This window comes from Lygodium microphyllum, chromosome 23, assembly GCF_053477565.2.
Source record: "Lygodium microphyllum isolate KBCC chromosome 23, Lygodium_microphyllum_v1.1.10, whole genome shotgun sequence".
NCBI lineage: Eukaryota > Viridiplantae > Streptophyta > Polypodiopsida > Schizaeales > Lygodiaceae > Lygodium > Lygodium microphyllum.
This window is the reverse complement of record NC_141157.1, coordinates 80,755,464-81,043,821: the sequence shown is the minus strand read 5'-3', so window position 1 is coordinate 81,043,821 and position 288,358 is coordinate 80,755,464. Positions and strand designations below refer to the sequence as shown.

The window sequence follows — 288,358 nt, the reverse complement described above, 5'->3', positions numbered from 1 at the left end:
CCATTATAAGCCTTCTTTGTGTATAAACACAGATCCATAGCATAATGGATATATTTCTATGAATGCATAAAAGCATCAAACTGGTGGCACCATTCCCTAGGTGGCTGCTTAAGGCCATGAAGGCTCTTTCTCAACTTGCACACCAGGTGTTTCCTGCCTTTTTTCTCAAATCATTGAGGCTACTATATATAAATCTCGGAATGCAAGTCCCCATGTAGAAAAGTCGTATTTACATCCATCTGATAAAGATTTAGTTGAGTAACCAATTCTAATACTAAGTATAGGGTCGTCATCTTGACCATAGGAGAAAAGACTTCATTGAAGTTAGCACCATGTTCCTACTTGAGACCCTTAGCTACCAATTTGGCCTTATAAGCAGCTTGGGCCGTACATTGATACTTTTAAACTTGTATATCCACTTCATGGCAATGCCTTCTTGCCAGTAGGCAAAGGAACCAATTCCCACATATGGTTTTTCTATAAAGAGTCAAACTCTGACTATATAACCCTATCCCATGAGTGACTATCATCTATGTGCATGGCCTCATCGTAAGAGAGAGACTCATCTACCTTTGTCACCATACATAATCCATGGAGAGTATAAAGCACTCACTCTAGTAGAGCATCTCAAAGTAGAATAATCTTGCACAATAGGTGGATAATGGGCCACTGGAAATCAACTACTATATGTTGTCTAGTTGGTAGTATGGGAACAGGAGGCTCCTCCTAAAAGATTATCGTGTGTACCTCAACTACTTGCTTCGGCTACTTATGCATCTTTTCCTCATGGAAAATTACATCATGGTTGCATCGGATAACCTTCTGAGCCTGCGAATCCCATAAGCAATAGCCCATTCACCTACATCCCCATAGCCAAGAAAGATGCATTTCATGGACTTAGAATCCAACTTATTATGCTTGTCCTTAGGAACATGGTAAAATGCCTCACAACCAAAGATGCGCAAAATGAATATATGATGGAGATTTCTCAATCCATACCTCCTCCTCCATAACCTGGCAATCAATAGCAATGCAAGGGGACCTATTAATTAAGTGTATATATGATGGCAAAATGAATATATGATGGAGATTTCTCAATCCATACCTCCTCCTCCATAACCTGGCAATCAATAGCAATGCAAGGGGACCTATTAATTAAGTGTATGGCAATAGTGACTACATTAGCCCAAAAGTGAGATGGTAAGTCTACCTGGCTAAGCATACTGCGAACTCTCTCCTAAACCATCCTGTTCATATGCTCGGGAATACCATTATGGGGAGGGGTATGAGGGGTGATCAACTAACACTTAATACCTCACTCATTGAAAAACTGCTCAAAAGCTTTCAAGACATACTTACTCCCATTATCTAACCTTAGGCATTTTTGTCTATACCCAAACCGGTTGTCAATAAGAGCAAGCCAACATTGAAAGGTAGATAAGACATCTGATTTTTTCTTAATAGGGTAAGCTTAGACCTTATGTGAGTAATCATCAATAAAGGTGACAAAGTACTTTGTACCACCTAGCAAGACTGACAAGGCATGGGACCGCATACATCCGAATGAACAAGAACTAAAGGCTCACCCATGTGTTTCATGCCAGACTTCTTATGCGTACTATGTGTTTGCTTGCCATATAAACAATGATCACAAGACTCAAACTGCTTACAATCTAGGGGCAAAAGATACTGCAAATTGGTAAGCATCTTCATTCCTTTCAAAGACATGTGTCCAGGGCACTAATGCCAAGGAGATACATGTGAAATTGTAGACATGGCCAAAATAGGGTCAACTAACATAGATACAATGAAGGTATAGAGGATACAAACTTATCACCACTAACAAGATTCGCACGAGTAATCTTCCATGAAGAATTACCAAAAAGAGACAAAAAAACATGCATCATCCAAGGTGCCAATAGAGATAAGGCTCTTCATAAGAGCCAATACATGACATACATCATGAAGAGGGAACATGATGCCTGAACCAAATTGTAATTGGACATCACCAATACCAACTATCTCCAAAGCCAGGTCATTACCCAAACAGACAAATCCAATCGTACTAAGTGAAACCGCTCTCTATGAGGGGTCACATGAAAGGAAGTCCCTAAATCTATCAATCAACACTGAGTGTATCCTAACAAAGCATTGATTAGCTGTGAAGCACCCAAGGAAGAGGCTACCAATATGAGATCATCAAACACATCAAGCTACACCACATTAATCTCCTCAATCTTGATACTAGACTTGCTAGGCACAATGATGTAGTCATGATTCTTCTCCTACACTTTCTCTTTACCCTTTTCCTTGTGATTATCTTTGTGCATTTTATGGAACTGTGGCTGAATATGACATACTTTCCCATAATAATGATAAGTGAGACTAGACTTATGACCACAAGGCTTACTCGAGACTATCAATGAGTCTTAGACTGAGGCCTTTCAGAGTCTCTACAATGTCTATTTCCATCCTCTTGGCCTCTCACAATGAATGTATGTGATATACATGAAGCATCCGCATTATTTCTATTCACGTCTTCTATCAAGAGAGCACTCTCAACATCTTGCAATTTTAGCCCATCCTTTGAGGTGTTAGCACATAGAACCATAAGGAAAGTGTCCCACTACTCAGGTAGAGTACCAAGCAAAAATAAAGGATGCAAAGTATCCTTGAACTCAATCTCCTCAAAGCTATATGGTTAATAATGAAGTGAAAATAATTTAAATGCGCAAACATAGAAGTCCCTTTCTTTTTGTGAAGGTCCATCAATTGTTTTAGCCAATATATTTGAGATGTAAGACTCTGCTTGTCATAAAGATTCTTAATCTATGTCCAATGCTGGTATGCAATATGATTGCTAATCACAATATTGTAGTAAACCTACTTAGAGAATGATAAAACAATTATGGACTTGCATAACTCATCCAATCCATGGCATTCATGTTTTTGGGTTTAGCGCCCTCGTTTTTTAGTGGTGTAACCTATAATTTATGCACTAAAACCTGCCACATATGTGTCTTACAATAGCTATAGTTGGTCCCATCCACTTTTTCAATATTAAAGATAGCATTGTTATGAGAACCACCAACCATAATGAGACCAAGCAAGTGCATAGAATGGCAAAACAGGTTGTTGTAATGTCCTCTAAATTAGCCCCGAAACCACCGCCAAATGAAGTTGTAAACAAGAAAGATTGCCAAGATAATGAGATGTCCACGAGCTTCGATCTCAAGAAACTATCAAGTACAAGTGATTGCCCTCATAAATAATACATAGATAAGAAATGATAGGCTACTATAATAAATTGCAGCAATACGTCAACATCCCACTATGAGCAATCAAGATGAAAAAGTTAGGAGCAATTGGCATTGAAGACCGTCACAACTATAGTATGTTAGTAATCATACATGCACTAGTCATAAACATTATGCATGGGGTAGGTCTCAAGGGTAAATGAAGAGAACTACCATATGCATAACTCACTGAGCAATGCTCAATACATAACCCAGAGGCATATAAATACGACTGACAACACCCTGACACACATAAGTGCTAGGTCCAAGCCAAGAAATCAAATTAGCCCACATTAGGGTAACTACATCCAATACATATCGAAAGAGCATGTACATGGCACAATGAGTCCCACTATCTCACTGTAAGACACTCAAGCTCAATTGCACATATCAAGTGCTCTATGTAACATCCAAGTATCAACAAGTAGCAACTCCCATTGGAACAAAAGGAGAATGCCAAATGAGCAGTGCAAGCTCAATACTGAAAGGTGAGAAGGATCGAAGCTTGCACTCGAGAGCTATGGCAGGAGAGCAAGAGCAAGAAAGAGAGAGGCAAGAAATGGGAACCCCAACAGTCACAATGTGTGACCGGGCCTTCCTTTATTCAAACTGTCACTAAAAGAATAAAGAATAAAGTGATAGTGGCCGCCCGCCACCTACAATGTGTAGTGGTGGCGGTGACTATCAGTGTAGTAATACACAGGCGGCTAGGCGGAGGCGCCTTTACCCCCAGCAACCTCCCACTTAAAGGCGAATCTGCCCTAGTGAAGAGTGAAAAAAAAAAAGACAGTACAACATTTACACATGTACAACAGGACGAGGAAAGACGTCATCTCATTCCACGCCCATCAACCTCCTGAGGAAGGCAAAGCGCTCTATAGAGAGGCTTTTCGTGAGCAGATTTGCAGGATTCTGGTAAGTCAAGATCTTGACAAGATCAATAGACTTGTCCTCAATGACCCCACGTATGAAGTGATACCTCACCTCAATGTGTTTCGTCTTCACATGGAAGACCGAATTCTTGGCTAACCGAATAGCACTCATAGAATCCAAATGCAGTGTAGGGATAGCATCAATACCAAGGTCAGCAACCAAACGACCCAACCGAATGGCCTCCTTGCAAGCCTCAGTGGCTACAACATTCTCGGTCTCTGTAGTAGAAAGGGCCGTGCATTTCTGCACCCTGGACATCCAAGAAACAGCACCTCTAGCATATGTGAATACATAGCCGAAAGTGGACTTCCTACTATCTGCATGTCCTGCATAATCAGAGTCAGTGTACCCCACGACTCCTGTATCTTGGCTGCCATAGCATATGCACATATCTGCAGTGCCCTTCAAGTACCTCATGATACCCTTCACGACATCCCAATGCTTCTTGCCATGTGTAGCCATATAGCGTGCCACAACACCAACTGCAAAGGCAATATCTGGACGAGTGGCTATCATGGCATACATAAGACTGCCCACTGCGGATGCATAGGGAATCTCAACCCTCTGCTCATCTATCTGCGGACAATCAACCTATGATACATTCACATAAGAAGGTAATGGACATCCAATAGGCTTTCTGTCTTGCATGCGAAAGTGCTCAAGCACTTTATGAATGTACTCCCTCTGTGACAAGTAGAGGAGTCCCTGATGACTATCACGTCTAATGGGCATACGAAGTATACGAGCGGCCTGTCCCATATCTTTCATCTCAAAGCTCTTCTTGAGCTGAGCCTTAAGAGCATCTAGCTCATCATGAGCTTTCCCTACTATCAGCATATCATCCACATAGAGGACCAAAATCAATAAAAAACCATCACGAGCTTTCTTCTGTAAAGACACGGATCCATAGCACTCCTGCTGTAGCCCTGTGATTGCATAAAGGCATCAAACTTATGATACCACTCCCCTAGGTGCCTATTTCAAGCCATAAAGACTTTTCATCAATTGGCACACTAGGTGCTCCCTGCCAAGTTCTGCAAAGCCCTTAGGCTGCTCCATATAAATCTCATCATACAAGAAGAAAGCCGTCTTGACATCCATCTGGTATAAATCCAAGTCAAGCTGAGCAACCAAAGCCAAGACTAAGCACAAAGGGTGGTCATCATAACCACAAGAGAAAAGGCCTCATCAAAGTCCATACCATGCTCCTGCTTAAAACCCTTTGCTACCAATCTAGCCTTGTATGCCGGCTTGGGGTGTCCAGGGGTACTTTTTAGCTTGTACACCCACTTGCATGGCAAAGCCTTCTTGCCCGTAGGCAAGGAAACCAAATCCCAAGTGTCATTCTTATGCAAGGAGTCTATCTCAGACTGCATAGCCCTCTCCCAAGAGTAACTGTCACCCTTGCGCATAGCCTCATCATAAGTGAAAGGCTCTCCTGCATTTGTAACCAAGACATAATGCATCGAGGGCTGAAATCTATCAGGTGGACGTATGTCTCTAGTAGGCCGTCTCACGGCAAGCTCTGCTGCCTACCCAACTGCATGTCGAACACCCTGACCATGAGCATCTACTGTCACTTGTAGGCTATCCAACTGGCTGTGCGGGAGATCTCAGCTCCTCCTGAAATATGACCTTGCGGATCTCAACAACTCTCTCAGGCTGCTGATGCATCTTGTCTTTATGGAAGACTACATCATGACTGCGGATGACCTTTCGCGCCTGCGGATCCCAGAGACAGTAACCCATCTCGCCTACATCCCCATAACCAAGGAAAATGCATTTGATGCTCTTAGGATCCAGCTTACTTCTCTTGTCCCTGGGCACATTGCAAAATGCCTCACATCCAAAGACACGGAGATGCGCATAAGAGGGAGGTTTTCCAGTCCATACCTCCTCTGCAACCTTGAAATCCAAACCACTAGAAGGTGATCCGTTTATGATATGCACAGTTGTACTAACTGCCTCAGCCCAAAAGCTCTATGGTAGGCCTGCGTGGCTAAGCATACTACGTACACGCTCCTAGATGGTTCTATTCATCTGCTCAGCCAAACCATTTTGGGGGGTGTAGGGGGCGGTCAACTGACGCTTAATACCCCTCTCATCACATAACTGCTCAAAAGCATGTGAGACATACTTAGCCCCATTATCTGTCCTTAGGCATTTTAGCCTATACCTAGACTGGTTCTCAATCAATGCAAGCCATCTCTGAAACACAGCAAAGACATTGGATTTCAGCTTAATGGGATAAGTCCAAACTTTCTGTGAAAATTCATCTATGAAAGTAACAAAATACTTGGCACCACCCATAGAATGACAAGGCATGGGCCCACAGACATCCGAATGTACCAATGCCAAGGGCTCACTCATGCGTGGCCTACCAGACTTCTTATGCGTAGATCTAGTCTGCCTGCCATAAAGACAATGCTCACATGAATCAAAACATGCATAATCAAGGGGCAGTAAGTACTACAAACCAGAAAGCATTTTCATTCCCTTCAAAGACATATGGCCCAAACGGGCATGCCAAAGAGATACATGTGGGATAGAACCCACAAACAAAACATGATCAATGGAAAAAGCTGATACAATCAAGGGATAGAGGCTGCCAGCCTTGGCACCTCTCGCAATCACAAGTCTGCCCACGAGTGATCTTCCATGCAGAGTCTCCAAAAGATACATGATAACCTGCATCATCAAGCTGTCCAGCTGACATGAGACTACGTGTCAAAGCAGGTACATGACATACATCCTACATAACAAAACTGCTGCCAGAAAGAAACTGCAGCCTAACATCACCAATGCCCACAATATCAAGAGAGTTGTCATCACCCAAGCGCACACAACCTAATACAGTACGGTATGAATGAAACCACTCTCGGCAAGGTGTCACATGAAAGGACGTACCTGAGTCCTAGAGCCAACACTGTGCATACATAGAGTGTATCTCTATCATCTGCGAAGCACTAGAAGAAGCTGCAAGGCTATAATCATTGTCATCAACATCCTCAGGCTGCATAACATTGATCTCTTCAATTTTAACACTAGACTTTGCAGGCACTATGCTGCGATTAGAAGACTTATCCTGCACTTTGTCTTTCCCCTTATCTTTGCGCCTTTCATTGTGCAGTTCATGGCATTGTGGCCTAATATGGCCCTTTTTCCCACAATGGTGACAAGTAACATCTGCATTCTTGCCCCCACGGGATTTGCTACGTGACTTCCCACGAGACTTGGACCGAGATTTCTGAGAATCCCGTCCACGGCCACTGCCACTGCCACCCACTGCCACTGCCATGCTTTCCATATCCATCATTCCTGCCTCTAACTGTCATAGCATGAGACATACAAGAGGCATCCAAATTCTTACGGTTAACCTCTTCCTCCCATGACTCATTAAGAGTACCAAGCAAGAAAAGAGGAGTGACATTCTCTGCAAAAGTGATGTCTTGCGAAGTCAAGTTCTTGAGTATAGCATGGAACCGGCTCAAGTGAGCAGACATAGTCACATTCTCCTTCATGCGTACATCCATAAGCTCCTTCAGCCAATACATCTGACTCGCTGGACTTTTCTTGTCATAGAGATTCTTGATTTTATCCCACAGCTGCCATGCACTCTGTTCTTCCTCAAATACATTGTAATGAACCTATTCTGTGAGAGATATTACAATAGTGGACTTGCATAACTCATCAAGCTCAAGCCATCCTCATCTGGCATAGTTGCAGGCGGATGCCCGCTCAACCTCAAAGGTTTGATCTGCGATTTCTGCACCAACACCTGCCAAATCTGGCTCTTCCAATAAGAGTAATTCGTACCATCAAGCTTAGTGATGTTGAAAATAGCATGTTCAGTGGATGAACTCGCCATAATGCAGGCTCGAAGATTGTAGACAGTTCAAAACTACTTGTTGTTTGCTGTAGAAAATGACCAAAAAGTCACCAAAATAGAGAGAAAATGGCAAGAAAAGTGTAATCAAAGTTGCTGTCCACAAAGTACTAGTGAAACTACATCATTTCAGAATATTTCAGCATGAAAAATCCATGTCAGTCCATATATATATGCTTGCTATAATAAATTACAAATTTCAGTAAATGAGAGCTAACAGTGCCAAAATCAGATCCCAAGTCAATTAGGTACTGCCAAGACCAAAGTCGGTATCATGCAGGCATAACATAGGCATATGATAGTTGATAAGCATGAATCCAACACCCAAACATGTCATACAAACATCTGCCAATGAGTAGGCACACCCCCCAGTCTCAACGGGGCAAAGTGTTCCTGCCACTGTCAAGACTTGACACAAGTAGGTGTTAACTCACAAAGAGAGGGACCCAAAGCAAAGAGTTAGCTCATAAGCATTAAAGGAACCAAGACATATGAACCATGCATCATCTTGAAGGGTAAAAGATCCCAAATAGTCTCAAAAGCTCAAAGAGCATAGACCACCTGCTCAATGGCTATCAAGCATCCAAAGACGCTCCCACTGGCACAAAAGCTGTAAATATCAAGCAAAAAAGCTCGAACAAAGCATGTACAAGCACCAGTGACAAGTGTGCAAGATCAAGCATCAATGGTACATCCCGGACATGTAGGCGGTAGAGCATCCATATGTAGCATCCATAAGCATATAAGACATCAAGTACATCCCAAGATACAACTCTAGCAAGCCAATAAATAGCTCAAGTAAGCTCTGGGAATCCAAGGTCAAGCCAAGACCGAGCTCTAGTAGCAATAGGCTCCAAACAATGTAACTAGCATGTAGTAATGGCATAGACTAAGCATGTCAAGACCGGTCAAACATAAGCAACATACATGCCATAAGTACATCCAAGACAGAGCATCCAAATGCTTTGCAAAGCGAGATCTTTTGCTCAACCAATGATCCCAAATCAAAACCAAGCTCTATATCGAGCCCCAAGTGTCAATACATCACCATATATGCCCGAAACATAGCCCGAAAAGCATAGGCATAAGCATACATGAGTAAAATGACTTCAGCCCAACTATGTATAACAGTGATTTACTGTTCAAAACTGAGAATTTTAGCACCAAAATCAGCTCCAAATGGTTGCCAAACAATAGGCATACATTCCCCTAACATCCGGGCATCAAACGGGACCAATCGGGCATCAAATGATAATGCCAAACAAGCTGTAGCATCAAATGTCAGTGTAACACTATCATAAACTGCCTGTGGACTGTTATAACAGTGTTAAATCAGTCCAAATGCTATGCCAACGCATCAACCATCAAAACCAAGCATCAAAGCATGTTCATATGCCCGAAATGGAGCCTTTCCAAATGCCAATGGAGGGGGAGAGCTACTGTTGTTACTATCAATGCTAAAGACACATATGGGAGGGATGCGTGATTGCGCCAACTGTAAATGTTGGTCTTGGGGCTACAAAAAATGGTGGCCAAGCTTCGGAGAGGTCCAGTTAAAGCCAAGGAAGGCCTCAAACAAGCTCTAGCAAAAGGGGAGAGCAGCCCACATATGAAATGAGAGCTAGGAGTGTAATGACTGTCCTATTTCAAGAGGGCTGAAAACTGAGGTAAACCCTGTAAAGAGTGAAGCAATACCTCTATGTGAATGCCTTGAGGGTGCCCAAAGGGGCCAGGAAGGTGCTCGCGAAGTCGGGGAGTGACGGGAGCTCGAAGGAGTCGGATAGACCCAATGCAAGTGGGGAGTCGATGGGAAGCTGAGAATGTCACAAACCAAGCTCAAGAGTCGGGAAGTCGAGCTCTGATACCAGTTAAAAGGTGAGAAGGATCGAAGCTTGCACTCAAGAGCTATGGCGGGAGAGCAAGAGTAAGAAAGAGAGAGGCAAGAAATAGGAACTCCAATAGTCACAATATGTGACCGGGCCTTCCTTTATTCAAACTATCACTAAAAGAATAAAGAATAAAGTGACGATGATAGGCGCCCACCACTTGCAGTGTGCAATGGCGGTGACTGTCAGTGTAGTAATACACGGGCGGCTAGGCGGAGGCACCTTTACCCCCAACAAATACATGAAGTACATGATGTCCATGAAGCATGAGCCAAAGGCATAAAACTCAATGTATTCTTCAAACCCGTAATTGCATATGCCACTAATGTAATAAAGTCATGTAGCCACAACCAAGATAAGTGTCATCAAGCTCAAAATTGAAGCTTAAGAGCTTTTGATAGCATTTTTAAGGGAGTAGACCAATGTTGAGCATCAATGCATTGATATGAAGCACTAAAATCAATAGTGTAGTGTTTTCTGATAAAAGCTTGATGTTCACTATATTATAGCAATGAAATTTCTGCTAAATTTGAGCCAATGCAAGCTTGAATCCAAACATTTGCACCTCAAGACATTTGCTAAACATCCCAACGTCAAAGCATTGCATACACGCATCAGTAGGAACATATACAAGCTCCAAGCACTCAAGTAAACCCTGTAAGACTTGTATGACATTACGTCTGCTATAGTAGATAGTAGACAATAGGAAGCTCAAATGATGCTCAAATCCACAATATCAATGCCAGAGGAGTAGCCACAAGGATTGCCAAGACTGCTAAGGGTGCTTAGGAGCTCGGGGAGCTAATGATGATGGTCAGGCTGAAATGAACATGGGTATGAAAAATAGGCACAATTCATATTGAATCGTTGCTAATGTTCGCTACTATTGTTGGGCCAAATGAGGCATAAGGGAAGCTTGAATATGTCTCAAGGAAGCCCTAGAACAAGCCTCAAGTGTTGCGAAGAAGCCGGTTAAAAGATGGGGCTCAATGCATACCTTCGAGTGGTGAAGGATCCATGGCTCCCCTAAAATGAACTACTATAGGTATTCACAGGTTGAAACAAATTGAAAGGGAAGAGCTCCTTGATCTCAGCTTTGGTACTAATTGAAGGGAGTGAGCCTTGAGTAGAAGCCTCTAAGTGGAAGCAAGAGCTATGGTGGAAGGAGCAAGAGAGCAAGAGCAAGAGACACAAGATGTGGGAACTCCTATAGTCACAATGTGTGACTAGCCTTCCCTTCTCCAAATGTCATTGAAAAAACAAAGAATGAAGTGATAGTGATGGGTGCGTGCCACCTGCAATGTACAGGTGTGAAGGTACTGTTAGTATAATTAATACATGAGTGGTTAGGTATAGGCACATTTATCCCCAACAAGAAGCAATAAGCAAGAGCTATGGAGGTTGGAGCAAGAAGAGATAGAAAGACTTTACGTGGGAATTTCAACAATCACAATGTGCAACCTATCTTCCCTTATTCTATTGTCATAGTAAAGAATAAAGAATAACATAACAGTGATAGGCGGTCACCACCTATAGTGTACATGTGTGCAAGTAGTAAGTACAATATAAATATAGATGGCTAGGCACATGTAGCCTTTAAACCCGAATAGAGATGCATGAAATGCATGGAGAAGAGAAGAAGAAAAGGAGAAGAATGGATGAAAAAGATGGATTCACACTCCAAGTCCCTCACACTCTTACACTCTTTGACTCATTCACTCATCTAGCAATGTGAAAGTGAGAGATGAAGAAGAAAGCTTGATCTCACAAAATTACATGCACAAAAATGAGCCCTTCCATTCAAATATTGTCTTCTACACAATTGGATTAGGGTTAGGTTCTCATCAAAAGTTGGATACCTAACCATTTCTATGTCTTTGAATGGTTCTCTCTTAATGTTTATGTAGCATGCTCCTTAGGTGAGTTGGACCTATTCTAGGAAAAGGCAATTAGATTTGTATTCTCGCAACACTCATGTCCATTACAGGTCTTCAAATTATTGCTATAAGCAATACAATGTGCATAGAAGTGGGCTTGGCTCTCATAAAAATTCCCAAGTAAATACTTTTCTTCACAATAAAATTTATGCATATTGTATAATAAAATATATCATATTTCCTACTCAAGCTCTTTGAAATTCCAACAATTTTCACATACACGCGAAAACTTGAACATGTTGGGGGTAAAGGCACCTCTGCCTAACCACCCATGTATTACTACACTGACAGTACTCGCCACTGCACACTGCAGATGGTGGCCGCCCATCACCGTCACTTTATTCTTTATTCTTTTAGTGACAGTTTGAATAAAGGAAGGCCCGATCACACATTGTGACAGTCGCAGTTCCCATTTGTGTCTCTTTCTCTTCTTGCTCTTGCTCTCCGCCATAGCTCACTTCCAAGCAAGCTTTGATCCTTCTCACCTTTCAACTAGTATTAGAGCTTTGGATTAGAGCTTGATCATGGAGCTTGGCCCGGCATTACTTCAGCCTGGATTGAAGACCTAGAGCTTGGAGCTTCAATGCTAGCCATGGCTTCTTCCCCCCGAGGTAAGATTTCATCTCCCGCCTCTCCCCGGCCTTCATAGGTTCTTTGCAAGTGTTCCTTGGCTTCATTGGACACCTCGTATGCCCCCATTTTCCCCCTTATCCTCAGCATAACCAGTAGGCCCCACAGTCAGCTCATGTTTTTTTGTTGTGTTTGTTTCAAAATCTAGCTCAAAATTCCCATTTTTTCTCATATCTCGAGCATCCAAAACCCGATTTAGGCAAGCTTAGAGTCTAACTTGGGGTTTTGGCACGCTCCGAACGCGATGGCAATGTCAGATCTACCAAATTCTAATCATAGAATTTTCTACAATAGATCTGAGTTGATTTACAGTAAGAAAATGTCATGCTCTTAGCTTATGCGATGCTCTCGAGGCTTGGTATTTTATGTCTAAATGCTTTGGGGATGTTTGCCCAATGTTTTGAGATGCTTTAGGACTTGGTTTGAGCCTCCATAGCTCAATTTATGCAGGGATTTACTACTGTACATTGTTTGGGCAGCAAGTTTTTATCAAGGACGGCTTATGCATAATGCTCTTTGTTGATATTCGGGTGTCTTGTTGGATGTATTGATGCTTAGTCATCATGGTTTATGCCCGGATATGCTATTTGAGAGCTATTGAGCCTTGATTTGGATGTGGGCACTTCATTGTTGGTTGGGATTTATGCTATCTTGGTTGACTGGTTATTTTACCTCCAGTTTGGTTGTGCCTATTGGTTTCGGGCTGTGTCTTTGGGATATGCAATGAAGTATTGACCTTCGGGGTATGACATCGAGCTTGTCTTTGGTTTCGGATCTTCATTTGAGCTTGAGCCTAGCTTTGAAATGTATTTGATGCTCCATCTTGGATGTACATATGGCACGTGTGTTACCTATGTCTGACGGGTCTTGACATGCTTGGCCTATGCTACTACTACATGCTATTTACATTGTTTGGAGCCGATTGCTACTAGTGCCGTGACTTGGCTTGCATCTGGCTTCCGGGAACTTACTTGGGATATTTCTTGGCTTGCCAGAGTTGTATTTGGGATATAGTTGATGTCTATGGATGCTCTAATTGGAGACTACATAGCCTATATGCTCATGATGTCTTATTGATGTCTGGCCTTGGATCTTTCATCACTGGTGCTCTCATATGCCTTTCTTAAGCTTCTTGGCTTGATCCATACGGCTTTTGTACCAGTGGGAGCATCATTGGATGTTTGATAGACATTGAGCAGGTGGTTTATACTATTGAGCTTTGAGTCTTCTGAGACTGGGATCTTCTTCACTTGGATACATGTCCTTGGGCTGATTTGGGCTGTGCACTCCCTGAGCATACACCTCTTTGTGTCAGGTCTTGCTAGTGTTGTGTCACTTTGCCCTATTACACAGGGGGTGTTCCAGCTTACTGACAGATTTGTTTGACATGGTTGGGTGTTTGCTCGATGTTCGTATGACTGTCATATGCTGATTTATGCCCGCTTGATGCTGGTTATGCTTTGACAGTCAGTGGTTGACTTGGTGCATTGATTTTGCCTATAGTTTGCTCTCATTGTACCTGGCTGTAATTTATTATAGCAAGCAGTTATGTATGGATTGATGTGGAATTTTCATGCTGAATCATCTTGATTTTATGTACTTTTGATGGTACTTCGTGGGCAGCATCATTAGCTATCAGTTCGTGGTCATTTTGCCTTGGTTTTGGTGGTATTTTGGCTGTTTATAGTAGAAAACAAGTAGTTTTAAATTGTCTGCATTGTTTTGGACTGCATTATGGGTTCTTCTTCCACTGATAGTGCTATCTTCAATATCATTAAGCTTGATGGTACGAATTATGCTTATTGGAAGAGCCAAGTTTGGCAGGTATTGGTGCAAAAATCACAGATAAAGCCACTAAGGATGCATGTCGAGCAACCTGAAACTATGACTGATGATGAATGGGATGAGCTTGATGAGTTATGCAAGTCCACCCTCATCTTGTCTCTCACTGAACAGGTGCATTACAATGTGGTTGAGGAAGCACAGAGTGCTTGGTAGCTTTGGGATAAATTTAAGAACCTCTATGACAAGAAAAGTCCAGCAAGTCAAATGTATTGGTTGAAGCAGCTTATGGACCTGCGCATGAAGGAGAATATGACAATATCTGCTCATTTGAGCCTGTTCCATGCTATTCTCAAGAACTTGACTTTGCAGGGTATTACCTTTAATGATGAGTTTACTCCATTGTTTTTGCTTGGGACTCTAAGTGAGTCATGGGATGTATTCCGCATTGCCTTATGTGCTCTTGCTACTATTTTGAACTTGCCTAATGTAGAGAGTGCTCTTCTACAGGAAGAGATTAACTGTAAGAACTTGGATGCCTCTCGTGTGTTGCATGCTTTGACTGTTAGAGGCAGAGATGGTAATGGTAAGAATGACCGTGGGAACGGCCGTGGCAGAAACTCGCAGAAGTCTAGGTCTAAGTCACGTGGTAAGTCGAAATGCTAATGTGACATGTCATCATTGCGGCAAAAAGGGTCATATATGCCCACAATGTCATGAGTTGCACAATGAGAAGCGCAAAAGAGAAGGGGAAAGACAAAGTACAAGAAAAGTCCTCTGATCGCAGTATTATGCCTGTGAAATCCAGTGTGAAAATCGAGGAGATAAATGTCATGCAGACTTATGACTCTGATGAGGAGTACATACTTGCAACTAGTTCTTGTGATGCTACGTCATTGACAGATGTTCACTCTATGTATGCGCATTGCTGGCTTTTGGATTCTGGTGCTTCATTTTATGTTACACCATGACGTGAGTGGTTCCACTCCTACCACACTATCTCTGGTTCAGTTCGCTTGGGTAATGATAGGTCACTTGCTATTGTTGGCATTAGGGATGTACGACTGTAGTTCTCTACTAGCAGTAATTTTCTGTTACAAGATGTACGTCATGTACCTGCGCTTACACGCAGTCTTATGTCTACAGAGCAACTTGATGATGTTGGGTTTCATGTTTCATTTGGGGATTCTGCCTGGAAGATCATCCGTGGCAAACTTGTGCTTGCTAGAGGTGCCAAAGCTAGTAGCCTCTATCCTCTTGTAGTTGATGGGTCCTCTGTTGACCATGTTTTGTCAGTGGGTTCCATCCCACATGTATCTCTTTGGCATGCCTGTTTGGGCCATATGTCCTTGAAGGGAGTGAAAATGCTTTCTAGTTTTGAAGTACTTACCACCCCTTGACTACGTATGTTTTGATTCTTGTGAGCATTGTCTTTATGGCAGACATACTAGGAATACATATAAGAAGAGCCCCTGGCATTGGTACATTCGGATGTCTGTGGGCCCATGCCCTATTAGTCTGTGGATGGTGCAAAGTATTTTGTGATGTTCATTGACGATTTTTTGTGTAAAGTCTGGGCTTACCCCATTAAGCTTAAGTCCGATGTCTCAATTATATTTCAGAGATGGCTTGCATTTGTTAAAAACCGGACTGGGCATAGGTTGAAATGCCTTAGGACTGACAATGGGGGAGAATATGTGTCACGTGCTTTTGAGCAACTATGCGATGAGAGGGATATTAAGCGTCAATTGACCGCCCCCTATACCCCACCCCATAATAGTTTGGCTGAGCAGATGAATAGAACCATCTAGGAGCGTGTACGCAATATGCTTAGCCATACAGGCTTACCACAGAGCTTTTGGGCTGAGGCAGTCAGTACAGTTGTGCATGTCATAAATAGATCACTTTCTAGTGGTTTGGATTTCCAGGTTATAGAGGAGGTATGGATAGGGAAACCTTCATCTTATGTGCATCTACGTGTCTTTGGATGTGAGGCATTTTGCCATGTACCCAAAGACAAGTGTACTAAGTTGGATCCTAAGAGTGTCAAATGCATTTTCCTTGGCTATGGGGATGCAGGCGAGATGGGTTACCATCTCTGGGATCCGCAAGCATAGAAAGTCATCCGTAGCCATGATATAGTCTTCCATGAAGACAAGATGCATAGGCAACCTAAGAAGGTGGCAGAGATATGCAAGGTTATATTCCAGGAGGAGCCACGTGCTCCTGCACAACCAATTGGACAGCCTGCATCAACAGTTGACACACCTAGCCAGGGTGTTGGACCGGCCGCAAAGCCTGTCGTGAGACCGTCTACTAGCGATAAATATTCACCTGATATATTTAAGCTCTCCATGCATTATGTCTTGGTTACAGATGCAGGAGAGCCTCTCACCTATGATGAGGCTATGCGCAGGGGCGACACTCACTCCTGGAAGAGGACTACATAGTTAGAGATAGACTCCATGCACAAGAATATGACTTGGGATTTGGTTGCATTGCCTCAGGGCAAGAAGGCTTTGCCATGCAAATGGGTGTACAAGAAGCTGAAAAGTACCCCTGGAAACCCCAAGCCGGCTTATAAGGCAAGACTTGTCGCTAAGGGTTTTAAACAAGAGCATGGAGTTGACTTTGATGAAGTCTTTTCTCCTGTGGTCAAGATGACCACCCTACGCTTGGTTTTGGCCTTAGTCGCGCAGCTTGACTTGGACTTGTACCAGATGGATGCCAAGACTGCATTCTTGCATGGGGATTTGCATAATGAGATAGACATGGAGCAGCCTAAGGGCTTTGCGGAACTTGGTAGGGAGCACCTAGTATGCACACTGCAAGTGGCAGGCGCCCGTCACCGTCACTTTATTCTTTATTCTTTTAGTGACAATTTGAATAAAGGAAGGCCTGGTCACACATTGTGATTGTTGCAGTTCCCATTTGTGTCTCTCTCTCTTCTTGCTCTTGCTCTCCGCCATAGCTCACTTCCAAGCAAGCTTCGATCCTTCTCACCTTTCAAAACAAACAAGTAACACATTGCAAGGAAGAACTGGCCTCCTCATGAGATACACAATGCGTGCCAATCTCATCGGCCTCTCCCCTACCATGCATGTGTGTGCAAAGAGTACACACGTACACACAATGAGCAATAGGAAAGGATTGCCTCATCAATCCTTATGACATGTATATGTTGAATTCATGGTGCATGCCAATTAGATGATCCCTCCTATCACACATATATGTGTATGCATGTACACACATGCACACTAAGTGGTGGGACATGACTACCTCATGACATGCGTACACCAAAATCATGGCACATGCTATCAATGACCTATTTTATCACACACACTACACAATAGAGAGAGAGAGAGAGAGATATATATATATATATATATATATATATACCTTTTACTCACTCAAGGGAGCACACAAGAAAGAACACCCCAAATAACAAACCATAATGTAACGTGGAACTTTGACAAATGGCCATACTGCAAACACATTGACCAAGACAACAACTTGTGCCTCAACCTACAACATTAGGGGCCATAGTAAGAAATAGGTAGAGACAACCCCAACATGCAAAAACAAAAGTCAATATTAAGGATCTTGAGGAGAACAAAAACATACTAGCAAAACCTACTTTACACCTTTCATGCTAAATAGAAGGCAAAGGCAAATGTCCTACAAGTAATACAAGAAAAGCATAAGAACAAAAGACACAAAACCAATGGTGCTAATCTACTCCATCACATGCACAAGAAAAAATTGAAACTACATAGGCTCAAGACTAAACCATGACAAAGAAAAAGGTGCACAAGAAGTAGAAACATAAAACAACACACATATAGCTAGAGAGAAAAAAATACAACAAAACTTGTTAGAACCCTTTTCTTTGTGATTGGCTCTATAGAAATAAGAGAAAGTATAACTCATCGCAAAAATGTCTCATGCTTTGTTGTTAACAAGCTAAAGGCCAAAAGAAATGATTACATGCCCTACACAAAGCTCTATCGATCAAGAGTAGTTTCTTTCCAAGATCATACTAAGACGTAACTTGTACACTAATGTAAGAAGCAAACGTACGATTAATGTGCAAGTTTTCCTTCTTTTTGGTTAATGCTGAGAATAATGCCTTATACAATATTGAGTTCAATGTCACTTTCAAGGGCTGGTAAATTGAGCTAACAATGCACACAATTAACATTATAAGTGACCCTTTACCTTTTTGTGAGTAATACAATTTAAAAAAAAAAAAGGTTACACAATTAACATCCTTACATACACCCTTTACAATCATAAACTATTATTCTCACCTTTTTTCATTGAATTTTGAATCACATTGCAATAAAAGAATAAGTAATTTTATCGAAACATCTATTTTTAAGAACCCCAAAATCCATAAGAACACATTCAAACTATGAAATTTTGTTAAAGCACCACACAAGCTAGAATGTCTCACAGAAAAGAGAAATGTGTACACTTTTCCTTCAAGCATGGTGACTAAACACTTGCTTTTGAAATTTAGCCTTTTGTAGAGGGTAAATGTAATTCACTCGTCTTTTTGATATAGAGAATCAATTGGAATTAGCATGTAGCTTTTTTTAATAAACAAGTCCAAATGTGCAATCCCAAGGTGCACACAATATGCAAGCACATCTCTGCGCGTAGTTGCTCACTTCCATGCTAATGTTGCTCTATTGTCACGCATACAAACATGAAATTGATGTTAATAATGAAGCATGTCACTTCAACACACATGCATAAATAAATTGAAGTATGATAAACTCCATGGCTCCTCATTAGGCCCATGTGAGCATTTCAAATATTCATGACTACTTATGTCACTTTAGTTACGAATGCAATAGCGATGCATCCAATGAAGCCCAAAGCTAGCTTTAACTAAGTCTACAACTTTGTCATGGCGTCCTCTCCAATTTGTGCATGACCTAGAACTAATACTAGAGTTTTGCACGCGCTTCGCGCACACAGAACACTAGGCCGCTTCGAGGCAGCGAAGGCAAGTGATTGCCGGCTACCGCACGGCAACTTCGCTCAACAATCCATTTCTCATCTTTCTCTCTCCTATTTTTCCTCTCTCTCTCTCTCTCTCTCCCCCCTCCAAAATTCCCTATGTCTAATTCTCTATCTCTCTGTCTCTCTCTCTTTCTTTGCCTTCTATTTTAGTTTATTTTTTTCCTCTCTTGGTTCTCTCTCTCTCCTCGCTTTTCCTCTCTCTCTCTCTCTCCTTTTATTCTCCCCCCTCTCTCCTCTCTTTTCCTTCTCTCTCCCTCTCCTCTTTTTTCCTTTTTTTTTCTTCTTCTCTCTCTCTCTCTTCATTCTCTTTTTAAAATTTTTCTTCTCTCTCTCTCTCTCTCTCTCTTTCTCCTTTTCTTCTCTTTGCACTTTTCTTCTCTCTCTCTCTCTCTCCTCTCTTTTTCTTCCCTCTTTCTCCTCTATTTTTAATTCTCTCTCTCTCTTTTTAAATTTAATCTTTTCTCTCTCTATAATTCTCTCCCTCTTCTTCTTCTTCTTCTTCTTTCACTTTTTTCCCCTCCCCTCAGTCTCTCTTAATGTATGTAAATTTTATATTTTCCTTATATATAATTCTCTCTTTATGTTTATATTCTCTCCTCTCCTCTCTCTCTCTCTCTCTCTCTCTCTCTCTTTCTCTCTCTCTCTCCGTCCCCTTTTCTTCTTCTCCCCTTTCTCCTAATTTTCCTATTTTTATTCTCTCCCTCTCTTTTAAATTTTATCTTTTTTTTCTCTCCTTCTCTCTTTTAAATTTTATATTCTCTCTCTCTCTTCCCCCCTCTCTCATTCTCTCTCTCTTCTTCTCTCTCTCAAAAAATATTTAAATTTTAAAAAGACTTTTTTCTTTTCTCTTTTTCCCCATCTTTCTTCCTTTTTTCCTCTCTATTCTTCTCTCTCTCTCTCTCTCCCCCTCTCCTCTCCTTTCATTCTCTCTCCTCTTTTTTCTTTTTTTATTCTCTTTAAATTTTTTTCTTTTCTCTTTCTTTTAAATTTTATCTTTCCTCTCTCTATGTCTCTCTATGTTCAAATTCTCTCTCTTCTTCTTCTTATTTTCTCTCTCACATTTTCTTCTCTGTCTCTGTCCCCCCTCTCTCCTCTCTTTTCCTTTTTTTTCCTCTCTCTCTCTCTCTCAAATTTTATATTTTCTCTCTCTATAATTCTCTTTCTCTCAGTTCCCTTCCTCTCCTCTTCTTTCTTTTTTGCTCTGTATATTTCTCTCTCTCTCTCTCTCTCTCTCTATTTTAATTAAAAAGAAAGTTTCTTTTTTTCCTTTTTCTTTTTCTTTTCTTTTTCTTTTAAATTTTATCTTTCCTTTCTCTCTGTGTTCAAATTTTTTCTCTTATTCTTCTTATATTCTCTCTCATTTTCTTCTCTTTGTTTCTCCCCCCTCTCCTCTCTTTTCCTTCTTTCTTTTCCTCTCTCTCTCTCTCTCTCTCTCTTAAATTTCACATTTTCTCTATAATTCTCTTTCTTTCTTTTAAATTTTATCTTTTCTCTCTCTAATTCTCTCACTGTGTTCAAATTCTTTCTCTTCTTATTTTCTCTCTCTCATTTTCTTCTCTGTGTCTCTCTCTCCCCCTCTCTCCTCTCTTTTGCTTTTTTCTTTTCCTCTCTCTCTCTCTCTCTCAAATTTTACATTTCCTCTCTCTATAATTATCTTTCTCTCTGTTCCCCCCTCTCTCTCTCCCTCCCTTTCCTCTTCTTTCTTTTTTGCTCTTTGTATATTTCTATCTCTTTCTCTCTCTCTGTCAATCTCTCCTTATTTTAAGTAAACAAAAAGTTTATATTAAAAAATTTAATCTGAGAGAGAGAGAGAGAGAGAGAAAGAAACCTAGGCCCTATGCATGAGAGAGAGAGGGAGGGGGAGAAGAAAAATGTTTAATTAAAAAAAGACTATTCTCTTTTCTCTTTCTCCCCCTTCTCTCTCTGTCTTCTTCTTTTTATCCTTCTTCATATTCTTCTTATCTCTCTCTCTTTTATTCTATCTCCTTCTCAAAGTGTGTGAAAAACTATATCCGAAAAATTTTAAATTAAAAAAACTTTTAAACTATTTAATTAAAAACTTTTGATTTAAAAAGAAGTTTGATTTAATTAAAGGAGAGAGAGAGAGAGAGAGAGAGAGAGAGAGAGAGAGAGAGAACCTAGGCCCTACACATGAGAGAGAGGGGGGAGGGGGGATGAATTTAATTAAAAAGGGAAGGGGGTTTTAATTTAAAAAAGGGAGGTGAGGAGGGGAGGCTTTAATGAAAAAAGGAAAGGGGAAGAGAAAATGAGATATTACATGTGAGAAAGAGAGGAGGGGAAAGGGTTTTGATTAAAGAAAGGAGGTTTTGAAAAGGGGGTAGGTTCGGAAAGCCCTCTGAAGGTTCCGGGCTTTCTAAACCTATAGCTAAAATAATATAGTAGTAAGATATATATGCAAAATTGAATTGCAAACTAAGAAGCTTGATAAATGTTACAAAAACATGGTGCCAAATAAAAACGTCTTTTTATGCCAAATAGAGGATCTTAGGTTGTCACTTTTTCTTTAGTCAAGCTTGTCATACTAGCGTAAATTTGAAGTGTCTTTGTTATCCATAAATCTTTATGCTACAAAATCGAGCTCGATACATAAAAATCTATGGTAATTGCATATAAGGATCCTTTGAGCAATGTTGCACTATGGGAAAGATAGTATGTAGTACTAAACATTTATTCAACCTCAAGGTTGAATGGAGACATTTCAAAACAAGCAATTGTAATGAATCTAGAAGGTACTCTCATGGTTATAAGAGGAGTTGGAGAATGTCCAAGTGTAAAGCTACATGCATACCCACGTTGGCAACATTCTCAAACATTATTAATGGGGATTGACTCATGCCCACCACCTTAGTGAAAACATTGTTGACTAGAGCTGGCCATGTACCAAGTCCATAAACCTCATTTGCCATATGGGACCACTCATATGTTGAGTCCATTCATAAGCCAATTTATTGATGTGTTGAACATTGTGGCTCTTGGACTTAGAAGGAAGCTACCATAGAAATAACATAAGCATGGTTGTGGTATTTTTGATTTCTAAGTTTTCTAGAACATAGGAAGCCACCATTCAAGTAACCTCAACATGACTTTAGTATCAATCTTTGTGGATTCTCTATATTCCATCACATTCTCAAGCTTATTTTTTGACAAAGTTTCTCACTTGCGCGTTGACAAAGTTTCTCACTTGCATGTGACAATTAATGTTCATAGGGAAATAGAGCTCAGAGGTAGAATGTATGGAGATTTTTCACATAGCCTTTATAAGTTCAAGAAGAGGCTTTAAAACCTTAAAGTTTATATACCTTTGGTTGATTCATTCTAAAAGTCCTTTAGAATATAAATAACAAGGTTTTGCATTTGTTATAAAAAATGTTGGGGACTAAAAGTTTATCATACAAGGTGAGCATCACTTGTATTAAATTTTGACATAGAGAAAAAAGTCAAAGCGACAAAGAAGGTGGGAAATTTTTTTGTTTATGTTTTGTTTTCAAATCTTGTGTAAAGAAGAAGGCTTAATTCCTTAATATGCTCATGTTTCTAGGCTAGAAGTTGAGTTTATCTCTATGATCTAAGTCCTTAAAGAAAGTTTAATCCAAGCTAAATTATAGCTCTCTCTGTGCAGCATTTCCCACTGGTGGCCAAAGACCACCCCTAGTGGAGGATCTATTATTTGTGCTTTTCTAGCGATTTGATTGGTCACATCTTAGTGGAGAATCAACTCATTCATCAAATTCAAACTTTGTTTTTGTTTCCCTTTTGGCCCTCAATCAACTATCACCTATTTTTTTTAACCACATATCCATCTTCCTTGACCATACTTGCAAAAGAATCTTCGTGGCCCCTCTTTACCTTTACAATTCCACTTCCTTGAAACAATTAGATTCAAATGCCATAGCTAGGGAAGTTAAATTGTTTTTTGTTGTCATATATATATATATATATATATATATATATATATATATATATATAGAGAGAGAGAGAGAGAGAGAGAGAGAGAGAGAGAGAGAGAGAGAGAGAGCTAAGTCATGCTAGCTCTAGGAGGGCTTCTTAAATTTAGGAAAATGCTAGAGTTCTCTAGAGTTGCATGGCGAAGGTTGGGAGTGAGGCAAAGATAGGTTGCAATGCATCGACGGTGAGCATGTTGGCTTCTTAAATTTAGGAAAATGCTAGAGTTCTCTAGAGTTGCATGGCGAAGGTTGGGAGTGAGGCAAAGATAGGTTGCAATGCATCGACGGTGAGCATGTTTAGTCCATTAGCCAGTGGAAGATTTACGAGGCAAATCAAGGTTTCCTGTTCATTAGTGCTATTAGAACTTCGATAGCAGAGGCTTTTCCGTTGGATTAGTAGGGAATAGGCGGGGTTAAGCAAGTGCTAGTGCCTCCACTCCCATTCCATCTAAGCAAGGGCGAGTGGGACCCCACTACCCCAACAAATGCTCGGTGTGACCCAACTCTAAGGTGGTAGGAAGAAATCTAGTGAAGGAAAGAGACAGGGAGGTTCCTAAGTGAAAAGGTTTGTCAGCGAAAGGTGGCTCCCAACCCCTTCACCGTGTTGGCTTGGACAACACCGTCCCCCCACCCCCCTCCATCCATTTCCCCCCTCCCCCCGTTTCCCCTTCTTTTTCCCCTTTCCGGGTCATGTGTAGAGCGCACCCACTCTCCCCCGTTCTTCTCCTTCTCCGTCGTCTTCTTCACCTCCCTTGTTCTTCCGTTTAGGCTTTCCGACCCTCCCGGGCCGTCCCTCCCTCAGAGAGAGAGAGAGAGATAGAGAGTCTGACAGAAGGCGCGTCTCGCCATGGGGCAGCAGTCCTTGATCTACAGCTTCGTGGCCCGTGGCACCGTCGTCCTCGCCGACTACTCCGCCTTCACCGGCAACTTCAGCGCCATCGCGCTCCAGGCCCTCAAGAAGCTTCCCCCTAACAACAACAAGTTCACCTACTCCTGCGATCACCACACCTTCAACTACCTTGTTGAAGATGGATTCAGTACGTTCCTTTTTTCCCCTGTATGACTAATTTCAGTAAATCGAGGTTGTAGATCTGAATCATTTGTTAGGGCTTCGATGAACCTGGAAATGGGAGCAGGTTTCTATTGTAGCTCGACCATAAATGGAAGCATTCAATCCTGTCTCTTGGATCTGAATCCATGGCGGTTGGATAATACTGCGGAATAAGCAAGCATTTTCCAGATTCAGTGCTACTCTTTTCTTATCTGCACGATGAACAATGTCTTTCCGTGTGGACGTTGCCATCTATCTACTTTATGGAAAGATTCCAATTACGAATTACTGGCAGATAATAGATTAATTCTGAGGTCAATGACTGGAAAGTTTGATAACTGCACTTAGGAGACACTAAGGCTGTGCGGACTTTGTTGAAAAGCGCAATGCTTACTTGAAGATCTGGGCTACATGATACAGCTATTTAGTCAGGCACCTTGGAAACTTTGAAGGCACATGGTGTCAGGCCTTAAAGCAGAAATGACCGAGTGGTAAGGACAAGTTTTTTGTGTAGACAGAAAAGAGAGGAGAACTTTGACATGAATCTACATCTTCCAGGTCCTTGGTAATCCTTTGCTGGTCACCATAGCATGCTGCATTTTGTCCCAATGCGTTTCCTGCCTGTTTTGAGTAGGGCAAGGAATCATCATTTCGATATTGATTTTCTCAATGCCATCAGCACTTCCTTGATTGTTTATCCTGTTAGCCACTTCAGAGTGCAAGCTTCCAGCTGATTCACTGCATTTGGAGGGCCATGTTATGTCGCCCTTATTGTATACATCGCTATTCTTATAGTTGTCATTGGCATAGCCAACTGCATTGGATTAGCTGTCCTGTAGCCTGCGGAGTGTTTGCCTCAACCGAGCCTACTATAGTTGTCAATCAAGTTGTTATTTTCTGCAATTGTGCTAAACAAGTCTAGCTCAATCTTGCATTTGTCCAGCCATTTTGAGCATTGTGACGCGGCCTTAATATTGAGATTTTCTGTGTTGCAGCTTTATTAATTATTATCATGCATAAATAAGTGTCAAAAGTCTTGGTACTTGTAGTTGTTTAGTTTTTGCATCCGTTTCTAATTTATCAATTAGAAGCATTCTTTTGAATGGTGAAAATTGTTTAAGGCAATGGCATTTATTTGTAGCTTTGCATGTTGTTTGAGCGACCAACTCGAGGTCTATGTGCCCATTACTATCACAATTGTTATTGCTTCCACAGTTGTAGTCACGAGTAACGTAGCATGGCAAAGTGTAATTATATAGAGTTGACAAGGGCAAGTCATCATTTAGAGTTGGCAAAGCTGGATGTTGCTCAACTTCCATTTACTCCATACAATGATGAACAGGAGAACTAGACTTTCATCATGAGTGTATTTGTGATATCCTCGATGCTTCAAGAATGACGCCTTACATTTGGATGACAAGATGTATCCTTTGGATGTGGTATTCCATTCCTCTTACTATTTATCTCCATCTTTAAGTCTGTGTGGAGACACATTTTCATTTTGGGTCAAGTTGTAAGGGTCTCTTATTTAAAAAAGTAAGCAACTAGCACAATTGTCCAGGGCTGGTTAGCCATTCTTCATGTGTTACTAGCTCTTATTTAGCTTCATTGATAATAAGACAACTAGTTTGTGTTCATTAGCGTCCAATAAGCTTATTTGCAAATATGTTGAAGACTTAAATGATGCAAAGTTTTTAAATGGAAAAGGATGGCCATCAATAAGGCAAAACTTTTGAGACACACCTCAAAAAATAACCTCTATGATTGAACATGCCAATGTAACTTGTTTTATGAATTCACCGGCCACATTGATGTGTGACATGACTTATGTTTCAAGGCATATATTGTGAACCTTGTGTTGATATTTTGGATGGTATGTTGAAAATATCACTATCATCAAAACAAGGGAATGAGGTATTAGTAGTGCAATGTTATTGATCAAGTACAGAAGTAGTTAATTAATGCAACGAATCTTTCTTTGAGTGTCAAAAGTACACATAATTGGTTTGGATGGCACTTATTCAAGACTACGATTTGTCGATGTTTTCTTAGTAGTCATGATTGTCATGCCTTGTCATTTGCTGCTTATGAGCCTCAATCTAAGTTATACGAGGACTTTAGAAGCTTTAACATGTCATGTTTATCACTTGTTTTGATGGAGGAGGTATCTCACTCTAGAGCGGTCATCTGAGTGCATTTCTATGCATTTTTTTCTTTTTTTGGCTTTTTGTGTGCTTTTATGGAGCAATTTTTGCATTTTCTAGAATGTCTCCATTTGTTAGATAGTATTTAGCCCATAGAAACATGAAACAGGGAACGAGAATGGGGAGGATGATGGGGATGTCGAATATAGGGAATGGGGACGTGGAAATGGGAATGCCATTTAAAAAATTAAAATTCATGAAAAAAAATTAATATTTGACTCATAATCCATGTGGAGTGTTAAAACCAAGGTATATAATCCACAAGGACAAATCATTTTAAGTTTTAACTTTAAATATGTCATGCATCATTCTAAAACTAGTCATTACAAATTGAATTACAACTTACAAGGCTCAAGAGTTAAGCTATTCAATTATAGAACGCATAATACATATGCCATAAAACAATGAACAATGAACTAAACTTTAAAGTTTAAGTTGAAAGGATATGCCCATGGCTCCATTGTCACAAAACTTAAAAGACTACAAATATGAAGTCTAATCTTTGAAGGAACATACTCATTGTCCCAAAAAAGACTACAAATATGAAGTCTAATCTTTGAAAGAACATGCTTATTGCCCCAAAAAGACTACAAATATGAAGTCTAATCTCTAGACTGAAGCAAAATACGGCATGCTAAAATAGTCCAAAGGGCAATTGCAAGACTGCAAGTACAAATATAATGTCGGCATGACACAACGGCCCAAGTGTCACACTGTCATCAATGATCATAATATCATATACAATGTATATATATCATGAGACTCATGATAAGCAAACTAAATCAAAGATCATCATCATGATCTGAGGTTGCTCTAGCTACTCCTGAAATTTCAGCCTCATCATCATGTGTACCATGAACTGTTGCATCTCTCTCAACATCAATGTGTCTTCTCTTTGTGTTGCATCTCCCATTCTGTGAATGGATCAGCCTTTGTTGTCATACTGCTACATAACATCCTTGAATTAGCACTAGCAAATACAAGATCGTTTGTTCTCTTCACACCAAGACAGTGTCAGTTTCTCTTCTTTGAAGCAATGTGAGTGTATGTACTCCACAATTGCTCTAAACTAGAGGAGCTAATTGACTAACTTAAAATACGGATGTCTAGTTGTTGCAACTCAAGACCATCTGAACCATAGTTCTTCCATCACAAAGCTGCCCCAATCTTATAGTGATCCTCTTATGCATCTCCACAACGAAAAGAACCCTGAAAGGTCCTATAACATGAAAGCTGGTCTTTGATCTTTCGTCTAGTGCCATGATCAGATACTAGACGAGACAATATAAGTCTCGATGCATCCATAACCTCAGTGTCATTCTCCTAACCCTTAGGCTCATATGCCTCATCATTTGGTGCCAACTCCTGCAGCTTTTCATTCAGCCTATCCATAGTCTCATAGACCTCGCCAATGCAAAGTTGCATAGCATCCATAACCCTTAATAAATGCACAATAGGTGATACCATAGCATCTATTTGCTTTACATCATCCCAAAAAGTGGAGTCATTTAGTAAGACAACAAATGCCGTGTACTTTTCTCTTAGAAGAGATCTTTTGTCGATATGGCTGTGTGGGAAAAATTACTGTAGATAGGGGTGAGCTGGATGCAGATGAAGCTCATGATTTCTTTGCACTGTTGGGGATAAAGCTTGCTTTAATTTCAGCCTATAATCTTGAAGGAAATGACAAAAGTGAAAGAGGTCATCCACCTATTGTGAAGGCATTGGCAAAAGCATGTGGAGAGAAGGTAAAAGAGTGGCCACGATTGCTCCCTTATGCCTTGTGGTTGACAAAACAACTTATAGTGCTGTTATAGGATATATGCTTGTAGAATTGATGTATGGTCAAAAACCTATCATGCCAATAGAAGAGATGACAGCCACATGGAGTATGCTATCTTGGGAGGAGGAGTTGAATCGAGAGGAGTTATTGGCATGCGTAGCGCATTAGACAATTGGAAAGAAAGTCAGAAGACATAGAGGCAGGAATTGCAAAGTTAAGGGCAGCAAGGATACAGAATAAGAAACGGTTTGACAAAAGACATAGATTGAGGCCAAGAACCATACAAGATGGGGATTGGATATTGGTTTATGATAGCAGTTTAGACAATCAACATAGTGCCATGTGTAAAGTTTCCAAAAGATGGTTTGTACCCTAAGTGGTAAGACATGTATTTGATAATGCTACTTATGCATTAAATGAGCTGGATGGGATAGCCATAAAACTTTCAGTAGCAGGGAAAATAATCAAATTATTCAAGAGGCGGGAATCTAATGTCTATGAGTTGCCAAAATTTGAAGAAAATAGTGGCCATGATACAGAGGGTAGCCAGGAAGATATGGAAGATGAAGAAGGAAAGGATATGGTTACAGAGGATGAGGAGGACTTAGAATCTGATGACAACTAGGATTTTGGCACATACCGAAGGATGTGTAGAATAAGAGAGGGTGGATGTCGTGCCACTACGCGGACACAGTGTGAAAAACTCTGGAGTGCTTCATTATCCAACTTTCTTATTGATCAAGAGAGTCAATGACATCTGAGTCATTAGTGCTAGTGTGAGTGGCATGGATGGTCCAAAAATACTAGATTTTTGGACAATTTTAGCCTATTTTAGATATGTTGGATATTTTTTATTGTAAATATCCAAAAAAGCTAGGAAAACTTCTAGATTAGGGTGGCATGCAAAAAGCAAGTTGCTTTTTTAGCCAGTTATGGGATTTTTCATAAAAGAGAAAGATGGGCGAAATCATGCGCTTCGCGATCGCAGTTGACAGCCAGAATACAACACTTTGAACTGGAAGAAGAAGAAGAAGTGATCTGGGAGATCCTTGATCAGATGTCTTGGGGTTTTACCCCCCTTTCGAAGCTAAAGGAGCCATCAGATTTGGGTTTTGAGCAGCAAAGAGGAAGCTGTTGTTTTGATGTACATTTTTGGTCTACAAAGGAGCTCCAAGAGATCTAATGCTTGGAGATTGCTTTTGAGTAGTGCTAAACAAGGAATTTCAGGTTCTGTCAATACATATTGATTCGATTCATTGTGCTTTGTCTTTATCTTGTTTACCTCTTGTCTATTCTTTTTCTTCTCTTCCATCTCCTATCTCTACTTCCTTCTAACTCCGATCCCTGGTGGATACGACCTTTCGACTAAAACCCCTTTGATAACGTGTCAAATTTTGTGCCTGTGGGTGCATATACAACATAAATTGCAACTAAAATTTGGGACTTCCCATGTATTGTGATGTATTTGTCCTTGGAACAGCTGTAATCAGTTGTGGAGTGCTGTAGCACAAGGTTTGGTGCTTCTGAAAATTTATTTGCAGATCTGAAATTTCTGCATTTACATGGTTATTTATTGCTGGTTGGTTTGTACCTTGGTCACTTGTGTGACAGTTTGGGCCTGCATTTGCTGAATTTTTTGGTCACATTTGGGCTGAAAATCATGGCTGGCAGTAGTGACAGCAGTCATCTCATGCACATTAAAAAGCTCGAAGAAGCACATAACTTTGCAGTCTGGCAAAAATAGTGTTATAATATCCTGTTGCAGAAGAAGCAGGCAAAGCCGATTAAGACTAAAGGGGCAAAGCTTGCAGACATGGAACAGGAAGACTAAGATGAGTTAAACGAGCTTGCACGCTCAACCATTGAGCTATTGATTTTTGATGCCTTGTTGTTTAATATTGAAGGTTTGGATTTTGTCTATGCTATTTGGACTCGACTGGAAGAACTATATGCACAGAAGAGTGGCGCAAGCAAAGTTTATTGGTTGAAAAAGCTTATGGATTTGCGTATGAAAGAGGGTACATCAATGTCTAGTCACTTGAGTGAGTTTAACTCCATTTTCAGCCAACTGGTTGCCTTGAAGTCATGATTGATAAAGAATTTGAGGCTATGTTCTTGCTTTTCACTCTGCTAGAGAGTTGGGATATATTTAGGACGGCCATGAGCAATTCTAATGCGCTCCTTCTGTATGCTGATGTAGAGGGTGCTCTACTCATGAAAGAAATGAATTGGCATAACAATGCATCCAGTAAGTCTTCTAGTGCTTTGCATACTAGGGGTAGATCACAACAGAAAAGGCAAATTTGATAGCAAGGGATGTAATAAATCATGTGGTAAGGATGTTGAATGCCATCATTGTGGCAAGAAGGGCCACTTTAAACCTAATTGCTACAAATGGAAGAAAGAGAAAGGAAAGGGCAAGAAGACAGATGATAGCAAGGAAGAGAAGAAAGAGAGTCAGCCTACGAAGAGCAGTGTTAAAATTGAAGAGGTGAATGTAGTCACTCATGATAGTGATAGTGGAAGTGATGTACTCTGTCTCTTTACACTTTAGTACACATGCTTTACTTGCAGATACGGATGATGACGTGCATACTTGGATTTTAGATTCAGGTGCTTTCTTTCATGTCACCCCTCATCGTGAGTGGGTTTTTGACTATACAGGGGGTCGATACAGTGTTGTCCATCTTGGGGACAACTATGCATGTGACATTGTAGGTATTGGCAGTGTACAGTTGCAGTTTCAACATGGTTCTGTCTTCACACTTTAGCATGTATGGCATGTACCTTAGCTCAAGAATAGCTTGATTAGCACAGGGCAGCTAGATGAGGATGGATTTCATACCACCTTTGGTGAGCAAAATGCAGCTTAAAGAACTGAAAAAGAACTAAAGACTAAACATTGGGCACGCCGCTTACCTTCATCTGTGAGCAAAATGCAGCCCAAAGAGGGATCAAACCTTTGTATAGGTCTTTTGACGCGTGAAGACCTTCTTACCCAATGATTTGTGTTATCAGGTAATGGATCCACATCCAAAGATATGTCAATGACCTCATTATTTGGCTGTTGAATTGCATGTTCAGGTTGCTGTAATACAATTTCAGGCTGTTGTAATTCATTTTCAGCATGCTGATTTTGTTGCCTTAAATGATTTTCAGCATCCCCTTGTTGCCCATTTTCATCTGGCTCAATGATGATACGCTGATTATCATAATCAGCATCAAATGGAGCTGAATTTTCAGCAGCTGATGGGTATTCAAGAGGTTGATCATGCTGAAACTTAACTTTCTTTTTGTCTGAGTCATTAGATGTGACATTTTTCAGTAGCTTTGACCCATTAAATACCACATCCTGGTTGCATAGCACCTTTTTTATGCTTGGAACCCAAACTCAATAGCCCAATTCACCTTCATCTCCATAACCCATGAAGATGCCTCTATGAGATTTTATATCAAGTTTGGTCTTGCTATCAATAGGTACGTGTACATAGCATTCGCAGCCAAAGACTCTTAAGTGGTCATATGAAGTAGGTTTGCCAAACCAAAACTATTCAGGAATGCCACTTTCAAGTGTATGATGTGGAGATTGGTTGCAGATATGCACACCGGTTTTAAGTGCCTCTCCCCAAAACGATTGTGAGAGATTAGCAGTGGACAACATGCATCGTATCTTCTCACATAACTCAACCACACCATTTGATGACGGATTATAAGGAGATGTAAGCTCTTCTTTAATCCCATTGGCATCACAAAATTTATTGAATTCTTTAGATACATATTCTCCCCCGCTATTTGTTCTTACGCATTTTAATTTTTAACCCTTTTGAATACTAACAAATGCATAAAACCTTTTAAAAGCATCCAATGCCTCACTTTTTTGCTTAAGCAAGTAAACCCATAACTTTCTAGAATGGTCATCATTAAAAGACACAAAATAACGAAAACCACTATGAGTTTTTATTGGCATGGTGCATACATCAGAATGGACTAAAGCCAAGATACATGCCTTCCTAGAGGCTCCATGAGAGTATGGACTCTTTACATGTTTACCTAGAACATAGTCATCACAAAAGTCAAGCTTTGAGTTTTTCACATCAACTCTTCCAAGTGAAAAAAGTGCTTGCAAACCCTTTTGGCTCATGTGTCCAAGACTCTTGTGCCATAACTCCATGTGTGACAGCACTTCAGCAACTGCAACAAACTAATCAACTCAAAATGCATCACCAATGTGGAAAGCCCCAAAATTTTTATAGTAAAATTGCCCCAATTGCATCAATACATGTTCCCAAGCATCAAATGTAAGCAAATGTTGCAGAAATTTTACAAATTCTGCAAAAACCCCAATTTCGGGATCCAAGAGTGCACAAATCTCAAAGAAATTAGCTCAATTGAGCAAAATTTCACTTGCACTTGAAAATCCCCAAAATTTTTGAGGCCCGTACACTGAATGTCTGCAATTTATGGATCAAGAGTCATTGAAGTATGTGTCCAGCACCAAATTTGGGAAAAGCCCCAAATTTCTAGGAGCAAATTTGCACAGATTTACGTTCTATGCTTATGTGAACGCTCAGTAGAGAAGGAAGAAAAATTGAAAATTCTTGATTTAAAAAAAGGGTTGTTGACCTGCTTGTCAGTCTGGCATGTGCTGCCCCAACCGCCTGACCCTTGTCAACTTGTTGGCACGCCATGTGCTGGTCCCGTCCGCTTGGCCATCGTCTGATGCCGCGTGCTGGTCTCGATCACATGGCCACTGTCTGACGCCTGCGTGTTGCCTGCAAGTTGCCTTAGCCTGGGCTGCTTATTAATTTCTTGAGCATGACGACTGTCGCTGCCCCGTCAACCTGGTCTTGTGGCTGTCGCCTGCAGCCGGTAAGTGTGGACGTCGCCTGCAAATGGCGACTATTGCCTATGGTTGTTGATATTGCGGCTACTTGCGTGAACCGTGAGCTCTGATACCAGTTTGATGAGAACGAGTGGAAGCAAAGAGCACACACATCAAACGAGGTGCTGAACAATGAGTGAGTGTGAGAGTGAGTGTTGATGGATAGGTATGTACCAATGTGGTACACACAAAGAATAAAAGAATGTATCTATACTTAGGGTACGGTACACTTACACTTGCTAGGGTGAGTTCACATGTGTAAAGTAATATATACACGGGAGAGCGTAAGGGGCCTTTACACCCGACAAGTATTCCACCTAAAAGGAGACGTGTGGTGAAGAATGTTAGCAGTTTTGTTAGCTCATGAGTGAGTTTGGGCATGTGTAGTAGTGTGCCAAAGATTTGCCTATGGTTGTTGATATTGCGGCTACTTGGGTGAACCGTGAGCTCTGGTACCAGTTTGATGAGAACGAGTGGAAGCAGAGAGCACATACATCAAATGAGGTGCTGAACAATGAGTGTGTGAGAGTGAGAGTCGATGGATAGGTATGTACCAATGTGGTACACACAAAGAATAAAAGAATGTACCTATACTTAGGGTACGGTACACTTACACCTGCTAGGGTGAGTTCACATGTGTAAAGTAATATATACACGGGAGAGCGTAAGGGGCCTTTACACCCGACAAGTATTCCACCTAAAAGGAGACGTGTGGTGAAGAATGTTAGTAGTTTTGTTAGCTCATGAGTGAGTTTGGGCATGTGTAGTAGTGTGCCAAAGATTTTAGTGATTTTTGTGTGCCATTTTTATGGTGATTTAGCATTTATTTTGATTCATACAACTCAAAGGGGTTGTATGAACCTGACACTAGGGCCTGGTTGAGATGAAGAAGATGGGTTGCGAGTTGTCCCAAATGTTATATGTCCTCCATGATTGGAGAGGTGGCCAACCTTACCAATAAGTTGGTTGGAGTAGCAAAGTTGGTAGGAGGGGTGTAAGCTTGATTATATGTAATGTGCAAGTACTCTTCAAACTCCTCTGTCAAGAGATTGAAATTTGGAACAAGAGAAGAAAAAGAGGGTGAAGGTGAAGGTGGGGTGTCATCTTGCTCGCTGAGTCCAAAATGCCTCCTCAAGGCCTCCAATGATGGAGAAGCTTGATAAGACATTGTGGGATCCCGAGAAGGAGGTGTTTAAGACATTATGAATCAATTATGTGTCGTTCGTGTACCTCGTACAAAACCAAGCCTCCACAATATGCGCAAGATACTCTTTACAAGAGCACTAGCTTTGATACCATGCAAAGATATGCTAGGGTTTGCATTGAGGAAACATAGAAAGTATGGCCACAATTGAAACACAAAGACTCAGATAGTGACATGTAAAACTCAAATCCTAAGCACAAAACGTAAAACGCAAAACACACAAACACAAATAGAGAGGAGAAAGAACGTTGAAGTGAATGAATGAATGCTGTAAATGAATGAGAGAATGCTCCAGGGGGAAGCCATCCAACAGTCGGTGGCTCTTGTGTGAGTGGGCTGAGGGAGGTGTTGATGTGTGTTGTCCACCGGAGATAGATTCCAAGTGCAGTAACCACTAGTCAAAGCATAGGACGATGAAGAAAAGTGCTGAAAACACAATACCAACCTGATGTAGATGATGGAAGCTAATCATTTGCAACAATGGGAGGTTGGGCGACAACTATAGACCATGTAGCAGCAGTCGTTGGGGGCTGGACAGTTAGTGGAAGATGGTTGATGGTTGAAAGTTGAAACCTGCAAGACAAGGGTAGGGCTGAATGGTGGACAGCATGTCTATTTATAGACATGGAAGGATCCTCCCAAATTAGGGTTTTGCATGTGGGACATAGAAGCTCTCTAGAACCGTTCCCCCTTTAATGAAACTTTTGGTAGCTTGCTGTTTTGGGGCTGTTTCAAAGAGCTAATCAAGATGTAATGAAATTTTTGTTCAATAGTTTCAACTAGAATTTATTTTGTTACACATTCAGAATGGTCTTAGTGAGCATCGTAAAGTAAACTAAATGCCAGGTTTAATTCTAACAAAAACATTATTAATATTGTCTGGTAGCAAAAATCATGTTGTGAGGTTTAAGGTCGCTGATTGATGTTAGGTCCATTTTCAATAGGTTTGGGTTGCTCTTCAGTTCTTATTTCAAGGGACTCTTTTGTAGATTCAAGTGTTTCTTATGAAAAGATTTACAAAAGCTATGCATTTCAATTTACACAGACTGATGATGTAAGAGTAAGACAATGTGTTAAGTCTTTAAATAATCTTACTCATTCTTATCCAGGTGCTTTAGAATCTTAAAGTATTTCTGATTCAGGTGTATGCTATATTTGCAGCATATATGGTTGTTGCTGATGAGTCAATTGGGAGGCAAATACCCATAGCTTTTTTGGAGCGTGTCAAGGAGGATTTCAAGAGAAGATATGGAGGCGGAAAAGCTGACACTGCAGTTGAAAGTAGCCTTACCAGAGACTTTGGGTGTGTTGAAATTGAGATGGTGATTATCTAGTTGTAGTATTTACTCTTGTTTGGTGTGGCTCATGACGAAAGACATTTGCAGGCCCAAATTAAAGGACCATATGCAATATTGTATCGATCATCCTGAAGAAATGAACAAACTTGCGAAAGTGAAGGCTCAAGTTACTGAAGTCAAGGGTATTATGATGGAGAATATTGAGAAGGTTTGTTTTCAGGCTCTCTTGCGTCTTTTAGTTTTTGCAGTTTTAGAAAAATTAACAGAGGGTGTGTGAATGTACCTTATTTCCTATTTTTTCATTCGTGAAAGTAAGCAAGTATTTTAATACATATGAACGCACTCTAACAAAATAATGAAAATGAAATTATTTTTTAATGAAAAAAATCAATAACTTGAGTATTTAACCTATTTTATGTAAGCAATTAAATTATATAATCAAAATGATAGTTTTCAAGAAAAATACACTTTTTACCAAGTTTCTTGAATGCTAAAAATAAGATTTTTGTATGAATTTACATCAATTTTAAGTATTTAGAAGAATTTTGAATTAATTTTTTAGTTGAAAACTTTTCAAAATTAACATTCTTAGTCATATTTAAGAAGTATTTATTGTGACCGTTAATTTTTTAATTGTTGGAGTTTAATTCTCTGTTATTTGGGAGCATCCTTATCATGTTTCTTGAAAGCAATATATTTATAGCAAAAGTAATGTCGAAACATAAGGTCTTACATCACCAGGTTCAGCTAGAGGGAAACCAGCATTTTCACTGACTGTTCTGCTGGGTCTTGAAGTTTCTTGGCCAATTCTTGAGAAATTTACTACTTTTAGTTGTATTCTTCATCTAATTGAGTAGATATAGGGATCACTGTGCATGTCTTCTAGTCATACTAGCAGCAAAATTTTCGAAACAACTGTATTGCAGGCAGGGACTAAACCCTTGTGCCTAATGGTTTGGATTCTCTCTCTCCATCAACATACTATGTATAGTACACGTCAGTTGTAGAGATCGTGCTTTTAATTTACTGCAAAGTTTACGGGAAGCAGAATGCCAGAGGTTAAACTTGTGAGGGTTAAACCTTTGTGTCTAACATTTTGGATAATCTTTCTGCAGTAGCTATGCCTAGTACATGTCAGTCTAAATGTTATGTGCTTGTAATCAACTGTGAAGATTGGGGGAAGCAGAATGCTATAGAGGCAAACTTGTCTTTTGTTTTGATGGTCTCTCTACAGCCACACACTACCATGGCCCGTCCAGCCATTCCAGCCCTCAGATCCTACCTCTCTCTCTTTTTCTGCATTGGGAGATCTCTCTCTGTGCATGCATGCAAGTCGCTGACTAATAGCTGGTCAAAAGATCCATCTATCTTCTAACTTGATTTTTCAACTTTGGAAAACCTCAGTTGTCTACTGTGATGTACAAGGCAGTTTCTGTATGAGATACAATTGCTAGTAAACTGCAGTATGAAGGGGAGTTTGGTGTTGAGAGGAGTTGTATCTAGCATGAGATTCTCAGGGATTTTACTCTTGCTTTTTCGTAATTGCTTTTCTTAGTCCTGTAGGACCAAATTCTTGGGAATAGGTGAAAAAATTGGTTCTCTCATTCTAGCATGGTTTGTCTTAGGAAGGCAATTACTAGGTTTTTAGGAGATTAGCATGTGGGTAACATCTGTGTGCCAGCTGGCAGCGGGCATGGTTGGAAATTTGTCACAGGGAGGCAATTGCTAGTTAAGAAGCTTAGCATGTGGCTAACGTTTTTGTGTCCTAACTGGAACTTGGCATGTCTATGAACAATCCTCTGGGTCATTTTCTGGTTGGCTCCTTTTCTAAATCGGAGACAGTAAGCCACTTCACTTTCAATGTTTCACCTTTTCAGGTTCTCGATAGAGGAGAGAAAATTGAGCTGCTGGTTGACAAGACTGAAAACCTCCGTTTCCAGGTGAGGTTTTACTTCCGTTGTCTTTTTACAGCATCCTGGAATACTCAGAGCTGTTGTGTGATTGCTTTATTGCAAGTTCTTGCACCTCTATTTGGCATGGCAACATTTAGCTAAGCTCGTATCTTTTATTGTAAATTTGTAGTCACAAGTATTTCCATTTTGTAGGCTGACAACTTTCAGAAGCAAGGCAAGCAATTGAGGCGGAAAATGTGGTTGCAAAACATGAAAGTGAAGTTAGTGGTTATTGGAATTGTGATCATTCTTGTCCTCATCATCTGGCTATCGATATGCAAAGGCTTCAAATGCCACTGATCAATAATGCTGCTGTTTGATCTTCTGATGCTCAGCACTCCTTATTCTTGTATACAATACGTGATTGGCCAGGTTAATCTAGATCCTTTGTAGAGAATCAGTCTTCTGTTAATGAGCGGATTTTGACTAAACATTTGAGGGTCCAGGACAATGAGTGTGACTGTTAACTGTCTTCTGGGAAGCCAACGTTTATGCTTGTATAATGCTGAATAACAGTGTATTTATTTGTGTGCTCGTATGCTGCATATGTTGACTTTGAAGTGATAAGTACATTCTGTTCAAAATTGTTCTCACTGGATTAAGTTAAGAGTGGATCTTGTAATCCTCAAAATATGAAGAGCTGATATCAGTGATGAGATTCCACAAATGAATCTGTGGCTCTGGTTTTAAGAGTCGCTTGATATTACAGAAAGCTCCAATTGCTAATTTGTTCAATGGAGAACAGTGGCCATAACATGCTTTGATGTCTCTCAAATCTGCAATTCAGTTAGCTAGAATTATAATGTCTTGTTTAGATCCTTTGCACCCTCTTCCGAAGTCATGCACAGAAGCTGGGTTGATTGATCTATGTTACGATCATGTACAAGTAGTCACTGGTGTGTTCAATTGCCATCTTAGTGAGATTTGCGGCCAATTTGGCCAGAATTCTGTGCACTCATTTATTGTGTAGGGACTTCTAAAGAAAAATAAATAATGTGTAGGGACTTCTCAAGAAAAATGGTTCTTTTAAAAATGTGTGAAATTTGTTTCCTATGCAGTATCTTTTAACAATGCATCACTGTGACTTCTTTTGTAGGGACTCTTAAAGAATAATGGTTCTTTTAAAAATGTGTGAAATATGTTTCCTATGCAGTCTCTTTTAGGAGTCTCAGATTTTCCGAAGGAAATGTGTGAAACTGCATGGTTTCTCATGTTAGATAATTTGTGTGAAGTCATAATTATTTTTCCATCGTGCATCTTGCGCATCACTTTGCAGATTCTCTGCAATGCATCCCCTCTGGTACAGTAATCAGCGTGTAGGGTGCACTTTGGCTTCCAGCATCTATGTAAATAGGGTGAGTGCATGGAGGTCGATGTTTTAGCCCTTGACAGCCTTTGGCAGATTAGGAAAGGTCTAATATAGAAATCTTTTGAAGCATTGAATTTTTGGAGGGAGCACATTGTGGTGGGAATGTAGGCTGCAGTTACCTCAAGTATGTGGCACGAGTCCTACAAAGTCTAGAAGCCATGTGATGTCAGCACATTTGCTAACTACAGTAGGGTGGTGATCAGTTATAAAATTTGCCAGAATGAAGTATGCCATTGGGTGGTGGTGTCTCGTTGGGGGTGCCCATTTAAGGGCATACTTATCTAGTCAATTCACTTTTTCAAAGTTGGTAACCTCTTCATGTGGCTTGCCACTCAAATTGAGCTTGAGATTGGTATTGGAAGGTTATCTTATCATCCTTGACTCGTCGAGAGATGTTGCAAGGTGGGTCCTCTTGTTTGAGCTTCTCACAAGTTTAGGATGCAAGTATGGGTGGTGTTTTTTTAATTCATGCTAGAGGACTTGACATTCAATGATCAATGTAATGCTTCTATTTAGGTGTAAGGAATGTGATGTGGATTCAGTCAAGATGTTCCTCATTCATAGTTAGAGGTTCAACACACAATTCCAGCCTTTATACCAATTGGAACCCTAATTGGAATTGTCCTAACTCTATAGGTTGTAAAAGTATGCTTGAAAATAAAGTGACGCATCTAGAGGGAGTGAAATAAAGGGTATGAACATGCCATGCAAACAAGAGCTACAATCTTTTCAAAATACAAAAAATGAGGAGTAATGAGCAATGCATCTAGAGGGAGTAAAACAAATGGTATAAGCATGCCATGCAAACAAGAGCTATGATCCTTTAAAAATGCAAAATTAAGGAACTATATAAACATATAAAGCAAGGGGAAAGAATGGTCTTAAAGGCTAAATGATAAAGGAGATGAACAAAGAAGACAAGGGTAAGAAGAGCTCTAAGTGGGATAAGAATTCTTCTTGAGAATAATGGTTGCATCCTTTATTTTTAATAGTAGGTGACTAGAAGTGCCTCTTTGAATCTCAATAGTAGGCAACCATCAGTTCCTTCTCTTTTCTATACTGATAATGGTAGTGACTTTATTGTGAATTACTACAATCATTTTGAAGAATGCATGTGAATTGCATGTTTGAAACTTCTTTCAATTTTCCCTTCACTTTAGTATAATTAGAACATAAACTCTTTATTGTGACTTTACTTGAATGAGCTTGAAAAATACATAGTCTTATTCAAATTATCTAGAGCAAGCTATGCTCATGCATCAAATACTTGCTCCAAGCCACCTCATGAGTCATGTGCTTTTATAGTTGCTAAAAAAGAAAAAAGAAAATTTGGACTTATATTTTCACTTATTCAAGAAATGGAAGAGTTTTACAAGTGCTCTCTTACATAGAAGTTATATTTTCTATGCTTGAACTTCGCAATCTTATAGGGACTAAAATAATGGAGCTTATAAAATCTTATTGCATGAATGTTTGCACTAGGATGAGAAAACTGATCAACTAAAGTGAAGGGAACAAGCCCTTGTGAGGAGAAAGCAAAAATGGAACTCCTATTAACCTTTTTTTGTTTCATTTGCGATGGATTCTTCTTCAAATCTCACAAAGAAAGCTTTTAGAAAAGCTGAAATGTCCAAGTAAGCAAACCCATAATGCATCTATTATGCAAACAACAACGTGCTAATAGGAGAAGCAAACAAAGTTCTCTACAATATTTTTCATGGTTTCGTCTCAAACGATTAGATCATGTCCATGATCCTCAAATTAAGTTAGTGATTTCCATGCTCCCAATGCATACGGTAAATTTTTCTTATGTATGCAAAAAGTCAAGTATGAAGATTCCTACCTCTTAGTTGATGATTTCAAAGTCAAGTATACAAGCATTCCAACCATTACAACAATGAAGCGTCTCTATGTATGCACACCCATGTTGCACAAGCTCCTAATAATGCTCTACTCATGAAATACAATCACACTTAAAAAAAAACATCTTGTGTGTCAACCTTTTTTTTCGTTTTGTTTACATTCAATTGGGGTAACAAGATTGGCAATGTTAGTTCATCTTACTTTGGACTAGGAATGTGCCACTACGGTTTGGATGTTACCAACTCATCCAAGTAGCTAGGGTTTTGAGCCAAGATGTTTTAAGTGGCCAATAATTTATTGCATGATAGACATGGAAAGAATGGAAGTGTTATAGGAAGTCCTCTTCAACAATAACCTTGTCAAACCAGGTGTTCTAGCAGCTCTTTGGGGATCTCTTCTTTGTGCCTTTGAGGGATTAGTGAAGTTTTGGCCATTGCAACATTTTAGTGATAGCTTTGTACCCAATTGTTGCTATCTCTTAGCGTATTGCATATCAAGTCCTCAAGAAGGCTCCATCATACTCTCCTTGGCCTTAATACATTCTATCTCCTTGGGTTGTGGTTTGTGCAACTTTTAAAGATATGAAAGGATTAAGTGAATGCATTTAGCTTCCTGTAACATAATAATTTTCAACACTTTAGCAACTCTTTTAAGCTTGTGAGCATTGATGTGTTTGTGAGGGTCCCATGTATCAGCCAACCATATATGCTTAGCACTCCTATATCATACATTATGTACGCATGAGCTAGGGTGTCAAATTGGTCATCTAGCTCCTTAAAGTGTTAGAGGCATAGCAAACCACTCTAATTCCTCAACCATTACACTTACTGATCTTCTTTTATAGTTGCTTAACCTAGCTAAGGATGTAGGCTTTGAAGTGCTCACATACTTAAGGTTGGTTCACTTCTTGGTTTTCTTATTGTGGGTTTCATCCTTTGTTGTTTGGAGAGTTAAGAGTTCTCACACATAACATTCTTATCTCGCTCTTGCATGGAGTTTGTGGTCTCTTGAGGAAGTGGTTACACTCTTGTTGTGGGCTCTAATGGTAAGAAGGCCTCCCTTTCTCTATCCTATTGACATTGGCCTTTATGATTGCTGACGGTTTAGCTTGTTGGAGTGTTTGTTTTTGGGCCTTGTCAATTGTTATTAGAGGCTGTGCATTTTACCTTTTGACAATTGGTGATTTTCTATTCCAACTCTTTGCCTCTAATTTTAAGGAGTCTTTGAAATGTTTGCTATTCTTTGTCCTTGTTTATTATATTGCCACCATCTTAGAGGATTGCGATTAGGCTACATGTCATAGGGCTCGGTTGCCTTTACCTTTGGACACTGCCATAGTTGGTGCTAGTGTGTGTTTTTGTTGCTATCAACTTGAACACCTAATGTTGTCTCCCATGTTTGATGACTCCTTTATTTGTTTTGATGAGAGAGAGAGAGAGAGAGAGAGAGAGAGAGAGAGAGAGAGAGAGAGAGAGAGAGAGAGAGAGAGAGAGAGAGAGAGAGAGAGAGAGAGAGAGAGAGAGAGAGTTTTTGGTGGGTACATGATACCCTTATTCTTCATTATCCTCACTTATATATGATAGTATAGTGTGTACATATATAAGGGGGCACATGACTACCATGTGGCCATTAGCCTTTACCCTAACTATCTCTCACTTAAAGGCCAATATGCCTTTAAGAGATAATAACTAGTGAAGATACTATCCCATGCCTATCAACACTTTGCAATGTGCAAAGTGCTCAAAAGATAAACTCGTTGTAATTAGATCTATAGGATCATAATCCATATGAATCTTGATAAGCTCAATCTGCTTGTCTTCAAGAACCTCTTTAATTAAGTGAATCAATGTGCTTTCTTTTTGCATGAAAGAAAGAGTTCCATGCCATTTGGATGGCATTTTGACTATCACAATGCAAAATGGGCAACTCTATAGAAATGTCTAGATCTCTCCCTGCATGAGCCATATAACTTTGTTGCGCACCTTAGTGGGGTTGCAACATGTTTGGCGTAGTGTAATAAGGCCATTGATGGCTACAATCAAGAGACCCATGAAATTGCACCTAATGTGAATTTGAAGAGAAAACCTATTAGAGACTTCTTGGAGTCCAGTAACCTTGCAAAATCAACATCTACATAGCCAAGTACAAATGCATCCTTCCTTCCAAAGCCAATGCACATAGCTCTAGTACCATTCAAGTATCTCTCAAAATTTATCACTGCTTCTCAATGCTTCTTGCTAGGGTTTGTGGTAAACCTACTAATAACAACTCCCATTGCATAAGCAATTTTTGGATGTGTAGCTACCATAGCATACATCAAACTAACAACTGTGGATCCATAAGGTATCTTGGCCCTTCGCCTTCTAACTGATCTGACTTAGGGCTATCATCTTGGCTAAGTTTCAAATATGGAGGAAATGAAACATCGACAATTTGCCCCCTCTCCATGTTGAAACACTCAAATACCTTCCCAATGTACTCTATTTGGGATAGATAGAGAATCTTATTGTCTATGTCTCTCATAATTTGCATACCAAGAATGTGACTCGCATTCTCAAAGTCTTTTATGTCAAAGGTTCAATGCAACCTTTCCTTCAATGTGTTGTATCCAATAAATGCTTCCTAAAAATAAGCATGCCATCTATTGTTTGGCTAAATGCACAATAGTTGGGATATTGGATGGAACTCTTATTATTTCATGAGCTTCAACCTCCTTGGATTAACTATCTTTCATCCACCTCAAATTAGCTTACTCTCACCTAGTCCTCTCACACTCTAGCTCCAAACCAACATGCATCCTTTTTCTCTACCCTAAGAAAGCAAAGAACACAAGATTGGTTTTTGAGGTGTAGTAAACTTACTAACTTACCTTTTTGCATTGTAGTTAAAATCTTGAAGGCTCGAAGATGGTTCCACAATCCAAGTGGTATACTCTCAATAAGAAAATGCCTCAACTCCTTTGTATCCACATCGTGCATGCACAATGTTGAGAGAAGAAGGGAGCGAAGAAGAAGAAGAAGTAGAAAGTTTTGCCTCACTAGATTGTTCACTTTGTCAAAAACTCTTTCTCAAGTGCAGTGTCAAACTCAGACTTTTACTAATATGGGAAGAAAACAAGGAAAGTAAGAGATAGTGTAAAGTTTCTCTTCACCACAAAGTTCCTCATTCCTGCACACCCTCTCACACTTTCTTGCTTACTCTCAAGCAATGGTTGCACATGATGAAAGGATGGAAGCAAGATGAATAGTTTCTCAAACGTTGCACACACATGGATAATGTGTTCTATTCACTTTTTTTCCCTTTTATACTTGAAAATTGTGGTTAGGGTTTGGATCTCCTATGAATTATGGTTAGGGTTTGAAAGGTGAGAAGGATCAAGCAAGAGAGCACGGAGGTGAGAGCTATGGCGGATGGAGCAAGAGCAAGAAAGAGAGAGACTCCAAATGTGGGAATTCCAACAGTCACAATGTGTGACCGGCCTTCCCTTTATTCAAATGTCATTGAAAGAATAAAGAATGAAGTGACAGTGATGGGCGCTCGCTGCCTATAGTGTGCAGGTGCGGGTACTGTTAGTATAGTAATACATAGGTGGCTAGGCGGAGGCGTCTTTACCCCTAGCAACCTCCCACTTAAAGACAAATATGCCTCAATGAGGAGTACGAAGAAAAAAAGGAAAAAAAAGTCAGTACAACATGTACATAGATACAAGAGGATGAGGAAAGACGTCATCCCATCCAACACCCATCACCTTCCTAAGGGAAGGCAAAGCGCTCTGTAGAGAGGCTTTTCGTGAGCAAGTCTATAGGATTTTGGTCAGTTGAGATCTTGACAAGGCCAATAGACTTGTCCTCAATGGCCCCATGAATGAAGTGATACCTCACCTCAATGTGTTTTGTCTTTGCATAAAAGACCAGATTCTTGGCTAGTTGGGTAGCACTCATAAAATCCAAATGCAGTGTAGGGATAGCATCTGCAATACCAAGGTCAACAACCAAATGACCCAACCGAATGGCCTCCTTACAAGCCTCGGTTGGCTACAACATACTCGGCCTCTGTAGTAGAAAGGGTCGTGCATTTTTGTACCCTGGACATCCATGAAACAACACCTTCAGCAAAAGTGAACACATAGCCAGAGGTGGACTTTCTACTATCTATATGTCTTGCATAGTCAGAGTCAGTGTATCCCATGACTCTTGTATCCTGGTTGCCATAACATATGCACGTATCATTAGTGCCCTTTAGGTACCTCATGATACCCTTCACATGGCATCCCAATGCCTCTTGCTAGGTGCAGCCATATAACGTGCCACAACACCGATTGCAAAAGCAATATCTAGATGGGTGGCTATCATGGCATACATAGACTGCCCACTTGGATGCATAGGGAATCTTGGCCATCTCGGCCCTCTGCTCATCTGTTTCTGGACAATCTACATGTGATACCTTCACATGAGAAGGCAATGGACAACCAATAGGCTTTACATCCTGCATACGGAAGCACTTAATGACTTTATGAATGTACTCTCTGTGTGATAGATAGAGTAGTCCTTGATGCCTATCACATGTAATGCGCATACTAAGAATATGAGAGGTCTGTCCTAGATCTTTCATCTCAAAGATCTTCTTGAGCGCTGAGCCTTAAGAGCATCTAGCTCATCATGAGCTTTCCCTACCAAAAGCATGTCATCCACATAGCATACCAAAATCAATAAAGATCCATCACATGCTTTCTTTGTGTACAAGCACAGATTCATAGCACTACGACTGTAGCCTTGTGATTACTTAAATGCATCGAACTTATGATACCATTCCCTAGGTGCCTGCTTCAAGCCATAAAGACTTTTCCTCAATCTGCACACTAGGTGTTCCTTGCCAGGCCTCTGCAAAGCCCTTAGGCTGCTCCATGTAAATCTCATCATGCAACTCCCCATGTAAGAATGCCGTCTTGACATCCATCTGATACAAGTCCAAGTCAAGCAGTGCAACCAAAGCCAAAACCAAGTGCAGGGTGGTCATCTTAACCATAGGAGAGAAGACCTCATCAAAGTCAACACCATGTTCCTGCTTAAAACCCTTTGCTACCAATCTGGCCTTGTATGTGGGCTTGGGGTGTCTAGGGGTACTTTTCAACTTGTACACCCACTTGCATGGTAGAACCTTCTTGCCACTAGGCAAGGAAACCGAATCCCAAGTATGATTCTTATGTAATGAGTCTATCTCAGACTGCATAGCCCTCTCCCAGGAGTGGCTGTCACCCCTGCACATAGCCTCATCATAGGTGAGAGGCTCTTCTACTTTTATAATTGAGACATAATGCATACAGGGCTCAAAGCGGTCAGGAGGGCTTCTATCTCTAGTAGAATGCCTCACTGTAGGGCTGTGCTGTTGTATGTCCAACATCATGTCTAACATCCTGGCCATGAGTATCAACTGGTGCTGCAGGCTATCCAACTGGTTGTATGGGAGCATGCAGCTCCTCTTGAAAGATAACCCTATGTATATGCACTACCTTTTCAGGCTGCCTATGCATTTTGTCCTCATGAAACACAACATCATGGCTGCGGATGGATTTTCATGCTTGCGGATCCCAGAGACAATATCCCATCTCACATGCATCTCCATAGCCAAGGAATATGCATTTCACACTTTTAGGATCCAGCTTATTACACTTGTCCCTTGGCACATGGAAAAATGCCTCACATCCAAAGACACGCAAATGAGTATATGAGGGAGGCTTTCCTGTCCATACCTCCTCTGCAACCTGGAAGTCAATGCTACTGCAAGTAATCTATTAATGATATGCACTACAGTTGTAACTACCTCAGTGTAGAAATGATGTGGTAGGCATGCATGGCTAAGCATACTACGTACCCTCTCCTGGATAGTCCTATTCATGGGCTTAGCCCGCCATACCATTTTGGGAGGGGTGTAAGGGGCGGTCAATTGATGCTTAATACCTCGTTTATCACAAAATTGCTCAAAGCGCGTGAGGCATACTCATCCCCATTATCTGTCCTTAGGCATTTCAGCCCTATGCCTAGACTAGTTCTTGACTAAAGCAAGCCAACACTAAAATACTGCCAAGACATAAGAATTTTGCTTTAAGGGATAAGCCCAAACCTTACGTGAAAAGTCATCAATCAATGTAACAAAGTACTTCGCACCCCCTAGTGACTGACAGGGCATGGGCCCACAAATATTAGAATGCACAAGAGCCAATGGTTCACCCATACGTGACATACCGAACTTCTTATGCAAGTTCCTAGTCTGCTTGCCATATAAATAATGATCACGTGACACAAAGTTAGAAGAGTCAAAAGGCGTGATATACTACAAAGCACAAAGCATTTTCATTCCTTTAAGATACATATGCCCGAAACGAGCATGCCAAAGAGATACATGTGGGACAGAACCCACTACCAAAACATGATCAAGAGTAGAACTAGATACAACCTAGGGGTAGAGGTTTCCAGACTTGGCACCTCTTACAAGTACAAGCCTGCCACAAGTAATTTTCCATGTAGAGTCCCTAAAAGACACATGATATCTTGCATCATCAAGCTGTCCAATTGACATAAGACTGCGAGTCAATGTAGGTACATGGCATACATCATGCATAAGAAAAGTGCTGCCAGAGGGAAACTACAGTAGCATAACATCACCTATGCCCACAATATCAAGAGACCTGTCATCACCAAGACACAAAAAACGAGAAATAGTGCAGTATGTATGAAACCAGTCTATGCAGGGTGTCATACGAAAGGACACACTCGAATCCGATAGCCAACACTAGGCATGCATAGAGTGAGTGTCAGTCATCTGTGAGGCATCACATGAAGAAGTTGCAAGAATATAATCTTCATCAGAGTCCTCGGGCTACATAACATTAATTTCCTCAATCTTAACATTGGACTTTGCAAGTACAATACTGCGACCAAAGGACTTCTCCTGCACTTTCTCTTTCCCCTTTTCCTTGTGCCTTTCATCGTGCAGTTCATGACATTGTGGTCTAATGTGGCTCTTTTTCCCACAATGATGGTATGTAACATTTGCATTCCTGCCCCACGGGATTTGCTGTGTGATTTTCCACGAGACTTGGAGTGGGATCTCTGAGAATCCCATCCATGGCCATTTCCATTCTTTCCATTTCCATCATTCCTGCCTCTAACTATCAATTCATGAGAGACATGTGAGGCATCCAAATTCTTTATGTTTATCTCTTCTTGAAGAAGAGCACTCTCAACATTAGATAGCTTAACTGTGTAGTAGTAGAGTCACGTCCTCCTTAAAATCAATGCCCTGCAAAACCAAATGTTTCATGATAGCATGAAACTGGCTCAAATGAGCACACATAGTCACATTCTCTTTCATGCGGAGATCCATAAGTTGTTTTAACCACTACATCTGAGAAGCAATACTTTTCTTGTGATATAAGTTCTTAATTTTCTCCCAAAGATCACATGCACTCTATGATTCCTCAAGTGCATTGTAGTGTACCTGTTGTATGAGAGACAATATGATAGTGGACTTGCACAATTCATCAAGCTCAAGCCATTGATCATTAGGCATCGTTGCGGGCTACTGCCCACTCAATGTCAGTGGTTTAACTTGCGATTTCTACACCAACACTTGCCATATTTGGCTTTTCCAATAGCCATAGTTCGTACCATCCAACTTAGTGATGTTGAATATAGCATTATCAATGGAAGAACTAGCCATAATGCAAGTTGAAAACAATGCAGATAGTCAAAACAACTTGTTGTATACAGCTATAAATAGCCCAAAACCACGAGCAAACCAAGACAAAATGGCAAAGTACAAGTGATCAATGATGATGCCCACCAAGTACTATCAATAGCACATTAAAATGACATGATTCAACCCAATAAATACATAATAGTCTGCATAAAACATCTTGCTGTAATAATAAATGATAGCAGTGAGTAAATGAGAGCAAACAGTGAGCTAATAGAGATCCAATGACAACAGTGACTGCCAAGTCCAATCGTGCATCAAGTGGGCATAAGAGTGGCAGTATTACAACCAATGAACATGAGCCAAACACCCAAATGTGTCAAGAGAGTCTGTCAGTACAATCGATACATCCCCTGAGTAATAAGCAAGATGTACACACCACTGGCAAGACCTGACAAAGGTCGATGTATGCTCAATGAAGATGGATCAAATCAGCTCATAAACATCCAAAAGTAGACATGGAAGCATCTACCAAGAAAATATCATAGTCAAGGACGTGTAAGAGATCCTAGTCTCAAATCTCAAGTAATAGCTCAAATGCATAACCTGCAAGCTCTGGGTAAATCCAATACCATAAGCATAAAGCTCCCATTGGCACAAAAGTTGATGGAAAATGAGCAACCAAGCTTAGAGATAGCATGTAAATGCATAAGACATCTCATAGCCAAGACCGTACATCATGAGAGCACCAAGAGCATGTAAGCGGTCAAGCATCTGATAGCATCAAAGTACATCATATATGAACCCAATTCAATCTCTGATAAGCCAAGAAACATCCAAAAGAGGTTCCAAAGTATCCAAGTACAAGCCCAAGTGAAGATCCAAGTGGCAAAGAAGCTCAAACAATGTAGGTAGCATGCATCATTGACATATGCTTCAAAGCATGTACTAATGGGTCATGCATAGACCATAGGTATAACCTTTGTCACAAAGCATGCCAGTGTAGACCAATGACAAGTAAGTGCCAACCAATACGAAGCTCAAACGAGACTCAAAATACATTCTGGAACCATCCAAGACATTTGCCAACCTCCATTTGCATCCAAATAGTCATAACAAGCATCCGAGAAGCACCTGAGACCAATAGGTATAACATTACCTGAGTTAAATAGCTTCAGTCTTGCTCTATTACAATAGTAAATTCACTATCAAACTGAGCATAAACAAGGCAAAAATCAGCACCAAATCAATGGCATATCATATGCATATCTTCCTATAACATCCAGGCATGATTCGGGTACCAAATGGTATCGATAGCTAGTACCAAGCAAGCATAAACATCAAATGCTAATGTAGCACTGTTTGGGGCTACTTGTTATGATAGTCTTGGACTGAAGTATATCGGACCGAAATGTCAATGCCAAGCTTAAGCCTTCAATGCCATGGTTGAAGCATGCTCCTATGCCTCAAATGAGACCTTTGTGTAGTGCCAATGGCCTAAAGAGGTGTTGGAGATGAAGGCCATGTTTTGGACACCAGGCTAAGAAAATGGTGCAACCTACTAAAATCACATTTTTGATGTTGTTGAGGGAACTTGACACTACTTGATGGTTAGGGAGCTTCTATGGCTCCCAAAGAAGCTTCCTAAGAGGCCTCAATAGGTATAGAAGAGAGAGAGCTCAGTTCCAAACCTTCATGGGCTGAGCCATGGTTGCCCTATTCTTCAAACCATGTGGATTGAAACAAAGAGTGGAATGAGAGCTCCAATACCTGTAGATGAATGCCTTGAGGTTTCCCAAGAAGGCCCAATGCTTGCCCGAGAAGGATGAGATCGAATGAAAGCTTGAAAGGTGTGGCTATGGCTGCCAAGAGCGAAGACAAGAGTGTAGGTATTCGAATGACTGCTGAAGGAGTGCCCGACCATGTTCAAAACCTCAAAGAGCCAAGCTCTGATACCAGTTAAAAGGTGAGAAGGATCGAGCAAGAGAGCATTGAGGTGAGAGCTATGGGAGATGGAGCAAGAGCAAGAAAGAGAGAGACTCCAAATGTGGGAACTCCAACAGTCACAATGTGTGAATGGCCTTCCCTTTATTCAAATTTTATTGAAAGAATAAAGAATGAAGTGACAGTGATGGGTGCTCTCTGCATACAGTGTGCATGTGCGGGTATTGTTAGTGTAGTTATACACAGGCAGCTAGGTGGAGGTGCCTTTACCCCCAACAGGGTTTTCACCCCTCTTGGGCACCCTACCCACTTTATAGGCTCATAACCAGTCCTCCTTTTCATTAATGCTTCTACCTTAGGTATTGGACCTAGTCTAGGGTAAAAGCAAATAGGGTATAACATTGCAAATAGTGTATAATGTTGCAACCCTCATGTCCATTGCAAATTGACACACACATCTATAGGAAACCTAGTTTCTATTGATCATATGGTAGAATAAGGATTAAAGTATAGTTTACATTTGATAACTACTATGTAAAGGATCCTGGATATTGCAATATATTGATTGAAAAATGTAAGCATACTAGAAAATTGTTTACCTTGATGCTTCTAACTACAATGAATGCTTATATGCTTACACAAGGTTTATGTGTCATGGTTGACACTGAAGTTTGGCATAAGAAAATTGTTCATATAAATGTATATCATAAGAAGATTGGGGATGGATTGCCAAAGCTTAGAATGGATGGGATGCATAAAGTATATGCAGTATGTCAATTTGGAAAGCAAGCAAAGCATGCGTTTCTACGTGAAAAGTATGTATATGAAGCTACTTGAGTTTATACATTTTGATGTGTAAGGTCCTACGAAGATTGCAACTACATGTGTTATGTTTTTCCATTGATGACCATACTAAAAAAGTATGGGTTTATTCTATACATAAGAAAAATTAAGTGTTCACTCACTTCTAAAGCTTTAGGGATTTGTCTTAGAAGGAGATGCGATTGCAAATCAATTGCATAAGGTCAAATGGACAGGGTGAATACTTCTCCAACAAGTTTTTTGAATTTTTGCAAAAGAACGGCATACATAGGTAATTTATATGTAGACATACTTTGTAGCAAAATGGAGCCTCTAAATGGAAAAACATGAATTGCAGAGGTGGTTTGTACATTGAATTTTGAGAGAAATTTGCTTCATCATTATTGGTCTGCTACTATATGTGTTATGAACATGACACCCATGCTACTATATGTGTTATGAATGTGACAACCATGGTCTCTCTACATGGTGTGACAATATAGTTGAGGATAAGTATACAAAATTTGTTCCATATGGAAGTATTTAGATGTATTGCTTATGTTCATAAACTTGAGTTGTGTAAAAAATTAAACCTTAAAGTTAAAAAATGTGTATTTGTGGAATATTCGCTTGAGAAAAAGGGATATAGATAAATAGTACAAACTTATTACATGTGAGTTGAGAGTTAGCAAGGATATTGTCTTTGAAAAAATGAGCAGTTGGTATGGTAATGTGCATGATACAATTGGAGATGAATGTAGATGTGAGTATGGTTATGCAATCATTTAAGGACAAAACACATTGAAATGCATTATCACTCTATTCGAGAGAAAATCATGGATAGGGAGATAGACTTAGTACAAGAACATGTCACAACCAAGGATCAAGTCACAAATATATTTACCAAAGAATTAGGTAAAGACAAGTTTGAGTATTTTAGTAGTGCACTTGGAGTATTATATTTGCAAGCTCATCTCTAAGCTTGAGGGGAGTGTTGAGAGAAATATGTCTTTGGTTATGTTCATATCCTAAGTATGCATTAAATGAAGTGAGACTGTTTTATGCGACCTTGAAGTCAAAAGAGCATCTATCCATTTTGAGAGATACTCATTGTAGAGAGTGTGTATGTTCATATCCTATGTATGCATCAAATAAAGTGAGATTGTATGTAAAGTGATCTTGAATGCAAAAGAGCATCTATCCATCAAATAAAGTGAGACTGTGTGTAAAGTGACCTTGAAGTCAAGAGAGCATCTATCCATTTTGAGAGATACTCATAAAGTGAGATTGTGTGTAAAGTGACCTTAAAGTCAAATGAGTATGTTCATATCCTATGTATGCATCAAATAAAGTGAGATTGTATGTAGAGGGACCTTGAAGTCAAAAGATTATCTATCCATGTTGAGAGATACTCATAAAGTGAGATTGTGTGTAAAGTGACCTTAAAGTCAAATGAGTATGTATCCATTTTGAGAGATACTCATTGTAGAGAGTGTGGAGAATGGAAGGCTCCCAAAGATAACCATTCCTTGTACATCAAAATGTGCTCCACTCAAAATAATTATTTTGCATAATTTGCTCACCACAACACAAAACACATTACTTCCATCTCATCTATCTACCATGCATAATGCGACCAATGCTACATGCGGCTCCATGCATAACAAGTCATTATCATGTAGAAAATAAACAAATGAAGATTCACTAAAAAAATAAAATAAAAATAATCTTATTTTCATAGCAATTATTATAACAATAGAAATATCCAATAAAGACAAGCGACATCCCAAGACAATTGCTAGTTCATCCTAATATCTGAGGTCTTCCAAAGCTAAAGAACTTTCACCACTTAAAACAAATTGACAAAACATCCACAATTATCAAGGGACCATCAAAGGAACAATGAACTCCATTAGAGAGTATTATCACAAACACATTTAACACTCCTAAGAGCGCCACTATTTCCGATCAATTTGAGGATCCCAATAACAAGTCATTCTCAACTTCCAAATGATCCACACCTACTCAATTGATAGTTACTACTTCCTGATCCATAATGGACCCTAAATGGTCACAACCCCCGATTGTGACCAAACCTATCACATCATGCAAGGAACATCCCCCCAATGCTTCAACAAAAAGGGACATGAGCTTTGTAACAATAAGCATAATCAACTTGACAACTCACAAGGGATGTTCTTCTCATCCAGAACCTCTAGCAAAGTTGAAGCCTAATTTGATAAAGAGATCACTCATGGAGGTGACAAAGGAAATAGCACAGAAAGAAAATCAATTGGTAACTAAGTGTCTCAAGGAACTTGACAACTTCATTTGCTCATGCACACAATCATGCTGACATAAAAATTTGCTCATGCTGACAACTTCATTTGCTCATGCACACAATCATGCTGACAACTTCATTTGCTCATGCAGACAATCATGCTGACATAAAAATTTAGACTGTAGAGTATAAAGAGCTCTCAAGCAGAAATGCCATTAACATGGAAAGAGCTCCCAAAAAGGCCAATGACATTGGAAGAGCATAAGGAACACCTAGAAAGGCCATTCACATGGAAGAGAAATAATACACTTTCATGTGTTATCTAACAATGGTAGGTGAGGTCATAGGGCATATGTCCAAAGTTGAATCTAAGAAAAGCCACTTGATTCTATTGTTCCACAATTGCTCATTGCAAGATAAGCATGGATGAAGTATAAGCATTAGGATAGAAAGCAACCAGCTTCACCTGCATCCTTCGCACCTGTTCTGCCCTTAACTGATCCAGCTTTGTAGCCTCCTGTCTGATCTTGTCAAGCTGGCTTTGTGCTTCCAGGTTGACTGCAGATAGCTGATCATTCTTGCGTCGAAGGTGGGCATTTGTTTCCCTCTCCCCGTTGAGACGCTCCATCAAGATTTTTCTCCTTCCTTCCCAGGCAACGTCACGTTCCTTCAGGGCTTTTAATTCTTCTGCCTCCTTTGTGCTGGCTTCCTCCCTGAGCACAACGATTTCTCTTTGATATTCTGTTATCTGCTTTTTTCTCTCCAACTGGAGGGCGGCTTGTGATTCTCGTTCCGCTGCCAGCTCCTCCACGGTTGTCCTCCTTTCTTCCATGGCCCTTTCCAACTGCGAGAGCAGCTCCTTAACATATTCATCGTATTGGCCTGCTGGAGGTGGGGGGTGAGGCATGGCCGTAGTGGTGACAACATCTTCTATTTTTCTGCCTTTTCAGTTCCAGCCTTGGCTCCAGTTCAGCCGTGGCTGCCCTTTTGGCTACTGACGCTGGGGTGGTTACGGCCGCTTCCCTTGCCAGCTCCCGCTCCACCAAAAATTGTAGCCAAGTGACCACGTTGCTCTCGTCGACTTTTGGGGTGGACCCTTGGGTGGTGGTGCAAGGGGTGTCGTCATGATAGGAGTGGCTGGCATAGATGATATGAAGAGGGGGAGAGTTGGCATCATCGGATCCTTTCCTCTTCCTTCTACAGGGGGCAGGGGTGCGATTTCCAGCACATTGGTACTGGGACTGGGTGCCTCTGGTTGGTGAGGACCCTCTGCGCCTTCCTTGTCTCTTCTGTGCTGCTCCTCGATGGAGCGACGGGTTGCCAGCTCTAATTCTTCCTCTTCCTTCCTTCTCAGCTCCTCCTCGGCCTTCTTTTTTGTTTCCTCCTCATCCTTGACTGATTTCCTTCGAGCCCTTTCCAGATCTTTCTTCTCTTTCTTCTTTCGCTCCTCTTCTCTTTTTCCATGCAGGGCTTTGGTCTGTTGTTTCGCATGCCTTTGTGGTGTAGCCTGGGATTCTCCCTCTTCGTCTACGTTCGTCTCCATTTCATCAGACGACCTCTACTACTCTTCTATGTGAGGCGGGGACTGTGACGGTGACTCGCCACTTTCCTCGTCGCCTCCCTCTTTGTCTTCTCCTGCTTGTCCCTGCCCTAGCACTTCTTGGATGATTGCCGTAAGGACACCTTCAAATCCTATGGTGGAGGCCTTGGAGGATGATGCCTTGCGGGTCGATCGGGATGATGAGGACTCCCCTGCCACGGCTCTTCCTCCTGTCGCCAGGGCCTTCGCCGAGGCCTTAATTGTCTTTCTCACGAACCCATTAAGGTTCACCTCATCCAGTGATTGCGCCGCAATGCTGTCGAACAGAGATACATTGATTTGGGTCATTATGCTATTGTACCTTTGGCTTGAGAACAAGGCGTGCACCATCTTTGCCTGCAGTTGAATTTCTTGGTTGGGGATGTCCGCCAGGCTAATTCCGTCATTGGTGTGAACCTTCACGTTATCCATCCCCAACATGGCGTAGATGTCTCTTTTTGGCTTTTTTTCCACCTTATTCGGCAGCCCTAGTGCCCTTTCCACCAACTCGGGGGTTAGCTCGATCTGCACCTGTCTGGTAGCTTCATTGTCACGCATCGTGACGGTGCCCCTGTTTCTGTTGAAGGTACGCAAGAAATCAACGCACAGGGTGTAATCTACTCTCCAGCCCACTGCGTTCAGGTACTTCTGTAGGTGGCACTGCTCTATGATTTGGCATATCACCGGCTCTTCAATGGCTACGTTTTCAAGGTTGAAGACGTGGCGGAACTTTAACTAGTTGAAAGCTCTTGTTTCCACTGTGAGGCCATACTTTACTTGTTCCTCCTCCGAGAAGGGAAGCTTGCCCGCTTTGTCCTGGCTTGCCATGATCGCCACCTGCACGTTTAGCCATTTCCATTTTTAGTACTTTTGGCAACTAATTTGCTGGAAGAACAAAAGCATAGCAGATTTTATTGAACATAGCCTCAACTTTTCCTTTCAGACTTTTACCACCACCTTTTACCTTTGCATTTCAAATTTAAGCGTTTCACACTTGGTTTACTTTTTAGATTCTATTTCGTTTATTTTTTACATTCCTCCACATTCCACCTTCCACTACATTCCACCTTATTACCCCTTCCCCCCTTTGGAAAAGAAGAATCCGTCCCAGGATTGGAGGTTGCGAGGCCAAGGCGTTCATTTCTATTTGTGTAGGAGCCAAGCATAGAAGTTGGGGTTATATTCCAGTTGAGCAGTGCGGTCTAGATCAAAGGGTCGAATTCCTACATGTGTGATCTACCTGAGGACATCTGCGAGGAAATCACTGGAGTCTACCCGACTTGCGATGTGGAGCTCTTCCTCTGTTAAGAGGCAATCAAGATAGGGATGCCCTGTGATATGCTCGTCCATGGGTCGATCCCGAAGAGTGGTTAACACTCTATACGAGGTAGGCACGACGTAGGTGGGATCATACTCGGCCGTTTTGATGGCTCGGCGTTGTTTGGCGTTGGTCATTATGTGACATCCATCAACCTCCCATTGCAACCTGAGAGCGTACCACTGCCTCAAGAAGGGTGATCCAGTATCAGCAAGGTGGGATAACTTTGCGATCTCTTGGTCGGTGATAGCAGACGTTGTCCGTGGGTCATATGATGTGATGAGGTGTTGCTTAATGGCTTGCTCTTTGGAGACCTCGCTAGCGAGCAACTCAACGACAGAGCGAGAAGCCTGCGCAAAGGCGAATTCAAAAGTCTCCCAAGAGCAAGGCATATTACGCACTTCTGTTGCAAAGGGTTTTGCTAATAGACCCAAGTCCAAGCGGTCATAGCTGAGGGTCGGCGATACAAAGGTGGCATCGAGCTGTTTGATGCAGTCCACCACATCATCTCCGGTGTCCTCTGCAAGGTCAGCGGCGGCCAGCATTAGAAATGACTTTCGTTCATAGGAGGGCGTAAGGCCGACGGGTGGTTGAGGTTTGCTAGAACTAGAGGTTTTGACTGTACAGAGTTGCGGCTGGGAGTCCCTTTGAGTCGGAAACCTGGATATTGGCAAGAGGGGTGGGTTAGGTTTGGTCACAACAGCTGGGCTGCTGCAGTCAGCTAGGCTGCGGAGAGTCGGGTTGACTTGATCGGACGATGCCACATGTGGTGGTGGCCGTTGTTTGGGCCGATAGGTTTGTGCGACTCTCTTGGGCCGACGCGTAGAGGAGTCAGATGGCTGGGGCTCTGGAGAGCACTGCGGCCTATGGTCTTGAGGTGTCGGGGGACATGGGTTGATCAGACTTGAGGTCGGCGTAGGACTAGTGCCTTTGGCAGTAGGGGCCTTAGAGATCCACAGTGAGGCATTCCCCTCATAGTAGCCTTGCGTATGCAGGAGGGTTTTAGGGACCCATATTTGCTTAATCACGCGGCGCTTCTGGTGATTGCGTCTTGGTTTCCTAGATTTAGAGTTGTAGGTCTTATGCAGACAGGCACATCTAGTCGTAGGCGGTTCTTGAGGCTGTTTAGGCACCCATTGGAAGGGAGGCTGTTGGGCCCTTGCTTTGGTTGCTGCGGCCTACGGTTTATGGGAATCTGGGAGCGACAGATGCGCATTACCCCTCTCCTTAGTCTTGCCTACGGATGTTTCTATCGGTGACCCTGTGGACGGTGACAGTGTTACGCGGCCCTTGCTGAAAGCTGTGACAATGCACACGTTGCCGATTGCTAGGTGGATGCGCTGCGACTCATAATCAACATTGCAATGAGTCTACTTTTTGAAGGTTCGCCCGAGCAGTGACTCCATGCCTGCGTTCGGGGTACTCGGCAATACGTAAAATAGCATTGGGACACTTTCAGACTCAATAGAAACGGCGACTCTGCATTTGCCGAGAAGTGCGTAAGATTGAGCCCCGTATGGGCTTAATTTGGCAATTGTGGGATGAAGTGGTGGTTTGCCAAGTTGGATCCAATGCTTGTGCGTTAAGACATTGAAATCTGTTCCCTCATCAATTAAGGCATTGAAGGAGCACGTTTGCTTGGCAGTGATCGTAACATGGAGGTAGGCGGGTTCCACAGCTTCCTCCTCATTCTCGTAGATTTCAGTAATTGTGGCTACTCGTATTTTGACAGGCGGTTCTAACATTGGTGGCTCATGCAAATGATGAGTGGGAGGGTAGTACTTCTTGACACGGCTGCCATTGAAGAAGCCCATTCCTTCACCGTCCAGTGTCTCAAGCTTGACATTACCAGTTCGGTTGATTGCCCGAACCTTGAAGGGTTCGAGACCTCTGAATTTCATCTTTTGCTTATGTCCTTTAACTGAGTAGAGGAGCACTAAGTCACCCTGCTCAAACTCCTGCTACTTGACATGTTTGTCAAACCAGCTCTTGCATCGGGCTTTCTCGCAGATAAGTGCGTGGGTGGCTAGAAGACGAGTCTCTGATAGGTGTTCCAGCTTGACCAAGCGTTGCGTCCATGCTTCCTTCCCTTTCCATCATTCTTAGAGTGCTATTCTCAGGCTAGGGACAAAGAATTATAATGGGAGAATTGCTTCAGTCCCATAGGTCAGCCTAAAGGGGGTTTGATTGACGGCCGTTTTATAAGCTGTGCGGTAGGCCCACAAGGCTGCCATCAACTTGTTGTCCCAGTCGCTCCGTGAGGCTGAGACTACTTTAGTCAGGATGTTGATGAGAATTTTGTTAGTTGATTTCACTTGGCCATTAGCCTGAGGGTAGTATGGTGAGGATTTGCGATGGATGATAAGAAAGGCGGATAGGAGATGGGCTATCATTTCCTTAATGAAGTGTGTGCTTTGGTCGCTAACTAGTTCGATGGGGCAACCGAAGCACGAGATCACTTGCTCCCATAAGAACTTGGCAGTCATCCTAGCATTGTTTTTTCGTGTGGCTCTCGCCTCTGCCCATTTCGTGAGGTAATCCGTGGCCACCACGATGTACTTGGCTTGTGAGTATTGCGCCACGTGGCTGATGGGTCCTATGAAGTCAATTCCCCATTTTTCGAAGGGTTGGTGAGCAATAACAGGGGTTAACTCCATTTGATCCTTATGAATCAGGACTTTTGTCCTTTGGCACTCATCACAATGCTTGACGAATTGCTTAGCGTTGCGGAAAAGTGTGGGCCACCATAGCTGGGACTGTAGCACCTTTCGTGCTATCGTGTCTCCGCCAAAGTGTCCTCCTGCAATGCCGCTATGCGCCTCTGTGAGCACATCATGCATCTCATGCTCACATACGCACCTACGTAGCAATTCGTCTTGCCCCAGCCTATAGAGTTGGCCTGCAATCAGCTGGTAGGGATGGATTTTCAGGATCAAGTGTCTAAGCCGTGCCTTTTCTATTGGTCGCTCCGGTAGTCCGTGCTCGAGCACTTGGACTATGTCGTCTGCCTAGTATGGTGTCAGATCGGCCCTAAATAGGTCTCTTTCGCTGGACAGGTGGAATAAGTGGGCGTCAGGTAACTCGTCAATGATGCCCTGGCCAGCGGCTTCTCCTGTGGGTATATGGGACATATGATCAGCCATGTAATGCTGTTTTCCCTTTTGTACCACCACGGAGAAATCGAACTCTAGGAGCAGGAGGAGCCATCGAGCTATATGTCCTCTAGCACAAGGTTTGTTCACTAAATAGAGCAAGGCTTGATGGTCCACGAAGAAGGTGAAAGGGGTGGCCAACAGGTAATGCCGAAACTTCTTCACAGCAAACACCATGGCTAATCCCTCCCTTTCCATTGTCGAATAATTCATCTCCGTCTCAGTGAGTTGCATGCTAGCAAAACTCACTGGGTAATCTAGGTTATGCTCACCAGGTTGGCACAACACTACCCCCATGGCAAACTTAGAAGCATCGATATGTACGTGAAAGGTAATAGTCCAGTCTGGGGCTCGTAGAATCGGTGCTATTGTTAGAGCCTTTTTCAATTCTTCGTATGCCCGTTGGCATGCCTCGGTCCACTCGAAGACAAGTAGCAGCTTGTACAATGGCCTGGCGATTAGTGCGTAGTTTAGTACAAACCACCGATAGTATCCTGTGTGACCTAAGAAGCATTGAACTCCCTTGTAATTAATTGGGGGTGAAAGGTCAACGATAACCCTGACCTTCGAGAAGTCAGTGGCAATGCCGTTCTTCGACACCATGTGTCCTAAGATGCATCCGTGCTTCACCCAAAACTGAAATTTCAAGGGGTTCAGGGAGAGACGATATAAGCGGCACCGTTCAAAGACTGCGCGGAGTTTGTCTAGGTGTTCGATCTAGGTCAAATGGACACACAGATCGTCGACAAAGACCTCTAACTCCTTGTGAAGCATGTCTTTGAAGATGGCGCACATGAGGCGTTGGAAAGTGGCGGGGGCATTGGTCAACCCGAAGGGCATGACTATGTATGCAAAGACACCCCACTCAGTGGCAAAGGCGGTCTTGTGCCTGTCTGCAGGATGCACTTGCACCTGGTTGTACCCTGATAAGCCATCCAAAAAACTGTAGGCTTCCTTGCATGCCACCCTCTCAAGCATGTGCTCGGTGTACGACAAGGGATAGTTGTCTCTCTTTGTAGCAGCGTTCACCTTTTTGTAATTGACGCACACTCGAATTTTGCCGTTTTTCTTCATCACAGTGACTATGGGTGATACCCAGTCTGTGTGCTCAATTTCGTAAATGAATCTAGCTCTCATTAGCTTGTCAATTTCCTCTTTGATAGCATGGGTGTGTTTTGGATTCATGGGGTAGGGTCGTTGCTTGACCGGCGTTGCGTCTGATGTCATGGGTATGTTGTGAGTCACAACACTCGGATCTACCCCCCGTAGCTCTTCTAAGGACCATGCAAATGCGTCTATGTACTCCCACAAGAGAGCGACAAGACTCAACTCTTCTTTACCAGTCTAGTCATCGGCAATGAACACTGGTCGGGGTATCTCCCCTTCTAGGGCTAGGCTTACCTCCTTGATCTTGGTTGATCGGTTTGTTTGTCTGCCCTTGACGCTTGGCACCTAGCAGAACCACTACCCTATCCCCTTTTTTGAATTTAGTGAAGCGTTTAGGGAGGTCCTGCGGCTTTCGCTGCTCTTCTGATCGTGTATCTTTGGGGTGCTTTGCCCTATCCTGCTTTGACCATCTGCGTCTCAGGTGGACGAGTAAGTCCCCCTTGGTACGTCTGGTCATGGGCGGCCTAGGGATCTCTGGGTCGCTATCCGAAGTAACTTCCGATTCAGAGTCAAACCCTCCATCTTCGCTAGAAGAGGTGGTCTCCCCTGGTGGCAACAATTCGGACGGCGATTCGGTTCTAAGTATTGATGTCGTTCCTGATTGGTCTAGGCCTGCTTGCTCAAGGTCTATGGCCCCCATACATTCCAACCACGCACGATCACATTCCATGTGCATGACTCCTTGCTCCAGTCTAAGGGCTTGCCTTTTCTGTGGCTTGGCGTCTTCTCGTATCTGCTCAATTTCTCGTCCATCAGTGTCGTACTCTATGGTATCCACTTCACCCTCGCTCTCATCACTGAAGGATTGGCAGTCTTTGTATTCATTGCAGGAATCCTTGTCATTCAACTGCCCATCTTCTCTTAGGGCTTGGAATGCCCCGTATCGTTGGTCTGGAATCAGGGCCCAGCTATACATGAGGTTCAGCTCGTGCACTCTGGTCCATTGCCACTTAGGATCCTCTAAGAGATCCTGGCGCGGTTTGAAGTTGGCAGCCGGGTTGCCCGCTAGCTGGTCTGCTAGGTATTCCAGTACCCCCTGGAGTTCCCTTTTGTTGGTTGGCACTTGGAAGGTAACAGGCTTAGGTCTTCCATGGAGGCTTGCTGCCATCATGTAGACTGGTGTAGAGAGTGCTTCGTTTGTCTTGCCAATTGTTTTGATGGCCTGCTCATATGCCTCATGGTCTGAGAATGGCAGGTCAATTGTAGTGAGAACGTGCATCCAATCCCCCTCATCCTCTGGCCATGGGATATACTTAGTCAAGGGCCCATAGGGTTCCTTGACCTGAGTATTCCCTTTGAGCATAGCAGAGATGGCGTCTAGGTCGACTGGTGAGGTCTTCCAAGTGTCCATCTCTATTCTTACGGCGTCAGTTCTATTGCCAAGGAAGATCAAGCTATTGCCCCAATCTTTGATGACTCTAGCATTGCGCATCCAGGGTCGGCCTAATAGGATATCATAGTCCACTCCCTTCATGACTATAAAGTCGACAGAGAACTGGACACCTGCGATCTTCACCGGCCAATTCTTCAAGACCCCAAATGGCTTCACTCTCATACCGTTTGCTAGCGTGACATTAAACCGAGTAGCTTCGACGGGCGGGTTTCCCCAAGTCTGCAGCACTGCGTGGCTAAGCACACTAACCCCGACTCCCGTGTCCAGAATTCCCTTCCTTGTTGTGTCCCCCAGGGCTAGGACCGACAGGACTGCATGCATCTCAGAGCCCTCCCAAAAGGCGTTGACATGTAAGGATTTAGGCATGGAGTGTAATGTTAGACTTGGCAATTGTGTTTCTGCATCTTGGTCTTGAGGGTCTACCGTGGCCTGCTCTTGCGATCCCTCGACCCACTGCTTAAGGTCTTGCCATAGGGCAGGGTGCTACTTAAGCAGATCCCCCAGGCTAAGTGTTACAGGCGTGGTTAGTAGCGTAGTCAAGAGATCGTCAGATACTCGCCCTTCTCTTAGCCTAGACTGTCCAAGCCAATGGCCGTGGCTGTTCTGCGGCTCTGTTGCGTCTAGGCTTGGTCTCAGTGGCACTGCTTGTGGCGCAGTGGCTTCGGTCGACTTAGGTTGGGGTGGTGACGTTGGCGTGCTCATGCTGGAGAGATCATCGATCTCGTCCTCTATGATGGGTTCAACATCTTTGAGATGCTATTGAGCCTCCCTCACCCATTCCTTCACCTTTTCTATGGCCTCTAATTGCCGCTTTGGATGTAGATATTCCCCTATCTTAGCGCTTCCCTTTTCGGCTGTCTTAGGGGCTGAAGTCTCTGCCTCCGCGTCTGAGACTTTCTTCCCATTAGGTAAGGTCGTAGCACTGTCGGTCTTTAATGTGACCTTAGCTTCCGATCTCTTCTTTTTCCGCCTACGGCTTTTCTTTCCTACTGAGGTTGCGTCAAGATTGCTAGGTCCTGGCAGAGAGATGCCGGCCTGCTTCATTTGGGCTCGGGTCATAACTCGCAAGGGAATAGGTGTGGCCTCCCCATTGGGGTTTTCAACACCAAACAGCCCCAATGGGACGGATGGAAAATTAGATGAGCCAGAGGACGACTTTCGCTTTGGGCAATCTATGAAAAGATGGGTGATTTCGCACTCTGCGCACCTTTGGTCAGCTTTGTCCCTGTTTTGCTGTTCTCTTTCAGGGCAGCGTGATGAGACATGATCGGGGTATCCGCAAGTCCAACAAGTGACCGGATCCTGTGGCTGCCCTCCTAGGCCTCTACCCCGTCCTCGTCCTAATGCCATCACCGGCACGGGTTGATAATCCATGAGGACCGCGTTGCCCTCGTCGTCATGCGAGACGTAAGGGTATATGTAGGTCTCTTCGTCACTAGGCTCCTCCACGTAGTGTACTGGAGCATCGCTCGGTGGGTAGGTCACATAAGGACCAGGCGGTCTAGGAATGCCGGTAGGATTTATGTCCGTTCTAGGGACAGCTGGTTTCATATCGTTAGGTGCGGGTAGAGCTAATGGGGCTCCCCTTCTGAAGAATGGCTGTGGCCTGTTAGCTAGATGAGGCTGGCTGTAGGGTTGCGAGTATGGAAGTCTTCGTGGCAGTCTGCAATGTGCGGCATCGTGGCCGAACCTACTGCAGTGAGCGCAAGGTCTTGACCTAGGGTCTTGACACTCTGCTGGCAAGTGGTTTCCGCCACAGTACATGCACTAGATGTGCGGGCGTGTTGGTCATCTCAACATGTCTTGTATCTTGGCTAATTCCATCTTGATCTCAGCCAAACCTTGGTCTGTCTCGGTGGTCTTCCCCTTATCTTGGGATGATGGGTTTGACCGCTCACTAGAGGCTGACGTTCGCTCTAAGCTTCGCGGGTTAGTCTCTTCCAGAGTTGAGCTCCTAGAGCTTTGATCTTTCAGCTGGTCATCGACTCTGATGGCTTCCTCAAAAACTCTAGCCACCACGTCCCGATGCAAGCTTGAATTTCCTGCCAATGCCTTATATAACTCCTCATCTCTAATTCCACTGATGAATATAGTTGAAACTGCTCTGTCAGTCGGTCGGTCGCCTAAAGGGATTCTCTTAAAGAGACTTCTCACATGGGTCACGTAGTCGTGGATGTTCTCCTTATCCTTCTGTTTGACATTCATCAAGCGTACTAGCAGGTTGTCGGAGTAGCCGGGCTCGGCGAACCTCTTGACGAAGAGATCCTTGAGATTATTGAAGTTGGCTTGTTCCACGGCATCCAGGCTTGTATACCATGTCCTACCCTTATTGCTTAAGCAAAGTTTGAATGCTTGCGAACGTTGAGTCTGGTCGTTGAGGCCGTTGGCTTCGCAAACTTGCTCAAACTGCTCAACGAAGCTGTACGGATCGTCATGCGGTTGGTACTTGTCGAGTTGCTTGGCAACAATCGATATTTTGGCCTAGCTCTTTGAGCCCTGGTTTGCCCCTAATCCTGCAAGCAGAGACATCGCTCTCCCTCTAGTGCTCTCTCATGGTCTATTCAATTCCGGCCAGCCAAGTTCAACACTCGCTGCACCTCATGCAGCTCCATGCTTTGCTTTTGGCTCCTAGCCTGTTGATCCCTATTATAATCAGCTATGCCTTGCAATGCCTTACGGGCTAGCCTTCTCTCCTCCTCTAGGTCTGCAATGATTGCATCATCTGCCGTCCTGCCACGGTGCTCGTACTGGGCGTGCGCATCATAACTGCTCACCATCTGCTGTATAGCATCTGGGAATACACTCACATCGAGCTCCTCGGTAGACCGATGGTCTGAGCTTTCTTCCGTCATGGTCGAATTCTTGCGCCTCGCTGCATTGTCGATCAGGTTGACTAGTCATGACAGATCCTTGTCGTTGGCGCTCCTTGCTTGGTTCTACCCTGCGCTTCGCGTGTTTGTCTACGTCTTGGGTCCTCTCCTATTGGTGGGTTCTTTGAGCGATTTATCTGAGTGAGTTCCTTTAATTACTGAATACAATTCTCAATTTATGGTCACTCGGCGAGTGTGTTGTTCCTCGTGCACTTGTGCCCAATCAGGCTTTCAGCTTTCCTAAGTGTACTTCAAGTGCGAAAATTCAACGTGAGTGCTGTAAGCAATTTCCCGGCATCTTACTCACGCTCGCTCGTTTCGGGCCTGATAGGCTTTGTTACTCAAGTCCTAGCCGTTCTAGTGGGTTCTAGGGTCTGTGCTGCTTCTCACCGTTCACTAGGGGGTAGGTCACTGGGGAGTGCTCCAGTATTGTCCCTTGGTCTTGACTCCTACGTCAGGAACTGCCTACAAGGCGTTCGCCATGTCGTCTTGGAGTGGGTTACGCTTCCAATTGCTTGTGGGGGTTAAGTTTTGATGTTTTCTCCCTTTTTTGTTGTTTTCGACTCTGGGAATCAGACATCCGATTTACCAGTGGTCCGATTCTAAGAATCGGACTAGGTGGGTCAGAGTTGAGTAGTCCGAGTCTCAGAGTCCGAGTGTTCGATTTTCAAAATCGGACGGGCGAGTGTCCAATGAATCGGACAAGGGTGGTCCGATTCATCTGAGTGGTCCGATTCGTCTGGGTGGTCCGATTCGTCTGAGTGGTCCGATCGGACAGGATGGTCCGATTTCTAAAATTGGACGGGCTGGTCCGAGTGTTCGATTCTGGTGGTCCGATTATGGGCGGGTCCGATTCTGGGACTTGGACCGGAGCGGTGGTCTGATTGCTGACGTGTCCTAATTCGTTCGATCGGACAGGGTTGGTCCGAGTCCGGAGCGTTCGAGTCGGGGCGTCCGAGTGTCCGAGTGGCTGAGCGTCCGAATCGGACGGGGTGGTCCGATCGGATGGTTGTCCGAGTGTCCGAATCAAACAGGGTGGTCCGATCGGACGGTTGTCCGAGTGTCCAATTTTGGGAATCGGACACTGAGTCGGGTGTCCGATTCCGCCGGCCCGACAAACTTTTGAGCACGGATTCGTCCAAAATCTCCAGGTATCTATTACTATAGACCACAAAATTCACTAGTAATGAGATTGGAGTGGTGAGGGAGAGATCTATGTACCTGGGGATCACCGAATGCAATGTCACTCCGTGCCCTGATCGATCGAACAGTTGCCCAAGCTCTCTCTCTCTCTCTCTCTCTCTAAGACCCACAGACCACTTATTGTTTCAAGCGTTCCAAGCCAGCTCTAATGGCTATCTCTCACCTAGCCGACGCGCCGTCGATCCTATGAGTGTTGTGAGCTTACCTTGATGCCCGATCGAGTACCCTTCTCTCCCTTGCACTCAGGTAGCTCCACGATTCTTGATGCTAGCTCAAGCATCCTCAAGCCTCCTCCATCTCCAAGCTCCATCCTCCATAGCCGCGCGCGCAAGAGAAGAGAAGAGAAGAGAAGGGAAGAAGAGAAGAGGAGATGGTGAAGAGCTTCACCCTCTTGATCCCTCACTCTCACACACACTCCCTCTCTCACACTCTCACACTCCCTCTCTCAAGAGCACACACAAGCAAGAAGGAGAGAAGAGGAGAGGAAGAAGAAGACTCTTTCTGCCACACCAAAGAATGAGCTTCTCATTCTCTTTTCAACTTTGTATACAAAGCCCTAAATCCTTTTTGGGCGGTCATTCCTCTTTTACATGGCCGGCCGTAGCCTGGGCCCTTTTTTCCATTTCCCACCATTCTAATTTATCCTATTCCCAACTAATGCCTACACTTTGCACAAGAGTGAGCCTGGCACTCTTTTACACAGATTCGAGGGTGCTTCCACATTTTAATGGTGCGCCTTTTTCCTCTTTCGTTGCCTTGGCCCAACACCGAAGCTTCTTGCGGGTCGTGTCCGAACATTTGAATTTTTCAGGGATTGCTTGCCGGTCAAGGCGCCTTTTTCTGTTTTTATCTTTTTCTGCTTTTATCCTCGCCTTTTTTGCTATTTTCTATTCTTTCCATTTTCCGCTCCTTTGTGCTGCGGAAACACGGTTGGAAACACGGTAACAAAAGTGATACAAGTAGGAACATGGAGTTGATTTTGATGAAATATTTTCTCTTGTAGTCAAAATGACTACTTTGTGACCATCTTGGGATTGGTTGCATCTGATGATATGAAACTCATGCAGACGGATGTAACGACTGTGTTCTTACATGGTGATCTACATGAGGACATCTATATGTAGTAGCCAGAGGGTTTTGTGGCAAAGAGAAAATAGCAAATGGTATGTAAACTTAAAAGGAGTTTGTATGGGCTAAAACAAGAACCTCGAGAGTGATATCATAAGATTGATACATTCATGTAGTCTCAAGGCTACAACAAGAGTCAAGTGGATCACTACTTGTACACCAAGAAGGCATCATATGGGAGCTTGATACTCTTAGTTTTGTATGTGGATGACATGTTGATTTCAAGGAGGGATGTTCATGCCTTGGACACCTTGGATCAAAGCTTATATAGTAGTTGTGACATGAAGAATCTTAGTGAAGAAAATCATATTCTTGGGATGCAGATACTCAGGAATAAGTCAAAGGGTCTTCTATATCTGTCACAATAGGAGTATATATCCAAGATTTTGTAATGTTTCAATATGGTGGGAGGAGGGAAAGCGATTTGTGTTCCATTGCTCCATATGTGAAACTCAGTGCAGAGGATAGCCCTACATTTGATGATGAAAAGGTTGAAATGGCCAAGATTCTGTATGCTTCGGCTCTGTTGGTAGCTTGATGTATGCTATGGTTGCTACATACCCTGACATTGGATTTGTAGTGGGAGTGGTTAGCAAGTATATGGCACACCTTGGCAAAAAGAATTGGGAAGCAGTGAAGGGTATCATGAGATACCTTAAGGGCACAATAGATTTGTGCATCTGCTTTGGAAGCAGAAGGCATATGTGGTTGTTTTAACGAATGGTTTAATGGATGTAGACTATGTTAGTCATTCAAATTGTAGGAAGTCTACTTCAGGGTATGTATTCACCTTCATTATAGGAGGAGCAATCTCATGGATATCCAAGCTTGGATATCCAGGCTATAGAAGTGTGTTGCATTGTCTACTATAGAGGCAGAGTATGTGGTTGTCATTGAGGGATGCAAGGAGGCTTTATGGCTCTCATGTTTGGTGGGAGAGCTTGGCATTATAGAGGTTCATGTCCTCCATTGTGATAGTCAGAGTGCTATCATGTTAGCACAGAATGCTGTCTTTCATGCGAAGAAAAAACACATATAGGTGAAGTATCATTTCATTAGAGAGGTACTTGACAAAAAAGCATTGAGCTTGTCAAGGTACACACAAATGATAGCCCTACAGACCTTCTCACGAAGGGTCTTCCAGTTGCCAAATGATGGGAGTTTGATTGGTATAGGTTTTTAGCTTTGTGCATACTTAGACTTAACTGATTCTTTCACTACCTTTAGGCATGTTGCCTTTAGGTGGGAGGTTGTTGGGAATAACAGGCCATTGTGCTTACACCCACACTAGGTGTGAATGTTTCTTTACGGGGCATTGTACTATATATCTATCTAAATAAATAAGTGGTACATTGAAGTACTCAAGAAGATAACTCTCTCTCTCTCTCTCTCTTACACACACTCTCTCTCAATATGCATCTCCATTGACACGCACCCTTGAAGCTCCATCAAGCATTGGTATGCAACACAGAATGTTTGACATAAAGCTTTAATGATAAGTGCAGGTTGGTCGCAAAATAAAGTAGAGTTGGCCGAATGCTCACTTTAGATGCTGGAATTCCTGCAATGGATATTGCTATGTATGCTATAAAGGAAAAGGAGTAGTTGCAGATATTGAAATATGGCATAAACGTATTGGACATGCAAATGTGTAAAGGCTGAAATTAATGCAGTCCAGAGGATTGGTTACATGGTTTTTTTCTTTTAGAGTTGCAGAATTGCATAAAGTCTATGAAGCATGCCGGTTTGGTAAGCAGGCAAGGCAACCCTTCTCGCATGACAGAGAAGTGAGTAGAAAAATACTTGATGTAGTGTATACAGATGTTTGGGGGCCCACACAGAATGTATCTCTTGGTGGCAGTAAATACTTTGTCACATTTATTGATGACTGTTCAAGGAAGTTATAGGTATACTTCATGAAGGAAAAGAGTGATGTGTTTGAGCACTTCAAATATTTTAAGGCAACTATTGAAACAGAAACATGCTTAAAAGTGAAGTGCTTGAGATTAGATGGAGGGGGAGAGTACCTCTCTAATGAGTTTACAGGCTTCTTGAGGACTCATAGGATACAGAGGCAATTTACTTGCAGGTATACCGCACAGTAAAATGGGGTTGCAGAAAGAAAAAATAGGCATATTGCAGAAGTCGCACGGGCATTAATGGCTGAAAAGAATACACCCAAACATTTTCGGTCTGAGACTTTCCATATTGCTGTCTACATTATAAACAGAACTCCCACATCTGCAGTTCATGGGATGACTCTTGAAGAGTGCTTTACTGGCAACAAGAAGCCCAATGTATCGCACTTGAAGGTATTTGGATGTGTTGCATATGTTCATGTGCCAGATGAGCTACGGAAGAAACTTGATCCAAAGGCTAAAAAATGTATTTTTATTGGGTACTCTTTAGAGCAGAAAGGGTATCGATGTTATAACCTTGTCACAGGTGAGTTGAGAGTGAGCAAGGATGTTGTCTTCAATGAGATGGGTAGCTAGTATGCACCTGCTGGTGATGTATTAGATGATGATAATGATCATGATAGTTATGTGTAGAAAGAAAAATAAGAATCATGGAGTCTTAGTGGACCAAAAACATCATTTGGTACTATACCTACAGTGAGCCCTTGGTTTGGGAGACTAAGGAGTAGCCCCACATCTTCAGGTGGATCTATAAGTGTTGCAGGGAAGGACAAAGGAAAGAAGAAAGTGCTGGATGGTAATGATGCATCTACTAGTCATTTGGGATTTGACGGAGATTCCAGTGGTTCAGAGAGTTTGGATGATGAGCTTGGTATTCCTTCAGTCAGGACACCAAGCGTACAGAGAGCTCATAGTAATGTAAAGGCTCCATTGAGTGATCCGATGGTACGTAGATCTAGTAGGTTCAAATACCCTATTAAAAGATTTGGTTTTGAAGGTTATGCAGCTCACCATTATGCTTATATGGTGAAACTAGTTGAGGATGTTGAGCCCACTTATTTTGAGGATGTTGTTGGTCATGCTCATTGGGATGCATCAATGGATGAGGAGATGACTGCATTAGAAGCCAATAAGACTTGGGATTTGGTACCCTTACCTAAGGGTAAGAAAGCTATTGGCTGTAAGTGAGTTTACAAAGTCAAGCATAATGTAGATGGTTCAGTAAGCAGGTATAAGGCTAGACTGGTTGCAAAAGGCTATGCTCAAACATATGGCATAGATTATAAAGAGACATTCAGTTTAGTTGCTAGGATGGCAACTGTTAGGTGTGTAATTGCCTTGGCAGCAGAGTCAAAGCTTTGAGTTTACAGAAAATGGATGTTAAGAATGCCTTCTTGCATGGTGAATTGCAAGAAGAAGTGTATATGGAGCAGCCAACATGTTATGAGGATTTAGAGCATTCCACATATGTGTGCATGTTAAAGAAGGTGCTCTATGGGCTGAAGCAAGCACCTAGAGCATGGTCTGACAAGATTGGAGAGTATCTTGTCAATATTGGATTTTGTATTTCTGATGCTGATCACTCACTTTATGTGAGAAAGGGAGATGCATATTTGGTCATCATAGTCATCTACGTGGATGACTTGATTATTACAGGTGACAGTGACAATGGGATTGTTGAAGTTAAGGACTTCTTGAAGAAGAAGTTTGAGATGAAAGATTTGGGTGAGCTAAGATACTTTCTTGGTATTGAGGTGATAAGATGTGATGATGGTATATGGCTATCCCAAAGGCAGTATGGCTTGGTTATGTTATCCAAGTATGGTATGACAACATGTAAGCCTCTTTCAGTACCATTGGAGCAAAATGTGAAGTTAAGTGCTAACGTTGGGGATGAGATAGAAGACCCTATTATGTTTAGAAGGATAGTAGGGAGTTTGATTTACATGACTATCACAAGGCCAGACTTGAGCTATGTTGTTAGCCTTGTTAGTCAGTTTATGCAGATGCTTAAAAAGCCTCATTTGGATGCAGTTAGACATATATTGAGGTATGTGAAGTCCACTTTACATTATGGACTTTTTTATGAGGCAGGTAAGGACATATGTGTCTTTGGATACACAGATGCAGATTGGGCTGGTAGCATGTCAGACAGAAGATCGACAAGTGGATTCATGTTTTCCCTTGGTAGTGCAGCAGTTACATGGAGTAGCAAAAAGCAACCTACAGTTACTTTCTCAAGTACAGAGGATGAGTATAGAGGTGCTGCTATGGCAGCATGTGAGGTGGTATGGTTGCAAAAGTTATTAGGTGATTTGGACATGCAGGGAGATGGTCCAGTTGTCATTCATTGTGACAACATGAGCAGCATACAGCTAACTAGGAATCCAATGTTCCATGCTAGGACAAAACACATTGAGGTGCACTACCACTTTGTGAGAGAAAAGGTACTTGCAAGAGAGATTGACTTGGTATATGTCAGCACACAGGATCAGATAGCTGACATTTTCACAAAGGCATTGGGTGTAGAGAAGCTTCAAAAGTTCTAAAGCTTACTTGGAGTTGCAGAGATAGAATTGAGCTTGAGGGGGAGTGTTGAGATGGCAAGCTCAACACGTGCGAAAATTGATGATGGACCGCCTGGCTAGATGAGTCCGCACATCTACACTTAGAACATTGGTGGTCATTATGATACTCACATGGCCACTGACTTATCACTTATTATATTTAGTTTGTTACACCTACCTACAGTTGGCAAAGATATAATGCCAGTTGATTAGTATAGTCGGTTATGCACTGTTTGACATGGAAGGCCACTTTCCTTTGTGTTGTATCTTATCTATACTTTGTGTACATTGTATAGTGTGTGGAAGAAGAAGAAAAATCAGCAAGAAAACGTTTTGGCCTCCATCTCTCTTCTTGTGTTCTTAAGTGAGCTTCCTCTTGTGTATATAGTGTGTTTTTGGCGCAACTTCTCAAGCAAATCCCCCCATCACACGATTCTTGATAAATACTTTGGGTGTACATATCCTTTTGGATGCTCCATATACACCTCCTATTCAAATGTACTATTCAAGAATGCATTCTTAACATCCATGTAATATAGATTCCAGCCATAAATCAAAGCAAAGGCAATTACCAATTTCAATTGTAGTCCTTTTTTCAACTAGACTAAATGTTTCCTCATAGTCCAATCCATACATTTGAGCATATCCTTTGCAACTAGCCTTGCTTTAGTGAGCCATATGACTTTATATACCCATTTTTAGCCAATAAATTTCTTTCCACAAGGTAGCTCAATCAAATCCCAATTCTTGTTCTTATTCAAAGCATCTATTTCTTTATCCATTGCCTCTCTGTAGTCTTTAATTTCAACTACTTCATTAAATTATGCTAGCTCTGAATGCTATACATGAGAAACCATATATGCATAATGCATTTTCATGTAGCCATTGTAAGTCAATCTATTAGCTAGATACCTTAATCTTTTTTATTTTCTCGATTGAGGTGCATTAGATAGTGTCTCAACCGCTCTTGCATGTGATGGTACATACTTTCCTGCACTTCTTATACTTGGAATTTTGCTATGAGGTATCCCAAACTCATCATCCAATGACTCATCTTCTGAACTTTAAACAACTTCCCTTTTTCCTTTTGCAATTTCATCCCTTTTTTGTGTGATCCAATCTACCACTCCATGGGCTAACACTTCCTTTGCTTTTCACATTATGTTGTGGCCTAGATATATCCTCAATATGTTGATTTCCATGAGTTTTTTTGCCACACTTTTCTTCACATAACCATCCTCATCTCTACTCTGATGAGTATCCATATCAACTGTAGCCTTAGATATATAATGCGATCCATGCTCATTGAATCTCACATCCTTGCTTATGTAAGCCTCTCTAATAATAGGGTCATAGCACCTATATTTCTTCTTCTCATTAAGATAACCAAGAAAGATGCATTTAAGTGCCTTTGACTCCATTTCTTCTCAAATCATCAAGAACATGCACATGACATGCATAACCAAACACCTTGAAGTATACAATTGTAGGTTTTTGGCCATACATTTTCTCATAGGGTGACATATGATGCATACGTACTGTAGGTGTCTTGTTCATAATGTAAACTACAGTATGTAAGTACTACCTTGGTCCATTAAGTCAATGGTATAAGCATTTGATTCATCATGGCTCTAGTAATTTCAATAATGATCTTATTTTTTCTCTTTGGTACACCGTTTTGCTGTGGTGTATATCAACATGTAACCTACCTTTTGATGCCATGATCTCTTAAGTAGTAAGAAAACTCATTATGTATATATTCACCCCCAGTAAGTGATTGTAGATATTTTATATATTATCTTAACTTCTTTTCTGCCTTGCTTTTTGAAATCCAACAACTTCTCAAGTATTTCACTTTTGTGCTACAAGAAATAAACCTAAGTCATTTTGCTAAAATCATCAATGACAGTAATGTGTGTAAAATTTTTATTTCCACTTAATGACATATTTTGACATGGAATCCATATGTCTAAATGTACCATTTCCAAAGGATATGCACTGATCCCCCCCCTTTGGAAATGGGAGTCTAGATTGTTTTCCAAACAAACATGCCTCACATACATGCTCATGGTTTATATAAAAAAAATATGAAAGGTCATATACTGTTTGTCTAGATTGTATTTTCTTAAAAATTTACAAATTCACATGTCCAATTCATCTATGCCATAGTTCAACATCTTTATCTTGTCCATATCTTGTCTCTACATATATAGGGCTTTGCACAATGGGAGTGCCAACATCCAATACAAACAAGCTGCCATTTTTTTGTCATTGTGCAATCAATTTGCTAGGCTTGCCATTTCTAAACTCCTCAATGAAATAATGATATTTATTAAACATGAGTTGTAAGCATCAAGTAGAGCCAATTTTCTAACAAAAGTAAGATTTTTTGTTATAGTAGGCACATATAATACATCTCCAAGTTTAGTTTCAATTCCATCTGTAGTGACCAATGAAAGACTGCCCCCAATATGAGTAATTTTATGTAATGTATCATTCCTAGTGGCTACATACTCTTCATTATACATTTCTGGCTTCTTGTTAAACCATTCTTCATGATGTTTCATGTGGTTTGTAGTCCTTGAAACCAAGAACCAATCCTCATCACTAGGTGGATAAGTTATACTATCTAGTACATGCTCCATGGCAAACAAATGTCCCCTAGTTGATCCATCTCTAGAAACATAACATGTAATTGTATAGCCACCTACTTAATGAACATACTAAGTTCTTCCACCATGACCTCTAGACATAGCATTCTGCTTATGATAGCATTCTTTCTCATAATGTCCTCTAGTTGATCCATCTCTAGAAACATAACATGTAATTGTATAGCCACCTACTTAATGAACATACTAAGTTCTTCCACCATGACCTCTAGACATAGCATTTTGCTTATGATAGCATTCTTTCTCATAATGACCAAACTATCCACAATAATGATATGCAACATCTCTATGCAGACTAGACTATCCTTCACCTCTAGAGAAAGCTCTCCCCCTACCTCTAGGCATGAAATGTCCATGTCCAAAAGAGAATCTCCTTGACCATAAGAAGATCTCCTTGACTATAAGAAGATTTTCTATCTTTAGAAGGACCACATGTCCTCTTTAATGATAGAACACACTAACAACACAAGTGTTTTTCCCATTGTTAGATACATTGAGACCAAGATTCATTTTTTCCATGAGTAACAAAGCAATGAACTCCTCAAAGCTAGGCATAAAAACACCTCTCATAGAACTAGAAGTATCTGAGGACTTATATGCAAGGGCAAGTCCATTTAGAGTGATCAAAACCAAGTCATCATCATCAACAAGTGCATTAATTGAAGCAAGATCCTTTGCAATATGCTTAATCTCTACAACATAATTACTAATGCTTTGATTTTTGTGCCATCCACCATGTATCCTTTGCTTCAATTGTATTTTTTTTGCCTCCATAGAATCTCCATACATCTTTTCAATTATCCCCCATGCTTCTTTACAAGTGCTTGTCTTCTTTATGTGCGGGATCAAGGTCTTTGAAATGCAATTGAAAATCCAATGTTGCAACTTTGTGTTTTTACATGTCCACTCTTTATATGATTTCTTATCTTCCTCCATTGCTCCTTAGGAACCTTGGGGCATGTGTCCTCACCTATTATGAGGTCCCAAAAGGCCTCTTTTCATATGAGAAATTTCCATGCAATAGGAACAAATACTATATTTGTCCTTTGACAAATTTTTGGCATTCAAAATGGCACCCAAAAGTTGCATTAGAACTACATTTTTTCTCTTCAAAACAACTAGATCAAGTGCTTGGTAGAGTGTAGCTTCACTACAATCCAATTCAAACCCTTCTAGTCAAAATATTTTTGGTAGAGAGGGAGAGAGACAGAGTGGAGCGGAAGATGAGTCTTAGCTCATTGTTGTTGTTCTTCCATTATTCTTCCATCATACAAACTGAAAGAGACTTATACACATATGCATGACTAACCAAGACTAACTGTGGTTAAGTCACTGACTACACCGACTTATTGAATGTCACACACATGTACAAGTGTATCCAGCTAATGTCGGTCACACACATAAAGATAGATTGACTGAAGAGTAGTGGGAGCTTGATATTCTAACACTCCCCCTCAAGCTCAAACCATCTGATAAACTCCAAGTAGCTGTCTGAAGTATATGAACTTTTCTTTACCAAGAGGCTTGGAAAATATATATGTTACTTGGTCTTCAATCTTCACATAAATCAAGTCAAACTGTCGTGTAAGAACCATTTCTCTGATGAAATGGTAGTGAACCTCAATATGTTTGGACCTAGCATGGTAGATAGGATTGCTAGCCAGCACAACACTGCCGATCACAATGCAATTTCACTTTGCTTTCCAGTTGTATTCCCAAGTCTTTCAGTAGTTTCATCAACCAAACTACTTCACAAGCCGCTAAGGCAACTCCTCTGTACTAGACAATGCAACAGTAGGATGTTTCTTACTCTGCCAACTAATCATACTGCTGCCCAATCCAAATGCATAACCACTGGTTGACCTCCTGTCATAGGCACAACTAGCCCAATCAGCATAAATAAACCCTGTCAAGTCAAGAGATTTTCCATATGCATAAAATAGGCCATAATCTGTAGTACCCTTTACATATCTCATGATCCTCCTAACTGCATCTAAATGTGGTTTGCGAGGCTTCTACATGAATTTACTAATCAGCCCCATTGCATGACATAAGTCAGGATGGAGTATATCAAGCTGCTCACCATCTATCGATACATGGTCACATTCTCTATGTCATTCCCAACATCAATCTGCAGCTTGACATTTTGATCAAGAGGTGTCTCCATAGGCTTGCATTCAACCATACCATACTTTTGTAACATGTCATGAGCATATTGCTTCTGTAGCAGCCATATACCTTGAGACATAGAGACTACCTCAATCCCAATAAAATACATTAGTTCACCAAGGTCTTTCACTTTGAATTCAACATGTAAACATGATTTAATTTCAACAATGCCCTCTTCATAATCAGCAGTGATGATAAGATCATCTACATAAACCACTAGAAACACATATCCATGATCTGTCTTCTTCGTGAATAGACTGTGATCTGCATCACCCAATCTAAATCCATGTTGTTGTAAATAATTGCTGATCCGAGCATTCCATGCTCTAGGTATCTGTTTCAGTCCATATAAAGCCTTTTTCATCTTACATACATGTGTAGGAAAATCCGGGTGAACATAGCCTTCAGGCTACTCCATATATACTTCCTCAACCAAATCACCATTCAAGAAAGGATTCTTGATGTCCATTTGCCATAATTTCTATCCTTTGCATCCTTCCAAAGCAATGATAGTTCAGACTGTTGCCATTTTAGCCACCGGACTGAAAGTTTCCTCATAGTCAAGGCCGTACTATTGCGCATACCCTTTTGCAACCAGCCTAGCCTTGTAGCGTTCTTGGGAACCATCTAACTTGCACTTAACCTTGTACACCCATTTGCAGCCAATGGGGACTTTGCTCAACCAATTTCCATGTCTCATTTTCAGCCAGGGCTGCATACTCCTCATCCATGCCAGCACACCAGTTATCATCTGTAACTGCATCATCAAACTTTGTAGGTTCTTTGTAACCTGTCACACTAGCCATATATGCATAAAGGTGGGCTAAATGACCGTTTATGTAAACATGTGGCTCACTCTAAGCTTGCCTCTCATGAGGCGGTACATAATGACTATGCCTTGCTGCAGGTGTCATAATAGACAGAATGCCCAAGTCACTATCCGAAGTGTCACTGTTAGATGACTCATAACCTGCTATAAGTGGACCTATCACATCCTCAAGCATATTTTCTTTTCCTTTATCCAGTCTCCCAGTGTGGGAGGAAATGATGATACCCAAAAGAAGCATAAAAACAAGGCACAAAAGAATCCAAGCACACATCATATTTTCATCTTTTGTAAAGGGAATAATATTCATTGTTGCAAAATCACTAAAATACATCTTATACATGGGGGGCTACATCCACATCCATCATTAATAAATGGTATACACAAAAGTGTACATGCATGCATTTGTAAAAGGTTAGAAAGAATTGAAATGAGAAGGCTAAAATTAAGAATACAAATGTATCAAAAAAATCAAAGAAATAATAAAAAACATGAAGGGTTGTGTATCTTTTGGGAAAAAGGTGGGGTGGAGTGCACGGCTGATTATGTGCCTCTTTCTCTCATTTCTTCCAAGATACACACATTCTCCTTTTGGATGGTGCCAATCTTTCTCTCTCCTCTCTTCTCTATCTTTTGTGCAGAAATTCCTTTTTTCCCTTTTGCTCTTGCATAATGGTTGAAGCTATGGATGAAGATGATGAAGATGATGAATTTGTTCATTATTAAGAGAGAGATTTATGGTTTCTTTTCAGTTTTGAGATTAATGGTAGAGCCATACACATAGATTTTGTGTGCTTTGTCCTCATTTTTCTGGTTATTTCTGTTCGTGGGAGGGTTGCTGTCAGAAGGAAAGATGCAAGAGTTGGTTTGACAAGCGTCAAATAGCATGACTTCTAGCAAGGCGACCTAATATTGCTATATTCAGGAAGGGGCATAAGCACAAGATGAAATTCAGAGGATTAGGGCCTTTCAAAGTCTGCAATATTAGTTAAACAGGCAATGTAGAACTCGAAACCTTAGAGGGAGAGGGCGGCATAGGCCTCTTTAATGGTAGTCATCTCAAGAAATACTACCTCCCAACCCATCCACTACACGAGCTACCAATGCTGCAACCGCTTATCAATGTGCGAGTAACCACCATCATAGAAATCGAGGATATGGACGAGGAGGTAGTAGAACCTACTTATTTATGAATCATAGGTCACTGCTCAAAAGACATGCACTTTTGATGCACTCATTGATGAGGGAGCTGATTTCAACATCCTTACTCATGAGCATCGGACTCTCATTGGTCAGCCCCAACTGCAACCCACTAATGGTAACCTCAACCTATTTGGAGGACAATCCTATCCTCTACTAGGAAAATGCAAAGTAGCGGTCTCTATAGACCGAAAACCTACCCTAAACAACAACTAAAATGGGTACCTAAACGCCAATCACTGCCATCTAAGAGCTGACTCACATGGACCCATAACTCTTCAACATCATGTCCTAAGCATAGGAGACATAGTTGGCGTTCTAGAACCCATGAACAGTCAAGCGACAATGGGTATCTACGGCCCTATTGCATGCACAAGGCTACTATGAGGGCAACAACTGGATTTGGGTGCCTAAGACCAAGAGTAGCACATGTGCTCCTTATCCATCAGCTACTAGCCCATCACCAAAGACTAGTAAGCCACCTAAAGTTACTAAACCACTTGAGTCACAAACCAAACCCATCGAACCTCAATAGGTCTACTGACCAAAATTGCAATTGGTTCCCCCTAAACTGACTCAACGTAATGCTGCTAGCACCCCAACGGTTTCACAACAACCAGCAATAAGCAGCACAATATTTGAGCCCCAAACCATGCCCCTCACACAAGTGGCTAGCCCGTATCCTAAGGATCAGGCAAAGTGGTAGACACCACTTGGCTGAGCTATCCAACCCATTCAAACCCCAACCTCATGTAGGCCTTAAACCCTCTTATGAGCAGAGATCTACGTTGGCCTCTAATTTAGTTGAGAACACAGGGGATGACTTGGTCACATGCATTAGACACTTGGATGCTACCTTCACAATGCTTGTTAAGAGCTATGAACAGTTGTGGATCTAGGCCTCCTAGACGAGCCTTTAGCAACTAATGTACGCACAATGCCATGTACCTGGGAAGAATCCAAGTTCATGTTCATTAAAGTCCCCATGATAGTTGAGGAATTGATCGCCACTAAGATTTCTCACGAGCAAGCTTGCAAACGAAGGTTAATCACCTCCTATAGCAAGACCAAAGTCTCTGCCACAAAGCAAGAGCTAGAAGAACTTAAAACATTGGCCGTCACTAACTCCTCTTTTCTGCGTAAATGGTACACTCTCCGTCTTCAATGGGAACAAGAGGACTGCCCAATCATGACCAATGCCAAGCAGAGATGAACCATCAAAACCTCTGAGTATGACCTTACTTAGGTAGTTCCTACCTCCTTTAGAATATTGGTCATCACTCGCAATCAACCCTTAGAAGATCATAACATGGCCCAACCCTATTTAGACCGAGTCCTTACCAAGGAAGAGCTACACATTGCCAGCAGGATCAACTCTAGTGACTTCTTCATTGATGTTGTGACCTACATTATGCATGTAGGTATTAGACCTCATAACATGGACCATCATGCTCACTTGGAGTATAACACACACTTCTGTGCTTGGATAATGCAAAAGCGAAGCTCCGCAACCCTGTGCTTAATGCCCTTAACTCTTCATTCTCCAATCTTAGGAAGGATTCACATCATTTCTGGGGGGAGGGGGTAAGGTGGGCCATGTCTCAAACCTCAATCAATGTTCAAAGGACATATAAAAATCAACTTATGATTGAGAAAAATTGTTAGAAACTTTTTGGATTGTGTGGACTGCTTGAAGCAAAATTCTTTATTTTATATTTAAGCACTTCACCTTTCCATAGCTTACATTCATTATCTCCTTATCATCTTGCAAGTTTTACCTCAAGAAAACTAGTGGAAGGTGTGGTATTATAACAGGAACCTACTACGGGAGGCCAGGACAAAGGCAAGCTTTTGTTCACAGAAGAAGAACAGGCAAAGTACGGCCTAACGATTGAAATAATGGGCTTCAATTAGTTCAAGTTCCGGAACATCATGAACTTAGATGATGTGGTTAAGGAAGAATTGGCTGTGAAGTGGCTTCTCGACCAATGCAATCTGGGAAAGTATGTGGGGAAGGTTAGCAGACAAGTTGTTGACTACAACAAGTGCATGGAGTTTTTATAGACCTTCGATGCTAATAGGAATTGCAGCACTATAATCGTGAGACAAGGAGAACCCCATAGGGTCGAGGTGGAATTGAGTCCAGAAATGGTGGAGAGAGCGTTGCACTTGGCCAACAAGGTCAAGAGGCAACATAAAAGGGATGTCTATGGCATGCTAGGAATGGACAAAGCCCTAGTCCACACCAATTACAGCATCAGCCTAGCCAATATTCCAGACCCTAAAGTCAAGTTGCAAGTAAAGATGATCCACGCTGTGTTCTCTAGCTAAAGGTACAACGCCTTAATGAGTAGAATTAGAGTGCCCTTGCTAGAGAGCCTTGCAGCCAAGTCCCTGGATGAAGTGAAATGGAATGGCTACGTGCAAAAAACCATTGAAGCTTCGGCAAAGGCATTAAGCCATTAGTACAAGATTAGCGAGTGGGGAGTCTTCAGCTTCTAGAATGGGGATGACAAGGAAGAAATCTCCATCAAAAGCATCGATTATAGGGTTTGGTGGGGTGCTAATTGCTATAATCCAAGAGGCTGTGGGAGAGGTAGAAGGTGAAGAGGAAGTGGGGGAGACACCTAAAAGATCACCACCCCAAGAGAGCAAGAGCAGTCAAGTGAAAGGACAATGAGTGAGGATAGAGAACTGGAGATACCATGTGGCCAAGGAGTGCCTAGAAATTCAAAGAAGAAGACTCCTCAAAAGTAGTGGCAAGAAACCAGGGAGAGAATGACCAAGGAAAAAAAGGCCAAATTGCAAAGAGTGTAGGAGGCGGAGTCAAGGAGTTCTGAAGAAGAGAGAAGGAGGAAAGTAGAAGCACAGGTAGAAGAGTTGCACAGGAAGGAAGAGGAAGATTTGGCTCAAGCCATCCATATGTCATTGGAACAACCTTCTAGGGAGGAGGAGTTAGCCACTATGAGTCCACAAAGGGAGGAAGGTCTGAGCACCAGTGCCCAAGTTCCAGAGATCGAACCACCAGCGATGATAGAGGCTAAGGCGTCACTAGCAGAGTGGATGCAAACACCTCATGGCTTGGGTGTAATATCTAGTAAATAAGGTACAAGAAATAGCCTCATATTTGAGTGGAGGAGCTCCAACGGCTCGAGCAAAAAGATTGGCACTAGTTGTGGATGCTGAATCAAGACAAGATCCCAAAAAGTAGATGATAGAGGCATCGGCAACATCTATGCCTACAGTAGTGCCACCGTCTATGGGCTACGAGAATATGTCAAGGAGCTTCTCGCACAATTAAAAGAGCAAAGGAGGAAAAGAAGACAGTCGTGGCAAAATTGGAGGATGAAAGAGAAGCATTGGCAACCTTCCACTTGGAAAGGACTCAGCAAGTAGTAGGGTACCAAGAGAAATCTACGAGTTGAAGGAAGACCTCAAGGCCAAGCAAATAGAAGCAGATAACTAGCAAGAAAGGCTCGAGGAAGAACGACAGGAGTTGATAGGCTTGCAAAGAGAGTATAAGCTCATCCTCATGCAACATGAAGAATTGAGAGAGCAATTGAAAAGGATCGAAGAGGCAATGGACAAACTTGAAGCACAGGATGCAGAAAAAGCTCAAAAAGAGGAAGAGTATCAAAGAGACATGAAGGAAATGGAGCATAGGTTGCTAACGGAGCTAGAAAAGCAAGAAAGGCTAGAAGGAGAAATTGAGCACTTGGAAAAGGAGAAAGAAGAAGCAATCCAAAGATGGAAGGAACAGGAGCCAATGATGGTGGCCTTAGCACAAAGGCAAAATGAAAGCCTAGAAGAAATAAAGCAAAAAACAGAGGAATGGGTAGCCAAGAGCGAGGGAAGAGTGAAAGAATTGGCAAGTTGTCTAGCCCATGCTGAAGGCAACATAGTATTAGTAGAGAGTAGGGCGGTAGAGGCCATAAAAATGAGCATGGAAACCTAGCAATGTGCCTTCCTTAGCACCATTTTAGATGTCACGCAGTCAGAAGAGGAGGAGGCTATTGAAACCTTAAAGAAGAAGCTAGAGATTACCCGTAGAGCCATAAGACATGGCCCATGCATCTAGGCACATGAATCAGAAACCAGTCTAAGCCAATGAGAGAAAAGGGAGTGCCCACTACTAAGGGCATGACTAATAGCTATAAGAGGGAATTTCCAGGGTATACAGAGGTATAGGGACCCCAAGAGCTAGTAAGAGAAGAAAAACAGTAGATACCATTTCTTCCTAAAGTAGGGCAGGACTTCAAGGTGGGGCAACAAGATGAAGAACAAGTTCCCCAACCACCCTCTCCAAGATCAGATGCTCAACAAGAAGTGCCACCAAAGGATACAAATGTGGAAAGAAAAGAAAAATTGAAGAAAAAGAGGAAGAAGACGTTGAGAAGGCTAAGGGCGTGACCCCTAGCAATCTTGAAAGCTCCCATCCCACCAAAAGAAGAACGCTTTCCTGTCAATTGGAACATGGAACTCACGGTGTGGGAACAGTGGGAAAACAAGTGCAAGTCCTTTGAATTTACTTTCTAATACCCACCCACACTGAGTCGAGTATTATCCCCTAAAGTGGTGGAGGAGGTGATAAGCATGGGCAAAAGGCTTGGAGATTGGTGGAGTGTAGAAAGAGAGAAGAATCCGACACTGTGGGGGATGGAGGCACAAGACTATTGAGAAGACAACGTTATGGAGATGCCCAAGACCGTGAAGGGGTATGAGTCATAGCCAAAGTGAAGATGGAGAATTCGGAATAGGAACATGGATGCATGGATGTCATTTTGTAGCACTCTACCTTACGAGAGAAATGACCCAATATACATGTCGTATCCAGGAAGGGTAGAAGTGGACTTTAACTTTGACATCCATGTTTGTTACGATTTTCCTAAAATCTATAATATAAATGCTACTAAGCCAGAGGAAGCCCTTACATTCTCCAAATATGACCTAGGGTCCTCCATCTCCCATTTCCTTAGTGAATTCTCTTCTTGCCTCAATCCTGCTTTCATTACAACATGTAACTCCCTTAGGCTACTTAGAGTTTTACTTAATCAAGAGCCTATCTCTCATGAATACTGCCTACCGCCTTTGTTTTTTGATTTGAATGCCAACGTAGATAGCTGCTCGATAGAAAGGCTTATCATGAGAGCCACCCTCCTTCCATCCTTTTGCATGGCCCTATTAGAAGACATGAACGACAATCAATTTACTAGATGTAGTCATCCATTTTTGTCAATAACCCCTCTAAATGTACATATGACTCTAAAGGACTACATGTAGAGCAATAACTTCCTTAGTAAGTCCCTTAAGCCCCCAGCCTCTTCCTCCCACAACTAGGAACATGAGGACTAGTTCCTCGTGTACATTAAAAAAAACAAACAAAAATAGAAAAAGAAACAAGAAAAATAAAAAGAGAAAGAAAAGAGAAAAAATGAAAAGACAAGAGCAAAGAACGAAAAGAAAATCAAGTGGATAGTGGGAAAACACACCTCACTTGATGAGTACCACAATCACTACACCTAGGGGTCCTCAAGCTAGGTGCCTCTGATGGCCTTAGCCGGCCAACTTCGTCCCTAACCCCCTAGCCCTTTTGCTCCCCACTTCATGCTTAGGGCACATCAAGGGCAGGACACACCTAGGGAGGTCACACTTGCATATGGCTAGACATGTCTCCCTAACCTACACCCATCACACTTTCCCTATGCACGAACTCGGTCCTCAAGTGTGGGACAACACCCCCGGCTTTCAACCCAGCTCCTCCCAGTTCCACTGGCATGGATGCAATGCACTGCTCGGTGAGGTAGGCACACCCGCCAGGTAGTGCACTCTCTTTTATTTTTTAGGTGAATTTGACAACCCGTGCATCTTAACCACAGACAACAGAGGCTCCTGTCACCCCCACAATATACACTCGGTCTCCACAACCTCAACCGTTTCGACATGCTTCTCTCCCATGTCCAATCCCCATCATCGACTCACATGACTACCCTTCAATCACTTGAGCCCTCATCAACAAAGTCCCGTAAGTGTCATGTGACTAGCACTTGACTGGGGGGGGGGGGGGGTAATGTTAACCCCAATACAAGACAAAGAAAAAGGAAGAAAAAGAAAATTCAAGAAAATTTAAAAATGTGAAGCAAAGTAGAGAAGGCGGCCCAACAGAAGAATAAGAGGAGAAAAAGCCAAAAGTGCAAGGATAACCTTAAAATTTGAGGCAAAGGAAAAGGTGCATTTTAAAATGTAAAGGCACCCCCAAATTTTTATAAAAGAACGCCAAGCTCCCTCTTGTGCAAGTTGTAAAGAGTAGGCATGTTGGGGTAAAAGGCCCTTGGGCCTGCCCGTGTACACTGACCGCCCATATTCTTTATCCATATATATATGAGATAGTGCAAAAAGATTGTTATATATCATTCTTGATAGCACCTACATTGTGTGTGCTCTTCTCTCCCGCATCTTCCTCTTCTCCTTCTCCAGCCATTGCATTCCCTTCAACTCGTATTAGAGCTTTGGATGAGAGCTTGATCGTGAAGCTTGGCACGGCATTACTTCAGCCCGGATGGAAGACCTAGAGCTTGGAGCTTCAATGCTAGCCATGGCTTCTTTCCCCCGAGGTAAGATTTCATCTCCCGCCTCTCCCGGCCCTCATAGGCTCTTTGCAGGTGTTCCTTGGCTTCATTGGGCACCTTGTATGTCCCCATTTTCCCTCTTATCCTTAGGATAACCAGTAGGCCCCTTAGCAGCAACTCACATTTTTTTGCGCTTGTTTCAAAATCTGGCTCAAAAATCCCATTTTTTCTCATATCTTGGGCATCCAGAACCTAATTTAGGCAAGGTAAGAGTCTAACTTGGGGTTTTGACACGTTCCAGATGCAATGGCAATGTTAGATATGCCAAATTCTGATCATAGAATATTTTTCCAATAGATCTGAGTTGATTTACAGCAAGAAAATGCCATGTTCTTAGCTTATGTGATGCTCCCGAGGCTTGGTATTTTATGCCCAGATGCTCTGGGGATGTTTGCCCAATGTTTTAAAATGCTTTGGGACTTGGTTTGAGCTTCCATAGCTTGATTTATGTAGGGATTTACTATTGTACATTGTTTGGGCAGCAAGGTTTTATGAGGGACGGCTTATGCATAATGCTCTTTGTTGACATTCTTGTGTCCTGTTGGATGTATTGATGCTTGGTCATCATGGTTTATGCCCGGATATGCTATTTGAGAGATATTAAGCCTTGCTTTGGATGCGAACACTTCGTTGTTGGTTGGGATTTATGCTACCTTGGTTGATAAGTTATTTTACCTCGAGTTTGGTTATGCCTATGGTCTACGGGTGCTCCTGACTACTCAGGATGATATGCTAATGTATTTGGATAATGCCACTTTGATGTTTATGCTCCGCTTCTTAAGCAAAGAGCAGAGCTCAATTCTTGGTTCACTGTCATTTTCTTTGCAGCTGACATTTCACTTGACAGGGTTTATACCCCGTGCTACCCATTATGGGACTTATGTCTGATGTGGATACTTTTGGGTTCGTCGGTTGCAGTATGGCAAATGTTTGGGCTTGAATTGACTTGCATTTGAGAATTTTGTGGAGCGGTTTACATTTGATCGGCTTATCACTTATGTAGCTTGGATGCTGTTTGGCCCTTAATGCCTCGAATATGGATCTTGGATTTACTTGGATGCATATACATGTTTCAGCAGTGCTTGCTCCATTGTCTTGGCAGTTGGTTATTGAGCTTTCATTGCTCATTGATGCTTGGTTCTTTGTGGGTTACTCCTTGATCAGTGGACTTCTTAATAGTGCTTGGGTTTAGAAGTTATGGCTTTGTTGCTTCTGTGTTGCCTAGCTTCTATGCTAGTCAGGTTTCTTTTGCCCATTGTAGTGGGAGCTCACGCTCAACCGCCAAGACTCACGGACCGCTTATTATTTCAAGCATTTCAAGAGAGCTCTCATGGCTATCTCTCACCTAGCCAATGCACCATCAATCCTCTCAGGGTGTAGTGAGCTTACCTTGATGTCGAAATGAGTTGCCTCCTCTCTCGCACACGTCGGTAGCTCCACAATCCTAGATGCCAGCTCAAGCATCCTCACGCCTCCTCCATCTCTAAGCTCCACCATCCACCATAGCCGCGCACACGAGAAATGAGAAGAGAAGAGAAGAGAGAAGAGGAGATGGTGAAGAGCTTCACCCTCTCGATCCCTCACTCCCACACACTCACTCACTCCCTCACACTTTCACACTCCCTCTCTCAAGAGCACACACACAAGAAAGGGGAAGAGAAGAAGAGAGGACTCTTGTTAGCCACACACCAAAGAATGAGCTTCCATTTACTTTTTGAACTTTATATACAAGCCCTAAAATCCCATGGACACTCATCCCTTTTTACATGACCGGCCATTGTGCCAAGGTCCCTTTTTCTAATTCCCTCTTCTTGCTTCATGTCCTAAGCCTATACTCGTCTATTCTTTTACGAATGGCACAGAAGAAAGCCTGGCGCTCTTTTACAAGAGTTTTTTTAGTTTTTTGAGGTGCCTTTCATTTAAAGTTGCATTTTTTGCCTCAGCTTAGCTTTAGGGGCCGCCTCTACGTCTTTGCTCTTTTTTTATCCTTTTTCGCTTTTTCCTTTATTTTTCCGCCATCTCGAATTGAGGTTAACATTATCCCCCTTCAAGCGTGCCCCCATCCCATGGCACTTCTAGCTATTTGTTGGGAAAGGGTAGGCGATTGGCAATTGTTGATCAGGTGATGGTAGGGGCACATGTGGACTCAAATGCTTTGGAAGCTTTGGCAATGATGGTTGACGAAGAAGCCAATTAGATGTCAAGTGGATGATGGGGCCTTTGAAGTTGGTGGTTTGCCGCATTTTATAGTACGTAAAAGGAGAAGATGCGGTGCTCTACCTAAGGGGAGTGTCTACCTTACTGTGTGGTGAATTATGCTTATGCTGGTGGAATGGGGAGCTGGGTCTAACCACAGGCAGGGTGATGTCCCACACTTGAGGACCCCATTCATGCAGTAGGGAGGTGCAGTGTGTGTAGCGTAGGGTGACAGATCTAACCATAGGCGAGTGTTACCTCCCTAGGTATGTCCTGCCTTTGATGTACCCTAAGCATGAAGTGGGGGGTCAAAAAGGGGCTAGGTGGTTAGGAGTGGAGCCGGCCGACCGAAGCCACCAGACACGCCTAAGTTGAGGATCCCTAGGTGCAATGATCGACCAAAGCCACTAGACACGCCTAAGTTGAGGACCCCTAGGTGCAATGATCGTGTCCTGTGTGGTCCTGGTTGTGTCTTCATGTGAGTCTTTCTTTCCATGTCTTTTTCTTTTTGTGATGTGTTTTCTTGCCTTCCTTTATTTCTTTTATTTTTCTTTTCTTTTCTTTTTCTTTTTCTCCTTTTTTTAATTTTTTTTAAAATTAAGCTAGGATGATAGCCAGTTTCTAACTTTTATTGTCAGAGTGAGGTGGAGAAGGGGACCAAATAGATTTGCTCAAAAACTGCTAGCTCTGCATGTATCCCTTGAGATTCATGTGAACATGGATTGAAGTGGTGGAGAGGAAGGGGTGGTTACATCGGGGGAATTGGCTATCGTTCATATCTTTAAGAAGAGCTAGGCAAAAAGAAGGTAGAAGTCTAGCTCTCATTAGCAAGCGTGTCATGGCGCACCTATTGATGGCGTTAGGATAAAAAAGAGGGGTGGGAGGCCACGTTCTTGTGGGGTAGCATCCTGCTTAAGTAAGAGTTTAAGAAGCCTAAGGTAGTTACAGGTGGTTATGAAGGCTGGATCGGGGCAAGAGGAAAAGTCGGTAAGGAAGCAGGTCATGGAAACGTCTAGGCTTTCAAAGGTGAAGGTGAGAGCTTGTTCAAAAGAGGCACAGTTAGGATTATAGATAATGGGAAAGTCATAGCATCCATGGAGGGTAGCGTCAAAATCCACTCCTACCCTGCAAGGGTACGCCATAAATGTAGAATTGTTCCTCTCGTAGGGTAAGGTGTTACAAAAGGCCATCCAGGTGAGAATGCTAATGTTGCACACCCGTCTCCTCCACATGGGCTAGTAGTTATAGCCTTGTACAGAATGTGGCACTTCAAATACCTTATTCTGCGAAATTTTTGCCTCTTCGGTCCCCCAGAGTGTGGGATTCTTTTCTCTCTCTTCCAGCCTTATTGGCCTAGTCGGCTTCCAATCGCAATCACTTCCTCCACCACTTTAAGTAGCATGGCTCTCCTTAGGCTGTCGGGAAGAAGGAAGCTAAAGGAGAAGGGTTTTTTGTCCCTTTCATGTCGCTCCCAAACTATTAATTCAGCGTGGAAACCTACCGGGAGGTCATATGGGCATGGTGGTAGGGTTGCGAATGGTTGCACGACTGGCTTGGCTCTCATTTGTTTCCTAGTTTCTTCCACCTGTTTCTTTCTCCTTTCCTTGAGGGCGGCTTGTCTTTTTCTGCAGATGTGTCAATTGATGACTACTCTTGGGAATGTGGTGAGGGGGGTTGTGGGATCACCTCTTCTTTAAATCTGCCCACCATATCAAATTGGAGTTCAACTGCATCCCTCTGTAGGTCTGCTTGTTGTGTTTCCTCTTCAAAGCCTAGTGCATCGACCTCTTGGGGGGTTAGGCCGGCCATCAATAAGTACTTCCAGTGATCATCAAGGCTCAGCCCCACGACATCGGGTTGGGGTGGCATGTGCAGTCTTGCTTGCAAGGCCCTGCGGGCTATTTTTAGTTTCTTCTTTGCCACCTCGAGGGACTCCCCTTCCTTTGAGTGGGTGGTATCCCGTAGTGTATTCAAGAAGGCTTTCTGTTGAGTGTTGAAGGCTACTTGGGCGGCCTCTACTCTGCTCTCTACAAGGATTTTCTCTTTTTCCATGAGAGCCAGGCGACGCGCCAAGGTCTTCATCCTCCATTCATTCTATCCCGCCCATTCTTCGGCTCTCTTCTTCATTTCCTCCATGCCTTCCCCCTGCCTTTCCACCAGAGCTATGAGTCTTTGCTCCTAGTCTTTCAATTCTTTACTCATTTTCTTTTGCTCTTTTCTTTCTAAGTTCAGCTTCTCAGTCATGGTCTCCATCTCCTTGTGATGTTGTTCTTCCTCTTGCTTCCTTTCCTCTTCTTTGGTGGCAAACTCCTCCATGCCTCATTCGATCTCATCAGTCTTTGCGGTTAGCTATTCATGTTGTAAGATCAAGAGTTTATACTCCCTCTGCATTTTTACCAACTCATGATTTTCATCTTCCAGTCGTTGCCTCCAGCTTTCCTCCTTGTCGTCCTTAGCCTTCAACTCCTGTTTGAGATCAAAGATCTCCTTTAGTTGCATGGCTATCTGTCGGGTCTTTTCAAGCTGAAAAGCAGCTATCGACTCTTTTTCCGTAGCTAACTCAGCCACAACTATCTTCCTCTCCTCTTTAGCTTTCTCTAGTTGAGAGAGCAATTCAGCAACATATTCATCATAGTTAGATGGTGGCATCATCATCATGTGGATCGGAGTGGTTGAGGCCTCCACTTTCTGGCGTTTTGGATCTTGTCTAGATTCGGCATCTGTGGCTAGCCTCTTCTGCCCCATGGCTATGGTTTCCATGCTCTTCCCTTGGGCTAATTCTTTATTGATGAAATATTGCATCCATGCCACAAAGTTTGAGACATCAGCAGTAGTGGGGATGCTTGGGGTGAGGGTGGCTGCTTTGGTGGTAGGCACCAGGAGGGTCGAGATAGGACGGATGGGGGCTTTACCCTTGCCTTCAGTGTGACGACTAGCGGTATGATCTCCAATACCTAAGTGCTTGAGCCTAGCCCCTCCTCCCTGTGCGGGCTTAGAGCTCTTAGGTCAGCTGCCTTGCTTTGTTGCTCTATAGACCGATGTGTGGTTTCAGCCATGTCTTCCTCCTCCTTCCTTCTCAGCTCCTCCTCTTCCTCAGCAACCCTTCTCTCCCTCTTTTCTTCTGCTTTCCTAGATTCTTCCTCCAATTTATCTGCTTCTTCTTTTTCTTTCTTCTTTCTCTCTTTGGCCTCCTATTTTGACACCTTCTTGGCTTTCTTGGTTTCTTCCTTCAACTTTTCTGCTTCTTATTTCTTCTTCTTCTCCCTCTTTTTCGCCTCTTTGAGGGATTCCCTTTTTTCTCTCTCTAAGTCCTTCTTCTCCTTTTTGTGGCCTTTGTCCTACTTCTTCTTTTGTGTCGTCCTCTTCTTAGGTTTCTTTGCTTGCTTTTTGCTTCACTGTTCCTTCTGTTCTCCCCCTTCTTCGTCACTTTCGGTCTTGTCGCTAGACAACTCTTGGTCTTGGTGAGGGGGCGATCTGTCGGTGTTTCTCCTTCTCCTTTCTCTGCATCCTGTGCCTCTTTTACTGCCTCCTGGATGAGGGCAGTCAAAACACTTCCATAGCCAATGAAAGAGGCTTTGGATGAGGCTTTATTCCTCTTAGTGCTTTTGGAGGTCGGGGACTCCCCGCCTACTGGCTTGCTCTCCAAGGCTAGTGCTTTTGCTGCCTGGCCTACGGTCTTGTGCACATAGCCATTCTAGTCGACCTCATCCAGGGTGCGAGCTATCGCGTTCTCCAGCACAGACATGCTGATTTGGTGCATGAGGAAATTGTAGTGTTGGCTGGAGAACAGTGAGTACACCAATTTTGCCTGCATGCGGGCTTCAGCATCAGGGATATCCTGGATGCTGATGTCGTCATTGGTCAGCACCTCTTCCCTCTTCATCTTAAGCATGGCATAGACGTCTCTTTTTTGCTTCTTCTCCACCTTAGGCTCTAACCCCAGTGCCTTCTCCACCAAGGCTGGGTTCAAGGGTACCTGTACCTGTTTGACCTTCTCCCCCCTTCCCACTGCCACAGATCCACATTCTGATCTGGGTTGTAAGATTTGAGGAATTCCACACACTTTGTGTGGTCACACTCTTGTGTGAACTTCTCAAGGTACTTAGCAAGGTTGCACTGCTCTACGACCCTCTTGGTTGCTTCCTCCTTGGCCACTGCTTCCTCGATGTTATGGATGGTTCAAAATTTTAGTTGGTTGTAGGCACGACTTTCCAAGGAGATGCCATACCGGGTCCTCTCCTCTTCCGTGAAGGGGAGTCGGTGGGCACGATCTTGTTGGGACATCTTTCATTCCTGTCATAAACCATAATTTCCATTAGTGCTTTTAAAAATAATAATTTACTGAAAAGAAAGACTTTATGTTTGTTAAATGAAAGCATTAAGATCCAACATAGATTCTTCCCTTCAGACTTTTTGCCTTTTATTTCAAAGCTTTTGTGACATTCCTCCTACATCACCAATTTCTTATGTGTTTATGCGTTTGCTTGATCTTGATTGGTTTTAATTTGATTCACCTTACTCCCTCCCCTTCCAGATTGAGAAGAATCCTTCCTAGGATTAAAGGTTAGGAGGTTAAGGGCATTCAGCATTCAAATATAAGGGTTACTTGCACATGAGCCAAGTATAGAATTCTGGGTTATACTCCAACTGAGCCTCATGGTCCAAATCAAAGGGTCGGATACTTACATGTGTGATGTAAGTGAGAACATCCTTAGGAAATCGTTGGAATCGACACAGCTAGCAATGTGTAGCTCTTCTTTGGTCAGGAGATGATCAAGATATGGGTGTCATTTGATGTGCTCTTCCATGGGTCGGCCACAATGAGTGGTTAACACTCTATATGAGGTGGGTGCGACATAGCTTGGGTCATACACCGATGTCTTGATTGCATGGCGTTGCTCAGCATTGGTCATGATTTGACATCCTTTGAGTTTCCACTGCGATCGCTGAGTGTATTAGTTTCATAAAAATGGGGATTTGGTGTCAGCTAACGCTTTCAACTCCTCAACTTCTTTGTCAAAGATGGAAGAATTCATGCGCTTATCGTAGGACGTAATGAGGCGTTGTTTGATGGCTTGTTCTCTTGATATCTTAGTGTGTAGCAACTCGGTAGCTGAGTGGGGTGTTTTGACATATGTGAATTCGAATGTTTCCTAGAAACAAGGCATCATGCAAACTTCAGCTGTTAAAGACTCTTGCAACATGCCTAAGTCCAAGTGGTCATAACTTAGAGCCAACGACATGAACGTGGCACCTAAGCATCTAAGACAAGTAATAGCAGGTGGCTAGGGTTTGATGGGGCTAGAAGGCTTGGCAACAGATGGTGGCAGTTGCCCATGAAGCGGTGGTTGAGCCTCATGGATGAGCGTCGGAGTAGTAGCTGCTACGGATAGGCTCCTACACTCAGATTGGGTTTGGCAAGTCTTATCAGCATTAGTGGGGGTTGAAGTGTGTAAAGGTGTTTGTGATTTGGGCCGATAGGCTTGCTCAACTCTTCTAGGCTTATGCATGGGTGAGCTTGTAGGAGGCGAGTCTCCTGGAAGCACTGCGGCTTTTGGTTCTGAGGTTCTATGGGGCTCGAGATGATCAAGCTTGAGGGCGGCGTGTGAGTAGTGCCTTGGGCCATTCGGGCCTTAGGGATCCATATCCATGCATTTCCCTCATAGTAGTCCTGCATGTGCAAGAGGGCTTTAGGAACCCAGCTTGGCTTGATCATGCTTTGATTTTTGTAACTGCATCTTGGTCTCCTAGGTTTAGAGTTTCTTGTGTTAGAGGACGTGAGTGTCTACTCCTAGGTAGCTATTGCGGTTGTTTAGGCCTCCATTGAAACTTAGGCTGTTGGGCCTTAGCTTTTGCTGTTGTAAGCGGTGGCTCGTGAGTTTCGGTGGATGGTGGCCAAGCGCTACCCCCCTCCGTAGACTTGGTTGTGAGAATTTCTACCAGTGGCCTTGCGGACTTTGATAAGGTTGCGCAGTCCTTGCTAAAGGCTATAACAATGCGGATGTTGCCTATGGTGAGGTGGATGCACTGTGACTCATAATCGACATTGCAGTGAGTTTGGTTCTTGAAGGTTCGCCCTACTAGCGACTCTGTGCCTGCGTCTTTAGTGTTTGGCAACACGTAAAAGATCATTGGTACAATCTCAGACTCGATAGCAACTGCGGCCCTGCACTTGTCGAGAAGTGCATCTGAGCGGCCCCCATATGGGCTTAACTTTGCATTAGTGGGCTATAGTGGTGGTTTACCAAGTTGGGTCCAATGATCGTGAGTTAAGACATTGAAGTCAGCTCCCTCGTCGATCAAGGCATTGAAAGCGCATGTTTGCTTAGCAGTGACTGTGATGTGGAGGTATGCAGGTTCTACGGCTTCCTCATCCTCATCATCAATTTCCATGATTGTGGTGACTCGTACTTTGACAGGGGGTTCTAACATTGGTAGCTCATGCAGTGGATGCGTGGGAGGGTAGTACTTCTTAATGCAACTGCCATTGAAGAAGCCTATGCCCTCACCTTCTAGAGTCTCGAGCTCAACGTTGCTAGTTCGGCTGATTGCACGAACTTTGAAAGGCCCAAGACCTCTAAACTTCATTTTCTACTTATGTCCTTTGATTGAGTACAGGAGCACTAAGTCGCCCTATTCAAAGTCGCGCTGCTTAACATGCTTGTCAAACCAGCTCTTGCATCGTGCCTTCTCGCATATGAGCGCATGAGTGGCTAGAAGGCTGGTTTCTGAGAGGCATTCAAGTTCAACCAGGCATTGCGTCCATGACTCCTTCCCTTCCCATCATTCTTGAAGCGCTATTCTTAGGCTAAGAACGAAAAACTCTACTAGCAAAATCCTCAGTCCCATAGATCAACCTAAAGGGAGTCTAACCGATAGCCATTTTATAAGCTGTATGGTAAGCCCACAAGGCTGCCATCAGCTTGTTATCCCAGTCACTGCGCGAAGCAGAGACTACTTTGGTTAGGACATTTACAAGGATCTTATTTGTGGATTCTTCCTTCCCGTTTGCCTGAGGGTAGTATGGAGAGGATTTTCGATGGATAATTAGAAAGGTGGATAGAAGATGCGCTATCACTTCATTGATGAAGTGCATGCCCTGGTCACTGACTAGTTCGATGGGGCAGGCGAATCATGAGATCACCTGCTCCCATTAGAACTTGGCAGTCGTTTTAGCATCATTCTTTCGTATCGCTCCCACTTTTGCCCATTTCACTAGGTAGCCTGTGGCCACAATGATATATTTGGCCTGCAAATGTTGTGTTGTAGGACTAATGGGTCCTATGAAGTCGATCCCCCATTTTTCGAAGAGTCGTCGTGCAATGATTGGGGTCAACTCCATTTGATCCTTGCGAATCGGGACCTTTGTCTGCTGACACTTGTCATAATGCTTGACGAATCGTGCTGCGTCACAAAAAAGTGTGGGCCACCACAGTTGAGACTACAGCACCTTGCGGACTGTTGTGTCTTAGCTAAAGTGTCCTCTAGCAATTTTGTTGTGTGCCTCTGTGAGCACATCGTGCATCTCATGATTGCATACGCATCTACGCAACAACCTGTCTTGCCATAGCCTATATAGTTGGCATGCTATCAATTGATAGGGTTGGATTTCGAGGATAAGTTGCCTAAGTCAAGATTTTTCTATCAGTCGCTCAGGCAGTTCGTGCTCTAGCACTTGGACGATGTCATCTGTCCTATATGGCGTTAGACCAACCTTAAATAAATCTCTCTCACTGGAAAGGTTAAATAGAAGGGCGTCTGGCAATTCATAGGCAATGCCTTGTCCAGCGGCCTCTCCCGTGGGGATGCATGACATGTGGTCAGCCATGTAGTGCTATTTTCCCTTCCATACAACCACGGAGAAGTCAAATTCTAAAAGCAGAAGGAGCCATCGAGCTATGTGTCTTGTAGTGCAGGGTTTGTTTACTAGATATAGCAAGGCTAGATGGTCCACAAAGAAAGTAAAAGGCATAGCCAATAGATAATGCCGAAACTTCTTTAGAGCAAATACCATGGTTAAACCCTCTCTCTCAGTTGTCGAGTAATTCATTTTAGTCTTAGTGAGTTGTCTGCTAGCAAATCTCACTGGATAGTCAAGGTTGTGTTCACCAGGTTGGCACAACACTACTCCCACGACGAATTTTGAAGCATCAATGTGCACGTGGAAGGTAATGGTCCAATCTAGGGCTCGTAGAATCTGTGCAGTAATCAGAGCCTTTTTCAATTCCTCATATGCTCTTTGGCATACTTCAATGCACTCAAAGACGATCAATAGCTTGTACAAGGGTCTGGCAATCAATGCATAGTACAACACAAACCATCGATAGTATCCCATATGGCCTAAGAAGCATTGAATTCCCTTACAGTTGATTGGGGGCAGAAGATCAACAATAACCCTGACTTTTGAGAAGTTAGTGGCAATGCTGTTCTTCGACACCACCAATGTGCCCTAGGATGCATCCATGTTTCACCCAGAATTGGCACTTTAAGGGGTTCAGGGAGAGACGATATAGGCGATACCACTCAAAGACTGCTCATAGTTTGTCTAAGTGTTTTCTCCAGGTCGAGTGAATACACAAGTCATCCACAAAGACTTCCAATTCCTTGCGAAGCATGTCTTTAAATATGGTGCACATGAGGCCTTGAAATGTGGCTGAGGCATTAGTCAACCCAAAGGGCATGACTATGTAAGCAAAGACACCCCACTCAGTACTGAAGGCTCTATCGGCAGGATGCACTTGCACCTGATTGTATCCAGAGAAGCCGTCCAGAAAGGTGTAGGCCTCTTTGCCTACCACTCTTTCGTACATGTGCTCGGTGTATGACAATGGGTCGTTATCTCTCTTAGTGGTAGCGTTCACCTTCTTGTAATTGACACATACTCTAATCTTTCTATTTTTCTTCATCACTATGAGGTGACTATGGGCGACACCTAGTCTGTGTGCTCAATTTCATAAATGAATCATGCTCTCATCAGCTTGTCAATCTCCTCTTTGACTGCATGAGCGTGTTTTGGATTCATCGGGTATGCTTGACCAACATTGCGTCTAGTGTTATCGGTATGTTATGAGTCACTACACTTGGATCTACGCCCTTAAGATATTCTACGGACCAAGCAAACATGTCTATATACTCTCGTAAGAGAGCAACAAGACTCGTCTCCTCTTCCTCAGTCAAGCCATCGGCAATAAAGACTGGTCAGGGTGTCTCCCCTTCCAGTGCTAGGTTCACCTCCTTGACCTTGGTTGGTCCCTCGATGGTGGGTTCATTGGTTTGCCCTTTGTGTTTGGCACCCACCAGGATTACTACCTTGTCACCCTTCTTGAATTTCATAAATCTCTTCGGGAGATCCTGTGGCTTTCTTTGCTCTTCCGTTTGCGTGTCCCTATGCTATTTTCCCCTTTCTTCCTTCAATCGTCTGCGCCTCAGGTGGACAGGTAGGTCCCCCTTGATACGTCTGGTCTAGGTGAGAATGGCCTTTCTAAGGCCTTCTTCACTACCTACTGGGAGGTGGTGAAGGACCCCCTTTTCCCATTTTTGCATGATTTGTGCCCTGTTTTACAATAGCAAACCCTACGCTTTTTCAATCCGATTTCCTAATCCTAACCTAAGCTAAATGCAACAAAGATCAAAGGCAAAAAAATAAAATGATTTCTCCATCTTTTCCAATCATCAAACCAACAAAATAACCCAAAATACTTACTTATTTTGAAGATAGAAAAACCCAAACTTCCTAGCTGTGTTTCAGGGATGAATCCCTTACTTCGATACTTGATATGAGGCGCGCAAGTGCTCAAGCTTGAATCTGTTGGTCCCGGAAATAGAACCAGAATGTAGTGGGAGCTCACGCTCAACCGCCAAGACCCACAGACCGCTTATTGTTTCAAGCATTTCAAGCGAGCTCTCATGGCTATCTCTCACCTAGCCGATGCACCGTTGATCATCTCGGGGTGTAGTGAGCTTACCTTGATGCCAAAATGAGTTGTCTCCTCTCTTTCACACGCCAGTAGCTCCACGATCCTAGATGCTAGCTCAAGCATCCTCAAGCCTCCTCCATCTCTAAGCTCCATTCACCATAGCTACACGCGCAAGAAAAGAGAAGAGAAGAGAAGAGAGAAGAGGAGATGGTGAAGAGCTTCACCCTCTTGATCCCTCACTCCCACACACTCACTCACTCCCTCACACTCTCACATTCCCTCTCTCAAGAGCACACACACAAGCAAGGGAAAGAGAAGAAGAGAGGACTCTTGTTAGCCACACACCAAAGAATGAGCTTCCATTTACTTTTTGAACTTTATATACAAGCCCTAAAATCCCATGGGCACCCATCCCTTTTTACATGACCGACCATTGTGGCAAGGTCCGTTTTTCTAATTCCCTCTTCTTGCTTCATGCCCTAAGCCTATACCCATCTATTCTTTTACAAATGGCACAGGAGGGAGCCTGACGCTCTTTTACAAGAGTTTTTAGAGTTTTTAGAGGCATCTTTCATTTAAAATTGTGCTTTTTGCCTCAGCTTAGATTTATGGGCCGTCTCTACGCCTTTGCTCTTTTTCCATCCTTTTTTCGCTTTTTCCTTCATTTTTCCGCCATCTTGAATTGAGGTTAACACCCATACAGGTCAAAGAGCAGATTCTCTTGATGCTTACCTGGCTATGCACTTTGTCTACTATCATGTACTTTACAGAGCCACTTATTTGGATGTTGTTATACAGATACTTGGGCTTTTCCTGGATTCCTTTTGTGATCAACATATACTTATTATTAAAGTCTTCTACAAAAAAACCTTTTGCATTAAATCAAACCTACAACCCTTGCTCTACCATTTGGCCAACAGACACTAAATTCTTTGTGATTGATGACACATGTAATAAATCTATCGTCAGACTCTTTATATGGCCATCATGCAAGGACAAGGGAACCTTTCCAATGTGTAAAATTGGGTGGCATGAATCATCACGCGTCTGCACATAACCTAGATTTTGTGAGTCTTGCATCTCTCCAAACCATTCAACATGACTGGTCATATGATTAGATACACCTCAATCGACATACCATACATCATCACGTGTCCCCTTTCTTGTAACATCATTCATCATATGTTGCATAACAAATAGATGCTCATTTTTTCCTTTATTTTTTTGTGAAGATGATGCATAGCTTCCTTGTTGCAATTTACCACTACGAATGTCATCCTTCGTAGCATAACAATGGGCTACAATATGACCTATTTTGCCACAATAATGGCAAACAATAGCAGAATTTCTAGAACCTTTGTTCTACCATCCACCTCTTCCTTTAGAGCTCCCCCTGCCTCTAAAGTTTCCTCGACCTCTTGAAATCTGCATTTCACCAAACTGCTAATTTAACCTATTTTGTTGGTTATCGTCAGCACGTCCTATACCATAGCCCCTTGAAGAGGATCTACCAATGTAAACTTGAGTAAAATGCTTGGACCTATTCACCATTTCTTTTAGACGTCACCATGCATATCAATCTCTTCAGTAATCATGAGCGAGACCAATTGGATCAAAAGCTATAAATGAATTTCATATATATAAAGAAGTGACAAATGATTTCCAAGCCTTCTCATTATTAAGACCATCCAAAGTAGATGAAACTAAATCATAATTGTTAGGCATTGCATGAATCACTACTAAAGCATCTGCAATGCTCCTCACCTTCAAAACATACTCATTGACAGACAGTTTCCCTTTCTTCAAGGTATTCAACTCTTACTTGATTTGAATCTTTCACGCCTATGTATTTACTGAAAACATGTTCTAAAAAATCTTACAAGCTGCATGTGAAGTTTCTGCATTCCTGATAAGTCCCAGCATAGTATTATCAATGATTGTAGATAGCCAATACATCACCTTTTTGTCTTTTGCATTCCATTCTTTCCATGCCTTTGATTCATATGTAGTCGGAGGGATACTCAGCTCTGGCTCCTTTTCTTCACTTGAAACAAACTCATAAAGGCCTTTCCAATGAGAAAGTTCGTCACATAGAACTTCCATGAAGGGTAGTTGTTCTTGTCGAGCTTCTTAATGATGGGATTTCCATTGTTCTCTGCCATTATCACAAAAAATGACATAAAATAGCAAGAAGTCTTCTGCAACCTTTCAACAAGCGCACAACAATACATCAACCGACGTTTTTCACTAATTTCTCAATAATACATGTAATCTACAACTTGTTTATAGATAAATCTTATGTTTTCTTCTTGGCAAACACCTCAAAATTTATAGCTTCGAAATTGTGTACCCACTTTTGATCAACATAGCCGAAATTGCAATATACCTTGAAACTGATGTCCGCAACCTTCCGACTCCAAAACGGGGCCTGAAATGGCCTTATATGCCCAAAAAAGCTACACGCAAGGCCTATAGGACTTATATGCAAAATATGCAGGGCTATGCTCGCACTTCAAATCTCACACAATTTGAGATTTTCACTCTACCTTACTTTCAGTGCCTCCACATGCACTATCCAAGAGAAAAAGTGGAACAATGGGAGAGCTTCTTACCTGTTGCTTGCTTGCTCGAACCTTGCTTCTTCTCCTTCACTTTAGCCTTCAAATCCAACCTCTCTCAGTGGTGCTGCTTTGATACCATGTCAAGAATTGTGTGGTGGGGGGACTTACTTGAGTTGCTGCACCAAACACACGCTATATATATAAGAGGAAGCTCACTTAAGAACACAAGAAGAGAGATGGAGACCAAAGCATTTTCTTGCTGGTTTCTTCTTCTTCTTCCACACACTATACAATGTACACACAATATAGATAAGATGCAACATAAAAGAAAGTGGCCTACTAAGTCAAGTAGTGCATAACTGACTACACTAGTTGACTAGTGCGCTATATCTAGGCGAGATGTAGGTAGGTATAACAAACTAAATATAATAAGTGATAAGTCAGTGACCGTGTGAGTATCATAATGACCATCCATGTGCTAAGTGTAGACGTGGAGGCCCATCTAGCTAAGCGGCCCATTGTCAATGTCTGCACATGTTGAGCTTGCCATCTCAATAAGAAAGCCCACCTTTAGGTATATCTTTAACTTTGTTGAAAGTGCTATCTCTTCATAGCCTTATCTACTATATCGAGACTGAGTATTGCAGCCATTGAGGCTTGCAAGGAGACCCTATGGTTAGGTTGTTTAGTTTTAGATCTTAGTATGACTATGACTCCTACATTGCATCCAAATTCAATGAATGTCATTTAATTGGTCCATAATTCGATTTTCTATGCAAAGACAAAGCACATTGAGGTGCACTATCACTTCATCGGAGAGGTGATGGAGGACAAGTCCATTAAGCTTGTCAATATCCCCTATGAATATAAATCCCATAGTTTTGCTCAATAAAAGTGTCCTAGTGAATATTATGTCTTCCTTAGGAAGAAGATGGGTGTAGAATGTCTTTCTCAGGAACATAATGGGCCTAGGATGAGATTATATATATTCCTCATCCTATTGCACTTCTATGTACACTTTGTGCTTTGTCACTTTTTTCTTATTTTCTCCACACTCATGCATATTCATCTTTAAGTAGGAGGTTGTTGGGGGTTAAAGGCCGCTTGTGCTTAGCTGCATACATTTACTTGTACATTGCAGGTGGGGGGTGCCCATCATTGTCACTTTATTCTTTATTCTTTTAGTGGCAACAGATAAGGGAAGGCCAGTCACACATTGTGACTATTGAAGTTCCCATACATTGGTCTCTCTCTTCTTGGCTTGAACCTCCATGGCTCTTACTTCAGCTTGTGCTTCTACTACTCCACCTTTCAAAGTCTATAAAGAGAGAAGGTGTTGATTGCATGTGACTATCAACTTAATGCCATACAAGAAAAAATGAATATTATCAAAATATAAATCTCTAAATAATTTGAGGTGTTGGTAGCTACACCACCAATTAGGTGGTGTGTACTACTAGTATTTTGTTAACATACTCCTCCTTTTGGATATCCTTTCCATTTGGGAACACAATGGAGATAAAATTAGGACATCGTGGAGCTATTCTCACTACTTTTTTGGGGCGCAGGGGAATTTTCTCATGATTTTGTGGGAGATTTAGAAATCCCTATAGGCTACGAAGGGGGGGTTTTTATTTTCTAAAAAACTCAAGACACACCAGAGGGAAAAAAATTTCTCTATTTACCCCTAAAACCACTTCCTAAAATGGAAATGGGCCACATGGAGTACTTGGATGTGGTTAAATGATGGCAATTGAAAGCAAAAATAGGGAATACCAAATTAGGGTTGATTCCACATTCGTGTAGCATGAGGTAACCCCACCACCACTAATGAATCATATTGGTATGTAGAGCAGCACCGTTCAACACTTTGCCTACCCTTTCCCCTTCATTGCCTCTTTAAGCCATGGCTGCAAGAGCTTGCCACCTTCCTCTACTACATCCTCAACTTTCAGATAAATTATTGCATGTTTTCCAACAATCTTGTTATGGAGAATGGCCTTCCAATAGTCCTAGTGACTACTACCTTCACCACCATCACTCATGTAGGCATCCATACCTCAAACTTGTTTGCCAAAATTCTAAAATTCATTCTCTTTTGAAGATCTTACAGACATCAATGCATGAAGGCCATGAATGTTACCTATTCTAGACTATTCACTCGCACCCCCACTTTTGGCTTTGACATGTGCTCTAAATTCCACATGTGGTGAATGGATTGTACTCTCAAGCTTCAATGGCTTCAATCTTTGTAAACTCCTGTTGAATTTTTTTATCAATGTAAGTGCAATTGCTAATTTCCCAAATTGTTTGCATATCTCTCTTTTAGTGCAAAACAACAATATCCACAACAATCCATATCCTCCTTACATGCAAGCACTTGAAAATCTCCAGATAATTTTATCATTGTACTCAAAATCTTTTTCTACTACAAAGTCCATTTTTGTTTCATTTTTTGGAATGATGGAATGACATTTGCACTTCTATTTGTATAATTGCTACTATAGACATCATGTTTCTCTCTTCCATTCCATTGCACTCTAATTGCTTTCCAAAAATATCATAAATGAGCATAAAGCATTTTTAACAATTTAGAAACCTCTACAACATATATTTCATGAAGCATAAGAGAGTTTTTATCATGCCAAATCTGTTATACACAGAGCTATATTACATTCGCAAACATAGCTGCTATTTTTAATAGCAATCATAACATGAGAAGGATTGCATGTATATTATACAATTGCACTAGCTGTCTTTAAAGGTGAGTGGCATGTTTCATGGCAACCAACACACAAAATTTAGGGAGGGAATTTGCATTTAAAGATTGCCTACAAACCCATGTAAATTGCATCTTGTGCCTTTTTTTTTTGGTTCATGTTAAAGTACAATAAGAACTTCAAGTTCATAATCGGGAGCACAATACTAAAACTTTGCTTTTTTGGCATGGTAGTCAACTAATATTTTAGCCTTTAGTCTTAAGTACTTCAATAATCATTCTTGGAAATACTAGAGGTGAAAGGTGTTGTCACTTTCATCTTCACTTGTATATTATGCTTGGGCCATTGAACGTTTTTTGCATATCCTAAATGTAGTAGGCATTTGAACTCATGTAGATTTGTCATATTGGCCAAGGAGAGGAAATAAGTCATCAAATTAGATGTCAATTATAGGTCTTTCAAAGAAAAATCCATGAGTTTAGGAAATAGATAATTTATTGCATTCTTTCCAACATATTAGCAATCATAAAATGAGGGAGGTGTCCTACTATATAAGTGATAGTGATCTCAATGACATTATTATCTCAATTCTACACTTTCATGGAAAATTAGATTTGGATTCCTTTGCAATAGAGGGTGCATGGTTTGCATGTGTTTCATTGTTGGCATGCTTACTATAGAGTATTTGGATGGTCCTAGTTTTGTTTTAATTTACAAACATTCCATCTCTTTGCTTTCTCTATGACATTCAATCAAAAGTATAGGATTTTTTCCCAAAGAGCAAACCGTTTAGGATTGGTCTTTTGCACAATATGTTCATATAATATTGGTGTTCAATTATGCCACCCTAAAATTGTTGTGAATGATTAGGACATACTAACAAAAAACCCTTGAACTTTGATTTCCACACAATCTTGTTTCTTAAACATATATGTCTTTGCTAGTTTTAAATGGTTTCTTAAACATATTTGTCTTTGCTGTGCTCTCAATGGATTGCACATTCAAATACCAATTTTTATATGTCTTGATATTTTGGTTGTTCTATTGTTTGGTGTTCTGTTACAATGCTAGCATGTCTTCCTAAGATTGGTGCAGACAAATGTTGTTGTGGGCTTGGATGATTCTTTTGTGATGCCTTCACAACTTGAGGACCACACATGTGCTTCTCACTCCAGACATGCATAACACTCCACAATCGCTTGTCACACATCACAACAAAATAGCTTTTGCTACTCCATGTGGCCATTTGGATTTGGTTTTGGTTTTTGTGTCGCCACCTTCTCAACCACACCTCCCCCCTATAGCTCCTTTGAGGCAATGGATAAATTTTGGCAATACTTCATTCCTCACACCATCAAACATTCCACTCCTCCAGACCTTACCTCATTCCATTCCCCACATGGAGCAATTTGTACCTTTGCATGTTGACCCAACATTCTCATTGCCTCGTCACAGTACGACTTGCGATGACCAATCATTGTGGGGGACTAATAGCTCCCTCCACATCTTGTACAACCACAAATCCATGGATGAGTGGGAATGCTACACAAGATTTCTCCTACAAGGATTCTCCCCAAATCATAGGCTCACCATTAGGCATTTGGGAATGGTATCCAGTGTGCATGTCCACTCCCCTCCACAAAGTTTAGTTTATCCACTAGAGGAGGGTATTGAGAGAGGTCATGGCATACCATCTACAATATATGGAGTAGCAAGTACAAGATGATTCATTCACATTAGTAGAGTAGAGTGAACACCAATACGTTGCCGTGTCTATTGGAATCAATAGCGAAAGCCAGCCTCCCATGCAGATGGCTCGTGAACCTCAAATATTGACCCATGGGATGCTAGGGAAACTTTGGTCTTCATTATGGTGAAGTTGGTCTTAGACGAGATAGAGACACGATGGCTCCTTGCACACATCCAATTATTGGTCATAGATGGACTTTTCCATCAGGCAATGTGCAAAATCAAATGTTTGCAAAAGCGGTAAGCAATGCAAGAAAAGATATTGTTTGTGGAAGGCTTTACCAATGGAACAAGGTCCACAAGGAATGGAAAAAAATATATGATTACCAGAAGTAGATTCCATTTGGTCATCTGTTGCACCTTTACATGAGTTCTAAAGAGAAGAAGTCATGTAAGTGGTAAGTTTCTTTTGACATGCGTATTTATGATGGAATACATTGAATGGTCATTACCTAATTGTTTATATCAAACCAAGTGGATGCACTAACACATCTGGACTTATCCATGTCCTCACGAGTGACATCCATCGTAGCACAATAGTTAGGAAATCCCATAAATAGTAAAAATCTATTCTTAACTTTGTTAATATTCTTTGCATCCTGTGGCCAATGTATAAAACATGACTTGTGCAACAACACAACATCAACAAACATGTGCCTAGTATTGGAAAGTATGAGCTTTCCAACATGAAAGTGCTCTCCAACCTTGACATAGCACATGTCCACAACATAATAATTGCCACTATATTTTCTATAGAAATGAGCTTGCCACAAATATTTTTCAGTTGGAAGGGAACATCTTCTTGCTTTAAGTGTTCATGCATTAAGTTTGTAAGTTGCATAAATAAAGATATTGAGAAATGAAAGACCTCTTTGAAACATGATCATCCCCTTTCTTCGCCTAAATGTAAATGTTCCACCAATCTAGTGAGCAATGCTTAATATAGAAATCATAGGGTAAGAATTTTGTGTGTGTCATTACCTTGACTCTCAAAAAGATACATGCATATATAGAGTATAGTCCATGTGTTCAATTGACTGTAGGTTGGATTGTTGAATACGCATCATGGTCCATTACAATATACTCTTCTTCTTTCTCACCATACCTTGTTGATAATATGTTTTTCCAATAGCAACCACATAGCCATCTATGATGTGTATGTCATATTGAATAGTAACTTCCACATATCATTCACTTTCTTATGTAATAGCATGTCATCTTTAATTGCAACCATAATCATCTTTTTATGTATGTTCTATGACAACAGTAGAAGAATCCCACTTATAACAATTTACGGCATTGCCCCAATATTGTTAGGACATAGGCATATGAAGCCATCAAATGGGTTTGCAAGCAATTGCATTTAATGAAATAACGATCTATAATGTATTACTTTATGTGCATAAGCTTTTTTTTTCAAGAGTTTATTTCTATTAGATATCTTCTTTAGAAAGCAACAGTTTCGATGACATTGGTCCTTAGAAATGAATGTAGTAGTATGATGTAGGTTGTAGGAATATGCCTTGCATGACATTGAAAGGCAGCATGTGATTTTCAATATACACAGCAAAACATATCCACACTCAAGTGTGTATGGATGGTCTAAACCTTTTAAGGTGTTCACTGTTTCTAGAAAACTTAAAAGGCTAGGCAATTTCACGTTCGGATGTTTTCCAAAGTGAATCATGTGTTGAAACAAGAATTTAATAGGAGCTTCTACATAGAATTCATGTTTTTCAAAGTGATATCATGTTTGGATGTGTATGTCATACTGAATAGGAACTTCTGCATAGCATTCTTTTTATTATGGAATAGCATTCTTTTTATTTTTCAGTTTGTTTTGTAGCAATAGAAAACTCTCACAAAGAAAAAATCCGCGAGGCCTACATCATTGAATCCCTCAATAACCATCATCATCATCGAGAGTCTTACACCCTTGCCAACCAGTGTATTACTGTCGTGTTCTTCTTCTTCTACGAATCATATTTTTGTCATGGCCCCAAAGAAAAATAATTCAAAAGTAGAAATCATGAATGACCCTACTAACATGGAAGCAACAGTTGGAGTTGTGAGCACAGGAGTCACTAATGGAGTCATGGGCGCGGATTGCAACCCTTTACCAATTTCGATACCACAAGTTTTTTCTAAAAATTTCTATCCAAATTCAATAGAAATAAGATAAGTCTCTTAAGAAATACTGCGATCTTAGAGTATTCACTTGGTAAATTATTAGAACATCTTATCGGCTAGAAATTGTTAGGGAAACTATGAAATTCTAGAACTCAAGAGAAATCATGAGGATTTTTTCAAGACAAATTTATTAAGAACAAACCCCGAAGAAATTAGTTAAGGATATACTTTAATCTAGAACTTTGATAAAAGATTTTAAGATTGGAAATATCTCTAAGTTGAAGAAACGGACTTAAGGCCAAGAAACTTGGTTACAAGAATGTCATTATAAACCTTAAATTGAGAGGTTAGAGACTCCAAAATCTAGATACCCTAGAGGAAGAGCTCACTGCATGAATTTCAAAGGTCGATTGCTACGAGATTAATCATCACTTGAAAGTTGCATGAGTGTTTGAAGTCATGATTGCTTGAAGACATCAATCTTGTTTGTGATTTTCTAGATTAGATCCTGATTGAATTAAGTATTGGAACAGATATAAATTGAGGAGCCCTATACCTCCCCCAAGGATAGGTGTTGAATCCCCATACCAAGAGGGGATGTTTTTACCACCGCACGGAAGCATGGACCAACTCCGATGGTGAGAGGTCTCCCGGCAAGGATCGTATTAAGTAGGAGGTGGTTAACATGCCAGGGGGGCTCTGGCTAGTAAATCCCCTGTATGGCCCAAGTTCTACTTGGGACACCTAAAAATGCTAGCTATAGGTGGATTTAATCTTGGTGACGTGCAGATGCGTCGGATGAGGTAGCACATGAAATTGTAATTTTTCTCCTGTATGGGTGGGAGAACACACATTATGGAACATAATCAATGAATTTGTTTTATTTTGATTGTATGTCCACGAGTAAATTACGCAAACGAACAACTGTGCATAAAAGGATTTCTTTTTAATTAATGAAGTTTTTCTATATATTTCACGTAATGTGGTAGGTAATTAGATAACTAAGAACTTCCATAGAGGAAAGTAGGTGGATGGATTCCTGACGAATCCAGTCCTATGGCAAGGTGGTCTTGGCTAGCCGAGAGGTTTTCCCAAAAACAAACACTAGGAAGAAACTTTAGAAAGGGATGATTCCCTGACTTACCTAGGGTTTTGGTCTCAGAACTCGAACTGTAAATTATCTTAGGGGAAATGTATGGCAGCTTTGCTAGAGCACTGCGAGGGATTTAATAAATCCTTAGTCTGCTACTGGAAAAAGGTGTTGTACTCCATGAACCAAGGGTAATGGCAGTTGCTCCTTCCGGACAAGAAGCCTCTTGAAGGACACCTCGGGATGTGAGCTAGTTATTGATAGGTGACTGTTAGGTCAATTAGGAAACTTCAAGTCGGGTCTTCCATGGGTAACGGCAGGAAGCTTCCCCTACAGGGTAGATCTAGGGTTATAGAGTCGGACAAGATCCGATCATTCTAGTTAGAGTACGAATGGTGATTGGCTGGAAGGTAAACTCTGGGCAACTACTAAAATGTTACTCTTCACATAATAAAGGCGGATACATTATACTAAACTCTGGGAAACTATTAAAATGTTATCCATCATATAATCAAGGATGGTACGTTACAATAAACTCTGGGAAACTACTAAAACATTATCCCTCACATAATCAAGGACAGTACATTATAGTTGTAACGTACCCGCCTTTATTACGTGATGAGTAACATTTTAGTAGTTGCCCAAAGTTTACCTTCTAGCCGTCACCATCCGTACTCTAACCAGAATGATTGGATTTTATCCACTGGCTAGTTAACCCTAGGTCTACCCCACAAGGAAAGCATCCTACCATTACCCACGGAGGACCGGACCTAAAGGTTCCTAATTGACCTAACAGTTACTTATCAATAACTAGCTCACATCCGGAGGTGTCCTTCGAGAGGCTTCTTGTTTGGAAGGAGCGACTGCAATTACCCTTGGTTCATGGAGTACAATGTTTCTTTCCAGTAGCAGACTAAGGATTTATGAAATCCCTCATAGTGCTCTGGCACAGCTGTCGTACCTTTCCCTTAAGATAATTTATAGTTTAGGTTCTGAGACCAAACCCTAGGTAAGTCAGTGAATCAGCCCTTCCTAGAGTTTCTTCCTAGCATTTGTTTTTGGGAAAACCTCTCGGCTAACTGAGACCATCTTGCCATAGGATTGGATTTGTCAGGAATCCATCCACCCGCTTCCCTCTATGAAAGTTCTTAGTTATCTAATTACCTACCACATTACATTAAACATATAAAAATGACTTCATTAATTTTTTTAAAAATCCTATTATGCACAGTTGTATAGGGCTCCTCAATTTATATCTGTTTCAATACTTAATTCAATCGGGATCTAATCTAAAAAATCACAAACAAGATTAATGTCTTCAAGTAGTTATGACTTCAATCAATCATGCAACTTTCAAGTGATGATTAATCTAGTAGCAATCGACACTTGAATATCACACAATGAACTTTTTCCCTTGGAATTTAACTAAGGGTATCTAGATTTTGGGGTCTCTAACTTCCCAGTTTAAGGTCTATTCTTGTAACCAAGTTACTTGGCCTTAAGTCAGTTTTTTTAACTTAGAGTTATTTTCAGTTTTTAAATCTTCTATCAGAGCTTCTAAATTAAAACTATATCTTGGCTAGTTTCTTGAGGGTTTCATTCTTAGTAAATTTGTGGGAGCTTTTGCTCAACTGCCAAGACCCAGAGATTGCTTATTATTCAAGCATTCCAAGCCGAGCACTAATGGCTACCTCTCACATAGCCGACGCGCTACCTATCCATGAGTGTAGTGAGCTTACCTCCATGCCGATCGAGTTACCTCCTCTCCCGTGCACTCCGGTAGCTCCACGATCCAAGTGCAAGCTTTAAGCAAGCTCCATCCTCAAGCTCTACGCTCCAAGCTCCATTGTCATGAGTAAGAGAATAGAAGAGAAGAGAAGAAGGAGGAGAAGATGGAGAGCTTCTCCTCCTTGATCCCTCACCCTCACACACTCACTCCCTCACACTCTCACACTCCCTCTCTCAAGCACAAGCTCAAGCAAGCAAGCAAGAAGAAGAAGAAGAAGAGACCCACTTTGGCCACACACAAGAATGAGCTTCTTATTCACTTTTCAACTTTATATACAAAACCCTAAATCCCTTTTGGGCGGTCATCCCCTTATCCCCTTTTTTACATGACCGGCCGTGGCCTAGGCCCTTTTTCCCATTGTTCTTCTATCTTCCTATCTTCTTTCTACCGCCCATCTACCTTTACAAATTGCACGGGTGAGAGCCCGACGCTCTTTAAATTAAATCATGATGCACTTGCGCTCTTTTACAAAAGTATTGACTTGCGTTTTTTCTTTGCGCATTTTTCCTTTATTTAGGACTTGTCTGCACTTCTTGTGCTTCCATATTTCCTTTACACACCTTCGTCTTCCGTTTCACTTTTTCCTTGGTCTTTATCTTCTGCTTTAGATTTTTTAGATTTTTCACCTTGTTTGTCTGACGGTTAACATTACCCCCCTCCTTGACGAGTTCCAGTCCCATGGCACTCACCATCGTAGGTAGCAGGCTTTGGCTTGCATTGAAGATGTGGGTGGAAGGGACCTCGGTGGTTGCCGTGGTGGTGTCGAGGAAGGTCGTTGGGGGCATGTTGGTAGCCTAGGTGGCTGGTGGTAGGGTTGTTGGAGTTGGTGGTAGGGATGTTCTCTATTGGGGATTTCACTGATGGCCAGCACAACGGTTGGTTTGTTGGGGATTCTACACATGTCAATTCTTGATGGGGTTGCAGGATAATAAAGGATAAGAATTCAGAGGTGAGTGTTGATGAAGAGTGAACGACACTTTCGTTGGAGTCTTCAATACCTGCAATTGAAAACCTCTCATATGTGGTCTCTCCCTAGGGGTTCTAGTCTTCTTTATCGTGCACAAGACGTAGTTCAATTAGTTTGGGAGATAGGTCAAACTCTAAGTAAGCTGAGAGTATTGTTATGCACTTGAGGACCCAAACTATGTATATATTTCGGTGCAGATATTATGTGAGTGCTCGTGCATACTTAGATATTACGTAGTTAGAAGACCGTGAGCTGGTTTCTCGTAACAACATGTGGGTGAGGCAAAGTTGTCCATGTTGAGAAGAAGTACATGTGAAGGTGTATGAGACATTCTTTGCGTTGTGACTGCACAACGTAGCATAATTGAACACAAGGGCGCCGCACTTTCGATAGCTAGTAGCTATTGGACCTACGTTTGATGAGGACAATGTACTTTTCATGGCCATTCGTGCGGTGCTTACCACGATTGATTGCAATGGTATTAAGGCAGAGTGCAAGAGGGAATCATGCAAATGGGTTAGGGTGACATGTCTAGCCATAGGCGAGACAAACTCCTTAGGTACGTCCTACCCTTGATGTGCCTTGAACAATTGTGGGTGATGTTAAAGGGCTAGGGGACTAGGGACAGAGCCAGCCGACCAAGATCACTAGACATACCTAATTTGAGGACCCCTAGGTGCTGTGCTGTGATCGTGGGTGCTTCTTATCTTTTTGTTCTTTTCTTTTCTTTTTTCATTTTCGTTTTCTTTTTCTTGTTTTTTTTTCCTTTTTTTCTTTTTTTTTGGACTTGCCTGAGTACAACCATTGCAATATGTTGAGGCTATCAGCCTTTCAATGGATTGGGAAATGCCAAGCTTCAAAGGCTCAGGAAATGGATATTACAGCAATGAGTGTGTCTTAGCCTTGTTGTTGGAGAAGCAGTTGTTGAGATGGGGAGATACACTTGAGATTTTGCAGCCCTCTTTGGAACGTGCGATGTTGGTACAATTGAGGTAAGAGTTGATGTGAGTGCCTGGTATAGAGCGTAACCCAGAAACAGAAAGTGGTTATGATCATGCTTTGGGCCATGCGATGTGGGTGATTGGCAAGGGTGATTATCGCTTTCGGTAGCATGGCTTTGTCGCGGCTCTTTGTGGGGTTGGTGGTCTTGCAGTATCTTGGGTATTGAACACTTTCGCACAAAGACCTGCATCATCCTGCATCCACTTGTCACTTCATGAGAGTATATCCACGGCACATGCCGCAACTATAATAAACCAGTGCAATGCAAGGAGACATCGCTTATCTGAATTCCATGGTGTTGACTTAGATACTTATCACCTGTGCTTGATTTTCTTTTTCTTTTGCTAAAGCCGTGAAATATATTAAATGCAGATATGAAAATTTTATACAGTTGGGGAACCAGTCAGCACTTAACCATTTAGAGACAAAAATTCATGTCCAAGTAGCATTTGATAAGCCTTTTATACATGGGGCTACTCTATTTGTACGAGGCAGGGCAATTCCGGGTGGTCGGGCGGCTGAGGCTCTGCTGGTGAGGGGCTCTTGTGAGGCTGGGTGGGGAAGATGTCAACCGTGATCTGAATGGTGTAGTCCCTGGCCACAACTATTTCCAAAATGCTTTTGAACAATGCATCAAATTTCTACTTGTCTCGAGCTGCCCTCTCCTCGTTCGAGCTTCTATTCCCCGTGTGCTCCCTTGAGCTTCTACTCCCCTGGCTTGGGGATTTTTTTACCTACGTCCAGGGCGGTGTTGCTTGGGGCCTCGTTTCTTTGCATACCTTTTAAGGGTAGATACGTAGCGTTCTGACAGAGTAGCTTGTGCTACATGCTCCCTTCGACGATGGATAGCATCCTTGCAAGCTAGCTGCACCGGGTGCTCCATGTCGGCTACTGTGGGGGAACCTGCAAATTGCGAACCAAGTATTAGGCCCTGAGGTAGGATAAAACTATTCGCATGGAAGGGATTATACAATGGGTTATCTAGTGCATATGAGGAGGAGGGGTGAGGTGAGGCATGCATCGTTTGTTGTAGAGGGACAACCCCCTATTGATGTTCATTTTGCCTCTAGCCATTAGCAGATCTTGGTTTATGCTAAGTTGCACAGAGTGGTTGTCATGGAGTGGAGCAGGGCTCATCCTTGGAAGGATAGACCGAAAAAGGGAAAAGGTGTATAGAAAGGGACGGTGCCCCATCTACACCATCAGAGATGTTAGTCAGAGCTTCGTGTATGGCGGTAATGAGGGTAGCATGCCCTCCTCCTGGAGGTGGAAATGGTCACACTACTTCTAAATGTGTGGTGGGAGGAGGACTTGAGGAGTTCAGCTTGTCGAACCCAACTCTTCTCCTTGCGCTTGACTATCATTGCTTGTGTGTGTTGACATTATCTATACAGGGTCACAAAATTCCTTGTGTATTTATGTACATGTTTACGAATCCATGTCACTTCACAAGGATAAAAACCAATTGTAGAACTCCGGATTATGGAGTGTGGTACATGCATCTAGTACTCGTGGCAGCTTACTCAATAATGATAGATAATTTGTAACACCGAGTAGCATGGTGCCTTATCTGAGTCTACTGGCAACATGTAACTCCTCCTCAGTGAGAACCTTATTAGCCAGAGAGTTCTCTTGGCTAGTTCTACCCAAGTCCGTACCTCGAATGGCAGTCAACACTCGAAAGGAAGTTGGTGCCACATAGGTTGGGTCTCTTTGAGACCATCATTTGGCAAATTGCTCCTCTGAGACTGTCATAATTTGGGCTCCTAATTTAGCCATTGCAACACGGTTTTCAAAACAACTTTTTTTAAATTGACTTCAACCCTCTGATTGTTGCTTCAGTTGCTCTATCTCTAAGAGATTTGGTTGGCATAGCACATCATTGAATGTTACAATTAAGTGTAGTTTGTTGGCTTCCTCGTCAAAGGTGAGTCACATGCGTTCATGCAGGAGCCTGTCATAGTGCTCGTCAAGATGTTCTTGCTCTTCCCAGGATAGGGGAAATGGCAAGTATTCTTCAAGCTGCTCCTTAGGGAATGTGCCCATGTCTGCCAGGACATAGACACGTGCGAACACTTTGAGCTTAGCATCCAACTCAGTTAAGCATTCTGCGACACTTTTATGTTCAATGAGGGCTTGCTTGGTCGCTATCTCATGCAAGGTGTTAGGAATTTTCCTAGGCTTTAGCATAGCTAGGGGCTCAGGCCTAGATGAGCAAGATTTGTCAATGCTAGGATTGCTTATGGTCTTGGGGTTTGTGCATTTTTCCTGAGGTTTTGCTGCTATTGTGTCATGGTTCTCCTCGAATGTGACTGGTATAGATTAGTCACCCTATTGTGACAGTGTTGTATCCACTCTTGATTGGTCAATGTGAGTTTTGTTGTCGGTGGATTGAGTATTGCAAGCAACCGTTGATGGTAATGGTTGCTTTGATTTTTCAGGACACACTAATGTGTCTAAGGTTTCACCACTATTAGGAGAGACATCAATGGGTTTCTTGGTGGATGGACTCGATGCTTTATTCCTCAGCTCTCCAGCGCTCTCGGTCTCAATGTTCTTTGGGTCCACAACTACTTGTAACTGCCATTGTTTTTGCTATTTTCTCCTCTTTTTCTTGGTCAGTGAAGGTGCATAACTTAACGACTCAGGACCCTGAACTAGGTCAGTCGTTGATGTGCTTGATTGGGCCTTAGCATTCTCTTTCTCTAGTGTGTCCTCATGGGACATAGTCGTGGCCTGTTGAATAGCCTTGCTAGGTTGTGGGGGTACAACTGCCTCTCTTTTTGGAGAATCTAGCTCTTCAACCAATTCCCTTCTGTTTAACTCCTCCAACCTAGGCTTTAGGCGCTTTGGAAGTGCTAGAGTTGTCAAGGATGCTGGTTGTGGCACCTCCTCCACAGGTGAATGCTAAAGACACGTTCTGCAAGGGGCGTTGTCATGGCCAGGGTTTGTGACTACTGTGATCCCTAATTGGAAGTAGTAGCAGGTATTTCAGTAGACTGGCTATTGTTAGTAGATTGCAATGTCAAGTCCCTAGGGTGATCTGAAGTGGTCGTGTCTTTTGTTTCCCTTTGAGCATTCACTTGTGTAGAGCATGAGTTGATCTAGTCACATTAGGTTGCACAGGCATATCCTTGGGCCGAGAGCTATGGATGGTGTCATGTTCCATCTCTTGGACATTTGGAAGCTTAGATGGAGAGAGAGATTGGGATTGAGCAGCTACACTTGATGACTGTTGTTGTGTTTCTTATGTCCGTTTAGGGAAAGAGAGTGTAGGAGACTTGGGACTCCCAAGTGGCTCCGACACTGGCTAGAAGATTTGCTCGTGGCTATTAGATGATTTTACCATTTGCTTTGTTGAGCATTTAACCTTGCCATGAGCAATGTTGTGCCTATGATGCATGTTATCCTCTTAGGGAATCAAAGACTCCTTGGGCACTAGTGGCTTTTGCATATCCTCAATGATTACATCTGATATTTGCTTGTCAAGCATGCTAGGCTGAGGATCTACCCTCCGATTAGCCCCGTTTGGTTTCTTGATTTCGACTGTGAGGGGCTCGGTCACTCCAATGTTTTTGACTCGAGACTTGGTTTTTTGTTTAGATCTCCTCCTATGCTTCTTTGCTCTTGATACGATCTCGCCTTCAATTGACAGAGGGGGTTTAGCAGGGGGTTTTGGCACCCAAATCCATCGGTTACCTGCGTAATACCCTTGAGCACGTAGCAACGCATTGAATATCCATCGTAGCATTGTGTTGGCCCTCCATCGATGCCTTCGTCCATAAGGCTTGGGCTTCTTTTGGGGTCTTCTACGGTATTTGTAAGTCCAAAGCCCATCCTTGGCATTGTCCTCTGACCTTCTTGTTTCAGGCATGGCCTCACTCATTGGTTCTCGTTGTTCGACCTATGCTTGTATCAACTCTTCCAACAAGTCCTTGCTCTCGTTAGCAGGCTTGACTATTATGTCAACACCTTTCTTGCCTTTCCCTTGAGGTTTGATGAGGTCACCCTTGCTAAAGGTTGTGACTATCCTCACACCCGGTAGTGTCAGGTGTATCCTCTATGCTACATAGTTGGCCTCACACTTGGTCGCCCTTTTGAAGGGTCTTCCTGGGAGGGTTTCCTTCCCGCAATTAGTACTATTTGGAGGAACATGAAATAGGATAGGCAAGCTTTCAGTTTCAATGATTGCAAGGATTTTGCACTTCCCTATGAGTGCTTGTGGGTGTCCCCCGTAAGGGATAAGAGTTGCATTAGTAGGTGTGAGCTCTGGTTGGCCTAGTAGGGTCCATGCTTCATAGGTCAAGATATTAAAATCTGCTCCTTCATCAATCAGAGCATCAATAGTGTGCTCTCTTTTCGTGGTGAGTTTGACCCTGAGATAAGCAAAGGTACTGTGTCTTCATCTTTTGGGTCTTGGCTTAAAAATTTAAGCCTTCTAACAAATGCCCTTGGGTCCCCAACTGCACGACCAGATGTCGATTCTCCATTGATGTCTTGGATCGTCTGTACAGTGCTATTCAAGGTGCATCTATCGTCAGGACTGTCATATCTAGTCACCCTCACAGTTGTAGCTTGATGTTGTTGCCTTCCGCTTTGACTAGATGCAGTTCGAATGCAATACATACGTGTTTTTGCGGTATGGCCTTTTTTCCCTTGTAGGCTAGATTGGCCCATTGAGGTTCTAGGGTCTCTGTTTGTCTTTGTTCGTGTATGGGCTTTTGATTGCTCCTTTGCAAGTGAGAATCCATGCTTGTGTAGAGCCATTACTACACTATGATCTAATTTGGAGGACCTGTCATGGCGTGCATTTTCTCTCCAACCTACTTGGGGGAGGTGCGGAGGGGGTAGAGCCAGAGCCCCCTTTGTGGGGTCCGAGGGGCAGTCCCCCCCGGCCCGGAGGGTGGTTATAGTAAATGCCATGCGTGATTTGAAGGACCGTTCGTAGCCAAATTTTGAACTACTTGCTCTAGATTTCAGCCCAGTGATCGATTTATGATATGGTCTCGGCTCTATATGGTCTCTCGGTCAGTTTCAAGGTCTACAGGTTAAAATTTGAAAAAATCCAAATTCGGCCCAACAGGTCCGAATTACAGGGGCCGAATGCCCGATTTGGCCCGTCCGAGGTCCGAGGGCCCAATGAGAAAGGACCTAATGTAACTGGTCCGAATGTCAAATTCGGCCAGTCCGAGTGTGGTTGTTCGAGGGCGGAGTGGCCGAGTGGGCCGAGGGCCGAGTCAGGTGGGCCGAGAGCTGAGTGGTGAGTTCAGTCGGGCCGAATGTCAACTTGTCCGAGTGGGGTCAGGCCGAGGGCCAAATTTCAAAGTTGGTCTGAACGATCGATTTGGATGGGCCGAGCGGTGGGTGTCCGAGTCCAGTGGTCTGAGTTAGGTGGTCCGAGCAGTAGTGGACCGAGGGCCAATTCTGGGACTCGGCCCAGAATCATCGTCACTCGGACGGACCCAGTGCGACGCGATTTTTGTCGGACTTCAAAGAATTTGTTACGCCGTGCGATCGAGGGCTTTTTACCTATTGAGCACCTCTAGATCCAACATACTCATGTAGGGGAAGGTGTGGAATTACCTGGGCTGGGCATATAACTCCTGGATAGCCATATCGAAGTGGATTCATGCGACAAAGCTTTCTCCCTCTCTCCTACTCTCCTGAAACCCTGCAATGCACAATGTGGCCTTTCTTGCCACTCCTTGCCCCTTATCACCCTGTCCAAGCCTGTACTCACCTTACTCTTGCTTCCCTTACTAACATTTAACCCAAAAGTTTATTTTTTGCCCTTTTTTTCCATGTTTCAGTCTATTATACAGCAACAGAAAACCCTATTGTTTGCTCCAACGTTTTGCTCCTATCCTTTCTAAATGCAAGAAAAAGTCATAAGGAAAATATCTACACTACTCCATCATACTTCCCTAAGTCCAAAACAACAAAAACCTACTTGCTAAGGAGATCGAATACCTCTTCAAACTCCCTCGCTTCCTACCTATCTACCTCAAGCACCAGTTTGGGGAAAGTCCTACTTCAATGCTCGATTCGAAGCGTGCAAGCGCTCAAGGCTTGAATCCATTGGTCTCGACAACAGAACCAAAATATGGGAGCTTTTGCTCATCAACTGGCAAGACCCATGGACCGCTTATTGTTCAAGCATTCCAAGCCAAGCACTAATGGCTACCTCTCACATAGCCGACGCGCTACCTATCCATGAGTGTAGTAAGCTTACCTCCATGCCGATCGAGTTACCTCCTCTCCTGTGCACTCCGGTAGCTCCACGATCCAAGTGCAAGCTTCAAGCAAGCTCCATCCTCAAGCTCCACACTCCAAGCTCCATTGCCGTGAGAAGAGAAGGAGAGAGGAGAATATGGAGAGCTTCTCCTCCTCGGTCCCTCACCCTCACATACTCACTCCCTCACACTCTCACACTCCCTCTCTCAAGCACAAGCTCAAGCAAGCAAGAAGAAGAAGAGACCCACTTTTGGCCACACACAAGAATGAGCTTCCACTTTTCAACTTTATAAACAAAACCCTAAATCCCTTTTGGGCGGTCATCCCCTTATCCCCTTTTTTACATGGCCCGCCGTGGCCTGGGCCCTTTTTCCCATTATCCTTCTATCTTCCTAGCTTCCTTCCTACCACCCATCTACCTTTACAAATTGCATGGGTGAGAGCCTGGCACTCTTTAAATTAAATCATGATGCGCTTGCTCTCTTTTACAAAAGTACTGACTTGCGCTTTTTCTTGTGCGCCTTTTTCCTTTATTTAGGACTTGTCTGCACTTCTTGTGCTTCCATATTTTCTTTGGCACGCCTTCGTCTTCTGTTTCACTTTTGCCTTGGTCTTTATCTTCTGTTTTGGATTTTCCACATTGTTCGTCTAACGGTTAACAAAATTTGTCTTAAATTCACTAGTCTTATTTTCTATGGGGTTAACGTTAAAATTCCTCATGATTCCTCTTGAGTTCTAGAATTTTGTAGTTTCCCTAACAATCTCCAGCCTATAAGATGTTCTAATAATTTACCAAGTGAATACTCTAAGATCGCATAATTTCTTAAGAGACTTATCTTATTTCTATTGAATTCGGATAGAAATTTTTAGAAAAAACCTGTGGTATTGAAATTGGTAAAGGGTTGTAATCCGCGCCTATGACTCCATCCTTGACTCTCGTGCTCACAACTCCAACTGTTGCTTCCATGTTAGTAGGGTCATTCATGATTTCTACTTTTGAATTCTTTTTCTTTGGGGCCATGACGGAAATATGATTCGTAGAAGAAGAAGAACATGGTAGTAATGCCGGTTGGCAAGGGTGCAAGACTCTAGATGATGATGATGGTTATTGAGGGATTCAATGATGTAGGCCTCGCGAATGGTTCTTCTTACCTCGTGGAGGACAATACTTCTCTCTCTCTAGTAGACGGAATAGGGACAAGAGTAGAGGTATGACTTCTAACCAGATTGATAGAATAGGATAAAGTTCTTCAGTGTTTTCTCTTCTCGGATTAGAGTAGAAGAGGATGAGAGACCTTTATCATATCCCCTTCCTTGGATTGAATGGAATGATGTATCTTCGTCTTGTGGAGTAGAGTGTCCTCCTTCCCGATCGGTGTTTCATCATCGTCAAGATTGCTCTTGTCCCCCTTCCTAGTCATCCCCAAGCCATCAATTTATAGTTTTGCAGGGGGTAAAAGAGAGGACGCTTGCTTTCTTAGCATTTTTCAATGACATCATCGATGACAAAGATAGAACGCTTTCTTTTAGCGCTTTTGAAAACATAATTGATTATGTCAAAGAGGGAGCTTCATTTTTGTGTGTGAAGATAAAAATTTACGAATATATGGGCGAGCACCGCATGGCGTGTCGTCGGGCGGCTGTCACTCCAAGGCGGTGACCAAGACATAGACCTTGGAATCTTGGCCTTGGCATACTTGGCAATGGGCTACGAAGGCTTCATTGGGGTGGCGTTGGGGCTGTGCGTGAGAAGCTCCTACTAGCTTGTACGAAAGTCTTCTTGGGAGGTCACCCATCCCAACAGTGTCGTCAGCCAAGCACACTTAACTGTCGAGGAGGTCACCCATCTCGGTAGTGTCATCACCCAAGTGCACTTAATTGCCAAGTGACTATCCACTAGGCTAGTTCTTTTTGTTGTTCTATAGTACAAACAAAGTTTTAATAAGCTACTCTTGGGAGGGTCTCCCAAGTCTTTCTTCCATGAACTAGCATATAATACCTCATTAATAATTATTATTATCTTTATAATGAGAGTCAGTTTCATAATTAGAGCTAGTAAATCAATTTTTTTGGAATATATATACACATTAAAATAAATATAAAGTATTTTTATCATTCTGAAATGATTTCTCTTTTTGAAAAGATACGAGAAAATTGTATGACAACATTCTTAGAGCTGACTAGAGAGAATCTTACGATACCACATGAAGTTGTTCCTACCCTTAATGCTGCTAAGATCCAAGAAAAGAAGTTTCTGCTTAAGCAAATCAAACCACTTGAGTTTGATGCCAAGGCAAAAACGTCGAGGTTGAAGCAAAAATATGGGTCAAGTCCATGGAAGATTATTTCATTGCTGTTAGAATTACTCCAGCTAATCAAGCAATGATCGACAAGTTAAAGCTAATAGGAGAAGCCCGAATTAGGTGAAAACAATGGTGTAAAGACCAAGGAATCTCCAAAGCATCTGTTAATTGGGACATATTAAAGGATGTAGTGTGAGGCCAGTATCTCCCGCCAGCATTCCGCATACAAAAGATGAATGAATTCTTTGGTATAACACAAGTTTGGAATGACATTGGAAACCTATTACTCAAAGTTTGTAACACTTCTCAAGTATGCACCGTCTATGGATATTGCGCAGCAAGTATCCAAGTTTTGCCACGGATTGGATGATCCCCTAAACACAAGGCTTGAAGTAATGCATCCATCTGACCTCCAAGATGCATTAATAAGGGCAAGACCGATTGTACAGAAACTCCAATCCAAACCAAGAAACAATAAGCCTTGGAATAATAAGTTCCAAGATAGAAATATAACTAGGGGCTATGCAAAAAGAGCTCAAGGTCAATTCCAATTTGCTAATAGCAAGAAGGCTAAGACGTCAGTGATGGAGAAATTTACTAGTGGTAATAAGGATACTTTTAGGTGCTATTATTGTAATGAACATGGCCACATCCAAAGGTGATGCCCAAAACTTGGACATAACGAATGCCAAAGCAAGTTTCGTAATGACCAGAGTCGCGAACAACCATAGTTAGAGGAAGATTTTCCGGCATAACTCTCAAGGAAGTAAAAGATGATGAAGGTCCCACTTTGGAAACTGACATGGAGAGAGAAAGAATTCACATCTCTCTGAACAAGGAGAGACCAAATCGATAGTTCTTAGTGATTCAAACACCATCAACCTATGACAATAAACCCTTTAAAATTTTGATTGATTATGGAAGCACACATTCATTTATATCACCAAGGTGTGCTAGAAAACTAGGTATAGACACAATGCATGCACCTAGGCTAATAGTTGAGTTAGCTGATGGAAAAGAAGTTTCCTCAACACAACATACAAGTAAGATGGAGTTTAATATGTGTGGCAATCAGACCAACATACAATTCAGAGTGATGAACTTGGGAACCTATGAGTGCCTGTTAGGAATGGACTGGTGGTTAATTCCCAATGACACTTGTATTCATTGTGAAAAGGGCCAAGTCACATTCTTGAATCTTGTAGGACAACAAGTGACCACACAAGGAGAAGCAGGGAAACCAAAGATTCAATTAGCAAAAGCTTCTCGAATCGCTAAAGGTTTAAGAAAGGGCTCACTGGTATACCTAATAAAATTAAATAAGACTGAACAGGATAAAGAAGTCGAAGATGAACCATCGTGGGTTAGGGAATATGCTGACGTATTTCCTGAAGAATTAACTAAACTTCCACCACAGAGAGAAGTCAACCACAAAATCAAGCTAGTATCAGGAGTTGCACCAGTACAAAGTGACCATATGAAATGTCCATTCCAAAAGCCATAGAACTAAAGGAACAAATCAAACAGCTCTTATATTAGGGATACATTAGACCCAGTAACTCACCCTAGGGAGCTCTGGTGTTATTTCAAAAGAAGAAGGATGGAACTCTCCGTCTCTACATTGATTATCAAGGGATAAATTAGGTAATGATCAAGAATAAGTATCCGATTCCAAGGATCAATGAACTACTTGATCAACTACAAGGAGCGAAGATTTTCTCCAAGTTTGATCTTAGATCAGGGTATTACCAAATCAGAATCAAGTAAGAAAATAGCCCAAAAATCACTTTTAGCACAAGGTACGATCATTATGAGTTTATCATAATGACATTTGGATTAACAAACGCCCCTGCTACCTTCAATAGATTAATGCAATATATATTCAAACCTTATCTTGATGATTTTGTCATTGTATTCTTTGATGACATCTTAACATATTCCAAGGATGAAGGAAGTCACGAGTCACAAATGTGGATAGTTCTTGAGACAATGTGGACTCACAAGCTGTATACTAAGAAGAAGAAGTGTGCGTCCTTCAAGAAGCAAACTGAGTATTTAGGTTTTATAATCTCAACAGAGGGAATTTCAATAGATCCGAATGATGTACAAGACTAACCACCTCCAACCACTGTAAGTGAAGTTCATAGCTTTTTGGGTTTAACAGGATGGTATCAGATATTTATCAAGAATTATGCTTTGATTGCTGCACCCCTCACCGACCTACTCAAGAAGTAAGTTGCCATTAAATGAACCCAAGTTGAACAGTCTAGCTTTGACAGGCTCAAGCTAAGCTTAATCCTCAAACTACCCGATCTTAGCAAAGAATTTAAAGTGGTGACTGATGCGAGTTCTCTTGCCTTGGGATGTGTACTCATGCAAGAAGGACATCCAATAGCATATTCCTCTAGAAAATTGAAGACAAACGAGAGAAATTATGCTACTCATGACCTGGAATTACTTGCAATTATCTACGCTCTTAAGCTATGGAGACATTATCTACTTATGAAGAAATTCTCACTAGTAACCAACCATAAAAGTCTTAAATGGATCTTCACTCAACCAGATCTAAAAATGAGGCAACGTTGGTGGATCAAAGTCTTGTAAGAATATGATTTTGAGATCAAATATAGACTAGGCAAAGAGAATGTAGTTGTCGATGCTTTAAGCTGCAAATCATTTCTCAATACTCTTATCTCAGAAGAACCTCCTAGAGCTCAAACACTAACTACAATGATATCAATGCTTAGCAACCCCATCATCAAGCTAGCCAAGGAGAAGGCAAATAATGATCCCAAATATCAGCAAATGCTGAAGGAAATTTAGAATAAAGAACAAAATTCTAAGCTTAAGACAAAGTATCTTAACTTCTATGTTGATGAAGGACTTGTCTACTTTAGGATAAGATTATGTATTCCTTCAAGTCAAGAACTTAAGAAGAAGACACTATGGAAAGCTCATGATTCCCCATTTTCAGGACATCCTGGCTATGCCAAAACTCTGAATGCAGTTAGAAAAAGCTATCATTGGGAGAAGCTCAAAAGTGACATACTTAAATTCATAACCAAATGCTTGAGTTGCCAACAAATAAAAGCCGAACGAGTTAAGCTGCCAGGAAAGCTACAACCACTTGATATTCCTCAGATGAAATGGGAATTCATTAGTATGGATTTTGTAGTTGGATTACTCTCAGTTCAAGGAGGATACAACTCGATCATGGTAATTGTGGACATGTTGACTAAGGTTACCCACCTTATTCCAGTCAAAACTAGCTACAAGGCCTTAGATATTGCCAGGTTATTTTTCAAAGAAAACTTTAGACTTCATGGACTACCAAAAAGAATTATCAGCGATCGTGATTCTCTATTCACTTCACATTTTTGGAAGGGATTATTTGAAGCTCTCAGTACACAACTTCGTTTTAGTACAACTTATCACCCTCAAGCTGATGGAAAAATAGAGCATGTAAATTAGGTCATTGAAGATATACTTAGGGCATACAATTTCAAAGAACCCAAACGATGGATACAGTATCTACCTTTGGTGGAATTTGCCTACAATGCATCCTATCATCAGAGCATTCAGATGACCCCCTTTCAAGCTCTATATGGGCAAGAATGACTAACTCCACTAAACTTCTTTGACTCTACCTTGAAGGTTGAAGCTTCTAAGAAGATGCTTGAAGGTTGAAGCTTTTAAGAAGATGCTTGAAGAGATGGATGAACAAGTCAAAACCATCAAGCAAGGTATACAAGCTACCAAGGATTGATAGAAAGTCTATGTTGACCTAGGGAGAAAACAGTGAGTCTTCCAAGAAGGAGACAAGGTTTTTATCTATGTACGCCCAAAAAGGAGTTCTTTATCCTTGGGAAAATTCAAGAAGCTAAGCCCAAGATATTGTGGACCTTACAAAGTCATAAAGGCTTTTTATTTTTTGTAGATATCGAAAAGGAGAGAAAATAATATACACTGCAAGGACATTCAAGAAAAGATATCTTTACTATCAATATAAAATATATGTACAAATTCTGTAGCAGATATCTATCTGCCATTTCTATGAGATATACAAGGGTTGAAGGGCAAATTTCTATATATGAAGACTTACAAGGCGATATGGCAAAGCTATTTCTTTTTTTGAGAACTATCCTTTCTAGGAGTCCTTTTGCCTTTCTTTGATGTCTTGGGTATAAAATGTGTGGGTAAAGGTGTTAAAGTTGTGGCTTCACCTTCCATGGTTATAGGCACCGCATCTCCTTCATGGTGCAAATCCCCACCAATCTCTGTTGTTGGTTGTATACAATTGACCATTATATACTTCAAGAGCTTTGCTCTGACGTACCAAACATGCTCAGATGCATAGCAATCCTTCGAAAACTGTCACACATTTATAGAAAAAAGAGTTTTAGTTCATTATTGTTCTTACAATAGACTATATTTTTATCATCAATGGACTATTTGCAATGAATATCTATCTTAAAGTTTAGCATCTTTCATATTACCTTTACATGTTTATCATCATTAAGATAAACAAAGTTAACCATTCTTCTAGCATTTGCAATCACTCTCCAACCACAAGAATGGCTATCTTCCTGATGAGGACACTGCAACCACCAACACAAAGTAAAACTATAAAATTTACGGATGGTAGTTCATAGAATAAACTTATGTTTCAATTATTTTAATCAATAATTTACCGCAACTTGTCTATATTGCATTGTTGCAAGCAAATCAGACGGCATAGGGGGCCTTTTCTCTAGCTCTTCAATTAATCTTTTTGCACCTCTATATATAAAATATATTAAAATTTAGAGTACTTACAAAAAAAAAGAATGGAAATATCAAGGAGCCCTTGGATAATATAACTTACAATTTAGCATTTCCATGGCTTCCTTTCATAGCGTTGATTTAAAAACATTGCTTATCCACACAGTCTATTGCAATCAAGCTCCAATGAGAACTGAAAGCAATCATATCTCAACAAATTAGTAGGATAAAATCTCAAAAACTCTAATAGAATATTGAATCACTTACTTTTCATTATATGGAATTATAAGGAGCTCCAAAGTATCGAAGTCAATCAGATTGAACCACTGCTCAACAAAACTTGTATCAAGCTCGTTCCTCATAAAGAATGAGATAGATGGATCAAGAACCTCAATTTTTTGTTGCATATTCAAAGGAAACTCATGCATTACACACCTAGAAAAGGCATAGAAATAGTCAATATAAACAAGAAAAATCTTATTATTAAAAAAATATCAAAAAGTAGAAGTAATTATGGGTGTATATACCTTAGGCTAGCAAGAATAATACTGTCATTTATTTCTCTTCTTTTATCCTTAAGAATCTAAACACATGCAGCATTAAAGGAGATAATCTCAGTTCTTTTGCCTAAGTCACGAGGTAAGAAACAAAACACATTGAATCCTTTTGGATTAGATGCTTCAAGAAGGGTGGCTAGCTCATTTTCAAAGGACTCTAGTTGCTCTGCTTCCCTTTCTTCAGCCCTTTGCCTCCTATACTCTCTCCATTTATCTGCCTATTCCTCTTTAGCTTTCTCCTCTTTTTCATGTTACCTTGTATCCCTCTCATGGGTGAAATCCTCAACCTTGGGACCAGGATCATCTTTCTTTCTCCTAGTTGGGGGCACATTAAGGATATTAAATGTCTTCTCATCAGTGAGGGGAATTGGCTCAAGGACCTTTGAAAATCTATATCTTAGCCTCCTAAGAATTACCATGTCCTTGTCCATGAGTGCGAGCCTATGAGCATGAGCAGCACAAATATAGGCATCTTGAAAAAACTCAACTAAAAAATCCTCTGTGGCTTCTTGTATACAATTAAGGGCTGTTCTTGTCCATCTGAAACTATCCAAACTATATTTGTCACAAATCTCCCTGACAAGCCTTTGAAAAGACAACTTTGGAATTGCATTGTCAAGAGCCTTTATTGCCTTCCTGATCTCCCTTAGGCACCTGACATTTTGAGAAAACTTTCTATTTGGCTTTGACTTTCTAGAGAGCTTCTGAGGCTTTGAAGATTGATGAATCTTTGATGTTAAGCCCCTAGGATCAATCTTCTCCTTCCTTGCTATTGCTTTAGTCCTAGCCATCTACCAAAAAAAGACATGTTACTTCTTGTCCAGTGTGTCCAGTGAAACGTGAGTTTCAGATAAGAGACCTCCTTGCAGCATGTTGTTTTCGCGTTTCACCAGACAACACATAAATAGCAAAAGAATCAACAAAACGAAGAAAAACAAAACATTAATCTAAGGAATACTATTACAATTACCTAAAATCTCCACAACATTAAAGCCGTAGAAGAAATGTTATAAAACATTAGGGAAAATAATTCTTTATAGTGCTCATAGGCTCACACTAGGGAAAAAGTTCGTTTATAGTACTCATAGGCTCATAATAATATAAAACATTAAGGAAAAGTATCCAAAAAATACATTGAATGGATGCCTGGGCATTGAGAACGACGGATACAGAAAACCATACCTTCTTTGGCGCTTTGCTAGGAAAAATCCATTTAGAACCAATTTTGTCAATAGCTCTGGTGAAACACGAATACATTCTTCACAACCACAGTTCGAAGACCCTACTGCATAACCACGAAAATGTGCTCCATGACCATAAAAATATGAAACGAATTTGGCCGTTGTTTCCCTTTATTGGGGGATTTTTTTAAAATCGATGGTACATGCATTACTTGGCGAAGTGTTAAGTAAAACACGTGCAATGTATTCTCGAAAAAAGGGAGTGTGCATGTCTTCTGAGAAATTTGATATGGTGTGTTAAGTGAGACACGTGCGCATGTATTCTGAGGTATTTTGTGCGTTCAAAAATATTGGAAATTTCGTCCAAATTTGCAGTCATGTTTATTTTTCCATCATTACGCAAACTTTTTCGTTGGAACTACCAATACACGTTTGACAATCAATATAAAAGCTTTTTGAAGTCATCCTCTCCGATATTGTCTTTCTTTCTCTCGAAATTTTGTTTTGATTTCCCTTCAAGGTCCTTGCTTCCTGTTTGAAGAGCAATTCAACAATTTCTGATAGGTAACAAAATTTTGTTATTACAAGTATTTGAAAAAAAACTCGTTGACTAGTATAGAAAGAATTTTTAATAACACTTGAAAAATTACAGATATCATGTGCTTTGTGTCTTCTAAAAGAAGCATGGCACTTCTAGAAAGGATTTTATCATAAATTTCTGTGTTTTAATAGAATCAATTCATAGTTCATGTTTCTCTTCTTGTTCTGCATCTTTTGACCGGTGAAACGCGAAATAATGTCTCTAGTTTTTAGTGGTATTTTGCTAACTATCGCGTTTCATCGGTGAAATTTTGAAATAACTTTCGTTTTCAAGTAGTGTCCGGTGAAACGCAATTTCTTCACCGGCTTTTGCCTCTGGACACCTTGTTTTCGCGTTTCACCGATCACTTTTAAAAAAATTTCCTTTTTTGATTTTTTGTCTTGAAAAATGCAATTTTGGGACCTCTTTCCATGGTTCCATCGTGTTTTATTGGACATTGTTGCCATTCTGCTTTGTTTTCAGGGATAAATCTTTTGTTGGTCAAGATGACAAAGAGAAAGCTATCTCTGGAAGGAATGGATGAGGAGGAGCTAATGGAGACTTCTGATGATAGGCTCTTTGATTTCTTACACACAACTGGAAATTCTTCCAAGTTTAGCTATATCAGGGAAATTTTCAATGTTCCTTTTGATTTGAAGGAGTTATTGGAGGATCTTGAAGATAAACTTAAGGAGGACATATATTTTTATAATAGACATGTGCAAGGTTTAGAAGTCAATGGATTTGTTCATTATAGTGATGTCATGGGAGCCACCAGTACATCCAGGTCAACTTTGCTTGCCAGGTTCAACCTCATTGATGAGGAATTCAGGAAGAGAGAAACATGTTGCCCTTTCCACAGGTATCAACACCAATGCCTTTTGATCCACAAGGACGTTGGATTTATTGTGTATCTTCAGTACATGGAAAATTCTTCTCCAGATATAGACCAACAGGGAAAGCTAGAGGATATTGCAAGTATGGATAAGGAGGTCGAAGAGAAGGAGGAGATGTTCCAAGAAGATATTGAGAATCAACTTGTCCAAGGTTTTGATATAGGTTTGTTCAAGAGTGATAATATCACAATGGTGGAAGAAAAGGAGATCGAGCCAAGTGCACAGGTTGATGAAGAAGGTCCTCTTGCATGTGTTCCAACATTTCCCACTTATCTTATCAACAAGAAGAGATATGTGTTGCTAAATGATATTCAACATCTTTTTGATCTTAGAGAAGATTATTGCTTAGCAATCCTTGCAAGTGGGGGCTAAAATGACATGAATTTTATAGGTTATGAACAAGAACCACTAGCAAGTCTTGATGTTGAGGGAGAGAATTTCCAAGACAGCTCTATAGCCTTACATACATGTATTAATCAGATCGTAGAATACGAAAAGGGGGGGCTACCTATACAGAAGAAGAGTTCTTGTAGGTCCAGAAGAAACTTCATATTGATGATGTAGGGTATGAAGAGAGATTGAAGTCTCCATCAGATGAGAAACCCAAGAGTTCAATAAATCTTTATGATGATAGTCTTCTCGAAGAAGACAAACACCCTAAGGTATGAAATATAATTCGAAGTTACCCATTGAGTTTATGTTAGACTTTATTATGCATTATAGATAAACATCTTATATCTTATACTGTTGTGGTTTGTTGTGTAGATTAAGATTGAAGATCTGGACAACTTTCTTGGAAGGGCCAAGGGCTCTAGGCCAATGAAGCTTGGGAAAAATCAAAGCCTTGGCCATTATATTGGAAACTTAAACAACCAAACAATTGTAATATATCATAGTAGATTGTCAAGCTCTCCAAGTCTACCAATGATGGCTTTGAGAGCTATCTCAAAGGTAATTGGATCTCAAGTTTTCAGCAGAGGTTTGGACAAGATCATTTTAGTGGAGAAGGAAGAAGCCATAAGAGTTTTTGGCTTCATGCCTGGATACAGTGGATCTAGAGCTGGATATTTTGGAGTTCTTGGCTCCTATTTGCTCTCTTATGTAGGAGATAGTAAGAATTGGAAGCTTCTTCCAGGCTATCCGAAACAGGAGTTTTTGAAATACAGAGGTCTTATTGAGTGGGATGAAACAAAAGATTCCTCTAGAGGCCCTGTCGAGCTACCTAAAACCAAGGACTCATCTGAAGGCCCTGTTGAGGTGCTTGAAACTAAGGTCTCCTCTAGAGGCCCTGTCAAGGTGCCTGAAACTAAGGACTCTTCTGCAACACAATCAGACTAGAAGATGCCAAAGAACAAGGGTTTCTTGAAACCCATATTTTCCCAACTCTTTGTTTGGTTTGTAACCATTCTGTAAATCTTTGCTTTGCGCAAGTATTTAAATGTCTATCTTTTCTTCTTTGGGTAACAATTTGTATAGTCCTTGCTAAAGATGATGTATTGCTTGATGTGGTTGTAACTTTAAGCTTGAATTTGTGCCAGATTTGTCGATAGAACCATTGAAAGACCTCTAATAAACTGTTGGCTTTGTGTCTTCCACCTCCATGTCTTGTGTGTCTTAAATATTTTGTTCTTGCTTGATAATGTGATTTTTCCATACCTTGGGTTGACTAGATAGATAGAGATCCATATTGTTTAATAAAGTATGGAGCATGGTTGTATAGAATATGCTGCATAGTCAACAAATAAAGAAAGTTATTTAAAAAAATTATAGGAGTTCGACAATGAAGAAACAAACATATACAAACTTCTTACCATATAGTGAGTAAAGTGTTGATCACCCCAAGCTTCTGTCATCGCCTTTTTGAAAAGGTTCAATTGGTTTTTAAAGTCTTTGAGATCATCATCATTCCATTCAATCTTATCACAATAAAAAAACACTTTGTCTAGTGTTTCCCAAACTTTAGTTTTTCTATTCCGAGCTTGTCCATTATCAGTGTGATCCTTAACCGCATTATGTAGGGATTTCCACTGATTAAATTTAATAGTTGAGCCACCATTTCTTGAGTTTATCTTGCCAAGTCTCTCATGAAAGCCTAGAAACCTTCTAGCCTTCACTCCACCAATAGATGGTTTTTTTGGGACACAATTACCATCCTTAGACTTTTGAAGATCTGGTTCAATAACAACATTGCCACCATGCAAACCAATGCAGAGATAACTTTTTCAACCTTTGTTATAGCATCTGTTCTAGTTGATAATGGCTTCAGCTTCCATGCAAATCCTATATAGAGATGAACAAGCTTTTCAATTATCCTGCAAAGTGCATGAAGTGTACAAATATGGGCATTCGCTAAAGGAATGTCCAAGACTGGTTTAAACTATGGATCCTTATTGTGCCTAGAGGGAGCTCTATTCCAATTGCTTGAGTTTAACTCTGCAGCTGGTGACATGCAGTATAAGCAAGGAGATCTCGAGTTGGCTCCCTTTGATACATTATACATACATTTGAGTGTCTTTAGGTCACCAGCTATGTGCCACTCAATCCTGTAGTTCCCAAATCCTTCAACAAATAGCTCTTCTCCTGCTTGTTGCCTTTGAATAACATTAGGTATTGATGTTTGATGAAAAACCCAATATAATATATCAAAATTCTCAGTATCTACCTCAAATGCTCCTAGCCACCAGATGTTATATTCAGATTGAACACTAAATGATGCTGAGTGATTGCAATGACATGACGAAAGTGCTCTATTCATCAAGATGATAGAGATTCTCTCCAATTTTTTACTTTTTAGAATCTCACTTCATCAAGTTTAATCACAAATCTAGCCACTCCCTGTGCCTCTACTACTGACAAGTCATAAAATTTGATCATTAAGCATTGTAGGGTGGGCAAGTCAAGGAAAATATTGTTAAATTCATTGAATGTAACCTCCTTTTTCTTGCCCTTGAAGGTAGCCTTGATATGAAAAGGCTCACCTAGAATCCCCATCACTTTATTATTAACTCTCTGTCTGATAGTCCTAACCACAAATGGCTTCGGAAGTATGCAATTGCGTACCTGTCCTTGCTTCATATTTGATTGTAAAAGCTGGAAAAGTTGCATATAAGCATCTCGACTGATACCAATACTATCCACTGTCTTCTGTACTAACTCAGAATCCAAAGAATGATCCTTTACAAATGACTCCAAGCATTGTTTCTTTGCCTTTTTAAATTTCTTCTTCTCCAAAATATCCTTTGAAACTACTGAAGGAAGAAGATGATAATAAAACTGAGCTGCTTTTAAAGAATTTCTTTCACTTGCATTTGGTTGTAGAAGAGATCTAAACAAAATTAACATCACAAATCAATGCAAGTAATTTAAATAAAGCCATATTTAAGATTTTTCAAGTGAAAAAAAATATGCCTTGCTGCTTGGATTCTTTTACCACAGCCTCCTCCTCCTCGGTTGAGATTCTCAATATTTTTAAGAGCTCTTTGTCGATTTCGAAGGCCTAATAATGTTTGCTTTCATTGATAAGCTTTGATACACTTTTCCAATGAATGAATTTTTTGTTGACAATCCTCTAGCTTCTGCAACAACTCTATATTGTGTTTCATCAAAAGATGATTATCTAGTCCAAGGATATCCTTTTCTGCAACAAGGTTAAGTGTATAACCTACTAATCCATTATAGCCATCACCAATAAACCTCATTAATGATGAGCTATTATAGAAAGGAGGAGTGCTATTTCTGCTAGGATCTTTGGGATATAGCTTTCCATCTAACCAAATATCAATATTCTTCTTTCCTTCAAACCTCAGTATATGTTTCATAGACTCTGTAACCATGACAGATTTTGTTCTCTTTCTTATTGGTTCATACTCACTATCCAACTCAATATGAAGATGATAGAGAGGTCTTTTATGAGAGCTACAGAGATCATTGGATGATTGATCCATAGCTAAGTTACAGAGATCATTGGGTGATTGATCCATAGCTAAGGATATGATTAGAAGCAAGAACGAAAACAAAGAAGAAACTACTAAGGAGGAGAAAAAAAGAAGAGAGAAATGATGAAGGGAGGCAATTGAGTATCCACCAAAATTCAAATTGAATATTACTTTTCACTTTAATGAGGAGAGGTAATATCTTCATTATGACAACCTTGCCAACTTTATGGCGACCTAGATTTCTAGGTTTGATGTGACCACGAGAATATCACGACAATGACTTATTAACGAAATGTATTCCATGTCAACCTGTTGAAAAAGTATGTGCCTAACCCTAGTCATGTGCTTGATGATCAACAAATTGTAATGCCTAGCCAAGGAGTCCTTGAGCTACGGCCTGATAGAATCCTGAATGTTAGGGAGAGGCATTTGAGATCCAGGACCTTGAGAGAATACCTCATCCAGTGGAAAGATTATCCCGAAGAGGATGCCACCTGGATGGATGAAAGTACTCTCAAGCATCAATACCCCCAGATCTTCTCGAGATGAGGACATCTCGATTCCTCTAAGGGGGAGACAATGTAATATTTCTACAACAAAATATTATAAAACCCTAGTTCCTGCGCAAAAACAATATGAAATAATCTCCCGCAACAAAAAAACTCTGGCCTAAGTGCTCCATCCTCGTGTAATAACATTATCACCCCCCCCCCCGCGTTGTGCATAAGAAATCGTGTGCTTATAAACCCGCAAATCACCGCAGGAACTCCCTTCAAGGAAAAAATAATAATGAATCATTTCAAAAAAATTTAAACTCCCTCTCTTTCTCCTATTGCATGGCGGGGAGAGAGAGTGTGTGTATGAGTATTATGGAGAGGCATAGGGAGGAAGGCATGCGGCCACCACCTGTGTGGCCACCCCCCTCTCTCCCACTACTTTAACCATCCCCACCTCCACCTTATGAGAACCCCCCCTCCCAAGCTTTAGGGCCATCGTGCTAGCCTGCCACCATCGCCGTCAAGTTGTCGCCAATGCCGTCAGACTGCCGCCATCGCCGTCAAGCTGCCGCCATCACAATCATCTTCATCATCCTCACCTGACTGATTATCATCATCTTCACCATCGTCATCCGATTAGTCGTCATCATCATCACGTCATTTCTGAAAATCAAAAGCTTGAGAAGCTTCTATTGAAGCTCCACTATACCAAGTTCACCCGCGGCTTTTGGGTTTCAGAGATCGTGTTTCGCAAGGCTTATTTCCTGTGCTGCGAAGGAGATCTTGGGCTGCAAGCAATTTTAGAATTCATAAGGGGTCCAAGGGAGAGTTCGTTGAGTTGATATTATTTTCGTCAATAACTCCTAAGCAAAAATCGAGAGGAGCACACGCGGGAGTTTCCACCCAAAGCACGAGAGTGGACAACGCCCCGATATTAGATGCCCAGGTTCCGAAAAATATCGTCACATGGAAAGGATGCATAAAGCATGTTTTAATTCACATAGAGAAACTTAAATGCATTGGAAAATTTATATATTTTGCTTTGATTTAAAAAGTTCAGTTGCATGACGAGGTACTTATAATGCTTGCACTTCCATGGTCAAGGGTAGTCGCATTTTTGAACATATGATGCATAAGTTAAAAGATGCACTTGTGCAAAGACGTCCTTGTTGCATCACGCATATAGGTTGAATGCATTTTGAGATCTTCTTACGTATTGGGAGGTTCACATTGTTGGAAAGGATGGGGCATATAGCACATGATACACTTATGTTTTAAATTCCTTGTTGTGACTCGTATATAGATTAATTGTAGAAGGTCGTTTAATGATGAATAAATAGTTGCAATGAAAGAAAAATATTTATCAACTTTGACAAAAGGCATATAGTATGGAATTTGCATGAAATGATAGTTACATTTTAGGTTAAGTTAAGTGATAAAGGAAGGATTAAATCAATGATGTATTCATTGGCATCTGGTCATGAAAGAATTATGCATCCATGAATAGAGTTCTTTTATCAAAGTTTACAATTGGGAAAGGATGCATTTTCATTAAAATACAAAAGCTTTGAATTCGATGCATAAACGTAAGATTTATAAGAAATAATTCTTAATGTCAATCAAATCGTATAGGGCATGGAAAGATGGAAAGATCATTATAGATCCTATAGTTGCATAAAGGTGAAAGGCCTATGGTCTTGCAATTGCATATTCGCATGGAATGATACATCTCATACATCTTGTAGTTACTTACATCTTTTAAGGAAAGTACTTGCAATTTTTAGAGGAAAGTATTTGCATCTTTAAAGGGAAGATCATCTTTAATCGTAAGTTGGTTAGATCAATTAAGTAATTTCCATGTAATTGAGTAGCTTACATGAAATTCATAAAGGCATGATTAGTTAGCATACGACAATCACCTCAATGTGCTAGGTTAGGTTAAGTTATGTTAAAATTCTGCTTAGTATCACGCTTAGGATGTCAATTTAATATTTTCAATCTTAAATTTCAACCCACATTCACAAAATGTTAGGGTTATCTAAACAACTGTGCAAGGATGATCTAGGGTTCTCACCTTAAGAATCGGATGACCAAATGATAGACTTTCGCAAGGAATTTAGGGACCCTAGGGCCAAATCAATTATCAGCCTAGTGGGATTAGGGTTTTGGATTGGGGTCAATGGGACTCCCAAATCCTATATCTTGATCAAAGGTATTCTTGATCAAGGAATACTGTATGATAAGAGATGTAATCCCTCAATTTAGGTACTGCTACCTATCTCATGCAACAAGTCTACAACATCATATGCTTTTACGACTAAATCGCAAGATAATACTGCTACACCTTAGACCAAGAATGGCGAGTTCTAATTACAAGTCATATTCTCTAAGAATTGAGTAGTTGTCCTACTACAACACTCTTTCTTGGGGACTAATTTGTCAAGCTTAGGATAGTTGTGAATTGCCAAGAAAGCAAATTGACCAACCAAGTTAGGACGAGGGGGTTGTCCTGAATCTATTTGACTAATGTATAAGGAAACCTAAGGTAGTGATAGTTTGGGGTCAACAGGGTATAAACCGTAACCCAAGGAAAAAGGGTAAACAAGCAACCTAGCTTGCTAAACCTTTGGGATCTTGCCAAGTCACGAATAATCCAGGATCAAATGCTGGGAGTATTCAGGGAAAAGGAATCACACCTTAGCAGTTGGCCATACGAATGACCACTGGAATGCTCATGATTGTACACTTAGGTACACTGTTTGTAATTCTTTGCACAAGGAACTAATTCAAGAAAAAACAACTAATGCTTCATGTTAAAAGCCTGGAGGGAGAGGTAGGTTCAGTTACCTCCGACTGTCTGCCTGAACCTATCCAAGGGGGTTGTTAGCCGCGCCGGGTACGTGGACCAAACTCGCTGCGAGAGGTCTCTTCGTGGGTGCTGCTTGGAGCAGGAGGACGCATGGGTGCCAGGGGAGGCTCTAGCCATAAATTCCTTGCCTCTAGATCGTGCACAAGAGGCCAACGTGACTCGAGATGGGATCTCGAGCCCGTATACTAGTCAACGGGTGGAACTTGGAGTAGTAATCCTGAGGATTGCTGGGATAGCCTTCGGGCAAGATATTTGATATATTCCAAAGACTATGATAAATAAAGATCAAATGTTTGAAAAAGGAACTTGCTTGACATTGTTTTTCTATGTCAGTGCCTAAGTTACGTGAAGGAACCAGTATTTAATTAGTTAATTAAGGAAGCTACTTTTGCATGTCAAACATAATGTGGTAGATAATTAGATAACTAAGCAACCCGAGGGAAGTGCGGTGGATTTTCTTAAAGGAATTGATAGCAAAATAGTAATGACCTAGAATCAATAGAGTTAGAGTCTCGATTTATGCTGTTTTAAGGGAACAGAATGGGACTATGCCCTACAGCAGAGAGGTTGAGCTTCGCATCCCTCTCGTTTTCCATTCTCATTGAACCAAGTGTAGTATAAATCCACTTCGACCCTGATGTTTCTGCGCAAAGAGGTTCATCAGGAGTTCGACGCTAGATACTTCCTAGAGACTTGACTATTAGGAGAAACCCTGATTTCATGACGGTCCTAAGTGGGAACGGCCGGATGCTTCCGCTTCATGGCAGGCTTGGGAAGACCTAGATCACAAACCATGTGACATTCCTTGTGAGTGCCAGGCGAAGCTTTCTAGACTCTCTTCCCGAGGGGCCGCTAAGACGTGTCCTACAAGAGGACATGTGGACACGTCACAATGATATTTTGCAAGATCCATCAACAGCAAGGTCTCTAGCCACAAAGGTATCAATGCCAAACAACCCGATCCTTGAGCTAGCAAAAGAAGGGGCATATCATGACCCAGTCTATCAGAAAATGCTAAGGGAGATCCCCATCAAGGATCAAGACCCAAAGCTAAAGATGAAGTATCAAGAATTCTCCATCAATAGTGGACTTGTCTACTTTAGGACAAGATTATGTATCCTTGCAAGCCAAACTCTCAAGCAGAAGATACTTTGGGAAGCTCATGACTCCCCTTTCTCAGGACATCCTGGTTATGCCAAGACCCTTAATGCGGTTAGAAAGAGCTATTATTGGGAAAGTCTCAAAAGGGGGACGTACTCAAATATGTCACGGAATGTTTGTCTTGTCAACGCATTAAGGCAAAGCATGTTAAAATTCCTGAAATTGCAACCACTTGGCATTCCACAAATGAAATGGGAGTTCATTAGTATGGACTCCATTGTTGGCTTACCCCAAGTTCAAGGAGGATATAACTCTATTATGGTTGTAGTAGATATGCTCACCAAGGTTGCACATCTCATCCTTGTCAAGATGAACTATAAAGCTTCAAACATTGCAAGATTATTCATCAAGGAAATATTCAAACTTCATGGGTTACCCAGAAGAATCATTAGTGATCGTGACTCTCTTTTCACATCACACTTCTGGAGGGCTATCTTTGAGGCTATTAGAACTCAACTCTGTTTCAGTACAACTTACCATCCCCAAACTGATGGTCAAACAGAACGAGTCAATCAAGTCATTGAAGATATGCTTAGGGCATACTGCTGTCGTGAACCCAAAAACTGGATTCAATACTTACCACTGGTTGAGTTTGCCTACAATGCTTCTTAGCAATAGAGTATTCAGATGACCCCTTTCCAAGTATTCTATGGGCATGATTTTCGTACCCTTTGAACTTCTCAGATCCAACGGTTCATCTAGAGCTCAATGCTAGCTACTTCTTAGAGACTTGGCTGATAGGAAAGAAACCCTGACTTCAGGTCGGTCCTAAGTGGGAACGGCCGGATACTTCCGCTTCGGAGCAGACTCGGGAAGACCTAGATTGCAAACCCTGTGACATTCCTTGCGAGTGCCAGGCGGCGCTTTCTAGACTCCCCTCCCGATGGACTGCTAAGACGTGTCCCACAAGTGGGTAAGCAGACACGTTACAACAACTCAACCACTATGACTAGTGCATGGGATGTATTAATGAGATGTACGATAGTAGTAACTGCCTCTACCCAAAAATGTTGCTGTAAGCTTGCCTAACTAAGCATACTACTAACTCTTTCCTAAACAGACCTATTTATGCACTTTGTAATACCATTCTAGGGTGGTGTGTATGGGGTACTCAACTTATTTTTAATAGCCCTTTCATCACATAGCTTCTCAAAATCCTTACAAACATATTCATCCCCATTGTTAAATTGTAGACATTTTAGCCTATATCCAGACTGGTTCTCAACCATGGCAAGAGAGTGTTGAAACATAGGCAAAACATCAATTTTCTACTTGATAGAATAGGCCCAAACCTTATGAAAATAATAATTTATAAATGTGACAAAAAACTTTTGCCACCCAAGGAGTGAAAAGCATGGGGCCACAAACATTTAAATGTGTAAGAGTTAAAGGGTCACCCATTGGCATAAAACTAGGCGTCTTATGCAAATTATGAGTCTTGCTGCCATACAAACCGTGATCGTATGATCCAAAACAAGAATAATCCAAGGGTGGGAGATACTACAAACCAGTCAATACTTTCATTTCTTTCAAGGACACGTGCGTAAGGTGGTAATGCCATAAATATACATTTGGAAGATTGGTCAATGCCAAAACATGGTCAAGAGACCTAGAAATAAGCAAAGGGTAGAGGCTGCCAACCTTGTCACCTCTAGCAAAAACAAGATTACCATGGGTGATCTTCCATGAAGAATTACCAAAAGATACATGGTACATGTCATCATCCAACTACCTAGCTGAAATATGGCTTTGGGTCTCTGCAAGTATATGATTGCTATGCAAAACTTCATCATGACTTTTTTGTATAGAAGATAGCACCATGTTTGTGGAAAATTGGTGCCACTAGACCAAGACATGAGAATTTTTTCTACAAATTCAATACAACATATTTATATTTGATTGAATGGTGAACTTTTGATTATTATGAAGCTAGGGTCAATGTGCACATTACGGCAATTCAGGTTGGACTTACATAATGAAGACATATAACTTCATACTTCGTTTAACTTCTATGTTGATGGTAAAAATGTGCATTATTATTTGCATTGTTTATTTGGTTTCACATTCACATGATCAAAGGATTTGTTTGCATCACATTATCTATAAATGCTCTCTCTTGGTGTCTACCAAGTCCCAATGAGAAAAAAAAGAGCTTTACGTATAAGGTGATAATAAAAAATGATGTGCATCTATGTTAGAAAGCCATTAGTTTGACTTGTACGCTTATATTAGTAGAGGCCTTTTCCACATAAGACATACAAATATTTTAGGGGCCTTTTGTACTTAAGAACGATAATATTCCCAAAAATTTGTAATAAAAAAGTTTAGCACTATGAATGAGAATTATTTTTTTACATTTTCATTTTTCATGTGTTGTGTACAAAGTGATGAACGAATGAGCCATTGCAAAATCATAGTATAAGGCCTTGAAGGTCAAGGTCAACAGTTGTCTCTTGAGGGAAGGGGCTGAAAGCTTGAGCATTGGGGTGGTTGCATGCACAATGAGGTTATCATTGGTTGCGAGGTTGTGGTTGGGATTGCAAGGATTGGCATGCTACATCCTCTATATCATGCTACAAAGCTTCTAATATTTGCCCGCTCTGCACACCCTGCGATCCACTATCCCCATCACTTGATTTGTGACCTACTCTTCAAAGTCACCCTCAATTGAGTCCATTTTTCAATATGTGCCATATGAACATCAAATTTCCATATGGCCTCCTCATGTGCTCATCTCGTAGAGCCCTTATCTAAGCTTCTTCCTTCTCATGCCTCTTCTGCATTCTCTCTCTCTCCCCCATTCATCTCTTTACGCCACCTTCTCTCTATAGCATTCAAAAATTGATGATACAATATACAAAAGGGCAATGATTATAAAAATCTAATCAGAGTACCTTTATATATCAATATCTTGCACTAAAAAAAAGTTATAAACTTTGAGCTTTGACTGGAAAAAAAAGAGTGCAAGGTAACATGGAATGAAGCCTCCAAATCACGAAGCCAACATTGAGAACAAGTGGATGGTGCATCGGTCAATTGAGTAGCATCAAGAGATGAAGATGTAAGAATGTAGTCATCAAAATTATATCCAAGGCATTAATCTCCTTTGTCTTCACATTAGGCTTAGGTACACTCTCAATGGACTTTGCATTTTCTTGTACTTTTTCTCTACCTTTCTTAATGCGCATTTTATGGTACTACGACCTAATGTGACCTACTACCCACATTAACGACATGTCAAAGAGGACTTATGATCATGGGACTTACCATGAGATTATCCACGAAACTAAGACATGCCCTTATTGAGCCATGAGTCTTTATCATGGTTATTATTATCATTTCCACCATTTCTACCTCTAGCAGTAAGTGCATGAGAAGTGTGGGTTGCATCAATATTCTTCTTGTTTACTTCTTCAATAAGTAAAGCACTCTCTACATTTAAAACCACCCTAAGGAGGATTAGTAATCATAGCAGTATGAAATGTATCCCATAACTCAAGTAGTGTGAGAAGTAAGAATAAAGACTTGATATTCTACGAGATAAGTTGGTTGAAAATAGTGTGAAACTCATTCAAATGAGTAGACATAGGTCTGTCCTCCTTTATATAAAGGATCACAAGATTCTTCACCCAATACAATTGAGATGCAAGACTCTGCTTGTCATAAAGATCAAGGATCTTCTTCCATAACTCATATGCATCACCCTTAGTAGAGATAACATTGAAATACACTTGCTTAGACAAAGATAATATGATAGTGGACTTGCATAATTCATCAAGTTCATTTCAATCATCTCTATCCCAACCTTTGGAATTTATACCTTCGTTTTCAATGGCCTAATCTAGGTCTTGTATACAATACCTACCATATTTGCATCTTTTAATATTGGAAGTAGTTACATCAAGCTTTTCAATGTTGAAAATAACACTATTGACTCATGAATTAGAAGTATCTATAATAATGACTGTAAATGATTGCAAAGTACAAGAGTATGGATTACTGTAATTACAACAAGAAAGCCCCAGAATTGAGCCAAATAGGGAAAAACAAAAGGCTATACACCTTTCCACAAACAATATGTAGTAGAGTGCTCAAATAAGGCATTTGCATTCAAAGACACTACTCAAAAATAGTATTCCATATTGTTGTTCATAAAACTATAGTAAATGACCATAAATGTGTAAGAAAACAACCATATATGTGTAAGCAAATGACGAACGAAGTAAGCTCCCACTGTTAGGAATGTTTGGGTAGCAATCCAAGATACATAGAATGCAACTTGCAATATAGCAAACAAGTGCCAAGAATTATCAAAGCATACAGACGGTCAAATACATAGATACATACAACCAATGTGTATCAAGCATCCACCATTGACAATGATAGGTATAGGGTATCCAAATGCTCAAAAAGTAGATCAGCCCACAAGAGTCAGTATTTACAAGAATAGTATATGCATGTATCAAGTGAGCATGTACATGAGTGAGAGACCCCCATTGTCTCTAAAGAATGCTCTGCAAAGTAAATATAAGTGTCTCCCACTAGAAGAAAATATGGAATGTAAAGCGAGCAAGAAAAGCTCAAGACATAAGTGTCATAGCATTTGGGTATCCAATATGTCTTCAAGCTACAAGTGAATAACCATTGAAGCAAATGTCCAAAGCCCAAATACATCCAACAGAGCTTAAATGTGAAGCCTAAAGTACATCATAAGCATATACATGCATATACATTGATTCCAAGCATCCATATAAGCATGTAGAGTACCCGAAGCACTTGAAGGAATTTAAAGCATAGACTTGCAACCTGTAAGCTTGCTCGTTACTATGTATTACATCTACCCTTGCTACAATATACTTCCCTTGATGCTCTATAAGGTAGAGTTTTTTTTAGATGGCATTCTAGTTTAGTTTTTTGCATATGTGCCTATTCCATACAATGACCCATCTAGAGGGTGGTGAAAGAAAACATATGGATGACAATGACTCCATGAAATTTTTTGGCAAATATCAAAAATATCAAGGAGCTATTGATTTTATTGAAGATGAAGTTTTTCAATATAGTTCACTTTTGTAGATTGTTCTCAATAATCTTCTTGATTCTTATCAGAGTTTTACATCCACTCTTTGTTTGATGATGAAAAGGCAACCTGAATGGTTTGTATTTGATGAATTTATTTCTATTTTACTACAAGAAGAACAATCTAGACAAAACATGTCCATTATGCAGATTGCAGACCAAGCTTTTATGGCTAGTCAGAACGATAAAGAAACAACATCTTTTCTACTAGTAAGTAGAAATATACAATGCTACTCAAATAAAGAAGGTTGATAAGGATGAGAAGAAAAAAGAGCTAGATGTTTTGCAAGTATTGTAAGGCAAAAAATCATGTCACAAAGGACTATCCTAAATTGGCTTCAAAAGAGGCTAAAAAGAAAGAGACTAGTATGGATGTTGTAGATGCCTCTCCTTTAAAGTTAGAATCTGCAAATGTTGTGCAAGCTACAGAATGGGCATTCAATAGCAATGCAATTTTGACCCTTCTTTACATGATCCTTACATGTTTATTGTGGATTTAGATGTATAGTACTTTGATAGTGATGCCATAAAGCATATTAGTTCTATATGTAATATGTTTACTTGTCTTGAGCTTCCCCTAAGGGCAATACTGTGATATGTGCCATAACTCCTCTTATCATGTCAAAGAAGTTGGAAAATTTATACTAACTACTATTAATGACAATACTTTCACACTTACGGATGCTTTAATGATAGATGTACACTTCATGATCTCTCTTGTGGTGATACGACTATCACATTTGATTCACTATGTTGTGGGTTGTATAAGCTCAATTGCTATGGAAAACATGTGAAAGACATAGCATGTGGTGCTGCTATAGATTCATAAATAGTTTTAGATGCAAAACTTTGGTATTTGTGTTTTGGTCATATGATTTTTGCTAGTTTACTCTACATCTGTAGAAATTAGATATGTTGTCTTGAGTCACATAAACAATATATTTATGAAGATTGTATATTAGGTAAATGTTAGATATAATCAATTCACCACCCTCATAAGGTGCCATCAATGCACCATAGTGCTCCAAGTTGTAAGGCCCTAGTTATGAGAAGAAGCATGTGTAAGCCCAATTGGTTGGGTCCTGACTTATATGTCTAATGAGGTCTATGTGAGTGGATGGAAAAAAGGTGATCGTTGTGGATCTTGTAACATGCCCACCTATTGGCTATCCAAGCACATTTTTAGCACTCCATCGAGAGATGAGTCTAAGCAACGCCGCTTGGCACTCCCATGGAATGTCACGGGGTTTGTCGCCTAGGGTTTCTTGAGTCCGCCTCACAACGGAATGTTCATGGTCGAACCCACTAGGATCGACGTGAAATTTGGGCTCCTAGTGGTCAAGGTATCCTAACAACATTCTAGCATCGAGTTTTGGACATCCTACTTACACAAAGATACCCAAGCCGAAGCAGATCCATACTGCACTTGGTTCAAAGAGAATGGGAAATGAGAGGGATGTGCCGCTCAACCTCTCTACCCGTAGGGCTAGTCCCATTATGGTCCCCTAAAATGGCATGAATCGGGTTCTAACCTAGCACTGCCTAAAGGTCAAATGACGTTAAAACCTTGTGAGAAGCCTCCTAGTTCTCTGGGACAACCCTACTGTAGGACGGACCCATCGGGAGTTCCGCCCACCCGCTTCCCTTGATAGCTTTAGTTTTCTAACTAGGTCCTACCACAATTATGTGTGACATTGAAAATCAACTTCATTATTAAGCCTTTTAGGGAAGAGGGTTCGTTCACATAATTTACAACACAAACACGAATACAGAGTAAGTAATCCTTTGACAAACAAGTTCAAACAAATTCCTTAACTTATCTTCACGTTAGTCTTTGTCTCCTGCCCATACAGAAGAAATTATGTATCCCTTCTGTCCAACAAAAGTACCCAATCCAAATCACATGGCACCATAATTTCCATCCAGTATCTAGAATAAGATCTTTCAACTCCCTAGACGTTGGGCTCACGACAGTCTACAACTCCGTTCCGGACTAGGCAAGGGGTGTCCAAAGCTCCACTAACCCCAAGCAACCAAGAAGTGAGACACAACTTTCGTGGTTGACCTTTTCACCACTCGACCTTTGATCCGTGAATCGAACAATGCCCTCTCGGGTTAAAACGCGGTGTGACCTTGGAGATAATCCACCCATGTAAAATATCCTTCTTTAATTAATCTAATTAAGAATCAAGCACAATCAAGGCAATCAGCCTAATATCATCTTCCAGGAAAACATTCCTTTATTCCCCATGGAAACTTGTCATTACTGACCCGTGCCGTGCATTTACCATCAAACACAAGTACTTGGAATAATCATGCAAACCACAATCCAACAATCAATTGAATGTACAAACATTTAGGGATTTGTTCGATCAACCAACAAAAACCAATTGTATTTTTCCCAAACAATACAAGAATAGACGCAATAACAATTCCATCGCATATTCGCTCTCTCCCTTGGGATCAAAGAGCAATTCTATGTAAAATTTACTTAACACTTGTATGCATAATTTTTAATGTCATTCTTTTTATGATTATGCCATTCATAACCCCTGACTAATTCTTCCTTGTAAGTGCTCTATAACGAATAAGTAATATGCATCTAGGTGCAATTAACTCCCCTTGATACAAGCACTTCGCAAACTCCATCTTTCGAATATTTGCGATGGATTTATCAATTTTAATAACCCTTTCTCGTACAGCATAGTACATGACCTAATGTATCTCATGAGAGAATCAAAGCAAGCATCTAACAATTTGAAAATGTATTACTTATATCCGGTACCGTAGTTGTATTGTTGGTGATACCCTCGCCCGAAGCTTTGTTGCTAGCTGTGGGATTGCCATCCGCACGCGACGTTCTTCACTTAGGGGCCACTTTTCGCAAATAGATTCGAGACATTTTCCGCAAATAGATTCAAGAGATAAGACTAAGGAATGGATTTTGAGATGGAAGAGCGTAAGAGAAGGTGGATCACTGAGATAGGGGGACTTGAGCTAACTCTCTTCCTCGCAGCCTCTCTCTCTCTCTCTCTCTCTCTCTCTAGCTCCTTCTTGCAATCTCTTGGAGGGGTATCCTTCTACCTCTCTCTCGTAGCCTCTTGGGGTCTCCTTGTGCTTCCTTATGCCTCCCATGCCTCATATTTATAGCTAAACAAGAGAAGAAAGGTTGTGGCTGAGAGGAAGAGCACTTTGTGGAGGGAATCTTGGAAAAATCAGTGATGATCTGATGCTCAAATCATAAATCTGATGGTTCCATTGGCTCTGAAAGGGGGGTAAAGCTCCAAGACACTTGATTAGAAATATTTCAAATCACTCCTTTTTATCCATGTTCAAAGTGTTGTCTATTGCCTGCAAACTGCGATCGCGGCGCGCATGATTTTGCCATACTCTTTTTTTTTCTTTTTTAAAAATAAAATCTCCAAAACTAGCTAAAACATCACTTGCTTATATATATATATATATATATATATGACATCCATTTCTAGAAATCTTCATATTTTTTTAGGATAATATCTAAAATATGCTAGTTTTTTCCAAAATCTATTATTTTTTTACCATCCATACTATACACATTAACAGTAGTGATTAATATGGCTCATAACTCTCGTTTACATTGTAACTTCTGTGAAGGGTGGCTATGGTCCTTGTCAATTCGAGAAAAATATCAAATTACGACTCTCAATTTTATATATATATATATATATTTATTTATTTATTTATTTATTTATATTTATATATATTTGTTAGTCATTAACATTAGTTAGTTTTTACTTTAGTAAGTCTTTAGTTAGTAATCTTACTAACTTATTAATTGACTAACTAACTTTTAAACTAACTAGCTAACTTTTAATTGCATGGAAATATTACAGATCTCCTCTTTGGGTTAGATAAAGTAGTTATGCTAGTAGTAACTTCAGGCATAATGCATGGAGTTATGGGGTGTGGGATTTATTATGGACCCCTAACTTTGGGTTCGGGGGCCATGGAAGTAGCCCTTGTCTACGGGGCCTCAAGGGGGCCAATAGTCCCCTTGATAGGGGTCAAGGGTAATGCTCCTAGCCCAACTATAAAGGGAATATTCCTTGGTCAACTAGGGAAAGTTCATAATATGATCGGACAACAATTTGTCTTTCACCCAGTAAAACTTCTTCTAGGTAGCCTTAAGCTCTTCACCTGTCATTTGTCTAGATTTCCATCAAAGCTTCAAAGTGGAAGTGCATGTATAGACAAAGACATATTTATATCAGTTTGTTTAGAATTAAAGAATTTTATCAAATTCTGACTACATTGCTTTAGCTTGACCATTATCTTGAGGAAAGTAAGGTGAGAATTTCCTGTGAATGACTATAAAGATAGACAATTGATGAGAAATCACTTGATTGATGAAGCATGTGTCTTGGTCACTCACTATCTTGGTGGGATGGCCCAATCTTGAGTTCACTTGCTCCCATAATAACTTAATCATTTTCTTGGCATTGCTCTTTCAAATAGCCCTTCCCCTAGCATACTTTGTTAGATAGTTTGTAGCTACAATGATATGCGTTGCTATGAGTACTGGTCTATTGGGATAATAAGTCCAACAAAATTAATACCCCACTTTTCAATGGATTGATGGGCTATGATTGATGTATGTCCTAATTTATTCATTCTAAGTTCTAATTAATACATTTGTGGTTGGTACTTTATAAAGCATGGCACATTATTGAATAGAATAGGTCAGCATGACTAAGATGAAGTACTTTTCTTATTGTTATATCTCTATCGGAGTATCCTCTTGAAATTTCTCTATGTGCTTCGGGTAGCATGCTGTGCATCTCATGTTTACACACATATCCACCAATACAACTATCCTCACCTAGTTGATATAGCTATAGCATGATCAAATGTTGATAAGGTTGTGTCTTAAGGAGATAATGACTAAGCCTCACCTTGATTAGGTGATCAAGGATTTCATTATCAAGAATTTCAATGATATCATCAACCCAACAACATGAAGTAATGTGCACTCTGTATAACCCTTCTTCTCTAGGAATCCAAAACAAATGGACATCCAGGAGATCATCATCATTTCTTGTCATGTGACTTTTCCATTTGGTATTCTCGATATGTGGTCTATGTTGTAGTGCTATTTGGTCTACTTGATATGTGGTCTATCTTGTAGTGCTATTTGCCCTTTTGAAAAGCCATCTAGCAATATGTTCTAGTATGCAAGGTTTGGTAACAAGTTACAAGAATGCCTAATGGTCAACATAGAATATATAGGGTGTTGCCAAAAGATAATGGCTAAACCTTTTGACAATGAATACCATTTCCAATTCTTTCCATTCCATAGTTGAGTATTTTATTTCAACCTCTGTGAGTTATTTGCTACCAAAACTCACGGGAAAATCCACGTTATGCTCTCCAGATTAGCATAGTATTGCTCCAATGGCAAACTTGAAAGCATCATTATAAAATTGTAAAGTAATTGACCAATTCAAGGCTAGTAACATTGGTGTTGTGGTGGTAAGATCCTTTTTAAACTCTTCATATGCATGTTGACTTACTTTGATCCACTCAAAGATAATAAGCAATTTGCATAAAGAACTATAGTGATTAACACATCATTTAGTACAAATCTCTTGTGATAGCTCATGTGACCAATGAAGCATTGGACACTCTTGTGACTAGTTGCATGTAGAATTGACTTTTGAGAAGTATGCGGCAATTTTGTTCCTAACACAACATGCCCTAGAATATATGTGTTCTTATCCCATAGTTGGCATTTCAAGGGGTTCAAGGAGAGACCATATTATTGACATCATTTGAAGACTAGCCAAATTATCACTAAGTATTCTTCCTAATCAATGTGAATTTAAAGGTCATCTAAGGATACTTCAAGCCACTTTTATAGCATGTGCTCGAAGATTTCACATGAGTCTCTAAAATGTGGCTAAAGCATTACTCAAGTCAAAGGGTATGACTATATAAGCAAACACTCATCACTTCGTGGTGAATGTTACTTTGTGCATGTCATTTGGATAAACTTATACTTGATATATCCAAAGAATCCATTTAGGAAGTTATAAGCCTTGTTATGTGCCACTCTCTCTAGCATGTCCTATGTGCATAGTAGAGGATGATCATTAGCATGTGTTTAGTAGAGGATAATAATTAATGTGAAAAATGCTTCAAAAAAGAACCATTTTTTAATCCTTGGATTAAGAAACAACTAAATAGAGTTTGACACGCACAACAATATGATAATATTTTCCCCTCTATTTAAATAGAGTCCATTTTTAAAAATGGAATCTTTGAAGTCTAACATGTTTTAGTGGTCCCAATGGTCTTATTCATTTATAAAAGCTATCACAAGCTATGATAAAGATAGAACTCAAAGTTAGTGCTTGATATTTTGAAAATCGATGGAACTCAAAGTTAGTGCTCTCATTACTAGGCTTGCCTGTTATGTCAGCACCTTCCTTGCCTTTCCCTCGAGGTTCGATGAGGTCACCCTTGCTAAAGGTTGTGATTATCCTCACACCTAGTAATGTCAGGTGTATCCTCTGTGCTACATAGTCGACCTCGCACTTCGTTGCTTTTTTGAAGGGTCGTCCTAGGAGGGTTTCCTTTCCACAGTTAGCACCATTTGGAGGAACATGGAACAGGATAGGCAAGCTTTCCGTTTCAATGGTTACAAGGATTTTGCACTTCCCTATAAGTGCTTGTGGGTGTCCCCCGTAAGGACTAAGAGTTGCATTAGTCGGTGTGAGCTCTGGTTAGCCTAGTAGGGTCCATGCTTCATAAATCAAGATATTAAAATCCGCTCCTTCATCAATCAGAGCATCGATAGTGTGCTCTCTTTTTGCAGTGAGTTTGACCCTAAGATAAGCAGACGGTACTGTGTCTTCATCTTCTGGGTCTTGGCTTACAAATTTAAGCCTTCTGACAAATGTCCTTAAGCCCCCAATCGCACGACCAGCTGTGGATTCTCCACTTATGTCTTGGATCATCTGTGTAGTGCTATTCAAGGCGCATCTATCATTAGGACTATCATATCTAGTCATCCTCATAGTTGTAGCTTGATGTTGTTGATTTTTGCTTTGGCTAGATGCAGTCTAAATGCAACACATATGTGTTTTTGTGGTGTGGCCTTTTTGCCCTTGTTGGCTAGATTGGCCCATTGAGATTCTAGGGTCTCTGTTTGTCTTTGTTCGAGGGTATGGGCTTCTGGTTGCTCCTTTGCAAGTGAGAATTCATGCTTGTGTAGAGCCATTACTACACTAGGATCTAATTTGGAGGACCTGTCATGGCACACATTTTCTCTCCAACCCCCCCGGCCCAGGGCTGTTACGGTAAACACCATGCGCGATTTGAAGGACCGTTCGTATCCAAGTTTTGAACTACTTGCTCTAGATTTCAGTCTAGTGATAGGTCTATGATGTGCTTTTTGCTTTATATGGTCTCTCAGTCCAATTTCAGGATCTACAGGTTAAATTTTGAAAAAATCCAAATTCGGCCCAACAGGTCCAAATTGCAGGGGCCGAATGTCCGATTCGGCCCATCCGAATGGCCGAGGGCCGAATGTACATTTCATCCTTACGAACACTATAGACGAGGTCACCAGTACACGGTGGACTAAGATCAACAAGTTGTAATGCATTGCAATGGAGTTCAATCCTAAATTCTCATGGGAAAACTGTCTCATCGAGTGCACTATTCTCTTCCACACTAGGTTTCATCTTTTCTTCAACTAGTACATCCTTGGTAGACCTACCTATATAGGGCGCGTCCAGCACCATGTCATTAGGTATGAGATTCAACATAGGGTTCCTTATATGCACACATAATCCTATGGTTACATGAGGCAGACATTGCAAATATGACAAACAAAATATGTGTGTACAATCAATCCAACGATGATCAGTGCAATTCAATAAGAAAACTAAGAGTCCTCGTCATGGCAAAGAAAATTCATAGATGCCATCGTGCTTGCTACATAAGCAAAAGTAACGGCCATGGTAAATGCAAGTAAAGATTTCCTACACCTCACGCAATGATCTGAAACTAACAATAGACCCTAAAACTCAAAGATACATCTACTACTGTCCTGGAGATGAGCACCAAAATGTTGTGTCTTATCACCCAATGTTACTGCTCCTATGGGGAGCGCACATGAATGTTCAACGAGTAACAAACTCTTTGATCTCTTACTACTTGGTCAAGTACGCAATGAAGGCAGAGCCGGTCAAGAAGATAAATATCCAGATAGAAGATGCCAATAGACTTGGATTGTAGGACTTGGACTCCAATTGTAGCATAAATTAATTTATGTCGCAATATTGTGAAAGCCAATGTCACCCACTAAAGCAGCATTAAATTGCTTACAGATCCTGATAGTCATAAGAAGTGTTATAAGATCTGAGATACACGCTCGTCCTTCTTATATACTTATGCTGGCATAGCGAGAGAATAGGTGAGAAAGAGAGATAGAGAGAGATTGACAACACACAAGGGATTGCAAGATGGGATAGTCCCCCCCCTTGTGGAGTTATATTATTGAAAAGGAGTAAGTTCCTCTGTTATACATAAACCAATTCTTAACTTGTAGATCTTGGGAACAAGATCACGGTTCCTTGCACAGTATACAATAGGCTAACACTTGCACAACTTGGAAGTTGGCACCTTTTAGTCCTTCTTGAGTCTCTCCTTCTCTCCTACACAATATGTGTAGGACTCTCCTCTTGGAGCTTGATTTCAACAGAGCTTCCACAACACTTGAACCTTCTCTCCTACAAAATATGTGTAGGGATCTCCTCTTGGAGCTTGATTTCAACAAAGCTTCCGCAACACTTGCACCTTCTCTTCTTCTCTTGGAACTTGATTTCAATAGAGATTTCGCAGCTCTTGCTCCTTCTCTTCTCCTCTTCGATGCATGCAAAGTGATGCTTCCTTCACCTCCTCCACACCCAAGGAGAGCCTCTCTTTTTAGAGGCTCCAAGAGCTTCTCTTCTTGGAGAGAGACTTGAGTGTCAAGATTGGAAAGGTTGATCTTCATGTAAGATGTGGGTGTTCCAGGACCTACTCTGTAGCATCAATTTTGAAATATCTCTCTATGCATTGCTCGGATGGAAAAACATCCAACACAAAAGTTGTAGATCTCGTTGTTTTTGATAACCCAATGAGGCGGTTTTAGAGATCGACTTTCTATCGTGAGATATTTTAAAAATGAATTCATCATGTCTATTTTAAGAAAATCTACTTTTTAAACTCGTACTCTTAACCTATGGTCCATGCAACCACCTTGAGCCATAGATAATGAGAGTTCATTAGATTGCATTGGGCCTCAACATTAAAATTGACTTCCCACAAAATCTTGTATTGTCTTAGACCTTAGAAAGAGAAAATCACTTCTCTTCTCACTTCTAGAGGATCACGTCTCTCGTCTTTCTTAGTGAGAGAATTATCTCTCTCGTTTTTCTTAGTGAAAGAATTACTTCTCTTCTTAATTCATTAAGAGAGAAAAGACATTAAACCTTGACTTGTAAGGGAGAGGATGGCCCCAAACGAATGCAATGCTCATTACACACAAGTAAACGTTCTCAGGCGTCCCCGCATGCACACATAAATACATATACACAATGCTAATGCGCTTCCTCTTCTTACAACTCAATCCATCTTCATTTATGTATAACTTCTTGGTTCTTGTGTACACTCTTACACTTGGTAGACACTTCCTTCCCCCTTCATAACTTGTACTGCCTGTACCAAATATCCCCGTCGCAGTGCTCTGATCATCCCATTAAGTGATGCACTAGGAATACTAGTCTCTAAATGGTATTATGACCATGCTAGATCATCATCAACATTTAAAGAAAAGTGGGTCATTAAGTTATTGACATAAATTTACTAAATAGAGAATGTGTAATAAGCAATCAATTTAGTGACATCCCTCTGGCTTTTAAACAGTTGACCTCAACTGTAGAGGGGATACATGGTCCTAAGAAGATTTGGAAAGTCTTGTTGTTCTCTCTCAGTCATAAACTGAGCATCCAATGGGGATAATTCTTACACTTAACCAAATACTTTTGTAATACCTTACCCGACCTTAGAGTATTGTCATGATGCTATAAAATTATTTCAGGCACAAGGAACTCTTATGTTTCTTCTATGTCAGGTAAATCTTCTTTGATTGGTTCTATTGGAGGTTCTCCAATATAGGGACGTAGCAAACTTATATGGAAAGCATTATGAATGTTCAAATGACTTGGTAGATCCAAACAAAAAGTCACATCGTTTATCTTATATGTGATCTTGAAAGGGCCATAATAGCGATTAGAAAGCTCAACCACTCTACCCTTTTGACCTTTTTGCTTCTTCAAGCGAGCCTTCTCAAACTTAAGAAGAACATACTATCCCAACTTGAGATCTAACTTATGATGATGCTTATTAGCTTTGCGTTTATGCTTCTCTTATGTCCTTTGGATAGCAACTTTAACTTGAGTGAATGCTGTATCAATGTCTCTAACAAACTCATCTGCTGCAAAGATCTTATTCTTCGTAAGAAGAATGGGTGGTAAATGAGGTTTACCATAGATGATCTCAAAGGGTGCCTTACTAGTACTATAGTGCACCGAGTTATTGTATGCAAAGTCTACTAAAGGCAAACACTTTTCCCATTCTCTTTGAGTTATCAGAGATGTAGGATTTCAAAAGGTCCATAATAATAGAATTAGCACTTTCACTCTGCCCATCCGTTTGAGGATGATAAGAGGATGAAAACTTTAACTTTGTCCCGAGGTTCTCGAAGAGAGCTTGCCAAAAGAGGCTGGTCATGCAGGGATCTCAATCACTTATAATGGACTTAGGCATGCCATGATGTTTGAAAATATGAGCAATGAATAGCTTAGCCATATGATTGGCTTTGATTATCTTTCACACAGATATAAATTATGCTTGCTTACTAAATCTATCAATGATAGTCCAGATTGCATCGTTGCCTGATTGTGTGTGAGGAAGTTCCATGATAAAGTCCATGGCTATACTTTCCTCAGGCTCATTGGGAATAGGTAATGGCTTCAGTAGACCAGGTGGTTTATGCCTGTCATACTTTACTTTTTGGCATATATTGCACTTGCAGACATATCTTTCAATGTCAGCTCTAAGAGTGGGCCAAAAGAAATATATTTCCAATGCTTGAGTAGTGGGTAGAATACCCCTATGTCCAGCATATGGAGATGCATGTGCTTCATCCATCACCTTGTGTCGCAATGGTAATGCTACACAAATTTCTTGATGATGATACAAATAACCATCTCAAATCGAGTAAGGTGTAATCAACTGACCTGAGTTAAGCTGATCCCATATGGTTGAGAAGTCCGAATCAGTTGTATACATTTTGGGTAAATCCATGTACTCGTTATGGTAAACAATTGTGATTGCATTCACTCGAGGTCGCTAGATAGAGCATCTACTACCACATTCTTAGTTCCAGATGTGTGAAGGATTTAAAAATGAAACATATATAATAAATTTTCCCAACACATATGTTTCCCTGAGAGCTTCTTCTAAGTGAGGAAGGATCTTAGACTTTGGTGATATGTTGTTTTAACAAAATTTGCACCAAGTAAATAGTGTTTCCATACTTGAAGAGGATGTACCACTGCCATAAGCTCTTTCTCATATATTGGAGCATGTAGCTCATGATCCTTGAGGCATCAGCTCTCAAATGCTACTACATGATGCTCTTGGTTAAGCATAATGCAATCCCCAGAAGTATCGCAATGAACTTCAAAAGGTGTTTGAAGATCAGGAACTATGAGAATTAGTTATTGAGTCACAAGATACTTAATTCTTTCAAAGGCTTGTAGTTGCCTTGATCCCCAGTGAAAAGGCATTCACTTCTTAGTAAGGTCATGTAGAGAAGATGCAACATACACAAAACCTCGTATAAACCTCCTGTAGTATGAACATAGGCCCAAGAAACTTCTAACTTCATGTACAAAAGTAGGTGTAGGCCATTCAACAATGGCTTGAATCTTCTTAGGATCCATTCTCACTAGTTTGTGAGAAACAATATAGCCCAAGTAATGAATTTTCGAAATGAAAAATTCACTATTCTTAGCATTGACCTATAGTCTATGCTTGCGAAGCTCTTAAAAAACAATAGATCGATGTTTTATATGCTCTTCTTCAGACTGTGAAAATATTAGAATGTCATCAAAGAAAAAACCTGTGAACTTTGAGTGAGGTCTGAAAATTCTCTCCATCATTCGATTGAATGTGGCGGGTGCATTATTCAAACCAAATGGCATGACTAAGAAGTCGTATAGTCCAAACATTGTACGAAAAGTTGTCTTATGAATATCTTCAGGTGCTCTCTGTATCTAGTGATAGTCACTTTTGAGATTAATGCAACTAAAGATACTAGACCATCGCAACTTATCCAATATATCATCTATCCTTGGGATAGGAAAACGAATTTTTATTGTGATATTTTTCAAAGATCTGTAGTCTATGCACATATGGAAAGAACTGTCTTTCTTTTGAACAAGTAAGACTAGAGAGCAATATGGAGAAGTGCTAGGTTGAACTAACCCTTTTTCCAACAGGTCATTTCCTTGTTTTAGGATCTCCTCTTGTTAACTTGCACTTACTCAGTAAGGTGGTTGGTTAGGTGGTGAGTTGCTTGGGATAAGATCAATTGTGTGATCTTCAGGGTTCTTAGGAGGTAACTCTCTTGGGAGTGAATCACCAAAATAATCTTCATACTGTTTAACAAAATCATGTCTGGCTTGATCAATTAAAGAGAGGGGTTCTTTTAAAGTTTGAGACTTAGAAGCATTAGTGGGTATTGTGTGTTCATTAGAGGCATCAAGTGCCCTTGAATCATTAGCTTCTTTTGATTCTCTCACAAAAATCATGTACGCAGAAATAGCTCTCTTCATTTCTTTAGAAATGCTAACATGAGTAATCATTGGCACATGCCAATCTCCAGCATCAACAATGCATACTATGTTCCAACCCTTGAATTGAAATGCAAGGGTCTTCTTAACAAAATCGAGAAGAGGTCTAATCTTGTAATGCCAAGGCATACCTAAGATAACATCACAGTTTCCAATGGGTGCAATTAAAAAAGATTATTGGTCGTGGTAATTCCCAATTCTAAGATTCAACTTCCCCTGGATAGGAGTAACTTGATGCAATTGGTGTTCCCAATCGATCCGATGGAATTTGTAGCCTTTTAGTAGTATCTATTGACACACAATTATATGTGGACCCTGGATCAAAGAGTATCAAAACTCTTGATTGTTGAGTATCCCCCAACTCTTTAAGAGTTGTCTCTTCTTCTCATTTGAATGAGTGTTAGCTTGCACATTCGGAATAGAATTTGAGGATGGTGGAGGAGGATCTTTAATCACATTTTCTTTCTTCCTTTTGTGAGGACAATCCGGCTTCATCTGCCCTAACTCGCCACAAAGAAAGCACCTTCTATCCTCTTTGTACTTTTGTATCTCAGAGGGTGAGAGATACGTGTGTTTCTTCTTGTTACCCTCTAGCTTTGAATATTGATCTTGGGTAGAGGTAGGTCTTCTTCAATTTGTCCTGTCACTTGGTTGTTAATAGAGCTGCTCTTGTCTAGCTCTATAAGAACTCATCTCCATTCAAGGTGTACCAGGTGTATGCAAACTTTTAGTTATGATGGCAGACTCCATCATGCAAGATAAGGTTTCATGTGGATACACCTTCGTGTTTCTATGTAAATGAGGGAGTAGGCCAGCTTCAAACTTCCTTTTCTTCTCTTCATCGTTGATCTCCATGAAAGGAGTAACCTTGAGAAGAGCAGACCAAAACTTGTCCACATAACTAGTGACCTTGTCATGCTCTTTCTTTCTCGCCTAGCCAATCCCACTCCTTCTTGACATCATTCTCAAAATTAGGAGAGGCAAGAATTGAGCATAAAACCTCTTTTTGAACTTTTCCCAAGTTGTAGATTTCGTTCCTTCCAAAATGAGAGTCAACCACCAATTGCTAGCAGTATCTTTCAAGTGCATGCCTATATGCCTGAGCTTGGACTTTTTTGAGAAATTACCATAAGAAAAAACAATTTTAAATTGCCTAACAAAGGCTAAGGCCTTAGTAGGATCCCTCTTACTGAAGTAAGAGTCAAACTTTATGTCCTTATCCCCAGACTTGAAAGTCTTAGTCTTCTCAAGCTTGCTTCTCTTATAGTCCCTCTTTGTCCGTTTGCGGATTGCACGAGATTAGAACCAAGAGAGTAGAAACTAGATGACGATGAGGAGGAGGAGGAACTTAAGTAATTAGGGGAGTAGCTGGTTGCTAAGGGAGATGGCTTCCTCCTTATCTGCCTCACTCGAGGTGAGGTCTTTTTACTCTTCTTAACTCAAAAGTCCTTCTTCCTTCTAGGAAGCTTCTCAGCAATTGGATGCTTTGCACCTTCACCATCAATTGGTTCAATGGTGTTTCCTCCAGTATCACCATCTTTTGGAGGATTTGGTTCTTCATAAGTAGCTTCTTCCCTTTGTCAAGATTGTGGGAGAGAAGGAAGGAGTCTCACTTGTAGCTTTCTTGCTTGCACAATGGGGGAATACACACAAAGGTGGAGGCTGAAAACAGTTTTCCTATTCTTAGTTGTGTAAGCCAAAAAGGAGTCTAGTACAAAGAAATAGAAGAACCCTATATATGGGTCTCAAACCAAACTCAACTAACTAAGGTGGCATACTAACTGAGCCACGAACTAGAGTAGATAAGGATAGCTATCATGTAGCTATTATTCATGGGCGGTGTACCAACCGCGTCTGCAACTGACAAGTCGGTGACATAAATACACAACGGTCACCCTAGCGTATCACGAGTGGAGCTCGATATCTCAACACTCCCCCTCGAGCTCAATCCCAATTCCTGCACACCAAGCAGGTCTTTGAACTTGCGCAGCTTCTCTGCGCCCAATGCCTTCGTGAATATGTCAGCTACCTGATCCTCTATGCTGACATAAACTAGATCAATAAGACCTAGTAAAACCCTCTCTCGCACATAGTGATAATGCACCTCAATGTGCTTTGTTCTAGCGTGATAGACTGGGTTATTTGCCAAGTGTATACCACTCATGTTGTCACAATAAATGACAACTGGCCCATCTGTAGACTGATGCATATCATAAAGTAGCTTGTGCAACCAAGCTACCTCACATGCAGCCATTGCTGCACCCCTGTACTCAGCCTCTGTGCTCGACAAGGCAACTGTAGGCTGTTTCTTGCTGCTCCAAGTGACTGCAGCACTCCCAAAAGAGAACACATACCCACTCGTAGATCGTCTATCAGAAATACTACCAGCCCAATCAGCATCAGTGTATCCATGCAACTGTATCTGAACCCCAGTCTCATAAAATAGTCCATACTGCAATGTGGACTTCACATACCTGAGTATGCGTCTAGCCGCATCCAAATGTGGTTTCCTTGGAGCCTGCATAAACTGACTTACCAATCCAACAGCATAGCTCAAATCTGGCCTGGTAATAGTCATATAAATCAAACTTCCTACTAAGCGCCTGTACATAGTAGGGTCTTCTAGAAGCTCACCTGCATCTGTGCTCAGCTTCACATTCTGCTCCAAAGGAACTGAAATAGGCTTACAGCCTGTCATCCCATATTTGGACAGCATGTCCAATCCATACTGCCTCTGCAAGAGCTGTATCCCACTTGGTGATCTAATCACCTCAATGCCCAAGAAATAACGCAGCTCTCCCAAATCCTTCATCGCAAACTTCTGCTTCAATAGCATTTTCACATGAAGGATATCTTCATCACTGTCACCTGTCATAATCAAATCATCAACATAAATGACAAGTAGCATAATACCTTTCTCTGTTTTTCTCACATAAAGTGAGAAATCTGCCTTGGAAATCTGAAAGCCAATAGTGACAAGATACTGTCCTATCTTGTCAGACCATGCTCTAGGTGCTTGCTTCAAGCCATACAAGGCTTTCTTTAACCTGCAAACAAACTCAAGATGAACATCATGCACATAACCTGGTGGCTGCTCCATATAGACCTCTTTTTGCAAATCACCATGCAAGAAGGCATTCTTTACATCCATCCGATGTAAAGACCATCCCTTTGATGCAGCCATAGCAATGACTGCTCTTACGGTTGCCATCCTTGCAACCGGACTAAATGTTTCTTCATAGTCAATGCCATATGTTTGTGCATACCCCTTGACTACTAATCTTGCCTTGTATCTGTTCACAGAACCATTTGCATTGTGCTTCACCTTATAAACCCACTTACAGCCAATTGCATTTTTACCTTTAGGCAAAGGTACCAATTCCCATGTAGCATTTGCTTCCAAGGCATCCATTTCTTCATCTATGGCTTTCTCCCATTTTTCTTTTCCCATGGCTTCCTCAAAAGAAGTGGGTTCTGGTTCCTGTATCACTTTAACCATATATGCATAGTGAATGGCTGTAAATCCATCATATTTCAGCCTATCCACAGGATACCTAGCTCTCGTAGACCTGCGCAAAGTAGGTTCACTCCCAGGTGCTCTCAAAACATCCCTGGTCTTCCTTACTCCAGGTGTAACAATAGAAGGAATACCCAACTCATCATCAATGCTCTGTTCTGAGCCACTCGATTCACCATCCACATAAGAGTGACCTACATTCACATCAAACATGGGCTGATCTACCTTCTCTTTTCCTTTTTGTGATACCTGCATACCACTATCTGCATTGCTTTGAGAAGATTCTCCTGATCTCAATCTACCTGTCCATGGAGAAGAATGTGAACCACTGCTAGAGGACGCTCCAGGTCCACTAATATCTTGTGACTGCTGCTGAGAATTCTGTGCAACATTACCATTTTGTGCATCTACATTATCAATCACATTTACTGGTTTATACCAGCTACTCATCTCATAAAAAACAACATCTCTGCTCACTGTAAACTTACGAGTAGAAGGGTTATAGCATCTATACCCTTTTTGCTGCAGAGAATAACCAATAAAGATGCACTTCTCAGCTTTTGGATCCAACTTGGATCTCAACTCATCTGGCACATGAACATAGGCAATGCAGCCAAAATTTTTCAAATGAGAAATATCTGGTTTCCTACTAGTATACCTCTCCTCTGGAGTCATGCCATGTATTGCTGCAGTGGGAGTCCTGTTCATTATGTAGACTGCTATAGCAACTGCCTCAGCCCAATAAAAATCTGGCAAGTCTTTTTCGTTGAGCATGGCACGAGATACCTCTCCAATATGCCTGTTTTTTCTTTCTGCAATTCCATTTTGTTGTGGGGTATGACTGCATGAATATTGCTGCTTTATGCCATGCTCCTGTAGGAACCTTGCAAACTCATTTGAGAGGTACTCTCCCCCTCCATCTGACCTTAGGCATTTTATCTGCAGACCTGTTTCTTTTTCAACCATAGCTTTAAGAGTTTTGAAATGCCCAAAAACTTCACTTTTCTTTTTCATAAAATACACCCAAACTTTTCTGCTATAGTCATCAATAAAAGTGACAAAATAATGACAGCCTCCAAGAGATGCAGCTTTAGTAGTCCACACATCAGAGTGGATTAATTCCAATGGCTTCTTACTCTCTTGAACATGTCTAGGAAATGGTTTCCTTGCCTATTTTCCAAACTGACAGGCTTCACATACCTTATGCATTTCTGCAACCTTGAACTTAGGCAATCCTGCAACAATGTTTTGGGCCTGCATTGATTTAAGTCGCTGTACATTAACATGACCAATGCGTTTATGCCAGATATCAATATCTGCAACTACACCGGTCCCATGTGCAAACATTGCTGCACTCAATTCAGGCATGTCTGCATCCAATGTAAACATTCTGCCCTTCTTCTTTCCTTTTGCTATCAAGTGACCTTTATTTTTCATATCCTCAACAAAGCATCCATGAGGATTAAATCTGACCTGCAAGCCCTGCTCAACCATTTGACCAACAGAAACCAGATTCTTGGTGATATTCGGGACATGAAATACATCGGACAGGTATTTCTTTTTCCCATCCTGCATAGACAAAGGAATTTTTCCAATCTGCACAATAGGATGTGCAGTATCATCACCAGTCTCCACAAATCCTGGTTTTTCAATTTTCCTTGCATCCTCCATCCATTCTGCATGACCTGTCATGTGGTTTGATGCACCTGAGTCAACATACCACACATCATTGCTTTCTTCTGTACTTGTCACAGAATTGTTCATGTGCTGCACCATAAACAAATGCTCATTTCTGTCATCACCCTGTCTATTGGAAGATGCATAATTTCCTTGTTGCAGTTTTCCATTCATGATGTCATTCTGCTTTTTATAACAGTCTTTAGCCATATGACCCATTTTACCACAGTAGTAGCATTCAACATTACTGTTTACATTTTGGCCTCTTTGCCATCCACCACGACCTCTTTGGCTCCCCCTGCCTCTAGTCCACGTCCTCCTCCATAGGACTGGTTTTCTTGAGTTTGCTGCATATTCTGATTTCTACCACGGCCTCCAAATCGGCCTCCTCTACCTCTGCCTCTACCTCTTCCAGCATTTGAGTAGAAGACAGTTTCTTTTGAAGTTCCTCCTGAAGAAGATGCACCACCATTTCTCTGCTCCTCAGAAATTAGAAGAGCAATCAACTCCTCAAAATCAGGAAATCTTTCACGAACTGAAATGGATGTCCGAAACTGTGCATAATCCTTTCCTAGACCATTCAAGGTCACAGAAACTAAATCATCATCTTCCACCGGCGACCCAATGGAAGCAAGTGCATCTGCAATCTTCTTCACCTTCATGTGGTAGTCATTGATGCTCATATTTTCTCTTTGCACATTATGCAACTCTTGGTTGAGCTGCATTTTCCTGGCTTGTGTATTTGTGTTATACATTTTTGACAAAGTATCCCATGCCTCCTTTGGCGTACTTGCATCCTGAATATGCACAATCATAGAGTCTGAAATACTGATAGACAGCCAGTACATAACTTTCCTAGCTCTCTCATGCCATGCTTTAAATGCCTGCATTTGCTGTTGATTGGGAACATTAGGAAGAACTGGTTCTTCTTCATTTCCTGCAACAAATTCCCAATATCCTTTTCCCATAAGAAAATTCGTCATTCTAAACTTCCATGCCTGGAAGTTGTTCTTGTCAAGCTTTTCAGTTACAATCTGTGAAAGAGAATCAGACGCCATTACAGAACACTGCGAAAAATTCTGTCACTACAAAAACTCAGCTTCACCCTCACAAGGGCAAATCTGCAAAACTGGCGAAAGTGGTATTTGACCACACAGTCACTTCCTAGTGACGATTTTGCATAAACAGGAACCAAGGATGATTCTGAAACTCCCAATGTCTCTGCGCACAAGCATACGATGCAATTTCTACAGTAACTTTTCACCGACCTGTAGAACAGTGGTCGCACAGCATAAAACAGGGCCTTTTCCTGAGTACGTGCAGAAAACTTCCGCCTCCAAAACAGGCCCCGAAACAGCATATACTGCCCTCTTGCTTGACCGCGAAGGGCGTCTCAAACTGAGACAATGCACTCCTGCAATTTCCGACTGTGCTACTTGCAGAGATTTGCTCCCAAAACAGAAAATGAAAGCAACACTGCTCCTCTTACCAGAACACTGTGAGCTTGGCTTGCTTTCTTGAGCTCCTTACCACGAACAAGGCTCTGATACCATGTCAAGATTGTGGGAGAGAAGGAAGGAGTCTCACTTGTAGCTTTCTTGCTTGCACAATGGGGGAATACACACAAAGGTGGAGGCTGAAAACAGTTTTCCTCTTCTTAGTTGTGTAAGCCAAAAAGGAGTCTAGTACAAAGAAATAGAAGAACCCTATATATGGGTCTCAAACCAAACTCAACTAACTAAGGTGGCATACTAACTGAGCCACGAACTAGAGTAGATAAGGATAGCTATCATGTAGCTATTATTCATGGGCGGTGTACCAACCGCATCTGCAACTGACAAGTCGATGACATAAATACACAACGGTCACCCTGGCGTATCACGAGTGGAGCTCGATATCTCAACACCCTTGCCCTTTGACGTACTTCGGGAATCTCCGACAAGCTATGATACTCTATCAATTGAGCTTGTAATTGCTCACTTGTAGACACTTCATCAATTTCCATCTTTACCTTCTTCTTGCAAGGATCGCCTTTACTTTGAGAAAAGCAAAGAGAGTTGCTCTGATACCACTGTTATAAGATCCGAGATACATGCTCGACTTTCTTATATACTTAAAAGATATATGATGAATATTATGCTAGCGTAAAGAGATAATAGATGAGAGAAAAGAGAGAGAGAGAGAGAGAGAGAGAGAGAGAGAGAGAGATTGACAACACACTAGGGATTGGAAGATGGGCCAGTCCCCTCCCCCCTGCTTGTGGAGTTATATTATTGACAAGGAGCAAGCTCCTCTGTTACATATATACGGGTTCTTAACATGTAGATCTTGGAAACAAGATCAAGATCACGGTTCCTTACACGGTATACAATCGGCTAACACTTGCACAACTTGGAAGTTGGCACCTTTTGATCCTTCTTGAGTCTCTCATTCTCTCTTACACAATATGTGTAGGGCTCTCCTCTTGGAGCTTGATTTCAATAGAGCTTTGACAACACTTCAACCTTCTCTCCTACAAAATATATGTAGGGATCTCCTCTTGGAGCTTGATTTCAGGAGAGCTTCCGCAACACTTGTACCTTCTCTTCTCCTCTTGGAACTTGATTTCAATAGAGCTTTTGCAACACTTGCTTCTTCTCTTCTCCTCTTCAATGCATGCAAAGTGATGCTTCCTTCCAAGTACATCGAAAGTTCCTTTGCACAAATATGATAGCGGAAGCTTACAAGGATATTGAATATCATCATGCACCTTGTAGACCTTTATTGTGCCCGGCCATCGAGCTTAGAGCATTTAACATTCTACCACTACCACATAAACTATAGTATCACCAAAACCACCATTGCATCAGATCACGAGAACCCACTCTCCACGACACTTATAAAAATACCGTGCAGGAGCATACGAGGTTAGTACGTTTCACCAAAACTCATCTACAAATGTACTTTGCTTCGAAACACAATGCATGTCTAAACACCATCAGTAAAACTGCTATATAACAAACATGTAAAAACTGCATATAGAACTTTATACTCCTTTACTAAGCTGCGCTTGTCAAACCTAGTTCTCTATATCTAGTGGTGAATCCTCATACATGCAATATCACGAAGGTGTAATCTTGAGATGTGCTTATGTTGTGTTTCTTTTATTATTGAATATTACAAAAGTATACCTTGCTCTCATATATCATGTCACCGTGGTCTGCCTAATATTTGCCTTTGAAAGTGCTAAGGCCAGATCCTGCATGAAATTATTCGTCTTGGGCCATGGCTATAGCGACGACAGGGAGAGCTTGTCTCGCAAGGCTCACCCTTCCGTTCTCTGAAGCTGCGCCGCGAAATGCCAGGGTTTTGGTTCCTCGACAGAAATCGCTCGCATTGTGCAGAAGGCTGATCGTTCAATGTTTTGCTGCTGCTGCTGCGGCTGAAGGATCAGATGCTTCCCGTGCCCCTGCCCGCCTAGTGCAGATGCGCCGCCTCCTGGAGGAATCCGAAGCTCAGAGTGCAGTGACGAACGAGGAGGTCCCCAAGGTCTCTTTAGGTGGCGTTATTACTAGCTGCCGTTATAAGAAATTGCTGTTGCATATAACTTACTAGTTGCCATCTTTAGAGCTGCATTTCTTTATCGGAGCAAGATTATGCCATTATCGTTCCTTCATTTACATGATGTAAGTCAGTATAATGGTCCGTTGATAACGTGATTCCATAAATTAGAGTTATAGTTACTGCTACAGCATAGTTTTCTGTCCTTTTGATGCCTTTAATCCAACTTCAGAGCTATACGTGAGTTGATGTACACAATATAATGCAATTCAAACCATATTCGGAACATTACGTTTTTCATGCTGAATGAGAATGGGAGAAAATGGCAGAAATTAAAGCACTCTTTTGGATTTATTTCTTCAATTCAAAGCTTGACAGTCCGCTAAGTCTAGTAGGATGTATAGTTTTGCATTCCACTGGGATCTCGCCTTGGCCATCAGCTGGCAGTTTTGTAGGTATTTCAGTAGCCTTTCAGCTGCTGGCTGCTTTGTTGCAGAAAATTTAGCTGGCTCTGATGTGCACAAGGAAGATTGCTGGTGCCAATGACTTCAGACCTGGTCTTGATGGCCCTGTTTGAGTAGGAGTAGTAGCAGTGTTTTTTTTTTGTTTTGGGGGTGGGTTTGTTTCTTTGTTTGGGGGAGTAGAGTTGCAGCAGGCTGCAGCAGTCCATTATTTCATGCCTGTTATTGTTCTATCTCTTATATCCCACTATGCAAGTTCCTCAGCTTGTAGGATGTACTGTTATTGTTGTCCATTGGTGTTTTCAGCAGTCTGTTTGTCAAGGTTGACCGGCTCAATTTTTGGTACTGTTGGGCCGTTCAAGAGAGTTGTCTTGACTCTTGCAGCAGCCTGTCTGTTTGTTTGTTTGAACAAAACACAGTACCATATTCAGTACATGAATGACATGTATAATAGATTCTGAGTGGTTTGCCTGGCCAGTCTTCCATGGGAAATTTGTAAAGCATAAGTGCTAGAAGTAGCCAAAATAAGCTGTCTACTCTAGTAGTGATATTGCTATGCAATATGTATGCATGCTAGAGTGTGGCATGGAGAATCATGGAGCTTTAGAGGATGGCGCGTGTTTGTGTGTGTTAGAAATAAGGGTTTCCAGGCATAGAAGTGGGAAATGCCCTGAAACACCCGTTTTTATAGGACCTGAAACGCCAAAATGTATGGAGGAGCACCTGAAATGTGTTTCCCCTTTGGGGAAGCGGCTGCCATGTGGTGTTTCCCCTTGGGGAAACGTTTTGGTTCTCCCATTTTCCAACAAGCCTGAAACATTTTCAGCAAAACATAGCATATTCTTTACGCTTTAAACATAACATTATCAATCGTCATGTTGTTTACGCTTGTTCAGCATAGTGTTAGTAATCATCATGTTCTTTACGCTTTAAAACTAGTGTCTAAAGCATTATTAATCTCATGTTCTTTGTGCTTTTTAATTGTCATGTTCTTTAAGCGTTATTAATGTTTTATTGTTAAATATCTGATGTTTTAATGTAATCTTTTCTTTAAAACTTGTTACATCAATATTTAATATTTAAGTGTTAAATGTTTCGTTAATTAAGTTTAAATTGTTAAATATTTAATGTTTAATTATTTAAAATGATTAAGCTTAGAGTCATTTCTATTTGTTTCAATTGTCTTCCTTAATGAGGAGGATGAGAATGAAGAGGATATACCTACAACACAACTAAAGACTACGACATGGATGAGGAAGAGGAAGTTATCAACATATTAATTATGTGCCAAAATCCTTGTATGCATCAGAAAGCTCCTTTGAGCTTACGTCTTTTGTAGAACTCTTTTAAAGGAAATTAGAGAGCTTTGATTTTGAGTATGAAAGTTATATTCTAACTTTTAGTTTCTAAGCACCTAGAGTCTAAGCCAATCCCTCCCTCCTCCCCTTCCTCCCCGATACCCAACTGGATGATGTGGCATTTCCGTTTTTCCCTTCTCGAAATTTGACGTTTTTGTTTTGCGCTTTTGTTTGTGTTTCCATTCTCATTTCTGTTTGCCCGTTTCCCTCAAGTATGTTTCGAGGGCATCTACACCTATGATGTAGAGAATGTCTTAACTTTTGTTGGGCATGTAGATAATTCCTTTTGTATTTGAGCATGTGGCCAATCTCATTGGGAAAGGAAATCTAAAACTTGGGTATTATGTTTGTGAGAGTGTGCAATGGAAGAGGGAACACAAACACAGAGACAAAGGCATAGAGAGAGACTGCAAGAAAAGAAAGAAATTTGCACTGAATAAGGATAGAATGTTGAATACAGAAGGAGGACTGATCAGTCCCTACACACAACCCATAGCATCAGTGAAGACACCAGATTAGGTTGATGATGGCGGTACCACCAGAGACGGAGAAAGATGACGGAGTTGGAGCATGCACTTGCCAAGGAAGAAGGAAGATGAATGAATGATTTGCTAACTCAGTGGGGGAGGCCATAAATAGTGAAATACCCCCAAATCTGGCCGATCTAAAGTTTGGGACCAAAATATGGCCGACTAGCATTTAATGTTGGTAAAATGCCGGAAAATCTCTAAAAAATCTTGGAAAAGGTGGACAATGTTTGGTAGGTGAGACAGATTGATGTATGCAAAAACTGCTTGGGAAATGCATACAAAATTCCAACTGAAGGAGAAAATGCGCTGAAAGGCAATAAGCCGAGCACTCTTGAATGAGCTACCTCCTCTGTCAAAACAAGTGATAGATAGGTTAGAGCTTCTAAAGTTCTCTTCTGGCTTAGTCTGACGCTTATAGGTTAGAGATGACAAAGCATCACAAACATAATTGCTACACCCTCTCTCAGATCCAAGATGTGGCAGAAGGCCAAGGAAGAAACAGATCCTAGGGTGGCAAGAGGAATGCCAATGTTGATGAAGTCTGTTGATGTAGATTGTTGATAAAGAAGCTCCTCACGATCTTGGGAAACCCCCTTTGAAGGACTAGGGGCCAAGAAATCCACAGCTGTATCACCAAGATCATCCCTCTCTAAAAGGAATGGGGTGTACAAGGGAACCATTGGAGGAGAGGGTGGGGAATGGGAAGGAACCTGTGGAATAGATGGTGTACAAGCGGGAATAGGTGTAGCAATAGACAACTGTCTCGGAGGACCTTGCATAAGAGAAGGGAAATGGAGCTAGTAAAGCCCACTCTTCTACCAACCTGTTGCGATAATAGCCCCTGTAGAAGAATCCTCAATACAAATGGCCTACTCGTGAAGACAACTTGGGTACCGAGCCTAGTAAGGCCATAAACTAAGAGGAGTGGAAAGCTTAAGTCCAGAACATAAAGTGCTTGTGAAAGGGAGCTCAAAGTGTGGTTGGGAAACAAAGGCAAAGTGCCAAGTTCCAACACTACTAATAGGCACTGATACAATGTCATCAACACTGATTGAACCCTCAGAAGGGCATAGATTCTACAACAAAGCATCTCGTGGAGTCATATGACTAGAAGCTCCACTATATGAAGAAGCATGGACTCATGGGTAACTGCTGGAGTAGAGGTAGAAGGCTCGGAGTCATATGACTAGAAGCTCCACTATATGAAGAAGCATGGACTCATGGGTAACTGCTGGAGTAGAGGTAGAAGGCTCGGATATTTTAGCTTCATCCTTTATTCCTAGACAAAGGTCATGGTACTTCTTTCAACAGTTTTCCTTTGGATGTGTCCCCTTTCCACAGTATGGGCATTTAGGCTTTTCCGAATCAGAGTCAAAGCTTGAAGTCTTTTGTTGTTTAGCCTTGAACTTTCCTTGCTTTCTCTTCCCCCCTCTTGAACTTGCAACAAAAGCTTTGGTGGAGGTGAATCCATTGGCAACCTCTTGGGCGTGCTCATCATGCTCCAAAACAAGTAGGGCAAGTTGCTCCCATAGAAGCTTCTCATGGGTCCTTAATGTAAGAAGACCAGTGTAGAAGATATCAAACTGGGGAAATGGCAATTGAGTCAAAAGAATCATAACTATATTCTTGGAAGATATCATCCTGCCAAGGGACGCAAGCTCATCCCTCATATCCTCCAACTTGTTAATATGATTCTTCATGAAAGAAGAATCATCAACAGTGATCATCCGTAATTTCTTATTGAGAGTGTTAGCAATAGTCATCCCCTGGTGGAGCAGGTCATCCCCTGGCGAAGCAGGCAGCCACGTCACCAGGCCATGTCAGCTGCCACGTGGTAGTCTAGTATTGTACCAGTCGGCTGCATTTAATGCAGCCGAAGTGATTTGATCGCATTATTTTTGGCTATTTATAGCCGACATTCTTCACATTGTTCCACACTTGTGTTTGCAGATTTCAGGCTGGAGATTCGTGTAGACTGCAGCGTACTTGGAGGTGAACAGCAGGTTGCATCGTCGAGGTGGAGACACGCAGTCCCGCGCACTGCGCCCGTGTATATATCTGCATATCTTTGTATACAGCACACCTTATACAACAGATCTTCATCTTCCACTGTCTCTCTCTCTTCTCTCTGTGTTCACTCTCTCTCTCAGTCTTGGTCCCACGCTTCCGCATTGCTGCACTCTGACATGGTATCAGAGCAGTGAAGAAGGGCTGATTGAGTGAAGAACCTGTTTGAAGAGGAGATTCCATCGCGACACAAGGCTGCGTTTCCAGCATTCGAGGGCGAGCGGGAGGGCTGCGCATCGGAACAAGGCTGAAGCGAGCATGGGCGCGCGGGAAAGGAGTCCAGTTGGTGAATTTGCTGCTGTTTGCTGCTGTTTGAAGAGGAGGAAGGCTGTATTTTCAGCTTTCAAGTGCAGGTTTTACTTTTTCATCGCCTCCGGCGGTTGAAGAAGGTTCGGGACGCGGAAGAAAGAGCCCTAGCAAGCTGCGTTTTCATAGTTTGAGGGGGCTGCTTTTGTGAAGGCATTACAGGTAAAGATGTCTACAGAGATTGACTTGGAGTTCCAGACGATCATGGATCGGAAGGTGCCTGTCTTACCGGCTCTTCCCTTAGATCAAGAGCTCGATGGCGACAATTACCGCATCTGGCGTGTGATGATGTTGGCCATCCTTGAGTCTTACGATTTGACGGAGCTTGTACAGGAGGAGATCGACCGGCCCTCGATGAGAGATGAGTCCAAACTCTCTTCCGATGCTCGTGCGGAGTTGGCCAAGGCACAATCTCACTGGGACAAACTGAATGCTTGGATTCGTTCTTTTCTTTTTCTGTCTTGTACTACAGCTGTGATAGCCCACATCGAGCACTTGACGGTGGCTCGGGAGATATGGCTGGAGCTTGACCAGATGTATAACCGGATGACCCTTATGAAGAGGGTTTCTTTGGAGGTGCAGATGCAGACTTTGTCCATGAACAAGTCTTCTTCGTTGCGGGAGCACATCAACAAGCTTTGACAGCTTCAGATGTAGGTTCAGAATGCGGGGAAGTCGATTTCCTCCGAAGACATGGCGATCACACTCTTGTCCCAGTTGCCGCCACCATTCGGTGCTTTTTACTCCGCCCTTATTGCTTCGGGGCGCGAGTCTACTCTTCGGTGGGAAGAGCTGGTTCCTATGGTCTTGGACCAAGAGGAACAACTGAAGGGATAGCATGCTTCCAAGTCGGAAGCTTTGACAGGTCAAGCCTCTCAAAAGAAGGGGAAGGACCAAAAGAAAAAGAAAGAGGACAACAAGTCAAAGAAGGACAAGGACAAAGAATCCACATGTCATATTTGTGGTAAGACCGGCCATTGGAAGAAGGATTGCCCCGACAAAGACAAGAAGGACACCAATAAGAAGGACTCGAAGGATTCTGGAGCGGTGGCTGCACCCTCATCAGCTGCGCTTCTTCATCTAGTAGTCATTGAGGACTCTACACCGAAGGCTTCTGATGCTGTGATGACAGCCCCCCAGGCTCGAGAGTGGATCATTGACAGTGGTGCCTCCCGGCACATGACTTCTTCATTAGTTGGTGTTGCCCAGTTGCGACCTTCGCGTGGGCAGATTCTCATCGGAGATAGCTCTTCGGTGTCTATTGCAGGACGGGGTGAGATGCAGCTTATTCCAGATGGACGTGGTGGTACTCATACCTCAGAGGTCTTGCATGTGCCAGGTTTAGGGTATCATCTACTTTCGGTTCATAAAATTTGTTTACTTGGGCTTTTGGTGGAGTTTGATAGTGATTCGGTACGAGTCCTTGATTGTGGATCCCGGCAAGTTCTCTCATCCGGATATGAGGAGAACGGCATCTACAAATTGACGTCTTCTACCGCTCTCCCTACTCTTCTTCTTACCTCTCAGACACAGTCAGAACTATGGCATGCTCGGTTTGGTCACCTCAACTATGATTATCTTCGGAGGGCGTCACGTGGACAGCTTGTTCGAGGGTTGCCGGACATAGTGGTGAGCCAACAGCCATGCGTCTCCTGCATTCGTAGGAAGCAGCATAGGGATGCGATTCCCAACAAAGCTTCACGGCGGTCTACTTCCCCGATGGAGTTTGTATCTACGGATCTTTGTGGCCCTATGCGGAACGAGTCCTTGAAAGGGAGCTCGTACTTCATGTTGATCGTAGATGACTACAGCAGGATGACTTGGGTCTACTTCTTGGCGTTGAAGTCGGAGGCTTTCTCCCACTTCAAGGATTGGCTTCTCTTTGAGAAGAACCGATCGGGCCGGTGATTGAAGACCTTGCGCTCCGACAAGGGTGGTGAATTTGTTTCTAATGAGTTTGCTCGTTTTGTGCAGATAAAGGCATTCACCAGGAGTTTGCTAACACCAATACTCCTCAAGAAAATGGCATTCTTGAACGGAAAAACCGAAGTGTGATCAAGATGGCGCGCACCATGATGGAGCACCGACAGACACCTCAGTTTCTGTGGGCCGAGGCTGTGGCTACTGTAGTTCACATCCTCAACCGATCCCCCACTTCGGCTGTTGATGGGATGACACCTTTTGAGGCTTACTTTGGGACTAAGCCCGATGTTTCTTATTTTAGGGTTTTTGGGTGTGATGCCTATGTTCACATTCCCAAGACTCATCGTGATAAATTTGAAGCGGCTTCTTGAAGACAGGTGTTCGTTGGCTACAGCTCTCAGTCCCAAGGCTATCGCTTGTATGATCCCGTAAAGCGGGATGTGTACACCAGTCGAGATGTGTAGTTCGTGGAGGTTCCGGCCATAGTAGCGGGTGAGGAGGATCCCGTTCTTGGAGATCCAAGGGAGAGTTGGGCTCCCGAGACAGTTCCTTTGGAGCCAGTGCCTTTTGATTCCGATTCTGTTTCCAATACAGAGTCTATTGTTCCACCGGTCACCCCCGAGGAGTTACCACCGGTGGATATCCCAGAGTCTTCAGCTGATGGAGAGCGACGAGGAGAGGAGAGGAGAGGTTCGGCCTCCTCCTCATTGGGCCCGTGACACACTCCGAGATTCAGGGATCGAGGGGGTCCCAGAGGAGTGGGGACCGCAGGGTCCGCGGCGGTCACGGAGGCACCGGGCACATTCTACGGAGCTTGTTTGCTCTAACTATTGTTTGATGACCCGTGTTATGCAGGATCGAGAGCCCACCTCCGTGAAGGAGGCTTTACAGTCCGCACCATGGAAGAAGGCTATGGAAGCTGAGTTGGAGGCTATTGAGAGGAATGGCACTTGGTACCTCGTGCCTCGCCCCTCTCATAAGAAGGTGATTGGCGTCAAATGGGTCTTCGAGACCAAGTACCTTAGCGATGGTTCTTTGGACAAGCACAAGGCTCGCCTTGTTGCTAAAGGTTTTGCACAGCACCCAGTGCCAATTGAGTGGGGGAGGCTATAGATAGCCAAATACCCCCAAGTCTGGCCGATTTGAAATGTAGGGCCAAAATATGGCCGACCAACATTTAATATTGGTAAAATGCGAGAAAATCTTAGAAAAAATCCTAGACAAGGTGGATACTGTCCGTCAGGTGAGACTAATCGATGTATGCAGAAACTGCATGAAAAATGCACACAAAATCTAGATTGAAGGAGAAAATGCACCAAAGGGCAATAAACTGAGTGCTCTAGAATGAGCTACCTCCTCCGTCAAAACGAGTGACAGATAGATTAGAGCTCCTAAAGTCCTCGTCTAACTCAGATTGAGGCTCATAGGCAAGAGATGACAAAGCATGACAAACATGACTGCTAACAATGTTTAACATTCTCTAGGCAATTTTAGTGTTGCTACTAGTAAGTACAGTGAGGTGCTTAAGAGATGCAACAAATCTGACATTGGTGAAATAAAACAAGCAACAAACAAGGTGCTTTAACTTGGTAGCTTCCAACTCTAATTATCATTTGTCATGTACACTCAACTTCTTGTTGGGATCCATAGGAGTAGTCAAGAAAAGATAGCAATAGATAATAATTGCAAACAATACTTCCATTGCAATAGAAATTGCCATGATCGCGCATGAACAATTTTCATACTAAGAAAGTAATGCAATGGTAGTAGTTAACCATATCAAAAGTAACCACCAACTATGCATGATACAAGAAACCTAGGCTATATATAGAGTGAGTGATATTGATATATAAAGTAATGAAGCAATGAAAGGAATTAGCATAATAATTATCTTAGTTGGCATCCAATCTATACTTAAAGACAGAAACCTTGTGAAATATAAGTAAATCAATACAAGGATATTGTGCATGGTGTCCTTGCTTTTGACCATACAAGAATTCAAAGTCATAACTGACGCAAGCTCTCTTACTTTGGGTTGCGTGCTTGTGCAAGAAGGACGTCCAGTAGCCTATGGTTCAAGAAAATTAAAGATCCACAAAAGAAACTATGCCACACATAATCTAGAATTATTTGCTTTAATTCATGTCTTTAAATTATGGAGACATTACCTGCTTGGTAGTAGGTTTTCTCTAGTCACTGATCATAAAAGCCTAAAGTGGATTTTTACTCAACCAGATCTCAATATGAGACAATGCCAATGGATTGAGACCTCGTAGGAATTTGACTTTGAAATCAAATATAGACTAGGCAAGGAGAATGTGATTGCAGATGCCCTAAGCCATAAATCATTTCTTAATGCTCTAATCCTAGAGGAACCCTCTAGGGTTGGAACTCTCGCTACAATGCTATGCCGAGTCAAGAGGAATGCCAATGTTGATGAAGTCCGTTGATGAAGATAGTTGATGAAGAAGCTCCTCATAATCCTAGAAATCTCCTTTGAAACATTGGGGGACTAGGAAATCCACAGGCTTATAATCGAGATCGTCCCCCTCTAAAGGGAAAAGGGGGGAGCGGGGGGTGATACTGTGAGAGTGCGCAACGGAAGAGGAAATACGAACACGGAGGGAGAGAGAGAGAGAAAGCAGAAAATAAGGAAGAGAAATCTGCACCGACTGAAATGAATGCTGAATACACTGAAATGGACTGATCAGTCCCTGCACGCAGCCCACAGCGTCAGTGAGGGCACCAGATCAGGCTGATGACGATGGCAGCACCACCACGGGGGAGGAGTGTCGGAATCTGCAAGAAGACAACTGACCAAGTGGGGAGGGGGGCTGCCAATATATAGGCAACGGACAAACCCTAACCCTAACCCTAAAATGGGCGCAAACCCTAAAAGTGCCCTAAAATGGGCGCCCCACTACAGTGACCAAAAAGGTGGCCGGGCAGCCAGTGGCTGCCCACTAAAAGAGGCCAAAAAGAAATACACAACCTAAGATAGCCAGTCAAGAGTGACTAGCCTCCCCCATCATAACACATGACAGACATGTCAGAGCTCCTAATGTCCTCGTCTGACTCAGACTGAGGCTCACAGGCAGGAGATGACAAGGCATGACAAACATGCCTGCTAACACCCCCTCTCAAATCCTGGATGTGGCTGAAGGCCGAAGAGGAAATAGATCCTGGGGTGGCAAGAGGAATGCCAATGTCGATGAAGTCCGTCGAAGTAGACTGCCGTTGAAGGAGCTCCTCACGATCCTGGAAAGCCCCCTCTAAAACACTAGGGGCCAGGGAATCCACAGCCGCATCACCGAGATCGTCCCCCTCTGAAAGGGATGGGGGGTACGAGGGAACCACCGGAGGAGAAGGTGGGGGATGGGAAGGAACCTGTGGAATAGAAGGTGCACAAGCGGGAACGGGTGTAGCAATAGACTGCCGCGGAGGACCCTGCATCAAAGAAGGGGAATGGAGCCTGTAAAGCCTGCTCTCCTGCCAACCTGTAGATAAGACAGCTCCTATAGAAGAATCCTCAATAACAACGGCATGCTCGGTGAAGATCACTCGTGTGCCAAGCCTCGTAAGGCCATAAACTGAGAGGAGGGGAAGGCCCAAGTCCGGAACATGTAGGGCCTGTGAAAGGAAGCTCGTAGGTCGGTCTGTAAACAAAGGCAATGTGCCAACACCACTAATAGGCACCGATAAAATGTCACCAACAGTGACTGAACCCTCTGATGGACGGAGATCCTGTAACAAATCACCTCGGGGAGTCATATGACTCGAAGCACCACTGTCCACTAACCAAGGCTGCGCAGAAGACACTGCAGCCATGGAAGAAGGATCCTCCTCCAAAGCATGGATATGAAGGAACACTGACTCATGGGTAACAGCTGGTGTAGAGGTAGAAGAAGGCTCCGATGTAGATCCACCCTTCGCTCCCGGACGAAGGTGAGGGTACTTCTTCCAACATTTCTCCTCTGGATGTGTCCCTTTCCCACAGTGTGGGCACGTCGGTCTCTCTGAATCTGAGTCAGAGCCTGAAGAACTATCCTTCTGCTTAGCCTTTGACTTCGTCTTCTTCTTCTTCTGTCCTCCCGAATCTGCAACAAAGGCTCTAGTGGAGTCGGATCCACTAGCACTGACCTCTCTGAGTCGCTCATCATGCTCCAAGACAAGCGGGGATAGCTCCTCCCACAGAAGCGTCTCACGGGTCCTCGATGTAAGTAGGCTGGTGTAGAAGACATCAAACCGAGGCGATGGCAGTTGAGTCAAAAGAATCATAGCCATGTCTTCAGAAGATATCGTCCGACCGAGGGATGCAAGCTCATCCCTCATATCGTGTAATTTGTTGATGTGGTCCTTCATGGAAGGACTATCATCAATAGCGAGCATCCGCAACTTCTTTTCGAGAGATATCCGGTGGGCAAACGTCTTCTGCTGATAGAGAGACGCTAGCTTCTGCCACACGTCCGCTGCAGTCTTCAACCTGTGAACATGAACAAGGATAGAATCCTGCAAACTCAGAAAGAGGAAAGATCTGGCTCTAGAATTAAGCCGATCCCATAAGGCTGCACGATCCATAGATGTCCCATCTGCGGGATCCACCATAGGCCGGGGAATAGGAACAGAAACAAGCTCCCAAAGATCGAAGGAGTCCAAGATACACTCCACCTTGCAGGACCATAGAGAAAAGTTGGAGCCATCCAACCGGTCCTCTTTGGGCAGCTGAGGAAGTACGGGTACCTGTACAAGGGGTACCAAAGGCTGCATCTTCGGCCCACTGGAAGGGGATTGCCGAGATACATGAATAGAAGGGGGACGAGAAAGAGGAATAGACTTTGGACGACGGTCCTCGTGATAGAAATCACGCCTCCGTTCAGATGAGTGTCGAGGCAAAAGCTCGTCATCTGAGTCATCAAAGCCCGTAAACTGATGAGAAGACATCTTCCAATCTGCAAACACCAAAACACAACAAGGGAAGGTTGCCGGTGCCGAAACACAAACACCAGAAGCTCCTGAGCTGGCCGCCTTGCACAGAACGCAAGGATGATGTCAAACGCAAATGTTGACGATGCAATCACCACAGAAAAACAGCCGTCTGCCTGAAAACGCAGCCTGGGCCAGCAGGAAAAGAGTTGCTGGACGATGGAACAACAGCCAGAACAGCAAGGCGCAGGCTGGAAGGGTGTCGCCCAGCTGGAGGAGGGCCGCCCAGGCTGAAAACGCAAGCAGGAAGAGGTTGGTGATGACGTGGCAGCCACAGGAGAAGGCGCCAGCAGCAAACGCAAATATGTTGACACCAAAACAGGCCGCCTTGATCAAGGAGATGGTGCAGAAGGTGACACCTCAGCTGTTGGAGACGTCTTGACCAGCAAACGCAAAGTTGTGGGTGTTCTCCCGCGTAAAACTCAGCTCCGTGTACTCTCCTTCGGCTCTGATACCATGTGAGAGTGCGCAATGGAAGAGGAAATACGAACACGGAGGGAGAGAGAGAGAGAAAGCAGAAAATAAGGAAGAGAAATCTGCACTGACTGAAATGAATGCTGAATACACTGAAATGGACTGATCAGTCCCTGCACGCAGCCCACAGCGTCAGTGAGGGCACTAGATCAGGCTGATGACGATGGCAGCACCACCACGGGGGAGAAGGAGTGTCGGAATCTGCAAGAAGACAACTGACCAAGTGGGGAGGGGGGCTGCCAATATATAGGCAACGGACAAACCCTAACCCTAACCCTAAAATGGGCGCAAACCCTAAATGTGCCCTAAAATGGGCGCCCCACTATAGTGACCAAAAAGGTGGCCGGGCAGCCAGTGGCTGCCCACTAAAAGAGGCCAAAAAGAAATACACAACCTAAGACAGCCAGTCAAGAGTGACTAGCCTCCCCCATCATAACACATGACAGACATGTCAGAGCTCCTAATGTCCTCGTCTGACTCAGACTGAGGCTCATAGGCAGGAGATGACAAGGCATGACAAACATGACTGCTAACAGATACAATGGAACCAGCGAAGGAAAAGGTGGGGGATGGGAAGGAACTTGTGGAATGAGGGGTGCACAAGCAGAAAGGGGTATATAGCAATAGACAATTGCCTCGAAGGACCTTGCATGAGAGAAGAGGAATGGAGTCTATAAAGCTCGCTCTCCTACCAACCTATCGCGATAACAACTCTTGTAGAACAATCCTCAATGCAAACGGCCTGCTTGGTGAAGAGAACTCGAATACCAAGCCTAGTAAGGTCATAAATTGAGAGGAGCGGAAAGCCCAAGTCTGAAAGATAAAGGGCCTATGAAAGGGAGCTCGATACATGGAAACAAAGGCAAAGTGCCGACACCACTAATAGGTGCAGATACAATGTTACCAACAATGACAATGAAGGAATCGATTAGGCATGGAGATAGAGGTAGACAAACCTTACGCTCAGTGAGGGAGACAGAGAGAGTGCGAGTGAGCAGAGTAGAGAGTGAACACGTTTTTCGGTACAATGACGAGTGTACCACTTTAGGTTTTAGATAGATATATGTATGAAAGTCCAATGTGCTAAGGGTGTGTTCACACCCGTGCACATATAAAAGGCACGATGGCCCTTTATTCCCAACAACCTCCCACCTAAAGACAATGTGCCTTAAGAGGAGAAAAGAATCAACTAAGTCTAAGTATGTACAAAGCTGAAATAAATATATCTATCCAACTCCCATCATCTGTCGGCAATGAGCAAACCGCTCTGTTGGAAGATCCTTCGTGAGAAGGTTTGCAGAATTATCATCTGTATGCACTTTGACAAGCTCAATGCTCTTGCTGTCAAGTACATCTCTAATGAAGTGATGCTTCACCTGTATGTGCTTTGTCTTTGCATAAAAGATAGGATTCCGTGCTATCATGATAGCACTTTGACTATCACAATGGAGAACAAGTAACTCTGTGATGCCAAGCTCTCCCACCAGACGTGAAAGCCATAAAGCCTCCTTGCATGCCTCAGTGGCAGCTACATACTCTGCCTTTGTAGTTGACAATGCAACACACTTTTGTAGCCTGAAGATCCAAGAGACCGCTCCTCCTGTGAAAGTAAACACATACCCAGAAGTAGACTTCTTGTAGTCCGCATGACCAGCATAGTCTGCATCCGTAAAGCCAACAACAGATGCTTTCTGCTTTCCAAAGCAAATGCACAACTCCTTTGTGCCTTTGAGGTATCTTATAATACCTTTCACTGCATCCCAATGCTTCTTGCCAGGGGTTGCCACATATCTGCTAACCACTCCCACTGCAAAAGCAATGTCAGGACATGTAGCAACCATAGCATACATCAAACTGCCAACAGCTGAAGCATATGGTATCCTGGCCATTTCAGCCTTCTCATCATCAGATGTAGGGCTGTCCTCTGCACTGAGTTTCACATATGGAGGCAATGGAATCCCAATTGTTTTCCCCCCCTCCATATTGAAACATTGCAAAACTTTGGAGATATACTCCTGCTGAGATAGATAGAGTAAGCCTTTAGATCTATCTCTGAGTATTCGCATGCCAAGAATGTGATTTGCATCACCCAGATCCTTCATGTCAAAGCTCCCATGAAGACTTTGCATCAATGAATCCAAGGCATGAGTATCTTTGCCAGCAATCAGCATGTCATCAACATACAAAACCAAGATAATCAGGCTGCCATCTGCTGCCTTCTTGGTGTACAGGCAGTGATCCACTTGACTTCTATGAAAGCCTTGGGACTACATGAATGTATCAAACTTATGATACCATTCTCTTGGTGCTTGTTTTAGCCCATACAAACTCCTTTTGAGTTTACATACCATTTTTTCCTTCCCTTGTTCAACAAACCCTTCAGGCTGTTGCATATATATGTCTTCATGCAGATCACCATGTAAAAACACAATCTTTACATCCATCTGTATGAGCTCCATATCCTCAACTGCAACCAAGCCCAAAATGGTTCTCAATGTAGTCATCTTGACTTTAGGAGAGAAAATCTCATCAAAATCAATTCCATGCTCTTGTTTGTACCCCTTTGCAACCAATCTTGCTTGGTACTTTGGTGAGGAACCAGAAGTGACCTTTATTTTGTAAATCCATTTGCATGGAAGGGTTTTTTGCCCTTTAGGCAACTGTACCAAGTCCCAAGTGCCATTTTTTTCAAGAGATTCCATCTCTGACAGCATGGCTTTATACCATTTCTTGCTGTCCTATCTGTCCATTGCTTCCTTGAAGCAAGACGGTTCACCACAGTCTGTCAACATGACATACTCAGCCACATTAATTGCACCAGGAACAAATGTGTCAGGTTGTCTAGTAGCCCTAGACGATCTCCTAACCCAATGGTCATTGTTTGCTGGCTGCTCCTGCAAATTTCCATTTTCAGCATGCTGTCCTGGCATTTCAGCTTGCAAATCAGCATTAATAGCTTGCTGTCCTGGCTGTTCCTGCACATGTAATGGCTCATTTTCATGGGCAATTGCTAGCTGATCATTTCCAGTATCATTTCCTGCATTTACAGGTTCATTTACAGCAGGTATTTGCTGCTGTACAACGGGCACATTTTGCTGTCCAAAAGGTATTTCTTTTTGGAATACAACCCTACGGACCTCCTCAGTCTTTGCAGGTTGTTTCCCGGAAGATAACGTCATTGCTGCGTACTATTTTCCTTTTCTCGGGATCCCACAATTTATACCCCATTTCACCCTCGTCAGCATATCCTAGGAAAATGCATTTACAGGACTTGCGCTCAAGTTTGTTGCGCTTTTCTTTATGAATGTGCACAAAAGCCTCGCAGCCAAACACTTTCAGATGAGCATATGAAGGTGGCTTGCCTGACCACACTCCCTCCAAAAGACCTGTTTGGTGACCGATTAATCAAGTGAATGGCTGTCATAACAGCCTTTGCCCAAAAACCATGGGGTAATGCAGCATGAGACAGCATCGTACGGACCTTATCCTGTATGGTCTGATTCATACGCTCCGCAACTCCATTTTGGGGTGGATTATGAGGGGCAATGAGCTCCCTCTTTATCCCTTTGTTGTCACAAAATGCCTGAAAGGCTTTGGACACATATTTCCCACCATTGTCAGAGCGAAGACACTTAAGTGTCTTATTTGTTTGATTTTTAGCCAATGCCAAGAATTTTTTAAACTTGTCAAGCACTTCATCCTTGCTACGAATAGGGTAAACCCATACTTTCTGTGTAGCATCATTGACAAAGGTGAAAAAATAAGAATTGTTTTAATGGGTTGGATTTCACTACTTGGTTGAACTTCATGTAACAAGTGCTTGAATCTCAGGGCCTTTGGGACCACGTCGTTGGTATCGATCCCTCTATTAGCTCACCTTGATCACGTCCATCAATGGAGAGCCCGCAATGCAACGGCCAATGTTGAGTTAATGTAGGGGTTGCTTTCTGAATCTCACTCTTAGTTACAACATTTTTCCCTTGCATTTGAGCATTGGAGTCATCTCATTGACCACTATGCGGCACAAGATCACACTCAACATATCAATCTCGATTTTGAGCTTCAGGAGTTTTCCATTAAAGAAGGGGATGATTAGAAAGTCAAGTTGGCTGAATATCGACGGTTTCTTGCCAAGTTTGCTACTATTGGCTCCTCGAAGTTAGAAGGATTATGTCACATTCTTCTTGAATAAGTTGCTTGATAAATACTTTCATTTTATCTAGCACATTCTCTCTCTATCTAGATTGCTGACCTTCTACGAGTTTGAGGGTTAGTTCTTGTGTTATGCACAATTGCGTGATCAAGTCCACAAGAAAGCCTCCACATGGGCTTACTCCGAGGGACGAGGGTTGATTGCCTCTCCTTCAGGAGGAAAATTCAAGAGTGGCAAGAACTCACAAGATGCGAAGGCAAGCCAAAGCAAGGGTGACATCCCTTCCTTTGACGGGACCAAAGAAACACGATTCCTCTTGCAGCAAATTCCTAAGAAAAATAGGTTTTGCACACATTGCCAAAGGTCGGCCATGCGGACGGGAGTCTCGTACCAAGGCTAAGGTTCTTACACCTAGAAAACCACAACAGATTGCTGCAACTGCCTCCACATTGGTTGGCTAGTCCAATGGGGCTACACCTCTCGTTGTTGTACCATATGCTCAATCTATCCCAATGGCTATTGGACATGTGGCATGCGGACAACTTGAGCAACCTATCTCCTTCACTACTCTTGAAGGATTAGTTGATTGGTTTACTAGTGGCTCCCCTATTGTACTTTACACATCCATTCCCAGGGCATCCATTTCACCTTCTAAGACCACTTTCCCACCTCATCGTATGCGATGGTAGCCACACATCTAATGTTTTCCTTTTTAGACTTGCATTGCATATTTACATATTCATTGTATTGCACTTAGCTTAGCTTTCCTTTATTTTTAGTTTCATTTTTTGGAGCATCTCACTACTCACGTGTGTGCTTGCAGATTTGTTCTCTTTTTGCAAGGTTTTGTATTTTAGTGTAGGGCTAATATGTAGGTTTGCACTAGTCTTTCTTGAGCTGGAGATAGGAATTGCGTGTCGTTTCTTTCATGGTGCCATCTCCTTGGAGTTTTGTTTTTCTACCAGCATGGAGGTTTCCCCTCTTGTAGCGGATCATGCAACATCTCTCTTGATGCTATCATGGCAATGTCTTCTATCCTTGCTTTTTTAACGGGGATGCTTCATGATTCATCATCTTCATCCACATGGTTCTCGGCACTACACAAAGACCGATATCCTCAACACTCCTCTTCCTTCTTCGGCATCGACATCTAGGTTGCGAGGGGGTTTCTATCCTTCTTGGTATTCTATATGTTTCGGCACTTGTCTTTGACATTGGCTTTCTCCCTCCCCGGTCATGCTTGGGCCCTCCCTGTCATACCTTCCCCTATGCATCACATGATTTCATCATCTTTGTACTAGGATGCTTGGGCAAGTGAGTAAATTTTCCACAAGGGACATTGCCCAAGTGGCACCTATTGCATGAGCATTCTTCAGCATGTAGCATACTATGCATCCCATTGTGTAGAGTACCATTGGACGGATCCTAAGCTGTTTTCATTGGCAGATTACACCACCCTCCTTTTTTACATGATACTTCATCACCTTTTCCCTGTCATCAACGTCCTCGATTGGATGGATAAGCTTGTACTGTTTTGTGATGTGTTGAGTGTACCATCTCTACTCCTATCTTCTAGATCACTGTTATATAATTGCCCGCAACCCATAAAGTTAACTTTCCAAAAGAAAAAAAACCTCAAAAACAATAGTTCAATGTGGTTCCATCCACCTTTGTAGGGCTTGGTAGGCCATTGGGTTGTCGACGAGCACTCTTTGTTTGATGCCCTGTCCTCTTTGGGGTGATTACTTGGACTCCCTTGGTAAGATAATAATTGCCTCTGTAGTCTCATTGGGTAGCCAATATGCACCCTTTGTCCAATGCCCTAGTTGCTTTGGGGTGGGACGCCTTGGGATAAACATTACTAGCCTTTCCTTTTCAGCTCAGTTTTAGGCCTAAGATGGGGTGTTGAGCTAAAACATGCTTTACAGTTGAGTAGCATCCTTAAAAAATCCCAAAACACGCTTAATTAACAAAGAATGCAAAATCAGTGCGTGGTTCGAGAGAGTTTCAGTGGTCCCTAAAAACCTTAATTTTTTGGGGCACTCTTCAACATCTATAAATAGATAGGCTGCCCACCATTCAGCCTCGTTCTCTTTGTGCAGGTTATGACCCTTGTGTGTAGATTTCAGCCATCAGCCTTCATCCACACAGTGGTCCTACCTTCACGATTGTTGCCACTCCTTCCTTTGCTTCTCCAATGCTTAGTATCTTCTTCCATAGCTGCCAGCCACTATTTGGGGCCTTTCCTCCTATTGTGTTTGGCATCGTTAGCCATCGCTAGCCATGAGACTGTCCCCTTTTGCTTGCATTTGATCTTTATGAGCTAGGCAATAGTTGGCAGTGCACCTCCACTCCTCTAGAAGACCTTCAAGAGCTTGCATTTGGCCCTTCCATTTGTAGGCGACAATTGGTTGTGATCTTCCTCCTCAAGGCGACTCCTCCACTGTTGGGTTTGCAGCTCTTTAGTGTCGCCACCCTCATCAGGCATCATCCTCTATAGTCCCCTCAGTCTCCTCACACTCTGGCGATCAACGCTTGGTGTTTCCTCACCTTCCACGCTTTGATTGGTGGTCATAGCACTTGGGGTCCATCCTTGGTGGATGTCACTCTTCGACACTCCATTGCTCTGCCCTTGGGCAGTTTGTACACTCTTACATTCATTTAAAGCATTCGTTTACTTCAGAGTTTCTACTCTCTATGTTTGTCTCTGTTTCTGAGTTTTTGGTTTGAGTTTTGCTTGTCTCTATTTGAGTCTTTGTGTTTTAGTCATGGTTGTACATGTTGGGTTTCCTTAGTGCAAACCCTAGCATATCCTGACACGGGCACTTGTATAGAGGGTGCCATAGATGGCATATGGAGGCTAGTAGAACGGGCCTTCTATGAAACATGGAGAGAATAGGGAGAAAATGGTTCTTGTACAAACGGGCTAGGTGACCTCCTTTCTTCATGTTCCGTGTAATAGTCTTTGCGTTAATCTTGCTGCCATTTGAAGGAGTGATGAGAATGCTCCTCATTTGTATCATCAAAGTTGTGAAACTGGTTGTAAGACATCTTTGATATCCTATAAGACACCCACAAGAAATTTGCGTTTTGGCTGTAATAAGCCCTAAAACAAGAGGAAATGGCTACAAGATCACAAGAAAATTGATGTAGAGGGTCCGCACGGGGGGGAAATTATTGTCCTTACACTAAAAAATGGTGCGTGTGCGGAGAAGAGCTGTTGCTTGACCAAGAAACACGTACATTTGCTGCAAAAGATTGTTGCCTGATTGAGGAAGCCTATTGCCTCCAACCAAAGAGGGAGTTGGTAACAAAACGGGGACCTTGCACAAGAGAAGCTGATGCCTCCAAGTAGAAAGCTGTGTTTGCAGCAAAACGCTGATGTGGCAAGGCCGCATGGTAGTTTGGGGTGGTCTTCTCCATGAGAAATCAGGTTTGTGTCTCTCTTAGGCGATGATACCATGTGTACAACGGAGAGAAAAGATGAACATAGAGACAAAGGAATAGAGAGAGGCTGCAAGAAAAGAAGAAAGAAATCTGCATTGAACAAGGAATAAATGCTGAATACAAGAGGAGGATTGGTCAGTCCCTACACATAGCCCATAGTGTTAGTGAGGGCACAGATCAGGCTGATGATGACGGCAGCATTGGAGACGGAGGAAGATGACAGAGTTGGAGTGTGCACCTGCAAACATGCAAGGGAAGAATGGGAGATGATTTGCCAAGTGAGTGGGAGGTGGCTATAAATAGCCAAACACTTCTAAATCTGTCCAACTTGATATCTAGGTCTAAAATATAGCCGACCAGCATTTAATGCTACAAAAGATGCTAGACAGGCTTGGAAAAATCTCGACCAATGTGGATAATGTCCTGCAGATGAGGCAGATGATGTATGTAGAAATTGCTCGAGAAATGCACACAAAATCTTGATTGGTGGAGAAAATGCATTGAAAGGCAATAAAATGGCTACTCTAGAATGAACTACCTCCTTCGTCAAAACAAGTTATAGACATGTCGGAGCTCCTAAAGTTCTTGTCTGACTTAGATCAAGGCTCACAGGCAAGAGGTGACAAGGCATCACAATCATGACTACTAACATACTCCTCCTATCACTTCCTCTTCTGCTTAGGTTTGAGAGACCACCTTTGGGTGTTGTGTAGCTTTTGTTCCATTGGAGCCCTAGACTCTAGTTACCTTCTTTGGTACCCTTGAGGGCCCTTTGTCATTAAACACTTCAGAGGTTGTGATCCATGAGTTTTTAGATTCCCTATCTCTTTGAGAGGGGATTCAGAGGGGGCTCATCTTTCTTCGACTTCAGAGGGGGATCCCATTCCCCTAGCTTCAGAGGGGTCCCTCCTCATTGTGTGGTTCTTCACACACTTTATCTTCTTGGGGTGGCTGAGATCTTCATACTATCTCGCCCATTGATACCCAAGATCTATAGGTTCCTCCTAGTTTGGAGCCTTCGATGTTTCAGCCATGACTTGCTGGATAGGCCTTTGTATTCCTTCCAGCATGGGGTCATGGAGTTTGTGGCTTCTCTTTGTTGGTTGAGCTTTGGGTGCGATCAGCTCATCATGTGTATTGTCCTTCACACAAGTCACCTTATAGGCCGAATGCTTGGATTCTTTTAATTAATATATTTTTGGTTTTGCACTCATAGCCCCAAAAGAGGTTAGGTGTCCACATTCTCAGGTGCCACTTTGGACTGTTTGTGCCTATAAGTAGGCTAGTGGTTCCCTTACACACATTCACTCCATTCTATCACTCCACTCAATTTCTCAGCCTCTCTATTGCTGTCTACACTCCTACTTGCAGGACATCTCAGTTCGTGGACGATTCTATGCAGCTGTCTACTGTCTGGCACCATGTTCCATACATAGCAGGCTTGTTTACAGGTTCGATGATGCCACCTAGCTGCTCTACATCGTTTGGTTGATGGGCATTGTTAGGATTGCAGCAGCTGTCATCTTCACCCTCCAGGATTTGCATTTTGCAGTTTGGCATCTCTTTGGCATTTGTACCATCTCCGACAGGCAGCTTGCCCCCCTAGTATGCTGTGTTTTGCTGCTGTTGGAACCTCTGTTGCTGCATTTCAGCTAGAGGTAGACCGCCCTGCTGTCCTATTGATTATGGGATGCAGTGGTTGCTGTTGATATTCTCTCCTCTTCGATGGCATCCAAGGACTGCGTTCTACTCCCTCTATAACTATCCTTCTCCATTCAGTATTTACCTTGATATCCTATTGCCTAGAGGATTGCATTTCACTTCCTTCACAGTGCAGAGTCCCAACAGGTGCAATTGCCTAATCAGCCAAGACAGTGCGGTCACCTTTGAGCTTTGCTCCATTGTATCAAGATGATTCAATGTTCATCATTCTTCACTCTTCTTTTGAGTTTTATTTTCTCAATGTTTTGTTGGGATGTAAAGGTCCTTTATTCACCTCCGTGTATTGTACACGTGTATTATTATGTTGTACATGTGAATGCACCCTTACGAGCCCTAAGTATAAATACATTTTATTCTTTGTGTACCAACACATTATTGGTATATACCCAAATCAGATCGTACTCTTTCTCTCTTTGTCACTCTCACTCACTTGCACACTTTTGCTGCAAATCGCCATGCTTTCTCTAGCTGCGCACTCAACAACTGGTATCAGAGCCACAATGGTTCATGCGAGAGCGTGACCAGTAGGCGACCAAACAGACGAGAAGCGGGCGACCAGGCAGACTAAGGTGACTCTTGCAGTCAACATGCAGGAGCGTAACCAGAAGATGAGAAGTAGGCGAGTAGACAGGCGGCAGACGAGAGACGGAGGCAATTGACGAGCTGACGACCAGTCGATTGGCTGATGACCAGTAGGGAGGCTGCGCGTGGCGGACTGCTTGTGACGACAGCCGAGCGGAAGACTAACGGGCGTCATGGGGTAGGGTCCAGCGAGCGACCGTCTCACGTCACGCGACGGACTGACGAGGCTGGACGGACAGGTAAAACCCCCCCGGCCCCTTTTTTTTTTAAAATAAATCAAAAAATTTTTGATCTTTCTTATTTCCTGTTCTTTTGGGTGTTCGTGCATGTAAGCACATAACACAAATTTGTGCAAATTCTTCTGGGAATTTGGGGCTTTTTCCAGATTTGATACTGTTTATGCTTGAGAGTGACATTTGTGTCAAAAATTGTAGACATTGTGCATGTTGACCTTAGTTAAATTAATGAGGCAAAGTTGCTGAAAAGTACTTTAGCCGCTGATGAAGACAATTAAAAGGTCAAATTTCAGAATTTACAGCCATCTATTATTTCAAATGATGAGCCTCATGATGCTGTACCATAGACTAAAATTGATGATTTGCCGGTTATTTTTGAGCCAGATGATGATGGACAGCAAATAGAAGCGCAAGGAGGTCATGGTCAGCAAGATAGACTTGCTGATTATGAAAATGCAGGTGCTGGAAATGAAAATGAAGGTGCTGTACAGTATGAACAGCATGTTGAAAATGGCTTACAGCAGCCAATAAATGCCGAAAATAACATGCCTCTAGATGTAGACCCGATTCTTGAGAATGTAGATCATTGGGTACACAGGTCTACACGCTTAAGAAGGCAGCCACATAGGTATGACCCTCTTTGCACTATGTGATGCTTACAGATGAGGGTGAGCCTCTTACATATAAAGAGCCTAAATCATGCAAATTTAGTAGTAAGTGAGAGCTAGCTATGCAGGAAGAGATTAAATCTCTGTATCCTAATGATACTTGGGATCTTGTATCGTTGCCCACAGGAAGAAAGCCTCTTTCAAACAAATGGGTTTGCAAAGTAAAGACAATTGATGGGAAACCCAAGTACAAGGCAAGACTAGTTGCCAAAGGGTATGCACAGAAGGAAGGGATTGACTTCTAAGAGTGTAGGAGTCGAAGAGGCTTGGAGATAGAGCTAGACAGACCTTACGCTCTGAGAGAGACACAGAGAGAGTGCGAGTAAGCAGAGTAGAGAGTAAACACGTTTTTCGGTACAATGACGAGTGTACGACTTTAGGTTTTAGATAGATATATGCATGAAAGTACAATGTGCTAAGGGTGTGTTCACACCCGTGCACATATAAAAGGCATGATGGCTCTTTATTCCAAACAACCTCCCACCTAAAGGCAATGTGCCTTAAGAGGAGAAAAGAATCAACTAAGTCTAAGTAAGTACAAAGCTGAAATAAATATATCTATCCAACTCCCATTATGTATCGGCAATGAGCAAACCGCTCTACTGGAAGACCCTTCGTGAGAAGGTTTGCAGAATTATCATCTGTATGCACTTTGACAAGCTCAATGCTCTTGCTGTCAAGTACATCTCTAATAAAGTGATATTTCACCTGTATGTGCTTTGTCTTTGCATGAAAGATAGGATTCCGTACTAGCATGATAGCACTTTGACTATCACAATGGAGAACAAGTAACTCTATGATACCAAGCTCTCCCACCAAACGTGAAAGCCATAAAGTCTCCTTGCGTGCCTCAATGGCAGCTACATACTCTGCCTCTGTAGTAGACAATGCGACACACTTTTGTAGCCTGAAGATCCAAGAGACCGCTCCTCCTGTGAAAGTAAACACATACCCAGAAGTGGACTTCTTGCAATCTGCATGACCAGCATAGTCTGCATCCGTAAAGTCAACAATAGATGCTTTCTGCTTTCCAAAGCAGATGCACAACTCCTTTGTGCCTTTGAGGTATCTCATAATACATTTCACTGCATCCCAATGCTTCTTGCCAGGGGTTGCCATGTATCTGCTAACCACTCCCACTGCAAAAGCAATGTCAAGACGTGTAGCAACCATAGCATACATCAAACTGCCAACAGCTAAAGCATATGGTATCTTGGCCATTTCAGCCTTCTCATCATCAGATGTAGGGCTGTCCTCTGCACTGAGTTTCACATATGGAGGCAATGAAACCGCAATTGTTTTTCCCCCCTCTATATTGAAACTCTGCAAAACTTTGGAGATATACTCCTGCTGAGATAGATAGAGTAAACCTTTATATCTATCTCTGAGTATTCGCATGCCAAGAATGTGATTTGCATCACCCAGATCCTTCATGTCAAAGTAAAAGCCTTCCCCCGCAGCATATACTGCCCTCTCATTGCACGGTGTGTGTGGGGTTTAAAAATTAAACGCAGTCTTTACATCCATCTGTATGAGCTCCATATCCTCAACTGCAACCAAGCCCAAAATGGTTCTCAATGTATTTCATCAAAATCAATTCCATGCTCCTGCTTGTACCCCTTTGCAACCAATCTTGCTTTGTACTTTGGTGAGGAATCAGAAGTGACCTTCATTTTGTAAACCCATTTGCATGGAAGGGTTTTCTGCCCTTTAGGCAACTGTACCAAGTCCCAAGTGCCATTTTTGTCAAGAGATTTCATTTCTGACAGCATGGCTTTATACCATTTCTTGCTGTCCTGTCTGTCCATTGCTTCCTTGAAGCAAGACGGTTCACCACAGTCTGTCAACATGACATACTCAGCCACATTAATTGCACCAGGAACAAATCTGTCAGGTTGTCTAGTAGCCCTAGACGATCTTCTAACCCAATGGTCATTGTTTGCTGGCTGTTCTTGCAAATTTCCATTTTCAGCATGCTGTCTTGGCATTTCAGCCCGTAAATCAGCATTAACAGCTTGCTGTCCTGGCTATTCCTGCACATGTAATGGCTCATTTTCATGGGCAATATCTGGCTGATCATTTTCAGCATCATTTCTTGCATTTACAGGTTCATTTACAGCAGGTATTTGCTGCTATACAGCGGGCACATTTTACTGTCCAAAAGGTATTTCTTTTTGGAATACAACCCTACGGACCTCCTCAGTCTTTTCGGGTTGTTTGTGCATGCGATCTTCCCGGAAGATAACGTCATTGCTGCGTACTATTTTCCTTTTCTCGGGATCCCACAATTTATACCCCATTTCACCCTCGTCACCATATCCTAGGAAAATGCATTTACAGGACTTTGGCTCAAGTTTGCTGCGTTTTTCTTTACGAATGTGCACAAAAGCCTCGCAGCCAAACGCTTTCATATGAGCATATGAAGGTGGCTTGCCCGACTACGCTTCTTGGGTAACTCCCCCTCCCAAAGACCTGTTTGGTGACCGATTAATCAAGTGAATGGCTGTCATAACGGCCTTTGCCCAAAAACCATGGGGTAATGCAGTATGAGACATCATCGTACGGACTTTATCCTGTATGGTCCGATTCATATGCTCTGCAACTCCATTTTGGGGTGGATTATGAGGGGCAGTAAGCTCTCTCTTTATTCCTTTGTTGTCACAAAATGCCTGAAAGGCTTTGGACACATATTCCCCACCATTGTCAGAGCGAAGACTTATTTGTTTGATTTTTAGCCAATGCCAAGAATTTTTTAAACTTGTCAAGCACTTCATCCTTGCTACGAATAGGGTAAACCCATACTTTCTGTGTAGCATCATCGACAAAGGTGACAAAATATTTCTTTCCCCCTAAAGATAATCCTGGCATTTGACATACATCGGAATGTACTAACTCTAGAGGAGAAGATTTCAAAGAAAGAGACTTTTTGTGAGAAGTCTGTGCATGTTTGCCATAAATACAATGATCACAGTGCTCAAAATCAGCATAACGAAGACAAGGCAAGTAACCCAAACGAGCAAGGACTTTCATTCCTGTTTGACTCATGTGTCCCAACCAGCCATGCCACAAAGAAATACTTGGCTGCTCAGTCACGGCAACCACATGGTCACGCACACTAGATACATGAAGTGGATACAACATATCACTCTTGCAACCTCTGACAATAACCCTAGATCCCTTATAGATCTTCCATTTTCCATCACCAAAGGTGGTATGAAAACCATCATCATCTAGTTGCCTTGTGCTGATGAAGCTTTTCTTGAGCTGAGGTACATGCCGTACATGCTGAATTGTAAAGACAGAGCCATGCTGAAACTGTAACTGCACACTGCCAATACTTGCAATCTCACATGCATAGTTTTCCCCAAGATGCATGTCATCATCTGTATCTGCAAGTAGAGCATGTGCACCAAAATGTGAAGAGACAAAGAGTGCATCACTCCCAGTGTCACTGTCATGAGTGACTACATTCACCTCTTCAATTTGTACACTGCTCTTCTTAGGCTGACTGTCCTTCTTCTCTTTCTTGCAATCATCTGTCTTCTTGCCATTTCCTTTCTCGTTCTTCCATTTGTAGCAGTCACGTTTAAAGTGACCCTTCTTGCCACAATGATGGCATTCAACATCTTTGCCACATGATTTACCGCGTCCCTTGCCATCATATTTACCCTTTTGCTGTGATCTGCCCCTAGTATGCAAAGCACTGGAAGACTTGTTGGATGCATTGTTCTGCCGATTCATCTCTTCCATCAGTAGAGCATTCTCTACATCAACATACAAAAGGATCACATTAGAATTGCTCATGGCAGTCTTGAATGTATCCCAACTCTCTGGTAGAGTGCAAAGCAAGAAAGTAGCCTTAAATTCCTCATCAATCATGAACTTCAAGGCAACCAGCTGGCTGAAAATGGAGTTAAACTCACTCAAGTGAGTAGACATTGCTGTACCTTCTTTCATACGCAAATCGATAAGCTTGGTCAGCCAATACACTTTGCTTGCAGTGCTCGTCTGTGCATACTGTTCGTCCAGTCTAGTCCATATAGCATATGCAGAATCCAAACCTTCAATGTTGAAGAGCAAGGCATGAGAAATCGATAGCTCTATGGTTGAGCGTGCAAGCTCATTCAACTCATCCCAGTTGTCCTGATCCATGTCCACTGGCTTTGCCCCTTTAGTTTTGATCGTCTTTGCCTGCTTCTTTTGTAACAGGATATTGTAGCATTGTTTTTGCCACACTGCAAAATTATGTGCTCCTTCAAGCTTCTTTATATGCATCAAATTACTACTGTCATTGTTGCCAGCCATAGTTTTCAGCTCAAAAGTGACCAAAAAACCAGTGAATGCAGGCCCAAATTGTCACCTAAGTGACCAAAGTACAAACATGTACCAATCAGCAATAAATTACCACGTAGGAGTACAGATTTCAGATCTGTAATTCAGATTTCAGAAGCACCAAACCAAGTGCTACAGCATTATCCAACTGATTACAGCTGTTCCAAAGAGCATGTGCATCACATTACATGAGAAATCCCAAAATTTCAGCTGCAATTTTTGTTATACCTGTACCCACGGGCATAAAATTTGACATGAACAGTGAAAAGCCCCAAAATTTTGTGCTCAAAAGCATCAAAACACACATATGCATTTCCTCTGTCATGCATAGGGCTGTCCAATTTTGCCAAAATGTAGCAATTTCAGCAAAACCCTCAAATTTCACCAAGTGTTGATGTCCAAATTGCGTGGAATTCAACTGACATGTAGATAGAATGACCAAATGCTGCACAAATTTTGCCCAAATTGTAAAAGCCCCAAATTGCACGGGGTCCAATGTGCCTCAATGTCGAGAAATTGGGTTAATTTCAGCCCAATTTGTACATGTACATGAAAAGCCCCAAATGTCGAGGACAAAATGTCACAAATTCCTGCAATTTCTGAGACAATTTTGCTTGTCTTACATCAATTGTCCCAAATCTGGGAAAAGCCTTAAATTTTTGGGCTAAATGTTGAGAAATTTCACTCAGATGAGCAAAATTTCAACAATTTTGGCGAAACCCCCAATTTAAATGCTCACAATGTCTGCAATTTCGATGTAGATCCCTCAATTTTCCACGAACAGTGCTCAGTCTTGAAAGCCCCACCTTTTTGGGCCAAAATTGCACAAAGTTGATGTTTTGTGCTTGCATGCATGAACCCCGGTTAGGGGAAGGAGTTTGAGAAAAAAGATTTTTTTTTTTGAAAAAAAAGGTTTGAATGATGAGTCCGTTGACATGTCATGCCTCCCCGTCGCGCGGTCGATCGATGGCTCCGTCACGCATTGCGCCCAGTCAGGACTCCTTGCCCGCTGGCGTCGCGTGTTGACTGCTACCCATTATTGCCCGTCAGTTGCAGCTGCCTTGGTCCACGCTGGACCCTGACTAGTTGCAGCCCGCTACTGCCCGTGCAGTCGACTGTTGCCCGCCAGCAACCCGCCAACGATTCCTGCTCGCCCTGCCTCTTGCCGGCTCCTCAGCAGTCCATAAGATTGTTACACGAGACTCTGCGTGTCGCATGCACCTCTCAACAGCTTGAGTGAGTGTCACAAGACTGTGACAACTATTATCTTTTTGTTGATTTCTTTATTACATACTTTATTTGGTTTTAATTTTTGGAAGGATCCCTTTTGAAATCTAAACGCTTGAGTTGCATGGCCAGTATGTGAAACGGATAGGAATGTCTAGTGAGTCAAGACTGGACAGTTAAGGTCCAGTACAAGTCTGGAAGAGACTGATGGCACTGTAGATTTACAAGCCTGGAAGAGACTTGTGAAAGTGTATATGGACAAGTGTGTTGAAGAACTAGCCTGGAAGAGACTAGTTCAAAGTGAAGATGGACAAATCTTCAAGATATTAGTCCATGTGGGGTCATCGGTGGAAATTCACTTTCAATTGAGCTACATTACAAATTTGGATGTAGCTATAGTCTGCAAAGATGGTCAAAAGACTAGTGGGATACAATGGAAGCAACTCCTAAAATTTAGGGAGTTACTATTTTTGGACCTCAGAATCTGTTCGTGTCATTATCTTCGTTTTTGCATGAGGATCAATCCTCTGGTTTGTGCCGAGGTTAAATTCTGCATCGAGCATGGAGAATTTTAGACCGGAAGGCTAGAACGGAAAATATCTTACAGTGTTGCCACTTGGCACAAATGTGTGCACTTACCTCTTTAAAGAGGGCTGGCGTGCAGTTTTTGGGCTGAAAGGGTCTCATTTGTGATGAACAGCTGCAGATGGAGAGCTCTTGAGAGCTGGCCTACCTTGTCTATGATGCACAGAGGGCTGGGCTTGCTCCCCACTCTCTCTCTCTCTCTCTCTCTCCCTGACAGTATGGTTATGCTGCAGAATCAAGGGCCTTTCTTCTGATTCAGGTACAGCTGTGTGGAATATGCTGTTTTTGCATGAGGCAAGAGCCTCTTTTCTCCAGGAACAGGAGCAGTTGTTTGCTGCCCACAAGCAGGAACAGGTGAGGGTGGTAACCTCACCAAGCAAGTGTCTGAAACAACACTGAATCAGTTCTGATTCTGGACTGTTCAGAGGTTATTTCAGAGCCCAATTGATGTCAGAATCAAGGGGCACTTGGCCCAGATGATGCTGAACAGTACAGGGAACAATATGAGTTGTAAACAGGTTTCAGAACAGGTCTGAACCAGTGGTTACAGCAGGCTGAAATGGTCAATTCTGCACTCCAACCAGAAGATTCAGACTTGGGCAGAGTTTCCCCTCCTGGTTGGTTTGTTTTGGGTGAGTAATTGTACTGTTATGCTGCCAAATTTCATCGAGAATAGGTGAAAGACAGCCCTTTGTACTCTCTCTCTTTTTAAAAATAAAGAAATACCGCAAGGGGCGCCTAACTTAGGGGCCAACAGGGTGTCTGTGTTGCAACAGGAGCATTCTAGCTTCCTGTATTTCTTCTTGATTCTGTGTCTTTAAGTTCAGGTAAAGTGGGCGACTGTTAATTAGGTGAAAGCATTTATATATTTTGGTTGTACACTACTGCTCTTTCCAGTGAACAGGCCGGTTTCATGGTTCCATTGCCGGGATCGAATCACTTTTTCCCTAATGAGTGAGCCAGGGTTTGTTTGGGTGTAGACACAGAATTGTGCATTATGGCTGATAGAAAGGAAGACACCAGAGAGGAAGCGTCTGCATCATAGGAGATCCCTGTTGTTCATGAGGTGGGAGAGTCTTCTAGACCTCCACAGTTTGTTACTCCTCCTGTTATGGTTGAGCCACAAGTTCTTACGGCTCTAATTTGCTAGACCTTTCCTCTCATACATACACTTAAGCTTCATGACCACTATAAGGGATGAGGGGTATTTTGCGTGTCTTTGGTTTTGATGCCTTTGTGCATGTACCTGTAAAACAGAGGACCAAACTAGACATGAAATCCATCAAGGGCATCTTCATGGGATATGGAGATGAGGGAGAGATGGGTTATAGAGTTTGGCTTCCTTAGGGTAGGAAGATAGTACACAGTCAAGACATAGTATTTAATGAGGCAAAGTTGCTGAAAAATGCTACACATGGTGATCTTGACAAAAAGAAGGTTAAATTTTAGCATGAACAGCCAGCCATTCAGCGGCCATTAGTTCAAATGAGGAGCAACCTATTGTGCTACATCCAAAAGACCATGGACAGCAAATAGATGCACATGATGAAATAGGACAGCAAGAAGAACATGCTGAAAACAGATTACAGCAGCAAGAAAATGCTGAAAATCAGCCACTTGGTGATGGTGTGCACATTCCTCAGGATGTAGGTGTGAAGGAAACCGCTAGGGTTTGCATTGAGGACACACAGAGTGTACGACCACGATAGAAACAGAAAGAGACAGACACAGACACAGACACAGACACGGAGGGCAAAACTCAAAACTCAAGCACAAAATCTCAAACACAAATAGAAGAAGGGAGAGAGAGAACACAACTCTGAAGTGAATGAATGCTGCAAATGAATGTAAGAGTGTACAGTGTGTTCAAGGGTAGAGCAATGTTGGAGTGTGATGTCCACCGAAGACGGATCCCAAGTTTGTGACCACTAGTTAGAGTGTAGGAGTGCTGAATAGTGAATGGCAGCAGGCTGGTCACCAAAACACAGCAGTCTAGAGGTTGGAAACTGGTAAACGCAGCAATGTACTACCGATCGGAGGCTGGAAACTGTGCACAGTTTGCTGTAAACTGCAGGCTGAAACAGTGTCTAAGAGTGTCAGGGCCTGCAATGCTGAAAACGCAGGCTGGCTGACCCTGGAGATGATGGACAGCAGATTGAATAGTAGTCTGGAGTAGTCGCCAACAGTTGAGAGCTGTCGCCTACAGCAATGGACAGGCTGAAGATAATGTGGCTGTAGTTGACGATGGCTGGAAAGCAGATGGAGTTAGGTTGTAGGCTGGATTTTGGGCGCCAACAACAACAGAGGGTGTGTGGGCTGGTGTAGCCTGCAAACAAGGATAATGGCTGAATGGGGATGGCTTGTCTATTTATAGATGTGGAAGGGCGTCCCAAAAATTAGGGTTTTCACTAAACTCTCTCGAACTGCTCCCCGTTTTAGGGTTTCCACTGAACTCTCTCGAACCGCTCTCTGTTTTAGGGTTTTACTCTAAAAGAGCTTTTTTAGTGTGTTTTGGGACTGTTTAAGAGGCTAATCAGCAAGTAATGCATATTTTAGCTTAACACTCCCTCTCAGGCCCAAAACTAAGCTGAAAGGTTAGGCCAGGCATTGTGATGTTTATGTACCCCAAGGTGTCCCACCCCAAAGTAGCCAAGGCATCGGACAAAGGGTGCACGTCGGCTGCCCAGTGGCCTACCAAGACTACAGAGGCGATGGTTATTTTACCAAGGGAATCCAAGTAGTCACCCCAGAGAGGACAGGGCATTGGACAAAGGGTGCACATTGGCTGCCTAGTGGCCTACCAAGCCCTACAAAGGCGGATGGAACTACATGTATTTTTTTTTTTTTGGCTGGAATAAGTGAAGTAAATTTGATGGGATGTGACCGATTGAGTAAAAGTGACCTAGAAGACGGGAGTAGGGAGGGTACACCCAACACATCACAAAACAATACAAGCTAACCCATCCACTCAGGGTGTCGATGACGAGGAAAAATAAGTGATGAGGTATCCATGTGATGAATAAGGATGGTGGTGTGGTAACAAAAGCCGCTGGTGGAAATATCTTAGGATCCATGCAAGTGGTGCTTTGCATAATGAGATGCAAAGTATACTACATGCTGAAGAATGCTCATGCAGCAGGTGCCACTTGGACAATGTCCCTTGTGGGGAAATTATTCACTTGCCCAAGCACCCTAGTACAAGGTTAATGTAATCATGCAATGCAAAGGGTAAGGTAAAATAGGAGGGAAAAGCTGATGTCGAAGACAAAGTGTTGAAGCTTGTAGAATACCAAGAAGGTTAGGAACCCCCTCTCAACCTGGATGTAGATGCCAAAGAAGGAAGAGGAGCTTGATGTCGGTCTTCATATGGTGCCGAGAACCATAAGGAATGAAAGAAGATGAAGTGGATGAAGCACCCTGCTAGAAGAGCAAGGTAGAAGTCACTGCCATGATAGCATCAAGAGAGATGCTGAATGATCTGCCTTGGGAGGAGAAACCGCCATGTTTGAAGAAGAGCAAGCACTCCTAGGATGATGAAACAATGAAAGGAATGGTACGCATCCCCACGTCTCTAGCCCAGGGAGGACCAAAGCAATCTGCAAGCTAGCCCTACACTGAAAGACAAAACCTTGCAAAAGAGATGAGAATCTGCAAACACAGAGGTTAGTGGTGAGATGCTCCAAAGCAAAACAGAACAGAAAGAAAATCTAACTTAAAATAAATGCAATGAATGTGGATGTGTGTGAGGAAATGCAGCGGAAGACAAAAAAATGGAAAAACTAAGGATAATGAGTCCTATGGGCCCAACTCTAAGAGTGCGAAAAATGAATGCTAGACTGATCTAGGGTATCCAAAAGGACCTAGCGGCATGCGAGTCGAGGAAGATGGCCACCATTGCGTATGTCTAGTAGCAGGGCTCTGCCAAGGGAACGCCTGACGAGGTGGAGAGGAAGGTGAGATGGATGCATGAAGTGCAATGGGATCGGAACCTGCAAACCAATCAGCCAATCCCTCAGGGGTGGTGAAAGAGATGGGCCGTTGAGGCTGTACTTGAGCCACATGTCCAATAGCAACAACAATGGGTGTTGAAGTGATCGCATAGTGAATGCCGGAAGGTCCCCAAGAATAATGAACTCTACTTTTTGCACAAGTTACAAGGTAAAAAGCGTGAACGACAAGAGCAAGAGACCAATTGGGTGCAATCTCCCCCCATGCCTTGTGTGAGCGCTTCACAAAGCATGTATTTTATGTATATTTCATCTTCATGCTCAATAATAGTCCAATTTACAAAAATATAAAAAGCTTTTAGCTTTTGAGTGGAAGTAGACGGCATATCTGCTTGCTTGGGGTTGGAACGTGGATAACGACGGTCCCACAGGGTAATGACGTTGCCTCTGGTATCAAAAGCCAGCTTTGCAGGTGGACCCTTTAGACGATCCGAATACATTTTCTTGGCGGGCTGAGGACGGGGGGCTGAGGAAACCATAGCAGGAGCAGAGCGCTCGGGAGATTAGCTTGCCTTCGCATCTAGCGAGTTCTTGCCACTAGTGGTTGTCCCTCACGAAGAAGAGGCAATCAACCCCCTCTGCTCTGAATAAGATTGTGATGAGGATTTTTTGTGGACTTGATCATACAGCCTCGTGTAACGCAAGAACTTGCACTCAAACCCGTAGAAGGTTGGCAATCTAGGTTGACAGATGATGTGTTGAATGAAATTGAAGTACTTGTCGGGGAACTTATTCAAGAAGAAGGTGACTTGATCGTCATCTGACTTTGGAGAGCCAGTAGTGGCAAACTCGGCAAGTAACTGCCTATATTCAGCCAGCTTGATTTTTAGATCATCCCCTTCCTTAATAGAGAACTCTTGAAGCTCAAAGTCGAGATTGATGTGCCGAGTACGATCATGAGCCGCATAGTGGTCGAGAAGGTAACTCCAACGCTTTGACGCAAGCGAGAAGTGCCGCAACTGAGAGTGAAACTCAGGAAGCAATGCTTGCGTCAGCTCAACATTGGCTGTGGCATGGCGGGCTCTCCATTGACTGATGTAATCAGGGTGAGCTAGTCGAGGGTCTGGCATAGGCTCTAGACCAATGACGAGGTCCCAAAGACCCTGAGACTTAAACACTTGTTGCATGAAATTAGACCAAGTGGTGAAATTTGACCCATTAAAACGTGTCTTATCCGTGAAGGCATTCTTGGCCATTGCAACAGGAGTGGTAGTGCTCGGAGATGGATAGTGTTAAAAAGTGTAGTGTAGGTAGGATGGGGGAGTGGAGTACACTTGGGAATGGGCCCAGAGCGCCCACCAGGCATACGTGTAGTGTGCAAGGTGGATCCATAGGTAGGGATGGGTTGACTAGGCATGGGCATGGTAGCCACATGAGGAACCCAAGGAGGTGTGACGGGAACACGGTGAACTGAAGATGGGAATCCCTATATAGATGTAACCCAGGGAGAGTGTGAAGATGCCCCATAAGCTGAGGATGGAAACCCTTGCGTATAAGTGGTCATCGGAGATGTGAAGCTGGGGATAGTAAGGGGGATGCCCATCATAGTCGTCCCACGAGTAATTGGTGTGCTCATGTGCTGAAAGGTGAGAGGCACTGTGTTAAAGGGTGGCATCCCCCCTAAGGAAGTACCATGGTGCAAAGAGGTAGAGAATGGGGTGGAGAAGGAAAAGAGGCTAGGAGCGGAGATGGAAGATCCAACCCCTAGGGGGTGTGATGCAGATGTGGAGTGTAATCCAAGGTTTTGGAAAGATGATGAGAGGTGTGATATATAAGAGGGTGGGATGGGAGGAAAGTGAGAAGTGTGTGTGATATGCTCAAATGAAACAGAAGCTGTAGATGTACCTGAATTTCGTCTGCTTCGTGAGCCCCCTCTATTGAAGTTCACATACGCAAAGCCATCCGAATCCTGTACCTCAAAAGAAGAAACAGGCGAGGGTTTAGATTCATGCAAAACAAAAGAATTGTACAAACCTGACATTGGACCTGGTTGAGATGATGAAGATGGATCACTAGACGTTCCAAATGCCGTATGTCCTCCATGATCGGAGAGGTGGCCAGCCTCACCAAACTGGTCTGGATGTGGTAGCAAAACTAGGAGGAGGGGTGTAAACATCACCATACTTGTTGCAATAGTACTCCTCAAAGTCCTCCTCTGTCATGTTAGTGAAATCTGGTGAAGGTGGAGTGTCGTCCTCCTCACCGAGTCTATAATGCCGTCTCAGGGCCTTCAATGATGGAGAAGCCTGATAAGACATCATAGGAACGGGAGAAGAAGGTGTCTGGGACATTGTGATTCGGTTACGAGTCGTATTGTGTGCCTCACACAAAGACTAGCTCTCCACAATATCCGCAGGATACTCTTTACAAGAGCACCGGCTCTGACACCATGTGAAGGAAATTGCTAGGGTTTGCACTGAGGACACACAGAGTGTACGACCATGACAGAAACACAAAGAGACAGACACAGACACAGAGGGCAAAACTCAAACCCTAAACGCAAAACTCAAAACTCAAACACAAACAGAAGAAGGGAGAGAGAGAACACAACTCTGAAGTGAATGAATGCTATAAATGAATGTAAGAGTGTATAGTGTGCTCAAGGGCAGAGCAATGTCGGAGTGTGATGTCCACCGAAGACGGATCCCAAGTCTGTGACCACTAGTCGGAGTGTATGAGTGCTGAATAGTGAATGGCAGCAGGCTGTTCACCAAAACGCAGCAGTCTGGAGGCTGGAAACTGGTAAACGCAGTAGAGTACCACCGATCGGAGGCTGGAAAATGTGCAAAGCCTGTTGTATACAGCAGGCTGAAACAGTGTCTAAGAGTGTCAGGGCCTGCAATGCTGAAAATGCAGGCTGGCTGACCTTGAGATTATGGACAGCAGGTTGAACAGCAGTCTGGAGCAGCCGCTAGCAGTTGAGAGCTGTTTCCTACAGCAATGGTTAGGCTGAAGATAATGTGGCTGTGGTCGATGATGGCTGGACAGCAGATGGAGGCGGGCTGCAGGCTGGAAACCAACAGCAACAGAGGGTGTGTGGGCTGGTGTGTCTATTTATAGATGTGGAAGGGCGCCCCAAAAATTAGGGTTTCCACTAAACTCTCTCGAACTACTCCCCGTTTTAGGGTTTCCACTGAACTCTCTCGAACCGCTCCCCGTTTTACGGTTTTACTCTAAAAGAGCATTTTTAGTGTGTTTTGGGGCTGTTTAAGAGGCTAATCAGCAAGTAATGCATATTTTAGCTCAACAGTAGGCGCAGTGCTTGATAATATAGATCATTGGGTAAGACGGTCTACACGTGTCAGAAGGTAGCCATAGAGGTTTCAGCCATCTTTGCATTGCATTTTGTTGATTGATGAGGGTGAGCCTCTGACATTTAAAGAGGCACAGTCATGTGAAAACAAGAGAAAGTGGGAGCTTGCTATGCAGGAAAAGATGAAGTCTCTATATGCAAATAACACATGGGAGCTTGTACCTTTGCCCAAGGATAGAAAATCTATCCCTAATAAATGGGTTTACAAAGTGAAATGTATTGATGGGAAGCCCAAGTACAAGGCATGGCTGGTTGCTAAGGGCTATACACAGAAGGAAGGCATAGACTTTCAAGAGGTCTTTTCACTAGTTGTGAAGACGGCTACGCTTCGTGTTTTGTTTGCTCTCACTGCATCCTTGGATTTAGGGTTGGATCAGATGGATGTGAAGATTGCTTTTCTTCATGGTGACTTGGATGAAGAGCCATACATGAAGCAACTAAAAGGATTTGTTATTCCAGGAAAAGAGCATTTGGTTTGTAAGCTGAAACGCAGCTTATATGGGCTGAAACAAGCCCCTAGACAATGGTACAAAAAATTTGATACCTTAATGCTTAGCCATGGATTTAAACGTAGCCATGCAGATCACTGCTTGTACACTAAAAAGGTTGATGATGGAAGCCTTATTATGCTGGTTTTATATGTGGATGACATGATGATTGCAGGACAGCATAAGAGTACTTTGAATGCTCTTAAAAGGCAGTTGAGTTCAGCCTTCTCCATGAAAGATTTGGGGCCAGCTGAACACATTTTGGGCATGCGCATTAAAAGAGACAGAGGGCAGCATTTGTTGTTTCTCTCACAGGATAAGTACATCAGCAAAGTACTTGATAGGTTTAGTATGGTTGATGCTAAGCCTCTTGTTGTGCCTTTACCGCCACATACAAAGCTTAGCAAATCTGATTGCCCTAAGGATGATGCAGCTGCTAGTACCATGAAGGGTATACCTTATGCATCAGCTTGTGGATCTTTGATGTATGCCATGGTTGCAACTTGCCCTGACATTGCTTATGCAGTGGGAGTTGTTAGCATATTTATGTCTAACCCTGGCAAGCCACATTGGGAAGTAATGAAATGTATCTTCTGATACTTGAAAGGTACACAAGAAAAGTGTATATGCTATGGAAAGGGTACACTAGAGTTGCAGGGATTTTGTGATTCAGACATGGCAAGAGATCTTGATACTAGGAAATCTACCAGTGGGTATGTTTTTACTTTGGCTGGTGGGGGCTATCTCTTGGTGTTCAAGATTGCAGAATATTGTGGCACTGAGTACTACAGAAGCTGAATATATTTCAGCTACTAAAGCTTCTAAGGAAGCTATTTGGCTTGGCCGTCTGGTCAAGGATTTTGGTCTTTCTTCACGTACTTCAGTGCTTGGTTGTGATAGCCAGAGTGCAGTATGTCTAGCTAAGAATACCATGTTTCATGCACGTACCAAACACATAGATGTTCGGTATCACTTTATTCAACAGGTCTTGGATGATGGTCTTGTCACACTGACTAAGGTCAAAACCCAAGATAACCCTGTAGATGTTCTCACTAAGTGTCTTGCAAAGGCTTAGCATGAGCATTGCATTCGTTTAGTGGGAGTTGGTTAGCTTAAAGTTACCACTTCGGTCCTTTAAGTGGGAGGTTGTTGGGTGTAAAGTCCCTTCGTCTTCGTGTATAGTCTTACAGGTGTGAACACACCCTTAATGTACGCTAACATATAAATACATTCTTTTATTCTTTGTGTACCATCACAATGGTACACCTATCTCTGCGTTCACTCCCTCTAACTCTCAGCTCAGCTCAGCTCTTCAGCTAACACCTTGATCTCGCACTCCATTGCGCACTCACCCCTTCAGTGTATGCCCAAAATTGGAGCCTAGGGCTCGAATAAGTATGACGAAAACGGAATTGTAACTACGCCTATCCCTTGTGGATCTTCATGCCTTGGTTTTGTCAGGGAGTAGGGTGAGAGTTGTTCTTCTATTGTGTTGAGTATATTTTTTGCGGCAGCTCGATGCTTTCTATGGTTGTTGTCTGTGCATATCTGTTCATGGGATTCGACTGGTTGAGTCTCCTTATCTCATGATCACAAATGAGAGTGGATTTTAAAGATAATTTTTGAAGCGAAAAATATTAGGGGAAGCTGCCAAAGACCAATTTTTCATGAAAAATGGAATGGTTGTAGATCGATGAGCTAGAGTTTTCCTAAATGGAGTTCAATGTGAGGAAGTCAATGCAAGTCTCAATTCGTGCGATCGGAGTCTGTTTGACCCCCTATTTAATCCCTGAAAGGTTTTGCGTAATGAAGAAGCTATATGATCCTGAAGCTAGAAAGTGTGTAACGGTGGCCACGTTAACAAGTGCCTATTCATTCCACGTTCTATCTATGAGCAAATGATTTGTTTTTGGAAATCTTATAATCAAGCGAACATGTCTGTTATAAGTGTGTTTCACAATTTGTTCATTGTGAAAGATTTGGATTGATTCGCCCAAAATTACATAAATCCTATTGCAGGAATTTTACCTTTTGAAAATTATCTTATCAAGGTGACAATTGTTTTGGTTCAGAAATAAAATTGGACATATTGCTAGGCTCAAGGGTCTTCTACATTGGCAGTTAGATCTAATTCAGCATGCTGTCCTTCTTCCTAGGAAGGACTTGGTTCCTTGGCATATGGCAATTTCTTCTCTCTCTTTGCTGTGACTTTTGTATTCTGCATGTGATTTGATATAACATAGCTACTCATTACAAAAATAAAAGGATCCATTTCCAAAGGACCTCTCAAAAAACGGTTCATTTGGTGGTCACGTACATGTTTCAAAGGATAAATCATTTGAAAAGAGATACACTGTCACAAGTGAACTATAAATTTCTGGAATGAATCTCGTTGCATGCTGAAAGTAATTTGTAGCAAAGTTCTTTAAACTACAGAAATTTCCTGCATAAAAAGATGGTAATTTTACAGATATTAAATAGATCAAATTCTTTTCCCACAGATTTCTCACACTTTACCATCACAGGAACTGGGTGATATTTAGCATGCTGCAGGCACGAGGGCTTCTTAATACTTAGAAAGCCACACTGAATTTCTTGCAAGAAACAAGATGAACAGTTTTTAATTGCTTGTCAGGAATGTAATGTCACCAGCACAGTGAGCTGTGACAATACTTACCAGATAAACATAACACATTTCTAGCCTTAAAAAAAGTGGAATTTGCATGCCGTTTAAGTATTTACAAGCTGGTCATCTGTAAATGATTGTGTCCTAGTTTTTTCTTTTTCTCATTTGGTCTTGATTATAACAAGTTGGGAGACTGTTTTGATGAATCACTGCATAAATTCATGTTATATAACGCATGCAGTTGACTCTCACTCTGATTCTTGCCTTTTGAATGCCAAAGGTTAAGCAATGAGGTTGAATTTTCTTGTCAAAATCCTTGTCTAATGCATCTAGAATCTACCTTCTGATGTTATATCTGAGAAGCATGAAATTTTATATGTAATGTAAGACATCTGAATCATGCAGAGCATGTAAAAATCAGCTTTGCAAGAAGTGGAGGTCCTGGGGGACAAAATGTCAACAAGGGTATGCAATGTCTTTGCATTATCTGCTCCTTAAATGTAAGATGAGAAAATGGTTCTCCACATTATCTTGCTGTTATTTGTCATGGTCTAGACTGATTTGTTTTTTATGCTTGCAGTCAACACAAAAGTCGACATGCGCTTCAATGTGAAGAATGCACATTGGCTTCCTGAGCGTATCAGGGACAAGCTTATGTTAATGGTTGGTTATGATGTTCAGTGCTCATGTTTGGTGTTGTTGAGACATTATTTTTTATGGCCTGTAGCATGTTAGTGCTGTTAACATGCTCAACCTGCATATATTAGATCAGTTTGCAATTGTTGAATATAGAGAAATACCTGTTTTATACATCATGGACTTCAATCAAAAAAGGAATGTTGGCCATTGGAATAGATATGTCACAACTTCATGCGTATTTTATCTTACCAATGTCTGTTACTCAGATGGTCTGAATAGAATTTTACTTTCCTGGAAAGGGGGACAATTATGCAATGATTCGTTATCACACACGATTGCCATAGTTATATCTTTAAACTTTGTATTGCTTTCATGTTCTCTTGCCTTCTCTGGAATGTAGGTGTTGTTCAATAGTCATTTAGACAGATAGTGCACATCCTGTTCCACATTTTATGAAATTTAGCATTTAGGTGCTGTTCAATACCTTGTTCAGATAGAAAATCACTTCTTGTTTTCTGTGCAGGTCGGGTTTCTTACCAATCTTCTGCTAGCTTGACTTGAGATTCAGTGGCTTTATAAATGGGAATAGGAGGGAGAGACTGAAGTTAGTGAGTTTGAACTTTGAACATGAGGTCTGAAGTTTGGGCATATATACCCTTTGTCTCCTAGCTTGACTTTTGGGTTTGGATTGAGTTATTGACAGGGCTTACCTTTAAAGATTGGTTTATACCTATTCTAGCCCTGAAGATTGGGTTAATACTCATTTTCCTCCTAGTTTGACTTCTGTGTTTAAATTGAGACAGTACTAAGATGGTGAGGACGTAGTATGCTCTACATACAATGAGCTGACAACATCTTTCTGACTGTAGTGCCTTTGAATTTCTGGAATAAGTTCTGGTGACAAGCATGTAATCATGCCTATCAATGCAAGTGTGCAGAGTCTTTGTTTTGATCCACTACATTGGTCTACCCTGACCTGTCACAATTTATCACTGTCAGCTGTAAATGTAGTATTTTATGTAAATGTCTTTTGATTTCTTTTTGACATTCATATAAACAAACAATTGTGTTTCCTTTGCTTGATATCCATCAACACTACAACCCAGCTGTTACTGTAGCTTGGAGGGGCAAACTTCTTGGTAAATTGGGGCCATCAGTCCCAAAAGTACCACTAGCATCATAGGTTTGCTCGTATTGATCCACAAAACCACTATAATCACTGAACTTATCCATTACTTTGGCCACTATGGATAAACGGTTAAACTCTTTATAGGATGTTTCTACATCAAAGGTTTGGGGTTTTTGGTTCTCATCTGGACCACTCAAACTTTGTGTTGCAAGCTTCTGGAGGAAAAATCTTTTGCTGTGTCTCATGAGTTCTATATACTGCAGCTGTATGCAGCATATTAGCTGTCTAAGTGGAGTTGATCACCTCTTTGGAGCTCAAAAGTGGTCTTGTTCTTGAGTTCAGGTATTGTTGAAAGCAAAAGGGTCAGACCATCCTTCATTTCTTTACCTGTTTGGTCCTTAACATGAACATCTGCTACAACTCGGTTGTGAATAAAGCTTCTAACTTCAAGTGCACCTATGATGTGGACTGATCACATGTGGACTGATCGCATGTTGCTGCAGTTTTCATGTAGGTCATTGGCAGGTCAACAATTTGATTGTTGGCCAGGCTGCTAATTCGATGTGGCAATGTTTAATGTTTCAGCAAACATAAGTTGACAGGTTTTTTAAATCGTGACAGTTTTGTTGTCAGGCAACTGAAAAACAGCGATCTATTTCATTCATTGTTGGGGGGACTACATTTATCATCATCAGGCATCATGGATTTGTTGATTGTGGTCATTGTTAACATGGTCTTCTCTTCTCTAGCAGTGATTGAGATCGGTGCTGATCTACAGCAAGATAGTGAGTGCAAGATGGGACAAACATGAGTGTGTGGTTTGGGGAGTGTGAGCAAGAGTATTTGTAGCTGCATGAGATTGAAGTGAAGACTGATTGTGACTGATCAAGGACTGCCATTTATAGGGGAGACATGCATGTCTCTTCAGCTGCAGAGTGCCGAAGTGTGTTGGAAAGCACATATGGTTGGAGCAGTGTCACAAGTCAACAAAAATGAACTTGTATGCTTTGAATTGATTTTTACATTCAGTTAGTTTCCCTTCGACATTTAAAAGTTATCTAGAATAGTGCATTAGAGCTGACCATTGATGACTGGTCATAGGCTACGGTGGGCACATGTAGCTGTGAGTGTGCAAATGGAAGCAATAAAGATATAAAGAAAGAAACTGGACACAGAAAAGAAGAAGGAACGAAACTGATTTGAATTATGGTGGCATACGAGGGAGAAGCCCCTGCATATGTAGAAGGATGTCCATGCCAGTGAGGCCACTGGATTGCTGCAGCAGGTTGAAGAGAGCAGGCAATGATGAGGAAGGATGATGATGAAAAAGAGGGTGATGCAATCTGATGATGGTGGCATGAAGAAGAACTGCTATTTATGGCAGCAAATCTGCTAATCTGGCCATCCTGACCCAAAATGGGCCTGATTGTAGGAATATGTCCCTGTTGTCTGACCAGCATGAAAGTGAAAATGCTGCCACCAAAAATGCAATGAAAGGCATCATAAATGCTTGAATATCAATGCTAGGCAGGCAATGCATCAAGCTGGAAATGCATGAATGTTAGAGCTCCATATGTGCTAGTCAGACTTTTACTAGGGCTCACAAACAGGAGATGACCAGCAGAAACGCACTGGATGCTAAGTCCACCTCTTAGATCCTGGGAGTGTCTGAAGGCCTAGAAGATGCATGTGATGAAGCATAAAAGGTGAAGGAAGGGCCTTTGTGAGGATGTCTGCAGCATTTTCCTTCATAGGACAGTAGACCAGCGCCAGCTCTCCATCCCAAGTTATGCTCTCAAACATAATGATAATGGACCTCAATTGTTTCATGTAAGCATGAAACACTGTGTTCTTTGAATGGCAAGAGCACTTTGGTTGCTGCACTAAAGAAGAGTACACCCCCATTGAGGCCCACACTTTCACAGAGAAAAATACTTGACTATATCCTCTTAGTAGGTGAACTTTGGTGATGAAGTGGCAACTCACCTAGTTGAGCTATTTAGATCATGGCTTTGGTTCTTGCATTGAGGTCCTCCTTCTGTGAAAAGCATTCTGGGCATCAAGATGGCACCAAAATCTGTCAGGAGAATCTGAAATCAACATGATCTCATCAATAGATAGTACGATTCTTGAAAATGGTGCTACTAGACGGCCAATCCTATCTTTGAAGTCAGCAATCTCATCAATGTATAGCAAAAAGATGTGGGTGAGAGGGGGCAGCTGTGCATCGCATCAATCATGTTTCAAACTATGTTATATGTTTCACTTGTGGCTTGTACCGTCCCTGTCCCTGCTGTCGATTCATATCTCTTATCTCATCTTTGATGGTCCCTTATGTCTTGGGATCAATGTAGCAGCTTAGTCATTTCACTTGTGGCTTATATTGTGCCTTTCATTGATTCATATCTCCCATATCATCTTTGATGGTCCCTTATGTCTTGGGGCAATGTAGCAGCTTAGCTTGTTATATTGTCTGATATACCCTAGAAATCTACAAAGAAGCAATATATTCTCCCATCCCTATGCTCGACTCTCCTCGAACCTCAATGATGGCATCTAGAGTGAAAATGTGGTCAAGGGTGGAGCATCGTTGTTTGAAACCATCTTGCCCAACTACTATCTGTGCATAGGTCTCAACCCATTTGGTCCACTCATGCTCAAGAGGGAAACAAAAATCTGTACAATCTATGACTTATGATCATCCCATATTTGTTGGGTTTTGTGGGGCTTGGTGCCTTTTGAATTGTATTATTGTGTTGGTGCCCTAGTAGGAGGAAACCCCTTACATAGTGCTCTATTAGATGCATGCTAAGCAAGGGATTTGATAGGTCTCTTGTACGTGAAAATCAAAATTGCCATTTTAGTGTTCATCAATAGCTCCCTTCACCATGCCTGTGTGAAAATAGGGTGAAGTAGTGGGTTGAGGATTTTTTTTTGGGGGGGCGGGGGGTGGGGTACTTGCATGGTGGCCACAATCTCTTATATGTATCACAAGAGGTTGTCGTGGCTGACGTATGTAAAACCCCTATCCAGAGAGATGTGTTCCTCTTGTGATAGTGTTTGGTCCATGTCTAAGATTTGCATGTATGTGAACAATCAATGTATGTCTTATAATTGGTGGATTGTGAGAAGTGGACCCTCGCATGTCAAGGTTTAGTTGTGGTGTTGCTAGTACATTGGAGGTATATATGTTAGAGATATGCAAGGTAGGCATGGTGTACTGGAGTCCCATAAGCCTAGTTGATACCTTGAAGCTTGAGATCAAGGGCATGAAGGATAGAGAGCCCATCACATAGTAATTGTGCTAGTAGTGTGGCCTGATGTCCAAATGGAGAGCATGTGAATCTTGTGGATGGCATCGTGCCATAAAAAATGATAAGGTTGTGTGCTATGTAATGGTTGATGGAGATAAGAGGTGGAGAATGATCATGGTAGAAGCTTATTAGATGGGATCTTCTGTGAGAAGGGTACTTGATGAGGATCCATCAAAAAAGACACTGCACAATTTTGAAGGAGAAAATGTGTTTCATGTGGACTTTTGTTTTCAGGGATGACGGCTTCATTTTCTCCGCTTTGCCTCTTAGAATGCATATGAAATTAAAATTTCTTAATTAGCTCCTTTTGTTAGGGTGGCTTTGCCTCCTAGAAGCACATGGGCTCACTCCTTCTCAACCTTTTCACTTTCTTAATGAATATTATTGTTTCTTCTTTTGAAGCCTATGATGACTCACTTTTGAAATAGCAAGTAATAATTGTAAGCAGCTCATATAACATGGTGTGCTTTGCAATCAAATCATTGGCATAATTGCGTGATGAAATGAAACAAGGAAATTGAAAGGACAAACTCATGGCATAAGGTAGAAATGTTGAGAAATGATTACAGCCTTAAATCTTGTCAATCTTCATATCCTCCACTCTTACTCTTAAGAGACTTGTCTAAGCTTTCTTCAAATGTTTACTGTTTAGATGGCCTTCCAACATTAGAATCAAGGTGTTGGGGGGGTTAACTAAGATAGTCAAGACAATCATCTACATTACTACATCATTTGAATTGAGGTGTTCAACTTAGGTTGGTAAGTAATAAGTAGTTCCGCTGGCATATTTTTGAATATAAGAAGGCATCCATGCTGATACCCATGGCTATGTAGGAGAAGAACCGTATCAATAGTGAAGGAGAACTGGTGATCTCCTCGACAAAAACACGCACACAAAAGTAAGTGTCCTCACCTTAATCAGCTGAAGCTGTTGGTTGTGGGGGAGCAATCATGATTTTAAATGTTTTGTTTTGTTACAGGGGTAACATTGAAGATGCACTTTCAAAACTTCAGGTACACTCTTTTCCAAATGTTTTTCTGCAGTAGCTATTGAAATCCAATGCCATTCAATTTGCTAATTGGTGTTGCAGGAGCTTATTGATGCTGCTGCATATGTTCCACCACCACCTTCTGAGGAAACGAAGAAGAAAATCAACAAATTGTAAGCAAGCTCGTTTTGAGATTCACCTTTCTTCTTTTTGTAATACTTATGCAACTTTTGTTAGACTTGTTTTTTCTTCCCTCTTAATGCCCCCAAAAAATAGTCATTGTATGCTATGGTAATACTTAAATGTCATCACCATCAATTCAAGTTCTTGAGAATAGACAATGCACACATAGATGCTTAAGTCGACTAAGCATTATGTGAAAAATTAGCATAAGGGAGGGCATTTGTTTTGTAGGGATTTCTGACCCGCTGATTGATTATGGGGGAAACTTTAGATTGGTTAACTTTCCTCTATTGTCAAAAAGGTGTTCCCTTTAGAGAGCTACTGATGTACAATTGTAGATAAGAGGATTGCATCATGGAAACATGTGATGGGGATGGGGAATGTTGGATATGGAGGAAGAGGGAGAGAGAGTGAACACAAGACAATGAGCAAGAGTGGGCAGCAGTTCCACACTCAAAAGATGCAAGTGCTAGAATGATAGAATGAAAGTACAATAGGTTTTCAATAAGTTCGACCTATCCGTAACTCAACTAGAGTTAATCTAACTCTAGAACTAATTGTAGAAATGGCAACACAACTTATTAATATACCTGTGTTTATTCTACAAACCAACTAACTAAAACATTGGCATTGCCTATAGAATTGGCAAATTGTAACACCCCCTTGTAGTGGTAGAAGTACAAGAAGATCAATCACCAAAGGATAGCAAGTTCAAGGACTTTCGAAAAGCCTCAAATTTCTCATGAGGAAGTGCTTTGGTAAAAATGTCTACAACATTCTCTTGTGTAGGGACATACATCAAATTGATCTCTCTTGCAAAGCATCTCTCTTTGACATAATGGTAATGTTCCTCAATGTGGTTCGTGTTAGTATGAAACACAAGATTCAGTGCCACTACAATAGCACTCAATGGGTGTAGGACCCTTCAAAGAAATTTGTAGATTAGCCAATAATCTGTAGCCATACACATTCCATTGTTGCGGTGAAGGCTGCCTTGTACTCAATCTCACACAAGACGAGGTAGCCACTATAAGCTATATCTTACTTAGCCATGAAATGCATAAGCGGCCCAGAAAGAAACAATGTCCACCAGTAGATTGCCTAGTCTCTGTATCACCAACCCAATTCGAATCAATATAAGCATGTAGATGCAAGTCTCTCCCCTTGGAAAATAATAATGCATGTGATTGAGTACCTTGAAAATATTTGAAGATCTACTTAATAGCTTGCCAATGTATGGTCCGTGGGCTATGCATATACTTGCTCATCTGAGATAGTGCATACTGAACGTTAGGACGTGTGTTGCAAAGATAAATAAGACAGCCAACAACTTGGCTATAATTTGCAACATCAAACGTCTCTTCATCATCATGCATCGACAGCTTTAAGCCTGGCTCCATGGGAGTGCACATAGGTTTATAGTCTTGCATGTTAAACCTATGTAAAAACTTGTCTACATACTATGACTGTGACAAAACACATGCTCATCACAATCATCTACTTCTATAAAATTAGCCAAATGGGCCTTCCTTGCATCATGTGGTATATGCCTGGCAACCCTTCTAGTGCATTGAGGTAAGGGAGCATCCATTCTACTCTCTTGGAGAGTGCATAACAGCCATCTAGGGATTGTTTTGGTCGCATTTATAGCAGCTCTTTCATGCTGTAGTGCATCTTCCATTGCATGAGCCAAACCATCATCATAACCTTGCCGTTTGGGAGCATGTGGTGCAGCAACAACTTGTTGTATTATGTTAGTCCGGCCATTTACAGCAGGCATAGACTTCAAAGAAAGTGGCAAAAGAACCTTAAAGACATCACTAATGTCATGGGTGGCTGGCATCTCAAACTAATCGTGTGAAAATGCAGCATTTTCAGGAAATATGACATGTTGATTGACAAAAACTTTCATGCATGGATCATACAAGCAATAGCCCTTGCTCTCCGAACTATTGGCAATAAATATGCATTTTACAACCTTGTCATTGAGCTTTCCATGAAGCTCTTTCAGAGCATGTGCATAGGCTACGCATCCAAACAACTGAAAGTAGTCAACTTTAGGTTTCTTGCCATGCCAAGCTTCAAACAGTGTAATCGTTTTCAGTGCTTTGGTGGGTGCATAATTTAATACATGATTTACACAGTGAAGGCCTTCTAGCCAAAATTTATGTTGCAGTCCCTTGCTTTTCAACATACAACAAGCTATCTCCATAAGTGTCAGATTTTTGCTTTCAACATTATCATTTTGCTAAGGTGTCATTCTTACTGTGGCTCGATGTGTAATGTCATTTTTAGGCAAATACACCTCAAAAGCACAAGACAACTATTCCCCCTCCTATCCGTGTAAAGTGTTTGCTCTTTCAAGCGAGTTTCATCCTCAAGCTTTGCAACAAGATATTTAAAATGCATAAACACATCAGATTTTGCTTTTAGTCCGTACACCCGTGTATACCAAGAGTAGTCATCAATAAAGGTGACAAAATAAAGATGACCCCTAGTTGCACATGTCCTCATAGGACGACAAACATCGGAGTGAATAAGTTGCATTTTCCAGACAGCACACACTGCACCATCCTTCTTGAAAGTTGATATAGCAGAGCCGAAGCTCAAAGATGACTGTATTGTCTTGTTTGAATCAGACAGCAGCACCTGTAGAGAATTTGTACAGTGAAGGGAGTGAAATCCAGTCCTTTGGGCAATGAGCTATTGAAGATGTATGCCAATCGTGAAGGACAACTGTGGAGGGAGTGGAATGCAGTCCTTTGATGCTAGGAGTGAGCCAAGTTTGCAAATGCAAATGCTAGAGGCCGCAAGGTAGCAAAATGCTAGTAGGAATTGATGCTAGATTCTTGTGTGCTGATGTTAGATGTTGGGAGTTGCAAATGAAAGAGGAGTGCCACTAATGCCGGGTGGAAGAGGAGTGACACCAAGGTAGTAGATGTCGGCACCAAGTAGAAGGAGATGACTGGAGACAGTGGGAAGCCTTAAGACTGAAAAACGCAGATGAAGGTGGAGCTTGAAGGAGAAGAGTGCTGATGCTAAGCGGACGGATGGCGACATTGACACCAAGTGGACGATGCTCCAAAGGAAAGGCTTGATGCTATGGGGAACAAGGCATTCAAAGCAGAGGGAGAAGATGGTGGAAGATAGCCACGAACCACAAACCGCAATGTCTGCCAGAAGGGGTGTGAGGGCATTGGAAAGGTTGAAGAGAGGAGGGAAGGGTGTATGATGACGGAAGAAGAATCGCAAAGAGTGTGGGTGGTAGTGTGTAAACGAGTGGAGAGATGGCCTATTTATAGGCATTAGGTGTCTAGGGTGGCGCACCATTGAGTGGGCTCCCATTGATGAAGTGCCCAGAATGAGGGCGCTAGTCTTTTTTTGGGGCTGTCAGTGTTTTGAGGTGGATGCTCCATAGAAGTGGTTTCTCAATACCCCCTCTTAGCCCCAAAAAGGAATGAAGAAAGAGGAACGAAGAGAGGTAAGGAGAAGATGGGGAGAGGATCCTTGAGAGCCAAGATTTCCACTAGAAAGGTAACTTGTAGTAAGGAATAGTAGATAGAATGAATTGTACAACCTGACTCCTCGCGAGAGAGAAGCCACTAGCTTCATAACTCCATGCTGGAAGGAATTCGAAGGCCTCGTCACCAAGTCGTGGCTAAACCTCCAAGACCTTGATCTAGCTGGTACCTGAAGTTCTTGGATATTATGAGGAGAAATGATTGCTCAAAGACAACCATCCTTGAAGAGTAAATGGTGGGTAAAGAACTTCATGATGAGTAGGTGCCCCCCTGAGGGTGGAGATGTAGGGGCCCCCTCTGAAGGCGAAGAAGAAGTAGGCCCTCTTGAGCTAAAACACGCTTTTCAGCCCATTAGCATTCTTAAACAGCCCCAAAACACACTTAATTAATGAAAAACCCTAAAAAGGGAATTGGTCCGAGAGAGTTTCAATGGTCTCCCAAAAACCCTAATTTTTGGGGCACCCTTCTACATCTATACATAGACAGGCTGCCCCCATTCAACCTTATCTCGTCTGTGCAGGTTTCTCACTCCACTTGTAGATTTCAGCGATCAGCCTCCTCCCACGTGGTTGTCCAGCCCTCGTGGTTGCTGCCACTCCATCCGAGTTTGCTCCTGCTGCTCGCACCTTCATTCATGCTGACGTCAGCTGTTGGCGACATCATCGTCTGCTGCGATCTGATCATCCAGTCATTGCCAGCCACATCAGACACTGTTTCAGCATGCGTTTGCACCTGTGCAGCCTTGGCGTCAGGTGTTCATCATTCTGCGGCTGTTTCAAATATGCGTTAGCTGTCTGGGACAGCTGCCAGCCATCACAGACACTCCTATTGTTTGCGTTTGCTGATCAGCATCTGCTGTCACTTGCGTTTACAGTATCTACCTCCTCAGACACTTCGACTGGTGGTCACAGACTTGGGATCCGTCTCCAATGGATGTCACTCTCTGACAGTGCTCTACCCTTGAGCATACTTTACACTCCTACATTTATTTAGAGCATTCATTCACTTCAGAGTTGTGTTCTCTCTCTCCCTTCTTCTGTTTGTGTTTGAGTTTCTGTGTTTGAGTTTTGAGTTTTGTGTTTAGGGTTTGAGTTTTAAGTTTTGTGTTTAGGGTTTGAGTTTTGCTCTCTGTGTTTGCGTCTGTCTCTTTGTGTTTCTGTTGTGGTTGCACGCTCTGTGTATCCTCAGTGCAAACCCTAGCAGTTTTCTTCACATGATATCAGAGCTGGTGCTCTTGTAAAGAGTATCTTGCGGATATTGTGGAGAGCTAGTCTTTGTGCGAGGCACACAATACGACTCCTAACTGAATCACAATGCCCCAGACACCTTTTTCTCCAAATTCTATGATGTCCTATCAGGCTTCTCCATCACTGGAGGCCTTGAGACGGCATTATGGACTTGGTGAGGAGGACCACACTCCACTTTCATCTTCAACTTATTTTTCTACTCCTATTCCAGATTTCACTAACATGATAGAGGAGGACTTTGAGGAGTACTATTGCAACAAGTACGGTGATGTTTACACCTCTCCTACTAGTTTTGCTACCACATTCGGACCGGTTGGTGAGGTTGGCCACCTCTCCGATCATGGAGGACATACGGCATTTGGAACGTTTGGTGATCCATCATCATCTCAGTCAGGTCCAATGTCAGGTTTATACAATCCTTTTGAGTTGTATGAATCAAAACCCTCGCCTGTTTCTTCTTTTGAGGTACAGGATCTAGATGACTTTGCGTATATGAACTTTAATAGAGGGGGCTCACGAAGTAGACGGAATTCAGGTACATCTACAGCTTCTGTTTCATTTGAGCATGTTACACACACTTCTCACTTTCCTCCCATTCCACCCTCTTTTATATCACACCTCTCATCATCTTTTCAAAACCTTGAATTAGACTCCACATTTGCATTACACACCCTAGGAGTTGGATCTTCCATCTCCGCTTTTAGCACCTTCTCCTTCTCTACCCCATTCTCTACCTCTTTACACTATGGTACTTCGTTAGGGAAAATGCAACCCTTTAATACAATGCCTCTCACCTTTCAGCAAATGAGCACACCCATAGCACTTGGGACAACTGTGATGGGCATCCCCCTCACTATCCCTGGCTTCCCATCTCACATGACCACTCTAACGCAAGGGTTTCCATCCTCAGCTTATGGTGCATCTTCACACTCTCCTTGGGTTACACGTACATAGGGATTCCCATCTTCTGCTCCCTGCGTTCCCATTCCACCTCCTTGGGTTACGCATGTGGCTAGTCAGCCCATGCCTAGTCAGCCCATTTCTACCCATGGATCCACCTTATACACTACCTGCATGCTTGGTGGGCACTCTGGGACCCATTCCCAATTGCACTCCACTCCCCCATCCTACCCACACTACACTTTTTCACACTATCCATCTCTGAGCACTACCACTCTTGTTGCAACGGCCAAGAATGCCTTCATGGATAAGACACGTTTTAACAGGTCAAATTTCACCACTTGGTCAAACTTCATGTAACAAGTGCTTGAGTCTCAAGGTCTTTGGGACCTCGTCATTGGTCTAGAGCCTATGGTGGACCCTCGAATAGCTCACCCTGACTACATCTGTCAATGGAGAGTTCGCAATGCCATAGCCAATGTTGAGTTGATGCAGGGATTGCAACTTGAGTTTCACTCTTGGTTGCAGCACTTCTCGCTCGCATCAGAGTGTTGGAGTCACCTTCTCGACCGCTATGCGGCTCGTGATCGTACTCGGTGCATCAATCTCGACTTTGAGCTTCAAGAGTTCTCTATTAAGGAAGGGGAATCTGAAAGTCAAGCTGGCTGAATATAGGCGACCGAGCTAAAATATGCTTTTCAGCTGATTAGCATTCTTAAACAGCCCTAAAACACACTTAATTAATGAAAAACCCTAAAAAGAGGAGCGGTCCGAGAGAGTTTCAGTGGTCTCCTAAAAACCCTAATTTTTGGGGCACCCTTCTACATCTATAAATAGACAGGGTGCCGCCATTCAGCCTTATCCCATTTGTGCAGGTTTCTCACTCCACGTGCAGATTTCAGCCATCAGCCTCCTCTCACGTGACTGTCCAGCCCTCGTGACTGCTGCCACTCCATCTGAGTTTGCTCCTGTTGCTAGCGCCTTCATCCATGCTGACGTCAGCTGCTGGCAACATCATCATCTGTTGCGATCTGATTATCCAGTCGTCGCCAGCCACATTAGACACTGTTTCAGCCTGCATTTGCACTTGTGCAGTCTAGGCGTCAGCTGTTCATCATCCTACGGCAGTTTCAGATCTGCGTTTGTTGTCTGGGACAGCTGCCAGCCATCACACATGCTCCTACTGTTTGTGTTTGCTGATGAGCATCTGCTGTCACTTGCATTTACAGCATCTACCTCAGACACTTCGACTGGTGGTCACAGACTTGGGATTTGTCTTTGATGGACGTCAGTCTCCAACATTGCTTTGCCCTTGAGCATACTGTACACTCTTACATTCATTTACAGCATTCATTCACTTTAGAGTTGTGTTTTCTCTCCCCCTTCTTCTGTTTGTGTTTGAGTTTTGAGTTTTGCATTTAGAGTTTGAGTTTTGAGTTTTGCGTTTAGGGTTTGAGTTTTGCTCTCTCTGTCTGTGTCTGTCTCTTTGTGTTTTTGTCGTGGTCGTACACTCTGTGTGTCCTCAGTGTAAACCCTAGCAATTTTCTTCACAGGCTCTGCCCTTGTGGAGAACAGAGAAAGTACATCTCCCTTTGGGAGAGAGAAGGAATCTAAAAACTAATGGATCACGGACTTTGAATCATCACATTACGAAGAAAGTGCCACTGGTCATGTCGAAAAAGGTATCTGGGGTGCCAAAGATATCGAAGAACTCCCAGAAGTGGCCTCTCGAACGTGACTAGTTGATGGTGGAGAAAAGGTAGGCTTATGCGGAGCTGGGGGTGGGTAACATTTCTTCTCTCTCAATGGAGTAGACTGCGGAGTCGAAGTAATGGAAGGTATCGAACAACTACCGTCTCTCAAGGGAGCAGGCTGACAAGCAGACTGCATCTAACAATCGCTGTCTCTCAGGGAAGTAGATTGCAGAACCGCGGGTTGTCGTGGAGGCAACCACTGAATCCTAAAAGTAGTAGAAGAAACCTTTGTAGCGCATAGTGACGGTTGTAGGTTGACGTGGGCTATTGAAGACCAACATGACGGGTAGTGGCAGGTCGACGACCTAGAAATGGCAAGCAGTCAGGCGCAGGTGTGACATTCGGGCGGCTGCCTGTAATAGGCGATAAGTCCAGTGTGGGGACCAAGTGGTAGATCCAGTGTGACAACAGGGGTCCAGCATGGGGACCATGCGGCAGGCACATGCGGCAAGGAGCAGTTGACAGGACGGGCACCAGTAGGCAGGTGGCCCGACGGGGCAAGGTTAGCGGAAACAAATCCCCCCCCCCCCCCCTCACGGTCTTTTTATTTTCTTAGAAATTCCTTTAATCACACTTACCCCCTTTTCTTTGATGGGGGTTCACACATTTAAGCACGGGTCACAGATCTCTGCGAATCTGACCCAAAAGTTTGGGGCTTTTCTTGGTTTTGATCTCGCCCATGCATGACAGCGCCATTCAAGTCAGAAATTGCAGACATTGCGTGTGGTGACCTCAATTAAATTGGGGATTTTGCCAAATTTGTTAGAATTTCACTCTTTTGAGTAAAATTACTGGACATTGGATCCCAGAAAATTGGGGCTTTTCATGTGTTGGTAAAATTTTGCTCAGCTGGGTCAGATTGGCTGACATTTATGCACTTTTGGACCCGAAATTTTGGGGCTTTGTGCAGAATTTGGTAAATTTCTGCATTTTTGCGTGTGTGGTGGTTGGTTCATGTACAAACAGCAGAGATTTATTACTGTTTGAGGAACAACAGCAGTGTGTTTGCTGGTTCAGCTTGTGCTTTTATAGTCCAGGGCATTTACTCTTGTGTTCGTGATAAAATGGCTGCAACTTCTTCCAGTTTAGACATCAAGAGTTTAATGGAAATCAAACGGTTTGATGGTCATGGCTTCGACATTTGGAAAGACCGTATACAGGGCATATTGTTCCTAAAGGATTGTGAGGATGCTTTGCAGGAAGATAAACCCGCACAAATGTCTGATGCAGATTGGGCCACAATAAACAAAAAGGCTGTGGCTTACATTAAGATGGGTATCACTGATGACATCTTGACAGACATTAAGGGTTTAGATATAGGTTATGCAATATGGGAGAAGCTGAAAACTACCTATGAGATCACCACACCTGTTAATCAAGTGTATTTAATGCGCAAGTTGGTGAATATGCGACTGGATGAGTCAAAGCTTGCAGCTGAGCACTTGAGTGCATTTATAGGCATTTTAAATCAGCTCAAGGATGCTAATTTGGACTTTGATGATAAGTTGAGGGCGATCTTTTTGATCATGACATTGCTTGATTCTTGGGAGACCTTGGTGGTTTCTCTCAGCAATAACCCCAATCTCTCATATGATGGAGTGAGAGGTTCAGTCTTGAATGAAGAAATTAGACGTATATCTAGTGGAGAAGGCAGTAACTCAGCTTACAATGTAAGAGGTAGGGCTGAAAAGAAAAATGCAAATGCAGGATAGAGAAACAGGAGCAAGAGCAAAGGAAACGAAAAGAGTGACATTACTTGCTATCACTGTGGTCGGAAGGGCCACAAGAAGCCTGATTGCAAATATTACAAGAAAGAACAAGAGAGAAAGAAAAATGCAGGAGACAAAAGGGAGGAGGATAAGACAGATGCATCTGAGGCAGCCAAAGGCAAGGAAAAGGCCAATGTGGCCTCTAGTGTGGTCATACAGGAGCTTTCGGATACAGAGACTGATGTATTATGTGCAGTTGATTATGATGCCCTTGTATGTCACACATAGGATATGCAGATTACCAAGGCTGATGTCATCGATACACTTTTGTTAGTTGATGATGGTGCCACTAAGACTTGGGTTGTAGACTCTGGTGCCTTTTTCCATGTAACTCCTTGCTTGGAGTGTTTTGCTATATTCAATGCGGGCAGTTATGGAAAGGTGTATCTTGGAAATAACCATGCTTGCAGCATTGATGGGATTGACACTGTACACTTTTCTTTAGACAATGGGCAAGAGCTTGTGTTGAAAGATGTCAGATATGTGCCTAGCATTAAAAAGAGTTTACTATTTGTTGATCAGCTTGACTTGCATGGTTACACTACACTGTTTGGTGGTGGATTGTCGAAAGTGAAAAAGGGTTCCATGTTGATTGCAAAAGGAACCAAGAAGAGCACTTTGTATTGTTTGCACTGTAAAGCTTTGAATGGCAAGTTTGTTGCAGTTGCTGAAATTGGCAGTCACTTGGAATTATGGCATAAGAGATTAGGCCATATGAGCCAGAAAGGACTTCATGTCCTTACCTCTTTGAAGAGGGTTGACGGAAAAGGCTCTAAACTTGACTTTTGTAACGAGTGTCAGTTTGGAAAGCAAATAAAAAATTCATTTTACTCTGGTGTTGTAAGTCCAATGTCTTGGACTTAGTGCATTATGATGTATGTAGTATGCCCGTGAAATTGTTAGGTGGTGCTACATATTTTGTCTTCTTTATTGATGATTGCTCCAAAAAGATTTGGGTATACCTGTTGAAACAGAAAAGCTAAATCTTTGCTGTTTTTAAAACTTTTCATGCATTTGTGACCACTCAGACAGGTAGAAAGGTGAAATTCTTGAGAACTGATAATGGGGGTGAGTTCACATCTACTGAAATTAAGTCCTTTTGTGACTTGCATGGAATTAAAAGGGAGCTTACAGCTCCTTACAACCCTTCTTCAAATGGGGTGGCTGAAAGATATAATAGGACTTTATGTGAAAGAGTGCGGTCATAGTTTCCTCCATACGACGTACGAATCTGTTCGTAATGTATGGTATGTATCCGTACGAATTCGTACGTGATTGGGCCACCTCGCTTGGGCGTCTTGCGTCCCGCGTCACACATTTCCTGCGCCCCCACTTTTACTCCGCCTGCTTGCGTGGCACTTTTTGGGGGGTGGGAAGCCTTGGATACCTCATCCCACCTCCTTTTCCAGCCATGCACTCCCCTCCCCAGCTCTTTTTGTATTCCTTTTAGCTGGCAGCTCTCTCTTTGACTTTTGACCCCTCTTTGACTGTTTGAACTTTGACCCTTCTCTCATCTACAAAAGGTGCTCCTCTCCTCCATGCTTCCATCCCAATTCAGCAAGCACTTACCATTCTTATCTTCCTCTCTTAGATCTTGATTCTTGAATGGACTCGTGATTTGTCATTCTCGAATCTCACCTCCCATTCCCTCTTTCCCGTACCCTATCAAAGCATTTGCCATTCTCAAATCTCATCTCCATCCCCTCTATGCCGCACCCTATCAAAGCATTTGCCATTCTCATCTCCCATCTCCTCTCTCTCACTCTTGCTCTTTCAACTTTACCCCAACCCTCGGGCCTCTCGAGTCTCCCTCCCTTTTAACTTTCAAGACTCAACTTTCAAGTTTCAAGAGTCAAGACTCAAGCATCTCTCTCTCTCTCTCTCTCTCTCTCTCTCTCTCTCTCTCTCTCTCTCTCGGGCCTCTTTATCCGTCATCGGCACCATGAATTGTGAGAAGCATGAGGCCTTCAATTTGCATGCGATCCATGTGGAGAGGGACACAAAAAAGTTTAACTCCCGCCATTGGATATGCAAGTATTGTGGGAAGCGCTATACAAGTGGTGCAACTTGGCTTCACCAACATCTTTCCAAGACGGGGGGGCAAGTTGCTCGTTGCAAGGAGATCCCTCAAAACATTGCGGAGGAGATTCCCGCCAAGATGAGAGGGGGTTCCACAAGAGGAGGAGAAAGTGACTTATCGGCACTAGCTCCTATGTCTACTAACGAGGAAGCATCCAATGTGGGCATATCTTGAACGATGTGGGAGAGGCCTCTACCATTGGTGGTGGGGGCTCCACATCCGCACCTGGCTCCGGTAAAAGACAGAGAGTGGAGGCTCATGCAGTGCCGGAGAGACAATCCTCTCTCAAGCTCCCGGTCATGTACATGGGTCGATTGCCTTTCTTAGAGAAATACGACGACTTCCAGACATTGAAATTGCACGCACGGTGATTCAGTGCAATCTTACATTCAATGTCCTAAAGCGAGAGTAATGAAAGAAGATGGTAAAAGCCATTGCCAATGTGGGTCCATGTGAATGATGGACCGGTGTTACATACAATGATATGAGGATGAAAAAGATTGATGAAGAGAATGAGAGGATTGATAGAGCCCTTGATTCTATTCGGGTCGCATGGATAAAATATGGTTGCTCCATTTTCACCAACGGATGGAGTGATCGTAAGAACGTGGCATCATCAACATACTCGTCTCATGTCCACTCGGCACTTACTTTTTGCGGGCCGTAGATTTTGGCAAGAGGGGGAGAAAAATGACATGCGCATTCATCTACCGTCACATTCAACAAGCTATCATTGAGGTATACATTGCAATTTGCCTTTTAAATTTATTTTACTTTTTTTCATTATGATAATATCATGATTTATAATTGAAATTTGATTTATGCATAACTATCTATCTTCCTATTCTAATAATTAATTTGTCTCTAGTATCTATGATCTATCTCGATTCTCTCTTTCCCCCCGGGCTACAAGGCCCCCAACTCTCGGGCCCCATCTCTCTTCATTCTTAAATCTTGAAAGTTTAAAGTTGAGACTTGAAACTTGAAACTTGAAAGGCTCAAGTTTCAACTCTCTCTAGACTCTTTCTCTCTCTAACCTCCAATTTCCAAGTATTGCTAGTAATAAGTATACTTGTAATTTGTAAATTGTGGTTGTAGGTGGGCCCCTCAAATGTGGTGCAAGTTGTTACTGACAATGCATCTTGAGTCCGAGTTCCCTACGATTGTGTGGACTCCATGTGTAATTCATTGTTTGGACTTGCTCATGGAGGACATTGGGAAGCTCAAGTGGGTGAAGAGGGTGGTCCGCAAAGCTACATCAATTGTCACATTCTTCACGGTAAAGGTAAAGGTGCTTGCGATGTATCGTGAGCATAGCACACTGGAGTTGAAGAAGCCTTTTTCAACTCGCTTTGCTTACATGTGGTTATTGTTGGAGCGCCTTTATAAGGTGCGGTCCCAGACAGTGGTGTCTACTCTATGGAATGAGTGGGATGAGCATGAGAGAGAGGCGGCCAAAGCCATGCAGCGCTTGTGCCTTAATGAGCAGTTTTAGCAAAAAGTCCGTGCCATTGTCATTGTCGTGACTCCCTTTTATAGGGTGTTACGTATGAGTGATTGCGAGGGGTCCACCATGGGCCTTCTCATTCGCTTCTTTAGAGCAGCATTGGTGGAGGTATGTGCTTGTACAGTGATCACAGAGACTCAGTGTGCACATGTTTTAGAGATAGCAGAGAGGAGATGGGCGTGGATGCATAAGCCCATCCATGGTTTTGCCGCATTGGCACATCTGGCCTACAAGTCACTGGTGGTCATGGATAACAGAGAGTTCCATTCAGACCAGCTTGTTTATTTGACTCGTGTGGTCCCTGTGGATGACCACAATGCAGTGCTGGAGGAGCTAGGATGCTATGCAGATCAGAGAGGGCATGTGGCTTTTGCTTCTCCCACTTGTTGGAGGAGAGAGTCACTTGTAAAGCCTTTATTTTGGTGGCAAAACTTTGGATACGCATTGGAGACCCTTCAGCCCTTAGCCATGAGGGTCCTTACTTAGGATTGCTCTTCGGATGTATGTGAGAGAAACTGGAGTGCCTATTTTCTCATTCACACAAAGATTCGCAATCGGCTTAGCACACGAAAGTTAGAGTGGCTAGTCTATTGCCGCACTAACTTATGCATGATGAGAGCTATGATGAGCATGGGTAGTCCGAAGCAGGTAAAGTTTAAACTTTAAACACTTAACCATAACATTTAAATTTTATAATTTGTTGTTTTAACTTTTAAACTTTGAACTTTGAAGTTTATACTTTACAATTTAGACTTTAGCATTTACAATGATTCAATCTTACGTGCATCACTGCATTTTGTAGGTGAATGTTGATACATTCAAGTTGACGGGCGACACTCTTCTGAGTATACATAAGGAGGTGGACGAGGAGGAGGAGATGATTTTTGTAGAGCTCTATAGAGAGCTTATAGTAGCAGATACTCGTGACACTCGTAGTCAGCTTGCTCGTGGGCGAGAAGTTCGAGTAGGTGGTAGCAAGGGCATGGTCATTCGATGCCCTCCATCATCAAGGAGGGGTGGTTTGAGTGGCTTGCAGACATATGTAAGGCGGGGCTCTAGTAGCTCACATCCTGTGTCTCATGATGACATCCCTCCCTTGCCTACACAACCACCACCTAGGGAGCCATCATTTGATGATGATGGTAATCTCATTAGTGAGGATGAGTATGAGTGTGTCTCATCATCGGATGCCGAGGAGTCATCTTCAGACTCTCTTGATGAGCACTTAGATGGTTCTGATGATGCTGATGATGATGATGATAGTGATGCCTCATCATAGATTCATATGACATAGGTCTCTTTTTTTTGTATTAGATATACTAGACTGTAGTTGTATCGCATATTTTGCGCAGCCCATGCGACCGCGATGGTCACTCCATGTATTCATCTTATTCTGTAATTAAATGACTATTTCCACTTTAAACATGTATTCTACGTATCGTATTTTATCATACTGTACCATATCGTACCTTTCTTACTTGACAACTATGAGTGCAGTGCATGTTGTCCACTGCTAATCTTCCTCATGAATTTTGGGGAGAGGCACTCAAAACCGCGGTTCACATTTGCAACCGCTCTCCAAATAGGTCCTTAAATAATGGCATCCCTGAGGAGGTTTGGTCTAGCAAATCGGCCTCATATGACTATTTACGCATTTTGGGCTGTGATGCTTTTGTGCATGCTAGAGATGAGCTGAGGAACAAACTTGACCAAAAATCCACCAAAGACATTTTCATGGGCTACGGTGATGAGGGTGAATTTGGCTATAGAGTGTGGTTACCTTAGTCCAAGAAAATTATTTGCCGCCGTAATGTTGTGTTTAATGAGGCAAAATTGCTGAAAGGTACTTTAGCCTCAATGAAGATATGAAAAAGGTCAAATTTTAGAATTTGCAGCCACCTATTACTTCAGATGATGAGCCTCATGCTGCTGTACCACAGGCTGAAACTGATGATCAGCTGGTTATTTTTTAGCCAAATGATGATGGACAGCAAATAGGAGCACAGGGAGGTCATGGACAACAAGATAGACTTGCTGATTATGAAAATGCAAGTGTTGGTAATGAAAACGAAGGTGCTGTACAGCATGAACAGCATGCTGAAAATGGCTTACAGCAGCCAATAAATGCTGAAAATAACATACCTCCAGATGTAGACCCAATTCCTAAAAATGTTGATCATTGGGTACGTAGGTCTACACGCGTAAGAAGGCAACCCCTCCTTGCATTATGTGATACTTACAGATGAGGGTGAGCCGCTTACATACAAAGAGGCCAAGTCATGCGAATTCAGCAGTAAGTGGGAGTTAGCTAACAGGAAGAGATTAAATCTCTGTATGCTAATGATACTTGGGATCTTGCGTTGTTGCCCAAAGAAAGAAAGCCTCTTCCAAACAAATGGGTTTACAAAGTAAAGATAGTTGATGGAAAACCCAAGTACAAGGCAAGACTGGTTGCTAAAGGGTATGCCCAGAAGGAAGGGATTGACTTCCAAGAGGTCCTTTCACTGGTTGTGAAGATGACCACACTATGTGTGCTTTTTGCTCTCACTACTGTATTGGACCTAGAGCTGTATCAAATGGATGTAAAAACAACTTTTCTGCATGGTGACATTGATGAGGAAATTTACATGAAAAGCCCGACGGCTTTGTAGTTGCTGTAAAAGAGTAGATGGTGTGTAAACTAAAACGTAGTTTGTATGGACTAAATCAAGCACCATGGCAGTGGTACAAAAAGTTTGACACTTTTATGCTCTCTCATGGGTTTACACGCAGCCATGCATATCATTGTTTGTACATGAAAAAGGATACAGATGGCAACCCCATCATACTTGTTTTGTATGTGGATGATATGTTGCTAGTTGGAAAAAGAAAGACTAGCTTAGATGCTCTCAAAGATCAACTGAAATCAGCTTTCTGCATGAAAGATTTGGGGAATGGAGAGCATATATTGGGCATAAGGATTCGCAAGGATAGAACACAGAAATTGTTGTTCTTATCTCAAGAGAAGTATATTGAAAAGGTACTGGACAGATTTAACATGGCTGAAGCTAAGGCTCTTGGGGTGCCCTTTCTCCCATATCTTAAGCTTAGTAAAGCCAACAGTCTAAAAGATGACATGGAAGCCAATGCTATGAAGGGAGTCCCTTATGCATCAGCTTGTGGCTCTCTATGTATGCTATGGTCGCTACTCTTCCAGACATTGCTCATGCAGTGGGAGTTGTTAGCAGGTTTATGTCAAATCCTGGCAATACACATTGGGAGGCTGTCAAGTGTATTCTTCGATACCCAAAGGGTACATAAAGAAAGTGTATTTGCTATGGGCAGGGTGCACTTAGTTTGCAGGGTTATTGTGATGCAGATATGGCAGGTGACTTGGACGCTCGTAGGTCCACTAGTAGGTATGTCTTTATAGTTGTTGGTGGGGCCGTTTCTTGGTGTTCTAGGTTGCAGAACGTCGTCGCATTGAGTACTACTGAAGCTGAATACATATCGGCTATTGAAGCTTCTAAGGAAGCTATCTAGTTGAGCAAACTTGCAGAGCTCCCAGCATGTATATGGGTACTGCAGTTTTGGGATTTGATAGCCAGAGTGCTGTGTATTTGGCTAAGAATGCTATGTATCATTCACGCACAAGGCATATAGATGTGCAATATCACTTTATCAGATAGATTCTGGAAGATGGTCTAATCACATTGTTCAAGATCAAAACACGGGACAACCCTGTAGATGTTCTCACCAAAAGTCTAAGCAAGGCTCAGCATGAGCATTGCATACGACTAATGGGAGTTGGTTAGAGATTCACTTCGGACCTTTCAGTGGGAGGTTGTTGGGATAAAGGTCTGTTTTCACCTTCGTGTATAGTACACACACATTTTTTATTTGTACATGTGAATGTGCCCTTACATGCCCTAAGTATAAATACATTTTATTGTTTGTGTACCAACACATTGTTGGTACACTCAAATCTAATCGTACTTTCACACACACACACACACACACACTCTCTCTCTCTCGCCGTCACTCTCACTCCTTGAACTACTGCACATCCCCAGCTGAGCTCCAACATAGACGCATATGCTTCGGTGGGGTAGGGAGCAAAGGTCGATATTGGCAAGCTTTGGTGGGGTAGGGAGCAAAGGTCAATATTGGCAAGCATCGGTGGGGGGTTCGGTGATGTTAGAGTAGGAGCACCCAATGGTTTGTCCATCTACCTCTGTGGAGAAGTCATAGCATCGGAGTATCAACCTATAAAAGGGAGGGTGGGAGGAAGAGGGAGAGAAGGGTGTCTTTGTCTCCGGGTGATGCAATAGAAATGAAGGGGAAAATCAGTAGATGATGCCAAACTTGCAACTTGTCTTTGATTTCTTTGATGAACAGGGTCTTTATCTCTTTGAGCTTGTGTGTTGTGATACCACCTGAGAATATGCAATAATGCAAAGAGACAGTAGGGTTTGTGGGAAGAAACACAGAGGGTATGTGGCAAGCACTGAGAGAGAAAAGAAACTTAGAAACTCAAAATATCAAGGTGATGAATCAGTGAATGATGCTATGTGAAGAAGAGCTGATACAATAGATGCGAAGCTTGGAAGATGACTTAACTCTCCTGTCTAAATTAGGCGGTAGCACATGTAGGGAATCTGCATAGTGAAGGAAGCAAAACAGGTCCTTCGAGCAATGGGCTATCAAAGCTATATGCTGATGGTGAAGGGTGTGAAGAAATGCTTTGAACGCAGAAAACACAAAACCAATCGCACGACAAAGCACAACTGGATAACACAGAACACAGTTAGGGTTAGGGTAACTTAGAGATAGTGAACACAATGAATAATGAACTGAATGACTATTGAATATACGATGCTCATGCAGTAAACATACTATGTTGTGAATACTAAACCTTGAACTCTTGCATCTCTGGGATCGTACTCCGAACGGATCTTGAAATGCAGGAAGGCAGCCTTCGTGTGTTGAACACCAGTAAATGTAGCCAAAGATGTTGGATTTGATGTAGATAGGCAGCAAGAGAGAGAATATGCAGCAAATGCAAATTTGTAGAGGTGAGAGAAAACTGGCTACAATTGTAGGAGGCAAATACAAACAATCTAATGTGGACAACAAGGTGTAGAGTGTAATCGACACTGATGATGACCCTGCACAAGGGAGAGATCAACCTAGGAAGTCTAGTCAAGGCGACAACACCTGGATGGTGGCGACAACTCCAGGAGGCCTTGGTGACAGTAAACGCAGCTTGAATGATGACGCCAACAGTTGGAGATGGATGCCTGGTGGCAAACGCCAAATTTGGTAGTGATGGATTAGTAAGGGACAGTTGTATGTGGGTGACGGACGTTGGAATCAGGTGCTAGATGGTAGTAGACAACAAATGAAAGCTTTGACCATGATGTCCTCCACGAATGGGGTGTGGGTGGTAGAGATACAGCTCTTGAAACCTACAAAAACGAGATTAAAGGAGAGTGGTGGGCGGCATGTCTATTTATAGAAAGTTTGAGGCACCCAAATTAGGGTTTTGCATGTGGGACACAGTAACTCTCTAGGATCACGTTTCTTTTTAAAATAATAAGGTTTCTTCATTAATTAAGTATGTTTTGGGGTTGTTTAAGTTAGGCTAATGCATTTTCAGCTCAACAAAGGATAGCTATGGAGGGAGCAAAATGGAATCCTCTGATGCCGGGAGTGGACCAAGGTTGCAAATGCAAATGCCAGAGGTCGCAAGGCAGCAAAATGCTAGGTAGGAATTGAGCCATATGCCTGTGTGTCGACGCCAAATATTAGGAGCTGGAAACACAAGGTAGAGGGGCTGTGAAACTCGAAGAGGAGTGACATCAAAGCAGCAAATGCTGATGCAAAGTAGGAGGAGATGACACTAGATAGTGGGGAAGTCTCCAGACAGAAAAACGTTGATGAAGGTGGAGCTTGAAGGAGAAGGGTGTTGACACCAAGTAGAGGGATGGTGACCCTAGGTGAAAGATGCTCCAAACACAAGACTTGATGGTATGGAAACAATGCACTTGAAGCAGAGGGAGAAGATGGTGAAAGACAACTACGAACCACGAATCGCAATGTTTGCTAGAAGGGGTGTGAAGGCAGTGGAAGGGTTGGAGAGAGGAGGAAAGGGTGTGTGATGATGGAAGAAGAGTTGCGAAGAGCGTGGGTGGTGGTGTGTAAATGAGTGGAGAGGTGGCCTATTTATAGGCCTCAAGTGTCTAGGGTGGCGTACCACTAGTGGATGCCCATTGATAAAGTGTCTAGAATGAGGGCGCTAGTTCTTTTTGGGGCTGTTAGTGCGAAATCCTAACTGAGGTGGATGTACCAAAGAAGTGGTTTCTCAACACTAATTGCGAGAGCATCATGAGACCATCTATCATATGTATCCAATACAACAAGGTTCTTATATAGGGTGCCGGATAGCCTAAGTGCATAATCCATCTCTCTGTCTTTGACAATGCACTTGCCATCTTCAAAGATGACCTGAAAGCCATGCTTATTAAAAGTAGATATAGACAATAGGTTATTTGTAATGCTAGGCACAAGAAAACATTCGGAAGCATGAAATTGGAACCATCTACAGCAGTAATCATGATTGAACCAATGCCACATACATCATAATTGCTATTGTTCACACATGTAATACGCTTTCCAATAGGGGCTGAATGCAAAGAGGTAAAGAGACACTTCTTGGAAGTGATATGCTTTTACGCTCTACTGTCAAAATACCATGTGTGTTGCATCTCAGCCACAGTAAATGCTGAATCAGCCATTGAAGAATCAAAACTGCATGTAAGAAATGCATAGTCCTCCTCCACAAAGTTGGCCAAAGCTTATCACCATCAGTAGATTTGCTGGTTGATGTACTAGAGTCTTTTTCTTTGGCCAATCGCTCCTTGCATTCATCAATATGATGACCGAGCTTCTTGCGATGATGGCATTTCTCCTTTTTCTTGGACTTTTTTGTCTTGGGCAGCTTTATTTGATGGCTGTCTAGCATCAGCCTTTTGCTGATTTTTCATATTTTGCTTGACTTTTCCTTTGCCATCGTACTTTGAGAGCATAGCCACATCACCCGAACGCAATGCAACATTTTTCCGAGTCTGTTTCTCTTGTAGCAAGAGGTTTTCCAACTCCACAAATGTAAGGGGTTGCTGCCCCCCCTCCAAGACAACATCAAAAAGCTGTGAAAACCAAGTTATGACGGAGGAAGAGAGTTCAATGTGATGTTTACCAATTTTGCATCATGAATGACCTCATCAATATTAAGTAGTTGCTCACGCAAATCTTGTATTTGTGTAAGGTGATCTGTCATACTATCAGCCTCATCCATGTTCACATTAGCTAGCTCTCTGTGGAGATAAGATATCCTGGCCTCATTACATGCTGCAAACATGTGCTCAAGTACATCCCAAGTAGCTTTTGAGGTCCTACAAGATTGAATGTGTAGAATAATGGCCCTTTTCACTGACAAGGCAATCAAAGATAGTGCTTGTGCATGCTTTGAGTCCCACCTGCATTGATCCTCGGTAGGAGTAAAAGGAGGGGTAGAAGCAGCGGTACCAACAACCTGTCCTCTAGCATTACTCTGAGGTGTCTAAGGTGCAAGGCCTCTTGGTCGTTGTTGCAGATCACTAGTGACATAGTCCCACAAGTCCTTCACCACTAGAAGGTTGCGCACCATGAAACTCCACAACGGATAGTTTGTGCCATCAAGCTTGTTCTCTTGAGTGAGGACACCAAGGATGCTGCTTTGATCATTATACCCTTGACGTGCCACGTTGCCAATGATGCACAAAGATTAGCAGCCAAATACTTGTACACTGTTGAGTACAAAAAATCCCCACACAAGATTAGAATGCAAGTACCAAATTGTCACAAATCTTGCTAAATGTGCCCAATGTTACACAAATTAGCACTCAACTTGCAGATTACAGCAATGCATTGCTGTATTGCACTTGCCTCGAAATGCGTGCTCGAAAGAAAATAGTCCGCAGCAATTTAATGCCGAGTCTCATCAAATTTATCTGAAAATCCCTAAAATTTGTTGGCAAATTTGATTGTCATAGCTAATTAGTGCTAATGTATTACTTGTTATCGGCCTTGGAATGCGTGTTGAGCAAAAGCCCCAAATTTCTTTGCAAAATTTCAAAGAAATTGAAGAAAATTATACCTCACAATCTGAATTTTTACAAAACGTCTCCTTTGGATGTGTGCCAACAATAAATAGCAGCAGGAATCCACCTCGTGATGCATGTTGGAGCCAAAAAAGTTAAAAATTGAAAAGCCTTAAATTTATTGTACCAATGCTGAAGAAATTGTGCAATGTTGACAATTTTAGTGGAGATTCACGCATGGGAATTGTAATTGGGCAAAAGCCCCTAATTTTTTCGAAGAAATTTCGAGAAATTTTAGAAATTGGAAAAGTCGATCGAAAGTTTTCAAATTTCTTGGTATGAAGTGTGAGATATTGAAAATTTCTTTGAAATTGTATGAGATGAGGAAGATAGACGAGAAATTGAAATTTTTTTCAAAAATCCCAAAATTTAGAAAATTTAGGTTTCTATGTTTTTTCTCAGGTTTTTGGAAAATGGGGGGCAAGGTTGAGAAAATGGCGAGCAAGGTTGAGAAAATGGTAGGTAGGGTTGAGAATATCATGAGTAGGGCTTAGAGAGGCTATGTGTATAAGGCTGCGTGCAAGATTGCGTATAGTACTGTGTGCAAGCTGAAAACATTAACAACACCTCTTCTAAAACAACAACTCTTCCAAAACAGTAACTCATCCAAAACAATAGCTCCTCTTCCTTTGTCGGTTGAGTGGACTTTTGCGTAGGTGACACTGGCTGAGCAGTGGAGAGATAGAACCCATGTGTCTAGCTTTGATACCAAATGTTGGAAATGGAGAAAGAGAGAGTGTGTGAACACAAGACAATGAGCAAGAGTGGGCAGCAGTTCCACACTCAAAAGATGCAAGTGCTAGAATGATAGAATGAAAGTATAATAGGTCTTAAGTAAATTAGATCTACCCCTAATTCAACTAGAGTTAATTTAACTCTAGAACTAACTCTAGAAGTGGTGACACAACTTATTAATGTAGTTGTGTTCACATTACAAACAACTAACTAAAACATTTGGCACTGCCCATAGAATTGGCAAATTCTAAGAGGGGATGGTGAAATCCAAGGGATGGGGACAATGGTTGGGATGATATATAAAAATGCAATTTACATTAATTATGTGCTCTGAGATGGGACTGAAATGGGCTAAAATAGGAAACACAATGGCCTGAAATTAGTAATAAATGGGCTAAGATTGCACCATTGAAGGTGAGAAGCAAGGTTGTAGGTGTTAAGCTAAAACACGCTTTCCAGCTGATTAGCATCTTTAAACAGCCCCAAAACATGCTTAATGAAAAACACAAATTTGGGGCGTAGATCGAGAGAGTTTTAGTGGTCTCCCAAAACCCTAATTTTTGGGGTACCCTTCAACATGTACAAATGGACAGGTTGCCCACCATTCAGCCTCATCCTTTTGTGTAGGTTTCTCACTCTACTGTGAGGATTTCAACCATTATCAGCCACCTACCATTTGCTGTCCAATAGTCACCGATTGTAGCCCATCACTATCGAGCCCTATGCGGCCTGTTTTCAGCCATCACCCTGCTGTTTGGAGATCTCCATCTGTCGCATCATCATAGGACTTGATTAGCTTGCATTTTCAGCATCTGGTGCTAGGCGATAAGCTGCTGCCATCTCTCCCACTAGGCGATTGCTGGGGTAGTTGCGTTTTGGCTGTTCACAGGCCATCTACATCAACAAACACCTCTGTTGTTGTTGCCTGGTAGTTCTCAACCAGAGGTGATCAGTTTTTAGCCTTCCTCTGGTGATACACTACTGTATTTACCAGATTTGAGCTTGCGATTGCTGTGTTTTGGTGATTAGCTTGCTGCCCTTCATTATTCAGCACTCTCTCACCTCTGATTGGTGGTTATAGTACTTTGGGATTGGCCTTCGATGGACATCACTGTTTGACACTTTATTGCTCTACCCTTCAGCATTTTGTACACTCTTACATTCATTTACAACATTCATTCGCTTCAGAATTTCTTCTATTTGTATTTGTCTCTGTGTTTGAGTTTTGAGTATTGCGTTTGCATTTTGCGTTTAGGGTTCGAGTTTTACTTGTCATAGTCTAAGTCTATGCGTTTCAGTCTTGGTTGTATATACTGTTTTTTCTTAGTGCAAACCCTTAGTATGTCTTCACATGGTATCAGAACCAATGCTATTCTAAAGAGTATCTTGTGGTGATTGTGGAGACTAGTCTTTGTGCAAGAGTCACACATGATTCAATTTACTCATAATGTCTTAGGCACCTTTTTCTATGGATCTTATAATGTCCTATTAGGCTTCTCCATGATTGGAGGCTCTGAGAAGGCATTATGGTCTTAAGGAGGAGGCAGACACACCTTCACCTTTATCATATTTTTCTGCTATTTTCAGTCACCTTATAGATGATGAGTTTGAGGAATATTTGCGCATCACGTACAGTATGAGCCAAAACCCTCTTCTGTTTCTCCTTTTGATGTGTAGGATTTGGATGGTTTTCAGTATGTTAACTTTAATAGAGGAGGCTCTTGAAGTAGATCCCCTTCATTAGGTATATCTCTACCATGTGTTTCATTTGAGTAAGTAAACCCACTTCTCAACTCCCTACCATCCCATCACTATCTTCTCCACATTTTGATCTACTCACATCTTTATTCCAAAACATTAGATTACACTCCACTTCCGCTCATAGCACACTAGGGGTTGGATCTTCTATCTTTGCTCCTAGCACTCTCTTTCTCCATCCCACAATCTCCCTATCTTTCATTCACTATCCCTCTTGGTGCATCGTTCGGGGGAATGCCACCCTTAATATTGCACCTTCCACATATCCTCGCTTCACCACATTCTTACACTTTGGGACAGCTATGATGGGCATCCCCTTCACTACCCTTGGACACTCACAACCCCCCCCCACATGACCTTTCAGATGTAGGGATATCGATCCTTTGCTTATGGATTGTCATCATATATCCCTTGGGTAACTCCTATGCAGGGATTTCCATTCTTTGTTCCTGCATCCTAGGCTCCTCATGCGGTTACCATGCCATACCTAGTATGCCCATACCCACATTTAGAACCGTTTTGCACACTTCTCATATGCATGATGTGCACTCTGGGATTTCTTTCCAAGTGTACTCTACTCTCCCACCTTATCCCCCCTATCCACCCTACCCCCAATATACACCTTCTCTATCTCCTAGCACTACCACTCTTGTTGCAACGACCAAGAATCCCTTCACAGATAAGACTCATATTAACAGGTCGAATTTCACTACTTGGTCAAACTTCATGCAACAAGTGCTTGAATCTGAGGGACTTTGGGACCTCATCGTTGGTGTCTGCCGATCCTCGATTAGCTCACCTTGATTACATCAATCAATGCAACGGCCAATGTTGAGTTAATGCAGGGGTTGCTTCTTGAGTTCCACTTTCAGTTAGAACATTTTTCCCTCTCATTTGAGTGGTGGAGTCATCTCATTGACCGCTATGCAGCACGAGATCGCACTTGACGTATCAATCTCGATTTTGAACTTCAGGAGTTTTTCATTAAGAAGGGGATGATCTGAAAGTCAAGTTGGCCAAATATCGGCTTTTCCTCATCGAGTTTGCCACTACGGCTCCCCAAATTGAGACGATGATCAGGTCACGTTCTTTTTGAACAAGTTGCCTGCCAAATATTTCCGTTTTATCCAGCACATTATCTCACCACTAGATTCCTGACCTCCTATGAGTTTGAGTGCCAGTTTTGGCGTTGTGTGAGGTTGCACGATCAAGTCGACAAGAAGTCTTCCAAACACATCCATTTTGAGGGGCTGAGGATTGGTTGCCTCTTCTTTGGGAGGGATATCAATAGTGGCAAGAACTTGTAAGATGCAAAGGTAAGCCAAAACAAGGGTGACACCCCTTTCGCCAAGGGAACCAAAGAAACACGATTCCTTGGGTAGAAACTTCCAAAGAAAAATATGTTTTGCGCACACTCCTAGAGGTTGGCCATGCAAACAAGGAGTATCGTACTAAGGCCCAAGGTCTTCCACCTAGAAAATCACAATAGACCGTTGCAATTGCCTCCATATCAATTGGCCAGCTTGGTAGGACTATACCTCTCATTGTTGTAGCTTGTGCTTCATCTATCCCAGTGGTGGCCATTGGACATGTGGCACGTGGACAGCCTCAGTAGCCTATATCCTTTACTAGTCCTGAAGGATTAGTTGATTTGTCTGCTAGTGGCTCACATATTGCACTTGATGCATGCATTCCTAGGGCATCCATTGCACCGTCTAGGATCACTTTACCCATAATTGTTAGGTACGAAAGGTATAATGTCACGGAGATGTGAAATTTTAAGATGCTTTAATCTTGCCGATAACATTTCATTAAGATATTAATCAAATGTGCAAGGTTGTTTAATACATGTGATGCGCATGGTAGTTATTTCATCGTAACAAGCCAAGGATCCCGAAGATGTAGTGGATGTTAAAGGAAAAAGTTGTAATAAGTTATGCTTGTAAGTGGTACCCGGTGTTAGATTTTGGCCTAGACAAATTTATTGGTCCCTAATGTCAGTGGTGACATTAGAAAATTGGCATTAATTAATTAATTAATGCTAGTCTAAGGATCAAGAATTGCTCAAGGAAACTTGGAAGACAGATTGGCCTAGCTAATTCAATTATTGACTGGTGGGATTTGAGTACTAGAATAAGTTTTAAATTAATTTTTAGAATTAATATTCTGAAAATTAATTTAATAAGCTGGATAATCAGATTACAAGGTTGACACTTGGCAAAACTTGCCCATGCAAGTGGAAAAAACGTATTTAGGGGCTGGTAAAAGTCTATTCCAGTCATTGTGAGAGAGGAGTTTATTAGAGAGCAAGGAGAGGTTGTTGATGTAATTTGCAGCTACGAGGGATCAGTCGAGCTGCATATGATAGCAGTTTGGAACCCTCCAAGAGCAAGTGACATCAGCCTAAGGTCCTTCTGGTGCAGATGTCAACATACAGGAGGGGATAACAGTCCTTCTAGTGGTCCTATGTTGTAGATGACAGCTTCCATGGCTGTTTAAGCAGGGCAATAGTAGCTTTTCAGTGTTTCTCATGATGAAACTCTGAAATTTCTCTCTCTATAGCATTCTCTCTCGTCCCTAGCCCTCTCTTAAGCCATCTTAGCATTTTCCAGCAGTTTGAGCCATTAGAGGAAGAGATTTTAGTCAATTTTTGCTGTAAATCCTAATTTACGGCAGAAATTAGGGTTTTGACAACTGCCTCGGGATGTGTGTTCAGAAATGAGGGCCTAGGACTTGAATTCTAGTAGCTGAAATTGAGGAATTTCAGGGAGATTCAAGAGGCCAGCGACCCAATATCAGATCTGGTGTTGAATTTGTCTTTCAAGGAGTAGGGTGAAGGCCAATCCCCAAGCAAATCAATGGGCAAATTAGTTTGGAGGCTTGTTGGTCAATTTTGATAGCAAGAGGCACTTGGATTAGTAGAGGGGATTAGAGAATCTTGGTTGTACTCCTTTCATTTTGCAACATAAGATAAAAAAATACCACTAGGGGTGCCAATTTTGGGTCCAATAGGGTGTCCAATGTCCAAGATTAAAGTTGTAAATTGTGCATTTTCAGTTTATGTGAATTTCATGCTTGTTGTAATTGGTTCTAAATCAGGTTATTTACCATTCTATCCGAGGAGGAAGTTTGGTTGTATACAATACCATATGGTACGATAAAATATGGTACTAAATGGTACCTCAAGATTTTATAAGGTACGGTATGATACTAGTACGAAAAAAAATCATCTTGGATACTTTGGAGTAAAGATGATAGAATAAGTGTGTAAAGTCTAAAGAGCAATGCTATTAGAGTATACAAGATGAATACTTAAGGGTAACATGCCAAAACCTCTATGGTATATGCGTTATGTGCAATATGTGCTACAATATACAAGTACATAGTTGGGATTGGAATCTAAATACATCATACATAAATGATCATACAAATAAGAGGAGTGTAGGCTTGGGGGAGGGGGAGAGAGGGATGTGAGAAGCTTGATTATGAGAGAGAGAGAGAGAGAGAGAGAGAGAGTGTGTGTGTGTGTGTATGTGGAAGATTAATGCTTGAAAAAAAGAAGGTTGGGGAGGTGTTGCAAAAAGTATCCTATTTTTTCGTACGAAATTGTACTAATATACAAGGTACCGTACTATGTACGGAGACAATTGTGACTTTAGCACCTCGTTAGGCGTTCCATTGGCAGAGCCTTGCTAGTGGGCGTATGTAGTCTCACATTTAGCCTTTTCCTTTTTCAGACGTCTGTTGCATACTTACATACTCATTGCATTGCACTTAGCTTTGCTTTACTCTATTTTCAGTTTTGTTTTTTGGACCATCTCACTACTTATCTTTGTACTTTTGTAGGGCTTTGTATTTCAGTATAGGGCTCACATGCAGGTTTGCATCAATCCTTCCTAAGCTGGAGATAGGAGTTGCACGCCGTTTCTTTCATGGTTTCATCTACTTGGAGTTTTGCTCTTCTACCAACATGGAGGCTTTTCCTCCCGTGGCAGATTGTGCAACATCTCTCTTAATGTTATCATGGTGGTGCCTTCTATCCTTGCTCTTCTAGTAGGGATGCTTCATCATCTTTATCCACATGGTTCTTGGCACCACACGAAGACCGACATCCTCAAGCTCCTCTTCCTTCTTTGGTATTGATATCCAGGTTGAGAGGGGGTTGTTATCCAACTTGGTATTCTATAGGTTTCAGCACTTGCTTTCGACATCGGCCTTCCCTCTTGTTGTACCTTCGCCTATGCATTGCATGATTTCATTATCTTTGTACTAGGGTGCTTGGGCAAGTTAACAAGTTTCTTAGAAGGGACACTGTCCAAGTGGCACATGTTGCATGAGCATTCTTAAGCATGTAGCATACTATGCATTTCATTGTACAAAGCCCAAGTGGACGGATCTTTAGTTGTTTCACCAGTGGATTACACCACCATGCTTCTTCACGTAATACTTCATTACCTTTTCCTCGTCATCGATGAGGCACCATCCTTCTTGACATAATACTTCATCACCCTTTCCTTGTCATCGATGTTCTCAAGTGGATGGGTTAGCTTATACTGTTTTGCAATGTGTTGGATGTACCATTTCTACTCTCATCTTCTAAGTCATTGTTACTTAATCGGCTATCACTTGTAAAATTAACTTTGACTCCAAAGAAAAAAACCCAAAAAAAAAGTTCAATGTGGTTCCATCTATCTTTGTAGGGCTTAGTAGGCAACTAGGTAGTCGAGGAGTACCTTTGTCGGATACTCTGTCTTCTCTAGGGTGACTACTCAGATTCCCTTGGTAAGATAAGAGGGGGTATTGAGCTAAAACATGCTTTATAGCTGATTATATATTTAAACAATCCCAAAACACACTTAATTAATGAAAAACAAAAATTTGGTGTGCGGTTTAAGAGAGTTTTAGTGGTTCCCTAAGACCCTAATTTTTGGGGCATCCTTCAACATCTATAAATAGACATCGATTACCCGTCCAAGTTCCAGAGTCTCCTTCTACTGGTGGGTTCATTCAGTTTCCTGAGTCTGAGTGAGTTCCTTGTTATTTATAGACAATCCTCATTTTAAGTTCACTTAGTGTGCGTGGTGCTCTTTTCCATGCAGTGTATGAAATCAGGCTTTCGGCTTTTCAATGCACTTCAATGTGGGGTGCGAATGCAGAGTGGAAAATGCAGCTCACGCTATTCTCCTTTTCGTTCACAGCCTAATGTGGCTCTAAGTGTGTTCTCTGGCTGCTCCTAAGAATTGTCTAGGGTCTTTACAACTCCTCTCTACTCAGTCAGGGTGGAATTGGGGTCTATGAGTTGAGTTGAGATTGGACTCTTGACTAGGCTAGTAGAGGTTGCCTCTAGGCCGTGGGTCACAATTTTCCATGTTCTCGGCTTCTGTAAGCTTGGTCGTTTATCTTTGGGGGTTTTGGGGTCTGGTTCAGTTGGGTTTGGTCAGAGGCTGGATGATTTGTCTCTATTTTTGTTTTGCCCTGTTGGTTTGGTTTCCAAAATTGGACGGTCCGAGTCCGATTGGGTATGTCCGATCGGACCGAGGTGGTCCGATCGGATCGGATGGTTTGATCACGGCGGTCCCGCTGCGAGTGACCAGTTGGACAGTCCGATTCTACCAATCGGACTGTCCAACTGGTCCGATTTTGGGAGTTGGACACCTTGTGTGCTTCCACGCAGGCTCTACCTTTCATAAAAAAATGTTGAATGGTCTAATGATTCAAGTGATGCCATATCAAAATCTCAAGGCACTTGATCTGTTCACCCTTGAATGTCACTAATAGAATAGAAAAAGAGTAGAATTTAGCTTGGTTCCTCACTTTCTTTTTGTTTAAGATTGCAATGACTATCTCAAGTCTCCATGCGGTATACCTTAGATATACCCAGCGCCCCACCCTTGTAAGGCACCACCAATGATCCATGGTGCTTAAAGTTGTAAGGTTCCCATTATGAGGAGAAGCCATGTTTGATCTTGAAAATTAGTTGAATCCTGACTTGTATGTTAGAAGAGATTAATGTGACTAGTGGCAAAAAGGTGACTTTTGTGGTTCTAGCCTTTGGATCAGATAAAGTACTTAAATTGGTAGTAACTTGACGTACATTGCATTGAGTTATGGGGTGTGGAAGTTATCAAAGATCCCTATTTTGAGGTTTGGAGAATGGGATTCCAAGGGCAGTGCCCCTAGCATGATGGTTAAGGGAATATTCCTTAGAATATTTCCTAGCTAACTATAGAAGCTTCATAATATGGTCGAAATTGACCAAACTACCTTCCCAGGTATAAAAGGAAGACCCCTCTAAAGCCATTATCAATTTATCTTTCACCCAATTAGAGTCCTCCTAGCCAGCCTTAAACTCTTCACTTATCATCCGTTTGGACTGTCCACCATTTAGCCTCATCCTTTTGTGCAGGTTTCTCACTCTATCGCACAGATTTCAGCCATCAGCCGACGGCAACCTATCACTATCCAGCCCTAGGGGGCCTGTTTTCAGCCATCGCCTTGTTGTTTGAAGGTCTCCATCTACTACGTCATCATAACATCTAATTAGCCTACGTTTTCAGTATTTGGTGCTAGGCAATAGGCTATTTCCATCTCACCCACTATAGGTGAATGCTACAATACTTGCGTTTGGTATACTACTGTGTTTACCAGATTTCAGTATGTGACTGCTGTGTTTTGGTGACCGGCTTGCTGCTCTTCATTATTCAGGACTCTCTCATCTCCAACTGGTGGTTACAATTCTTGGGATTTGTCTTTGATGGACATCACTCTTTGACACTTCATTGCTCTACCCTTGGGCATTTTGTACACTCTTACATTCATTTACAGTATTCATTTTCTTCAGAGTTTCTTCTCTATGTGTTTGTTTGTGGGTTTGAGTTCTGAGTTTTGTGTTTGCATTTTGTGTTTTGCTTGTCACTGTTTGAGTCTTTGTGTTTTAGTCTTGGTTGTACATGCTATGTTTCCTTAGTGCAAACCCTAGCATATCTTTCTAGTAGGCAGCTGGTTGCTCACACTAGGGTGGAAAGACTACATGTAAGAAATATACAAAATGGGCCAATACCAACAAGGGTCTAAAAGCCAAGGCAAAACATAGGTAAAAAAAAGAGCAAGAAAGGCAAAAAAATTAGGCAATAGGTCAAAGTGTTCGTTTTCACCTGTCCCTTGCTAGGTATCTTGTCTCAAGGATGGGGGATACTATTGAAGATGAATTTGACTACTTTGCTTTGTTCTCTATTTCACTAATTCCCTAAGTAACAATTTGATTCTCTATTGCAAGTTGTGAATTATGTAGAGGATTATCTTTGCAAAAAAGTTGTCACGAGGACATGAAATTTTAAGATGCTTTAATCTTGTAAATAACATTTGATTAACTTATTTATCAAATGTGCAAGGTTGTTTAGCACATGACTGTTATTTCATGGTAACACGCCAAGTACCTTGAGGATGCAGTGGGTGTCAAAGGCAAAAGTTGTGCCAGTTGGGCTTTGGGAGTCAGTTGGTGTCAGTTTTAACCCTAGCATAATTGTTTGACCAATAAATGTGAGTGGTGACACTAGAGACTAGCATTAATTAATTAATTAATGCCAGTCTAAGGGTGAGGGACTTGGGTTGAGCAGAAATACATTCCTTCGAGGGGGGGGGTTTGCCCATCTTCAACCCTCAATCTTATCTCCATTACTTTTACATTTTCATGGCTGTAATTTTGTGAGTAATTTTCATTTTCAGCTTTAAGTGTTCATTCTCTTTTATATTAAATCTCGAAAATAAGCGAATATTATAATTGTTAAGCATACTACGTTGTTCGGGGCGTTTACACCGAGCTGAGATGATGTCACCAGTGACAGCAATAGCTCACCAAGCAAAAGGAGATGACAATGAGGGTGTAAGGTCGGTGCTGATGATGTCTAGGAAGTAAGATAGCATACTGAGGACAATGCTGAGGGCAACGGATGTTGATGCCATTGCAAGGGTACAAGCAATAGGCATAAAAGTCTCTTAATAATTCATGTCTTCTTTCTAGCAAAACCCTCACACCACCAAGTGGGCCTTATATCTATGCCTGGAGTACCATCTGCCTTGAACTTTGTATGGAAGAGAATTACTCAAGTATTCTACGAGGGTTTAAGTACCATTCCGGTCTATGCTTTCAAGTTTGTACCCCATTGCTTTACGCTAGTTAGGGTGTTAGAGAGCCTCTTGCGACATATTCAGCTCACTATGAGCAATGTAGTTTGCCATAAAGACAGATGCAAAAGAAGTGGAAGGAGAAAGCTAGGCACCGCCGTGAGCCATTCAGAGATGAGTCAATAGGTATGACCCCTCAAAACTCACATAGTTTTTGGTACCAACAAGGTGATGACTCCCTATGAGGCTACTGCAATTCCAACTACCTTTCTTCTCCATCAGCCGGTCTTCCCTATGCAACGGAATGGTGGATTGTCATTGAAGCCACCAACTCAGCCCATGCTACCACTCATGAAGGACGATGGGGCTGAATTTGTCACTCAAGGAGCATAGTGAAGACCAATCCCCAAGCAAACCGAGGGCCAAATTGGTTTGAAGGCTTGTTAGTCACTTGTGACAGCAAGAGGCTTTTGGATAGTGAAGGAGATCAAAGGAATCTCAAGTTAAAGAAATACTGCAAGGGACACCAATTTAGGGGCCAACATGCTGTCCATTGTCCAAGATTAAGTCGTAACATTTCAATTTTAGTTTATGTGAATTTATTATTGACTATAATTAGTGATAGATTAGGTCATTACCATCCCTTCCCAAAAGTAAGGTTGGTTTCAACAACCACTTGATAACCACGACACTGCAATCATCTTGGGTGACTCTATCACCACCCGACTCTATGACTCATGCCTTAGTCCTTGTCTTGAAGAGACAAATGCTAGAGGCCACCATTGTTTTATCAGTGTACACCATTCATCATTTTTCCATTGTTTGTGCTTTTGAGTTCATTCACTATCAATGTTTGTCATACAATCTATCGTCTCCACTACAAATCCTACCATTCCTGTTGGAGCGCGCGGGTAGCGGAAGCGTGAAGATTTGCAGTAGAGGAAGTGAACAGGTGAGTTAGAGTGAGAGTAAGAGTGTCGAACAGATTTGGGTGTACCAACAATGTGGAAGTGAACAGGTGAGTCAGAGTGAGAGTAAGAGTGTGGAACAGATTTGGGTGTACCAACAATGTGTTGGTACACAAAGAATAAAATGTATTTATACTTAGGGCCCGTAACGGTGCATTCACATGTACAACATAACAATACACGTGTAAAATACACGGAGGTGAATAAAGGACCTTTACATCCCAACAACCTCCCACTTAAAGGTCCGGAGTGAACCTTTAACCAACTCCCACTAGTCGTATGCAATGCTCATGCTGAGCCTTGCCTAGACTTTTAGTGAGAACATCTGCAGGGTTGTCCTGTGTTTTGATCTTGGTCAATGTAATTAGACCATCCTCCAGAATCTGTCTGATAAAGTGATATCACACATCAATATGCTTTGTGCGTGAATGATACATGGCATTTTTAGCCAGATACACAGCACTCTGGCTATCATATCCCAACACTGGAGTACTCATAGACATGCCGAGATCCTCTACGAGTCTGCTCAACCATATAGCTTCCTTAGAAGCTTCAGTAGCTAATATGTATTCAGCTTCAGTAGTACTCAGTGAGACGATGTTCTGCAACCTAGAGCACCAAGAGACGGCCCCTCCAACAACTGTAAAGACATACCCGCTAGTGGACCTGCGAGTGTCTAAGTCACCTGCCATGTCTGCATCACAATAACCCTGCAAATTAAGTGCACCCTGCCCATAGCAAATACACTTTCTTTGTGTACCCTTCAGATATCTAAGAATACTCTTGACAGCCTCCCAATGTGGTTTGCCAGGATTTGACATAAACTTGCTGACAACTCCCACTGCATGAGCAGTGTCTGGACGAGTAGCCACCATAGCATACATAAGAGAGCCACAAGCTGATGCATAAGGGACTCCCTTCATAGCATTGGCTTCCATGTCATCTTTTGGGCTGTTGGCTTTACTAAGCTTAAGGTATGGAGGTAAGGATACTCCGAGAGGCTTAGCTTCAGCCATGTTAAATCTGTCCAGTACCTTTTCAATGTACTTTTCTTGAGATAAGAATAGCAATTTCTGCGTTCTATCCCTACGAATCCTCATGCCCAATATATGCTCTGCATTCCCCAAATCTTTCATGGAAAAAGCTGATTTCAGCTGATTTTTAAGAGCATCCAAGCTAGTCTTTCTCTTCCCAGCTAGCAACATATCATCCACATACAAAACAAGTATGATAGGGCTGCCATCTGTATCCTTTTTCATATACAAACAATGATCTGCATGGCTGCGCGTAAACCCATGAGAGAGCATAAAAGTGTCAAACTTTTTGTACCACTGCCGTGGTGCTTGTTTCAGCCCATATAAGCTGCGTTTTAGTTTACACACCAACTGCTCTTTTCCAGGAACTACAAAACCCTCAGGCTATTTCATGTAGATCTCCTCATCAATGTCACCATGCAGAAAAGCTGTTTTCACATCCATTTGGTACAGCTCTAAATCCAATACAGCAGTGAGAGCAAAAAGCACACATAGTGTGGTCATCTTCACGACAGGTGAGAAGACCTCTTGGAAGTCAATCCCTTCCTTCTGTGCATACCCTTTGGCAATCAATCTTGCCTTGTACTTGGGTTTCCCATCAACTGTCTTTACTTTGTAAACCCATTTGTTTGGAAGAGGCTTTCTTCCTTTGGGCAACGGCACAAGATCCCAAGTATCATTAGCATACAGAGATTTAATCTCTTCCTACATAGCTAGCTCCCACTTATTGCTGAATTTGCATGACTTAGCCTCTTTATATGTCAGAGGCTCACCCTCATCAGTAAGCATCACATAATGCAAAGAGGGGTCATACCTATGTGGCTGCCTTCTTAGGCGTGTAGACCTGCGTACCCAATGATCTACATTCTCAGGAATCGGATCTACATCTGAAGGCATGTTATTTTCAGCATTTATTGGCTGCTGTAAGCCATTTTCAGCATGCTGTTCATGCTGTACAGCACCTTCATTTTCATTTCCAGCACCTGCATTTTCATAATCAGCAAGTCTATCTTGCTGTCCAGGACCTCCCTGTGCTTCTATTTGCTGTCCATCATCATCTGGCTCAAAGATAACCGGCTGATCATCAGTTTCAGCCTGTGGTACAGCACTAGGAGGCTCATCATTTGAAGTAATAGGTGGCTGCGAATTCTGAAATTTGACCTTTTTCATGTCTTCATCAAAGGCTAAAGTGCTTTTCAGCAACTTTGCCTCATTAAACACAACATTACGGCTGCGAACAATTTTCTTGGACTGAGGTAGCCACACTCTATAGCCAAACTCACCCTCATCACCATAGCCCATGAAAATGCCTTTGGTGGATTTCGGGTCAAGTTTATTCCTCAGCTCATTTCTAACATGCACAAAAGCATCACAGCCAAATATTCGTAAATGGTCATATGAGGCCGGTTTGCCAGACCAAACCTCCTTAGGAATGCCATTATTTAGGGACCTGTTTGGAGAGCGGTTGCAAATGTGAACCGCGGTTTTAAGTGCCTCTCCCCAAAATTCATGAGGGAGATTAGCAGTGGACAGCATGCACCGCACTCTCTCACATAGAGTCCTATTGTATCTTTCAGCCACACCATTTGAAGAAGGGCTGTAAGGGGCTGTAAGCTCCCTCTTGATCCCATGCAAGTCACAAAAGGACTTAAATTCATTAGACGTGAACTCACCCCCATTATCAGTTCTCAAGCATTTCAACTTTCTACCTGTCTGAGTGGTCACGAATGCATGAAAAGTTTTAAAAATAGCAAACACTTCACTTTTCTTTTTCAACAAATAAACCCAAATCTTCCTGGAACAATCATCAATAAAAGAGGCAAAGTATGCAGCACCACCCAACGATTTCAAAGGCATGCTACATACATCAGAATGCACTACGTCCAAGACATTTGACTTACGGGAGACACCAGAGTAAAATGAATTTTTCATTTGCTTTCCAAACTGACAGTCATTACAAAAATCAAGTTTAGAGCCTTTTCTATCAACCCTCTTCAAAGAGGTAAGAACATCAAGACCTTTCTGGCTCATATGGCCTAATCTCTTATGCCATAACTCCAAATGACAGCCAATTTCAGCAACTGCAAGAAACTTGCCATTCAAAGCTTTACAGTGCAGACAATACAGAGTGCCCTTCTTGGTTTCTTTAGCAATCAGCATGGAACCCCTTTTTAATTTCCACAAACCACCACCAAACAGTGTGGTGTAACCATGCAAGTCAAGCTGTCCAACAGATAGTAAACTCTTCTTGATGCCAGGCACATATCTGACATCTTTCAACACAAGTTCTTGCCCATTATCCAAAGACAAGTGTATGGTGCCAATCCCATCAATGCTGCAAGCATGATTATTTCCAAGGTAAACCTTGCCATAACAGCCTGCATCAAAAGTAGCAAAACACTCCAGGCATGGAGTTGCATGGAAAGAGGCACCAGAGTCTACAATCCAAGTCTGAGTGACACAATCATCAACTGACAAAAGTGCATCAATCACATCAGCCTTGGTGATCTGCATATCCTGCATGTGACATACAAAGGCATCATAATCCACTGCACATAATACATCAGCCTCTGCATCTGAGAGCTCCTCTATGACAACACTAGAGGCCACATTGGCCTTTTCCTTGCCTTTACCTGCCTCAGATACATCTGTCTTTTCCTCTTTCTTCTTTTTGTCTCCTGCATTCTTCTTTCTCTCTTGTTCCTTCTTGTAACACCTGCAATCAGGCTTCTTGTGGCCCTTCCGACCACACTGATAGCATGTAACATCACTCTTTTATTTTCCTTTGCTCTTGCTCCTGCTTCTCTGTCCAACATTTGCATTTTTCTTTTCAGCCCTGCTTCTAACATTATAAGCTGAGTTGCTGCCTTCTCCACTAGACTTACGTCTAATTTCTTCTTTCAAGATCGAACCCCTCACACCATCATATGTGAGATTGGGGTTATTGCTGAGAGAAACAACCAAAGTCTCCCAAGAGTCAGGCAATGTCATGATCAAAAAGATCGCCCTCAACTTATCATCAAAATCCAAACTTGCATCCTTGAGCTGATTTAAAATGCCAGTAAATGCACTCAAGTGCTCAGCTGCAGGCTTGGACTCATCCAGCCGCATATTCACCAACTTACGCATTAAATGCACCTGATTAACAGGTGTGGTGATCTCATAGGTAGTCTTCAACTTCTCCCATATTGCATGACCAGTGTCTAAACCCTTAATGTCTGTCAAAATGTCATCAGTGACACCCATCTTTATATAAGCCACAGCCCTTTTATTGACTTTGGCCCAATCCGCCTTAGACATTTGTGCGAGTTTATCCATTTGCAAAACATCCTCACAATCCTTTAGGAACAGTATGCCCTGTATACGATCTTTCCAAAGATCAAAGCCCTGACCATCAAATCGCTTGATTTCCATCAAACTTTTAATGTCAGAATTGGAAGAAGTTGCAGCCATTTTTCACAAGTACAAGTGTAAAAGCACTGAACTGCAAGAGCACAAGCTAAATCAGCAAATACACTGCTGTTCTTGCATAACCAGTAATAATCCTCTGCTGTTTTGACATAAACCAACCACTGCACAGGTAAATAATGGAGAAATTTATCAAATTCTGCACAAAATTCCAAATTTCCAGGTCCAAATGTGCGCAAATGTCAGTCAAACTAACTCAGCTGAGCAAAATTACATCAATACATGAAAAGCCCCAATTTTTCTTGGTCCAATGCCAAGAAATTTTTACTCGGATGAGCAAAATTCCAACAAATTTGAAAAATCCCCAAATTAATTGAGGTCAATGCGCACAATGTCTGCAATTTCTGACACAGATGTCACTGTCAAGCATAAACAACATCAAATCTGGGAAAAGCCCCAAATTTCCAGGTTCAAATTTGACCAAATCTGAGAACAGTGCTTGCGCGCGCGAACTCCCGTCAGTGGCAAAGGGGTTGCTTGCAGTAAACCTTTGAAAAATTTTAAAAATTTCTAGAAGAGAAAATGTGTTGAACTGCAGCCGTTGACCTGCGCTGCCCGTCAGATGCCACGCAGCCTTGCGTGAGCTGTCGCCTATTCAAAAACGTGACGAAACTGCATCCCGTGACCTGTGCAGCCTACGCCTGGCTGCTCGTGACCTGTTCGACTGCCTGCCTGGTCAAAAATTGACCTGTCGCCTGTCTATCAGGCTGTCGCTTGCACAAACGTGACCTGCAACACTGTCGCCTGACTGTCCAGCACATACACGTGCCTGGAAACAGTGACGACCTGACCTGTATGAGTGACGACTTACTGATTTCTCGCGAGCGAGGAGTTGGTGATGTCTCACGCGGACTTCGAGGAGCGCGAGCACCTTAACCTCAGCTCTGATACTAGTTGTTGGAGCGCGCGGGTAGCGGAAGCGTGAAGATTTGCAGCAGAGGAAGTGAATAGGTGAGTCAGAGTGAGAGTAAGAGTGTTGAACAGATTTGGGTGTACCAACAATGTGTTGGTACACAAAGAATAAAATGTATTTATACTTAGGGCCCGTAAGGGTGCATTCACATGTACAACATAACAATACACGTGTAAAATACACGGAGGTGAATAAAGGACCTTTACATCCCAACAATTCCTTTACAAGACTCGTGATTCGGATCTTGATATCCTAGCCAACTATGACAATTGCCTTGTGAGTGCAAGAAGCCAATCACAACTAAGTTCCCCAATTGCACGTACAACAACAAGTTCTACTCACAACAAAGTAGTTGCACACCACGAATATGATTGCAACTCCAAGTGCTACTTTACACAAAAAAATACAAATCTGGTTGCAATTGGGATTCATCAATATTGATTATGATTACAAAGTCATGACTATAGCAGCAACTAACAATGACCATCTATGGACCACTGGCTTTTACATAGTTCCAATTCCAACAACTCAAAATCCAAGAAAATCTTATAACCACCACTAGTATCACTTTTGTAACCAAAAGCTTTTATGGACCACTTCTGAAATCAACCTTTCTTCTTGAAGAGGGTGGTAATTCCCTGATCAAGCACTTAATTACCACACAGCAAATAAAGAAAAATGAAAATGCACAATTCACCTTGATAATCTTGGACATTGGACACCCTGTTGGCCCCAAACCTAGCGCCCCTTCCGGTATTTCTTTAACTTTGATTGCTGATGAAATGAGTACAAATTGAGATTTCACAATCTCCTTTGCTGTCCCAAAAGCCCCTTGCTGTAATAACAATCACCAAGCAATTCGGGCCATTTGCCCCTTGACTTTTTACCCAGGACTTGCATAATTGGAACCACAAATTGACCAAATGCTACCCCAATTTACAATGAATGGGCTGAGATCTGAATTCATTGACAATTACACAATTCCCGGTACTACATTCAATGTACAATGCCTTCTCCTATTGGCACAGGTCCTGAGGTGGCTATCAAACCCTAATTTCTACAAAAAGTTAAGGTTTACAGCAAAAATCCTCCTATTGTCCATGAAATATAGCTGAGATATTCCAAAAGGCTAAGAAATGTTTAGATCTTTTGAGAAATTACTAGAGAAGGTGATAGGAAGCCAAGATGAGAGAGAAATCTAATTTTCTTCATGAGAAAACACTAAAATCTGCTTGCCACCTACTCCAACTTGCATTTAATGTAGTCACCTACTGCTAGGCACCTCCAAAATGTTGTCTCAGTTACAATCAACCTGAGAGTGAGGAGAAGTAATTCTCACTCTCACAAGATCATGCAAAGATGTACAAACACATATGCATTATCTATTATGCAATGATAAGAACTGATTTCTTTACAGTATGAGAGAAGAAAGAGGGGAAGTCAGCCTTTTCTCATCGTTGATCAGCAGTACATGGATAGGGCTTGCTTCTTGTTGCTAAAATGGAAGAAAGAGCTCGAGAAGGAGGTGCTGTAATGATGATGGGGATGGATGGGGCCAGTTTCTGGCTATCTGTGGGTGCTGTACATGAGTTTACAGCAAAGAAAAATGATGCTGAATGAAGAAAAACGAGCTCTTATTTATAGGAGAGGGAAGAGCTAGTACAAAAGGGGAAAGTGGAGTAGCACAAGACAAGTGTCCAGCCACATGTCATGAGATGTGACAAGTGATGGGACACTTGGAAACTTGTGTGACAAGTGTCTTGACACTTGTCTCTTCTCTATGGCCTTCCTTTTTGGGCTGACCAAGAATAGAAACAACCAAATTTAGTAAGCACAGTCAGAGTACAGAATTTACTATTTTTAGAATGACATCCCTATTTTTTTAGGACTAGCATTTTTAGGCTAATTCGAGGCTCCTAAAATTTAGGGACCCCCCAATATGGGTGTCATATGAAAGCTTTTTCCGTGTACATTGCAAAAACGGTATCAGAATCTTCATGTGACTTTCCTATGCAAAGAAATGTGCATTTCAAGCTTTCAGACCACACATGCACATTGTACAAGCATTTCATGATCATGCCATCTTGTTGATTGTAACTGTCTGTTCTGGCGGATCTAGCCCACACTTCAAGGCATCAATCCTTTCTGTGTGCGAGTCTAACCCTGATATGCGTGAGCTCTGGTCACAGGCGCCCAATCGGGCCATATAGGTGGAAGTGTGAACTATCTTTTCTCTAACCCACCGCGTGGGTCCACCATAACCTGTGACCACTCATCAGTGGCCGGCTCCAATGCACTTTTCTTTATATCTAATTAGTGCAAAGGAAACAAATTCAATAAATCATTATATAGACAAATTAATGAAAAAGGATACAAATTCTGTTTCTATAGAGTTGTGACACTCGGTGACATTATCGACCTGTTGTTGACAGCCCTCTACTGTTGCATTTCAGCTGGGGACCTGCTGTTTCAGTCTTCTCACCTCCTGGATATTGACTGATGGCTGTATTGCTGTCTGCCACTCTTGTTGCCGGTCAACCACATCTAGGTTGCTGCATTGCTGTTTCAGCCATCTTCTCCACCAGAGGACTGATGCAATGCTGCCTTTTTGCACTCCTCAGCCTCACTGACACCATCTCAGCCTAAACAGCTGCGTTTGGCTTCCTATGCTGCCATTGTTACTTCAAGAACAGCACACACCAGATTTGGCCCTGAGTCTCAAATTTGGCGCTGAGTTTTTGTCAGGGGCTGTTGGACAGTCTTCTGCTCCTTGAGCATCACTTTGTTGTATCACACACCTCCATATCGGCAGTTTGCTCATGATTATCTTCATTCATCCTCATCTTTTCCACGAGTCCATTTGTTAGAGTTGTGGTTGTTTGTGTTGGGTGGAGGAGCTCTTGAATGAAGACTTATATCTAATGCACACACACACACACACACACACATAGAGTAAACAGGTGTAGCTCAGTTGGTTAAGTTGAACACATGGTGACCGAATGAGTTCAATTCCTACATTGGTACGGTTATTTAATGTAGAAATAGAGAAGGGAGATTTGAACCTGGGTTAGCAGGTTGATAGAACTAGTGGCTTGCCACCAGGGTAGCTACGAGCGAGAGAGAGAGAGAGAGAGAGAGAGAGAGAGAGAGCTCTCTTGACTAAAGGGGTGTAGCTGAGTTGGTTAAGTTGAACATGGTGGTGACTAGAAGGTCTTCAGTTCAACTTCTACATCCTGCACGGTGATTTAGTATAGATGTTACAAAAGGGAGAATTGAACGCGGGTCAATGGGTTTAAAAAAACAAGTGGCTTACCACTAGGGTAACCACTTGATCATGAAAAGAAAAAACAGAGAGCTCTTGCAATCTGTGCAGCCACACATGGAGGTTGCTTTCCACTTTTTGTGTTTTTGGGGCTGTTGCCATATCTAGACTATCCCAAATACGTTCATTTTTTATTCTGCTTCTGGAGTGCATAGTCACATTACTTGTCCGAGAGGCCACCTTCATCTTCAGTTTAGCATCATGGAACTCACAGACATTCTTTCCAAGGATGATTTGCTTTCTTGGCATGTTGTGGTTTCTTTAGTCTCCTTGTCAATCATATTGTCAGTCATATAGTTCACTTTTATTTTGTGTTTTTGGTAATTAATACAATTACCCTTTATTAAAAAGGAGAAGTCATGCAAGGACACAAAACTCATGCTGAATAATAGATTGTGTAAGATAGATAATTGATGAGAGTAGGGCCTAGGTTTTCCCCCAATCCTTTGATCCTTTCTAAATGTGCAAGGTGTAGAAGGTGCTCAGACCTAAGTGCACAACTCTATCACACACGTCTGTTCACACACAAAGGTGATAAAATAGCTAACGAACTCCCTTCGGGTCTTGAGTGACTGAACTTGTGACATGAAACATAAGGAAAGAGAACCTGGGAATGTCTTACCTTGATAGAGGGATGATACACTTGGTTTTGGAGATATTGTTGTGCAAATTGATCACAGTTGACAAGTTGACTGTACAGTCCAGTTTTGGAACATCGTATTGAAGTTTCTTTGAGCTGTGTTAAGAATTTCTTCAAGTATTCTGGTCATCTTACTTTTCTATATACTAAGATTTCTTAAAACATAGTCCAGTTGTCTTACTTTCTTAAATGCTTTGTAGTATGCATTTGTCAATTTCTGTGCTCATTTATTATTAGGGCCAAGATTGAGAATGAGAGGAGGCTGGATTCAAAGAAAAAAGCATCCATGAAGAAAGCAAACCGAAAAGCTGGAGGCTGGGATTAAGGTAAAGGGACAGCAAATAATATAACTGATTTGAGGCTGTAAATAGGTACACTCTCAACATGGACATGAGATTGTTGTATGAAGTTACAGAAGCTCAGTGAAAATCATCAAAGTGGATAGGGGACCTGGCAACGTAAATGCTACCTTATAGTCAAGAAGCTTTGCAATGTGTATCCTGGAGGGCAGGAGCCATAATGTTTTTGGCAAGGCATCATTTTGTAAAATTTATTCACCATACCTCTACGTTTATCAAGTTATTGTATGTGATGGGGTACTGCTGTAAAGCAATCATTCAATTTACAGCTGATAGTACTGAATACATGAACATTCTGTGGGATTATAACAATGCAGACATGTGCATAAGCTGAAGCCAGAAAGAAACCCTTGGTCTCTTCCATTTCTTTTCCCATTTCTCTTCCCTTTCTACTGCAGAGGTAGATATCACTGTGCATTATATAGAGAGCAAACGAAGCTCTATCATCAACTTGTCACAAGCTGAATGTGCAAAATAGTAAAACTAGTGTCTTTTGGGTGTTTTTTTGCCTGGTTTAAGAGGTCCCAAGTTCCAAAATGTTAGCTGTTGATTTCTTTGAGTTCACTCATACAAGCTAAAGGGAACAAAGTTTTCAACATTTATGATACGAGTACTGTCTTCAAAAGATGCAGAATTCTCAGTGTTATCGATCAAGTCCTGAACTGTCTTGTCTTTGCAGCCATGAAGCATGTATTTTGTGGCGTTAGATATCCGGTATGCACGGTAAAGGTTCATCAGAGATCCTTTCTTTCCCAGGAATGCCTGTTGGGTAGTCGTTCGTAGGCTTTCCAAATTCCCACTTTAAAATTGCTCGTTTCATGATACGAAGTGTGATGAACCTGCCATGGGTCCGTCTTGGGGTAGGGGTGACTTGCCCCATGGAACACGCCTCATGGGGTATTATCCAGCACTCCGCAATCCCACAAGTGTGCGGAAGCGTAACACGACACGGCACAAGAAAATGCCAAGTGAGCACGGGGTAAAAACAAGGGCCGCTCCCGAGGGCTGAGATTGTATTGCAAGTAGGCACAAAGGCAAAGAGAGGCAGAGGGCTAGAGGGACTTGGTTCACGGGTGAGAGTGGAGGTATCGACGCACTTCCAACTCGACTCGACACCGTGGGTGTGATGGACTAGCACAAGAGGCTCAAATCCCTAATGGAGGAGCTAATTGGACACGTTGGCTTGAGGGTAGAGCTTTGCAACTCCAAGTTGACTTGTACACTTTGATTGACATGATCTATGTGGGCTCCATTAGCTAGTATTGAAACATGAATTAAAGGCTTGATTCTTCAAGGAATTTCATAAATAGTTGATAAGCATCAAGTTGGATTGTCTAGAATGTCTCCATATCCTTCTGTCATATCTAAAAGATCACATTGCAAAGTGTGCTTGGAAAAGCTCAAACAGCTTTTGTAAGTGTGAACATATTCAATCTCTGGAGGATTGCAATGAAAATGCATCTCAAAAGTGGGAGGCCTCAAGAAGACATATATGACTCTTGTGAAAGCCAACAAGCAAATGAAAAGCAGGAGTATTGCATTGGTCCTATTGCAATCAATAGGTTCTTCAAAACTTATTGCACCTTGTAGATTTTGCATCTTTCAAACACTAATGAGAGCAGGCTTGGTTAGGAGTATGTTTTTAAAAGTATGCTTGGCTAGGGCTTACAACATAGGTCTAAGAAACTTAAATCTATTGTGTGGACAATTGTCCAACTTGCATGAGTATGAACGGCCTGTCTTGATGGGTTAGCATGAATTATCGAAGATGTGAGTATGAAGAAATAAGTTTTTCTTGTGTTATGGAAAGTGGTTTCTTTCACGTTTCTAGAGTACAACTTAAAGAAGACATGATAAGCTTTTGGTGAGCATGAATTGCAAAAGATGCAATGTTGAAGAAAAGCAATATGGAAAGTAGTTTCTTTGAGGTTTCATAAGTGCAACTTAAAGAAGACACGGCAAACTTTCCTCTCAAAGTTTTTTGTTTGTATGGTTTTGGGTTATTAACTTTCAATATATAGTTACTCCCATGTATAGCTTGCATGCATCGATTATTTATATAATATCTTGAAAGTGAGTCTAAGCATGTATTGAATTTCTAAAAAGGTGAGGACTCTTGAAAACCATGTGCACTTCTTGTTGGGTGGGTAGATTGGGACCATTTTTCCTTGAGATTGAAAGGGAAATTCTAAAGTTTTAGGCCCTTTCCTTTCATTCAACATGCAACTAATTTATAAGGATAGGGTAGGAGGCCAATTGTGAAATGAGTAACAAAAAGCAAACACCTTGGGGCTAGCAATGTGAAAAAAAAGGGAAGGATCTTGCTTAGGTGTTGCTCATTGATTTGCTTTAAAATGTTATAGGCTCTCAAGTGGAGAGCGTACCATTGCCTCCCAAAAATTGTATTCTTTAAAATTGCATTAAAGATTTTAAAAATAAAGAAATAAATATTAGGTCAGGTGTTCTATGATTGGTCCCCTTACCCTATGTCATCGAGCTTGCTTTGAGTTTGGGTTTTTATATATCCCTAACCTAGGTGTACAATGATAACTTTTTATGCTATTTTTAAATGAGAAGGGTTACTTACCAAGTTGTTTTTCCTAAAAAAACAGGGATTCAACATGCTTTTCTTATGGCTCCATTCTTTGTTACATCCTTGTTTATTGTTTCAGCCTAAAAAGAATTGCCCGCTTTGAACCTACCCATGATTGATTGCAAATCAAAACCTTTTGATTAATGTGATTGCACAAAAAGATGCATTCTCTTTTTCAAGGGATTGGCACCTTCTTGTAGTGGACTTTGCCTTGTTCTTTTGGTGTATCATTGTTGTCCTATATTAAGCTTAGGCTATATTTACCTTTTGCGTTTTTGTCACAAATATCTTTTACTAAAAATGTTATTTTCTTAAAAACAAAGAAGCAAAGATGCATTAAGGGACTTTAGAATACTGCAAGAAAACTCTCTTGGGTGTACTTCCAAAGCCAATGACTTTCCAAATTCTCAAATGTTAATGTAGATTGGCCAATACAATACAATGTAAAGAAGGCTTTGGTCTAAGGTCAAAAGATCAAACCTTGATTATAATTGTTCTAGTGACCCTGAGCAGCTTGGGATTAGCTTTGGGCATGCTTGGACTGAGATTGCAAGTCATTGCTCGTTCTTATAAACTATCCTTCACATAAGGATACCCTATTTGCCTTTCTTCATGAAAACATGAAGCTAAGTCAAATGTGCATCCTTAGATCATTTCTCCATTGAGAAGATTAGTTTTTTAGCATTGCATGTTATTACATCATGGCTAGGTGTGCTTGAGTTATAGACCATTCTTGTAGAGAAAAATTACCCTTAGTTGCTACATAGTGGGTAAGTGGTCCAATTTTTGTATTTTTTCATTTTCTTATAAAATATAGGGATATTTTCTTGTTTTTCACATGTTTCTAGCAGATGCACATATGTTAAAAAAAAAGAACTAACAATAGAGTGACATTCTAGTGCATTATATGCACTCTTTTCTAATATCCAAGTTTCCTACAAGTATAGCTTGTGCTAATGAGGAGTATTAGCTGCCAATACAAGAACTATGGCATTCGAGCAATGAAGTTCAAAATATTTTCATAAGTGTATTTTCGTAGTGATAACGATGCAAGTCAATAGGAATTAAACATCTTGGTATGTAAGCTTTTTGGATTGTTCTAGCATAACACCCATGGGGATTCTAGAATAGAACACAAATTCCATATTCCCCTCAAGGGCAAGTTTCTTTACAAATGAAACCATGTCGAAGAGGCATGTCCCAATATGTGTTTTTTCCTTTAAATTTATATTTTAGCACCTCCAAACATACCTTCTTCATCAAACAACTGATTTCTCTAGAGCAATGTTATCCCCTTTCCTGCCCCATACTCTCAACTTCTTACAAAGTAACTTCTTCACTTAAAACTTGCATATGGAACATGGTTAGTTAATCTAGGTGGGTGAGCTTGCTAGATGGTTTAGCATAGCACTCAAGGGGATCCTAGTGTAGTAGAAAAATTCCACGTTTCCCTCAATTTAAGCTTCTTTACAAATGGAACCATGTTGAAGAGGCATATACCAATCACTCCTATCCTTTTAATTGGTTTTGAGCACAATCAAATGTATATTCTTCGTCAAATGTTATTCTTTATAGAATACTTGCACGAGGAACATGTGTATTTAAAAGTTGCATTAGTAAGGTTAGAGGTATTACTGCTACATAAGCTCTTTGACTTCACACATTTACACTCCTACTTTTCTTTCTTATTCTATATTGTACATTGTTGTTTCATGGTGATTTAAAGAGGGAGACTAGCAAGACACAAAGGTGACCTATCATAGTAGTTGTAAATGGAGATGCCTTTTTCCTATTGGTAAAGTAAGGAATTAAATAATTATTATACAAAAAAGGCAAGCATTTGGTGTTTTGTATATGATTATTTGAATATTTATGTAAGGCATACTTTCATGTCTAAGCCATTTAAAGTGGCTATTGTCATCTAAGAGAAGAATTTTTGCATAGTAGGAAATGATAGTCTCTTGAAAAACATTCATAGAAACGACCCAATTTAGAATTTAATAAAAATTTGATGGTCTTTTTAGATAAGACTAGCTCAACATTGAGTACAGTTTTCCTTGACTTGTTGTGGATGGTATTTTTCTTGGGATCTTGAGGTTTTTTTTTTTTGCATGTTGGATTAAGTCGATAATGTTATTATCCTTCTTGTGATTATTGGCCTATGTCAATGAGAACAATGGCCCCATTTTTATGTCATAATATCCAAGTAGCACAATCTAAGACTTCGTTACTTTGTTTCACAATTATCCATTGAGTGTCCAAATCAAGTAATGCAAGCATACAAACTTGAAGCATTTTTATCAAAATACCCTCCCAAACTATCACTTGGAATTCGAAAAAAACTCTATCTCAAATTAAAGGTGAAATATGCTTTAGAAAATGATCTATAGTTTATCTAGAGGCAAATGTGTTTCCTTGGAGCAACTACACCATGGATGCAAAATGAAAAGCCTTCTCTTTTTCACTAATAAGCATTTCTCAAGAAATAAGCTACATACACAAGGAGTTCAAATAGAAACAATAGTTCGCTCCTCCCAACAAAACAAAGCCAAAATAAAAATGACACAGACATAAAGAATCACCTGGAGTTTGAACTTACAAGTAGAATGTGCAAATTTTGATAGTAGAAAACATAGCCTCTCAATAGATTTATAAAAAGGTGTATATTAGAACATGTTTATTTGATTCCCATCTTCCAAGTGAATAGCAAAACTAGTCATTATATGTTGATTACTTTGATTGATTAGCAAGTTGTAGCTTTGAGATAGGCTTGTAAGTAATTTACCCTTATTCTAGGGTCTAATTGTATCATATTTTTGACATCACAATGAGCTTTTCTTTGTTAGGTTTGATGGGGAGAAATTCATGCATTGAGGCTTGTCACTAACATGAGAGCTTAAAGAATGAGTTGAGCAATTTACAAGTACTCACTTGAAAGTATGGTACACATTGCTAGCAAGAGTGAACTAGTTATCGCAATAGGAGACCTATGCATTGACATTTCAAATCTTGTTTTTGTGTTGACAATGGTAAAGCACACCTTTGTGAGATATCATGCTGGCCAACTTTTGTACCACAACACATGGATATTGATACATTTTCATAAACTTGCAGTACTCATGTATATACATATCTAGGATAGTTTAACTTTGGTTACAACACTTAATTGTATCCATTAATCTTCGTTGGAGATATCTCTCTTTTGATTGCCTTAGGATAAATCATTGTGATTTTGATCACCTTGTTATTTCTATTAAAAACTTTAATTGGAAATACATAAGAATGTATAACCCTTTTTGGGAAAAGAAAGATATATATTTTCAAACAACCTCCAAATTTTCCTAGCCCATCTTGTTTTGTAGTGAGGATCTTCCAATGCCTTAAAGAGAACTATGACAAATAAGCTTAAGCACAATGGCATATTCCCCCAAAAATATTGTGTGTGATTTCACCCTACTAATGTGTACATTAAAAATCTAAGACTAGACCCAACTGATTGAACACAATTATCCCAAAATGAAACTTGCAAAGGATGATGTTTTAATAAAAATTGAGACCTGTATATAATGTGTCAATTTTAAAATGTTTGATTGGGCTGTGAACTCAATGTTTGATTGGGCTATAAACTCAATGCATGCACCCTTGAGGGTAAAGGCACCACAAAGTGGCCCAAACATAGGACTTTTCATTTGTAATTTGTGCAATGTTATATTGAGTAATCTATGTAGCCTTACAAAAAGAGGTCGAGCTTATCATCGTGGCAACTATTACAAAGGATTCAAGCTCTAATCAAGCTTTGCAACTTGGCAATTGTTACCTTCCAATAGTCATCTTTGGACTTAGCCTTAAGTAGAGCCAAAACATCATCACAAAACTTAATTGGTTGGCGGGGTATGAGAGTAGCTAGGGCTTGCCTTTGAACAATATTGCATTCTTGCATTCCTAAGTCTTAAGGATGGCAATGCTTCTAATTATTTGCCAAGGCTCATTAAAAAAGAGCCATTCTTCCCTTGTTCCCTAGTAATGTCATCCTTTAGCCAATAACTCATGCAATTGAGCCCTCAAAAGCCATCTTGAATATTTGGCCCAATCCTATAGCTACACTTTCATGCCTAAAAAAGGTGAAAACCCCACTTGTGGAAACTTTTATTGAGTGGGCAAATCCATCTCTAGTTGGCGGTATCATTTGGATAAGCCAAAGGAGCAAATTGTGCATGGTGAAGGGATAGCCTTCCATACCCAAATAGCTAGCTTTTTTGCCTTAATTGAAGCCAAGTTTTGATGATGCTTCACCTGATAAGCACGAACTTTGGAAAACCATCTTCATTCACCTTAGCAAACGTTGATTTAATTTTGGCTCCAAAACCTCATTGATAATAAAGAACTTCAACTAAATTCTCTCCTTAATGTTGGAAAGGAAACCCAATCCTCTTTGACTTTAGAGAATACTAACACTAGCCAATCCCTTTCTTTGTTCAATATAGCTAAAAAAATTGTGCTATATATTCAATGGGTTTCCACACCGCAAACAACGAGTGTCCCTAAGATCCTACCATATGGAGATGCCTTTGAAATATAATTCTTTGGTTTTCTTTGGGCTAAGTCCAAACATTACTCTATTGTCAAAATATGCTATTAGAAAAAGTGAAACCGACATATCCAAAGAGTAGTCCCCCTTTTCATGTGTACACCATTCCATTAGGGAAAGCAAGCATTTCTACGAGATCGAGCCTATGAAGCACATACCATCCAACAAGGGGAAACCCTTTAATTGATCAAGAGAAGAAATCAAGGTTCCAAAGTAGAGGGTCAAATACTATAGTAAAGACAAGCAAGGCTAACAATTAACCGTACTAAACAAATCTTGCTAGCACCAAAGGGTCCTTCAAATACCAATTGAGACATAACGCAAATGAAGCATAGGCAAACAAACTTTCCACCATCCTACAAGAAAACATCCCAAATCACATCTTTTTAAGTGTGAGAATAATTAAATCCCACCTAAAATCCTATCATAGGCCTTACTAAGGTGAAGATTGGACATGACAAAGTCCTTAGTTGAGGGATAAGGCATAATCTAGTGCTAAGACCATAATCATAATGGAAACAAACCTAGAAATCAACTCCAAAAACCTTCTCACCTTGGCACTAAAGGACTCATCAATAGTCACGGTATGTCCCCAAGTATGCTAGATAGAATTCTAGAAAAGGCATTAGCAATATCATTTGATGTTGTATGTTTTACCCCATCCTTATCAGCAACTTTGATTATCTGCTCTTGCAGGTGCTTCTCCTTCAAAGTACAAAAGAAGATGGGATTAGATGGTATCCCTTACATTCCAAGATAAAATATTAAGGCCTCCCATAAAGGTGTTTAGTGTTGGATTAAAGCTCAACATAAGGGAGCATACACATTGACAAAGGCCATGGCCTTGTCTAGCCAATCTTTTAAGTGAACCTCCATGCCTAGAGCTACACATGCTGGTGTTCCTTTGTTATTTTGCAAGATTGATGTAGCACATTGAGTAGGATTAATAGTCTTTTTGTTCTTTGTTCCTTTTCTTTATTGCATAGCATTAACACTATCTTTGGATTGTTTCTTGGCCCATGCTTTGTCATGGGCTTTGCTAATTTCAATCAATTGAACATCTTGAGAACTCTTGGAGGCATTTTCCAAAGCAGATGGCTCCTTCCTCTCCTATAGGGACTAGGCTGAGTAATTTTTGTGGTAGTCTCCCCTTTAACCTCTAGTGCTAGTCTCCTATTTAGCCTCCCTATCCACCAATTTACTGACCCTTTGAGGACAATTCCTAGCAAAATGCCTATTCTACTTGTTGCAAACATACCACGCATCTAGAAAAGGAGAGAATTTAAGCAATAGACGATCTCAATTCCAAATGCATTAGAAAGATCAAGCACCTATGGTTGCTCCACCCTCCTATCCCAGAGGATGCATGCTTTTCTATCACCACGAGCATTGATTGCAAGAGGAGGAACATAAAGGACTTACCAAGGGAAGCAACAATTAATTTGACCTCATTTTCCAAGAGATTATGTAGATCTAGAAATGGGACACTTTGAGAGAAAAAATCATTCTAGAGATCAACTAGTGGTCCAGGGCAAGCAATGCACAGTCTCCCATGTAACCCACTAAGCATACAAGCATCCATTCTCTCTCTTTGCATAACCCAAGAGGACTTGGAAAAAGCCTTTCTCATCTAGCCTATATTGAACAATAGTGCAATGCGCCTAAAAGGCTCCCACAAACCATCTTGGTAACTCGTCTTTGGACTATATTTTGCCCATAAAATAGATGAAGACCCTAGAAGTAGCAAACAATGACTCCATAGACAAAGCCATACATGAGGCTTATGCACCCACTTGCCCTCCCATAGGTTCACTTGCATTCATTAGAATGCCCTTGAGGTCTTTGGCCATAGCTTGAAAGAGTGCATTAACATCATAGGTTGGACATTTTAGATGTTCAACATAAGAAGAAGACATATCCACATCCTCACCTACCCAATATGGCTTTCCAACCTATTGGGCATCAGCTAGAGGGTCAAGAGGTCCTTTTCCCCTGCGTCCCTTGCTGATTGAGCTGCAGCTCATTGGTAAGGTGCAGATAATCTTTGAAATTTGAAGGGTATTTTGGTAATTCTCACACAAAAGTGAGGGTATTATAAGTTTTGTTTTTGGAGAAAAACAAGATTAAAAAGGAACTTTGGGTTTAGGGTTTACATCCATAGTTTTGCATGCGGCAAGAGCTTATGTTACCGATGGACCCACCTTTCCGGCATACCATCCCACAGATGTGTGCGGCCGCAGGTGTGATTCTTCGAGTCTAGCCAGTGATATCGTCTCGGATCAAACAATGGCGGTCGATATAACACGACTGAGATTGCAGGTAGAGCAGACGTAATTCCGCTCTCCTATCGATGGAAATCCTGAGAGATCATCGTTCGCTTGATTGCAAAGCGGGCGAGTATTCGAGATTGAAAAACGGATGCTGCATCCAGGTGGAAGCACACAGGGCTATGAGCTGCTTCGACGTCTTGAATCTGAATGTGGATGGAATTGGTGCAGATGATGATGATGATGAAGTGTATCTTTCAAGCTTTGCAGATGGACATTGGGAATTGAACCTCAATGAGGATGGAACTGGTGCAGATAGTGATGGTGAAGTACATCTTTCAAGCTGTGTAGACGGGCATTGGGAAGGGACGTCCAGCCTTTGCAGCACGACCCTTGAAGGTGCCAGCAACCGTGCCACTGCAGGTGCAGTGCTCCCTCAAGCCATCAAGCGCCCCTTCTGCAACAAGTGCAACAAGGCACAGAAACTGTGCATTTGCGATCGCTTGAGGCGTGTTGTGCAAAACAAGGTAAGGATCACAATTTTGCAGAATCCTAAGGAGAAGGATCATCCAATAGGCTCTGTGAGGATTGCCCTTCTCGGTCTTGAAAATGTGGCAGTGGTTGATGTTCCAGAAGTTCATTCAGGCAAGTCAGTTAGAGTTCGTCCAAAGATCCCTGGCTCGAAGAGGAGCATATCAGGCAGGGGTGGAAAGAAAGCAACATGGAATGCAGGAGTTGATACAGCTTCAGATGAACAGTTATCTGAAGAAGCCGAAGCCTTCAGAACTGTCAGATTACTGGAAGAGATATTTGGTGTTTCTTCATCTGAGGACTTATCCATGTTGCAACATTACAATGATCACAATGCTAATGAGGCTCACAACTTGTTGCTGACAGAGTTTACAAAACATCTGATTCCTAGTGGAGTTGCCCTCCTTTATCCCAGTGAAAATGCTGTTGAGCTATCTGAGTCACTGTCCAGTGCACCAGCAAATGAATTGACATTTAATTCAGGGGTTGAATTGCTCAAAGACAGGCCCAGCCACCTGATTGTTTTGGATGGCACGTGGCCTAAAGCTAAACGGATCTATTCCGAGAATCCTTGGCTTCAATTCATTCCACATTACAAACTACCTCAAGCATCCTCTCCCAGCCTGTACGAAGGGGTGAGGAGACAGCCAAAACTCGAGTGTTTCTCTACTCTAGAAAGTATTGTTTATGCACTGAAGTTATTGGAGCCAGAGACACTAGGGCTCGATGAACTGGTAGAGGTGTTCAAGTCCATGGTGGAAGATCAGAGACGATGCAAGCAACTGCGATGCTTTGCAGATGAATCATCTCAACCTACCAATGTTTAATATTCAGCATGTATTGATAGATGATGCTTTATTTGAGGGGTGGGTGCATATGCATAATGCCTTATTTGAAGGTGTGGGTACATAGCCTTAACCCTTCCTACATTCACATCGACCTCAACAACTGACAATTAAGAGGTGTCTAAGTTGTTGAACAGGGTTAGAAGAGAAGTTAAGAGGCAATTAGCTACAGCCAACATGTCCATGGAATGACCAGCTCACAGCTGACAAGTTTTTAGGGGCATCCAGAGCCTGGTCAACTCTGCAATAATGATATCTCCATGGTCAATTTTTGGTTTGAATATGAATGCCATTTTGTTTGCTTTGGTGCACCAAGTCCAAGTTGCAAATTGCTATGAGATATGTATTCTGCACTTGCTAACCCATTTGTTTGACTTTGATGCAGTTAGATTTTCCCAACTCTTCACCTGAGCACTCTTAGGTCTGTAGTATCTCAATCTTTAAGCAGATGTATAGAACTCTCGTGGATGCAATTTCTTGAAGGATCTCGTCTACTGGCACTCAATATGAAACTTTATGAACTCTTGAGGAGAGCATCTGCACGAGTAATTCTATCTTGGGGGAGTAAAGCGAAACCCTTTGTTGTACTGAAATCAAATGCACAATTCTGAAGTTTGTTGAAGATTAGTGACTAGTGATGTCATAGCAACCAACTTGGGTTCTACTTAGTCCAATTAGTTTTTGCTTTCTGGTTCTTTTTTTTACGTGTGTATTTTCAAAGGCATGCCACTTCCCTGGTTGCTTGCTTGGGTACAGTACAGATCCATACAATGCTCAGTTGTACCCTTGCAACCTGTATGTTTCTGTTCAACGGACCATGATGGTGGATGAACAGTGCTTGTCCTTTCCATTTTTTGCCTATTCCCAGCTGTTTTCTACCATCTTTTGGGGGATTTTGAATCACAGCACTTTCCCACTTCTCACTCAGCCCTCCACTTCTTACAACACTCACTTCTTTCCCTGCTCTTGCAACATCCTCTCCCTCTTCCATCTCATTTTACATTTTCCCCTTTCCTCTTCGTCTACCTCCTCTCTTCTCAATCTCCTCCTTTTGCACTGCATGATGTTTGAACTTTCAAGTAGTAAGTTACATTTTTCTATGTATATCTTATTTTTTCATATATAGAGGATGCTTGTATAATGGACGTTATTACTAAAGCTTGATTTTATAGGTGATATTTAAAAAGCAAAAAGCGTACGAATCATCTTCCTTTCTTCCCAAAATTTGCCTGCATTACATGCCATATAAGTTCATGAGTTGAACACATTGCACGAATCCTACATCACTACCTTACCTATTCCACACCTAAAAAACTACTCTGAAAAGAATATACAGAATTGGAGTTTATATGTAGCAATTATCTCATCTCTTGAAATTCATGATGCAGAGTAGAATATTTGTTGAGATTTTTTTACATGCATGGAATCCAATTATGTGCCCTATAATGTATTATCATAAACCATACATAATTGAAGTCTAGAGTAAAGCCCATGAGAAGAGTACCTATTTACAAGTTTGCAACTTGGAAGTGGAGAATGTGGTTTTGAAAGACTCACTTTCCAAAGTGTTTATGTGCATGGCAAGCTAGAAGGAACGCTAATAGTAGAGGTAGCTACAAATTGGTGAGAAGATTAAAATGAAATTACGAAAGTGCGAGAGTAGCTAAACAAAATCTAAACAAGCAAGGCAGCAAGTGAGGGAATGACAAACACTATCATTTTAGTAGGTAATGAAGGTACATTGCAAAAGAATAGAGACCATGCATGTTTAGGAGGTCTCCTTGCTAGTTAGCACGGTGAAACATGAGAGGAACTAGATGATGAAGACATCCAAGAATATTCAAAGTCACATGCTACAAATCAAATTAAGGCCAATTTTGAAAGCAGAAAGAGTTTCATTAGATGGTACCAAAAGCACAAAGCAAGGAAATAATCAAGCAACTTTGGAGTTTAGAAACATGCAAGGTATGAAATATTCAAATAATCAAAATATTTCAAGTGGACCAAAACATATAGCATAGGTAAACTTACACTAGCACAACCCACAACACAACTAGGTGAACTCCCCAAGGTAAAGGCGGCTAGTAAAGAGGGCAAGTTGGTAGTTTATCGAAGTTGCAAAGCCATTATAAAAGAGTTCAAAATGCCCAAGCACTAAATTGCTGTAGGATCATGATGTCATTAGTAACTTTTATAGCCTTAGCAATTGGATTTTTTTTTTTGGGATGCTAATGGTAACTCCAATGTGGATTTTAACTAAACTCTTGATGTGACTCTGTCTTACACATTTAAGACATCTAAAAGAAGTTAATGTAGCTTTATTCCTTTTTCTTTTTGTATGAATTTCACTCATAGAATCCATGACTCTAATGAGAATTTACACTCATCAAAGCTCAAAGGATCTTCTTCAACAAGGTATTGTGGACTTTTATCAAATCATTGACTTATTTTGATTGCATTGGAGCAATCTTATTGATCGGGAGCTGAAGATTACATGGAAGCAATCATATTGGACAAAGCTTTCTTGAAGTTAGTCTTATGATTTGAAATCTTGGTCTATTAATGGTGGTTTATGCTGAATGTTGATTGAATTGGATTCATCTACTACTTTCCATCAACATTAAAGAGGTAATTCCATTGCTTTCACCTTAATCTCTCTTTTCATTCAATTATTGAACTAGTCCATTTGTTCATAAGAGAGATTGAGTGGAATAGAACCTCTTAATTCCTATTGAAGAGCATGTAGAATTCAACCCATGACTGGTTATGATTGCTTGATGAGTTTCTTTCTTGTCCATTCAAATGTTGAAGCTCAATTGATTGTATAAATGCTACTCACTACCTACTTGACTTGGATTTTTGTTGGATGATTGAACATTGATGCTATAGGACTGAAATAATGATGAAAATGGTAAGTGGGAACATTGTAAAAGCAATGAGTCATTGCAAAAGGGTAATGCCCTAACCATAGCCCTTTCAATTCTGTCATTTTCCAATACTCACTTGCATTTCATTAAAGAATTTAAACACTTTTTCAATTAATGCATAGCAACCTTGTTTGATTAGCCATTAGAATGTACTTGCCATGTTGGTTCCCGTGAGGAAAAAGCGGATGCCAGGTGAGTCGGGAAGAAAAAAGAGAGGTGACCATCCCTTCCCAATTAAGACCTTAAAGGGGTGCACAACTCGGCTTGAGGTGGAACTTTGCACGCTCCTCTTGTGTCTCGGAGCCCATGCAATTTTCAATCTAGGTGTAGGTACATTCCCCATTATCAGAGTTTGGCACTAGTACAGCATTGTGTTGGGGTAAAAGGCCTTTGTGCCTGCGCATGTACACTGTGACTGTCGATTCTTTATTCATATATAATATGATAGTGCAATAAGGATGTCAGTTTAGTTGGACAGCACCTACATGGTGTGTGCTCTTCTCTCCCGCATCTTTCTCTTCTCCTTCTCCACTGTCATTGTATCCCCTTCAATTGGTATTAGGAGCTTGATCATGGAGCTTGGCCCGGTATTACTTCAGCCTGGATGGAATACCTAGAGCTTGGAGATTCAATGCCAGCCATGGCTTCTTCCCCCCGAGGTAAGATTTCATCTCCCGCTCTCCCCGGCCCTCATAGGCTCTTTGCAGGTGTTCCTTGGCTTCATTGGGTACCTTGTGTGTCCCGAATTGCCCCCTTATCCTTAGCATAACCAGCATACCCCACAGTAGCCGCTCATGTTTTTTTGCTCCTATTTCAAAATATGTCTCAAAAATCCCATTTTTTCTCATATCTCAGGCATTCGGAACCCGATTTAGGCAAGGTAATAGTCTAACTTGGGAATTTGGCATGCTCCGGACGCAATGGTAATGTCAAATCTGCCAAATTCTGATCACAGATTTTTTTGTAACAGATCTCTGAGTTGATTTACAACAAGAAAATGTCATGCTCTTAGCTTATGTGATGCTCCCGAGGCTTCGTATTTGATGCCCAAATGCTTTGGGGATGTTTGTCCAATGTTTTGAGATGCTTTGGGACTTGGTTTAAGCTTCCATAGCTCGATTTATGCAGGGATTTACTGCTGTACATTGTTTAGGCAGCAAAGTTTGATCAGGGATAGCTTATACATAATGCTCTTTGTTGACATTCGGGTGTCCTGTTGCATGTATTAATACTTGGTCATCATGGTTTATGCCCGGATATGCTATTTGAGAGCTATTGAGCCTTGATTTGGATGCAGACACTTTGTTGCTAGTTGGGATTTATGCTACCTTGGTTGACAGGTTATTTTACCTCCAGTTTGGTTATGCCTATGGTCTACGGGTGCTCCCGACTACTCGGGATGATATGCTGATGTATTTGGATGATGCCACTTTGATGTTTATGCTCCTGAATGCTTCTTGAGCAAAGAGTAGAGCTCAATTCTTGGTTCACTGTCATTTTCTTTGCAGTTGGCATTTCACTTGATAAGGTTTATGCCTTGTGCTACCCATTATGGGACTGATGTCTAATGTGGATGCTTTTCGGTTCGGCTACAATATGGCAGATGTTTGGGCTTGAATCGACTTACATTTGAGAATTTTGTGGAGCAATTTGAATTTGGTTGGCTTATCACTTATGCAGCTTGGATGCTATTTGGCCCTTAATGCCCCAATTATGGATCTTGGATTTACTTGGATGCAGTACATGTTTGAGCAGTGCTTGCTCCATTGTCTTGGTAGTTGGTTATTAAGCTTCCATTGCTCATTGATGCTTGGTTCTTTGCGGGTTACTCCTTGATCAGTGGACTTCTTGACAGTGCTTGGGTTTAGCAGTTATGGCTTTGCTGCTTTTATGTTGCCTAGCTTCTATACTAGTTGGGTTGCTTTTGCCCATACAGGCTAGAGAGCAGTTGCTCTTGATGCTTACCTGTCTATGCACTCTGTCTATTGCCATGTACTTTACAGAGCCACTTATTTGGATGTTGTTGTGCAAATACTTGGGCTTCTCCTGGAGCTTGACCATTGCAGGATCTTATGCCACTTACTGGTCTTGCATTGACTTGGATGCTACTATGTGGTTTGATGTATTGTAGAGTCATGTTTGCCATTATGGTTATGGGCTGATTTCATGGCTGAATACCATATGCTCTTATGACAAATGTCTTATGTTTTCCCGTACTGTGATTGGTTATGTCATGCAGTTGGCAATACGACTCTTCTTCATATGGGAGCTTTTGCATCCTTGGTTGACGCCTTGATGTCCTCCCGTATGTTGAGGTTTCATGAGCCTTTGCAGCATGCTTCTACCACTGATGTACTTGTAGATGATTGTCTTTATGAGTAGGTTTCCTCCATTGGGATAGCCCTCGACTTCTTGAGCTTCGTGGATGCTATGGATAGCCCTATTCATGATGACTTGGATTCCTTGTCTTCTTCTACAGGTTCTTCTACTTTAGATGTTGCTTGCTTCCATTGTGGGAAGCTTGGGCATGTGCAAAGAAAATGCTTTAGACGGATTAGAGAGCAGCAAAGACAAAGACAAACTCGACATGAGCAAAGAGTCAGAGATACAACATATGCAGCAGGTGTTACAACTCTTATTAGTGGTGAGATACATGCAGTTACCCATGATGATGCATTTGAGCATGTACTCTTGTCATCTTGTTTCCCTACAGCTTACTTGCTCAGTGATCAGGCCTATGCGTTTGATTGGCTTTTGGACTCTATGGCATCTTATCATGTTACCCCTCATAGAGCATGGTTCTCTTCTTACATGGAGGTTGACGGATGTATTGATTTGGGCCTTGAGCAGTCTTATGCTATTGCTGGTACAGGGGATATACACCTAGCTTTGCCTAATGGGACTTCTCTTATACTCAGGGATGTTTTACATGTTCCAATGCTCAGTAAGAGCTTGATTTTTGTCAGTCAGTTGGATAATGCAGAATATACTCTTTCTCTTCAAGATAGGTCATGGAAGATCTGTCGTGGTTGCTTGGTTTTGGTCAGAGGTTCTAGAGTTGGTTTTCATTACCCAGTGCACATCTCTCACGTGGGAGATTCTATAGTTGCAGTTATCTAGATACCCACATGCATTGTTATGGCATTATCACCTAGGCCATATGCACCACAGAGAGATGGAGATCTTGTCTCGTTTAGACTCATTTTTGCCTCCTATGTCTCTTATAGATCTTGATGCTTATCATGATTGTACTCTTGGTCCTTGTAGAGCCCCCTTGGCTTATGGCAATCATATGAGGCATGCTTCTCTAGATCTTGTCCATTGTGTAGTTTATAGACCTATGCCTTCCTAGTCACTTGGTGGAGTATCGTACTTTGTGACCTTTGTTGATCATGCTACCCACTGTGTTTGGGATTTTTCCTTGGTGCAGATTGAGGATGCTGCAATTATGCTTGACAGGTTTATGGATTCTACTGGTAGCAGGCCTAGGTGTTTGCACATGGATTATGAGAGTTATGCTCTCTCTCCCAGCTTTCAGACCTCTTGTCAGCAGTATGGCATTGATTTCTTGTGCCCACGGTATTATGGGATTGCTCATGGCATGTGCCTGACCTTACAGGCAAAGGTTGCTTCTATGCTTACCATAACTGGGTTATCTTATGGCTTTTGGACTAAGGCCCTTATGATGGCAGTCTATTTGGTTAATAGGACGCCGTGCTTGACCTTGGATGGTATTACACCCCATGAGGCATGGAGTGGCATGCAGCCCTCCTATGATTACTTGAGGATGTTTGGCTGCCAGGCATCTGTATGTATGCCACATGAGCCTATGTCACATAGATGTATCCTCCTTGGTTATGGAGATGGTGGCTTTAAGGCCTACATATTATGGGATTTGGATGCCTAGGAGTCATACGCAGCCATCATGCTATCTTCTATGAGACGTAGACACCTCTCAGGTCTCTTGATGAGTGTTCAGTATGCTTTATGGTTGATTTTACAATAGCTATAGTGCCATTGCAACAAGCTGCTTATGCTAAAAATGAGGCACTTATTGGCCCATATGATATAGCTATGCATAGTAGTCAGGGTCAGGATGTTGGTGGTCAGTTGCTAGACCCCTTTTGTAGGCTCATGAGAGCCATTTTCTTGTAGTTTTGCAGGTTGGATAGCTAGCCATATGTCAGTCTTCCGCTTCACTGAGGCCACATGTAGTCTTGAGACCCCGTTGGATGAGTGTCCGGGATGTTGGATCTCTTTCAGTGATTGACTCTGGAGAGTTTGACTGCTCTCCGCTGTCTTGTATGCGCTACGGTGATGCTATGCGCGGCTCTGATACTTTATAGCTGTTTATTGATGAGTTGTGCTTGCTTCATGAGAAGCATTCTTGGATTGCTCCATTGTATGTAGCTGTGGGATCGCTTATCTCCTGGATGTCATGGACTCGAGGATGCTTGACTCTTCTTCTGCAGAGGTTCCCGACACTTTTTGCACAACTCGCTTTCTGATTGGACGTTGTGTGAGATATCATGATTCCTCACCTTGTCTTTTTTTAAAAAAATTCTTTGTTTTCACTCCCCAGCCACATTGGCCTTTTAATGGGAGGTTGTTGGGGTAAAAGGCCTCTGGGCCTGCCCGTGTACACTATGACCGCCTATTCTTTATTCATATATAATATGATAGTACAATAAGGCTATCAATTCAGTTGGACAGTACCTACATGGTGTGTGCTCTTCTCTCCCGCATCTTTCTCTTCTCCTTCTCCACTGCCATTGCATCCCCTTCACATTGATCAGCCATATTCAAGGTTTCATAAGTGGTTGAAGGACCATTGGAAGAGGTGCAGGGCAGCTCCTATTTTTAGGGTATCTACAAGTATTGGACAGGGTATTCCTATAGGGTCAAACATTGTACTTACAGGTGGTGGACATGGTGTAGGAATTTTCTGTTCAGACCTGAAGATTCAATCACAGCAAATTCTGTCCTGATCCAAATTAGGAATTTGATAGCTCCATTTGAAGAGGGGATCCTAAGCTCCGATTTGAATAAAAAATTTGGGCGACAAGACATCAGGAGCTCAAGTTACTGCTAATTTTCCAACACTAGGTATGTTGAGACAACACCCAGACATCATACAGGGGGACATCGTTTGACATTGTTCCATCCAAAGTATCCAACCCAAGTCCATATCTTTTGAAATTTGGTATATCCCCATATAATAAGCTTCTCGTAGAGATATTAAGCATTGGGATTGGTGCTATATTCAGAGAGAAACAGGGGATTAGGTGACAAACTGTCTACTACTACATCACTGTCTCTTAATGGCCAGGAATAAGAAGAAAGATCCCATTACTGAGGCATTGAATGATGGTGTTAGAGACTTTCAAGAGGATCAAAATTACATAATTGAAGCCCATAATGTTGATCAAATAGATGAAGAATTAAGCATTGGGATTGCTTATAACACACATCAAGGACAACATGATATACATGAAGAGCATGCATGGAATGATTATTTGTTACTGTCAAAAGAGTTGGGACATGTCAATGAAGGCCTTTCTAAGGATTTGAAGGATTTGAATGGAGGTTTAACTCATATGAATCAAGGTTTGTTGCAAAGGATAGCACAAGTAAACCAAGGAATCTCTAATTTGCAGCAAAGCAACAAATCATTATTCCAAGAGCTCATCTCTGCCATAAAGGAAATTGGAAGTAAGCCACGAAGAGAACCTCAAACTATTGAAGATTCCCATGCAAATCCCTTTGTTGGTAATCCTTCCCATCCAAGCAAAGAGAAGTCTCAGCCAGTTATGCACACTTTTGAAAGGAAAGAACCATCTAGAGTGAGGGGCAACCATCATCCTTCACAAATTCATGGCATTCATACCCCAAGGCCTTAGTTTAGCAGTCCAAAAGATAATCATAGACATGAAAGGGAACAAGACAACAATCAATGGGATAATGATTATCATGGATGTGACCCCTTCTACAAGATTTTTTATCATCAGCCCTCAAATGCACAAAAAGGAAATGTAGTCAATAATCAAGTTCATGAAGGTGGAAGGCATGATGAGCAAAGATCAGGTCATGACATCACAAACCAAGAGCATGTTTTAAATGCACAATCTTCATCTCATGGTTTTGGGCCACCTACTTTTAGGAAAATTTCATGGAATAAAGACTCATGGAGACCACATTCTCATGGGCAGCCATCTTACAATGCAAAAGAATATAAGAAAAAGATCAATATCACTAATTTCAAAGGAGATAATACTTCACCTTCGAAATGGGAGGAGTGGATCAATAAGCTTGAGTTATACTTCACCCTTTATCTTAGAAGTGAAGAAGCTAAGATTTATTTTGCGGCTCTTCATCTTGAAGGTTACGCCCATACTTGGTGGCATTACATGCACAAGATTGGGAAAAACTCTCTCTTGGGAGGAGTTCAAGCAAGCAATGATTGATTCTTTGTGTCTCCTTTGGAAAAAGAAAGGTTTCAAAGAAGATAGTATGTATGCACTCAGAGAGGAATGTCCATTAGAGACTATTCCAACACTTACTTGAATCTTTCCATGTGTGTTGAAGGCATTTCAGATTTTGCTAAGCTGAATAAATACATTTTTGCTAGGCATTTCAGATTTCACTAAGCTGAATAAATACATTTTTGGTCTTGATTCTGCCCTATCATCAGAGATAGGAGCTCAACAACCAAAAACATTACATCAGGCCATACAATTGGCTAAAAGATACTCCTTGAAGTACAAGAGAGATGCAGGAAATTTCTAGGAAAGGAGTACGGGCAATAATATTTTCAATCAACATACAAAATATGGGCAAGTTTTCAATCAATGAAGAGACTCTTTTAGGCATGAAAATAGAGGTTATAATAGTCAAAACAATTATAACAGCAAAGTGCCAACATTTCCCACTGTTTATGCCTCTAAGCAGGGTGGAAATTTTGTACAAAAATAGGGGCAAACTTTGAGAAATGTGGCTGAGCCAAGAGGTACTTTTTCAAGAGCTAAAAATGCTCATAAACTGCCCCAAAACAGTTCTAACAGTAACTTCCTTCCTCACAACAAGATTAGAGAAATGCATGCAAAAGGATTATGCTTCAAATGTGGGGAGAAGTGGTCACAAGATCATAAGATGAAGTGTAAAGCTAAGAACTCAAAAATCAACATGGTGATTACTCAAGATGAGGAAGTGGAAGAAGAAGAAGATCAAGAGGGGAATTTACTGCATGTTGAAGCATACCCAATGCTTGAAGAGATTTATGAAGAAGAGTATGCCACCAATGAAGAATTTTATAATCCCATGGATGGATTTCCATTTGATCCAGGTGGTACTCATGATTCTCATGGTTCCTTGTGTATCATCTCACATGATGCATGGAACAATTGCAAAGGAGAAAATACACTTAGACTCAAAGGTTTCATTAATGGTAAGGTTGCACATATTTTAGTGGATACGAATAGCACTCATAGCTTTGTTAACACCAAATCTTCCTTGTGGATACAATGCACATATTAATACGGACTCTTCCTTGTGGATACAAGTTTCCAATGGTGCATATCAGCCTAGTAAAGAAGTGTGTCCATGCACTTTATTTGAGTTATCGCCCTCTTGCACAATACAAGTAGACTTGATCACTTTGGATATGGGACCTATTGACATTGTCATTGGATGTAATTGGCTGAAAAAACTTGGCAAATTCACCTTAGACTTAGAGCAAATGCAAATGGGATTTAATTAGCAAGGACAGCACATAGAGTTGAAAGGCATAGACCACAAACAAATAGAACTCATCTCCATGAAGAAATTGCGAAAAGAAATCAATGCCAAGTCATGCATCTTCACTCTTTTGCTTGCAAAAGTAGATGAAGGGCAATCAACAAATCAGCCATCTTCTTCTTCAAAGAAAAGCGATCCAAGATTGGAAGAATACAAGGATTTATTTCAACCACCATCATCTTTACCTCCAAAGTGAGAGGTTGACAATCCTATTGATTTGTTGCCCAACACAAAGCCCATAAACAAACCTCCCTATCGCTTGTCCAAGTTTAAAAGGGAAGAAGTGGAGTGATAAGTCAAAGAATTGATGCAAATGGGTTTAATCCAGCACAGTCAATCACCATTTGCCTCTCCTATGCTCTTAGTAAAAAAGAAGGATGGATCATTTCGCATGATCGAGAATTGAACAAGTCAACAGTCAAGAATAGGTATCCTATTCCCCGAATTGATAATCTTTTGGTTGAGCTTAAAGATGCAAAGGTCTTCACCAAAATAGATATTTGATCGGATTATCATCAAATTCCAATGAAGGAAGGAGATGAGTTCAAAACAGCCTTTAGGACTGAAAGAGGGTTATACCACTTCTTGGTTATGCCATTTGGGCTTTCCAATGCACTTGCTACTTTCCAAGCCCTCATGAATAAAATATTGTAGCCCTTCTTGTTCAAAATAGTCATTGTTTTCTTTGATGATATCCTAATCTATAGCAAATCCAAGGATGAGAATTTGAAGCATATGAGAGAGGTCTTTGACATATTACAAAGACACACACTCTTTGCTAAGATGACGAAGTGTTCTTTCATGGAAGATGAATTTGAATATTTAGGTCATGTTGTGGGAGAACAAGGGATTAGAGTGGATCCCAATAAGGTAAAATGTGTTAAAGAATGACCTACTCCTATGAATGCAACCTCTTTGAGAGGATTCCTTGGGTTATCATCCTTCTATAGAAGGTTCATCATGAATTATGCTCATGTGGCGGCTCCATTGATGGTGGATAGACTCAAAAAGGAGGCTTTCTTTTGGGACTCCATCGCCAATCAAAGTTTCAATGAGCTAAAATCTCTTCTAATTTTAGTACCCATCCTTGTATGCCTGGATTTCTCTAAGGAGTGTGGATGCTAGTGGAAGAGGAATTGGGACTGTTTTATGTCAAGGTCATGGAGTCATAGCTTATGAGAGCCGAAAGCTTGATGACAAGGAGCGTCAATTACATGTTTATAAGCAAGAGATGTTAGTAATATTGCATGTTATCAAAAAGTGGCATCATTATATCTATGGCAGCCATTTCAAGGTCAAAAGCGATCATTGTGTGCTGAAATACTTCCTTTCACAACCAAATTTATCTCCCAAGCAACGAAGATAGTTAGCTACTCTTCAAGGATATGACTTTGAGATATCTTATATGACTGGAAAAGATAATGTGGTGGCGGATGCCTTATCAAGAATGTGGGCATGTTCCATTTCTACCATTTCAACTGTGCATAAGGATTGGATCCATGACATTCAAGATGAGTATTTGCTTGATGAGCAAGCATAAAAGATGATAAAGGAATTTCAGCAAGGCAAAGGAGAAGAGCGTCCAAGTTTCAAATGACACAATGGTCTTTTATGGTATCGTGGTAGAGTATTCTTGACACCACAATCTTTTTTCAAAGACCGTATCTTGCATGAGATGCACTCTTCACCTTTAGCGGGACACCATGGGTTGTTCAAAACATTTGACAATATCCATAAGAGTTTCTATTGGAAGGGCATTTGGAGGGATGTTAAGGATTATGTTATGCAATGTCTTCCATGTCAACAAAATAAAGACTCTTCTCTTCTACCCTATGGTTTACTTCAACCACTTCCTATTCCTCAAGGCAAGTGGACTAATATTACAATGGATTTTATTGTGGGATTACCTACAACAAAGCATGGGTGGAATAGCATTTATGTGGTGGTGGACCAGTTGACTAAATCAACTCATTTTATCCCTACCAAGGCTCAATTTATAGCAAAGCAAGTGGCTGAATAGTTCATGAAATATATTTTTAAGCTTCATGGTATGCCATTGAAAATAGTATTCGATCGTAATACTAAGTTCATGGGAAGTTTTTGGAGAAGTTTATTCACTTCTATGGGAACAATTTTGACTCCTAGCACGGCATATCATCCCCAAACCGATGGCATAACGGAACGTGTCAATAAATGGTTAGAAGTCTATCTTTGTCATTTTTTCCATGACACTCAAGCTTTTGGGATCATTGGTTACATCTTGCTGACTTCTGTTATAATAACACTCATAATATGAGCATTGGTATGTCGCCATTTGAAGCGCTTTATGGATACAAAGTGCAAATACCTTTAGTCCTTTTTCATGAAGACATGAATCCACAAGCCAAGGCTGAAGTTGAGAAAATGGAAGCTCTTTTGCATCAATGCAAGGAAAACATTAGGAAGGCACAAGATGTTATGAAGGCTTATGCTAATGAAAGGAGGAGACCTTTGGAGTTTGAAGAAGGAGATTAGGTATTTCTCAAAGTGCCTAAATCTAGGTATGCTTCTCTCAAAGTAGTCATAATAAGTTGTCTCATCATTACTATGGGCCTTATCAAATCCTCAAATGAGTTGGTGAGCTTGCATACAAGCTTGATTTGCCTTCTTAAAAAAGGATTCATTCTACCTTCCATGTTTCCCAACTTAAGAAATATGTGGGTCCAGCCATAAAGGTTTTAGAGGAGTTACCTCCCATAGATGAAGATGGTCTTATCATTTATGAGCTTGAAAAGGTTATTGGCAAAAGAGAAAAGGTTTTAAGGAACCGTTCGTTGCTAGAATAACTTATTAAATGGTGACGTTTGTCCATGGAGGAGTCTACTTGGAAACCATCATCATACCTTGATTCTTTTCCATGGCTTTTGTAGGAAACAAAGTAATATCTGAACATGACATCTTGTTGTATTAATTTTTTGTCATAAAAATAATTACTCTACGGTCATCAAAATTGGATTTTTATGGCATGGCTAGATACTAGAGATTGTCCTCTATATTTCTATAGCTCATACATGGTGATTGGACATTTCTTCTTCAAGTTATGGCCATTCTTGTGCAGCAACTTGTTTTGGACAGTTTTCAGCAGTCAATTCAAATTTCATACTCGTACTTCATTGACATATGAGATCTTCTTCAGTTTGGAGTTTTATTATTGCATGGATTCATTACTTACAGAGCTATCCTTGTAATCTTTTCTTGTAAATTGTTCCAATTCTAGCTTTGAGGATAAAGCTCTTTTAGGTCGGGATGGCTTGTAATGAAGCATAAATGCCTTGGTCTAGAGTAGGCTAGGGTTAAGTATAAAAGGTGGAGATGTAACATGTGAGTCATCTTTTTGCCATTATACAACATTACTTATTTGAGGTCTCAACCTCCCACCATCTAAGAGGGTGAATAGTCTTTGGCCACCATAGCTTGGGATGCATACCATGCTGCAGCCACTCATCATTTGATTCTCAACCAACATTGGTAATATCATTTCATGCCTAGCCACCTTTGCTATGGTTCCTTAGCATTTTATGTCTATTTCTTGTATTTTCAGTTTAATGGCTTTCTGTGGGAATTAGCTTCTTTACATTATCTTTGATGGAGGTGCTGTTTCTTGGATGTTTAGAGTGTAGATATACATTGCCTTCTCTACTATTGATACTGAGTACATTGCAGCCCACTAAGGCTTGTCAGGAGACCCTATGGTGGGCCGCTTGGTTATAGATCTTAGATATGACTCTTACATTGCATTCATTCTCTATGATTGCCATCTAATTGGCATGCAATTTGATTTTTTGTAAAAGAACACCATGACACTATATTAGGGAATTTGGGAATCTCCCAAGTCCCACTTTCAAATAAGGGATAAATATTTGGCCATGTGGCTAAATCTTAACCCATGCTTCAAAGTGGGACTTGGAAATATAATCTATATAGCAAAGGGTAGACTCCACTTTCAAGTAAGGGGATAAGATTTGATCATGTGGCCAAATATTAGCTATATTAGGAATTCTCAAAGTGTATGAGAATTCCCAAATTCCCTAATATAGTGTTCCAAGCATATTGAGGTCCATTACCACTTTATCAGAGAGGTGGTTGAAGATAAACATATAAAGCTGATCAAGATCTCTACAAATAAGAGTCTTTTTGATTGTCTCACGAAAAGTCTCCCACTAGAATATTATGCCTTCCTTAGGAAGATGATGGATGTAGGATAAGATGACATCTATTCCTCATCTAGTTGTACTTATATGTACACATTGTACTTTATCACCTTTTTTTTATTGTTTCCTCCTTCGGTACATTTGCCTTTAAGTAAGAGGTTGGGGATTAAAGGCCACCTATACCTAGCTACCTATATTTATATTGTACTTATTGCCCGCACACATGTACACTATAGGTGACGGCGACGCATCATCGTCACTTTACTCTTTATTCTTACTAGGATAATAGAATAAAGGAAGGCACATTACACATTGTGATTATTCGAGTTCTCACATACCATCTTGCTCTCTCTTGCTCCAAACTTTGTAGCTCTTGCTTCTACTTGAACTCTTCTCTCTCTCACTCCCTTTTATGAGGAACTTCACATTGCTAGGATGGGACTTGGGTTCCAACACCTTGGTTGATCCCCCATGACTGTCTGTTTGGCATCTAATACTTGTTCATTTCTTATTGTCTATTCCTTGGAGCTTTACATTTGGCATTTGGTAGTGGATGCTATGTCTTTTGATGCTTGGATCCATCCTTTCTAAATCATTTTCTCCCTCTATTGTTGACTATGCTTTTTATGACCTTAAAGAAGAGTAACAATAATATTTCATGATGCCTAAATTGGTATTTGATTGAGAAATTTTAACTTCGGGTGTGTGATGGTTATTTTTTTGGTTTCCCCATCTAATTCACCTTAGGGTGAGTAGAGAGAGGCTATAACTTGAGAAGTTTAAGGGTGTCTAATCGGAAGACTTTAGCTAGCATGCATTTGAGTGTGATGCCATTGTGCCTACCCACATAATTAACCCAGCCATCAAATATACTTTTGAGTGTCATCTCAACACAATGTGATCTTGTATATCGAGTTTCCTTAGAAGAAAAAATGCCACTATAACAAATTTGAGACTAGAAATCATAAGGTATCAACAATGACATTTCTACATTGTTGGGGTTTATGATTCACATAGAGACTAGTGTTCAAGGTAAAGGTCATCAAGTGTGAGGGGAGTATGTTACTGCCTAGAATGCATGATTATGATTTGTTGTATGTTTGGCATATGCAGATACCCTTAGAAGGATTGGAGTTGTCTTCATATTAGCATAAGGATTGAAGAGGCACATATTTGCATGCATCTTGAAAGGAAGTTGGAGTTGTGCAAGGGGAATGGAAGTTGAGGAGAGAGAAGGAGTTCTTGTCCATTATTCTATTTCTTATTCTTGTGTGTATGCAATTATGGCAGTATGACATTGTGCCTTTTGAAGATAACAAAGACATGGCTACTTTCCCATTTGCCTTATTCTTGGCTCTGGGTTTCTTTGCATTTCTCATTCTCCTTTCCATGTTCTTGTGAGAAACACACAGATAGGTACCAAATAACACTTGGGCGATCCTGCCATGCTGAACTAATGGGTGTTTTGGTGGAGATTCGAAGATTCGGTGAAACAAGATTTTAGCTTGGTAGAGCTTCGAAGATTTGGTGCAACACAATTTGAGATCCATTTCAGTTTTTAGCCATGTCTGCACGGGCAAACATTCAGGTTTTACCTTCAGATTCAAAGTTTTGGTTGTGGTTCTGCTCTTCGAGAATTATCAATGTTGTGGATTCAAGGCTGCATTTTCAGATCTGTGGTAGCATGCAAATTTACAGGCTCTGTTTAAAGGGGTTCAAGATAAGTCCATAGTTTGAAACCTTTAGGGTTGTGGTTCATAATTTGAAATGTTTATGGAAGAGGAGGAGATCATTGTAGTAGATGGGATGTAGTCCTGAATGCAATCTGCTCATGACTGCGGTTTGTGGTGTTTACAAGTTTTCATTGATATGGGCTCAAACGATTCAGACTGAGTTTAGATTGACAGTTCACATATGTGTCATGATGCAGTGAAGTTTGAAGGGTTCTGCTTGGAAGTCTCAAGATGGTTCACAATGTCAAAAATTCAAGTTTATGCTGGAAACCGGAATGTTAAGGGAAGAACAATATCTTAGAAGTGTAGAGAGCACAATTTGTTGAAGGTGCAACAGATGAAAATAAGAGGCAGTGAACATAAGGTACCCCTCATCCTTCTGTATCCCAAAAGGAATTGCAGAATTGGGAGATGTTCTAATGTCAAAAGGGTGAGGGCAATGCTTAGCCTTTCCTAGAAGAGGAAGCTACTATGGTAAAGAAGTAACAGAGAAGAGTCATTGTTTTGTTACCACCAATGAGTCTACCCCAGCATGTATAGGATTTTCCCATACACATGAAGTCTTGCAGGCATACTTAAGAAAATCAAATAGCAGAGCAGCAGGCAGTTAGGTGTTGGTCGGATCATATACATGCATCAATAATAGCTCATACTTGAACAGAATGGATGTACAGTGTTGCATTCATTGGTAGATCCTCAACTAGTAGTGATGATTGAGGAGATGTAGACGAAGAAGGAACTATCTTGTATCCTACAACTAAGAAGAATTGGAAGATCTTGTGCCTTTATGCAACAAAGCAGTTAAGCAGTAGTTGTCTTTTGGGAGCAAGAAGAATTGTAAGAAGTAATAGTAGGTGAAGAAGATTAGCATAAAGAGGAAGAAGAGGATGATCATCTAAGTTACTGCTTGACAAAGAGGAAGAGAGGCCTTGCCATAGTAGTTTGAGAGAGGAGTTTCTCATGCTTGAATACTTGCCCCGAAAGAGAGGATGTTAGTGAGGACACATGAGCAAACGTGAGATGTCCAGTCTGTCTCAGAAAATTAAGCACAGAAGGATCAGAATCTCATATTGGACAATCTAAGTTTGGGGAAGGGTGTGGTTGATTGAGAGATCCTGCCTATCTCCTCCAGGATGTGGCCGCCAAAGTTATCATAATCAATGGCAAAATACCTTTTCCTCTTCAAGGTGGAGAAAATCTGAGGGGGTATTTCATCTGACAAGAGATTCTTTTCCAGCCTAAGCATTTGAAGGTTTGTAGCCTCACACAATGAGCTTGGGAGAGGTCCTTTGAGATTATTCCCTGTTAAGCTAAGAGACTCATGATTCCCCAAGGGATAGTACCGACCAATAAGTTGTTAGATGTGACCAACACATCGCTTATGATCAATAGCCCACCAGTGCACATAACAAAGAAGGGATTTTGCACAATGATCTGGATGGTTTTGTGCACAAGCAGGCCTTCATGTAGTAGACAAGATAACTATGATCTGGTAGATCTATTGTGTATAGCCTTCGAGGAGCAACTCATAAATGAAGGGGAGATAAGGTGAAAAGACAAGTAGATGAAGGCACCATGCTCTTTCTAAGGCTGGTTACACCTGGAATGGCGGATGCCTACTTTGCAAGTATTAACCAATCAAAATACTTCTTTAGGGGTTGGGAGTTTGCAGTCTTACACTTTGCAAGTATTAACCAATCAAAATACTTCTTTAGGAATTGGGCGTCTGCAGTCTTACACACACTGGAGAGGACATGACCTATTGTTTACTTGTTAAATATGTGAACTCTCTGCCCACTTTTGGATGGGGAGTCTCTCCCACCCAGTTTCTAAAATGATGGACAAGGGTGCACTTTTGGTATTTGAATATAATAAATTTACACTTTTGAATATAATAATTTTTACTTTTTTGTAAAATGTGTCCTTTTGGTGTATAAGGGCTTTGTTCCCATGTTTGCCCCTAGTTTCAAAAATTGCACACCCACACTTTTGGGCAGGGGTTGGGCATTCGCCATTTGGTGTGTAACTAGCCTAAGGAGGAGAACCACAACAAAGAGGGCTCACGTTTTCTTTTTCTTGGTTATTTTTGTGAAGTAGAAAAAGAAGCTTATTCTCTTTGCTCCACAAACCCTAACTTCAAAATTTTAAAAGTCTAAGCCTTTGTTTACATGAGATCAAAGTTAAAATAAGTCCAAGCTACACAAGATGAAGATCTAGAGCATCATTTCCATTGCAAATATATATTGGAATTATCTAAAGAAAAAAAGCACAAAGAACAAAAAAGTAACCAGGGTAAGAGACAACATTGACATCCTAAGTCTTACAATTTTAGAGTTCATACTATTTTCAAACCATATTAACATGGACAAGATGCATTAAGTCAAGCTGTAGATTTTTAAAGGAACCTAAGCTTTAGAACATATGGATAACGGAAGAAACATAATGCATCCACAAAGCCTTATCAATAAGGGTGTTTACAAGCAATCCCTTAAAATTTGAAATTCAAAGTAGCTCATAAGGATTACAACTACAGGAGTAGTCCACCTCAACAAACTGAATCGCAACTACTCTATCAATGTGGTTCCATAGAGCTTATAGAGGTTGGAATTTCATGCTACTTAAAGGTAAATGAATGCTTGCATTTCAAAAACCTATATGTTTTTAGTTTTAGCTGGATGAAGGAAAAGAAGTCGTTTTCAAAAACATAAATAAAGTGTCATGCTAATCAACTCCAATGGGAAAATCTAAAAAGAAGCATAAGAGATACAATGTGTGTTTTGAGCATGGAAATACTTCAAAGCGATGTTCATATGTTCATTAGTCTTGTGGGACAAAGGGATGTTATTTGTTTACCATCTAGGTCCATGGGCATTGGTACCTTCTAAGTCCATGGGTATTGGTGCCTAGGTTTGGGAAAATCCCTTTCATATTAGCACATGTCTAAGCAACCACGTTCTTGCACTCTCTTAAGAGGTCAATCAAATCTACCTCTCTTGAGGTTTTATGTCTTCTCCTTTAACATTAGATTAATTTCTTTGCCTTTATGGGCCCTTCATCTACATGCTCATTGGAAGTGCTAGGTTCTCTAACAATCTTAAGCAAAGCAATTACATCATTTACTTTTCTAAATTTGGTAAATTGCATTAGCACACCCCAAAGGGGTTTCCCAACATTCAATACATTATTAGAAGGGACTACTTGCAACTTACATTTAGGCTTGGTTGTCCTCTTTGACTTAGCCTTGGTGGGTGACACAATATTAGGAGTTGTCTTGGGGAGACATAGGTCCCCTTGTGGCATATCCATATTCAGGGTGGCATACCCACATTTAAATGATTACTTCAATATAGTTTAACTAGTCTATCTATTGACCACTCAAATTGTTTGCATTGACTAAAGGTTGTTCTATCTTAGGGTGGTTCTCATCTAGGAGTGGATCCACTATGATTTGTTTTATCACATACTGATTGAAATCACAATCTAATGAACTGCAACACATAATTAATAGGCCTACCATGGTTAAGAGCTATCACATCTATGTGACCAAGTTTCATTCCCTAAGAGCCTAATCAAGATTCTCCATGGGGCTCTTAGCTAAACAACAATACAAATAATGGAGAATCTAGCTCAACTCTCCATTGGTAGTAGGCACTGCTGGGGTCAATCATTATTTGAGGAAGACATGTTCATTTCAAGAAGGGGAGTTAGTCTCTTCAATAGTTTCCTCATTGATATATGAAGGGCAAGAACAGTGTCTTCTTTTTCTCCATAGACACTAGCTTCATCAAGCTTCTTACTTGTTCATACAAGCATGATCAATATTGTCTTAACACTTGATTCTTATGTTGTAAGCACCTTTCATGAAGTGGGGTCTGGTTAAGGTTACGTCTATTGATAAGAGGAAGTATTCTTCTTTTCCAAGTATTGAGCATGACTAAGATTATGTATGATTCTCTACATTTCAATTTTCTCTCAACGCACCACTAGTTCATACGATTTGAGCATTAGATCTTGTCGATCCTAGGGTCATTAGCAATTGTTTCTAATATCTTTTATCTTCATGTAGCCAAACTATTGGCTCCTCCATATTTTAGACTGTTGAGTTTGAAATGATGAATTTCTAATTTAATTTCAAGGAGAAGTGTGAAAAGAGGTGGAAGGTTGGGTTTGTCAATCACTGTGTCTTGCCTCCCCTTCTCTTTCCTTTTTTATCCACAATAGGTATAGAGTAGCTAGCACATGTTAAGATGTTTTCAAGGATGCTTTTCTAATGTTTCAAGGTGCAAGAGGATCCTACCATGTTGTGCATCAAAAAGAGGAGCTACATCAAGAAGAAAGCTAATTCAGGGATGATTTTGCAAGGGTTTTTGACAAGTTGTGGGTCAAGGTGGTGTGATAGTTTCGAGGAGGGAAACCACCCTCTATATTCAAAACAATTTAAGCCAATTTGTGGCAAGTTTGAAGCAAAGCCTACATGTAAAGGTGGAATCAAAATGTCTCAAGAGTTTTGAAGAAGCTGTGTTAGTGGCTAAAAGTGAAGGAGTTCAAACTCTTGAAGCTACAAAAGCTATTGTATATTAACAAGCATGTGGTGTATTTCTATTTTGGAAAGCAGTGTGTGGCATCTAGGCCCAAACTACCTAGTGTGCATAGGAGAAACACTTACATTTCCCACCTTGTGTTCATGAGAAAAGAGAGAAGCTAGATTTGACTTTTGGTCACGGTATCTATCCAATGAAAAATGTAAGGAATGTAAGTGCTATTGAGGACCTAACTATGTGCAAGGAGAAGAATGGAGAGCTTATGATGAGAGATATATTGGAAGTTTAAGGAGGAGGACCATAGAAAAGCAACTAACATGTGTCCAACAAAACCCTAACATTGATGTTTCTTTTATTGATGCTTGTTTTATCCTTGAATCATGTAGTCCTAATGATGAAAAGCACGTTGCTAATGTTTTTGTTTGAACATATTAATGAGAAGGTAGCTCTCAAAGAGCCTCTATGTTTAGAACTCATGTATATAGATACAAGTTCTGGATGAGAAGAAGGGGTGTTCCATGTGCTTATAGCAGCCATGAGGACAACAAGAAAGAGCCTTTGTCTAATGATTGTAGAGAGAGGAAGCAATGCTTTTATGGAAGAGCAATGCCATATCATTGCAAGCAAAGCAATGACAATCAATGTTCACATGCAAGAAGAAGGTGTGTATGTGTGTGGTATCTTTATGTAAGTTGGATGTTGTATGGTCAACATGGCATCCCAGTGCATGTGCAAGGATAGAAGTGTGTAAAATTATGAAAAGGAAATATATTTCATTCACAAGGTAGCCAACCTCTAATTGGCATGAACATGCATGTGATAGGCTACGTAGGATGGCCTTTTGATGTAGAGAAGCCAATGATGAGACAAGCCATGAGGAGAACAAGGTGTATGTTTGATCCTGGTGCAAAACATAGCAAGTAGATGTGTTTTGTTGAACGTACACATGTCTTAGCAACTATAGGGAGGGGTAATATCGAGACTAAAAATGGGCATGACACTGGCTCTATCAGCTCTAGTTAGGCTTTTAGACACACTAGACAATCCCACACAGCCTTGTGGGCATGAGCATCTAGGTACTAGTAATACATGACTCCTCTAAATATTGCATTTGTAGATATAATTTTCAAATTGTAGTCCAACAAATCACCCTTTCCAACTCCAAGAAAAAGGAACCTCCCACACACATGTGACTATTTCACCTCAATTTACACACACAAAGGGCACCCCCCCAAAGCTAACTGTTGTAGCCCCTACTCTCTCCTACACCCCAAGAATTGGCCCCAAGATGCGTTGTCTTGAACACGTAACACATCAAAATAAAGTACTCTCTTGGTGTTTATTGTGCCAAGAGATTGGAAAAAAAAAGAACCCGCTAACCTATAATAAAGGGATTCTCTTTCTCTTAGCGTGGGTCAATGGTCTTGCAAACAAGTGCTATGCATCCATGAGGTATATCATGCTTTTATGCATATGCAACCTATTATTGCCACATAGTGCTCAAATAATTATAACTGATAAAACAACCATGTGACATGCGAAACCATTTTTTTCATGATCTGTTCTAGCATAGTGCGATGGTGAAGAGATGGAACTGGGGGCTAACCCATGCTTCCACTCCTTTAAATATTCGATAAAACCCTAAATGTCTTACTATGATATACAAATATTTGGCTCTTCATATTGCAAAGATATAGAATTTGAACATTCATTTTATATTTCTTGCATGTATCGATTTCTTATATTTTATATCATTTTCCATAAAAACTACTCTTTTTTGGCCACTTTAATACAGAAGTGAGTGTAGGTTGAGGCTAAACCTGTTACTAAATTGATTGCTTATTTCACATTCTCTACTTAGTAAATTTATATCAATAAATTAATGACCCACTTTTCTTTAAGTGTTGATGATGATCTAGCATGGCCATGAGACTATTTAGAGACCAGTATTCCTAGTGCATCACTTAATGGGGTGATCAGAGCACTGTGACGGGGATATTTGGTACATGCAGTACACGTTATGAAGGGGGAAGGAAGTGTCTGCCAAGTGTAAGAGTGTACACAAGAACCAAGGAGTTACACATAAATGAAGATGGATTGAGTTCTAAGAAGAGGAAGTGCATTAGCATTGTGTATATGTATTTATGTGTGCATTCGGGGATGCCTGGGAACGTTTACTTGTGTGTAATGAGCATTGCATTAATTTGGGGTCATCCTCTCCCTTACAAGTCAAGGTTTAAGGTCTTTTCTCTCTTAATGAATTAAGGAGAGAAGTAATTCTTTCACTAAGAAAGATGAGAGGGCAATTCTCTCACTAAGAAAGACAAGAGATGTAATCCTTTGGAAGTGATTTTCTCTTTCTAAGGTCTAAGATGACACAAGAGTTTGTGTGGAAGTCAATCTTAAGGTTGAGGCCCAAGGCAATCTAATGAACTCTTCTTATCTATGGCCCAAGAGAGATATTCCAAAATTGGTGCTGTAGAGTAGGTCGTGGAACAGCCACACCTTGCATGAAGATAAACCTTTCTAATCTTGGCACTCAAGTCTCTCTCCAAGAAGAGAAGCTCTTGGAGTTTATAAAAGGGAGACTCTCTTTGGGTGTGGAGGAGGTGAAGGAAGTATCACTTTGCATGTATACAAGAGGAGGAGAGAAGGCGGTTCGAGTCTCACAAAGTGTTGTGGAAGCTCTATTGAAATCAAGCTCTAAGAGGAGGTGAAGGAAGCATCACTTTGCATGCATGAAAGAGGAAGAGAGAAGGCAGTTCCAGTCTCACAAAGTGCTACGGAAGCTCTGCTGAAATCAATCACCAAGAAGAGAGTTCTACACATATTGTGTAGGAGAGAAGAAGAGAAATCAAGAAGATCAAAGGAGCCAACTTTCGAGTCGTGCAAGTGCTCACCGATTGTATAAAAGTGCAAGGATCTATGTAAGTTCAAGCTCGTCAACCCTCGAGTTGCGCAAGTGCTATGGAAGCTCTGCTGAAATCAAGCACCAAGAAGAGAGCCCTACACATATTGTGTAGGAGAGAAGGAGAGACTCAAGAAGGATCAAAAGGTGCCAACTTCCAAGTTATGCAAGTGTTACCCAGTTGTATACTGTGCAAGGAACCGTGATCTTGTTCCCAAGATCTGTAAGTTAAGAATTGGTTTATGTGTAACAGAGGAGCTTGCTCCTTGTCAAGCGGGACTGGCACATATTCCAGTCCCAAGTGTATTGTCAATCTCTCTATCTATCTCTCTTTCTCTCTACATCATTCTTTTCTCTCATCTGTTCTCTCTCTGCGCCAGCATAATATTCACCATATATCTTTTAAGTATATAAGAAGGTTGAGTGTGTATCTTAGATCTTATAATAGTGGTATTAGCAAGTCTCTTTGCTTTTCTCAAAGTAGCTTGTTGGAGATTCCCGAAGTACGTCAATTGATTGATAGCTTAAGGGTAAGGAAAGAAGCTACTTTATGAAGGACCGGATCCTCCAAAAGATGGTGAAGATGCAAAGCATCCAATTGCTAAGAAGCTTCCTAGAAGGAAGAAGGACTTTTGGGTTAAGAAGAGTAAAAAGACCTCACCTCGAGTGAGGCAGATAAGGAGGAAGTCATCTCCCTCAGCAACAACCAACTACTCCCTTGATTACTTAAGTTCCTCCTCCTCCTCCTCCTAATCTTCTAGTTTCTACTCTCTTGGTTCTAAGTCTCGTGCAATCTGCAAACGAAAAAAGATGGACCATAAGAGGAGCAAGCTTAAGAAGACTAAGACTTTCAAGTTTGGGGATAAGGACATAAAGTTTAATTCTTACTCTGGTAAGAGAGATCCCGCTAAGGCATTAGCCTTTGTCAAGCGATTTGAAGTTACTTTTTCTGATGGTAATTTATCAAAAAAGTTCAAGCTCAGGCATATAGGTATGCACTTGAAAGACACCATTAGCAAAATTGGTGGTTGACTCTCATTTTGGAGGGAAGGAAACCTACGACTTGGGAAAAGTTCAAGAATAAGTTTTATGCTCATTTCTTGCCTCTTGATTTTGAGAATGATGTCAAGAAGGAGTGGGATTGGCTAGGCCAGAAAGAGCATGAGAAGATCACTAGTTATGACAAGCATTGGTCTACTCTTCTCAAGGTTACTCCTTCATGGAGATCAACGATGAAGAGAAGAAAAGGAAGTTTGAAGCTGTCTGACTCCCTTATTTACACAGATCCATGAAGGTGTATCCACATGAATCCTTATCTCGCATGGTGGAGTCTGCCATCATAGCTGAAAGTTTTCATACACCTGGTATATCTCAAAAGTTGGAGATGAGTTCTTATAGAGCTAGATAAGAGTAACTCTATGATCAACCAAGAGACATGACTAATCAAAGAACACCTACCTCTACCCATGACTAATATTCAAAGCTAGTGGGTAATAAGAAGAAGTGCAAGTATCTCTCACCCTCTGAGATACAAAAGTACAAAGAGGAAGGAATGTGCTTTCTTTGTGGTGAGTTAGGGCATATGAAGCCTGATTTTCCTCACAAAAGGAATGAAGCAAATGTGATTAAAGATCCTCCTCTATCATCCTCAAATTCTATTTCAGATGTGCAAGCTAACACTCATTCAAATGAGAAGAAGAGACAACTCTTAACGGGTTGGGGGACACTCAACAATCAACAAGTTTTGATACTCTTTGATCCAGGGTCCACATATAATTTTGTGTCAGTAGATATTGCTGAAAGGCTACAAATTCCACTGGATCGATTGGGAACACCAATTGGATCAAGCTAAGGACTTACAACCAATCCTACTCATATCCAGGGGAAGTTGAATCTTAGAATTGGGGATTACCGTGACCAAGAATCTTTTCTACTTGCACCCATTGGTAACTGTGATGTTATCTTAGGTACGCCTTATTATTACAAGATTAGACATCTTTCCAATTTTGTTAAGAAGACCCTTGCATTTCAATTCAAGGGTCGGAACATAGTATACATTGCTAATGTTGGAGATTTGCATGTGCCAATGGTTAATCATGTTAGCAT

The 288,358-nt window shown here is 41.6% G+C and overlaps 3 protein-coding genes across 4 annotated transcripts; all 3 read left to right on the top strand.

The window, feature by feature from the left end:
* The first annotated feature begins 24,006 nt into the window (after nt 1-24,006).
* Nucleotides 24,007-38,254, top strand: LOC148016390 (vesicle-associated membrane protein 721-like). The gene is made up of 5 exons (XM_087663668.1): nt 24,007-24,383; nt 35,632-35,773; nt 35,856-35,976; nt 37,646-37,708; nt 37,874-38,254. Exons 1-5 carry the CDS (start codon nt 24,194-24,196, stop codon nt 38,018-38,020), a joined length of 663 nt encoding a protein of 220 aa, XP_087519794.1. The 5' UTR covers nt 24,007-24,193; the 3' UTR covers nt 38,021-38,254.
* Nucleotides 38,255-162,972: 124,718 nt separating this feature from the next.
* Nucleotides 162,973-251,833, top strand: LOC148016389 (Class I peptide chain release factor). 2 transcript variants are annotated; one of them, XM_087663698.1, is made up of 8 exons: nt 162,973-163,312; nt 203,208-203,267; nt 203,383-203,465; nt 208,719-208,783; nt 208,865-208,898; nt 208,976-209,046; nt 251,214-251,302; nt 251,392-251,833. In XM_087663698.1, exons 1-7 carry the CDS (start codon nt 163,039-163,041, stop codon nt 251,299-251,301), a joined length of 675 nt encoding a protein of 224 aa, XP_087519824.1. In that variant the 5' UTR covers nt 162,973-163,038; the 3' UTR covers nt 251,302; nt 251,392-251,833. The 2 variants fall into 2 exon arrangements, with proteins under 2 accessions (XP_087519824.1, XP_087519823.1); XM_087663697.1 differs by having other exon boundaries at nt 251,386-251,833.
* Nucleotides 251,834-260,668: 8,835 nt separating this feature from the next.
* LOC148016388 (uncharacterized) lies at nt 260,669-262,723 on the top strand. The gene has a single exon (XM_087664075.1). The coding sequence runs from the start codon at nt 260,867-260,869 to the stop codon at nt 262,139-262,141; it is 1,275 nt and encodes a 424-aa protein (XP_087520201.1). The 5' UTR covers nt 260,669-260,866; the 3' UTR covers nt 262,142-262,723.
* Nucleotides 262,724-288,358: the final 25,635 nt, after the last annotated feature.

Bases quoted from the DNA above. Each gene is read 5' to 3' on its own strand.
- LOC148016390 (XM_087663668.1), top strand. From the start codon at position 24,194: ATGGGGCAGCAGTCCTTGATCTACAGCTTCGTGGCCCGTGGCACCGTC. The intron at 35,774-35,855 runs GTGTGTTGAAAT...AGACATTTGCAG, and splicing joins AGCCTTACCAGAGACTTTGG to GCCCAAATTAAAGGACCATA. The intron at 35,977-37,645 runs GTTTGTTTTCAG...TCACCTTTTCAG, and splicing joins TGATGGAGAATATTGAGAAG to GTTCTCGATAGAGGAGAGAA.
- LOC148016388 (XM_087664075.1), top strand. From the start codon at position 260,867: ATGGAAATCCTGAGAGATCATCGTTCGCTTGATTGCAAAGCGGGCGAG.
- LOC148016389 (XM_087663698.1), top strand. From the start codon at position 163,039: ATGGCTATAGCGACGACAGGGAGAGCTTGTCTCGCAAGGCTCACCCTT. The intron at 203,268-203,382 runs GTATGCAATGTC...TTATGCTTGCAG, and splicing joins GGGACAAAATGTCAACAAGG to TCAACACAAAAGTCGACATG. The intron at 203,466-208,718 runs GTTGGTTATGAT...ATGGCTATGTAG, and splicing joins GGGACAAGCTTATGTTAATG to GAGAAGAACCGTATCAATAG.